This window comes from Anomaloglossus baeobatrachus, chromosome 3, assembly GCF_048569485.1.
Source record: "Anomaloglossus baeobatrachus isolate aAnoBae1 chromosome 3, aAnoBae1.hap1, whole genome shotgun sequence".
NCBI lineage: Eukaryota > Metazoa > Chordata > Amphibia > Anura > Aromobatidae > Anomaloglossus > Anomaloglossus baeobatrachus.
The window spans coordinates 24,696,423-24,984,780 of NC_134355.1; the positions used below are offsets into that span (position 1 = coordinate 24,696,423).

General features: G+C 51.7%; 2 protein-coding genes and 1 pseudogene across 3 annotated transcripts; 2 read left to right on the forward strand and 1 right to left on the reverse strand.

Annotated features, from left to right (window-relative positions):
- The first annotated feature begins 37,697 nt into the window (after positions 1-37,697).
- On the forward strand, positions 37,698-191,560 carry PARP1 (poly(ADP-ribose) polymerase 1). The gene is made up of 23 exons (XM_075339063.1): positions 37,698-37,970; positions 61,867-62,029; positions 62,697-62,812; positions 63,623-63,840; positions 84,612-84,708; positions 84,907-85,023; positions 85,270-85,446; positions 89,985-90,120; positions 90,226-90,366; positions 92,210-92,437; positions 92,619-92,687; positions 93,694-93,826; positions 93,949-94,144; positions 94,480-94,608; positions 97,114-97,197; positions 97,313-97,435; positions 97,514-97,642; positions 159,940-160,038; positions 166,934-167,086; positions 167,607-167,734; positions 168,618-168,679; positions 168,848-168,962; positions 190,903-191,560. The coding sequence occupies exons 1-23, from the start codon at positions 37,851-37,853 to the stop codon at positions 190,985-190,987; spliced, it is 3,018 nt and encodes a 1,005-aa protein (XP_075195178.1). The 5' UTR covers positions 37,698-37,850; the 3' UTR covers positions 190,988-191,560.
- LOC142295804 (adenosine receptor A1 pseudogene) lies at positions 74,178-75,206 on the reverse strand (annotated as a pseudogene).
- A 21,656-nt stretch (positions 191,561-213,216) lies between the features above and the next one.
- LIN9 (lin-9 DREAM MuvB core complex component) lies at positions 213,217-272,363 on the forward strand. 2 transcript variants are annotated; one of them, XM_075339065.1, is made up of 15 exons: positions 213,217-213,438; positions 245,017-245,049; positions 245,844-245,932; positions 246,556-246,657; positions 247,413-247,546; positions 247,711-247,836; positions 249,520-249,677; positions 249,810-249,943; positions 250,386-250,505; positions 251,864-251,965; positions 252,147-252,248; positions 253,239-253,364; positions 266,822-267,001; positions 267,096-267,193; positions 270,058-272,363. In XM_075339065.1, the coding sequence occupies exons 1-15, from the start codon at positions 213,345-213,347 to the stop codon at positions 270,161-270,163; spliced, it is 1,704 nt and encodes a 567-aa protein (XP_075195180.1). In that variant the 5' UTR covers positions 213,217-213,344; the 3' UTR covers positions 270,164-272,363. The 2 variants fall into 2 exon arrangements, with proteins under 2 accessions (XP_075195180.1, XP_075195181.1); XM_075339066.1 differs by having other exon boundaries at positions 252,147-252,227.
- Positions 272,364-288,358: the final 15,995 nt, after the last annotated feature.

The window sequence follows — 288,358 nt, forward strand, 5'->3', positions numbered from 1 at the left end:
GGATAGATAGATGGATAGAGGGATAGATAGAGGGATAGATAGAGGGATAGATAGAGGGATAGATAGAGGGATAGATAGATGGATAGATAGAGGGATAGAGGGATAGATAGATAGAGGGATAGATAGATGGATAGAGGGATAGATAGAGGGATAGATAGAGGGATAGATAGATAGAGGGATAGATAGAGGGATAGATAGAGGGATAGATAGAGGGATAGATAGAGGGATAGATAGAGGGATAGATAGAGGGATAGATGGATAGATAGAGGGATAGATAGATAGATAGAGGGATAGATAGATAGATGGATAGATAGAGGGATAGAGGGATAGATAGAGGGATAGATGGATAGATAGAGGGATAGATGGATAGATAGATAGATAGAGGGATAGATAGATAGATGGATAGATGGATAGATAGAGGGATAGATAGATAGATAGATAGATAGAGGGATAGATAGAGGGATAGATAGATAGATAGAGGGATAGATAGATAGATAGATAGATGTATAGATAGAGGGATAGAGGGATAGATAGATAGAGGGATAGATAGATGGATAGAGGGATAGATAGAGGGATAGATAGAGGGATAGATAGAGGGATAGATAGAGGGATAGATAGAGGGATAGATAGAGGGATAGATAGAGGGATAGATAGATAGATAGATAGATAGAGGGATAGATAGAGGGATAGATAGAGGGATAGATAGATAGATGGATAGATAGAGGGATAGATAGATAGATAGAGGGATAGATAGATAGATGGATAGATAGAGGGATAGAGGGATAGATAGAGGGATAGATGGATAGATAGAGGGATAGATAGATAGATAGATAGAGGGATAGATAGATAGATGGATAGATGGATAGATAGAGGGATAGATAGATAGATAGATAGATAGAGGGATAGATAGAGGGATAGATAGATAGATAGAGGGATAGATAGATAGATAGATAGATGTATAGATAGAGGGATAGAGGGATAGATAGATAGAGGGATAGATAGATGGATAGAGGGATAGATAGAGGGATAGATAGATAGATAGATAGAGGGATAGATAGAGGGATAGATAGATGGATAGATAGATAGATAGATAGAGGGATAGATAGAGGGATAGATAGATAGATACATAGACAGCTATGACAGTACAGTCAACAAAAGTGGCAAAAAGCTCCTGAACTTATGTAAAAGTTTAGGTCTTCATATTCTTAATGGACGTACAAAGGGAGACTCACTGGGAAGATACACACTAAACTCCCATGTAGGAAGGAGTGTAGTAGACTACGCCATTACAGATATGGACCCGGCAAATATTAGCGCCTTCATAGTCACCCCACAAACGCACCTGTCAGACCACAGCCAACTTCTCCTGTACATAAAATCTACAGAGAAACCATCCACACAAAAGCCACAGCAGAGCAGCCTCTACAAGCGACCTCCATCCTATAAATGGTCCAAGACGTCAGAAATAAAATATAAAGAGGCTCCCAACAGACCGGAATTACAGGAGATGCTCCACAACTTCTACAGCTACAAGTATAAGTCAAACCCAGAAGGAGTGAATCAAGCTGCAAAAGACCTCAACAAAATATTCCACACCATGGCCAAATTGTCCGACCTCAAACAAGTCAACTACAAGAGGCCAAAAGAAAAGCAGATCAATGGTTGGTTTGACAAAGAGTGTAAAGCCGTTCGAAAGACCCTGAGAACAGCCTCAAACAATAAACACAGAGACCCCAACAACCCAGACCTGAGGGAAGCCTATGACACCATACAAAAGCAGTACAAAACCATCCTCAGGAGGAAGAAGCAGAGCTACATCTCTACCAAACTTAGCCAACTCCAAGACGCCCTCCAAGACAACTCCTTCTGGGAAATATGGAACCACATGGACACAAAGAGCAAGAAAAAGAATGATACCCATATCCAAAATGGCAACATCTGGCTCCAGTACTTCAGAGACCTCTACAAAGACATCCCAAAAGAAGGACTAAGCCAAGAGCAGGAAAACATAACATCAAAACTAAAGGCAATGGAAGAGAAAATCAAAAACTTCCAAAACCCACTGGACACACCAATTACATTACAGGAAGTTGCAGAGAAAATCACTTCCATAAAGTGTAAAAAATCTAGTGGTCTGGATGGAATCCCCCCAGAGATGTTGAAGTACAGCCCACCAGAAATTCAAGCTGCAATGGTTAAACTGTTCAACATTGTGCTGAGTGCTGGTTACTTCCCTCGTACCTGGAACCAAGGACTCATTACACCGATCCACAAGAGTGGGGACAGGTATGACCCTGCCAACTACAGAGGCATATGTGTCAGCAGTAACTTGGGAAAACTGTTCAACAGCATCCTAAACAAAAGGATCATCAGTTTCCTAACCGAGCACAATGTCTTGAGCAAAAGCCAAGCAGGGTTCGTGCCAAACCACCGCACCACGGACCACATCTACACCCTGCACAGTCTCATTCAGAGCCACGTCCACAATACAAAGCATGGGAAGATATACGCCTGCTTTGTAGACTTTAAAAAGGCCTTTGACTCAGTGTGGCACCCGGGCTTGTTCTTAAAAATGCTGGAAAGCGGAATAGGAGGAAAGACCTATGATGTCATCAAAAGCTCCTACACCGAGAACCTCTGCAGCGTGAGTGTGAACGGTAGAAGAACGGCTTATTTCCAGCAGAGCCGAGGAGTCAGACAGGGCTGCAGCCTAAGTCCAACGCTCTTCAATATTTACATCAATGAGCTGGCTACTGCTCTAGAATCTTCACCTGCTCCAGGTCTCACACTCCATGATGCCCAGGTGAAATTCTTGCTCTATGCAGATGACCTACTGCTGGTGTCACCAACCGAGAAAGGTCTCCAAGACAACCTACAAATCTTGGAGAAATTCAGCTCCACATGGGCACTACCGATCAATCTAAAGAAAACCAACATCATGGTGTTCCAGAAGAGAAAAAGAAGATTTGACTAGCATCCTTCATTTGTCCTAAACGGCTACACTCTAACAGGAACAGACAAATACACCTACTTGGGCCTGGAAATTCACCAGTCAGGGAGCTTCAAACAAGCCATAGAGACCCTGAAAAACAAGGCCTGCAAAACCTTTTATGCCATCCGAAGGACATTGTATCATCTGAAGCCACCAGTGAGGGTCTGGCTAAAAATCTTCGATTCCATCATTGCCCCAATCCTCCTGTACGGCAGCGAAGTCTGGGGCCCTCACACTTACCCAGATTGGTCAAGGTGGGATTCCAGCCCAACAGAAATATTCCACCTGGAATTCTGTAAGCACCTTCTCCAGGTCCATCGAAGCACCTCCAACAGTGCCTGTCGAGCTGAGCTGGGCAGATTCCCTCTACACCTAGCAGCTCTGAAGAGGTCACTATCATTTCAGGCTCACCTACAGAGTAGCAATCCAAACTCCCATCACCACAAAGCTCTGATATATATACGTGGGCCAGATGAACCAGGACCCCGGGCACAGCCCTCCCAAACCCAACTGGACAAAATAACCAATCACAGCAGCCTGACAAGAACCAGAATCAGGAAGATGGTAGACGAGGGCCAGGAGAGGTATGTCAGTGACTGGAGGACCGACATCAACACCTCACAGAAACTGACCACGTACCAGAGACTACAGAGAGACTACAGACTGGCCCCGTATCTGGAGAAAATCCCGGACCCCAGAGACCGCAGGACCCTGAGCCGATATAGACTCAGTGCCCACAGTCTAGCCATCGAATCCGGACGTCACAAGCAGAGCTACAAGCCCAGGGAGGACAGACTGTGCCAAAACTGTGACCTGGAGGCCGTGGAGGATGAAACCCACTTCCTGCTACACTGCACCAAGTACTCAGCAGTGAGGGACACTCACTTCAGGAGACTCTCCCATCTCTTCCCGGATTTCAGCTCCATGAAGGAGGAAGAGAAAATATATATCCTGCTGGGGGAAGAAGAGAGCGCAGTGGAGATAGCAGCGCAGTATGTGAGCGAATGCCATAGACTTCGAGAAAGAGAACTATGATAAGTCATGGACTTCCATAGCCCCCCATCCCAGATGTGGCCCCCCCAATCCCCACCCTGGATATGTCCCATCCACCGTTACCACAGTCCCACCGTGGATATGCCCCATCATAAGCCATGGACTTCCATAGCCCCCATCCTAGAAGTGCCCCCACAGTCCCCACCCTGATGAGCCCCATCCATCCTTCCTACAGTCCCCACCCACCATCCCCACAGCCCCAGCCCCTAATGTACACTTGCTTTGGCAAAACTAATTTGTATTTGGTCCTGCCAATAAAGCTTATTTGATTTGATTTGATTTGATTTGACAGAGGGATAGATAGAGAGATAGATAGATAGAGGGATAGATAGATAGAGAGATAGATAGATAGATGGATAGATAGATAGATAGATAGATAGAGGGATAGATAGATAGAGAGATAGATAGATAGAGGGATAGATAGATAGATAGATAGATAGAGGGATAGATAGATAGATAGATAGATAGATAGATAGATAGAGGGATAGATAGAGAGATAGATAGATAGATAGATAGATAGATAGAGGGATAGATAGAGGGATAGATAGATAGATAGAGGGATAGATAGAGGGATAGATAGATAGATAGATAGAGGGATAGATAGAGAGATAGATAGATAGATAGAGGGATAGATAGAGGGATAGATAGATAGATAGATACATAGATAGATAGATAGAGGGATAGATAGATAGATAGATAGAGGGATAGATAGATAGATAGATAGATAGAGGGATAGATAGATAGATAGATAGATAGAGGGATAGATAGATAGATAGATAGATAGATAGATAGATAGATAGAGGGATAGATAGATAGATAGAGGGATAGATAGAGGGATAGATAGATAGATAGAGGGATAGATAGATAGATAGATAGATAGATAGAGGGATAGATAGATAGATAGATAGAGGGATAGATAGATAGATAGAGGGATAGATAGATAGATAGAGGGATAGAGGGATAGATAGATAGATAGAGGGATAGATAGATAGATAGATAGATAGAGGGATAGAGGGATAGATAGATAGATAGATAGCTTGTACAGCTATTTAGCAAAGTTAAATAATTTAAGGAAAAAAGAATTGGCGTTCACTCTACTACAATGCTGCTGTGACCCGCTGCTGTGATGTCATGGGGTGCTCAGTTCCCGCAGAGGTTCTCACACAGCAGTGTATGAGGCTGCAGTGACTGCCCTCCCTGCCAATTAGGAACGATGGGTTCTTCATTGGCTTGGACAGTGAGTCTTGGAACGTCATGCTACACCCTTTTGGATTACGTCGGACTGTGGATTAAGGTTTTTGCAGGATAATAAATCGGTGAATGAGGGTGCCTTTTATCTTTATTTCTTTAACCATTTTCTCTTTTTTAAGTCTTTCAGGTTCGCTTTTGCAGAAAGTCATGGGACATTGCTATGGATTACAGATGACTTTTTTTTTTTTTTTTTTTCCAAATAAATTGGTCCACAAAAGCTGTAGTCGGGGATGTTGGTTCAAACAGGGCCGGCTCCAGGTTTTTGTGGGCCCTGGGCGAAATTGTCTCAGTGGGCCCCATTCACACATAGACATGCACAGATACATACACATACAGGCACACGTACACATACTTATTTAAAGAGAAATTCACAAAAACACATAGACATAAATCTAGACACAGTCATATACACTGCCATACATAGATACATTTCATACATACATACACATCATACATACACACACATTATTTTTATATATTTATCCTGTATATATATTTCTAATATTGGGAAGCCGGCAACAGCCTCAGTCACCTCCCGGCTTGTCTAACAGACATGGCCGCACATAGGGCACACTAACACTGCTGTATATACATCACAAGAGAGGTCTGGGGTGGGGGGGGACATACAGCACCTGGGTGGAGGGGACATACAACTCTGGGGGTATAGTAGTATGCAGCCCCATATTGTGTTATGAAGCCCCCATTGTCCTCCATATAGTATTATGTAGCCCCCATATGCACTATGCAGCCCCCATATAGCACAATGCAGACCCAGATAGCATTAGGCACCTTCATGTAGTATACAGCACACATATAGCACAATGCAGACCCAGATAGCAATAGGCACCCTCATGTAGTACACAGCCCCTAAATACCACAGTGCAGAGCCAGATAGCATTAGGCACCCTCATGTAGTACACACCACCTACATAACACAGTGCAGAGCCAGATAGCATTAGGTATCCTCATGTAGTACACAGACCTGTATAGTACAGTGCAGACCCAGACAGCACAGTGGAGAGCCAGATAGCATTAGGCACCCTCATGTAGCATACAGCTTGTATATAGCATAGCCTGTATATAGCACAGTGCAGAGCCAGATAGCAGTAGGCACCCTCATGTAGAATACAGTGATTAATACTCAGTGGCGTAACTAGAGTTTGATGGGCCCTGGTGCAAAATTTGGATCGGGGCCCCCCCTCCACGTACACCGACACTTAGGGTGCGGGATAATGACACTGACACTCGGGGTACAGGATAATGATGCTGACACTTGGCTCTTACCCTCAGCACCCAGGTTTCCCATGATCTGAAATCCCTCTATCAGTACCCAGCTTTCCCATGTTCTGATATCCATCTTTCCCTCAGCACCCAGCTTTCCCATAACAGAGTAAAGCTGGGTGCTGAGAGATGTATAGCAGAGCATGGGAAAGCTGGGTGCTGAGGGAAAGAGCCTTTTTCCCTCAGCACAAAACATTCCCATCCCATACTTGTATCTTTGTCCTCCTTGTATATAGATCTCCAAATACTATAATGGCCCCCACATAGCCTTCCGTATAATATAAAGGGTCCCACATAACCCGTCATATATTATAATGCACCCCCATAGTTCTCCATGTATTATAATTCACCCCATAGTACTCCATATATTATACTGCACCACAGTCCTCCATGTTTTATAACGCACACCCATGTGTGACCATGTGTAAGGTAGCCTCCATATTCCTCCATTTATTATAATGTAGCCCCCATAGTGCTATATGTATTATAATGTAGCGCCATAAATCATCATTTTGTATTATGCAGCCCCATACTCCTCCATGTATAATGCAGCCCTAGTCCATGTATAAGGTGTCCTTCATGTTTATTATGCAGTCCCATAGACCTCCATGTATCATGGAGCCAGGCCCCTCCAGGCCTTCATGTGTCATGCAGCCAGCAAAATAAAAAACAAGTACCTCTCTTCTCCTTCCAACCCTGCGACTGCGGTAGTTACGCCCCTGCCCCCATATGTCACACACCCTACACCCCCATATCACACACACTACACCCCCATATCTCACACACCCTGCTTCCCATACAGCCTGCACCCCATATCACACACACTACACCCCCATATCACACACACTACACCCCCATATCTCACACCCTGCTCCCCATACAGCCTGCACCCCCCTTATCCCACACACACACACACTGCTCCCAATACAGCCTGCACCCCCCATATCCCACACACACTGCTTCCCATACAGCCTGCACCCCCCATATCCCACACACACACACACTGCTCCCCATACAGCCTGCACCCCCCATATCCCACACACACTGCTTCCCATACAGCCTGCACCCCCCATATCCCACACACACACTGCTCCCCATACAGCCTGCACCCCCCATATCCCACACACACACACACTGCTCCCCATACAGCCTGCACCCCCCATATCCCACACACACTGCTTCCCATACAGCCTGCACCCCCCATATCCCCCACACACACACACACTGCTCCCCATACAGCCTGCACCCCCCATATCCCACACACACTGCTTCCCATACAGCCTGCACCCCCCATATCCCACACACACACTGCTCCCCATACAGCCTGCACCCCCCATATCCCACACACACACACACTGCTCCCCATACAGCCTGCACCCCCCATATCCCACACACACTGCTTCCCATACAGCCTGCACCCCCCATATCCCCCACACACACACACACTGCTCCCCATACAGCCTGCACCCCCCAGATCTCACACACCCTGCTTCCCATACAGCCTGCACCCCCCCATATCACATACACACTACACCCCCATATCTCTCACACCCTGCTTCCCATACAGCCTGCACCCCCCAGATCTCACACACTACACCCCCATATGTCACATACCCTGCTCCCCATACAGCCTGCACCCCCCATATCACACACAATACACCCCCATATCTCACACACCCTGCCCACATATCTCACCCTGCCTGTACCCCAACTTACCCCTCTCAAACACTCTGCACCCCTTCACATCCTTCTGTCAGTCTGCAGCCCTCATATGCCACTCACCCTGCAACTCCATCTTCCCTCATATGCACTCACCCTGCAGCCCCCCTCCCCCTCATGTCCCCTCTTTTCTTATTACCAGTCATCATGTGTCCAAATCGCCTTCAGTATCTTGCTTTCTGCCCGGCCTCCTGTGTCTCCTCCCACACAGTCACATGGGCGTGACATCATCGCAGGTCCTGCAGGATGGCTTAATCCGTCTTCTGTGCAGGTCAGGACTAGCACTCCTGCAGCTCAGACACGGCTGTGGCCTCTCCAGGTCAGGGGCCCCTCTACTGACACTGGGCTCCGCTGACTCACAGGTCGGCCACTACACAGCGGCTCTACACATAGGACAGAGCGGCTGCCGGGCCCCTATGTGTACTAGTGCCGCTGTGTAGTGGCCGGCCTGTGAGTCAGGGGAGCCCAGTGTCAGTAGAGGGGCGGCTCACTTCTCCTCGTTCCCCCGCTGATCCGGTCTCCTCGGCGCGTCGTCCATTGCTGTCGCTCACTCTGACCTCTCAGCAGGCGCGCAGTGATGACGTCACCGCGCTCTGCTGCAGAGCTGTCAGAAGAACGCCGACAGTCACAGCGGGGAGCATGATAAGAGAGAGAGCGCGCCGCTCACTCTCTCATCATTGCTCTCAATTGTATCTGCACCTGCGATGCCGATGCAATTGAAAGCTCGATCCTCGGCGGGGGGCGGTGACAGCGCGGCCACCGGGCCCCCCTGAGTAGCGGTGCACTACTCCTCCCACCGCGAGTGGGCCCCCCCGGCAGCTCAGGGCCCCGGCATTTGACCGGGTTTGCCGGGTGCTGGCGCCGGCCCTGGGTTCAAATATAATACTTTTTCAATATTCTACTGGATTAGTAATGAAGGTGTCTGATAGACGCTCATCCATTACTAATACCAGGGCTTAAAACCAGCTGCCAATTCACAGCCGGCATCAACCCCATATATTACCCCGTTTGCCATCGCACCAGGGTAACAGGAAGAGCCAGTACAGCTCCAGATTTGGCGCGTCTAATACACCGTGTGCAGAATTATTAGGCAAGTTGTATTTTAGAGGATTTTTTTTATTATTGATCAACAACTATGTTCTCAATCAACCCAAAAGACTCATAAATATCAAAGCTTAATATTTTTGGCAGTTGGAGGGTTTTTTTTGATTTGGCTATCTTAGGAGGATTCTGTTTGTGCAGGTAACTATTACTGTGCAGAATTATTAGGCAACTTAATAAAAACCAAATATATTCCTATATCACTTGTTTATTTTCACCAGGTAAACAAATATAACTGCACAAAATTTAGAAATAAACATTTCTGACATGCAAAAACAAAACCCAAAAAATGAGTGAGCAATATAGCCCCCTTTCTTTCTGATGACACTCAGCAGCCGACCATCCATAGATTCTGTCATTGCTTGATCTGTGTACGATCCACTTTGCGTGCAGCAGCCACCACAGCCTCCAGACACTGCTCCCAGAGGTGCACTGTTTTCCCTCCCTGTAGAGCTCATATTTTATGAGAGACCAGGTTCTCTATGGGGTTCAGATCAGGTGAACAAGGGGGCCATGTCATTATTGTTTCATCTTTTAGACTTTACTGGCCAGCCACGCTGTGGAGTAGTTGGATGCATGTGATGGAGCATTGTCCTGCATGAAAATCATGTTTTTCTTGAACGATACCGACTTCTTCCTGTACCACTGCTTGAAGAAGATGTCTTCCAGAAACTGGCAGTAGGTCTGGGAGTTGAGCTTCACTCCATCCTCAACCCGAAAAGGTCCCACAAGTAGATCTTTGATGATCCCAGCCCATACCAGTGCCCACCTCCACCTTGCTGGCGTCTAAGTCGGAGTGGAGCTCTCTGCCCTTTACTGATCCAGCCTCTGGCCCATCCATCTGCCCATCAAGAGTCACTCTCATTTCATCAGTCCATAAAACCTTGGAAAAATCAGTCTTAAGATGTTTCTTGGCCCAGTCTTGACGTTTTATCTTCTGTTTCTTGGTCAGAGGTGGTGGTTTTCAGCCTTCCTTACCTTGGCCATGTCCCTGAGTATGGCACACCTTGTGCTTTTTGATACTCCAGTAACGTTGCAGCTCTGAAATATGGCCAAACTGGTGGCAAATGGCATCTTGGCAGCTTCACGCTTGATTTTCCTCAATTCATGGGCAGTTATTTTGCGCTTTTTTGCCCAGCGCGCTTCTTGCGACCCTGTTGGCTATTTGCCATGAAACGCTTGATTGTTCGGTGATCACGCTTCAAAAGTTTGGCAATTTCAAGACTGCTGCATCCCTCTGCAAGACATCGCACAATATGGACTTTTCAGAGCCCGTCAAATCTCTCTTCTGACCCATTTTGCCAAAGGAAGGAAGTTGCCTAATAATTAAGCCCCCCTTATATAGGGTGTTGATGTCATTACACCGCACCCCTCCTCATTACAGAGAGGCACATTACCTGATTTACTTCATTGGTAGTTGGCTCTCAGCCTATACAGCTTGAAGTAGGACGACATGTATAAAAAGTATCATGTGATCAAATACTCATCTGCCTAATAATTCTGCACACTGTGTAGATGTGCCACCGCTTGGGCGACTGTGGGCTACTATTTTTAGGCTGGGCAGGGCCAAAGAGCAATGGCCCATGCCACCCTAGAAATATTTACCCCCAGTTGTTTGCTGTCCCATGGCTGTTTTGAAAATGGGGGAGATTCCACATTGTTTTTTTAAATTATTTGTTCAAATAATTTAAAAAAATCAGGATGGGGTGGTCCCCTCTGTTTTGCAAAATCAGCCAAGGTACAGCAGACAACTGAGGGTTGCAGCCAGTAGCTGCTGCTGTTCCTGTGTGGGTATGAAAATTGGGGAAACCCCCATGTGAGGCAAATCCCGGGATATGAAGATGAATTATGACTCCAGTCATAGTCCCTCATCACTCCCTGGCAGTGCCCCCTCCCTTCTTGTTCTCAGTGTTCCACTTACACCTCCATGGCCATGTCCTGTGATATGGAGATGAGGTGGTGTGGGAACAATGGACACAGGATGACTCCCTGCCGTCACCCTGTAACAAGAGTTGTATCTCATTAGCAAGGCTATGGAACTAGCCAGACAGAACGACTCCAGTAAAAAATGGTTCATATCTCGCAAGCCATATTTCCGATAAATATGGCAACCATAAAAATGGTGTCTCCGCATGCGGACGATGCTGGCACACCCTTTTTATGGGAGCAGGACATTGGGAAATGCCCCAGGCGTGATATCAGCCAATGGGGAACTGGCAGACAGGTCATGAGTCCCCTCGTTCTGTGGCTAAATTCATAACTGTCACAATGAGAGCATTGGCGTCCGCCTACGACGCTCCCAGGCAAAGTTATGGCCCATATTCCATGTTGTGGATTGTCCATAACTCAAGCCAGGGGTGGAGCAGTGCTCCCTCTGAGGTCACTAAGGTAGGAGGGGACCTGGATTTGCCCAGGTTGATAACCCTACTTCGGCCATTTTCCAGTGTTCTTTTCGCTGGGGGCACGTGTAGGAAACATCTGTGGGAAGGATCCTAGAAACCTGGGTACAGCGCCCCCCTGTGGCCAGACGCAACAAGGTAACTGCTGGAACTGTGTATGCCTGTTTGTAACCCATGCTTTATCTGTAACTGTACTCTGACCTATGTATATTCTGTAGATTCCCTATTGTATATATTGTAGTTTCTAGTGTGCTTTAGGCTGATTAAATTATATAATTAATCTTGGGCTGTTCTGTTATCTCGATCTTGAATCCCACGTCTGTGTGTTCGGCTAATAGTTACCGTAAATCGGTTGGTGGCAGCGAATTGTGCCAAGGATTATTGTGGGGAGGCCAGTGAGATTCGGGGAGATTTTATATATTCCGCCCGCGGAGGTCGGGGGAATATATACCTTACTCTCACCGGGGACCCTTCAATAATCGGCATAAGTAGTATAGCGGCCTCCTTGCTTATTGTCGGGCAATTCCATAATTGGCCTGACTATAAGAGGGGCGCTAGAGAGCGCATCACGTGCTCTGTCTGTCGGTCGGGAGGTATAAAGGAGGGGTGACCCCCACTTGTTACCCCCCGATTGTGACGTACTGGTAGCCAGCGCGGGGGATTTCTGAGTGACCCCCCCGGTGGTTTGTGACATATTGGTGGCAAGCGGTGGGATCGAGATAATAGTGTGTGTGAGTGTGAGACCCATACTCCCAGACACTAAAGACTGCCTGCAGCAGCTGTGGCTGCTGGGGTCTTCAGACCAGCTCAACACTAGAGTGTCAGAGTGCAGATACTGTAAGGTGTGTGGAGGCATCAGGTGTCAGTTCTGTGTCAGTGACCAAAAGTCTGCAAGAATGGCTGATGGCACCAGGAGCAGAGCTATGCAATTGGCCAATGCTAAGGCAGGAGCCGAAGAGAGGGAGGACGGTGCTGTGGACAGCAATGAGGAGGTTGCCCACGAGTCCTCCAGGAGCTCGACGCCAGAAAACCGTTCTGCCGAGGACATTGCACAACCTGGCACTGCTGGACAAGATGAGGAGGAGCTCACCCAAGGTTCCTCAACGAGCCAGATGCCAGCCCTCCGCTCTGAAAGGGACAGTGAATCGCCTAGCTCTGCAGCGTGCCGCAGATCACCACGTGCCATTCCACCGAGCCTGGGAGGCTCGGATAGCCTTCTTCAAATGGCTATGGCCCTTCTCCAGGCTGGAGACCAGAAGGGCTACAAGGAACTCCTGGCAGAGCGCAGGGCAGAGCGGCAGGCAGCGCGTGACGCTGAGGCTGCGGAGCGGCACGCAGAGCGTGAGGCTGCGGAGCGAGAGCGGCAGGCAGCGCGTGAAGAGCGAGAGCGAGAGCGACAGGCAGACCGTGACTACCAGCTGCAGCTAGCTCAGCTCCGGCCCTCATCAGCCACACGTGACCTTCGAGACACCAAACTTCCAAAGGTCCGTGTTGAGGACTTCCCAGTGCTGGAGAAGGATGGAGACTTGGACTCTTTCTTGACTGCTTTTGAACGGACTTGCCTGCAGCACCATCTGGACAAGGACCAGTGGGCCAAATACCTGACCCCCCGTTTAAGGGGTAAGGCCCTGGATATCCTTGGGGACTTGCCTGCTGAGGCAGATCAGGGCTACGACACCATCAAGCGGGCCCTGATCCAACAGTACAACCTCACTCCAGAGTCCTACCGCAAGAAGTTCCGGAGCCTACAGAAGGGACCAAAGGACTCCTGGGCTGACCACCGGCGGGCACTTGCCCGAGCTGCCGACCACTGGACCCAAGGCCTGCAGCTTTCCACCGGACCGGAGATCCTGGACTTGTTCATCACGGAGCAACTCTTGTGGAACTGCCCTGAGGATCTCCGCCAGTTCATCCGAGACCAGAAGCCAAAGGGGTCCACGGCTACAGCTGCCCTTGCCGATGACTACACCAACAACCGGGCCCCTGAGGCCAGGAGAGCGGCCACCAGCAGCACCTGGAGAGGGGGTAAGATGAATTCTGCGACTGCCCCACCTGCCCCTAGACTGCAGGGGGTGTCCCCCTCAACTCCCCTCTCCAGGCCCGTGGCGGAACCAAGACGGTGCCACCAGTGCAACCTACCTGGACACTTCAAGGCCATGTGCCCTCAGCGTCCCAAGGCCCTGGCTCCGTCCCCGTCCCAAGGGCCGCCCAAGGTGTATTGTGTGGGTGGGGGTGGTGGTAGGTCCCTGGACAGCTTCCAACCTGTCACCGTCGGCCGGTCTGTGACCATAGGACTGCGAGACAGCGCCTCGGAGGTGACTCTGGTGCGGCCTGAGATGGTGTCCCCCCAAGACTTGATCCCTGGAAAAACCCTCGCTGTCTCCGGGATTGGAGGCACTGACCCGGCGCTGCCTGTTGCTGACATTTATGTGGACTGGGGCGCAGGGCGAGGGGTGAGGGAGGTGGGGGTAACTGATCGGATCCCCGCAAACGTGCTACTTGGGACAGATTTGGGGCAGATAACCTCCCAGTTTGGGCCCCCACCAGGGGCTGAACCTTCAGCCAGTACGGACATGACTCCTGACAATGTTAATGTGTTATCTATGAATGATGTGAGAGAGGGGGGAGTGAACTCTGATATTTCTGCTTGCATAGACACCATAGACACACACACAGCTGCAGCTGTGACAGGGGAGGGGGTCAGAGAAAGGTGTGACAATGCCTCTACAAGTAACCAGCCTGTGAGCTGGGATCTGTTGCCCTCTGCAGGGATAAGCAGAGAGCAGGGTGCTGCAGGGGGAGAACCAGTGTGTGGGGTGGGGGCTACCACAGCAAATGTGGGGTCCCCAGAGATTTCACAGCGGGGTTCTGTTGCTGCAGGAGGGGAACAGGCAGGTGAGATTGGGGCCGGTCCAGGAGCGGAAGTGCTCCCAGGTAAGATCTCGGTGCATGGTTCCCCCACAACCGGGGTGTCAGGAAGCCAGGTAGGCCTGCCTGAACCGGCGACTTGGTCAGGAACGGAGGAGGAGCAGGCACGACCCACGGTCGCAGCGGCTGTGGCCGCTGTCACCCGCAGTGGGAGTGCTGGAAGCCAAGGGGCCTCCCGGAGGTCCGATAGCTCTTCCCCTTCTGACCAAGTGGCAGCCGAGTCAGGTGGAGGCCAGGACACAGGTCCCGGGGTACTGACTGAAGATGTGACAGTCTCGTCGATTCTGGCCACATCTAGTCAGGGGTTTCAGGCAGCGTTAGAAGCTGACGACAGCCTGAAAGCTCTTAAGGAGCAGGCGGCACAGCCTCCCTCGGACTCGGACCCGGAGCGAGTGGTCTGGGACCAAGGACGGCTGTACCGGGCCACGGTCCAGCAGGGTTCACCGGAGGCGTGGCCCAGGGACCGACAGTTGGTGGTACCCTATCCGTTCCGGACGGAGTTGTTGCGGATCGCACATGAGATTCCGATGGCCGGACACCTAGGGATCGCTAAGACCAAGGCCAGGTTAAACCAGCATTTCTACTGGCCAAAAATGGGGGCCGATGTGGCTGCCTACTGCCGTTCGTGTGAAACCTGTCAGAGAGTGGGGAAGGCGGGGCCACACCCCAAAGCCCCACTAGTATCTCTGCCAATCATCGATGAGCCTTTCAGGAGGGTGGCTGTGGATCTGGTCGGCCCGCTGGCCATCCCCAGCAGCTCCGGGAAACGCTTCATACTGACGGTAGTGGACTATGCCACCCGGTACCCAGAAGCAGTGGCCTTGTCGTCCATTCGGGCTGACAAGGTGGCCACCGCATTGCTGGAGATTTTCTCCCGAGTGGGTTTTCCCCAGGAAATGCTCACTGACCGGGGGACCCAATTCATGTCCCAGCTGATGGAGGCCCTCTGTAAGCAAGTCCAGGTGCGACATCTGGTGGCCAGCCCGTACCATCCACAGACTAATGGCCTGTGCGAGCGGTTCAATGGCACCTTAAAGCAGATGCTTAAGATGTTGGTCGACTCCCATGGGCGTGACTGGGAGCGGTATCTCCCACACCTGTTATTTGCTTACCGGGAGGTTCCACAGGCCTCAACAGGATTCTCACCATTTGAGCTCCTGTACGGGCGACGTGTGCGGGGCCCCCTGGCTCTGGTGAAAGAGGCTTGGGAAGGGGATTTGGCCACCCCTGGAGTGTCGGTTATCGAGTATGTCATGCGCTTCCGGGACAAAATGCAGGCCTTGACGCAACTGGTACACGACAATATGGCTCAAGCCCAGGCCGATCAGAAGCGTTGGTACGACCAGAACGCTTGTGAGAGGACCTACCAAGTGGGTCAAGAGGTGTGGGTACTGGTCCCCGTACCACAGGACAAGCTTCAGGCAGCCTGGGAAGGCCCATACCTCGTGTACCAGCAGCTCAACCCTGTGACGTACCTGGTCACCCTGGACCCTGCCCGTGGAAGGCGGAAGCCCTTCCATGTGAACATGATGAAGGCACATCATGAGCGGGAGGCATGTGTGCTCCCCGTGTGCAACCTGCCCGAGGAGGGAGAAGCGGAAACCCTCTTGGATATGCTAGCCCAGGTTAGGGCAGGCGGATCCATTGAGGATGTGGAGGTTGGCCACCAGCTCTTGGAGGACCAACGGTCCCAGCTGTGGGCCACCCTACACCCCTTCCGGGGGTTGTTTACCAACCAGCCCGGAAGGACTGACTTGGCTGTCCATCACGTGGACACTGGGGATCATCCCCCGATCCGGCGTTCAGCATATCGGGTCTCCCTGGAGGTGCAGCAACACATGCGCCAGGAGATTGACGAGATGCTGAAGCTGGGGGTGATCCAGGCATCCAACAGCGCTTGGGCCTCGCCTGTAGTCCTCGTCCCTAAGAAGGACCGAACCACTCGGTTCTGCGTGGACTACAGGGGGCTCAATGCGGTCACGGTCGCCGATGCGTACCCAATGCCACGCATCGATGACCTGCTCGATCAGTTGGCCGGGGCTCAGTACCTGACCATCATGGATCTGAGCCGGGGATATTGGCAGATCCCCCTGACTCGCAAGGCCAGGGAACGCTCTGCCTTTATTACCCCATTTGGACTGTACGAGTCCACGGTGATGCCATTCGGGATGAGGAATGCCCCTGCCACTTTCCAGCGGATGGTCAACACCCTGCTCAAGGGACTTGAAGGGTACGCGGCCGCGTACCTGGATGACATTGCCGTCTTCAGTCCCACCTGGGAGGACCACCTAGAGCATCTAGCACAGGTGCTCAGGCGGATCCACCGGGCAGGTTTGACCATCAAGCCGGGAAAGTGTCAGCTGGCCATGAGCGAGGTCCAGTACCTCGGTCACCGGGTAGGCGGGAGAACACTGAAGCCCGAGCCTGAGAAAGTGGAGGCCATCGCATCCTGGCCCACCCCCAGGACCAAGAAGCAGGTGATGTCCTTCTTGGGGACCGCCGGGTACTATAGGAGGTTGGTTCCACGCTATAGTAGCCTGGCAAAGCCCTTGACGGACCTCACCAAGAAGAAGCTGCCCTCTGCAGTCGATTGGACAATGGACTGCGAGACAGCCTTCCAGGCCCTAAAGGACGCCCTGTCCAGCCCGCCCGTGCTACAGGCAGCCGACTTCACGCGGCCGTTTGTAGTACAGACCGACGCCAGTGACTTCGGCCTCGGTGCGGTGCTCAGCCAGGTGGACTCTGCGAGCCAAGAGCACCCAGTCTTGTACCTGAGCAGGAAGCTGTTACCAAGGGAAGTTGCCTATTCCACGATGGAGAAGGAGTGCCTGGCCATAGTGTGGGCCCTGCAGCGTCTGCAACCCTATCTATACGGGCGCCACTTCATCGTGGAGACGGACCACAATCCCCTCAGCTGGTTGCACACCGTCTCTGGGACGAATGGGCGATTGTTGCGATGGAGCCTTGCGCTCCAGCAATACAACTTCACCATTCGCCACAAAAGGGGCCGTGACCACGGTAACGCAGACGGGCTGTCCCGACAAGGAGAGGTCGCGGACGGGCGCACGGGGGAACACCGGAGTGTGCTGCCCCCTAGCGCCCTCAAAAGGGGGGAGGTGTGAGGCAAATCCCGGGATATGAAGATGAATTATGACTCCAGTCATAGTCCCTCATCACTCCCTGGCAGTGCCCCCTCCCTTCTTGTTCTCAGTGTTCCACTTACACCTCCATGGCCATGTCCTGTGATATGGAGATGAGGTGGTGTGGGAACAATGGACACAGGATGACTCCCTGCCGTCACCCTGTAACAAGAGTTGTATCGCATTAGCAAGGCTATGGAACTAGCCAGACAGAACGACTCCAGTAAAAAATGGTTCATATCTCGCAAGCCATATTTCCGATAAATATGGCAACCATAAAAATGGTGTCTCCGCATGCGGACGATGCTGGCACACCCTTTTTATGGGAGCAGGACATTGGGAAATGCCCCAGGCGTGATATCAGCCAATGGGGAACTGGCAGACAGGTCATGAGTCCCCTCGTTCTGTGGCTAAATTCATAACTGTCACAATGAGAGCATTGGCGTCCGCCTACGACGCTCCCAGGCAAAGTTATGGCCCATATTCCATGTTGTGGATTGTCCATAACTCAAGCCAGGGGTGGAGCAGTGCTCCCTCTGAGGTCACTAAGGTAGGAGGGGACCTGGATTTGCCCAGGTTGATAACCCTACTTCGGCCATTTTCCAGTGTTCTTTTCGCTGGGGGCACGTGTAGGAAACATCTGTGGGAAGGATCCTAGAAACCTGGGTACAGCGCCCCCCTGTGGCCAGACGCAACAAGGTAACTGCTGGAACTGTGTATGCCTGTTTGTAACCCATGCTTTATCTGTAACTGTACTCTGACCTATGTATATTCTGTAGATTCCCTATTGTATATATTGTAGTTTCTAGTGTGCTTTAGGCTGATTAAATTATATAATTAATCTTGGGCTGTTCTGTTATCTCGATCTTGAATCCCACGTCTGTGTGTTCGGCTAATAGTTACCGTAAATCGGTTGGTGGCAGCGAATTGTGCCAAGGATTATTGTGGGGAGGCCAGTGAGATTCGGGGAGATTTTATATATTCCGCCCGCGGAGGTCGGGGGAATATATACCTTACTCTCACCGGGGACCCTTCAATAATCGGCATAAGTAGTATAGCGGCCTCCTTGCTTATTGTCGGGCAATTCCATAATTGGCCTGACTATAAGAGGGGCGCTAGAGAGCGCATCACGTGCTCTGTCTGTCGGTCGGGAGGTATAAAGGAGGGGTGACCCCCACTTGTTACCCCCCGATTGTGACGTACTGGTAGCCAGCGCGGGGGATTTCTGAGTGACCCCCCCGGTGGTTTGTGACACCCCATGTCATTCTTTCTAAAATTAGTCATTAATCCTGCTAAATAGCTGTACAAGTGATCTATCTATCTAGCATTTATATTTCATTTTTATATATCCTGTCTCTGCCGTTGCTTCTAGGCCTGCTCATTATGCTCATGAATATTCACTGCACTCACCACAGACCCGGAAGTAGCAGCAGCGCCAGAGACAGGTAAGTATACCAGCTCATGCTGTCCGTGTGTTCTCCAGATGTCATACGAAGAGCACAGGTACAGTACATGCAAAACACACAGACACACGCACATACATACGCACCTTCACCAAGGACCGTGCAAAACATCCGTGTTTTGCATTGACGTATGAAGGAGGCCGTACTGAAACCTGTCACAAACACCGCAATAAAAATTAAAGTGGATATTTCCTTTTGTGACATTAATATCGTAAGTATATAGCATAAATGTCTGATAAGTGTGAATTCTCCTTCCAGGACTTTCTCCTCCACCAATCAGCATCCAAGCATTCATATACAGATTTAAAAAAAAAAAACTAAATAAAAATTGGCTCCAAAATCAATATAAAAAATGATTCAAATTCTCTGAAATAATCTACCAATTATTTAAATTTTTAATATTTACCAATAAAATCAATTCAAATTTAACAAAAAGGAAAAGTCAAAACATCTCCTAGTGCAAGAATCTTCGCACTTATCACCCAGTCCCATTAGAGAGATTGTTACGGCCATTTTAAAGTGTCCCAAGAGCAATTTGTGAACATGATGACATGAGGCTGCATGTCGCTTGCGCTTTTCACATGTAAAGCACCATGAAATAAATGGCACTATAATAATAAATGATAATAATACCACAGTATTATTATAATTTCTTATTATAGCGCCATTTATTCCAAGGTGGCCTAAAAGTGCTCCTGTGGCTGCAGTATCTCTGGACTTGTCTCCCATGGCCGCAGCATCTCCGGATTTGTCTCCCATGGCCGCAGCGTCTCCGGACTTGTCTCCACCGACCACAGCGTGTCCGGACTTGTTTCCCCTGGCCGCATCATCTCCGAACTTGTCTCCCATGGCCGCAGCGTCTACGGACTTGTCTCCCATGGCCGCAGCGTCTCCGGACTTGTCTCCCATGGCTGCAGCATCTCCGGATTTGTGTCACATGGCTGAAGTGTCTCCGGACTTGTCTCCCATGGCCGCAGTGTCTCCGGACTTGTCTCCCATGGCCGCAGTGTCTCCGGACTTGTCTCCCATGGCCGCAGTGTCTCCGAACTTGTTTCCCACGGCCGCAGTGTCTCCGGACTTGTGTCCCATGGCTGCAGCATCTCCGGACTTGTATCCCATGGCCGCAGCGTCTCCGGACTTGTGTCCCATGGCCGCAGTGTCTCCGGACTTGTATCCCATGGCCGCAGCGTCTCCGGACTTGTGTCCCATGGCCGCAGTGTCTCCGGACTTGTATCCCATGGCCGCAGCGTCTCCGGACTTGTCTCTCATGGATGCAGCGTCTCCGGACTTGTTTCTCAAGGATGCAGCGTCTCCGGACTTGTCTTCCCCGACCACAGCGTCTCTGGACTTGTGTCCCATGGCCACATCATTTCCGGACTTGTCTCCCATGGCCGCATCATCTCCGGACTTGACTCCCATGACCGCAGCGTCTCCAAACTTGTCTCCCATGGTCGCAGTGTCTCCGGACTTGTCTCCCATGGCTGCAGCATCTCCGTACTTGTGTCCCATGGCCGCAGCGTTCCTGGACTTGTATCCCATGGCTGCAGCGTCTCCGAACTTGTGTTCCATTGCTGCAGCGTCTCCAGACTTGTGTCCCATGGCCGCAGCATCTCCGGACTTGCTCCTGTTATAGTAGTTCTGTTCTTCGTTCTGGTCTATGTCAAATAGCTAAAAATTAAAAAATATATTTAATCGCCTTAAAGGTACACTAGGTAATTAGATAATACACTATATACAAGATGGGATTTACAGAATATATATGTCAGGAGCACAGTTTCAGATAAGACGTGACTACATACAGATATACAGATGAATCAGTTACCTTGTTCCTTATGAATATGACTGGTGCTGGCTTGCACAGGGGAGGCGCTGTAGAGCCACAAGTTTCCTGAGACTTCTCCCACGTGTATCACACAAAGCCACCAAGAGAAGAATGAGCCACAAGATGTCCGCTCTGGTTTTTAAGAACCTATGTTCCCCCCCATGTCCCATCCCCTTTGTGACCAACGGCTGGGTTGCTATGGTTATGTCTCCTCCCTTCCAGAGAAAATATGGATTTCAGTTTTCCCTCATAACTCTGCCCCTGAGCGTCCCACATGGAAGATATGAATATAATATTTCCCACCAGGATCTTATATATCCATAGATAGGAAATATGATATGTCTGTGGGCTACCTTTGGAGAGATATTAATTATTGATGGCTACGCACAATTTTACAATTTAGCGGAAATATGTGGGACGCACATCATGCTGTCAGGAATCTGAAAATCTGCCTATCTTATTTGTGGAATTGATACACTCCCCAATATTATAACTCACTGGCTCCAGTCAGACTGGCCTTATCTTTTGAGACTAGATCATAAATTTGCAGTTCTCCGCCTACCTCCTGAGTTGGACAATTCACTCTGCAGGGGGGCATGCTGGCTTTCTTGGACTTAATGATATTTTGACACCTTCACCATTTGCTGATTTCTGGCAGAGCTGCAGGGGGTTGGGTGTATGTACAGTGACAGCTAACTGACCATTGTCATATTCTCATTATATCTCTCAGAATTATCCTCACACACACATACGGTATAAACCTTCACACACATTTTCTACACCCATATTCACACACTCATATAAACACTCACAAATACATATACACACACACATGCACAAACCTACACACACATTCTCATACACCCACACATCACCTTTCTGGACTGTATTGCCCTGTCAGCAAGGAAAAGTATGCTCTTTATGTATAACGTATTGTAACCGATAAGGCTTTTATACCTATTCATACCATTCTATTATTTCAACACATGTATATGGATATATAACTTTGAATATTTGTTTGTGTGCACAATATATATACAGTACAGACCAAAAGTTTGGACACACCTTCTCATTCAAAGAGTTTTATTTATTTTCATGACTGAAAATTGTAGATTCTCATTGAAGGCATCAAAACTATGAATTAACACATGTGAAGTGAAATACTTAACAAAAAAGTGTGAAACAACTGAAAATATGTCTTATATTCTAGGTTCTTCAAAGTAGCCACCTTTTGCTTTGATTACTGCTTTGCACACTCTTGGCATTCTCTTGATGAGCTTCAAGAGGTAGTCACCAAATTGGGAAAACTTTGAAAGTGTCCCCAAGTGCAGTGGAAAAACCCATCAAACACTACAATGAAACTGGCTCACATGAGGACCGCCCCAGGAAAGGAAGACCAAGATTCACCTCTGCTGCGGAGGATAAGTTTATCCGAGTCACCAGCCTCAGAAATCGCAGGTTATCAGCAGCTCAGATTAGAGACCAGGTCAATGCCACACAGATTTCTAGCAGCAGACATCTCTAGAACAACTGTTAAGAGGAGACTTTGTGTAGCAGGCCTTCATGGTAAAATAGCTCTAGAAAACCACTGCTAAGGACAGGCAACAAGCAGAAAAGAATTTTTTTGGGCTAAAGAACACAAGGAATGGACATTAGACCAGTGGAAATCTGTGCTTTGGTCTGATGAGTCCAAATTTGAGATCTTTGGATCCAACTACCTTGTCTTTGTGCGACGCAGAAAAGGTGAACGGATGGACTCTACATGCCTGGTTCCCACCATGAAGCATGGAGGATGAGGTGTGATGGTGTGGGGGGCTTTGCTGGTGACACTGTTGGGGATTTATTCAAAATTGAAGGCATACTGAACCAGCATGGCTACCACAGCATCTTGCAGCGCCATGCTATTCCATCCGGTTTGTGTTTAGTTGGACCATCATTTATTTTTCAACAGGACAATGACCCCAAACATTCCTCCAGGCTGTGTAAGAGCTATTTGACTAAGAAGGAGAGTGATGAGATGCTACACCACATGACCTGGCCTCCACAGTCACCAGACCTGAACCCAATAGAGATGGTTTGGGGTGAGCTGGACCACAGAGTGAAGGCAAAAGGGCCAACAAGTGCGAAGCATCTCTGAGAACTCCTTCAAGACCGTTGGAAGACCATTTCTGGTGACTACCTCTTGAAGCTCATCAAGAGAATGCCAAGAGTGTGCAAAACAGTAATCAAAGCAAAAGGTGGTTGCTTTTAAGAACCTAGAATATCAGACATATTTTCAGTTGTTTCACACTTTTTTGTTAAGTATTTCATTCCACGTGTGTTAATTCATAGTTTTGATGCCTTTGAATGAGGTGTGTCAAAACTTTTGGTTAGTACTATATATATATATATATATATATATATATATATATATATATATATATATATATATATATATATTGTAAGGTAACGTGGTCGGCTGCGCGGCAGAAGACACGGGATCCAGGCGCCAATGGTCACAGCACACAGTTTATTGCACAAAACCAAATCCAAAACAGCACACAACACGTATTCTGGAATATCCTCCTCCAGAACCAACAAGCCAGATTCCAGAAATGGCTCACATGTGCTTCTTCGGCAGAAGCTTAGGGAGTTGTGTTCACTCCCTCACACTAGGGCCCAACACTCCGGTTCCTGTTTCCTTCTAACCCTTCTTTCAGCCTGCAGGGAAACCGCAATAAACCCTGGAGTGGAGTTGCTTTCTATACATGGAGGGAGCACAACCGGGGCGAGACGTACCGGCCGTCATAGACAACCCCGGTCACAGTCTCACATACCCTCCCCCTCAGTTCAAGCGTGCGGGGTTGAACTACCGCCATCAAACACGGGCCACGGGACAAGGCATCAGCGTTGCCCTGCAACCTTCCGGCCCGGTGTTCAACCGTAAACCAGAAGTTCTGTAGAGAAAGGAACCACCGGGTAACCCGGGCATTCAGTTCCTTGGCGGACCTCATCCAGACCAGCGGAGAGTGATCAGTCACCAAGCGAAACTGCCGTCCCAGCAGGTAATAGCGTAGGGACTCCAAGGCCCACTTGATCGCCAGGTACTCCTTCTCCACTACGCTATAATTCCGCTCGGGAGGGGTGAGCTTCCTACTTAAGAAGGTGAGGGGGTGTTCCTCCCCCTGAACCACCTGAGACAGCACTGCGCCCAGGCCGACCTCAGAGGCGTCAGTCTGTACTACGAACTCCTTCCGGAAATCAGGGTTGACAAGAACGGGCTGTCCGCACAGGACCCCCTTCAGGGCCCGGAAGGAGTCCTCGACCTGCGGAGTCCAGCGCACCATGACTGACTTCCTGCCTTTGAGAAGGTCCGTCAAGGGGGCTGATAGTCCCGCAAAATTTTTAACAAACCTCCTGTAGTACCCCACGATACCCAGGAAGGCCCTAACCTGCTTCGTGGTCAGGGGTCTAGGCCACTTCTGGATCGCCTCAACTTTATTAATTTGGGGCTTAGTCACTCCTTGGCCTATTACGTAGCCCAAGTAGCGGGCCTCCGTGAGCCCCAATGCACATTTCTTGGGATTGGCTGTCAATCCGGCTGTTCGGAGCGCGTTCACCACCGCTTGTACCTGTTCCAAGTGGGTCTGCCACTCGGAGCTGTAAATAATGATGTCGTCAAGGTACGCTGATGCATACGCCTGGTGGGGTTCCAGCACCAAGTCCATCAACCTCTGGAATGTGGCCGGAGCACCATGTAACCCAAAAGGCAAGACAACATAGTGGAAGAGACCCTCCGGCGTAACAAAAGCGGTTTTCTCCTTGGCAGACTCCGTCAGTGGCACCTGCCAGTACCCCTTGGTCAGGTTGAGCGTGGTGAAATATCGCGCCTGTCCCAGCCTATCAATCAGCTCATCAACCCGGGGCATGGGGTAGAGATCGAACTTGGATATTTCGTTCAATCTCCTAAAGTCATTGCAGAACCTTAAGGAGCCATCGGGTTTTGGTATTAGGACAATGGGACTAGCCCATTCACTTCGGGATTTTTCGATGACCCCCAGGCGTAGCATTGTCTTCACTTCCTCTGATATGGCTTGTCTTCGAGCCTTCGAGCCTCCGGCACCCGGTATGGCTTCAGGCGTACCTTCAGGTGAGGCTCGGTGACAATGTCATGTCGTATCAGACTGGTCCTACCAGGCAGTTCGGAGAAGACATCGGGGGTTCTGCTGAACCAGCCGTCTGGCCTCTCTCCTCTGTTGCTTGGTGAGGGCTTCTCCAATCCTTACTTCCGGTTCGTCCTCTCCGGAGGTCGCTGGAGCCGGATTTGAACGACCCGAAGAGGAGAGAGATGGGGGAAAATCAACCATCAGGCTTTCCCGTTCCTGCCAAGGTTTTAACAGGTTGACATGATATATTTGTTCAGGTTTCCGCCTACCGGGCTGCAATACCTTATAGTTGACCGCCCCGATTCTTTCCTTTATCTCGTAGGGGCCTCGCCACTGAGCCAGGAATTTACTCTCTGCCGTGGGGACCAACACCAACACCCGATCCCCGGGGTTAAAGGTCCGCACGGTGGCTTGTCTATTGTAGCGGCCGCTCTGCGCGGCCTGAGCCTCCTGTAAATGCTCCTTCACAATTGGCATGACCGCGCTTATGCGGTTCTGCATTCCTAAAATGTGTTCAATCACACTTTTATGGGGGGTGGACTCCTGCTCCCATGTTTCCTTTGCCAGGTCCAACAATCCCCGGGGATGTCGCCCGTATAACAACTCAAAAGGCGAAAACCCCGTGGATGCCTGTGGCACCTCTCGGATGGCAAACATCAAATAGGGAAGCATCATATCCCAGTCTTTCCCGTCTTTGGAAATCACCCTTTTTAGCATGGTTTTCAGGGTTTTATTGAATCGCTCCACTAAACCGTCCGTTTGAGGATGATACACAGATGTACGCAACTGCTTGATCTGGAGTAGCCGGCATAGCTCTTTGGTCACTTTAGACATGAATGGGGTCCCCTGATCCGTAAGGATCTCCTTGGGCAACCCCACCCGGCAGAACACAGCAAACAACTCTCGAGCTATAAGCTTCGCTGCAGTATGTCTGAGAGGTATCGCCTCTGGATACCGGGTGGCATAGTCGACGATCACTAGGATGTGTTGGTGCCCTCGAGCGGACTTTACGAGGGGCCCCACCAGATCCATCCCTATCCGTTCAAAAGGGACTTCTATAATGAGTAACGGTACCAACAGACTGCGAAAGTGGGCCAGGGGTGCGGTAAGCTGACACTCCGGGCAGGTTTCGCAGAACCGTTTTACCTCCCCAAAGACCCCGGGCCAATAGAACCTTTGCAATATTCGCTTCTGCGTTTTCTTGGCCCCTAGGTGGCCACTCATCAGGTGTTTATGAGCCAAGTCGAGGAGCCGCCGGCGATACAGCTGGGTCACCACCAACTGCTCTACCACCACGCCCCGTATTTCATCTACCTGGTAGAGCAAGTCCTGCTTAAGAGCGAAATGGGGGTACCTTACCTGGGCACCGGGCACCTGTGCCACCCCGTCAACCACTGTCACCCGTCCCCGGGCATGTATTAATGTAGGGTCCTGGAGTTGGGCTGTCCCAAACGTATCCGGGGACGCCTCCAAATCCGAGATGGGCTCGACCATCTCAGCCTCTCCTGCCAATACCTCTAGGGGTGACCTATCGGGTTCACATTCTGTCCCTATCACGGGGAGCACTACGGCAGGCGTCCCGGATTCGGGATTGTCGGGCTCAGGTCCCGGACTGCCCAATACCTGAGGGGACTTAGAAGGTCCCTTCCATAGAGTCCAAAAATACGGCAGATCCCTTCCTAGGATCATGTCGTAGGGAAGAGTGTTCATAAGTCCCACCTCATGTTGCACCTGACTGCAGGGTGCTGTGATGGTGACAACCCCCGTGGGATAGTCTCGGCGGTCCCCATGTATGCAAACCACCCCCACTGTACGTCCTGTGGCCTTTACTTCAGCCAAAGTGGGGCTCAGTCTCCGGGGAGACAAGGTCCGCGGTACACACCACCTGAGCATACATTGAACCCCGCCGGGTAACCCCACAATCCATGGGCTCCGTGGTGAGTGGACACTGGGCTTCCATATGTCCCACCCGCTGGCACCGCCAACATCTAATAGGGAAGGAAACCCCCTTGACGAGCTGTCGTTTAGGGTACATAGCCTTCCGGACCTCAGGGACGGCGGGTGTGGCCTCAGACGGGACGGTAGCGGACTCCCGCACCGGTGTCCGCGGTGGGTCCTTGGCCCGAAGCTTGGAGGGGCCGGACCCACGGGTGGCACGCAAAGTCTCAGTGTCCCGTATCAAGTCCTGCGTAGCCACATGCCACTCCACCAGGCACACTAATTGGTCCAGGGTACTTGGGTCGCCCCTGTCCTACCCACCGTTGAATGGTGACGGGTAAAGTGCGCACAAAGTGATCAACCACTACCCTCTCCACCATTTACGCAGGGCTCAGAGTGTCAGGCTGCAACCACTTCTTTACCAGATGCAACAAGTCATAGGCCTGGGAGCGTACGGGTTTGACTTCCTCATAGAACCACTGATTTACCCGCTGATCCCGTACATAAGTATTCACCCCCAACCGAGCAAGAATTTCGGCTTTCAGGGTCTCATATTCTATGGCGTCCTCGGTACACAGGTCCAGGTACGCTTTTTGGGGCTCCCCCGTCAGATAGGGCGACAATACCTCAGCCCACTGGGGGGTCGGCAGCTTCTCCCGCTCGGCCACAGCCAGGAACGCTTCCACATCATCCCCCGGTGTCATCTTTTGCAACGCTTGTCTCACCGCTTTCCGGACGCTGCCGTCGTCACCCGGTCCCGGGGTTGTTGCTGCCGGTCCGGCACGGATCGACTTGGTCAGGAGGACCATCTGTTATTGGTGCCTTTGTTCCTGCAATTGCAAGGAGTGCTGGTGCTGTTGCTGCTGACGATCCAACGACCGGAGCAGGTGTGCATTGGTCTGTTGTTGCTGTGCATTAGCCTGAGCCAGCTGCTTTAGTATGTCCTCCATGTCGCCGCCGGGTTTGGGCTGTAGTGTAGCAGCTCGAATCCAGGACATGCGCTACTGGGTCACCAGGGATGGATGCTACACCTCACCGGGCTGACATGCCCGCGTTCTCCACCATCTGTGAGGTAACGTGGTCGGCTGCGCGGCAGAAGACACGGGATCCAGGCGCCAATGGTCACAGCACACAGTTTATTGCACAAATCCAAAACAGCACACAACATGTATTCCGGAATATCCTCCTCCAGAACCAACAAGCCAGATTCCAGAAATGGCTCACATGTGCTTCTTCGGCAGAAGCTTAGGGAGTTGTGTTCACTCCCTCACACTAGGGGCCCACACCCCGGTTCCTGTTTCCTTTTAACCCACCTTTCAGCCTGCAGGGAAACAGCAATAAACCCTGGAGTGGAGTTGCTTTCTATACATGGAGGGAGCACAACCGGGGCAGGGGTGTTACATTCGGTGTTATCTCTCACACACTCTCTCATACTGGTCACTGGAAGCTCAACATAGCTCCTCATAGCAAAGAATTGTTTGAGGAGCTGAAAAAAAGAATTGTTACTCTACATAAAGATGGTCGAGGCTATAAGAAAATTGTCACCACCCTGACACTGAGCTGCAGCATGGTGGCCAAGACCATACAGCAGTATAACAAGACAGGATCCACTCAGGACAGGCCTCGCCATGACCTCACACAGAAGTTGAGTGCACGAACTCAACGTTATATCCAGAGGTCGTCTGTTCAGAATAGATGTATGAGTGCTGCCAGCATTGCTGAAGAGGTTACAGGGTTGGGGGTCCGGCTGTCAGTGCTCAGACCATACGCCACACACTGCAGGGGTTACAGGGGTGGGGGGTCCGCCTGTCAGTGCTCAGACCATACACCGTACACTGCAGAAATTACAGAGGTGGGGGGGTCCACCTGTCAATGCTCAGACCATACACCACACACTGCAGGGGTTACAGGGGTGGGGGTATGCCTGTCAGTGCTCAGACCATATACCGCACACTGCAGAGGGGTCCGCCTGTCAGTGCTCAGACCATGCACCACACACTGCAGGGGATACAGGGGTGGGGGTCCGCCTGTCAGTGCTCACACTATACGCCACACACTGCAGAGGTTGCAGGGGTGGGGGGTCCGCCTGTCAGTGCTCAGACCATACACCGCACACTGCAGAGGTTGCAGGGGTGGGGGTCCGCCTGTCAGTGCTCACACTATACGCCACACACTGCAGAGGTTGCAGGGGTGGGGGGTCCGCCTGTCAGTGCTCACACTATACGCCACACACTGCAGAGGTTGCAGGGGTGGGGGGTCCGCCTGTCAGTGCTCAGACCATACTTCAAAAACTGCATCAAACTGGTCTGCCTGGCAATTTTCCAAAAAGGAAGCCTCTTCTAAAGATGATGCACAAGAAAACCCGCTAAGGCTATGTGCACACGCTGCGTTTTTTTGACGCTGCGTTTTTGTGCGTTTTTGGCCGCGAAAAACGCACAAAAACGCACCTGCGTCGAAAAAACGCGGCAAAAAACGCACGCGTTTTGCCGCGATTTGGTGCGTTTTTTTGCTGCGTTTTGCTGCGTTTTTGCTCACTGCGTCTTTATGCGTTTTTTATCAGTGAACAAAAAAAAAAAAGGTCTGATGTCATTTCCTTCTTCAATGTGTTCTTCATTCTCCACTAGTGTATGCAGAAGAGCAGACAGCTGCAGAACTACAAGTCTCAGCATCCTCGATCCAATAGTGTATGCAGGAGAGCAGACAGCAGCTGTCGAACTACAAGGCTCAGCATATGCAGAAGAGCAGACAGCTGCAGAACTACAAGTCTCAGCATCCTCAATCCAATAGTGTATGCAGGAGAGCAGACAGCAGCTGTCGAACTACAAGGCTCAGCATCCTCCATCCAATAGTGTATGCAGGAGAGCAGACAGCAGCTGTCGAACTACAAGGCTCAGCATCCTCCTTCCAGGACTGTATGCAGGATTTCTTTGCCCCCCCCCAAAAAAAAATGACATGGGCTTCGCCATATTTTTGTATGCTAGCCGGGTACAGCAGGCAGGTACGGGCTGCCCCCAACCCCCAGCTGCCTATTTGTACCCAGCTGGGAACCAAAAATATAGGGAAGCCCTTTTTTTTTAAATTATTTCATGAATTTCATGAAATAATTTAAAAAAAAAATGACGTGGGCTTCGCCCAATTTTTGAGTCCAGCCGGGTACAACTAGGCAGCTGGGGATTGGAATCCACAGTGCAGGGTGCCCATGCTTTCTGGGCACCCCCGCTGTGAATTGCAGTCCCGCAGCCACCCCAGAAAATGGCGCTTTCATAGAAGCGCCATCTTCTGGTGCTGTATCCAACTCTTCCGGCTGCCCTGGTGACGGGTGGCTAGCCGGGTAATAATGGAGTTAGGGTTAGCTGTATATTATCAGCTAGCCCTAAGCCCGAAATTCATGGTGTCACGCCAATATTAGACATGGCCACCATGAATTTCTAGTAAAGATAAAAAAAAAAACACAACACACAGAAAAATATTTTTATTAGAAATAAAACACAACACAATTAGTGACTCCATCTTTATTGAAATAAAGAACCCCCCTCCGCAGTAATCCTGGGTCAGGGTCCCGCGCCGTCCAATCCGGATCCAATATCATCTGATCGGTTTGCTGGAAGGCAAAGCGATCAGATGATGTGTCAGGATCAAGTGCCTGAATCACATGACACAGCAGCTGATTGTATAAACGACTTTTATACAATCAGCTGATGCATCAGCGCAAAAAAAAAATAAAAAAATAATAATACTCACTTATGTGCTGAATACCGGCAGCTCCCGGAGCGATGGGGCGGGAGTCTGATCCTGTCCGATCGCTGCAGCAGCTGCCGGTTATCAGGGATGAAGTCTCCTGACGCATCCGCTGATACCGGCCGGGCGCCCGCGTCACCGCGATACTTACGATCACCTGATGCGTCAGGTGACTGCATCAGGTGATCCATCGCCAGGTCCTGCATCCATCGGAGGTTTCCCGGCCGTCTGCACACAGCCGGAGCGGGGGTGGCGATACCGTGAGAGGAGCTGGGAGCGGGCATGGCACCGGGAGTCTGCAGACAGGTGAGTATAACTTTTTTTTTTTTTTTCTACTGTTAACTTTTGTTTTCGCAACTGCTTCCATCTCCTGCCTGTACATGGCGCCGCACGGCAGCATACATGCACAGGACGGGAGATGGAAGCGGCGGTGACGGTACCGGGAGGATTCACGCTTCTGTATATACTGACAGAAGGAATCCTCTTCCTGTACACGTCACTTTACTACCCACCTCCTGCGTTTATAGCTGCGTTTTTGGTCTTAGAAACGCACCAAAACGCACCAAAACGCAGTTATTTGCGTTTCTCATTGCGTCTTTCAACATCCCATTGAACTCAATGGATGAAAAGCGCAGTGAAAAACGCGGGAATAATTGACATGCTGCGTTTTGTGGTCACCACAAAAACGCAGCTGAAAAAAAACGCTGTGTGGGGACAGCAAAAATGAAAACTCATAGACTTTGCTGGGGAAGCAAAGTCATGCAGTTTTGAGGCCAAAAACGCACCCGAAAAACGCGCAAAAACGCTGCGAAAAACGCACCGTGTGCACATAGCCTAACAGTTTGCTGAAGACAAGGAGATTAAGGACATGGATTACTGGAACAGTCCTTGGGTCTGATGAGACCAAGATAAACTTATTTGGATAAGATGGTGTCAAGCGTGTGTGGCGACAACCAGGTGAGGAGCACAAAGACAAGTTTGTCCTGCCTACAATCAGGCATGGTGGTGGAGCGTCATGGTTTGGGGCTGCATGAGTGCTGCCGGCTGTGGTGGACTACAGATCATTGAGGAACCATGAATGCCAACATGTCCTGTGACATACTGAAGCAGAGCTGAGCCTTGAGTGGTATATTTGCCGGTAAATTAGTTCTGTGGTAAGATGGCGTGTTCACACCAAATATTGTGCAATAATTCATCTAAAGATGGAGGCAACACAGGTGGAAAATACTGATCAGACGACCACTCACAACCTACCAATTCATGGAGGGGTGACTGCTCAGTATTAATATTGCGCACGGATAAGGCTTGTATAGGGCGCTGGTTACACACATGAAGTGCACAGTGTCTGTATACAAATAAATAGAACATGGAAAAAAAATATAATACATTTATGTGGCATTGGTTGAGATTTTGACCAAAATACACAAACTCGCAACCCATGTGAAGGGTCCTCATTATCTTGTGAGTCCCTACACTAACATTAAAAGCAAAGCCACGGAGAAAAAATTAAATTCCCCCAAATGTCCTATGTTTAATATAGAAGGGCAACAGTATTTATCTGCCCAGATCAAAGACACTAATGCACTAACATGTGACCGGACAGGTTAATACTTTTGCTCTATTTTATTTTATTACTAGCAGTAGTACCCAGGTGTTGCCCGGGATAGTAACTGTCTCTCTATCTGTCTGTGTCTGTCTCTGTCCGTTTGTCTGTGTCGGTCTGTCTCTTTCCCTGTCTGTCTTTTTCTGTCTGTCTCTTTCCCTGTCTATCTCTTTCCCTGTCTCTGTGTGTCTCTCTGTCCCTTTCGCTGTCTGTCTGTGTGTCTGTCTCTATCCATGTGAGTCTCCCTCTATCCATGTGTGTCTGTGTCTATTGCTCTGTCTCTGTATCAGTCTCTCTGTCTGTCTCTCTCTGTGTCTGTCTCTATGTGTGTGTGTCTGTCAGTCTCTTTCCCTGTCTGTCTCTTTCCCCGTCTGTCTCTGTAGATTTCCTTGTCTCTTTCCTTGTCTGTCTGTTTCCCTATCTTTTTCCTTGTCTTTGTCTCTTTCCCTGTCTCTTTCCCTGTCTGTCTCTTTCCCTGTCTTTTTCCTTGTCTGTCTCTTTCCCTGTTTTTGTCTCTTTCCTTGTCTCTGTCTCTTTCCCTTTCTATCTCTGTCTGTCTCTCTGTTTGTCTCTTTTCCTGTCTGCCTGTCTCTTTCCCTGTCTGTCTGTGTATGTCTACCTCTGTCTGTCTCTTTGACTGTCTGTCTCTTTCCCTGTCTCCCTCTCTCGGTCTCTGTCTGTCTGTTTCCATGTCTGTCTGTCTCTCTCTGTCTCTCTCTATCCGTCTCCCCACCGACATCATATTACCTCACACATAAGCTTCTTATACTAACAATTTATTTTGTTCTTATAGCAACAGTCACAGCTGATATTAATAGCTAGTAGCTCCTACCTCCATTCAGTTTAATGGAGGCAGGTTTTTTGGAGAGTAACTGTAAAGTGCGGCGTTAAATTTTCCGGTCAAAACATAGTCTATGACGTTCCCTGAGTCACATGGGGTGTCTGTGCAAAATTTCGTGATTGTAAATGCGACGGTGCAGACACCTTTAGTGGACACACATACATAGTCAGCTTTATATATTAGATTTTGCATTTATACATTTTTGGGAATTTTAATTTATGTTTCTGTAGCTTTACTTTTAATCCCACCCTTTCTAACTAAAGCCCAGAGTTGCATCTACAGAGTAGCTGCTGGCTGGAGGAGCGAGCTTGAAGCTATAATTGAATTAACCCTATGTAACTGAAGCCACCCCATTCTGCAGCTCCTTTAAGAAACCCTGGGCATCACTATTACACCCCTGTATAGGGATAAAGACTTACCACAAGCCCAGGGTTGCATCTACAGAGTAGCTGCTGGCCGGAGGAGCGAGTTTGAGGTTATAGCTGAATTAACCCTATGTAACTAAAGCTTTTTTTCCTAAATGTTGGGATCTGTCTAAGGCCATCAGCTCAAAATGGCTTCCTCAGACAGACTTGGCAGACGCCACTCCATTCTGCAGCTCCTTAAAGAAACCTGACCTTCACCATTACACCCCTGTCCAGAGATAGAGACTTACCACAGGCTCAGGGTTGCATTTACAGAGAAGCTGCTGGCCGGAGGAGCGAGCTTGAGGCTATAATTGAACTAACCCTATGTAACTAAAGCCACCCCATTCTGCAGGTCCTTTAAGGAACCTTGGCCGTCTCCATTACACACATGAATAGGGAAAAAGACTTACCACAGGCCCAGGATTGCATCTACAGAGTAGCTGCTGGCCGGTGGAGCGAGCTTGAGGGTAGAGTGGCTGACTCAACCCTATCTAAGACCTCTGTCACACGTTCGTGCCTCCGGTACGTGTATGGACAGTTTTCTCACGTACCGGATATACGGGCACACGTTGACATATGTTTTCCTATAGTCTCAGGCCTGTGTGCTCCATACGCCGACATGTCCGTTTTTCTCTGGCATCACGGGTGTCACACGGAACGCAAACGTGTCACACGTACCACACTGATGAGTTCCGTGTGTCACGCATTTGAGAAAAGACATGTTTCTATTTAAAAAAACAAACCTTTACTCACCGTCTCCAGCCCTGCCGTCTCTGCCGCTGCTGTCACTTGCTACCGACCGCCACTCATTATGCTCATTTAGTATTCACTTCACTGCGGCCGGAAGCAGCAGCAGCGGGGAGTCGGCAGCACCACGGACAGCGACGCCAGGGACAGGTGAGCAACAAGTTCCCGTTCTCTGTGTGTTATCATGGATAACACACGGAGAACACACGTGTGCCATACACACTGCACACCGAGGACAATCTGCATCTTTGACACGTCCGTGAAACATGTGCGTGATTTTCACGGGTGTGTGACAGAGGCCTAACTAAAGGTTTGTTTCCTAAATGTTGGGATCTGTCTAAGGCCATCAGCTAAAAAAGGCCTCCTTGGACAGACTTGGTAGAAGCCACTCCATTCTACAGGTCTCACAGAAACCCTGGCCTTCACCATTACACCCCTGTCCAGAGATAGAGACTTACCACAGGCCCAGGGCTGCATTTACAGAGAAGCTGCTGGCCGGAGGAGCGAGCTTGAGGCTAGAGTAGTTGAATCAACCCTATGTAACCCTAAAAAATTAAAATAAAAAAAGTGCAAATAGAATTTTTTTTTAACCATATTTAAAATTAACCCTTTGTCCAAATGAGAAAAAAATAAAATATATATATATATATATATATATATATATATATATATATCTATCTAATATATAAAGCTGAATGTGTGTGTGTGTGTGTGTGTGTGTGTGTGTGTGTGTGTGTGTGTGTGTGTGTGTGTGTGTGTGTGTGTGTGTGTGTGTGTGTGTGTGTGTCCAGGATTGGCATCTGCACCGTCACAGCTACAGCCACAAAATTTTGCACACTCACACTTCTGGACCCTGAGGGCGTCATAGGCTATGTTTTGAGGGAAAATTTTAACCCCGCGCTTTACAGTTATTCACCAAAAAACCTGCCTCCATTAAAGCGAATGGAGCTGGGAGCCACAGTGCAGCCAGAACTTCAGCAGAATGCGCAGCCACGCCCTTATATGGAATGTTGGCGTGTCACAATGCAGCCAGGGAAAGAGACAGACAGGGAAAGAGGCAGACACAGACAGGGTAAGAAACAGAGAGAGAGGGGAGCCAGCACGATCTGAAATTGGCATGCATCATATAAAAAGTGAAAATTCACAGATTTATTCCAACTGTACTACAATAAAAAAAAAAATGAGATTTTTAGCAAATAATTGATCAATTTTTTGAGCCACCCCTGCCAACGTCACGGCAAATCTCAATAGGGGGGTCCTACTCTACATTCTGTATTTCATGTGCCATGCGGCCTCCTAGATAAAGTTAAAAGCAGAACCATAATAGAGCACACATACCTGTAACCTGTATATAACCGCTTCTATGTTGCAAAAAGTAGTTATGCTACAAATCTGGTGTCTGACCAACACCATGCCATGCACGCCTGATTTTGGTTTGCAATATATTCCTCCTGTTGGTAGCTGTTCAGACTCAGTTACCTCACCCCTTTCCACAGGCAATGCTAATTAAGCACCATTCTTGGATCTGGTCCGCCTTTATCAATGGTTGCTGTTTGACACTGGGAGGATCAGTTCTGATATAGTCCTGGTATGTGTAGGGCTTGCTCCACATGCTGGGACCTGGGCTGGTCTCTATCCACAAGTGCCTTTTTGCAACATAGAAGCGGTTATATATACAGGTTGCAGGTATGTGTGCTCTATTATGGTTCTGCTTTTAACTTTATCTAGGAGGCTGCATGGCACATGAAATACAGAATGTAGAGTAGGACCCCCCTATTGAGATTTGCCGTGACGTTGGCAGGGGTGGCTCAAAAAATTGATCAATTATTTGCTAAAAATCTCATTTTTTTATCATAGTACAGTTGGAATAAATTTGTGAATTTTCACTTTTTATTTGATGCATGCCAATTTCAGATCGTGCTGGTTCCCTTTTTTTCAGGGTAAGAAACAGGCATAGACAGGGTAAGAGACAGACACAAAGAGACAGACACAGACAAAGACAGACTGACAGGGAAAGAGACAGACAGAGAAAGAGAGGGAAAGAGAGAGACAGGTTAAGAGACAGACACAGACAGAGACAGACACAGGGAAACAGACAGACAGGGTAAGAGACAGACAAAGACAGGTAAAGAGACAAAGAGACAGACACAGGGAAAGAGAGGGAAAGAGACAGACAGGGAAAGTGACAGAGATAGATAGACAGACAGGGAAAGAGATTGAGACAGACGGAGAAAGAGACAGTCAGAGACAGACAGACAGATAGACAAAGAGATAGAGAGATATATACAGAGGGGGAGACAGACATTATAATTACATTTCTATCTATTTGTTTTGTGGTTTTTGTGTGCAGAATACATTTTTGTTAATACATTCTATTTTGTTAACAGCAGTCATTAACCCTGGCGAAGCCGGGCAGTACAGCTAGTATATATTTAAAAAAAATAAATAAATAAATAAATTGTGCCCATAAAGGTCCGATGCATCAAAATATAAATTTAGTTCATCTATAAGTTACAACGCCCCCCCCAAAAAAAAAAAAATTAAAAAATAATCAAAAGCATTTTTAATTTTTTATTTTCTGGTTTTTTTTGTAGTTGCTAATAAATATATATACTGTTTGGTATCGCCGTAATCCTGCTGCAGCATCGCATCGTCAGGTCATTTTCACCGTACAATGAACGCAGTAAAAAGAATACCCCAAAGACAATGGCAGAATTATGTTTTTTTCAAAATTTTAGTTTTTTCCCTCCTTTTCAGTGCATTGTACAGTAAAGTCATTTAAAATCCTGCTAAAATTATAAATAAAATAAAAATATTGGTTTTGGAAGGAGGGGTTAAAAAAAAACAAAAAAAACAAACAAACGACAGCACAAAAATTAAAAATCCCCCAGTCATGGAGTGGTTAATAAATCTCCCAGCTGAGCAGTGCTGGATGCCCCACACTGGGGGGGACACTGGGGCTTCCTCCTCTGACTTTACGGGGGGGTTGAGGGGAAAGGCAAAGTCACGTGGTTTGAGGGGAAAAACACAAACAGCCCCAAGTATCCAGAGCACGTGACGTCCTGCCCCAGCCCCGTTATCTCCTCTCTGGTCTCTTCTGCTCAGCAGGGGGGAGTAGTCGCTGGCCGATCCGCAGCCTGCAGTGTGAGGTGCGGGGCGCGCTCGGTGCTCGGCTGCTGCTGCCTGCTCCGTTGTGTGGCGGGCTCCTGGCTGCACGCCGCTGGTCCTCCTGTGCTGGTGTCCGCGTCCTGCCGGCCGCTCTCATCCCTTCTTCCTGCAGACATGGCCGAGGCCTCCGAGAAGCTGTACCGAGCCGAGTACGCCAAGAGCGGCCGGGCTTCCTGCAAGAAATGCGGGGACAACATCGCCAAGGAGTCTCTGCGGCTCGCCATCATGGTGCAGGTAATGGTGCGGCGGCGGCGGCGGCACAGTGGCTGGGGGGCGGCGGCGGGATCCGTGCGGAGCGGAGTGCCCGGGCAGGGGGAGACACTTCCGGCATAAAGTGCGCTCCTGCGACTTTTACATAAACGGCGCGGCCATCTGTAATGTCGCAGCAGAAAGAGCCTCGTGCACTTAAAGGGGTGGTCCTGCTGTAATCTGCTCTTGTGCACTTAGTGATCCTGGTATAATAAACTTCCCGTGCACTTAAAGGGGTGGTCTGGGTGTAGTAGTCTGCATTCCTGTGCACTTAAAGGGGTGGTCCGGGAGTAGTAGTCTGCATTCTTGTGCACTTAAAGGGGGGGTCCGGGTGTAGTAGTCTGCATTCTTGTGCACTTAAAGGGGGGGTCCGGGTGTAGTAGTCTGCATTCTTTTTTACTTAAAGGGGTGGTCCGGGTGAAGTAGTTTGCATTCTTGTGCACTTAAAGGGGGGGTCTGGGCAGGGCCGGCTCCAGGTTTTTGTGGGCCCCGGGCGGAAGAGTCCCAGTGGGCCCCATCCACACGCAGACTCACACATACGTACACATACATATACATATTTAACAACAAACTCACAAAAATACATATAGAACTGACACATCTATACAGTCATATACACTGACATACATAGATACACATCATACATGCATACAGACACACACAACACAACTCTGCTGGATACATACATACAGACACAGCGCTGCTACATACATACACACCTAGCTCTGCTATATACATACACACATAGCACTGCTATATACATACACACCTAGCTCTGCTATATACATACACACCTAGCTCTGCTACATACATAGCTCTGCTACATACATAGCTCTGCTACATACATAGCTCTGCTACATACATACACACATAGCTCTGCTACATACACACATAGCTCTGCTACATACACACATAGCTCTGCCACATACACACATAGCTCTGCTACATACACACATAGCTCTGCCACATACACACACACATAGCTCTGCCACATACACACACACACATAGCTCTGCCACATACACACATAGCTCTGCTACATACACACATAGCTCTGCCACATACACACATAGCTCTGCCACATACACACATAGCTCTGCCACATACACACATAGCTCTGCCACATACACACATAGCTCTGCCACATACACACATAGCTCTGCCACATACACACATAGCTCTGCCACATACACACATAGCTCTGCCACATACATACACACATAGCTCTGCCACATACATACACACATAGCTCTGCCACATACATACACACATAGCTCTGCCACATACATACACACATAGCTCTGCTACATACATACACACATAGCTCTGCTACATACATACACACATAGCTCTGCTACATACATACACACATAGCTCTGCTACATACATACACAAATCGCTCTCTCACATACATACACACATAGCTCTGCTACATACATACACACATAGCTCTGCTACATACATACACACATAGCTCTGCTACATACATACACACATAGCTCTGCTATATACATACACACATAGCTCTGCCACATACATACACACATAGCTCTGCTATATACATACACACATAGCTCTGCCACATACACACATAGCTCTGCCACATACACACATAGCTCTGCCACATACACACATAGCTCTGCCACATACACACACACATAGCTCTGCCACATACATACACACATAGCTCTGCCACATACATACACACATAGCTCTGCCACATACATACACACATAGCTCTGCCACATACATACACACATAGCTCTGCCACATACATACACACATAGCTCTGCCATATACATACACACATAGCTCTGCTACATACACACATAGCTCTGCTACATACACACATAGCTCTGCCACATACACACATAGCTCTGCCACATACACACACACATAGCTCTGCCACATACACACACACATAGCTCTGCCACATACACACACACACATAGCTCTGCCACATACACACATAGCTCTGCTACATACACACATAGCTCTGCCACATACACACATAGCTCTGCCACATACACACATAGCTCTGCCACATACACACATAGCTCTGCCACATACACACATAGCTCTGCCACATACACACATAGCTCTGCCACATACACACATAGCTCTGCCACATACATACACACATAGCTCTGCCACATACATACACACATAGCTCTGCTATATACATACACACATAGCTCTGCTACATACATACACACATAGCTCTGCTACATACATACACACATAGCTCTGCTACATACATACACACATAGCTCTGCTACATACATACACACATAGCTCTGCTACATACATACACACATAGCTCTGCTACATACATACACAAATCGCTCTCTCACATACATACACACATAGCTCTGCTACATACATACACACATAGCTCTGCTACATACATACACACATAGCTCTGCTACATACATACACACATAGCTCTGCTATATACATACACACATAGCTCTGCCACATACATACACACATAGCTCTGCCATATACATACACACATAGCTCTGCCACATACACACATAGCTCTGCCACATACACACATAGCTCTGCCACATACACACATAGCTCTGCCACATACACACATAGCTCTGCCACATACACACATAGCTCTGCCACATACACACATAGCTCTGCCACATACACACATAGCTCTGCCACATACATACACACATAGCTCTGCCACATACATACACACATAGCTCTGCCACATACATACACACATAGCTCTGCCACATACATACACACATAGCTCTGCCACATACATACACACATAGCTCTGCCATATACATACACACATAGCTCTGCCATATACATACACACATAGCTCTGCTATATACATACACACATAGCTCTGCTATATACATACACACATAGCTCTGCTATATACATACACACATAGCTCTGCTATATACACACACACATAGCTCTGCTATATACATACATACACACATAGCTCTGCCACATACATACACACATAGCTCTGCCACATACATACACACATAGCTCTGCCATATACATACACACATAGCTCTGCCATATACATACACACATAGCTCTGCCATATACATACACACATAGCTCTGCTATATACATACACACATAGCTCTGCTATATACATACACACATAGCTCTGCTATATACATACACACATAGCTCTGCTATATACATACACACATAGCTCTGCTATATACATACACACATAGCTCTGCTATATACATACACACATAGCTCTGCTATATACATACACACATAGCTCTGCTATATACATACACACATAGCTCTGCTACATACACACATAGCTCTGCTATATACATACACACCTAGCTCTGCTATATACATACACACCTAGCTCTGCTATATACATACACACCTAGCTCTGCTATATACATACACACCTAGCTCTGCTATATACATACACACCTAGCTCTGCTATATACATACACACATAGCTCTGCTATATACATACACACATAGCTCTGCTATATACATACACACATAGCTCTGCTATATACATACACACATAGCTCTGCTATATACATACACACCTAGCTCTGCTATATACACACATAGCTCTGCTACATACACACCTAGCTCTGCTATATACATACACACATAGCTCTGCTACATACATACACACATAGCTCTGCTATATACATACACACATAGCTCTGGTATATACATACACACCTAGCTCTGCTATATACACACATAGCTCTGCTACATACACACCTAGCTCTGCTATATACATACACACCTAGCTCTGCTATATACATACACACATAGCTCTGCTATATACATACACACATAGCTCTGCTATATACATACACACATAGCTCTGCTATATACATACACACCTAGCTCTGCTACATACAGGCAGAGACAGACACGCGCGGCTCCGGGGGGGGGGGGCATAAATCGGGGGTTGGGGAGGGCACATACCGCTCAGGTCACGGTGGAGAGGGGGCCCACACAGCGCCGGAGGGACACGCTGTGCTGGGGGTCGCTGGCTGGCACTGCAACTCTCATCTGTGGGACTGAGCAGGATGCCGGTCTGTAGCTCCGCCCACAGATGAAGTTCAAACCAGGAAGTCTGCGCGCCTTAAAGAGACGGCGCCGCAGATTCCTGCCGAGGACTGCGGTCCCCGGAACTCGGCCCGGGGACCGCAGAACTAAGGAGAGTGGGCCCCGGCCAAGGGGCACCAGAACTGACGAGGCCGAGTGGGCCCCCCCGTCTCTCCAGGGCCCCGGCATTTGCCCGGGTATGCCGGGTGCTGACGCCGGCCCTGGGTCTGGGTGTAGTAGTCTGCATTCTTGTGTACTTAAAGGGGTGGTTCGGGAGTAGTAGTCTGCATTCTTTTTTTACTTAAAGGGGTGGTCCGGGTGAAGTCGTTTGCATTCCTATGCACTTAAAGGGGTGGTCCGGGAGTAGTAGTCTGCATTCTTGTGTACTTAAAGGGGTGGTCTGGGTGTAGTAGTCTGCATTCTTTTTTACTTAAAGGGGTGGTCCGGGTGAAGTAGTTTGCATTCTTGTGCACTTAAAGGGGTGGTCTGGGTGTAGTAGTCTGCATTCTTGTGCACTTAAAGGGGTGGTCTGGGTGTAGTAGTCTGCATTCTTTTTTACTTAAAGGGGTGGTCCGGGAGTAGTAGTCTGCATTCTTGTGCACTTAAAGGGGGGGGTCTGGGTGTAGTAGTCTGCATTCTTGTGCACTTAAAGGGGGGGTCCGGGTGTAGTAGTCTGCATTCTTGTGCACTTAAAGGGGGGGTCTGGGTGTAGTAGTCTGCATTCTTGTGCACTTAAAGGGGGGGTCCGGGTGTAGTAGTCTGCATTCTTGTGCACTTAAAGGGGGGGTCCGGGTGTAGTAGTCTGCATTCTTGTGCACTTAAAGGGGGGGTCCGGGTGTAGTAGTCTGCATTCTTTTTCACTTAAAGGGGGGGTCCGTGTGTACCGTTTTACTCTCCAGGGTGTGTACGCTAATGCCCCGTTGTCCTGTGATTTTTCTGCAGATTTCAGCCTCCTGGACCTCCTGCTCTATAGGTTTCTGTATTACAGGAACGGTTACATTCCTGCCTTCCTTTCACAGGGTGCACAGATTTTTGCAATGTCTCAGTTCGTGCATGCAGTCGGAAAGTTCTCTGGGGGCGTGTCTGAGCATGGACTTTCTGCCACGCCCCCAGCGCACTTCCTGCCTGATTTGCATATCATTTTTCGCCAGTGTTCTCACGGCTGATCCCGATAGAGGGGTGTCGGGAGTAACGGTGCGCACCTTATCTTAGGATCACAGCATAAGCATGATTGTGCAGGTTTACACGTCAGTGTCAGAAAATGCACGTGCTTAAAGGGATGGTCTACTACTGGGGACTATATTTTTGGAGGGACATCAAAATCATTATTTGCCATGAGGTTTCATTACAAATGAAGCACGTTTTTGTTTTCTGTAGCTTGTTCTAATGCTGGTCGCTCAAGGAGTTTTCGGAGAATCTGTCAGTGAGCTCATTATGACCAGAGAGTTTCCAGGTCCCCCTTACACATCGGCAGCTGTCGGCCAAATGGTCGTTTGTCCTTTAGCTTACCTGCCCCCACATACATAGAAATGCTCGTCTGACCTCCCGTTGTTCTCCACGAGACATCTTGTAATGGCGGCTCATCTCCCAGAGGACAAAATCATCGCCCAATGAAATTCAGCAAACACAAAGGGGCGAGTTGACAGGCCCCTATAGGGTGGGGTTTTATCTAATTGTCATGAGGGTCTTAAAGGGTTAGGGTATGTGCGCACGTTGCTTTTTACCTGCTTTTTTGCTGCTTTTTCTTCTGCGCTGTTTAATGCCAAAATGGATGTGTTCTTCTATTCAAGCAAAGTCTATGGGAATTTGGGTTTCTTGTTCACACTATGTTGTTCAAAATGCTGCCTTTTTGAGGCAGAACTTTGGTCAAAAACTCAGCTTTTCAAAGAAGCAACATGTCAATTGTTTTTGCCATTTGGGTTTTGCACTGCAAAGCTGAGTTTTTGACCAAAGTTCTGCCACAAAAAGGCAGCATTTTGAACAACATAGTGTGAACAAGAAACCCAAATTCCCATAGACTTTGCTTGAATAGAAGAACACATCCATTTTGGCATTAAACAGCGCAGAAGAAAAAGCAGCAAAAAAGCAGGTAAAAAGCAACGTGCGCACATACCCTTATTCCGAAAATCTTAAGGTGGTCTCAGTTTTTGTAGAATTAATCACATGTGCAAATACTTAATGATGCTCCCCTGTTGAGTATGTTCAGAGGACGGCGATGCACCTAATGACCCTGTGTAATAAAACATCTGACCACCGGCTTGTTGCACAGCCCAGCTACGCTATGCCGAAGATCTGTTTGATAACTGCATATGCCCCTAATGACCCTGCCCACTACGCGACCAAGGGGTGTCCCTAGTGACCCTGCTCACTACGCGACCAAGGGGTGTCCCTAGTGACCCTGCCCACTACGCGACCAAGGGGTGTCCCTAGTGACCCTGCCCACTACGCGACCAAGGGGTGACCCTGCCCACTACGCGACCAAGGGGTGTCCCTAGTGACCCTGCTCACTACGCGACCAAGGGGTGTCCCTAGTGACCCTGCCCACTACGCGACCAAGGGGTGACCCTGCCCACTACGCGACCAAGGGGTGTCCCTAGTGACCCTGCCCACTACGCGACCAAGGGGTGTCCCTAGTGACCCTGCCCACTATGCGACCAAGGGGTGTCCCTAATGACCCTGCTCACTACGCGACCAAGGGGTGTCCCTAGTGACCCTGCCCACTACGCGACCAAGGGGTGACCCTGCCCACTACGCGACCAAGGGGTGTCCCTAGTGACCCTGCCCACTACGCGACCAAGGGGTGTCCCTAGTGACCCTGCCCACTACGCGACCAAGGGGTGTCCCTAATGACCCTGCCCACTACGCGACCAAGGGGTGTCCCTAATGACCCTGCCCACTACGCGACCAAGGGGTGTCCCTAATGACCCTGCCCAATACGCAACCAAGGGGTGTCCCTAATGACCCTGCCCAATATGCGACCAACGGGTGCCCTTAATGACCCTGTTTAATTAAAGATCCCAAGGATCTTCTTGCCGCTTGCTTGCTGCAGCACAGCTCAGCTGTTCAATGCTCATCTCTGCATGCCAAAAAGAGCATCATCATGCTCTGAAGTTCCCCATGAAATGTGGACTTTGTAAATTGTAACAAGCAAAATCACTACATTCAAAATGATCAAATCATAGAAGTAGGAATTTCCCCTGCTGAGATCCATCACGAAGTGCAGAGTGAACGGCCTGCAGCACCGAGGAGGAGTCGGGCGCTGCTGGGAAATGTAGTTTTAGTAGATAAGAATAGGGCCATCCACTTGGCTCTTTGAAGCTGAATCTGTAGTTGAGCAGCAGTTGAAATAAACCATATTAATGGGGCTCCTGTGCTTTATATTAAAAAAAATAACAATACAAAAAAATGGTTGGAATATCCCTTTTGAGGCGATGTACACACGCTAAGTATTTGCAGAAATTTCTGCACCAAATCTGCTTCTGCTGGCAGCAAAAATCGTGCATTTTTGAGCCTTTTTCTATGCATTTAGCTGTGAAAAAAACGTTCAAACGTAGAAAGAATTGACATATGCAGATTTATTTCTGCACCAAATCTTCAGGACTCTCATGGACTTTGCTGGGACAAATCTGCGATGGAAGCAAAAAAGCAGGGTGTGAACACGACCTAATGGAGACTAAGTTCCAGGTGTAATGTGTGCAGCCTGTCCCCCTCTGATTACTCTAGGAATGTGTATTGGGGTCAGAAATTGCAATCTTGACCCCCAATACATTGTGTTCCTGACTAATGGGGGGTTCCATGGGAATGATTGGGGTGGGGGGGGCAGCTCCTCCCCATAGGATTTCTGTATGGTGTAAGGACAGGAGACCTGATGCATTTACATGACCTGTTGATAGTTGTGGTGATCATGGTGGGGGGCAGGGAAGTATTCACACTTCCTCTCATTTATCTAACTGATAACAGAGAACAATAGTCTGCATGTAGCTTTTAAAGTGCTGACCTATAGTGAGTAATTACATGTCCTTTGGTCATCCTTGGACTCCTTCATACAGAAGGGGGATGTGATTTGTCCCTGTGGGGGTCCGGGTCAGTCATCATTGATACTCTCGTAATTAGCAGACACCCCCCCCTCCATTATCTGCAGAACTACAGCTCTGTGAGATGCTGGGGCTGTAGATTTTCAGCACATGCATTGATAATTACTGTTGTTTTCTGGCTTTTTATTTGCTCTTTTACAGTGTTAGATATGCTAATTTTATGTAAATTTTGATTGGCATATTAGAAAATAATGCAACCAGTGGTAATTGATGCCTGACTATAGATGGATGTGGGTGAAATTACAGCTTTTATTTAAGAAAAAAAAAACTCGAAAAAATACTAAAAGTACCGTTTTGTGTATACAGCTCCTGAGCAGAACTGTGTCTCCATGGTTACGGACCATAATACGGGACTTCCGATCTTGCAGTCACGCCTTCCTCTTGATAATCTGCCTATAAGAATGGCAGGAAATAACAATGCAGAGCTTGTTTGTATTCTGTAACCACGGAGACACATTAGTGCGCATAAGAGCAAGGAATTTTCAAGACTCTGGGTCAGCGGGGGATTGATCCCTGGTATCTGGCCGGATGCCGGTCCCCGTATAATCTATGGGAACCAGAATTCGGCGCAGAGGGGTAAGAGCAAGCGCTTCATGATCACCGGAGCGGCTATATGTTCCCGTGGCCTCTTACTCTTCTTCCCGTTCCGATCATTAGGCTCCTTCATATGCACTGCTTCCCCAGCACATGGATGTCTGTGATTGGTTGCAGTCAGACACGCCCCCACGCTGACTGACAGCATGGCTGACGCTTCCAATCACAGACCAGGTCTATATTGTACAGTAAAATAAAAAAAATTGGTGCAGGGTCCCCCCATATTATAATACCCAGCACAGGTAAAGCCCACGGCTAGAGGCTGCAGCCCCCAGCCGTGCGCTTATCCGTATCAAAATAAGAGGAACTACATGCAGCTGTTTTAAATTTATTTAACTAACTAATTTTAAAAAAAATGGGGTGCTGCCACCCCCCCACCTCCTCAATTTTGATACCTAGCCGAGATTAATTCAGACAGCTGAGGCTAGTTTGGTCAGGCCAGGGAGAACTATACTAATTGGGGCCCCCCCAACCTAAACATTGCAGGCTGCAGCCACCCATGATTGTTGCATCCATTAGATGCGACCAGCCCGATGCTTTACCCTGCTCTTCCCAATTGCCCTGGTACGGTGGCAATTGGCGTAATAAGGGGTTAATGTCAGCTCACAGCTGCCACTAAGCCCTAGATTAGTAATGGGAGGTGTCTGAGACACCCCCCCCTTATCACTGATCTGTAAAGGTACCGTCAGACTAAGCGACGCTCCAGCGATCCCACCAGCAACCTGACCTGGCAGGGATCGCTGGAGTGTCGCTACACGGGTTGCTGGTGAGCTGTCACACAGGCAGATCTCACCAGTGACCAGCCAGCAGCGACGTGTGGAAGCGATGCTGCGCTTGGTAATGAAGGTAAATATCGGGTAACAAAGAAGCCCTTTCCTTGGTTACCCGATATTTACCTTCGTTACCAGCGTCCGCCGCTCTCACACTGCCAGTGCCGGCTCCCTGTTACCTGCACTCCTAGCCAGAGTACACATCGGGTTAATTACCCGATGTGTAGTCCGGCTACGTGTTCAGAGAGCAGGGAGCCGGCACTGACAGTGTGAGAGCGGCGGACGCTGGTAACGAAGGTAAATATCGGGTAACCAAGGAAAGGGCTTCTTTGTTACCCGATATTTACCTTGGTTACCAGCGTCCGCAGAAGCCGGCTCCTGCTGCCTGCACATTCAGTTGTTGCTGTCTCGCTGTCACACACAGCGATCTGCGCTTCACAGCGGGACAGCAACAACTAAAAAATGGCCCAGGACATTCAGCAACAACCAACGACCTCACAGCAGGGGCCAGGTTGTTGCTGGATGTCACACACAGCAACATCGCTAGCAACATCGCTGCTACGTCACAAAAGTTGTTTCTTAGCAGCGATGTTGCTAGCGATGTTGCTTAGTGTGACGTGGCCTTAAGTGAAAAAAAATAAGCACAAACGCCGCAAAAAATCCTTGATTTGAAATAAAATAAAAAAAACCTGCCCTCTTTCACCACTTTATTAACCCCCAAATCACCCCTGCAGGTCCGACTGACTTCACACAAGGTCCCAAAACGCTACCAGCTCTGCTACATCTGAATCACAGCAAACGATCATGGAACATGACCGCACGCTGTAAACTCAGACAGAGACTGAGCAGCGATGAGCGGTGACATCACTCAGGTTACCCGCAGTCATAGCTGGGAGTTCTCATGGTCCTCCACCTGTGACCGCAGGTAACCTGTCAGGGGACGCAGGTAATGACAGGGGACTTCAATGGACTCAGGTCCCCCCCCGGCCAACCTCACTTTGGAACTACAGCATAGGAGACCCCTCAAAACAAGGAGGGGCAGCACTTAAAGGAGTTGTCCGACATTAGCTTAACAAAAATGTTTGAGTTTATCTGTGCTGTATTGTCATATAAATCACACCTACATTGTTATTTTTTGTTTTCTAACTTTTGTTCCTCTTGAATTATCCCTTTATTCTCTGCAGCTTCTTGTTTACATTCAGATCCAGCAAACATGACCACTTCCTGTGCTGAACCTCAGTCAGAGCTTCACCGCCCACCCCAGTGTCCAGCCCCTCCCCAGTGTCCAGCCTCGCCCCCTGCCCGCCCCCTGCACACACAGTCCCTGTCAGTATTCTTCCCCAGCACCTGACCTGGTATTACTACAGCATTGCAAATAACAGCCCCACATCGGGCTCTGCACCGCACACGCACACATATGGCTCTGTACCGCACACACACACATATGGCTCTGTACCGCACACGCACACATATGGCTCTGTACCGCACACGCACACATATGGCTCTGTACCGCACACGCACACATATGGCTCTGTACCGCACACGCACACATATGGCTCTGTACCGCACACGCACACATATGGCTCTGTACCGCACACGCACACATATGGCTCTGTACCGCACACGCACACATATGGCTCTGTACCGCACACGCACACATATGGCTCTGTACCGCACACGCACACATATGGCTCTGTACCGCACACATATGGCTCTGTACCGCACACATATGGCTCTGTACCGCACACATATGGCTCTGTACCGCACACATATGGCTCTGTACCGCACACATATGGCTCTGTACCGCACACGCACACATATGGCTCTGCACCGCACACGCACACATATGGCTCTGCACCGCACACGCACACATATGGCTCTGCACCGCACACGCACACATATGGCTCTACACGCACACACATGGCTCTGCACCGCACACGCACACACATGGCTCTGCACCGCACACGCACACACATGGCTCTGCACCGCACACACATGGCTCTGCACCGCACACGCACACATATGACTCTGCACACGCACACATATGGCTCTGCAAGCCCCCCCATCCCCATCGGGAACACATGTGGAGTACATACTCACCTGTCCTCGGTCCCCGCCGCTCCTGCACGTTTGTGCGCTGTCTGTGCTCTCTTCAGCACAGTAGTGACGTCACCGCTGTGCTGAAGAGAGCACAGACAGCGGGAGGGACAGTGATGAGAAGCTGCGCTGCGCTGTTTCTCATCAGCACTTTCAAATGTACCGGCATCAGTGATCTGTGATGCCGATACATTTGAATGTGTGATCCTGAGCAGGGGCCCGATGCTGGAGCTGACACCACGGCAGCTGCCGCCAGGCCCCGCCCCCAGGTCACGGACCCCACAGCAGTGCAGGGGGAGGTTACTGGAAAGTAAAAGAGGTGCGGGGGAATGTGTGGGAGGGTGCAGGGAAGGGGGCGGGGCTCATCACACTGTACCCGCCCAGCAGGGAGGCGACAAGCTGTTCCACATTTGCATGTCAACATGGCCCTGCCCATGTAGACATGAAATGACCGGAAGCAGCAAAATCGCGGCAGGAGCGGTCACATGACCGCTCTGAGCCGGGGGAGAGGGGCTGACAGCAGGGCAGGTAAGTGCTCTCTATCTACTTACCTGCCCCAATGTAGCCCAATAGGGAAATAAAAAAAAAAAATGTCAAAGAAGCCGGATAACCCCTTTAAGCAGAGCAGAAAGTCACTAATGTGATTTTGTTTTTCTTCGGCGCTCCATTGGGAGACCCAGACGATTGGGTGTATAGCTACTGCCTCCGGAGGCCACACAAAGCATTACACTAAAAAGTGTAAGGCCCCTCCCCTTCTGCCTATACACCCCCCGTGGGATCACGGGCTGCTCAGTTTTCAAGCTTTGTGCGAAGGAGGTCAGACATCCACGCATAGCTCCACTGTTTAGTCAGCAGTAGCTGCTGACTATATCGGATGGAAGAAAAGAGGGCCCATACTAGGGCCCCCAGCATGCTCCCTTCTCACCCCACTCTTGTTGGCGGTGTTTAAGGTTGAGGTACCCATTGCGGGTACGGAGGCTGGAGCCCACATGCTGTTTTTCCTTCCCCATCCCCCTGAGGGCTCTGGTGAAGTGGGATCTTACCGGCCTCCAGACTCTGAGGCCGGGCTCCATCCACAGACCCGGAGATCCTGCTGGATACGGAGCTGGGTACCGTCAGGGACAAGGCCCTGCAACATTCAGGTACTCTGTGTCCCCGTACAGACAGGCACAGACACACTCCAGCGTTGCTGGGTGTTCTAGTGCGCCGGGGACAGTAGCGCTGCGCGCTTGGGTTATACTCACTGCAGCTTAGCTGAGTGAGTTTGTGTGGGGAACTACCGCGCCGGCCGCCACGGAGACTGCGGCGCGGCTGCGACTTGTGGTGCGCCGGGGACTTCGCGCCGACCGTGCTTTTACGACGGCAGCGCTTATAAATCTAGTCCCCGGCTTCTGCGGCCTTGTTACGTTTCGTTCCCGCCCCCAGCCCTGTCAGTCAGGGAAGGGGAGAGACGCTGTACAATAGTCAGCGCCGAGGGCTGGAGTCTTATTTACATACTCCAGCCCTCTCACTGGGCACAGTGGGACGCCAGTTTCCCGCTCTTTGTCTGCAGCACGCCCACGGCCCGCCCCTCTTCACAGGACGCCGGCAGCCATTCCTGCACGCAGTCTGAGCTGGAGAACGGACATAGCCCTGGGAGACCCAGACAGGGGATTCTGGCGACCACACACCCGCTGTTAAGCGGGCGGTAAGCAGCACCTAGGTGCTGACCCCACTAGTGCCACAGTGTTTGTTTTGTGTACTTTTGTCTGTACCTATATATTGCACTGTACGGTCGCTTCTTGGCTTATACCCCTATATTGCTCTGAGGAGACAACAGCATGTCATCCGCAAAAAGCAAGGGTGCCAAGGCAAGCGCAAAGGGTCGGGCTTTCTATGCTGCTTGTACCGCATGTGAGGCTACTCTACCGGCAGGTTCCACTGACCCCCATTGTGTGCAATGTTCGGTCCCTGTGCCACTTCGTCAGCCGGAGTCTATGCTAGTAGTGGCCCAGGCAGAGACGCCTGTGAACCCTGCCCCGGTGACGGGGACAGAGTTTGCAGTTTTTGCTGATAAGATGTCTGTGACCATGACAAAAATTCTAGAAACTTTGCAGTCCAGGCCGGTCACTCAGACCATGGGCACTGCTGATTCAATGTTCCCCGGTCCCCCTCAGTTGGAACTAATCCGTGCTCCAAGGGGGTTCCAGGCATCACAGGCTGAAGGCTCTGACTCGGACGACAGTCCCAGGCAGCCTAAGCGAGCTCGCTGGGAGAGACCCTCGGCGTCATCACGCTGGTCAGGGTCTCAGCGAGAGGATTCTCTGTATGATGAGACAGAACTAGGTGATCAGGAGTCTAATCCTGAGACTGCTCTCAACCTGGATACCCCTGATGGTGACGCCATGGTGAATGATCTTATAGCGGCCATCAATAGACTGCTGGATATTTCTCCTCCAGCGGAGGAGGCAGCAGCACAGCAGGAGAAATTCCATTTCAGGTATCCCAAACGTAAATTGAGCTCTTTTCTGGACCACGCTGACTTCAGAGAGGCAGTCCAGAAACACCATGCTTATCCAGATAAGCGTTTCTCCAAACGTCTTAAGGATACACGTTATCCCTTTCCCCCTGACGTGGTCAAACGCTGGACCCAGTGTCCAAAGGTGGACCCCCCAATCTCCAGGCTTGCGGCTAGATCCATAGTTGCAGTGGAAGATGGGGCTTCACTTAAAGATGCCAATGACAGACAGATGGACCTTTGGTTGAAATCTGTCTATGAAGCTATCGGCGCGTCGTTTGCTCCAGCATTCGCAGCCGTGTGGGCACTCCAAGCTATTTCAGCTGGTCTGGCGCAGGTGGACTCTATCATACATCCATCAGTGCCGCAAGTGGCGTCCTTGACCTCGCAAATGTCTGCGTTTGCGACTTACGCTATCAATGCGGTCTTGGACTCTACCAGCCGTACGTCAATGGCGTCCGCCAACTCGGTGGTTTTACGCAGAGCCTTATGGTTAAAGGAATGGAAAGCAGATTCTGCTTCCAAAAAATGCTTAACCAGTTTGCCATTATCTCAAGACAGACTGTTTGGTGAGCAATTGGCGGAAATCATTAAACAGTCCAAGGGTAAGGACTCTTCCTTACCCCAGCCCAGATCAAGCAAACCTCAACAGTGGAGGGGACAGTCGAGGTTTCGGTCCTTTCGAGGTTCGGGCAGGGCCCAATTCTCCTCGTCCAAAAGGACTCAGAAGGAGCAGAGGAGCTCAGATTCCTGGCGGACTCACTCACGCCCAAAGAAAGCAGCCGGAGGAACCGCTTCCAAGCCGGCTGCCTCATGACTTTCGGCCTCCTCTCTCCGCATCCTCGGTCGGTGGAAGGCTCTCCCGCTTTTGCGGCATTTGGCTGCCACAGGTCAAAGACCGGTGGGTAACAGACATTTTGTCTCACGGGTACCGGATAGAGTTCAGTTCTCGTCCTCCGCCTCGGTTCTTCAGAACTTCCCCACATCCCGACCGAGCCGATGCTCTTCTGCAGGCGGTGTGCTCTCTAAGGGCAGAGGGAGTGGTGATCCCTGTTCCTCTTCAGGAACGAGGTCAAGGTTTTTACTCCAATCTGTTTGTGGTGCCAAAAAAGGACGGCTCTTTCCGTCCTGTTCTGGACCTAAAACTGCTCAACAAGCACGTGAAAACCAGGCGGTTCCGGATGGAATCTCTCCGCTCCGTCATTGCCTCAATGTCTCAAGGAGATTTCCTAGCATCAATAGACATCAAGGATGCTTATCTCCACGTGCCGATTGCTCCAGAGCACCAGCGTTTTCTACGCTTCGTTATAGGAGACGAACACCTTCAGTTCGTAGCCCTGCCATTTGGTCTGGCGACAGCCCCACGGGTTTTCACCAAGGTCATGGCAGCAGTGGTAGCAGTCTTGCATTCTCAGGGACACTCGGTGATCCCTTATGTGAGGTAAATCCGGAGATATGACGATAAATCATGATATTCAAGTTATGTCAGGAAGCCCTCTCCTGGTGTCACCCCCCCTTTCCTTCACACAACTTGTTTAGCAACCCATCCCCTGGCCATCTCCTGTGATATGGAAATTAGGTGATGTGGGAACAAAGGACACAGGATGACTCCCTGCCGTCACCCTGTAACAAGAGTCGTATCTCATTATAAGGCTCTGGAACTAGCCAGACAGAACGACTCCAGTAAAAAATGGTTCATATCTCGCAAGCCATATTTCCGATAAATACGGCAACCATAAAAATGGTGTTTTCGCATGCGGACGATGCTGGCACACCTTTTTTATGGGAGCGGGAGCTTGGGAAATACCCCAGGCGTGATATCAGCCAATGTGGAACTAGTAGACGAGTCATGAAACCTCTCATTCTGTAGCTAAATTCATAACTGTCACAATGAGAGCATTGGCGTCCGCCTACGACGCTCCCAGGCCAAGTTATGGCCATATTCCATGTTGTGGATTTTGTCCATAACTCCAGCCAGGGGTGGAGCAGTGCTCCCTCTGAGGTCACGAAGGTAGGAGGGGACCTGGATTTGCCCAGGTTGATAACCCTACTTCGGCCATTTTCCAGTGTTCTTTCGCTGGGGGTCACGTGTAGGAAACATCTGTGGGAAGGATCCTAGAAACCTGGCCTACAGCGCCCCCCTGTGGCCAGACGCACAAGGTAACTGATTGAATTGCATACCTGTTTGTAAAACATGCTTTATCTGTAACTGTACTCTGACATATGTATATTCTGTAGATTCCCTATTGTATATATTGTAGTTTCTAGTGTGCTTTAGGCTGATTAAATTATATAATTAATCTTGGGCTGTTCTGTTATCTCGATCTTGAATCCCACGTCTGTGTGTTCGGCTAATAGTTACCGTGAAGCGGTTGGTGGCAGCGAGTTGTGCCAAGGATTATTGTGGGGAGGCCAGTGAGATTCAGGGAGGTTTTATATATTCCGCCCGCGGAGGTCGGGGGAATATATACCCTACTCTCACCGGGGACCCTTCAATAATCGGCATAAGTAGTATAGCGGCCTCCTTGCTTATTGTCGGGCAATTCCATAATTGGCCTGACTATAAGAGGGGCGCTAGAGAGCGCGTCACGTGCTCTGTCTGTCGGTCGGGAGGTATAAAGGAGGGGTGACCCCCACTTGTTACCCCCCGATTGTGACGTACTGGTAGCCAGCGCGGGGGATTTCTGAGTGACCCCCCCGGTGGTTTGTGACACCTTACTTGGACGATCTACTTGTCAAGGCACCCTCTCAAGGAGCATGCCAACACAGCCTGAACGTGGCGCTGGAGACTCTCCAGACCTTCGGGTGGATCATCAACTTTTCAAAGTCAAACCTGTCACCGACCCAATCACTAACATATCTTGGCATGGAGTTTCATACTCTCTCAGCGGTAGTGAAGCTTCCGCTGGACAAGCAGCGGTCACTACAGACAGGGGTGCAGTCTCTCCTTCAAGGCCAGTCGCACCCCTTAAGACGCCTCATGCACTTCCTAGGGAAGATGGTGGCAGCAATGGAGGCAGTTCCGTTTGCGCAGTTTCATCTGCGCCCACTTCAATGGGACATTCTCCGCCAATGGGACAGGAAGTCGACGTCCTTGGACAGGAAAGTCTCCCTTTCCCAGACGGCCAAGGACTCTCTTCAGTGGTGGCTTCTTCCCACCTCATTATCACAAGGAAGGTCCTTCCTACCCCCATCCTGGGCGGTGGTCACGACAGACGCGAGCCTGTCAGGGTGGGGAGCAGTTTTTCTCCACCACAGGGCTCAAGGTACGTGGACTCAGCAGGAGTCCACCCTTCAGATCAATGTTCTGGAAATCAGGGCAGTGTATCTTGCCCTACAAGCCTTCCAGCACTGGCTGGAAGGGAAGCAGATCCGAATTCAGTCGGACAACTCCACAGCGGTGGCATACATCAACCACCAAGGTGGGACACGCAGTCGGCAAGCCTTCCAGGAAGTCCGGCGGATTCTGATGTGGGTGGGAGCCACGGCCTCCACCATATCCGCAGTTCACATCCCCGGCGTAGAAAACTGGGAAGCAGACTTCCTCAGTCGCCAGGGCATGGACGCAGGGGAATGGTCCCTTCACCCGGACGTGTTTCAGGAAATCTGCCGCCGCTGGGGAGTGCCGGACGTCGACCTAATGGCGTCCCGGCACAACAACAAGGTCCCAACTTTCATGGCACGGTCTCGCGATCACAGAGCTCTGGCGGCAGACGCCTTAGTGCAAGATAGGGCAGTTGGAACTGCGACCAATGTGTTTCCCCCTCTGGCACTCTTGCCCAGAGTGCTACGCAAGATCAGGTCCGATTGCCGCCGCGTCTTACTCGTCGCCCCAGACTGGCCGAGGAGATCGTGGTACCCGGATCTGTGGCATCTCACGGTCGGCCAACCGTGGGCGCTACCAGACCGGCCAGACTTACTGTCCCAAGGGCCGTTTTTCCATCTGAATTCTGCGGCCCTGAACCTGACTGTGTGGCCATTGAGTCCTGGATCCTAGCGTCTTCAGGATTATCTCAAGGGGTCGTGGCCACCATGAGACAGGCTAGGAAGCCCACGTCTGCTAAGATCTATCACAGAACGTGGAAGATTTTCTTATCCTGGTGCTCTGCACAAGGAGTGTCCCCCTGGCCATTTGCATTGCCTACTTTTCTTTCCTTCCTGCAATCTGGTTTGGAAAAAGGCTTAGCGCTCGGCTCCCTTAAAGGACAAGTCGCAGCGCTATCAGTATTTTTTCAGAAGCGTCTAGCACGACTTCCTCAGGTACGCACGTTCCTGCAGGGGGTTTGTCACATCGTCCCTCCGTACAAACGGCCGTTAGATCCATGGGATCTGAACAGGGTACTGGTTGCTCTCCAGAAGCCGCCCTTCGAGCCTCTGAAGGAGGTGTCACTTTCTCGACTCTCACAGAAAGTGGCCTTTCTGGTAGCGGTCACGTCTCTTCGCAGAGTGTCTGAGCTAGCAGCGCTGTCATCCAAAGCTCCCTTCCTGGTGTTTCACCAGGACAAGGTAGTGCTGCGCCCGATTCAGGAATTTCTCCCTAAGGTGGTATCCTCTTTTCATCTCAATCAGGATATCTCCTTACCTTCCTTTTGTCCTCATCCAGTTCATCGGTATGAGAAGGATTTGCATTTGTTAGATCTGGTGAGAGCACTCAGAATCTACATCTCCCGCACGGCGCCCCTGCGCCGCTCGGATGCACACTCAAGTGAATTGTCTGTTCCCCACTGCATTGGCTGAATATGTGTTCTGGTATATAACTCTGCTTCCTGTGATGTATGCTCTGTCATTTTCATAATCTATGTAATACTCACTGATGTATGACTGTATATTCCTCTTTGTAAATGTTATCTGATGGTGGATGGTGCAAATCTGTGTAGACTGGAAGTCCGGGTGGGTGTCAAATGTCCTGTTCCCTTTGATTCCTTAATCATCCCCTGGTGTGATCAGCATTTGTTGATTTCCCTTAACAAGCTGAGCTCCCATAATCCCACTCACCTACCCCTCTAGTCAGCCCTATATATTTGTGTCTTTCTTAAGGGGTGCATGCATGCAGGGTGTTGCATGCATGCCATCTCTTGCTAAGTGCCATCATTGCGAAGTGCTGGGCAGTTACCTCAATGGCAGTTAGTCAGGGCAGGAGTCTGCAGGTAAATTACTCTTTGACGCCATCTGTGTTAACCTTAACTATTATTTCACTCTCTATCATCCTATGTGCTTTTTCTGTTCACTTTCACAGCCCTGTCCCCCCTCCATCACCACTCATCCACATCAGCCCCTCTCTCCTCCCCTCTCATATGTACAGCTCCCAGGCTCTTTTCACCTATCTTAATAATCTGACTCAATCAAGCTCCAGGGACTTCCAAAAAAAGCCATGCCACAAGTCCAAAAACCATCTGACCTTTCTCCTTCTACTCCTCCTTCTTTCAGGTGATATCTCTCCTAATCCCGGTCCACACCATGCTAACTTTACCCCCTCCCCCACCTCCCATAGAAACCCTGATAATATTATTAACATTCCCTGTACACCCTCGCTTCCCTCTTTTAATTGTGCTCTATGGAATCCACGGTCCGTATGTAACAAGCTTCCTTACATCCACAACCTCTTTCTCAATAACTCTCTTAACTTACTAGGCCTAACTGAAACCTGGATTCAGGATTCTGATACTACTTCCCCTGCTGCCATCTCTCATGGTGGTTTACACTTTTCCCATTCACCAAGACCTGGAAACAGACATGGTGGTGGAGTAGGCTTACTACTGTCCCCACAGTGCACTTTCCAGGTCATCCCCCCAGCTCCATCACTCTCATTCCCATCCTTTGAGGTCCACACCATCAGGCTCTTCCATCCCCTCTCCCTCAGAGTAGCTGTCATATACCGTCCACCAGGCTCACCCACCCAGTTCCTTGACCACTTTTCAGCCTGGCTGTCACACTTTATGTCCTCAGAGTTACCAACCCTGATCCTAGGAGACTTTAACATCCCCATGAACAGCCCCTCCTCCCCTTCTGCATCCCAGCTTCTATCTCTCACCACCTCCCTTGGCCTCTCACAGCTCTCATCCTCTGAGACACATGAAGATGGTAACACCCTTGACCTGGTCTTTATCCGCCTCTGCTCAATCTCTGACTTTGACAACTCACCTCTTCCCCTCTCTGACCACAACATCCTCTCCTTCAAGCTCACAAACCCTCGTCCGCCCCAGCACACTCCCACCAATCACACATTCAGAAACCTACAGGCCATCGATTCTCAGACACTTTCAGACTCTTTACACACATCACTGTCCCCTATATCCTCACTTTCCTGTCCTGATCTGGCTGTACAGCACTACAATGACACACTCAGGACTACGCTAGACCAAGTAGCGCCCCTCACCCTCAGAAAGACCAAACACAGAGTAAAACAGCCCTGGCTCACATCACAAACTCGATTTCTCCAGCGATGCTCCAGGAGCGCCGAACGCCTATGGAGGAAAACCCGCACACCAGAAAACTTCATCCACTACAAGTTCATGTTAAGGACCTATAACTATTCCCTTCACCTCGCCAAACAGACCTACTTCACCAACCTTGTTTCCTCACTTGCCAACAATCCAAAAAAACTCTTTGACACCTTTCACTCCCTCCTCAGTCCCAAAGTACAGACCCCTGTCACAGCCCTTCATGCTGATGACCTGGCCTCGTATTTCACAGAGAAAATTAAAAACATCCGCCAAGAGATCAGCTCCCAGCCACCAAGCCCTGTGAATCCCATCCCTCCCCATATTCCATCCAGCTCACTTTCCACATTTGACCCAGTCACAGAGGAGGAAGTCTCCAGGCTCCTATCCTCCTCTCGTCCTACAACTTGCCCTACTGATCCCTTCCCCACACCTCTACTCCAGTCCCTCTCTCCGGTTGTCGCCACTCACCTAACTAAAATCTTCAATCTCTCTCTCTCTTCGGGTATCTTCCCCTCCTCCCTCAAACACTCTATCATTACTCCATTATTAAAAAAACCTTCTCTCGATCCGTCCTGCACAAGCAACTACAGACCAGTCTCCAATCTCTCCTTCATCTCTAAACTCTTGGAGCGCCTGGTCTACTCTCGCCTCACCCGCTACCTCTCCTCTCACTCTCTTCTAGATCCTTTACAGTCTGGCTTCCGCCCTTTACACTCAACAGAAACTGCCCTTGTCAAAGTGACCAATGACCTATTGACAGCAAAACGTAACGGTGACCACTCTCTGCTTATTCTTCTTGACCTTTCTGCTGCCTTTGACACTGTTGACCACCATCTCCTTCTCTCTATGCTCCACTCTATCGGCCTAAAGGACACGGTTCTCTCCTGGTTCTCATCCTATCTTTCTGGCCGCTCATTCAGTGTATCATTTGCTGGCTCCACATCTTCTCCTCTTCCTCTCACTGTTGGGGTCCCTCAAGGTTCAGTCCTCGGCCCTCTTCTTTTCTCCCTCTACACTGCCCCAATTGGTCAGACCATCAGCAGATTTGGCTTTCAGTACCATCTTTATGCTGATGACACACAGCTATACACCTCCTCCCCTGAGCTCACCCCCGCTGTACTACAGAACACCAGTGACTGCCTGACTGCAGTTTGCAATGTCATGTCTGCTCTCTATCTGAAACTTAACCTTTCCAAAACTGAACTTCTTCTTTTCCCTCCATCTTCCAACTTTCCTCAACCTGACATCTCCCTCTCTGTGTGTGGCACAACGATAAGTCCTAGGCCGCAAGCCCGCTGCCTGGGGGTTATACTTGACACTGATCTCTCCTTCACCTCCCACATACAATCTCTTGCCCGCTCCTGCCGCTTGCACCTCAAGAACATCTCTAGAATCCGCCCCTTTCTCACAATGGAAACGACAAAAACCCTCACCGTGGCCCTGATCCACTCTCGCTTGGACTACTGTAACTCTCTATTAATTGGTCTCCCCCTAACTAGACTCTCTCCTCTACAGTCAATCCTTAATGCAGCAGCCAGGGTCACCTATCTGGCTAACCGCTACTCGGATGCCTCTGCTCTGTGCCAGTCATTGCACTGGCTGCCCATATATCATAGGATCCAATTCAAACTGCTTGTTCTCGCCCACAAAGCTCTCCACAGTGCAGCACCCCCCTACATCTCCACCCTCCTCTCTGTCTATCAGTCCACCCGTTCTCTACGCTCTGCAAGCGACTTTCGACTAACATCCACACTAATTCGAACCTCCCACTCCCGGATCCAAGACTTCTTCCGAGCTGCACCAACCCTCTGGAACGCTCTACCCCAAGACCAAGTTAGGACAAATCACAACTTACTCAGCTTCAGACGCACCCTAAAGACGCATCTTTTTAGGGCGGCCTATCACACTCCCTAATCAGATTCGATTCACATAGTCCCTCTACAACCTCTCACAACATAGCTCCACATCAAACTCCATGGCACCCAAAGGCATCTCAAGGCTCGGGCCCACTGGTCCAGGAAACCATTATCCAGCCCCATTTCCGTGAGATGGTTGGATTGTCATTGTAAATAAGCACTTGAACCTTGCCTCTCCCCCCATCTCATTGTAGATTGTAAGCTCTCACGAGCAGGGTTGTATTTTTTTCCCCTCTAAATATTGTATTTCTATAACTGTTACTTGTTTGTATATGATCCTCCTGAATTGTAAAGCGCTACGGAATATGTTGGCGCTATAGAAATAAAGATTATTATTATTATTATTATTATTGTCCTTGTCGCTGGTAAGCGCAAAGGGTCGCAAGCTTCCAAATCCACCCTGGCTCGATGGATCAAGGAACCAATTCTTGAAGCCTACCGTTCTGCTGGGCTTCCGGTTCCATCAGGGCTGAAGGCCCATTCTACCAGAGCCGTGGGTGCATCCTGGGCATTACGACACCAGGCTACGGCTCAACAGGTGTGCCAGGCGGCTACCTGGTCGAGCCTGCACACTTTCACCAAACATTATCAGGTGCATACCTATGCTTCGGCGGACGCCAGCCTAGGTAGAAGAGTCCTGCAGGCGGCAGTTGCCTCCTCGTAGGGGAGGGCTGTTTTGCAGCTCTAACTTGAGGTATTATTTTACCCACCCAGGGGCTGCTTTTGGACGTCCCAATCGTCTGGGTCTCCCAATGGAGCGCCGAAGAAGAAGGGAATTTTGTTACTTACCGTAAATTCCTTTTCTTCTAGCTCCAATTGGGAGACCCAGCACCCGCCCTGTTTCCTTCGGGATTTTTTGGTTTTTTCGGTACACATGTTGTTCATGTTGAACGGTTTCAGTTCTCCGATGTTCTTCGGATTGAATTTGTTTAAACCAGTTATTGGCTTTCCTCCTTCTTGCTTTAGCACTAAAACTGAGCAGCCCGTGATCCCACGGGGGGTGTATAGCCAGAAGGGGAGGGGCCTTACACTTTTTAGTGTAATGCTTTGTGTGGCCTCCGGAGGCAGTAGCTATACACCCAATCGTCTGGGTCTCCCAATAGGAGCTAGAAGAAAAGGAATTTACGGTAAGTAACAAAATTCCCTTCTTCTTCGGCGCTCCATTGGGAGACCCAGACGATTGGGACGTCCAAAAGCAGCCCCTGGGTGGGTAAAATAATACCTCAAGTTAGAGCTGCAAAACAGCCCTCCCCTACGAGGAGGCAACTGCCGCCTGCAGGACTCTTCTACCTAGGCTGGCGTCCGCCGAAGCATAGGTATGCACCTGATAATGTTTGGTAACAAGTAACAAAATTCCCTTCTTTTTTTTTTTTTCTATTTTCCCCTACAGTCCCCCATGTTTGATGGTAAGGTCCCCCACTGGCACCATTATTCCTGCTTCTGGAAACGGGCCCGAGTCCTGTCCAACGGGGAAATCGATGGCTTCACAGAACTGCGCTGGGAGGACCAGGAAAAGATCAAGAAGGCGATTGAGACCGGAGGAGTACCTGGCGGTATGTTGGAAGGGGGATCTGTGTAATAAAGCGGAAAGGTTCCACAGCTCTTGTTATGAGCTGAGCTTTTCGACTCTTTAAAGAGGACCTTTCAGCAAATTATTCATGTTAAACTACACACAAGAAGAAATAGTGGCTGTAGAGCAAAAAAAATATATATATATTATTATTATTAATATTTTATTTTTTTTTTCTTTCATTACATTTCACCATTAGCAATAAAAGTTAAAAAAAAAAATCCAAGTGGGCGTAACCAGAGAGCTTTTACTGGGGGAGTGTACTTCTTCTCCCTGTATGATGCTGGCCAATCATAAGCAGGCAGCAGTACACTAGAGAAAGAAGAGCACGCCCCCACAATAACTTAAAACAGGCTCATTGTGAGACGTGTATTGATAGTCTACTTTCCCTACTGTAGAGTGATGACAAGTGCTGGAGCAGAGCTGAGTTTAACTCACAGTTCTCATCCCCAGCAGTCAGTGTGGAGGGAGGGGCAGTGCTGCATAGTTGAGTTTCATTACAAACACTTCTGGTAGCTTTTATCTCATAGTGCTGCCAGCTATAAGGAGGTATCCACATACAAGGGGGATAAGAACATGTCCCTGCTATAGCTTAGAACAGGCTACTCCTGTGTGAGACATAATGACACTGTCCGCTCTCTTCTCTGCAGGACCCGGAGGTGAAGCGAAAGGTGGGAAAGGAAGTATGACGTTGAATGATTTTGCAGCTGAATATGCAAAATCCAACCGAAGCACCTGCAAAGGCTGCGAGGAAAAGATAGAGAAGGTAATGGGAATTAAAGTGGACTTCACAAAAAAAATAGGTCCTTTTCATTATATTTTTATGACTCTTAAGTCCATTTTCCTGATGTATGTCTCCAAATCCACTTTAGTGTTGAAAGAAGGTTCTTGATGCCACGACTAGGGAGAGCTCACTACATACAGATTTATACAGCCACCACTAGAGGGAACTCACTACATACAGATTTATACAGCCACCACTAGAGGGAGCTCACTACATACAGATTTATACAGCCACCACTAGAGGGAGCTCACTACATACAGATTTATACAGCCACCACTAGAGGGAGCTCACTACATACAGATTTATACAGCCACCACTAGGGGGAGCGCACTACATACAGATTTATACAGTCACCACTAGAGGGAGCGCACTACTTACAGATTTATACAGCCACCACTAGGGGGAGCTCACTACATACAGATTTATATAGCCACCACTAGGGGGAGCTCACTACATACAGATTTATACAGTCACCACTAGAGGCAGCTCACTACATAATATATACATCTATTAAGTCTGCATTCAGTGAGCTCTCCCTAGTGGTGATTGCAGGCACACAGAATTTTATTTGAAAATCCATTTTTTGAAAAATATCAAAGATGGCTCCAGTTTTGTTTTCCTAAGCTCCATCCTGTGTATTGCTGTGAGGCGGCTGGCTGCAGCAGAAGCCCTCCTCCTCCAATAGACCTGGGGTCCGGGACTGTATGAGGTTGTGTATGTGCTATAACTGGTCAGTGTCATATGGCGGTTCTATATGATTTGCTCGCTGACACGTGTAAGTTTCCTTTTCAGGGTCAGGTCAGATTGTCTAAAAAGAGTCTGGATGTGGAACGTCCTCAGCTGGGCATGATCGACCGCTGGTATCACCCGGATTGTTTTGTGAGCCGCAGGGAAGAACTTGGGTTCCTCGGCATATACAGCGCCAGCCAGATGAAAGGGTTCAGCATCCTGAATGCAGAAGACAAGGAGAGCCTGAAAGCCAAGCTCCCTGCAGTGAAGAGCGAGAGCGGGTATGTGCATGCCCTACCGGTAACACGGAGATCCGGTCTATGTAGTCCACAAACCGGTCAATTATATCATAAAGCTGTGCAGAGTTTAGTCACTAGGGATTCTCTGCTTCATCTCTGTGATCTTTTATGATTCACTGGCAGAATAGTGTGTGCAGCTCTGAGGTATAATACAGGATGTAACTCAGGATCAGTAATGTAATATCTGTACACAGTGACTGCACCAGCAGAATAGTGAGTGCAGCTCTGAGGTATAATACAGGATTTAACTCAGGATCAGTAATGTAATGTATGTACACAGTGACTGCACCAGCAGAATAGTGAGTGCAGCTCTGGAGTATAATACAGGATGTAACTCAGGATCAGTAATGTAATGTATGCACACAGTGACTGCACCAGCAGAATAGTGAGTGCAGCTCTGAGGTATAATACAGGATGTAACTCAGGATCAGTAATGTATGCACACAGTGACTGCACCAGCAGAATAGTGAGTGCAGCTCTGGAGGATAATACAGGAGGTAACTCAGGATCAGTACAGGATCAGTAATGTTTTACACTGCTCAAAAAAAAAAAAATAAGCTAACTCTTAAACTACACAATGTATCTCCAAGTCAATCCCACTTGTGTGAAATCGGCTTGTCCAGTTATGAAGCGACACTGATTGTGAATAAACTTCTCCTGCTGTTGTGCAAATGGAACAGAAAACAGGTAGAAATGATCGGCAATTAGTGAGACGCCTGTTATAAAAGAGCGGTTCTGCAGGTGGTGACCACAGACAATTTCTATGCGCTCATCCTTTTTGGCTGTTGTTTTGGTCACTTTTGCATGTTGTCTTTGCTCTCACCCCCTAGAGGTAACATGAGGTTATGTCTACAACACACAGACATTGCTCAGGTAGTGCAGCTCATCTAGGATGGCACATCAATGCGAATCGTGGCATGAAGGTTAGCTGTGTCTGTTAGCACAGTGTCCAGAGCGTATATCAGATACCAGGAGACAGGCCAGTACACCAGGAGATTGGGGGGAGGGGGGGGGGTGTAGGAGAACCACTGCCACCTCCTTTGTGCAAGGAGGAGCAGTCCTAGAGCCCTCTGCAAAATGATCTGCAGCTGACCACTAATATCCTTGTGTATGCGCAAACTATCAGAAACAGACTCCATGAGGTCCCTCGTCCAGAAGTGGGTGTTGTTCTTACAGCCCAACACTGTGCGGGGCGATTGGCATTTGCCAGAAAACAAATTGACAGATTCTCCATTGGTGCCCTGTGCTCTTAACGGTTGAGAGCAGGTTTACACTGAGCACATGTGACAGTCTGGAGACACCATGGAGAACGTTCTGCTGCCTGCAACAGCCTCCAGCATGACCGGTTTGGCAGTGGGACAGTAATGGTCTGGGGAGGCATGTCTTTGTAGGCTAATGAGCCCTCCATATGCTCGCCAGAGGTAGCTTGACTGCCATTAGATACCATAATGAGATCCTCAGACCCATTGTGAGGCCATATACAGGGGCAGTGGTTCTGGGTTCCTTCTGATGCATGACGATGCTAGGCCTCATGTGGCTCAGGTGTGTCAGCAGGTCCTGCATGATAAAGGTATTGATGCTATGGACTGGCCTGAGCATTCCCTGGACCTGAATCCAATCGAACACATCTGGAATATCATGTCTTATTCCATCCACCAATACCATGTTGCACCACAGATTGTCCAGGAGTTGACCGATGCTTTAATTCAGGTCTGGGAGGAGATTCTTGAGAATATCCGCCACCTCATCAGGAGCATGCCCAGGCATTGACGGGAGGTCATACAGTCACAAGGAGGCCACACACACTACTGAGCCTCATCAGGAGCATGCCCAGGCATTGACGGGAGGTCATACAGGCAAGTGGAGGCCACACACTACTGAGCCTCATCAGGAACATGCCCAGGCGTTGTAGGGAGGTCATACAGGCAAATGGAGGCCACACACACTACTGAGCCTCATCAGGAGCATGCCCAGGCATTGACGGGAGGTCATACAGGCATGTGGAGGCCACACACACTACTGAGCCTCATCCGGAGCATGCCCAGGCATTGACGGGAGGTCATACAGGCACGTGGAGGCCACACACACTACTGAGCCTCATCAGGAGCATGCCCAGGCATTGACGGGAGGTCATACAGGCACGTGGAGGCCACACACACTACTGAGCCTCATCCGGAGCATGCCCAGGCGTTGTAGGGAGGTCATACAGTCACATGGAGGCCACACACACTACTGAGCCTCATCAGGAGCATGCCCAGGTGTTGTAGGGAGGTCATACAGTCACATGGAGGCCATGCACACTTTAGGAGCCATCTTGGAGCCTTCTCATTTCCTTCTCTTGATGCATTTCCACTGTAGTTGGCTCTGCCTGTAATTTGATTTCCTGCTTTGATTTTGAGTGTCATTCCTCCTCCAGACCTCCATGGGGTATTTAATTTTTAGTTAAATTAATCATTTATTAATCATATCCCTGCGTTGCCTGGGATAGTAACTAAGTCTTGCCCTCGCCCCCTCTCTTCACCAATATCATATTACCTCACACATAGGCTTCTTACACGAAGAATGTCCTTCGTTGCCTATAGCAACCAATTGTAGCTCCTATTAATGACCTGTAGCAAAATAGAAGCAGAACTGTGATTTGGTTGCCATAGGCCACCTGATCAATATCCAGGGTAACTGTCAAAACAGCCAATTTCTTTGTCGCTCCATTGGGAGACCCAGACAATTGGGTGTATAGCTACTGCCTCCGGAGGACACACAAAGTATTACATTTAAAAGTGTAAAGCCCCTCCCCTCTGCTATACACCCCCCCGTGCATCACGGGCTCCTCAGTTTTTAAGCTTTGTGCGAAGGAGGCACACATGCAAGCATAGCTCCACAACTTAGTCAGCAGCAGCTGCTGACTATTTCGGATGGAAGAAAAGTGGGCCCATATAGGGCCCCCAGCATGCTCCCTTCTCACCCCACTCTGGTCGGGTGTTGTTAAGGTTGAGGTACCCATTGCGGGTACGGAGGCTGGAGCCCACATGCTGTTTTTTCCTTCCCCATCCCTGCAGGGCTCTGGGTGAAGTGGGATCCATAATCGGTCTCTAGACACTGGGACCGTGCTCCCTCCGCAGCCCCTGGGAATCTGCTGGACAGGAGCTGAGTATCGTCAGGGACATGGCCCTGCTACTGCGAGGTACTCTGTATCCCCTTGGGGACGGCGCATGGCGCTTGTGTCGTACACGCTGCAGCACTGCTGGGCGTGTTAGTGCGCCGGGACCGCGCTTGTGGCCGGCTGCGCTTACACTTTAGTCTCCGGCTTCTGCCTAGTAACGCATATTCCAGGTGCTCTGTGTCCCCGTTGGGACGGCGCATAAAGCACCTTGGGCACAGACGCTGCAGCGACTGCGGCGTGCGTGTGGGTCCGGGACTACCGCGCCGACCGTGCACTGCCGGTCGGCCGCGATTTCAACTTTAATCCCCGGCTTTTTGCGGCCTAGTATGGGATTCTCCCGCCCTCAGACCTGCCAGTCAGGAAAAAGGGCGGGACGGTCGGTGTGACGCCGACAGTGAGGGCTGTAGTACATAGAGCTGTCCTCCGCCCCCCTCACTACCCACGCTGAGGCACCAGATTCCCGCACTTTTGTGTGAACACGCCCAGGCCTCCCTCCTCCTCAGAGAACGCCGTCAGCCATGTTTTTTCAACACCTTCTGGCTGCAGCTGAGGGAGATCCGGGTCAGAGAATCTGAGGGCTACAAGCCACATCCGCAGCCCCTGCCGGAGACTGAGTATCGTCAGGGACACCCTGCAGCTACAGGTACTCTGTGTCCCCGTTGGCACGGTGCCTGAAGCACCTTGGCCTCAGACGCAGCTGCGATTGCGGTGGGCATTCTTTGTCCGGGACTACCGCGCCGACCATGCATGTTTGCCGGCCGCGGTTTTACTTGAATCCCCGGCTTTTGCGGCCTAGTGGGTTAACACTCCCGCCCCTGAGCCTCCCAGTCAGGGAGAGGGGCGGGAGGGTCGGTGGGTTGCCGACAGTGAGGGCTGGAGCACACCTCGCTGTCCTCCGCCCCCCCGCACTGATCCCTATAGACCACCGGATTCCTGCAGACACCTGCATCATAACGTAGGGAGGGCTGGAGCATACGTTGCTATCCTCCTTCCCCCTCACTGAGCACTGGGCAGTTTTTCAAGGGTGGTCTTCCTAGGGTGTTGTCACCCCCTGGGTGCCGCAGTGTGTGTGTATGTATATATATATATAGACACATATATATAATATATATATATATATGATTTCACTGTTCGGCAGCATTATTGTTTTTGGCTGTATACCCTCACTGATTACTCTGCGGACGACAGGCTGTTGTCTGCTCTTAAAGAGTAAGGGTGCCAAAACACTGGCTTATTTTAACCTCTTGTGCGCCTATATTACAGGCACTGCACAGATAACAGCTTCGCCGGCGTTCCCGGTCCAAGCGGCAGGGACAGAGTTACAGCTTGCTAAGAAACTCTCTGGGTCATTTTCCCTATCCATGTCTCAGGCTATGGACAAGTGGTCGGCTAAGAGACTAAGAGTTTGCAGTCCAGACCGGTCCCTTAAACAGGCCCCGGGCACTGCGAGATCGCCCCAGGCCTCTGTCGGTCTGCGACGAAGCGTGTTCCTGGGGTGGCCTCTAGTTATGACGTGGGGTACTCCGGCACGAACCGCAGTCCCAGTCCGGCTAAGCAGCCTTGCTTGGAATCTTCCCCGACTTCTTCAAGGGTTGAGGACCCTCTAGAGGATGGGGCGCAGGTTGCAACCCAGGACTCTGTCCGGACGTGGCTCTAAACGTCTTATAACAGTGGCTGACGGGTCCACGCTCAAAAATGCCACGGACAGACAGATAGAACTCCTAATGAGATCCATCTATGACGCTATCGGCGCGTCCTTTGCTCCGGCATTCGCAGCCGTATGGGCACTCCGAGCTATCTCAGCTGGTCAGGCGCAAATTGACGCACTTACACGTACGTCTGCGCCGCAGGTGGCGTCCATAACCTCTCAAACATCGGCATTTGCGTCCTACGCTATTAATGCTGTCCTGGACTCTGCGAGCCGTACGGCGGTTGCAGCCGACAATTCGGTGGCAATACGCAGGGCCTTGTGGCTACGGGAATGGATTCGGCTTCCAAAAAGTGCTTAACTGGTTTGCCATTTTCTGGCGACCGCTTGTTTGGTGAGAGATTGGATGAAATCATCAAACAATCCAAGGGAAAGGAAACATCCTTACCCCAGGCCAAACCAAAAACACCCCAACAGAGGAGGAGACAGTCGAGGTTTCGGTCCTTTCGGGGTACGGGCAGGTCCCAATTCTCCTCGTCCAAAAGGCCTCAGAAGGATCAGAGGAACTCCGACGCATGGCGGTCTAAATCACGCCCTAAAAAGACCGCCGGAGGTGCCGCTACTAAGGCGGCTTCCTCATGACTTACGGCCTCCTCACACCGCATCCTCGGTCGGTGGCAGGCTCTCCCGCTTTTGCGACACCTGGCTGCCACAAGTAAATGAGCGTTGGGTGAGAGACATTTTGTCTCACGGTTACAGGATAGAGTTCAGCTCTCGTCCTCCGACTCGATTCTTCAGAACATCTCCGCCTCCCGAGCGAGCCGAGGCTCTTCTGCAGGCGGTGGGCATTCTGAAAGCAGAAGGAGTGGTGGTCCCGGTTCCTCTTCAGCAACAGGGTCACGGTTTCTACTCCAACCTGTTTGTGGTTCCAAAGAAGGACGGGTCCTTCCGTCCTGTTTTGGACCTAAAACTGCTCAACAAACACGTAAGGACCAGGCGGTTCCGGATGGACTCCCTCCGCTCCGTCATCGCCTCAATGTTCCAAGGACATTTCCTAGCATCGATAGATATCAAGGATGCTTATCGCCACGTACCAATTGCTCCAGAGCATCAGCGCTTCTTGCGCTTCGCCATAAAAGACGAACACCTTCAGTTCGCGGCACTGCCGTTCGGCCTGGCGACAGCCCCAAGAGTTTTCACCAAGGTCATGGCTACAGTAGTTGCGGTCCTCCACTCTCAGGGTCACTCAGTGATACCTTACTTAGACGATCTGCTGGTCAAGGCACCCTCTCAAGAGGCATGCCAACACAGCCTCAACGTTACTCTGGAGATTCTCCAGAGTTTCGGGTGGATCATCAATTTTCCAAAGTCAAATCTGACACCGGTCCAATCGCTGACATATCTTGGCATGGAGTTTCATACTCTTCCAGCGATAGTGAAGCTTCCGCTGGACAAACAGCGTTCACTACTGACAGGGGTGCAATCTCTCCTTCAAGGTCGGTCGCACCCCTTGAGGCGCCTCATGCACTTCCTGGGGAAGATGGTGGCAGCAATGGAAGCAGTCCCTTTCGCGCAGTTTCACCTGCATCCACTTCAATGGGACATCCTACGCAAGTGGGACAGGATGCCGACGTCCCTAGACAGGGACGTCTCTCTCTCTCAGGCAACCAAAGCTTCCCTTCGGGGGTGGCTTCTTCCCACCTCATTATCGAAGGGAAAATCCTTCCTACCCCCATCCTGGGCGGTGGTCACGACGGACGCGAGTCTGTCAGGGTGGGGAGCAGTTTTTCTCCACCACAGGGCTCAGGGTACGTGGACTCAGCAACAGTCCTCACTTCAGATCAATGTTCTGGAGATCGGGGCAGTGTATCTTGCCCTAAAAGCGTTCCAGCAGTGGCTGGAAGGCAAGCAGATCCGACTTCAGTCGGACAACTCCACAGCGGTGGCTTACATTAACCACCAAGGTGGGACACGCAGTCGGCAAGCCTTCCAGGAAGTCCGGCGGATTCTGCTGTGGGTGGAAACCACAGCATCCACCATATCCGCAGTTCACATCCCGGGCGTAGAAAACTGGGAAGCAGACTTTCTCAGTCACCAGGGCATGGACGCAGGGGAATGGTCCCTTCACCCGGACGTGTTTCAGGAGATCTGTTGCTGCTGGGGGATGCCGGACGTCGACCTAATGGCGTCACGGCACAACAACAAGGTCCCAACATTCATGGCTCGATCTCAAGATCACAGGGCTCTGGCGGCAGACGCCTTAGTTCAGGATTGGTCGCAGTTTCGGCTTCCTTATGTGTTTCCTCCTCTGGCACTGTTGCCCAGAGTGTTACGCAAGATCAGGGCCGACTGCCGCCGCGCCTCCTCGTCGCTCCAGACTGGCCGTGGAGGTCGTGGTACCCGGACCTGTGGCATCTCACGGTCGGCCAACCGTGGGCACTGCCAGACCGACCAGATTTGCTGTCTCAAGGGCCGTTTTTCCATCTGAATTCTGCGGCCCTCAACCTGACTGTGTGGCCATTGAGTCCTGGATCCTAGCGTCTTCAGGATTATCTCAAGAGGTCATTGCCACTATGAGACAGGCTAGGAAAACAACGTCCGCCAAGATCAACCACAGGACGTGGAAAATATTCCTGTCGTGGTGCTCTGCTCAGGGGTTTTTCTCCCTGGCCATTTGCCTTGCCCACTTTTCTGTCCTTCTTCAATCCGGATTGGAAAAGGGTTTGTCGTGAGGGATATTTCGCTCACATGTCTTTCGCAGAAAGTGGTTTTTCTAGTAGCAGTCACCTCACTTCGGAGAGTGTCTGAGTTGGCAGCGTTATCATGCAAAGCTCCTTTCCTGCTGTTTCACCATGACAAGGTGGTTCCGCGTCCGGTTCCGGAATTCCTCCATAACGTGGTATTCCCTTTTCATCTCAATCAGGACATCTCCTTACCCTCGTGTCCTCATCCAGTTCACCGATGTGAAAAGGATTTGCTCTTGTTAGGTCTGGTGAGAGCACTCAGACTCTACATTTCTCGTACGGCGCCCCTGCGCCGCTCGGATGCGCTCTTTGTCCTTGTCGCTGGCCAGCGTAAAGGGTCGCAGGCTTTCAAGTCAACTTGGCTCAGTGGATCAAGGAACCAATTCTTGAAGCCTACCGTTCTGCTGGGCTTCCGGTCCCTTCAGGCTGGAGGCCCATTCCGCCAGAGCCATGGGTGCGTCCTGGGCATTGCTGCACCAGGCTACGGCTCGGCAGGTGTGTCAGGCGACTACCTGGTCGAGTCTGCACACTTTCACGAAGCACTATCTAGTGCATACCTACGCTTCGGCAGATGCCAGCTGAGGGAGCCGGGTCTTTCAGGCGGCGGTGGTCCACCTGTAGGAAGGAGCCGTTTTACGGCTCTTTTATCGAGGTATTCTTTTACCCACCCAGGGACTGCTTTTGGACGTCCCAATTGTCTGGGTCTCCCAATGGAGCGACAAAGAAGAAGGGAATTTTGTTTACTTACCGTAAATTCCTTTTCTTATAGCTCCAATTGGGAGACCCAGCACCCGCCCCTGTGCCCTTCGGGCTGTTGTTTTCTTTGTGTACACATGTTGTTCATATTGAATTGTTCTTGGTTATGGTTTCAGTTCTCCGAACATCCTTCGGATTGAATTTACCTTAGACCAATTTATAAGTTTCCTCCTTCCTGCTTTTGCACCAAAACTGAGGAGCCCGTGATGCACGGGAGGGTGTATAGCAGAGGGGAGGGGCTTTACACTTTTAAGTGTTAGGCTATGTTCACACTAGAAAAATGATTTTTCTTAAGAAATTTCTTAAGAGTGCACCTGTGTTAAAAAACGCACCAAAAACGCACCTGCGTTTTTGCCGCGTTTTCGGTGCGTTTTTGGTGCGTTTTAGGTCCGTTTTTGGTGCGTTTTTACCGCTGGTTGCTCCCTGCGTTATTGTGCCAATTATCTATGGCAAAAAACGCAGTTAGCTGCAGAAAAGAAGTGACATGCTCATTCTTAAGAAAATCTACTGAAAGAATTTTCTTAAGAAAAAAACGCAGTGTGTGCACAGCTAATTTTTTTTGCCATAGGTTTTGCTGGGGAATGTCTGCAGAAAGGTTACAAGAATTTCTCAAGAAATTTCTGCAGCAAAAACGGACCAAAAACGCAGGTAAAAAACGCAGTGTGTGAACACAGCCTAATACTTTGTGTGTCCTCCGGAGGCAGTAGCTATACACCCAATTGTCTGGGTCTCCCAATTGGAGCTAGAAGAAAAGGAATTTACGGTAAGTAAACAAAATTCCCTTCATATTGCCACAAACTGTGTGTGTGTGTGTGTGTGTGTGTGTGTGTGTGTGTGTGTGTGTGTCTCTGGCCATAATAGGAGTCTATAATAACAGACCTGTTCCCAGCTCCATTGATTTTAATCTAAGCATGTTTTTTGGCACACACACACAAATATTTCCTTTTGAGGTCTTGGATGGGGTATTTCAGTGTTCCCTTTATTTTTTGAGCAGTGTATGTTAAAGTGGATAAATTCAAAGTCTACGTTTTTTGTGGGTTACAGCATCATGGGCTCAGCAATGGCTGCAATTAGTTATTGTTAAACTAGTAACACAAATAATTTTTTATTTGTTATTTTCGAGACTTAATTGGACTTCATTAATACAATATGAATGCGGTCACAGAGATTCTCGCACCTGTTCACACTACTTGTATGGGACACGGACACAGTGATGGTCTAAGACCCACGCAGTCACATTGACGTACTGAGGTAGATGATATAAGAAGCCCTGAGTCTTAAAATAAAGTGATCCTCATAAGGTATCCCTATACTATATCCCAATAATTACCGTATTATTTGGATTATAAAACGCACTTTTCCTCCCACAAATTTGAGAGGAAAATGAGGGGTGCGTTTTATAATAGGAATGTAGCTTACTGGGAAGGGAAGAATGCACGCTCTGCTGGGGCTGCGGGCATTGTGCTGGCTGTGTGGAGCAGGGCGGTGCGGCGGGTGTCCTATATGCTCAGTTGGACGTCAAAGAAATGGCGCCCGGAGTCGGCATATGCACACATGGAGCTCTCAGTTCAAAATCTCATCTGCGCACGTGCTTCCTCTGGGCCATTGATCTCCCAGCAGTGGACTTAAGGTAAATGATGCCCGGATGTGGCGCGTACACAGATGAGATCTCGGCTTGTGATTGAGCCAAGAGCTCAATCTGCGCAGGCGCCGACTCTGAGCGCCATTACTTTGAAGCCAGCACTGCTGACAGAACATCTGGGACACCTGCCGCACCGTCCTGCTCCACACAGCCAGCACTCCACCCGCAGCTAGCAGCGCCAGCAGCATCGCCTTACTCCAGCACCGCCTCTGCCTCCTGTGGCCCCACTCCACCACCGCTGCCGCACCCCCTCCGGTAAGACACCGCCGAAGTATAAGATGGACTCCGTGTTTTGTTTTTTTTTTTCTCTAAAGTTGGGGTGCGTCTTATAATCAAGTGCGTCTTTATAAAATGAAAAATACAATGTCATCAGTGCAGATGAGCAATGGAGGCCTGATTCTGACGTTTGCTCGGGGTGACTGCCCCGTCCCTGCACAGGAAGACTTTCTTGAAGGTCTTCCGGAAGGATTTCAGCTTGTACACGTACATGATGGGGTTGAGGGCAGAGTTGGCATGGGTGAGGATGATCCCTATATCCAGGATGACCGGGGGGATGTAGCACTCCGGGCAGAGCAGGCTGATGCCGTTCATCACGTGCAGAGGAGCCCAGCATAACATGAAGAAGAAGATGATGGTGAAGAGCGAGGTGGCGGTCTTGAACTCCTTCATCCCTGCGCTTTGTTTGCCGGCGTTGCCCTGTTGCATTCCCGCCACTGTGCCGTGCAGCTGCTTCCTCACCGCAACATAAATCTGGGTATAGATGACGAGCATAATTATCACCGGCAAGTAGAAGAAAACCAAGGAAAATAAGTACACCAGATAGGTCATGTCAATGACGTGGACAAAGATGCAATATCCGTGCTTCGGCCGGGGCTTGTGCCAACCCATCAGGGGCATCAGGCCGCAAAGAAAAGCAACGATCCAGGCCGTGATGATGAGGATTAGCGTGTTACTAGGGGTCATTATACTCTTGTACCTCAGGGGGTTGAGGATGGCGATGTAGCGGTCCACGGAGATGGCGAGGAGGCTGAAGGTGGAGCTCATGGTCAGCATGATCAAGATGGACAGCATGAGCAGGCAAAGCTCCAGGTTGTATCGGGGGATGCCCATGAACGTCAGGATGGCACACGGGATGGCGAACGCTCCCACACACACATCCGCCACCGACAGGGACACCAGGAAGTAGTTGGTCACCGTCCACAGCCTCCGGTCTTGCATGACGGCGACGCAGACCAAGACGTTGCCTAATGCTGCGGTGACGGCGATCACGATCTCTGCGGTCGTGTAAGGGATGTTCAGCGTGAATATGAAGGTGATAATGGCGGTCTCACTGACGTTCATCATGCGGTTGTGCTGAGGATAGAAGGATGGCGTTAGATGATGACACTGTAACATCATGCCTTCTGACGATAATGATGATTTTATTTCTATAGCACCAACATATTAAAAACATGGGGGCTAGGTATTAGATTGTCCGTGGTATTGCATTCCAAAAAACTGGTGCAGCACAAGAGAAGTCTTGGAGACTGAAGTGGAAGATTAGAATTATGGATAGTCTTAGATCAGTTGCAGAATGGAAACGATGAGGAGGAGATGTAGGGCGGTGCCGAAGTTTGTAGAACTTTGTGGGTGAGAGTGATATGTTTGTATTGTATTCTGTAGCAGATGGGTAACCAGTGCAATGACGGGCACAGTGTGGAGGTGTCAGTGTAATGGCTGGTGAGGAATATGATCCTAGCTGCTGTATTCAGGTCTGATTGCAGTGGAGAAAGTTTGGTTAGAGGGAGGTCAATCTGTAAAGTTGTAGTAATAAAGACGAGAATGAGTAAGACATTTTCTAGTGTCAGAGGTGAGAAAAGGTCGGATTCTGGAGAGGTTTTTTAGATGCAGGTAACATGAGCAAATGATTGGATAAATGGAATAAAGGAAAGTTCTGTGTCAGATATGACCCCAACCCAGAGAGTGTGCTGCTTGGGCGTTATGGTTGAACCGCCCAAGGAAATTGCCATTTTTCGCGGCACGGTGGCTCAGTGGTTAGCACTGTAGTCTTGCAGTGCTGGGGTCCTGGGTTCAAATCCCACCAAGGACAACATCTGCAAGGAGTTTGTATGTTCTCCCCGTGTCTGCGTGGGTTTCCTCCGGGGTCTCCGGTTTCCTCCCACACTCCAAAAACATAGTGATAGGGAATTTAGATTGGCAACACTGTCCCCATCGGGACTCACAATGTATGTAAAGCGCTGTAGAATTAACAGCGCTATATAAACAAATCAATATTTTTTATTATTATTATTATTTTGGATATAGGAAGGTTAGTACAGAGGGAAACGAGAAGTTCTGTTTTGGAGAGATTTAGTTTCAGACAGAGAGAGGACATGATGTTAAAGACAGCGGACAGACAATCACTGGGATTATGGAGTAATGCAGCAGTGATGTCAGGAGATGAGGTGTATAATTGGGTGTCATCAGTATAGAGGTGCTGCTGAAAACCGAATCTACTGATGGTTTATCTAAAAGGGAGAAGATGAGGGAGCCTGAGGCTGAACCCCTGACAGTAAGAGGAGGAGGCCTAGGACTGAACCCCTGACAGTAAGAGGAGGGGAGCCTGGGACTGAACCCCTGACAGTAAGAGGAGGGGAGCCTAGGACTGAACCCCTCACAGTAAGAGGAGGGGAACCTAGGACTGAACCCTGACAGTAAAAGGAGGGAAGCCTGGGACTGAACCCTGACAGTAAGAGGAGGGGAGCCTGGGACTGAACCCTGACAGTAAGAGGAGGGGAGCCTGGGACTGAACCCCTGACAGTAAGAGGAGGGGAGCCTAGGACTGAACCCTGACAGTAAGAGGAGGGGAGCCTGGGACTGAACCCTGACAGTAAGAGGAGGGGAGCCTGGGACTGAACCCCTGACAGTAAGAGGAGGGGAGCCTAGGACTGAACCCCTGACAGTAAGAGGAGGGGAGCCTGGGACTGAACCCCTGACAGTAAGAGGAGGGGAGCCTGGGACTGAACCCCTGACAGTAAGAGGAGGGGAGCCTGGGACTGAACCCTGACAGTAAGAGGAGGGGAGCCTGGGACTGAACCCTGACAGTAAGAGGAGGGGAGCCTGGGACTGAACCCTGACAGTAAAAGGAGGGAAGCCTAGGACTGAACCTTGACAGTAAGAGGAGGGGAGCCTAGGACTGAACCTTGACAGTAAGAGGAGGGGAGCCTGGGACTGAACCCTGACAGTAAAAGGAGGGAAGCCTAGGACTGAACCTTGACAGTAAGAGGAGGGGAGCCTAGGACTGAACCTTGACAGTAAGAGGAGGGGAGCCTAGCACTTAACCCTGACAGTAAGAGGAGGGGAGCCTGGCACTGAACCCTGACAGTAAGAGGAGGGGAGCCTGGCACTGAACCCTGACAGTAAGAGGAGGGGAGCCTGGGACTGAACCCTGACAGTAAGAGGAGGGGAGCCTGGGACTGAACCCTGACAGTAAGAGGAGGGGAGCCTGGGACTGAACCCCTGACAGTAAGAGGAGGCGAGCCTAGCACTGAACCCTGACAGTAAGAGGAGGGGAGCCTGGGACTGAACCCCCGACAGTAAAAGGAGGGAAGCCTGGGACTGAACCCTGACAGTAAGAGGAGGGGAGCCTGGGACTGAACCCTGACAGTAAGAGGAGGGAAGCCTGGGACTGAACCCTGACAGTAAGAGGAGGGGAGCCTGGGACTGAACCCCCGACAGTAAAAGGAGGGAAGCCTGGGACTGAACCCTGACAGTAAGAGGAGGGGAGCCTGGGACTGAACCCTGACAGTAAGAGGAGGGGAGCCTGGGACTGAACCCCCGACAGTAAAAGGAGGGAAGCCTGGGACTGAACCCCTGACAGTAAGAGGAGGGGAGCCTAGGACTGAACCCTGACAGTAAGAGGAGGGGAGCCTGGGACTGAACCCTGACAGTAAAAGGAGGGAAGCCTGGGACTGAACCCTGACAGTAAGAGGAGGGGAGCCTGGGACTGAACCCCCGACAGTAAGAGGAGGGGAGCCTGGGACTGAACCCCCGACAGTAAGAGGAGGGGAGCCTGGGACTGAACCCCTGACAGTAAGAGGAGGGGAGCCTGGGACTGAACCCTGACAGTAAGAGGAGGGGAGCCTGGGACTGAACCCCTGACAGTAAGAGGGGAGCCTGGGACTGAACCCTGACAGTAAGAGGAGGGGAGCCTAGGACTGAACCCTGACAGTAAGAGGAGGGGAGCCTGGGACTGAACCCTGACAGTAAAAGGAGGGAAGCCTGGGACTGAACCCTGACAGTAAGAGGAGGGGAGCCTGGGACTGAACCCCCGACAGTAAAAGGAGGGAAGCCTGGGACTGAACCCTGACAGTAAGAGGAGGGGAGCCTGGGACTGAACCCTGACAGTAAAAGGAGGGAAGCCTGGGACTGAACCCCCGACAGTAAAAGGAGGGAAGCCTGGGACTGAACCCCCGACAGTAAAAGGAGGGAAGCCTAGGACTGAACCCTGACAGTAAGAGGAGGGAAGCCTGGGACTGAACCCCCGACAGTAAAAGGAGGGAAGCCTAGGACTGAACCCTGACAGTAAGAGGAGGGAAGCCTGGGACTGAACCCTGACAGTAAGAGGAGGGGAGCCTGGGACTGAACCCTGACAGTAAGAGGAGGGGAGCCTGGGACTGAACCCTGACAGTAAGAGGAGGGGAGCCTGGGACTGAACCCCTGACAGTAAGAGGAGGGGAGCCTGGGACTGAACCCCTGACAGTAAGAGGAGGGGAGCCTGGGACTGAACCCCTGACAGTAAGAGGAGGGGAGCCTGGGACTGAACCCCTGACAGTAAGAGGAGGGGAGCCTGGGACTGAACCCTGACAGTAAGAGGAGGGGAGCCTAGGACTGAACCCTGACAGTAAGAGGAGGGGAGCCTGGGACTGAACCCTGACAGTAAAAGGAGGGAAGCCTGGGACTGAACCCTGACAGTAAGAGGAGGGGAGCCTAGGACTGAACCCTGACAGTAAGAGGAGGGGAGCCTGGGACTGAACCCCCGACAGTAAAAGGAGGGAAGCCTGGGACTGAACCCTGACAGTAAGAGGAGGGAAGCCTGGGACTGAACCCCCGACAGTAAAAGGAGGGAAGCCTGGGACTGAACCCTGACAGTAAGAGGAGGGAAGCCTGGGACTGAACCCTGACAGTAAGAGGAGGGGAGCCTAGGACTGAACCCTGACAATAAGAGGAGGGAAACCTAGGACTGAACCCCTCACAGTAAGGCTATGTGCGCACGTTGCGTAAATACATGCAGTTACGCTGCGCTTTGTAGCGCAGCGTAACTGCATGCGTCCTGCGTCTCCTGCACAGTCTATGGAGATTGTGCAGGGGCCATGCGCATGTGGCGTTTTAGAGCGCAGCGCTTCGGCTACTGCCGAAGCGCTGCGTTCTAAGAAGTGACATGTCACTTCTTTCCTGCGCTTTGCCAGCTGCCCCTGCTCTGTCTATGGGAGGAGCTGCAGGCAGAACGCATGGAATCGGCTTTCACTACGGACATTTCTGCAGCGATTTAAAGCGCACATGTGCTCTTCAGATCGCTGCAGAAATTTCTGCAGTGACTGTACGCAACGTGCGCACATAGCCTTAGAGTAGGGGAACCTAGGACTGAACCCTGACAGTAAGAGGAGGGGAGCCTGGGACTGAACCCTGACAGTAAGAGGAGGGGAGCCTGGGACTGAACCCTGACAGTAAAAGGAGGGGAGCCTGGGACTGAACCCTGACAGTATGAGTTGACAAAAGATACAGAGGTAGGAGAACCAGGCGAGAGCAGAGTCCATGAGCCCGATAGAGCGGAGCATAGACAGGAGGAGCCGGTGAGCTAAAGTGTGAAATGTATCAGAGATCCAGGAGAATCTACAGGGACCAGTTTCACCAGTAGTGACCAGTGAGGGCAGTTTGACCAGTAGTGACCAGTGAGGGCAGTTTGACCAGTAGTGACCAGTGAGGGCAGTTTCACCAGTAGTGACCAGTGAGGGCAGTTTCACCAGTAGTGACCAGTGAGGGCAGTTTCACCAGTAGTGACCAGTGAGGGCAGTTTCACCAGTAGTGACCAGTGAGGGCAGTTTGACCAGTAGTGACCAGTGAGGGCAGTTTGACCAGTAGTGACCAGTGAGGGCAGTTTGACCAGTAGTGACCAGTGAGGGCAGTTTGACCAGTAGTGACCAGTGAGGGCAGTTTCACCAGTAGTGACCAGTGAGGGCAGTTTCACCAGTAGTGACCAGTGAGGGCAGTTTCACCAGTAGTGACCAGTGAGGGCAGTTTCACCAGTAGTGACCAGTGAGGGCAGTTTCACCAGTAGTGACCAGTGAGGGCAGTTTGACCAGTAGTGACCAGTGAGGGCAGTTTGACCAGTAGTGACCAGTGAGGGCAGTTTGACCAGTAGTGACCAGTGAGGGCAGTTTCGCCAGTAGTGACCAGTGAGGGCAGTTTCGCCAGTAGTGACCAGTGAGGGCAGTTTCGCCAGTAGTGACCAGTGAGGGCAGTTTCGCCAGTAGTGACCAGTGAGGGCAGTTTCGCCAGTAGTGACCAGTGAGGGCAGTTTCGCCAGTAGTGACCAGTGAGGGCAGTTTGACCAGTAGTGACCAGTGAGGGCAGTTTGACCAGTAGTGACCAGTGAGGGCAGTTTGACCAGTAGTGACCAGTGAGGGCAGTTTGACCAGTAGTGACCAGTGAGGGCAGTTTGACCAGTAGTGACCAGTGAGGGCAGTTTGACCAGTAGTGACCAGTGAGGGCAGTTTGACCAGTAGTGACCAGTGAGGGCAGTTTGACCAGTAGTGACCAGTGAGGGCAGTTTGACCAGTAGTGACCAGTGAGGGCAGTTTGACCAGTAGTGACCAGTGAGGGCAGTTTGACCAGTAGTGACCAGTGAGGGCAGTTTGACCAGTAGTGACCAGTGAGGGCAGTTTGACCAGTAGTGACCAGTGAGGGCAGTTTGACCAGTAGTGACCAGTGAGGGCAGTTTGACCAGTAGTGACCAGTGAGGGCAGTTTGACCAGTAGTGACCAGTGAGGGCAGTTTGACCAGTAGTGACCAGTGAGGGCAGTTTGACCAGTAGTGACCAGTGAGGGCAGTTTGACCAGTAGTGACCAGTGAGGGCAGTTTGACCAGTAGTGACCAGTGAGGGCAGTTTGACCAGTAGTGACCAGTGAGGGCAGTTTGACCAGTAGTGACCAGTGAGGGCAGTTTGACCAGTAGTGACCAGTGAGGGCAGTTTGACCAGTAGTGACCAGTGAGGGCAGTTTGACCAGTAGTGACCAGTGAGGGCAGTTTGACCAGTAGTGACCAGTGAGGGCAGTTTGACCAGTAGTGACCAGTGAGGGCAGTTTGACCAGTAGTGACCAGTGAGGGCAGTTTGACCAGTAGTGACCAGTGAGGGCAGTTTCACCAGTAGTGACCAGTGAGGGCAGTTTCAGTAGAGTCTAAGGCTATGTGCGCACGTGTGCGCTCTGCACTGCACCTAAAAGGTGCGGTTCAGAGCGCAGCTGAAAAGCTCCGTTCTGAAGCGCATGGTGCCGGCATAGAACGTGCGCTCTGCCTGAAGCTCCTGCCATAGACAGAGCAGGGGCAGCTGGCAAAGCGCACGGAAGAAGTGACATGTCACTTCTTAGAACGCGCGCTTCGGGCAGTAGCCGAAGCGCTGCGCTCTAAGACGCCACGTGCGCACGGCCCCTGCACAATCTCCATAGATTGTGCAGGGGACGCAGGACGCATGCAGTTACGCTGCCCTACAAAGCGCAGCGTAACTGCATGAATTACGCAACGTGCGCACATAGCCTAAAGAGTGGAAATCTGATTGTAGGGTCGAGAAGAGCGGGATCTGAGAGATGGCGGATAAGATGGGACTGGAACAGGCATTCAAGCAGTTTGGAATTAAAGGGAAGATTAGAGCCCGGTCTATAGTCGTCAGTGCAGTTCTGGTCTCGTAATGTTTTTTTTAGTAGAGGGGTTATGACGGCCTGAATGGTTATTGGTACACGCCGATGCCCCGTTTCCCATGTGTGTTTCGGACCTTGATTCATGGACCGGCTGTGGCTCTCCCGGTTTGAGCTCTGCACCCTCACAGGCTTAGATCAGCCAGATAAGTCCAGGTGCGGAGATCAGCGGCCGGTCCGTGCAGCACAGTCCATAATGAAACCATAAAACAAAAGGTGTGACGCCATCCTTATTACAGGATTCTGTTAGGGGCATGCTGGGAGTTCTAGTGCTGCAGATTGCTGACCTCCTGCTCTAGTGTTAGCAGAGCCCCACAATAGGGATTCATGCACACAACCATACTCCAATCCGAAACTTGGCCCTGCAATGTAGTATAGGTCCCAGTCACAGGGCTACGGACGCATACAGACCTGCCTTGTGGGTGCAGCGCACTTGCATGGGGACATGTTTTACCCTGAGGATAGTTGCTAAATTGGGGCATGAGATGCAGCCCCACGTTGCCCTCCATAGTGACTACTGTGCCATTGACGCCTGGGGCTACACTAGGTGACGTGGCCAGTACTGCCATACAGGAGCGACATACTGCAAGCCATTGGGTGCAGTCTAAAAAAATCTGCTATTTGATACACACAGCCTCAGCTCTGCTACATCATACACACAGGTGCACAGCTTTTTTGCATCAGGCGCACAGCTCTGCTATATGATACACGGAGACTCGCCTCTGCTACATGATGCACACAGGCGCACAGCTCTGCTACATGATGCACACAGGCACACAGCTCTGCTATATGATGCACACAGGCGCACAGCTCTGCTACATGATGCACACAGGCGCACAGCTCTGCTACATGATGCACACAGGCGCACAGCTCTGCTACATGATGCACACAGGCGCACAGCTCTGCTACATGATGCACACAGGCGCACAGCTCTGCTACATGATGCACACAGGCGCACAGCTCTGCTACATGATGCACACAGGCGCACAGCTCTGCTACATGATGCACACAGGCGCACAGCTCTGCTACATGATGCACACAGGCGCACAGCTCTGCTACATGATGCACACAGGCGCACAGCTCTGCTACATGATGCAAACAGGCGCACAGCTCTGCTATATGATGCACACAGGCGCACAGCTCTGCTATATGATGCACACAGGCGCACAGCTCTGCTATATGATGCACACAGGCGCACAGCTCTGCTACATGATGCACACAGGCGCACAGCTCTGCTACATGATGCACACAGGCGCACAGCTCTGCTACATGATGCACACAGGCGCACAGCTCTGCTACATGATGCAAACAGGCGCACAGCTCTGCTATATGATGCACACAGGCGCACAGCTCTGCTATATGATGCACACAGGCGCACAGCTCTGCTATATGATGCACACAGGCGCACAGCTCTGCTACATGATGCACACAGGCGCACAGCTCTGCTACATGATGCACACAGGCGCACAGCTCTGCTACATGATGCACACAGGCGCACAGCTCTGCTACATGATGCAAACAGGCGCACAGCTCTGCTATATGATGCACACAGGCGCACAGCTCTGCTATATGATGCACACAGGCGCACAGCTCTGCTATATGATGCACACAGGCGCACAGCTCTGCTATATGATGCACACAGGCGCACAGCTCTGCTATATGATGCACACAGGCGCACAGCTCTGCTATATGATGCACACAGGCGCACAGCTCTGCTATATGATGCACACAGGCGCACAGCTCTGCTATATGATGCACACAGGCGCACAGCTCTGCTATATGATGCACACAGGCGCACAGCTCTGCTATATGATGCACACAGGCGCACAGCTCTGCTATATGATGCACACAGGCGCACAGCTCTGCTATATGATGCACACAGGCGCACAGCTCTGCTACATGATGCACACAGGCGCGTACACACTAGGCTTGCGTACACACATTACCTCTGCTGTACACTGTAACCCTGTCCTCCAAAGCCCTGATTGTAGGATTCCTGGGGTCCCAGTGGTCAGACCCCTGTAATTAGCCCATTTTCCCCTATGATATGATTGGGAATAACTTGTGTTGTATTGGGGAAGAACCCTTTACAGTGTTGGCTTCCTCTACCCGAAATAATCTCTCACCTTCCTTCCTGAAACGCGTTCACCTCATATACGGGCTGCGCAGGACTTGAAGGGCTGCTCCATGTCCGACGACGTCCTGGCCTGAAGATCTGGTAGTTCTTGTGTCCGCGGGTCTCCAGTCCTCTTTTTATTAGTGCGTCCCCTCCTGGCAGCAGATGCCTTTCTTCATCATTAGTGAAGGTGTTGAGCGCTGATTTGATTAATTAGCTCAGTAATTAGACGCTGCGGCTCTAATGTCCCCTCGTGTGTCACTCCGGAGGATAGAGCTGGGGCGCTGTTGGGCACACAGCAGTCACACCTCGTCCGGAAAGTGTCCTAATTAGAGAGCGCAGTGTGACACGAAACAAACCCCACAGGGGGCGCTCTGCGCGCGGAGCCGCGGGTGTCATCATTCAGCATCGAATTAATTAATGAATGGATTGTAATATAATTAGGAATTAGAAAACTTATAATAACCCCTGTATCATCTGCAAACTATTGTCACATGCGCATTTCTTTAGCAGGCCGGTGTCTGTACACAGTGATTGCAGCAGCAGAATAGTGAGTGCAGCTCTGGAGGGTAATACAGGAGGTAACTCAGGATCAGTAATGTATATACACTGTGACTGCAGCAGAATAGTGAGTGCAGCTCTGGAGGATAATACAGAAGGAAACTCGGGATCTGTAATGTATCTAAACAGTGTGATAAGTGATTTACTGGCTCATTGACCTGACTGTTGATCTTTTAGGAAGAGGAAAGGAGATGAGATAGACGGATCTGCTGTTTCCAAAAAGAAATTAAAGAAGGAGAAGGAAAAGGAATCGAAGCTGGAGAAACTGCTGAAGGTGAGATAAAGGCAGATGTGAAATCTATGTCCCGGGGCTTTACCCTTCACTTGTCTCTGTGAGTGCAGGCGTACGTGCTCATACATTTCGTGTGTGTCTGTGTGTCTGTGTGTCTGTGTGTCTGTGTGTCTGTGTGTCTGTGTGTCTGTGTGTCTGTGTGTGTTCTTCCCTTGACTCGCCCCATTCCTCCCCGCACAGGAGCAGTCGGAGCTCATCTGGAATATAAAGGATGAGCTGAAGAAGGTCTGCAGCACCAACGACCTGAAGGAGCTGCTGATCGCTAACAAGCAGCAGGTGCCGTCCGGGGAGACCAATGTAAGTGCCCGTCACCGGGACGGGAGAGCTGAGGAATATCCTCTGGGTGTAATGGAGGCTCCTATTAAATGACAGCAAGCAGAGATCTTGAAAACTGTGTAGAATTGATAAAATATTTAAGAGATCAATAAATAATATTTATTAATGTATGACAGCCCGTCTATCCCTCCAGTACAAGTTTCCCAGAATATATTATATTGGTGAAATTAAAGCACCTAATGCGTTTTCTCCCCTATGATGCTATAGATCGTGGACCGGGTGGCAGATGGCATGGGGTTTGGTGCTTTGCTCCCTTGTGACGAATGTAAAGGACAGTTTGTGTTCAAGACCGATGCTTATTACTGCACCGGAGACATCAGCGCATGGACAAAATGTGTTGCCAAAACCCAGACCCCAAACAGAAAGGACTGGGTAATACCAAAGGTAAAGAACAGGAATATATCCTATAATACTGCCCCCTATATACAAGAATATAACTGCTATAATACTGCTCCTATGTACAGGAATATAACTACTATAATACTGCCCCTATGTACAGGAATATAACTACTATAATACTGCTCCTATATACAAGAATATAACTACTATAATACTGCTCCTATGTACAAGAATATAACTACTATAATACTGCCCCTATGTACAAGAATATAACTACTATAATACTGCCCCTATGTACAAGAATATAACTGCTATAATACTGCCCCTATATACAAGAATATAACTACTATAATACTGCTCCTATGTACAGGAATATAACTACTATAATACTGCCCCTATGTACAGGAATATAACTACTGTAATACTGCTCCTATATACAAGAATATAACTACTATAATACTGCTCCTATGTACAAGAATATAACTGCTAAAATACTGCCCCCTATGTACAAGAATATAACTACTATAATACTGCTCCTATGTACAGGAATATAACTACTATAATACTGCCCCTATGTACAGGAATATAACTACTGTAATACTGCTCCTATATACAAGAATATAACTACTATAATACTGCTCCTATGTACAAGAATATAACTACTATAATACTGCCCCTATGTACAAGAATATAACTACTATAATACTGCTCCTATGTACAAGAATATAACTGCTAAAATACTGCCCCCTATGTACAAGAATATAACTACTATAATACTGCTTCTATGTACAAGAATATAACTACTATAATACTGCCCCCAAGCTGTGAGGTTGTGTGTGAGCAGTTCTCCTGATGTCTGGAGCAAGCCCAGGGCCGGGCCCCCCTGGGCGGGGAAGCTCCCCAGGCAAGGCCCAGGCTTCCCGGCCTACACTGGGACACGGCTCCCAGGCCTCTTCCATTGGGAATACCACCCCCAGAGTCGCTGTGAGACCTGTGACTGTAGCACAAAGCTCCAGCAGGAAAGGAGAATCTAAGGAAACTGTGTGTAATGTTTTGGGAGGAAAACCAACTCCAAGTGCAGCAAAGAAGCCAGAAGTGAGTAGAGCCATACAGCAAAGTGTGCAGTGTTGTGATTCCTCCAGAGAACCCCCGGTCAGTGCACAGCTCCAGCCGCAGCTCAGCCTCCATCACCATCAGGTGTGCAGCTCAGCTCTCCAGCCGCAGCTCAGCCTCCATCACCATCAGGTGTGCAGCTCAGCTCTCCAGCCGCAGCTCAGCTTCCATCACCAGGTGTGCAGCTCAGCTCTCCAGCCGCAGCTCAGCCTCCATCATCATCATCAGGTGTGCAGCTCAGCTCTCCGGCCCGCAGACAGAGGACATCTTTGGAGAGACAGACCCTGCAAGAAAATCTCCGGCAGCAGCATGTGGTGTCCGGCATGGCGAGCTCAGGCCGCACCAGGTCGCAGTCCGGTGCCAGCGGTAAGCAAGTCCCAGTGCCTGGGTCCAGCAAGGCCACCATGCAGACAACTGTGGTGGAGGCCTCTGACAAGCCTGTATTCAAGGTCCCTGTACCTGTGGCCAAGCCTGAAGCTGTGGATACAGTGTATGTGCCCGAACCGCAGCTAGCGGATGAGATGCCTGGACTAGTCAGAAGACTGGGTGAGTTACAGTCGATGAAAGGCATGCTGCAGGCGGAGATAGACTGTCTCTATAATCTAAGGGCCACTTTAGATCCTGCCCTGACCTCTGTGTGTGACCAGAGACTGAACAAAAAGGGTTTGGAGCTGGCGAGTGTGGTGCAGGACATTGACACTGTGCTGGAGAGTATGGGGCCCCGGTGCAGGACATGGACTCTGTGCTTCAGAGTATGGGGCCCCTGGTGCAGGACATGGACTCTGTGCTGGCGAGTGTGGTGCAGGACATTGACTCTGTGCTGGAGAGTATGGGGCCCCTGAAGGAGTCCTATATGACCCAGGAATGTTTGGCTTCCCATACGCAGGACTGTACTGTGGAGACCAGGACCCCTGATGTGCAGTCAGAGGCCGCTCGGGACGAGACCCCCCCCAACAGCAGACGCGACCGGTGATACAGGCTGCCAGATTCTGCTTTCAGGATGGGACACAACTGCAGCTACAGGAGCTTACACCTCAGACAGTGGAGGCACTACAAGTCCCAGAGTGCCTCGCACAGGAGCAGGACCTTCCATGTGTGACTGTCTGTGCTGCTGAGGCCGGTGCACAGGCTGGGGATGGTGTTGTTGTGCCTGTGGGGTCGGGGGCTGGAGGGGATTCACAGTCTGTGATGGACATTGCACCATGTGATGAGGATGATGCTGCTCATGTTGATGTGCATGATATGTGATTTTTTCCCCCTTTGCTATCTAACCCGCAAGGTGTGCCAGCCCCCCCTGCTACAGACCCTCGTCCTGTCCGTCAGCCCAGGGTGTCCCGGCAGGTGCCCCCCAGGAATGCCTGGAGCCGCGGCGCCCCATCCTTCACCTCCGGCGCCCATTATACTGGCCAGACTTTCAAGCGTGTAAATGTAGTGCGTTTTAAGTACATAGGTCCCAAGGAGGTTCTGCCACAGCGCAGGTATGTGGTGAGGGAGCTGCTGTGCCGCCAGATGGGGTTTGTGCCGCGTGAGATCCTGGCGGTCTCTAATCTGCAGGACGGGCAGGGCTATGATGTCAGCTTTAAGCTCATGTCTGACCTGGACAGGTTCTGGGCCGATTACCCCAAGTTCAGGGACACTGAGGACTGGAATGAGTTTTTGTTGGTCCCTGTTTCCAGGCCAGATCCTGTCACTGTGAATGTCACCTTCTGGAATGAGGCCGTTCCCCCACAGGACATCGAGGTGTGGCTCCGGAGACATTGTGACCTCGTCTCTGGACTCTCCAAGGTCAGAGATGAGGACGGTATCTGGACTATGGGGTGGAAGGTCCTGGTGAAGCTGAGGCAATATAATAACATCACTGCCCACCTGCCCAACTCCTTCTTCATTGGGAGGGAGAAGGGGAGATGTTACTACCCCGGGCAGCCCCGAAAGTGTTTCAAATGTGGTAAAACTGGTCATCTGGCTAATGCCTGTACCGTGGTGAAGTGCAGCCTGTGTGGGGACATCGGTCATGTCGCTGCAGATTGCCGGGACGTCCGGTGCAACCTCTGTGGTAAGATGGCCACCCTCACAGGGACTGTCCAGACGCCTGGCACAACATCTGCAGAGTGTTCCCGGATGAGGATGTGATGGCAGCGGCAGAGGCTCAGGAGGTGGTGGCAGAGGCCCAGGAGGAGGTTTTACCATCAAGAGAGGTACTGCCCGACTCCGATATCCCCCGGGAGTCCACTCAGGTAATACCAGAGCAGGATGGTGCGGAGGGGAAAATGGAGGTCGTCCCTCAGGTCCAGCAGTCTCAAGTAGCCCCCCCTTCAGCATCTGTATCTGATGACTGGACCATTAGTCAGAATAAAAGGAAGAAGAATGACGCGTCCTCCCGTAGACCTGAGGCTGCATGTGACAGGGCTAGTAAGACGGTCCAGAGCTCTGAGGGTGTGATGGTCGTGTCCAACAAGTATGGGGCTTTGTCCCATGATGATGATTTTGAGAGGGAATTGGGGACACTTGAATGTGACAGGGACATAGGGGCTTCCGCTTTGGCGGGGATGTTCCTCTATCTGTAGACCCTCAGGTAGAGTCTGCCATGGACACCGGTGGTGGACAGAATGTCCCTGACTCGGGATGATGAGTATCACTCTGCTCCTTCTATATATTGTATGGTGATTGCTGAGTTTCATTGACGCTTCATTCCCCGCACAGGTGTGGACTCGTTAAATTATTTCTGTATTTGATCTGATTATTTAGTGCTGGTGTCTGTGTAACCTCAGTGATTTGTGACTTGTATTAATGGGAGTTCTTGTTCCTTATACATGTATTTATGTTTGTTTTTTCTAATAAAAATTGCCCCCTATGTACAAGAATATAACTACTATAATATTGCTCCTATGTACAAGAATATAACTACTATAATACTGCCCCCTATATACAAGAATATAACTACTATAATACTGCCCACTATGTACAAGAATATAATACTGCCCCTATGTACAAGAATATAACTACTATAATACTGCCCCCTATGTACAAGAATATACCTACTAGAATACTGCCCCTATGTACAAGAATATAACTACTATAATACTGCCCCCTATGTACAAGAATATAACTACTATAATACTGCTCCTATGTACAAGAATATAACTACTATAATACTGCCCCCTATGTACAAGAATATACCTACTAGAATACTGCCCCTATGTACAAGAATATAATACTGCCCCTATGTACAAGAATATACCTACTAGAATACTGCCCCTATGTACAAGAATATAATACTGCTCCCTATGTACAAGAATATAACTACTATAATATTGCTCCTATGTACAAGATTATAACTACTATAATACTGCCCCCTATGTACAACAATATAACTGCTATAATACTGCCCCCTATTGTCCAGTATGTGACCCGTATAACCCTCTTGCGGTCAGTGATGTCTTTTTCTCTCCTCTTGTGTTTTCTGTATACAGGAGTTTCATGAGGTTCCTTATCTGAAGAAATTCAAGTGTAAAAGGCAGGATCGTGCCTTCCCCCCGGCCGCCCCCGCACCCGTCTCTGCTCCTGTCACTACCGCTCCGGCTGTTAAAGAAGAGCCGTTACCTGAGGGTGAGTGGCCGCTTTCCTATAGATTCTAGTTTTGCATTTTTTTGTTCTGGTGAACGGATATTTTTCCGCTGACATCCAAAGGTAAATATTCATTTTCATTAATAGGCAAACCATTGACAAAAATGGTGGTTTTGGTTGTTGGTAAACTGTCCAAAAATAAAGAGGAAATAAAGGCTTTGATTGACGAGCTGGGTGGGAAGTCGACTGGATCAGTACACAAGGCCACAGTGTGCATAAGTTCCTCAAGTAAGTACTGAGTCGCAGAGTACCACGTCCACTGACGCAGGAGCGCAGGCGGAGACATAAGAATGTATAGCAATGTCTGCTATTCTCTCTGTCGCCTTTCTGCTCCTCCGCCGTCCTCCCTCTGTGCCGCCTTTCTGCACCTCCGTTCTCCCTCTGTGCCGCCTTTCTGCTCCTCCGTTCTCCCTCTGTGCCGCCTTTCTGCTCCTCCGTTCTCCCTCTGTGCCGCCTTTCTGCTCCTCCGTTCTCCCTCTGTGCCGCCTTTCTGCTCCTCCGGTCTCCCTCTGTGCCGCCTTTCTGCTCCTCCGGTCTCCCTCTGTGCCGCCTTTCTGCTCCTCCGGTCTCCCTCTGTGCCGCCTTTCTGCTCCTCCGGTCTCCCTCTGTGCCGCCTTTCTGCTCCTCCGGTCTCCCTCTGTGCCGCCTTTCTGCTCTCCGGTCTCCCTCTGTGCCGCCTTTCTGCTCCTCCGGTCTCCCTCTGTGCCGCCTTTCTGCTCCTCCGGTCTCCCTCTGTGCCGCCTTTCTGCTCCTCCGGTCTCCCTCTGTGCCGCCTTTCTGCTCCTCCGGTCTCCCTCTGTGCCGCCTTTCTGCTCCTCCGGTCTCCCTCTGTGCCGCCTTTCTGCTCCTCCGGTCTCCCTCTGTGCCGCCTTTCTGCTCCTCCGGTCTCCCTCTGTGCCGCCTTTCTGCTCCTCCGGTCTCCCTCTGTGCCGCCTTTCTGCTCCTCCGGTCTCCCTCTGTGCCGCCTTTCTGCTCCTCCGGTCTCCCTCTGTGCCGCCTTTCTGCTCCTCCGGTCTCCCTCTGTGCCGCCTTTCTGCTCCTCCGGTCTCCCTCTGTGCCGCCTTTCTGCTCCTCCGGTCTCCCTCTGTGCCGCCTTTCTGCTCCTCCGGTCTCCCTCTGTGCCGCCTTTCTGCTCCTCCGGTCTCCCTCTGTGCCGCCTTTCTGCTCCTCTGTCCTCCCTCTGTGCCGCCTTTCTGCTCCTCTGTCCTCCCTCTGTGCCGCCTTTCTGCTCCTCTGTCCTCCCTCTGTGCCGCCTTTCTGCTCCTCTGTCCTCCCTCTGTGCCGCCTTTCTGCTCCTCTGTCCTCCCTCTGTGCCGCCTTTCTGCTCCTCTGCCATCCTCCCTGTCGCCTTTCTGCTCCTCCGCCGTCCTCCCTGTCGCCTTTCTGCTCCTCCGCCGTCCTCCCTGTCGCCTTTCTGCTCCTCCGCCGTCCTCCCTCTGTCGCCTTTCTGCTCCTCCGCCGTCCTCCCTCTGTCGCTTTTCTGCTCCTCCGCCGTCCTCCCTCTGTCGCTTTTCTGCTCCTCCGTCCTCCCTCTGTCGCCTTTCTGCTCCTCCGCCGTCCTCCCTCTGTCGCCTTTCTGCTCCTCCGCCGTCCTCCCTCTGTCGCCTTTCTGCTCCTCCGCCGTCCTCCCTCTGTCGCCTTTCTGCTCCTCCGCCGTCCTCCCTCTGTCGCCTTTCTGCTCCTCCGCCGTCCTCCCTCTGTCGCCTTTCTGCTCCTCCGCCGTCCTCCCTCTGTCGCCTTTCTGCTCCTCCGCCGTCCTCCCTCTGTCGCCTTTCTGCTCCTCCGCCGTCCTCCCTCTGTCGCCTTTCTGCTCCTCCGCCGTCCTCCCTCTGTCGCCTTTCTGCTCCTCCGCCGTCCTCCCTCTGTCGCTTTTCTGCTCCTCCGTCCTCCCTCTGTCGCCTTTCTGCTCCTCCGCCGTCCTCCCTCTTTGCTGCCTTTCTTTTCCCTTTCTACAATCCTTCCATACACGCCATCTTTCATCTGCCCTAGTCCTTACACCCCTTTCTGCCCAGGACTATGACTGGGGAGAAGTATTTCTCCTCTTACCTGTTTTTGTGTTGACCGTCTGCAGAGGAGGTGGAGAAGATGAATAAGAAGATGGAAGATGTCAAAGCCGCCAACTTGCGAGTGGTGAGCGAAGATTTCCTCAAGGAGCTGCAGTCTGGGAAGAGCGTGCAGGAACTACTGACCCAGCACGGGATATCTCCCTGGGGGGCCGAGGTCAAGACAGAAGTGGACGCCAAGCCCAAACCCAAATCTAACACAGGGAAGAGCGGGGGGAAAGTGAAGGAGGAGCAGGGTGAGTTCATTAGTCCATGACTTGCCCACAAGTAGGACGGCCATAGTGGTGTCCAAAGCAGTTTCCACGCGAGACCCTCCATATCTCGGACCCTCAGAGGTTCAGCATATATACAATATACTTACTATTGTCATGATATAAGCTGTGATTTGGACATAACACCACTATTTCCTAATCTCAGGAGGAAGCAAATTGGAGAAGAAGATGAAGCTGACCGTGAAAGGAGGAGCAGCCGTAGACCCAGACTCCGGTAAGAGGCTGTACTTGACCTCGAGGAAAATATATCCTGGTGGCAATTTAAAGGGGTTGTCTATGTATATACTGTATTTTCCGGATTCCCGGCCAAAAAAAACCTGCAGGTAAAATGGGGGTGCGTCTTACAAAACGGATATGGTTTACTGGGGCGGCGGTGGTGGAGCGGGGGTCATAGGAGACAGGGTCACAGGACGCGCTCGGGAGTGTTACTGCAGGCGCCATTCATCTGTGGGCGGGAGGGCTGCGAGGGTGTCACAGAACGGGTTGTCTCGGCGGCCGGTGCATTGAGCTGGATGTCGGCCCCATTGAATCAACCGCAATTGACGCAATGAACTTCAAGAAAACGGCCGTGGAGTCTTATCCACACACGTCGCCTCTGCGGCCATTTTCTTGAAGTCCATCTCATCAACCGTGAACGATTCAATGAAGCCTGTAGTCAGCTCAATGCACCTGCTGCCGAGACACAGGACGGGGTGACACGAACGCCCGGCCGCAGATCAATGGCGACCGACACGACACCCCTGAGCACGTCCTGCGACCCTGTCTCCTATGACCCCACCGTACTGCTGCTGTCACGGTAAGACCTATCCGGGGGATTCTGTGGCGCCTGCCGCTACACCCCCAAGCCCACAGTATCTCCAACCCTCCTGAGCTACAACACCCCCTCCTCTGAACCCGCAGCATCGCCTTGACCTACCTGAGCCGCTCCACCACCGCCGCTCCCCCCCCTGGTGAGCATTAGGATTGAGACGCACTAGGATCATAAGACGGACCCTCATTTTAACATTAAAGATTATTTTTTCCTATTTTCCGCTTTTAAATTTGGGGTGCATCTTAAAAAAGTAAAAATACAGTAATACTGAGCTATCCTTGGGGACCAGTGGAGGTCCAGCACCCTCCACAATCAGTTATTTCATGCTCCAAAGGAGGCTGAATATCTACAGTGATCAGCACCGGAGTTGCACCGTTCCCTACATCGTTTTTTATATTTTCTATTTAAGGACTGGAAAACTCATGCCACGTGCTAGAAAAGAGTGGCAAGATCTTCAGTGCTACCCTGGGCCTGGTGGATATAACCCGAGGGACAAACTCCTACTACAAACTGCAGCTGATCGAGCACGACAGGGACTCCAGGTCTGTGGTGCACGGGCGGTGGCAGCTTCCTCCCGGCTCTTCCATTATCACTCTCGGAGAGTGGCATGGCCTGGTGTACCCTCACAGGCGGGTAACCAAATCTTTTCTGGTGTATTTTGCAGGTATTGGGTGTTTCGTTCTTGGGGTCGCGTGGGAACCGTTATTGGAAGTAATAAACTGGAGACCATGACCTCCAAAGAAGACGCCATAGATCATTTCCTCAACCTCTACCAAGAAAAGACGGGAAATGCCTGGCACTCCACAAACTTCACCAAATACCCCAACAGGTTCTACCCTCTGGAGATAGATTACGGGCAGGTATGTAACCGTGGAGGGTCCTGTTGTGTCTACCGGGACCCCCCGTGTGTGTCCATATACAGAATGTGAAGTATCCTCCTCCTATATTAGTGGCTATCCTGACATTTATCGTCTACCGGAGTGGATTGGTGGTCACACATGCGCTATACTGCTTCTTCCGTAGGAGACCCACATACTTGTGATCTGTGCACCATCATAGGGTCCCATGTGCTTGTTTGTCCAAGATTTCATGTGACCGGACCTGTGAGCCGCTGACCACACACTGAGGCTATAAGACGTCTGCAGTGATTAGTACATTGGTGCTTTATCCTGTACAACGTTCTTGGGTTTTGCAGGAGGAAGATGTGGTGAAGAAGCTCTCAGAAGGAGCCGGGGCAAAATCTAAACTTCCTAAGCCGGTGCAGGAGCTCATCAAGATGATATTTGATGTGGAGAGCATGAAGAAAGCCATGGTGGAGTTTGAGGTACGCTATATAACTGCCTGCACTTCTTTTTATATTTTGCACAAAGGTTCATTTTGTAAATTTTTCTGGCAGAAGCAATATGAAAGAAAAATATAAAAAATATATGGGGTCAGTCTTATAATCCAGTGGTGTCTTACTGGGGGGGGGGGGGGGCGGCAGCGGTGGTGGAGCGGGTCGGAGTAGGCAGGGGCAGTGGTGGAGTAGGGCGATGCTACCAGCGGTGCAGAGGGGGGCCCAGATGCTCGCTGGGGACAGCGACGATGAGAGGCTGTGCTGTGCTGCGCTGTGGGCTCTGCTGCGCTGCAGGCTATGAGGCGGGGGCCACCATCCTGAATATCGGCGGTGCTGGCTTCAAACAAATGGCTCCCGGAGTCGGCGCATGCGCAGATTGAGCTATCCGCTCGGTAACAAGCAGAGATCTCATCTGCTCACGCGTCCCCTTCGAATGCTATTATCCTGAAAGCGAGCCCGTCACCGGATGTTTATAATACTCATCTAACGGTCGGTGCGGAGCAGACTGGTCGGATGGGCGTCTCCGTTCTCCGGGTCCGCGCCTCCTCTTTCGGCCATCTTTGTCCTCCTTCTGAAGCTAATGTGGATGACGCGCTCTACGTCATCTACATTAGCCGGCATTGAGGTTTCGCGCAGGCGCACTACAATATTTTGATCTGCCCTACTCAAGGCAGATCAAAGTGCGCCTTTGCAGGACCTCAATGCCGGCTAATGTAGATGACGAAGAACACGTCATGCACCCAGACTTCAGAAGGAGGACAAAGATGGCCGAAACAGGAGGAGCGGACCCGAAGAACGGAGATGCCCATCCGACCAATGTGCTCTTGCCGACTGTTAGGTGAGTATTATAAACATCTGGTGACATGTTCCCTTTAACTCCGATGCTGGGAGACCAATGGACCAGAGGCGGCGCATGCGCAGATGAGATCTTGAGCTGAGAGCTCCATCTGCGCACACACTGACTCCGGGGGGGGGCCATTATTTGAAACCTGCACCGCCAACATTCAGGATGTCCCCTGCCTCACCACCCTCGGCTGAGCCTGCAGCGCACCGCCCGCAGTACAGCTTAGCACACAGCACAGCCCACAGCATCCGCCCCTGCCTCCTGTGACCCCTCTCCAGCTATATTCAGCTTCTATGATGCACCCCTCCTTTTCTTCCCAAACGTTTGGGAGGAAAAGTGTGTCTTATAATCCGAAAAGTACGGTATATATTTTTAAATAATACAAAAAAATAAAGTGAGCATATGGCGGCAAAGAATAGTAATGGTGCACTTCAGATCTCGCTTTTAACCAGACTCAACTGCAATGTCTGAATCCAGCCGGTACGTGAACGCCGTACCCAGATGGCCGCTCATTTTATTTGCTACTACGTAAGGGGAATGTTCACACTGGTCGGAGGCGCTAAGGATTTTACACATAGATGGAAAATAAGCTGTTCCTCACAGTCACAGTGAAGCAGATGTGGGTAGTGTTCTCTATCACAAGGGGTGATGCCTCCCCCATCTGGTCCTGCTATATGTTGTTGCTGGCATCGTAACGTTCACCATGAAGACCCCAGACCCTCACTTTTGTCACTTGTGCTCGGTGCGACCCTCCCCTCATCTGTGAAGAGATTGGGACTTCAGTGGTTGTGTTCGATCTGTGCAAGACGTCTGCCAATGTGCAGTGTTTGTGACGATTTGGTCACACTCCAGAAGCCGCTGGAGGCCATATTGTAGGGATATGGCGGTGCTCCACGCACCGAGGAGCAGAGACCGGCCCGGCTGCTGGGTTGGTGCCTTTTCATGCTCCTGTCCCACACTCCTGACATTATGCAATGAGAGATGTCAAACCTGATTGTGCCTGAATGGACTGGAGGCGCCATTAGGCTATGTGCCCACGGGACTCTGTAACCGCGGGTATATCCGCAGGTCCCCTGAATCCGCAGCTATCCATTGCTGCAGGATTCTAGCGAAATATCTGCGGTAAACCTGACATTCATGCGACTTACCTGCAGAAGTCCATCTCCATAGTGGACAGCCGGGATATCCGCAGGAATAATTGACATGCAGTTACGTGCGGCTGCGGGACACCAACAGCATATTCCGCAGCCGCACATACCGCAGCATGGACACCGCACTCCCCATGTCCCATAGGATAACATGGGGAGTGTCTGTACTTGCGAAAACCTGCGGAATTATCTTGAAAATCAAGATAAATTTGCAGGTTTTCCGCAGCAAAATCCGCTGGTACAGAGTCCCGTGGGCACATAGCCTTAATGTGACGGACACCAGGACCATGCAAAACTGGAGTAGAGATTGGGAAGGAGAGACGAAGGATTGTCCGAGGCCCTGGTCGGCTAAATTATTGCCGTTCCCTCCGATGCGTCTCCAAAACAGGCGACATCGATTCTCTGAGGTTTCACGGAGGTTCCCTGGGGTTATACGTATACATATGTCTGCCAAGCAGTTCATGTTTCTGGTTCAACTTTTTTGTCTTTCTTGTCTTAAAGATTGATCTCCAGAAGATGCCGTTGGGCAAACTGAGCAAGCGACAGATTCAGAGCGCCTACTCCATACTGAACGAGGTGCAGCAGGTGAGACCGAGGACTGGAATTATCTTTCTAGCCCTCTATCTGCAGTGGACGCGGTTACACACAGACTTCGGTCTTGCGATTTAACTCAAGCTTTTCCGCTTTTTTTTTTTTTCAGGCTGTATCTGACAGTGCCACGGAAGCTCGGTTACTGGATCTGTCCAATCGCTTTTACACGTTAATACCCCACGACTTTGGAATGAAAAAGCCGCCTCTTCTGAATAACGTGGACTACATCCAGGTCGGTGGGCGACGCTCTGGTCGTCGGATGTTAGCACGGCGTGAACATTTTGCACAATGATTCTCTCCTCCGTTCCAGGCTAAGGTGCAGATGCTGGACAATCTGCTGGACATCGAAGTGGCTTACAGCCTCCTGAGAGGCGGCACCGACGACTCCGAGAAAGATCCGATCGATATAAAATATGAAAAGATTAAGACTGACATTAAGGTAATAAAATCCTCCATAAATGGTGGTTTATAGAATTTAATTATTCTTTACATATGAATTTAGAGGATCATTTTATTGATCAGTAGTTCCGATTTCCGAGCACCCGAGCATGGTAGTGCCCGCTCATCACTAGTTACCAGTACTGAGCACCTGAGCATGGTAGTGCCCACTCATCGCTAGTTACCAGTACTGAGCACCCGAGCATGGTAGTGCCCGCTCATCACTAGTTACCAGTACTGAGCACCCGAGCATGGTAGTGTCCGCTCATCACTAGTTACCAGTACTGAGCACCCGAGCATGGTAGTGCCCGCTCATCACTAGTTACGAGTACTGAGCACCCGAGCATGGTAGTGCCCGCTCATCACTAGTTACCAGTACTGAGCACCTGAGCATGGTAGTGCCCGCTCATCACTAGTTACCAGTACTGAGCACCCGAGCATGGTAGTGCCCACTCATCACTAGTTACCAGTACTGAGCACCCGAGCATGGTAGTGCCCGCTCATCACTAGTTACCAGTACTGAGCACCTGAGCATGGTAGTGCCCGCTCATCACTAGTTACGAGTACTGAGCACCTGAGCATGGTAGTGCCCGCTCATCACTAGTTACCAGTACTGAGCACCTGAGCATGGTAGTGCCCGCTCATCACTAGTTACCAGTACTGAGCACCTGAGCATGGTAGTGCCCGCTCATCACTAGTTACCAGTACTGAGCACCCGAGCATGGTAGTGCCCACTCATCACTAGTTACCAGTACTGAGCACCCGAGCATGGTAGTGCCCGCTCATCACTAGTTATTAGTACTGAGCACCTGAGCATGGTAGTCCCGCTCATCACTAGTTACCAGTACTGAGCACCCGAGCATGGTAGTGCCCGCTCATCACTAGTTACCAGTACTGAGTACCTGAGCATGGTAATGCCCGCTCATCACTAGTTACCAGTACTGAGCACCAGAGCATGGTAATGCCCGCTCATCACTAGTTACCAGTACTGAGCACCCGAGCATGGTAGTGCCCGCTCATCACTAGTTACCAGTACTGAGCACCCGAGCATGGTAGTGCCCACTCATCACTAGTTACCAGTACTGAGCACCCGAGCATGGTAGTGTCCGCTCATCACTAGTTACCAGTACAGAGCACCCGAGCATGGTAGTGCTCACTCATCACTAGTTACCAGTACTGAGCACCCGAGCAGGGTAGTGCCCGCTCATCACTGGTTACGAATACTGAGCACCCGAGCATGGTAGTGCCCGCTCATCACTAATTTAAAGGCTTTTCTTCGGCGCTCCATTGGGAGACCCAGACGATTGGGTGTATAGCACTGCCTCCGGAGGCCACACAAAGCATTACACTAAAAAGTGTAAGGCCCCTCCCCTTCTGGCTATACACCCCCAGTGGGAACACTGGCTCACCAGTTTTCTGCTTTGTGCGAAGGAGGTCAGACATCCACGCATAGCTCCACTGTTTAGTCAGCAGCAGCTGCTGACTATGTCGGATGGAAGAAAAGAGGGCCCATACTAGGGCCCCCAGCATGCTCCCTTATCACCCCACTTTATGTCGGCGGTGTTTGTTAAGGTTGAGGTACCCATTGCGGGTACGGAGGCTGGAGCCCACATGCTGTTTTCCTTCCCCATCCCCCTGAGGGGCTCTGAGGAAGTGGGATCTTACAGGTCTCCAGGCACTGAGACCGGGCTCCATCCACAGACCCAGAGAACCTGCTGGATATGGAGCTGAGTATCGTCAGGGACAGGGCCCTGCTGCATTAAGGTACTCTGTGTCCCCGGACACATCGCCCACACACACACCAGCATTGCTGGGAGTGCTAGTGCGCCGGGGACAACAGCGCGGAGCGCTCGTGCTATTATTCACGGCAGCTTTGCTGTGTGAATTTATGTATTGGGAACTGCCGCGCCGGGCCGCTGCTGGGTGTTTTTACACTGTGGCGCGGCTGGGACTTGTGGTGCGCCGGGGACTCCGCGCTGGCCGTGCACATAGGACGGCCGCGCTTATTACTCGAGTCCCCGGCTTTGCGGCCTAGTTTCCGTTTCGTTCCCGCCCCCAGCCCTGCCAGTCAGGGGAGAGGCGGGACGCTGTACAGACAGTCAGCGCCGAGGGCTGGAGTCTGCTTTGCATTCTCCAGCCCCCTTCACTGGACACAGTGGGACGCCGGTTTCCCGCTCTTGCCTTGGGCACGCCCACGGCCCGCCCCTCGTCACACGAGCTGGAGAAGGACGCCGGCAGCCATTTCTGCAGTCCGAGCTGGTGAACGGAGACAAGCTCTGGGCAACCAGTCACAGGACTCTGGCGACCACACACCCGCCTATAGGCGGGCGGTAAGCAGCACCTGAAGTGCTGACCCCACTATATACCGTTGTGTCCATTTGTATTTTAGCTTACACTGCACTGTAGGTCGCTATTTTTGGCTATATGCCCTCTTAGATGGCGAGACAACAGCAGCAAAAAAGCAAGGGTGCTAAGGCACAGGCTTTCTATGCTGCTTGTATTGCATGTGCTGAAGTGTTCATTTGTACTTATGCTTGTATGCTATACATTGCACTGTACGGTCGCTATTCTTGGCTATATTCTCCTAGAATGGCTAGACTACAGCAGCAAAAAAGCAAAGGTGCTAAGGCACAGTTTTTCTAGGCTGCTTGTATTGCATGTGCTGAAGTGTTCATTTGTACTTATGCTTGTATGCTATACATTGCACTGTACGGTCGCTACTCTTGGAGATATTCTCCTGGATGGCTAGTCTACAGCAGCAAAAAAGCAAGGGTGCCAAGGCACAGGCTTTCTAAGCTGCTCATATTGCATGTGCTGAAGGGCTCATTTGTACTTTCTGCTTGTATGCTATACATTGCACTGTACGGTCGCTATTCTCGGCTATATGCTCCTAGATGGCTAGACTACAGCAGCAAAAAAGCAACAAGGCTTTCTATGCTGCTTTTACTGCATGTGATACTGTTCCACCGGCAAGTTCCACTGACCCCCGTTGTGTGCAATGCTCCTCTGTAGCACTTGGTCAGCCGGGGTCTCTACTAGAGGTGGCCAAAGGAACCACCTGTGAATCCTGTCCATGGACAGGGACGGTGTTGCAGTTTCGGCTGATAGATTGTCATGGGATAGTGACTTGCAGTCCAGACAGGCCATGGGCAATCTTGCCAGGGTGTAGGCTCTGACACGGACGACAGTTCCAGACAGCCTAAGCGAGCTCGCTGGGAGCGGCACTCGGCTTCATCACTAGTCAGGGTCACAGCAGAGGACTCTCTGTATGATGAGGCAGACGTAGCTGATCAGGACTTTGATCCTGACACCGCTCTCAATCCGGATACACCGGATGGTGACGCCATGGGGAATGATCTTATAGCGTCCAGCAATGGCATGTTGGATATCTCTCCCCCAGCTCCTTCAGTGGAGGAGTCAGTTTCCCAGCAGGAGAAATCCCATTTCAGTATCCCAGGCGTACATTGAGTACTTTTCTGGCCACGCTGACTTCAGAGAAGCAGTTCAGGATCACCACGCTTACCAGATAAGCGTTTCTCCAAATGTATTAAAGATACATGTTATCCCTTTCCCCCTGACGTGGTCAGGCGCTGGACCCAGGGTCCAAAGGTGGCTCCCCCAATCTCCAGGCTTGCGGCTAGATCCATAGTTGCAGTGGAGATGGGACTTCACTTAAAGATGCCATTGACAGACAGATGGACCTCTGGTTGAAATCTGTCTATGAAGCTATCGGCGTGTCGGTTGCTCCGGCATTCGCAGCCGTATGGGCACTCTAAGCTATGTCAGCTGGTCTTGCGCAGCTGGTCTTGAGCACAGGTACATCTGTGCCGCAGGTAGCGTCCTTATCCTCGCAATGTCTGCATTGCGACTTACCCTATTAATGCTGTCCGTGAGAGACAGTCGAGGTTTCGGTCCTTCCCAGGCTCGGGCAGGTCCAAATTGTCCTAGTCCAAAAGGGCTCAAAAGGCTCAGAGGGGCTCAGATTCCAGGCGGGCTCAATCACGCCCAAGGAAGGCAGCCAGAGGAACCGCTTCCAAGGCGGTCTCCTCATGACTTTAAGCTCTCTCTCTCCGCATCCGCGGTTGGTGGCAGACTCTCTCGCCTTGGCGACATTTAGCTGCCACAGGTCACAGACCGGTGGGTGAGAGACATTGTGTCTCACGTGTACAGGATAGAGTTCTGTTCTCGGCTTCCGGCTCGATTCTTCAGAACTTCCCCACCTACCCACCGAGCCGATGCTCTTCTGCAGGCAGAATGAGTGGTAATTCCTGTTCCTCTTCAGGAACAAGACACGGTTTTTCCTCCAATCTGATTGTGGGGGACCTAACCTAAAACTGCTCAACAAGCATGTGAAGGCCAGGCGGTTCCGGAGGGCATCCCTCCGCTCCGTCATTGCCTCAATGTCTCAAGGAGATTTCCTAGCATCAATACACATCAGGATGCTTATCTCCACGTGCCGATTGCTCCAGAGCACCAACGTTTGCTACGTTTCGTTATTGAAGACGAGCATCTTCAGTTCGTAACCCTGCCCTTCGGTCTGGCGACAGCCCTACGGAGTGTCACCAAGTTCAGGGCAGCAGTGGGAGCAGTCCTGCACTCTCAGGGTCACTCGGTGATCCTTCCTTGGACGGTCGACTTGTCAAGGCACCCTCTCAAGAGGCATGCCAACACAGCCTGAGCGTAGCGCTGGAGACTCTCCAGAGTTTCGGGTGGATCATCAACTTCTCAAGGTTAAATCTGACACCGACCCAATCGCTGACATATCTGGGCATGGAGTGTCACGCTCCCTCAGCGATAGTGAAGCTTCCGCTGGACAAACAGCGTTCACTACAGACGGGGGTGCAGTCTCTCCTTCACGGCCAGTCACACTCCTTAACACGCCTCATGCAGAGGCAGTCACTTTCGCGCAGTTTCATCTGCGTCCACTCCAATGTGGCATTCTTTGCCAATGGGATGGGAAGTCGGCGTCCCTAGAAGGAACGTCCCCCTTCTCAGACGGTCAAGGACTCTCTTCAGAGGAGTCCATCCTTCAAATCAATGTGCTGGAAATCTGGGCAGTGTATCTTGCCCTGCAAGCCTTCCAGCCGTGGCTGGAAAGCACACACATCCGAAGTTAGTCGGACAACTCCACAGCGGTGGCATACATCTTCCACCAAGGCGGAACACGCAGTCGGCAAGCCTCCCAGGAAGTCCGGCGGAGTCTGATGGGGGTGGAAGACAGAGCATCCACCATATCCGCAGTTCACATCCCGGGCGCAGAAAACTGGGAAGCAGACTTCCTCAGTTGCCAGGGTATGGACGCAGGGGAACGGTATCTTCACCCGGACGGTTTTCAGGAAATCTGTCAACGCTGGGGGATGCTGAGCGTCGACCTAATAGCGTCTCGGCACAACAACAAGGTTCCGATTTTCATGGCGCGGTATCAAGATCAAAGAGCTCTGGCGGCAGACGCCTTAGTTCAGGTTTGGTCGCAGTTCCAGCTACCTATGTGTTTCCCCCTCTGACACTGTTGCCCAGAGGGCTACGCAACATCAGGTCCGTTTGCCGCCGCGCCATCCTCATCGCCACAGACTGGCCGAGGAGGTCGTAGTCCCCGGGTCTATGACATCTCACGGTCTACCAACCGTGGGCACTACCAGCCCGGCCGGACTTACTGTCCCAAGGGCCGTTTTTTCCATCTGAATTCTACGGCCCTGAACCTGACGGTATGGCCTTTGAGTCCTGAATCCTAGCGTCTTCAGGATTATCTCAGGACGTCATTGCCACCATGAGACAGACTAGAAAGCCGACGTCTGCCAAGATCTACCACAGGATGTGGAGGATATTCTTCTTTTAGTGCTCTGCTCAGGGAGTGTCTCCCTGCCCATTTGCATTCCCTACTTTTCCTTCCTTCCTGCAATCTGGTTTGGAAAAAGGTTGTCACTCGGCTCCCTTAAAGGACAAGTCTCAGCGCTATCTGTATGCTTCAGAAGCGCCTAGCACCACTTCCTCAGGTACACACGTTCCTGCAGGAGGTTTGTCACATTGTCCCTCTGTACAAACGGCCGTTGGACCCATGGGATCTGAACAGGGTACTAATTGCTCTCCAGAAGCCGCCCTTCGAGCCTCTGAGAGATGTTTCACTCTCGACTTTCCCAGAAAGAGGCCTTTCTGGTAGCGGTCACGTCTCTTAGGAGAGTGTCCGAGCTAGCAGCGCTGTCATCCAAAAGCTTCCTTCCTGGTGTTTCACCAAGGCAAGGCAGTGCTGCGCCCGATTCCGGAGTTCTCCCTACGGTGGTATCCCCCTTTTCATCTCAATCAGGATATCTCCTTACCTTCCTTTTGCCTCATCCATTTCATCGATATGAAATGGATTTGCATTTGTTGGATCTGGTGGGAGCACTCAGAATCTACATTTCCCGCACGGCGCCCCTGCGCCGCTCGGATGCACTCTCTGTGCTTGTCGCTAATCAGCGTAAAGAGTCGCAGGCTTCCAAATCCACCCTGGCTCGATGGATCAAGGAACCAATTCTTGAAGCCTACTGTTCTGCTGGGCTTCCGGTTCCATCAGGGCTGTAAGCCCATTCTAACAGAGCCGTGGGTGCGCCCTAGGCATTACGGCACCAGGCTACGGCTCAGCAGGTGTGCCAGGAAGCTGCCTGGTCGAGTCTGCACACTTTCACCAAACATTATCAGGTGCATACCTATGCTTCGGCGGACGCCAGCCTAGGTAGAAGGGTCCTGCAGGCGGCAGTTGCCTCCCCGTAGGGGAGGGCTGTCTTTGCAGCTCTAACATGAGGTATTTCTTTACCCACCCAGGGACAGCTTTTGGACGTCCCAATCGTCTGGGTCTCCCAATGGAGCGCCGAAGAAGAAGGGAATTTTGTTACTTACCGTAAATTCCTTTTCTTCTAGCTCCTATTGGGAGACCCAGCACCCGCCCTGTTGTCCTTCGGGATTTTTGGTTGTTTTTCGGGTACACATGTTGTTCATGTTGAACGGTTTTCAGTTCTCCGACGTTACTTCGGAGTGAATTTGTTTAAACCGGTTATTGGCTTTCCTCCTTCTTGCTTTTGCACTAAAACTGGTGAGCCAGTGATCCCACTGGGGGTGTATAGCCAGAAGGGGAGGGGCCTTACACTTTTTAGTGTAATGCTTTGTGTGGCCTCCGGAGGCAGTGCTATACACCCAATCGTCTGGGTCTCCCAATAGGAGCTAGAAGAAAAGGAATTTACGGTAAGTAACAAAATTCCCTTCTTCTCTTTCGCTTCATTGGACAACATAGGAGACCATGGGTGTATGCTGCTGCCAATAGTAGGCCGGCTTTTCCCCAGACTTGGCTGCGTCACACTCCCAATCGGCCCCCGACCTAACCAAGGTTTCCCAGGCCTTAATTTCAGTCATGGAACGGCTACCTATTCTTCCTATTCTCTGCCATAAATAACAGTCCCTGGGAGAAGTCTCCGATCCATCTAGGGTAAAAAAGAAGACCCTCCTTCAAGCTTGCTCACTCCTAGCATTCTCGTGGACACCAGATTATTATTATTATTATTATTATTATTATTATTTATTTTCTTCATCGTTCCTTATGGGAGACCCAGACCATGGGTGTTTAGCTTCTGCCTCCGGAGGACACACAAAGTACTACACTCAAACGTGTAGCTCCTCCCTCCTAGCATATACACCCCCTGGTAGCCAGTCCTAGCCAGTTTCAATGCTTTGTGTTCAGGAGGTCACACACACATGCATTCTCTGATTTTTGATTTTTTGGATTTCAAAGATTTGGAAGAAAAGCGGGTCCAGTCTGGACTCCCGGCATGTCCCTTCTCACCCCACTGTGTCGGCGGTGCTGTTAAGGTTGATTTTATAAGGCTGGAGCCTTCACATGCCGCGCTCCTTCACCATCCCCTGGGGCTCTGGCTTGAAGTGGGAGCCATCACGGTTCTCACTGCTTTGCAGGAGACCGGTCTCCATCCGCAGCCCTTTCAGGATTCTGCCGGACGGAGCGCTCACCTCCCAGGGACCTGGCACCTGCGTCTCACAAGCTAAGTACTGAGACGTTTTTACCACAGAAAGTGGTCTTTCCAGGGGTCCCTTGTACTTATTTATTGGGGAGAGTGTGTTATTTGACTGTGTTAACATTTCCGGACGGTTCTCCAGTTTTCACTGGAGAACCGCGCCGATGGTGCCTGCACGCTGGCCGCATGTTTAAATCTAGGCCCCGGCTTCGCCTGAGGCCTAGTTTCGGTTTCACTGCCCCTGCATGTTAGTCATGCAGTGGGACAGTGCGGCTCCGCCCAGCGGCTGTTCAGCACAGGGAACGGACACTCCTCTCTGAGGAAGGATTCCCTCCCCTGTATACTTCATTTGCCCGCTCTCAGAGTAGGCCCTGCCCCCTCTCCTCGCTCCGGTCGCCATTTTCTCAGCGTTCTCAATGTCTGCATAGGCACAGAGATACCACATTGTGACAAATGGGGGCCTGGGCTGGGGGACTGGAGGGCACAGAAATGTATGTTAAACGGTCTGGCAAGCCACAACCTCCGGTTGTGCAGCTGCTTATATTCTCTGTTTATATACTCTGCTGGGGGTCATTCTGGAGATGCATTCCCTCACAGAGCCCCCACTTCTGCAGCATGTCTCACATCAGAGCAAGGCTGCAAGGCTGTTCTTAATACGCACTGCATGTAGACTCGTACTGCCTGTACTGAGCACATGAACACAGTGGTCCCTCAGCCTGGAGGCTCATCAGTGGTCCCTCCAGCTGCTCCGGTGGTGCTGAGCATGCATTAGCCCCCTTCTCAGGGCGCTTCGGCTGCTACGGCTCGCTCAGCAAAGCTCTCAGAGGACTCTTCATCTGGTCTCAGACCCCGTCCTCCTAAAATGGAGACGCAGGGTCCCCTGTCCTTCCCCGTCCCGCAGCTCTGATTCACGAGCTGACTCACTGGACGAGGAGGATGTCTTTACTGGGGGCTCGGACGCTACTTCATGTACCATTGATCTGTCCGAAGGTGATGCAGATGCTAATGATTTGATTGCGTCCATTATATTTGTACTGGACCTCAATCCGCCTGTATCAGGGGAGTATCCCCCTCTGGCAGAAAGGCATCAGTATACTTTAAAGAGAACAAAGAGTGTGTTCCTTAATCACTCCAGTTTTCAGCCCACTGTGACCAAGCCCAGAGCCTGTCCTGACAGACGCTCCCAAAGCGTGGTTCTGATGACTGTTTCCCCCTTCCACCAGAGGTGGTCAAGGAGTGGGCTCATTCACCAAGGGTGGTCCCTCCGGTGTCTAGTATTTCAGCCCGGATAGTTGTATCAGTGGCTGACGGCACCTCTCTAAGGATCCCACTGTACATTAATTCTGTACTGGACCTCAATCTGCCAGTATCAGAGGAGCAACCCTCTCTGGCAAAAAGGCACCAGTTTACCTTGCCTAAGAGAACAAGGAGTGTGTTCCTTAACCACTCCAGTTTTCAGGCCACTGTGACCAAGCCCAGGGTCTGCTCTGGCAAACGCTTCCCAAAGCGTGGTTCTGATGACAGTTTTCCCCTTCCACCAGAGGTGGTCAAGGAGTGGGCTCATTCACCAAAGGTGGTCCCTCCGGTGTTTAGACTCTCAGCCCGGACCGTTGTATCAGTGGCTGATGGCTCCTCACTTACGGTTTTGCTGTCCGCCAGGTTGTCCTTCTGGCCAAATCTGTATGGAGGCGGCAGGGGCCTCGTTCTCTCCCCAGCTTTTGCAGCAGTGCGGGCTTTCATAGCCATCTCTGCTTCTCTAGAGGAGATGCATTCCCTCACAGGGACTCTATGCCCGAAATGGTTGCCTTAACTTCCAGACTTCAGTCTTTTCATCCTATGCCATGTCTGCCATGCTGGAGACTCTCACCACACTGCGGTGGCCTCGGCTAATTTCCTCGCTATCCGCAGGCTCCTGTGGCTTCGGAAGTGGAAGGCGGATGCTTCTAAAGAAGTTCCTTGCTGGGACCAGACTATTCGGGAACAACTGGATGAAATTATTAAGGAAGCTCTTGGCGGGAAGAGTCCTTCCATGCCACAAACCTAAACCAGGAAACCTGTCCAGGGCAGGAATCAGTCGAGGTTTCGTTCTTTTCGTTCCTCCATCTGATCGTTCTCTAAGCCCTCGGCCTCGTCCACTAGCTCAGCCAAGGATCGTAAACCCAAATGGCGCACGAAGCCGCGTCCTCAGAGGACCGCAGGAGATGCTGCCACTAAGTCAGCCTCCTCCTGGCTGTCTGGCCACGCCAGCAACGTCCTTGGTCGGTGGCAGGCTCTCCCACTTTGGCGACGTATGGTTTTAACACGTCTCCGATCAGTGGGTGCGAGATACCATCTCCCACGGCTACAGGATAGAATTCTATCCAGCCCGCCAAACAGATTTTCTTCGGCGCTCCATTGGGAGACCCAGACGATTGGGTGTATAGCACTGCCTCCGGAGGCCACACAAAGCATTACACTAAAAAGTGTAAGGCCCCTCCCCTTCTGGCTATACACCCCCCGTGGGATCACGGGCTGATCAGTTTTCAAGCTTTGTGCGAAGGAGGTCAGACATCCACGCATAGCTCCACTGTTTAGTCAGCAGTAGCTGCTGACTATATCGGATGGAAGAAAAGAGGGCCCATACTAGGGCCCCCAGCATGCTCCCTTCTCACCCCATTCCTATTGGCGGTGTTTGTTAAGGTTGAGGTACCCATTGTGGGTACGGAGGCTGGAGCCCACATGCTGCTTTCCTTCCCCATCCCCCTGAGGGGCTCTGAGGAAGTGGGATCTTACCGGCCCCCAAGCCCTGAGGCTGGGCTCCATCCACAGACCCGTAGAACCTGCTGGATACGGAGCTGGGTACCGTTCAGGGACAAGGCCCTGCACCATTCAGGTACTCTGTGTCCCCGTATGGACAGGCCGCGCACACTCCAGACTTGCTGGGTGTGCTAGTGCGCCGGGGACAGTAGCGCTGCGCGCTGGGGTTACAGTCACTGCAGTTTCTCTGAGGGACTTTATGTGTTGGGGACTGCCGCGCCGGCCGCCCCTGGAGCGGCGGCGCGGCTGAGACTTGTGGTGCGCCGGGGACTTAGCGCCGACCGTGCTTTTACGACGGCGGCGCTTATAAATCTAGTCCCCGGCTTTTGCGGCCTAGCTCCGCTTCGTTCCCGCCCCCACCCTGTCAATCAGGGCAAGGGAGAGACGCTGTACGATAGTCAGCGCCGAGGGCTGGAGTCTTATTTACATACTCCAGCCCTCTCACTGAGCACAGTGGGGCGCAGGTTTCCCGCACTTTGTCTGCACACGCCCAGGGTCCGCCCCTCTCCACAGGACGCCGGCAGCCATTCCTACATGCAGTCTGGCTGGAGAACGGACACAGGCTCTGGGAGACCCAGACAAGGGATTTCTGGCGACCACACACCCGCGTTAAGCGGGCGGTAAGCAGCACATTAGTGCTGGCCCCACTAGTGCCACAGTGTTATATTTGTGTATTTTTTTCTCTATACCATATATATATATATATTGCACTGTAAGGTCGCTTCTTGGCTGTATACCCTATATTGCTCTGAGGAGACGACAACATGTCATCCGCAAAACGCAAGGGTGCCAAGACAAAGGCTGTATACGCTGCTTGTGCCGCTTGTGGGGCTGATCTACCGGCAGGTTCCAATGACCCCCATTGTGTGCAATGTTCGGTCCCTGTGCCACTTCGTCAGCCGGAGTCTATGGTGGTAGTGGCCCAGGCAGAGTCACCGGTGAACCCTGTCCCGGTGACGGGGACAGAGTTTGCAGTTTTTGCTGACAAGATGTCTGTCACTATGACAAAAATCCTAGAGACCTTGCAGACCAGGCCAGTTACTCAGTCCATGGACACTGCTGCGTCAATGTTCCCCGGTCCCCCTCAGTTGGAGTTAATCCGTGCTTCAAGGGGGTCCCAGGCATCTCAGGCTGAAGGCTCTGACTCAGATGACAGTCCCAGGCAGCCTAAGCGAGCTCGCTGGGAGAGACCCTCCACGTCATCACGCGGATCAGGGTCTCAGCGAGAAGAGTCTCTGCATGATGAGACAGAGGAGGGTGATCAGGAGTCTAATCCTGAGACCGCTCTCAATCTGGATACTCCTGATGGTGACGCCATGGTAAATGACCTTATAGCGGCCATCAATAGACTGTTGGATATTTCTCCCCCAGCCCCTTCAGCAGAAGAGGCAGCTGCACAGCAGGAGAAGTTCCATTTCAGGTATCCCAAGCGTATACTGAGTACTTTTCTGGACCACGCTGACTTCAGAGAATCAGTCCAGAAACATCATGCTTATCCAGACAAGCGTTTCTCCAAACGTCTTAAGGATACACGTTATCCCTTTCCCCCTGACGTGGTCAAACGCTGGACCCAGTGTCCAAAGGTGGATCCCCCAATCTCCAGGCTGGCGGCTAGATCCATAGTTGCAGTGGAGGATGGGGCTTCACTTAAAGATGCCAATGACAGACAGATGGACCTTTGGTTGAAATCTGTCTATGAAGCTATCGGCGCGTCGTTTGCTCCAGCATTCGCGGCCGTGTGGGCACTCCAAGCTATTTCAGCTGGTCTGGCACAGGTGGACTCTATCATACGTCCAGCAGTGCCGCAAGTGGAGTCCTTAACTTCGCAAATGTCTGCGTTTGCGACCTATGCTATCAACGCTATCCTGGACTCTACGAGCCGTACCTCAATGGCGTCTGCCAACTCGGTGGTTTTGCGCAGAGCCTTGTGGTTAAAAGAATGGAAAGCGGATTCTGCTTCCAAAAAATGTTTAACCAGCTTGCCACTATCTGTAGACAGACTGTTTGGTGAGCAATTGGCTGAAATCATTAAACAGTCCAAGGGTAAAGACTCCTCCTTACCCCAGCCCAGATCAAGCAAACCTCAACAAAGGAGGTGGCAGTCGAGGTTTCGGTCCTGTCGAGGCTCCGGCAAGGCCCAATTCTCCTCGTCCAAAGGGACTCAGAAGGAGCAAAGGGGCTCAGATTCCTGGCGGGCGCACTCACGCCCCAAGAAAGCAACCGGAGGAACCGCTTCCAAGGCGGCTGCCTCATGACTTTCGGCCTCCTCCCTCCGCATCCTCGGTCGGTGGCAGGCTCTCCCGCTTTTGCGACATTTGGCTGCCACAGGTCAAGGACCGGTGGGTAACAGACATTTTGTCTCACGGGTACAGGATAGAATTCAGTTCTCGTCCTCCGCCTCGGTTCTTCAGAACTTCCCCACATCCCGACCGAGCCGATGCTCTTCTGCAGGCGGTGGGCTCACTAAGAGCAGAAGGAGTGGTGATCCCTGTTCCTCTTCAGGAACAAGGGCAAGGTTTTTACTCCAATCTCTTCGTGGTTCCAAAAAAGGACGGCTCGTTCCGTCCTGTTCTGGACCTAAAGCTGCTCAACAAGCATGTGAACGCCAGGCGATTCTGGATGGAATCCCTCCGCTCCGTCATTGCCTCAATGTCTCAAGGAGATTTCCTTGCATCAATAGACATCAAAGATGCTTATCTCCACGTGCCGATTGCTACAGAGCACCAACGTTTTCTACGTTTTGTGATAGGAGACGAACATCTCCAGTTCGTAGCTCTGCCATTTGGTCTGGCGACAGCCCCACGGGTTTTCACCAAGGTCATGGCGGCAGTGGTAGCAGTCTTGCACTCCCAGGGACACTCGGTGATCCCTTACTTGGACGATCTACTTGTCAAAGCACCCTCTCAAGAGGCATGCCAACACAGCCTGAATGTTGCGCTGGAGACTCTCCAGACTTTCGGGTGGATCATCAACTTTTCACAGTCAAATCTGTCACCGACCCAATCACTAACGTATCTTGGCATGGAGTTTCATACTCTCTCAGCGATAGTGAAGCTTCCGCTGGACAAGCAGCGGTCACTACAGACAGGGGTACAGTCTCTCCTTCAGGGTCAGTCGCACTCCTTAAGGCGCCTCATGCACTTCCTAGGGAAGATGGTGGCAGCAATGGAGGCAGTCCCGTTTGCACAGTTTCATATGCGCCCACTTCAATGGGACATTCTCCGCCAATGGGACGGGAAGTCAACTTCCCTGGACAGGAAAGTCTCCCTTTCCCAGACGGCCAAGGACTCTCTGCAATGGTGGCTTCTTCCCACCTCATTATCACAGGGAAGATCATTCCTACCCCCATCCTGGGCAGTGGTCACGACAGACGCGAGTCTGTCAGGGTGGGGAGCAGTTTTTCTCCACCACAGGGCTCAAGGGACGTGGACTCAGCAGGAGTCCACCCTTCAGATCAATGTTCTGGAAATCAGGGCAGTGTACCTTGCCCTACTAGCCTTCCAGCAGTGGCTGGAAGGAAAGCAGATCCGAATTCAGTCGGACAACTCCACAGCGGTGGCATACATCAACCACCAAGGAGGGACACGCAGTCGGCAAGCCTTCCAGGAAGTCCGGCGGATTCTGTTGTGGGTGGAGGACAGAGCATCCACCATATCAGCGGTTCACATCCCGGGCGTAGAAAACTGGGAAGCAGACTTCCTCAGTCGCCAGGGTATGGACGCAGGGGAATGGTCCCTTCACCCGGACGTGTTTCAGGAAATCTGTCGCCGCTGGGGGGTGCCGGACGTCGACCTAATGGCGTCGCGGCACAACAACAAGGTCCCGACGTTCATGGCACGGTCTCGCGATCAAAGAGCTCTGGCGGCAGACGCCTTAGTGCAAGATTGGTCGCAGTTCCGGCTCCCTTATGTGTTCCCACCTCTGGCACTCTTGCCCAGAGTGCTACGCAAGATCAGATCCGATTGCAGCCGCGTCATACTCGTCGCCCCAGACTGGCCGAGGAGGTCGTGGTACCCGGATCTGTGGCATCTCACGGTCGGCCAACCGTGGACACTACCAGACCGACCAGACTTACTGTCCCAAGGGCCGTTTTTCCATCGGAATTCTGCGGCCCTGAACCTGACTGTGTGGCCATTGAGTCCTGGATCCTAGCGTCTTCAGGATTATCCCAAGGAGTCGTTGCCACCATGAGACAGGCTAGGAAGTCCACTTCTGCTAAGATCTACCACAGAACGTGGAGGATTTTCTTATCCTCGTGCTCTGCACAAGGAGTATCCCCCTGGCCATTCGCGTTACCTACTTTTCTTTCCTTCCTACAATCTGGGTTGGAAAAGGGCTTGTCGCTCGGCTCCCTTAAAGGGCAAGTCTCGGCACTATCCGTGTTTTTTCAGAAGCGTCTAGCACGACTTTCTCAGGTGCGCACGTTCCTGCAGGGGGTTTGTCATATCGTCCCCCCGTACAGGCGGCCGTTAGATCCATGGGATCTAAACAGGGTACTAGTTGCTCTCCAGAAGCCGCCCTTCGAGCCTCTGAGGGATGTTTCACTTTCTCGTCTCTCACAGAAAGTGGCCTTTCTGGTGGCGGTCACGTCTCTTCGGAGAGTGTCTGAGCTAGCAGCGCTGTCATCCAAGGCTCCCTTCCTAGTGTTCCACCAGGACAAGGTAGTGCTGCGCCCCATTCAGGAGTTTCTCCCTAAGGTGGTATCCTCTTTTCATCTTAATCAGGATATCTCCTTGCCTTCCTTTTGTCCTCATCCAGTTCTTTGGTATGAAAAGGATTTACATTTGTTAGATCTGGTGAGAGCACTCAGAATCTACATTTCCCGCACGGCGCCCCTGCGCCGCTCGGATGCACTCTTTGTCCTTGTCGCTGGTAAGCGCAAAGGATCGCAGGCTTCCAAAGCCACCCTGGCTCGATGGATCAAGGAACCAATTCTTGAAGCCTACCGTTCTGCGGGGCTTCCGGTTCCATCAGGGCTGAAGGCCCACTCTACCAGAGCCGTGGGTGCGTCCTGAGCATTACGACACCAGGCTACGGCTCAACAGGTGTGCCAGGCAGCTACCTGGTCGAGTCTGCACACTTTCACCAAACATTATCAGGTGCATACCTATGCTTCGGCGGACGCCAGCCTAGGTAGAAGAGTCCTGCAGGCGGCAGTTACCTCCCCGTAGGGGAAGGCTGTCTTTGCAGCTCTAACATGAGGTATTTCTTTACCCACCCAGGGACTGCTTTTGGACGTCCCAATCGTCTGGGTCTCCCAATGGAGCGCCGAAGAAGAAGGGAATTTTGTTACTTACCGTAAATTCCTTTTCTTCTAGCTCCTATTGGGAGACCCAGCACCCGCCCTGTTGTCCTTCGGGATTGTTGGTTTTTCGGGTACACATGTTGTTCATGTTGAACGGTTTTCAGTTCTCCGATGTTACTTCGGAGTGAATTTGTTTAAACCAGTTATTGGCTTTCCTCCTTCTTGCTTTAGCACTAAAACTGATCAGCCCGTGATCCCACGGGGGGTGTATAGCCAGAAGGGGAGGGGCCTTACACTTTTTAGTGTAATGCTTTGTGTGGCCTCCGGAGGCAGTGCTATACACCCAATCGTCTGGGTCTCCCAATAGGAGCTAGAAGAAAAGGAATTTACGGTAAGTAACAAAATTCCCTTCTTCTTTGTCGCTCCATTGGGAGACCCAGACAATTGGGTGTATAGCTACTGCCTCCGGAGGCCACACAAAGTATTACACTTTAAAAAGTGTAACCCCTCCCCTCTGCCTATACACCCCCCGTGCATCACGGGCTCCTCAGTTTTTATGCTTTGTGTTGAAGGAGGCACACATTCACTCATGCTCCCATTTTAGTCAGCAGCAGCTGCTGATTATATCGGATGGAAGAAAAGAGGGCCCATAACAGGGCCCCCGGCATGCTCCCTTCTCACCCCACTGAGTCGGCGGTGTTGTTAAGGTTGAGGTACCCATTGCGGGTACACAGGCTGGAGCCACATGCCGTTTTCCTTCCCCATCCCTTAGGGGCTCTGGGAGAAGTGGGATCCTATCCGGTCATCCAGGCACTGGGACCGGGCTCCCTCCGCAGCCCCTTTGGGATTCTGACGGACAGGAGACTGAGTATCATCAGGGCCCTGCATCTACAGGTACTCTGTGTCCCCTTGGGGACGGTGCATGGAGCACTTTGGCCTCAGACGCTGCAGCGACTGCGGTGTTGGTATGAGACCGGGACTACCGCGCCGACCGCGCCTGCTTGCCGGCCGCGGTTTTAACTTTAGTCCCCGGTTTTTGCGGCCTAGTGCCTTAAACTCCCGCCCCCGGGCCTGCCAGTCAGGGGTAAGGGCGGGACGGTCGGTCTGACGCCGACAGTAAGGGCTGGAGCACACTTAGTTGTCCTCCTCCCCCCTCACTAATCACTCTGGGGCACCAGATTCCCGCACTTTTGTAGTTACGCCCACGGCTCCCTCCTCCCCTGTGAACACCGACAGCCATGTTTTCTTTGTCGCTCCATTGGGAGACCCAGACAATTGGGTGTATAGCTTCTGCCTCCGGAGGCCACACAAAGTATTACACTTAAAAGTGTAAACCCCTCCCCTCTGCTATACACCCTCCCGTGCATCACGGGCTCCTCAGTTTTCATGCTTTGTGCGAAGGAGGCTGACATCCACGCATAGCTCCACATCTTAGTCAGCAGCAGCTGCTGACTAGGTCGGATGGAAGAAAAGAGGGCCCATATTGGGCCCCCAGCATGCTCCCTTCTCACCCCACTCTGGTCAGCGGTGTTGTTAAGGTTGAGGTACCCATTGCGGGTACATAGGCAGGAGCCACATGCTGTTTTCCTTCCCCATCCCTATAGGGCTCTGGGTGAAGTGGGATCCTAATCGGTCTCCAGGCACTGGGACCGTGCTCCCTCCGCAGCCCCTGGGGAATCTGCTGGATAGGAGCCGAGTATCATCAGGGACAGGGCCCTGCTACTGTGAGGTACTCTGTGTCCCCGTGGGGACCGCGCATGGAGCGCTTGTGCCATACACACTGCAGCACTGCTGGGTGTGTTAGTGCGCCGGGGACTACCGCGCCGGCCGCGCTTATAACTTTAGTCCCCGGCTTTTGCGGCCTTGTTTCGCTTATTCCCGCCCACAGGCCGGCCAGTCAGGGGAAGGCGGGACGCTGCACAAGACGTCAGTGCTGAGGGCTGGAGCATACTCTGTATCCTCCTCCCCCCTCACTCAGCACAGTGGGGCACTAGATCACAACCGCTTGTGCGGTCGGTAAGCAGCACCTGAGGTGCTGGCCCCACTGAGTGCCGAAGTGTAATATATATATATATATATATATATTATATATATATATATTATATATATATATATATATATAATATATATATATATATATGCTTGTATGCTTGATTTACACTGTATGGTCGCACTGTGCATTTTTGGCTACTACTGGAGAAGCCGTACAGTCCACGCTGGTGATTCAGCCCGGGCACTGTTCAATCATTAAACCGCCCCCGGACCTGCCAGTCAGGGGGAAGGGCGACACAGTCGGGCTGACGCCGACAGTGAGGGCCGGAGCACACTTCGCTGTCCTCCGCCCCCCTCACTAAGCACGCTGATCCCCGCAAGTTACTCAGTGTCCCCTTGGGGACGGTGCAGAGAGCACCTTGGCCTCAGACTTGGCGACCACCGCGCCGACCACGCCTGCTTGCCGGCCGCGGTCTGTAACTTTAGCTCCCGGCTTTTGCGGCCTAGCGCCTTAAACTCCCGTCCCTGGCCCTGCCAGTCAGGGGGAAGGGCGGGACGGTCAGTCGGAGGCTAGCAGTGAGGGCTGGAGCACACTTGGTGTCCTCCGCCCCCCTCACTTTTCACTCAGGGTACCAGATTCCCGCACTTTTGGGGTTATGCCCACGGCTCCCCCCTCCACTGTATACGCCGACAGCCATATTTTCAGCATACTGCTTCAGGGTCGGTACACCAGGGGGTTTCTTCTCGATGCTGGGCCCCCTAGAGTGATGAACTGTATATGTGATGAACGGTATATATGGATATATAATGTTTGTATGCAGTTTCACAGTTCGGCTGTACATATGTATCCTCAGTGGTCACTGTGAACATTGCTCGGGCCATGTGGCACTCGCTCAGCCGGAGACGGGGGCACTGGTTGAGCTCCGCCGGCGTTCCTTGTCCAGGCGGCAGGGACAGAGTTGCAGTTTTTGCTGAGAAACTCTCTGGGCCATTTTCACTATCCATGTCTCAGGCTATGGACAAATGGTCGGCTAAGAGACTAGGAGTTTGCAGTCCAGACCGGCCCCTTACACAGGCCCCGGGCACTGCGGGATCGCCCCAGGCCTCTATCGGTCTGCGACGAAGAGTGTTCCTGGGGTGGCCTCTAGTTATTACGTGGTGAACTCCAGCACGAACCGCAGTCCCAGTCCGGCTAAGCAGCCTTGCTTGGAATCTTCCCCGACTTCTCCAAGGGTCTCAGCTTGGGGACCCTCTAGAGGATGGGGCGGAGGTCGCAACCCAGGACTCTGTCCGGACGTGGCCTTAAGGCTTCACAGATACTGTCCAGAAGCACACCTTCCCGGACAAGCTTTTTACTGAACGCCTTATAACACACGTTGTCCCTTCCCCTCTGATGTTGTTAAGGCTTGGGCTCAGTGTCATAAGGTGCACTCCAGCCTCTTGACTGGCGGCTAGATCAGTAGTAGCAGTGGCTGGCGAGTCCACGCTCAAGAATGCCACGGACAGACAGATAGAACTCCTAATGAGATCCATCTATGAAGCCATAGGCGCGTCCGTTGCCCCAGCCTTTGCAGGGGTGGGCACTCCAGGCTATCTCAGCTGCTCTGTCTGAGATCAATGCGGTCTTCCGGTGCTCCGCAATTAGCGTCTTTGACGTTTCAAGCGGTGGTATTTTCATCCTCCGCCGTGCACAGAGAACCTTTTCTGCATCCAGGTCAGGGGAGTGGTCCCCACATGGCCAAGACCGATGTAGGAGGCATTCTGTCTTACGGTCACAGGATAGAGCTCAGTTCTCGTCCTCCGACTCATTGCTTCAGAGCATCTCCGTCCCCCGAGCGAGCCGAGGCACGTTTCCAGGCGGTGAACACTCCAAAAGCAGGAGGAGTTGCGATCCTCGTTCCCCTTCAAGAACGTAGTCGCGGCTTTTTACTCCAGCTTGTTCGTGGTACCAGATAGGACGGATCACTCCGGCCCGTTCTGGACTTCACACTGCTCAACGGACAGGGAACCTGACGGTTCCGGATGGAATTTCTCCGCTTGCCATCGCCCTTGATGGCCCAAGGAGGCTTCTTAGCGTCAATCGACATCAGGGATACTTATCTCCACGTGCCGATTGTACCAGAATATCAGCGCTTCCTGCGCTGCGCCTAGCGGTCCTACTATCTCAGGCAATGTACTGGTCAAGGCCCCCTCTCGGGTGGCATGGCATCACAGCCTGAACATTGTTCTAGAGACTCTCCAGAGATTTGGGTGGTTCATCAATTTTCCCAAAGTCAAAATTGACACCGGCACAATCACTGACATATCTCGGCATGGAGTTTCATACTCTCTCAGCGTTAGTGAAGCTTCCGCTGGACAAACAGCGTTCACTACAGACAGGGGTGCAATCGCTCCTTCGAGCCCAGTCACACCCTTTGAGGCGCCTCATGCATTTCCTAGAGAAGTTGGTGGCAGCAATGGAGGCAGCTCCGTTTGCGCAGATTCATCTGCGCCCACTTCCATGGGACTTTCTCCACAAATGGGACAGCGTCCCTCGACAGGAACGTTGCTCCTTCTCGGGCAGCCAAGGCCTCCCTTCAGTGGCGGCTTCTTCCCACTTCTTCTCGAAGGAAAAGTCCTTCCTGCCCACATCCTGGGCTGTGGTCACGGCGGACGCGAGTCTGTCAGGGGGTCTTCCTCCGCCACAGGGCTCAGGGTACATGTACTCAGCAGAGTCCTCCCTACAGATCAATGTTCTGGAGGGAAGGGCAGTGTCTAGCCCTAAAAGCGTTCCAGCCATGGCTGGAAGATAGGCAGATCCGAATTCAGTCGGACTACGCCACGGCGGTGGCATACATCAACCGCCAAGGCGGCACAAGCAGTTGGCAAGCCTTCCAGCAAGTCCGGCGGATTCTGCTGTGGGTGGAAGCCACAGCCTCCACCATCTCCGCAGCTCACATCCCAGGCGTAGAAAACTGGGGAGCAGACTTTCTCAGTCGCCAGGGCATGGACACAGGGAATGGTCTCTTCGACCGGACGTGTTTCAGAGATTTGTTGCCGCTGGGGAAGCTGGACGTCGACCTATTGACGTCCCGGCACAACAACAAGGTCCCGGCATTCATGGCACGTTCTCAAGATCACAGAGCTCTGGCGGCAGACGCATTAGTTCAGGATTGGTCGCAGTTTCCACTGCCTCACGTATTCCCCCTCTGGCGATGCTGCCCAGAGTGTTACGCAAGATCAGATCCGACTGCCGCCGCGCCATCCTCGCTGGCCGAGGAGGTCGTGGTACCCGGACCTGTGGCATCTCACGGTAGGCTAACCGTGGACACTACCAGACCGGCCAGACTTGCTGTCTCAAGGGCCGTTTTTTCCATCTGAATTCTGCGGCCCTCAACCTGACTGCGTAGCCATTGAATCCTGGATCCTAGCGTCTTCAGAGTTATCTCAAGAGGTCATTGCCACTATGAGACAGGCCAGGAAACCAACGTCCGCCAAGATCTACCACAGGACGTGGAAGATTTTCTTATCCTGGTGCTCTGATCAGAGTTTTACTCTCTGGCCATTCACCTTGCCCACTTTCTGTCCTTCCTTCAATTCGGAATGGAAAAGGGGTTGTCTCTCGGTTCCCTTAAGGGACAAGTTTCGGCGCTTTCTGTGTTTTTTTGTTCAGAAGCGTCTAGCCAGACTCCCTCAGGTACGCACGTTCCTGCAGGGGGTTTGCCACATAGTCCCTCCTTACAAGCGTCGGCTAGAACCCTGGGATCGGAACAGGGTGATACCGGCTCTTCGGAAACCACCCTTCGAGCCAATGAGGGATATTCTCTTTCACGCCTTTCGCAGAAGGTGGTCTTCCTAGTGGCAGTCACGTCACTCCGCAGAGTGTCTGACATAGCAGCGCTGTCATGCAAAGCCCCCCTTCCTGGTGTTTCACCAGGACAAGGTGGTTCTGCGTCCGGTTCCGGAATTTCCCCCGAAGGTGGTATCCTCTGTTCATCTCAATCAGGATATCTTCTTACCTTCTTTTTGTCCTCATCCGGTTCACCAACGTGAAAAGGATTGGCACTTGTTAGGTCTGGTGAGAGCACTCAGACTCTACATTTCCCGTACGGCGCCCCTGCGCCGCTCGGATGCACTCTTTTGTCCTTGTCGCTGGCCAGCGTAAAGGGTCACAAGCTCCCAAGTCAACTTGGCTCGGTGGATCAAGGAACCAATTCTTGAAGCCTACCGTTCTGCTGGGCTTCCGGTTCCTTCGGGGCTGAAGGCCCATTCTGCCAGAGCCGTGGGTGCGTCCTGGGCGTTGCTGCACCAGGCTACGGCTCAGCAGGTGTGTCAGACGACTACCTGGTTGAGTCTGCACGCTTTCACGAAGCACTATCTAGTGCATACCTACGCTCGGCAGATGCCAGCTTAGGTAGGCGAGTCCTTCAGGCGGCGGTTGCCCACCTATAGGAAGGAGCCGTTTTACGGCTCTTTTTACCGAGGTATTCTTTTACCCACCCAGGGACTGCTTTTGGACGTCCCAATTGTCTGGGTCTCCCAATGGAGCGACAAAGAAGAAGGGAATTTTGTTTACTTACCGTAAATTCCTTTTCTTCTAGCTCCAATTGGGAGACCCAGCACCCGCCCCTGTTCCCTTCGGGCTGTTAGTTCTTTGTGTACACATGTTGTTCAGATTGAATTGTTCTTGGTTATGGTTTCAGTTCTCCGAACATCCTTCGGATTGAATTTACCTTAGACCAATTTATAAGTTTCCTCCTTCCTGCTTTTGCACCAAAACTGAGGAGCCCGTGATGCACGGGAGGGTGTATAGCAGAGGGGAGGGGTTTACACTTTTAAGTGTAATACTTTGTGTGGCCTCCGGAGGCAGAAGCTATACACCCAATTGTCTGGGTCTCCCAATTGGAGCTAGAAGAAAAGGAATTTACGGTAAGTAAACAAAATTCCCTTCTTTAAGCACATTCTGCCGGTGGAGGACTTCTGGCTGCAGCCCTGGGACACCCGAGGCAGGGAATCTGATGACCACACACCGCTTGAGCGGTTGGGAAGCCACACCGGTCACCCGGTGCTGGTCCCCCTAGAGTGCCGAACTGTATATATATATATATATATATATATATATATATATATATATATATATATATATATATATATATATATATATATATATATATATATATATATATATATATATATATATAATTATATTTGTATACATTTTCTCGGTTCGGCTGTACTGTTAGCTTGTGGCTATATATCCCTCAGTGATCACTCTCCTGGGAGACAACAGCATGTCGTTCACAAGGAGCAAGGGTGCCAAGACACAGGGTTATTTTGCAACCTGTACCTCTTGTGCGGCTATGCTACCTGCAGGTTACACCTACCCTCACTGTGAGCAATGCTCGGGCCCGGTGGCACTCGTTCAGCCGGAGCCTGGGGCACTGGTGGGACCCTCGGCCCAGGTAGAATCGCCGGCTTCCCCTGTCCAGGTGGCAGGGACAGAGTTTGCAGTTTTTAGCTGAGAAACTCTCTCAGTCACTTTCACAATCCATGGCTCAGTCTATGGACAAATGGTCTGCTAAGATACTAGAAGCCTTGCAGTCCAGACCGGCCCTTACACAGGCCCCGGGCACTGCGGGATCGCCCCAGGCCCCTCTCGGTCTGCGACGAAGCGTGCTCCTGGGGTGGCCTCTAGTTATTATGTGGAGGACTCCGGCACGGACCGCAGTCCCAGACCGGCTAAGCGGGCTCGCTTAGAATCTTCCCCGACTTCATCACGCTGTTCGGGGTCTCAGCTTGAGGACTCTCTAGAGGATGAGGCGGAGGTCGCAGCCCAGGACTCTGACCCTGACGTTGCTCTCAATCTTGATACACCTGAAGGGGACGCCATAGTAATGACCTTATAGCGTCCATCAACCAGGTGCTAGATCTTTCTCCCCCAACTCCACCTATAGAGGAGTCGGCCTCACAGCAGGAGAAGCACCAGTTTAGGTTTCCCAAACGTACTCTGAGTGCTTTCTTTGATCACTCTAACTTCAGAGATGCTGTCCAGAAGCACAGGGCTTTTCCGGACAAGCGCTTTATTAAACGCCTTAATGACACACGTTACCCCTTCCCCTCTAACGTAGTTAAGGGTTGGGCTCAATGTCTCAAGGTGGATCCTCCAGTCTCTAGACTGGCGGCTAGATCCGTAGTAGCAGTGGCTGACGGTTCATCGCTCAAGGATGCCACGGACAGGCAGATAGAGCTCCTAATGAAATCCATCTATGAAGCCATAGGCGCGTCCTTTGCCCCAGCCTTTGCAGCAGTGTGGGCACTCCAGGCTATCTCAGCTTGTCTGTCTGAGATTAATGCGGTCACCCGTACCTCTGCTCCGCAAGTAGCGTCTTTGACTTCTCAGGCGTCGGTATTTTCATCCTACGCCATGAATGCTGTCCTGGACTCGGCTAGCCGTACAGCGGTAGCATCCGCCAATTCGGTGGCAGTCCGCAGGGCCAGGTGGCTACGCGAATGGAAGGCAGACTCTGCTTCCAAGAAGTTCTTGACCGGTTTGCCTTTTTCTGGCGACCGATTGTTTGGCGAGCAATTGGATGAAATTATTAAGCAATCCAAGGGAAAGGACTCGTCCTTACCCCAGCCCAAACCAAAGAGACCTCAGCAACGAAAAATTCTAGCGAGGTTCGGTCCTTCGGCCCTCAGCCAGATCCCAATCCTCCTCGTCCAACAGGCCACAGAAGAGCCAGAGAAACTCTTCTGCATGGCGGTCTAAGTCACGTCCAAAGACCGCCAGAGGCACCGTCTGCAAGGCGGCCTCCTCATGACTTTCGGCCTCCCCAAACCGCATCCTCGGTCGGTGGCAGGCTCTCCCGCTTTTGCGACGCCTGGTGGCCACATGTCCAAGACCGATGGGTGAGGGACATTCTGTCTCACGGTTACAGGATAGAGTTCAGCTCTCGTCCTCCGACTCGTTTTTTTCAGAACATCTCCGCCCCCCGAGCGAACCGTTGCACTTTTTCAGGCGGTGGACACTCTGAAGACAGAAGGAGTTGTGATCCCCGTTCCCCTTCAGGAACGTGGTCGCGATTTTTACTCCAACCTGTTCGTGGTGCCAAAAAAGGACGGTTCATTCCGTCCCGTTTTGGACCTCAATTTGCTCAACAGACATGTGAGAACCAGGCGGTTTCTCATGGAATCCCTCCGCTCTGTCATCGCTTCGATGTCTCAAGGAGACTTCCTAGCATCAATCGACATCAGGGATGCCTATCTCCATGGGCCGATCGCTCCAGAGCATCAACGCTTCCTGCGTTTCGCCATTGGACGAACACCTTCAGTTGTGGCACTGTCTTTCGGCCTGGCGACAGCCCCACGGGTCTTCACCAAGGTCATGGCATCCGTTGTGGCAGTCCTACACTCTCAGGGCCACTCGGTGATCCCGTACTTAGACGATCTCCTAGTCAAGGCACCCTCCCGGGTGGCATGTCAACACAGTCTGACCGTTGCTCTGGAGACTCTCCAGAGGTTCGGGTGGATCATCAATTTCCCAAAGTCAAAATTGACTCCGACCCAATCACTGACTTACCTCGGGATGGAGTTTCATACTCTCTCAGCGATAGCCAAGCTACCGCTGGACAAACAGCGTTCGCTGCAAACAGGGGTGCAATCTCTCCTTCGGGCCCAGTCACACCCCTTGAGGCGCCTCATGCACTTCCTGGGGAAGATGGTGGCAGCAATGGAGGCAGTTCCCTTTGCGCAGTTTCATCTGCGTCCACTCCAATGGGACATTCTCCGCAAATGGGACAAGAGGTCGACATCCTTAGACAGGAACGTCTCTCTTTCTCTGGCAGCCAAGACCTCTCTTCAGTGGTGGCTTCTTCCCACTTCTCTGTCGAAGGGAAAATCTTTCCTGCCCCCATCCTGGGCTGTGGTCACGACGGACGCGAGTCTGTCAGGGTGGGGAGCGGTTTTTCTCCACCACAAGGCTCAGGGAACCTGGACTCCGACAGAGTCCTCCCTTCAGATCAATGTTCTGGAGATAAGGGCAGTGTATCTAGCCCTAAAGGCGTTCCTCTGGCAATTCTGCCCAAAGTGTTGCGCAAGATCAGGTCCGGCTGCCGCCACGCCATCCTCGTCGCTCCAGACTGGCCGAGGAGGTCGTGGTACCCGGACCTGTGGCACCTCACGGTGGGTCAACCGTGGGCGCTCCCAGGCCGACCAGACTTGCTGTCTCAAGGGCCATTTTTTCCATCTGAATTCTGCGGCCCTCAACCTGACTGTGTGGCCATTGAGTCCTGGCTCCTAGCGTCCTCAGGGTTATCTCAAGAGGTCATTGCCACTATGAGACAGGCCAGGAAACCAAGGTCAGCCAAGATCTATCACAGGGCTTGGAGGATCTTCTTAGCCTGGTGCCCTGATAAGGGGTTTACCCCCTGGCCGTTTGCCTTACCCACGTTTCTTCCTTCCTGCAATCCGGAATGGACAAGGGTTTGTCTCTCGGCTCTCTCAAGGGACAAGTATAGGCGCTTTCCGTGTTTTTTCAAAAGCGTCTAGCCAGGCTTCCGCAGGTCCGCACGTTCCTGCAGGGAGTTTGCCACATAGTCCCACCTTACAAGCGGCCGCTGGAACCCTGGGATCTCAACAGGGTTCTACGGGCTCCTCAGAGACCACCTTTTGAGCCGCTGCGGGATGTCTCTCTATCACGTCTTTCGCAGAAGGTGGCATTTCTAGTGGCAGTTACATCACTCCGAAGAGTGTCAGAGCTTGCAGCGCTGTCATGCAAAGCCCCCTTCCTGGTATTTCACCAGGATAAGGTGGTTCTGCGTCCGGTCCCGGACTTTCTCCCTAAGGTAGTGTCCCCTTTTCATCTCAATCAGGAGATCTCCTTACCTTCATTTTGCCCTCATCCAATTCACCAATGTGAAAAGGATTTGCATTTGTTAGATCTAGTGAGAGCAATCCGGATCTACGTGTCTCGCACGGCGCCACTGCGCCGTTCTGATGCGCTCTTTGTTCTTGTCACTGGCCAGCGTAAGGGGTCGCAGGCTTCCAAGTCAACCTTGGCTCGGTGGATCAAGGAACCGATTGTTGAAGCCTACCGTTCTTCTGGGCTTCCGATTCCTTCAGGGCTGAAAGCCCATTCTACCAGAGCCGTAGGGGCGTCTTGGGCATTGAGACACCGGGCTACGGCTCAGCAGGCGTGTCAGGCGGCTACCTGGTCTAGTCTGCACACTTTCACGAAACACTATCAGGTGCATACCTATGCTTCGGCGGATGCCAGTCTAGGTAGGCGAGTCCTTCAGGCGGAGGTTGCCCACCTGTAAGAGGAGGGCCGTTGTCGGCTCTTTTTATCGGGGTATTCTTTTACCCACCCAGGGACTGCTTTTGGATGTCCCAATTGTCTGGGTCTCCCAATGGAGCGACAAAGAAGAAGGGAATTTTGTTTACTTACCGTAAATTCCTTTTCTTCTAGCTCCTATTGGGAGACCCAGCACCCGCCCCTGTTCCCTTCGGGCTGTTGTTCTTTTGTGTACACATGTTGTTCATTTTGAATTGTTCTTTTGGTTCATGGTTTTCAGTTCTCCGAACATCCTTCGGATTGAATTTACCTTAGACTAATTTATAAGTTTCCTCCTTCCTGCTTTTGCACCAAAACTGAGGAGCCCGTGATGCACGGGGGGGTGTATAGGCAGAGGGGAGGGGTTACACTTTTTAAAGTGTAATACTTTGTGTGGCCTCCGGAGGCAGTAGCTATACACCCAATTGTCTGGGTCTCCCAATAGGAGCTAGAAGAAAAGGAATTTACGGTAAGTAAACAAAATTCCCTTCTTTTCTGTCAACTCCCCCCTGCTCCAAGGCCGCCGCCTTCTCACAGGCTGTGGCATTCTTGCAGGCCACTGGAGTAATTGTACCGGTTCCCGACTGGGAACGGTTCTGAGATTTCTGCTTAAATCTATTCCTAGTACCCGAAGAGGGCGGTGCCTTCCGACCTGGATCTCAAGCTTCTCAAGCATGTTCAGGTGCGGCATTTTCGCATGGAGTCTCTGCGATCAATCAATGACCCAAGGAGATTCCCTAGCATCCATCGACATCAGAGATGCCTATCTGCATGTGCCAATCGCAGTTTCACACCAGCGTTGGCTACGTTTTGCAATCAGAGTGGTCCAATTCGTGGCTCTTCCCTTGGGGTTAGCCACGGCCCCTCGAGTATTCTCAAGGTCGGGGCAGCTGTGATTGCGGTCCTGCACCTCTAGGGGTTGGCAGTGATCCTTTTGTCCTGGACAGCCTTCTAGTCTGGGCTTCATCCAGTGCAGACTGTTAGCGGAGTGCCTCGCTCACTCTCGCCACTCTAACCAATTCGGGTGGTTTGTCATTCTGTCCAAGTCCACTCTGACTTCGACCCAGAAGTTCACATACCCAGGGACGCAATTCGAGACTCTGTCGGCACTTGTGAAGCTGCCCTTAGTCAAACAGCAGTCCCTCCGCTGGCGGTCGACGTCGTTCCATCAGGCACCTAATACAGGTGCTGGATCAGATGGTGGTGTCAATGGAAGCGATTCCCTTGCCCAGTTCCATCTGCGTCCTCTGCGGCTGGATATTTTCCGCTGTTGGAACAAGCGGACTTCCTCCTTCCACGGGGTGGTGGCTTCGCCACAGACCAGGGGCTCGTTTCAGTGGTGGCTTCGGCCCCTCTGTCTCAGGGACGCTCCTTCCTGGCCCCGTCCCGGGTGATCCTCACCAAGATGCTAGTCTATCCGGCTGGGGAGCAGTATATCTCCACCATGGAGCGCAGGGCACTTGGACTCTGTCCGAATCAGCCCTCTGGATCAATGTGCTGGAAATCAGAGCTGTGTTTCTAGCTCTCTAAGCCTTTCACCATCTGTTGGCGGCCAGGCACATTCGAGTCCAGTCAGACAATGCTACAGCGTTTGCCTACATCAACCTCCAGGGCGGGACACTCAGCCGCCTGGCAATGTTGGAGGTTCATCGCATTCTTCAGTGGACGGAGGACTCCTAGTCCACCATATCCGCAGCCCACATCCCAGACGTGGAAAACTGGGAGGCAGATTGTCTCAGCCGTCAAACCGTGGCTCCACGATCCTCAGGTTTTTGCGGCAGACGAACTGGTTCAAGTTTGGTCCCAGCTTCATCTGTCTTACGTGTTTCACCCTCTAGTTCTTGCCCAGAGTCCTGCGCAAGATCAGAAAGGAGGGCCGTCGGGTCATTCTCATTACTCCAGACTGACCCAGGCAAGCTTGGTACCCTGACCTGCTCCGTCTGTCCGTAGAGGTGCCATGGCATCTCCCGGACTGTCCAGACCTTCTCTCACGAGGTCCGTCTTTCCGCCAGAACCTGCGGCTCTCAGATTGACGGCGTGGCTTTTGAGTCCTGGATCTTGACGACTTCTGGTATCCCTCCTGAAGTCATCTCCACTATGACTCGAGCTCGGAAGTATCCTTTGGCCTTTTGGCCTTGCCGACCCTCCTGTCCCTTCTACAGTCCAGTCTGCAGCTAGGACTATCCCTCAATTCCCTTAAGGGACAGGTCTCGGCTCTGTCAGTGTTGTGCCAGCGGCGAATCGCCCGGCTGGCTCAGGTGCGCTTTTTCATGCAAGGCGCATCTCACATCATTCCGCCTTACCGGCGGCCTTTGGAGCCCTGGGACCTTAATCCGGTCCTCGCGGCTTCCAGAAACCCCCCGTGGAGCCTCTTAGGGAGGTTTCTTTGTTTCGTCTTTCACAGAAAGTGGTCTTTCTAGTGGCCATAACTTCCCTCAAGAGAGTCTCTGTTTTGGCTGCACTCTCTTCGGAGTCCCCCCTTTTTTGGTTTTTCATCAAGACAAGGTGGTTCTCCGTCCGACTCCGGACTTTCTCCCTAAGGTGGTTGCTGCTTCCACCTTAACCGGGGCATTTTCCCTGCCTTCCTTTTGTCCGGCTCCTGTTCATCGCTTTGAAAAGGCGTTGCATACTCTGGATCTGGTGCGGGCTCTCCGGATCTATGTGTCTCGCACCGCTGTTCTTAGGCGGTGCACCTCTCTTTTGTGCCGACCCTGGCTCGTTGGTTTAGGTCGGCCATTTCTTTTTCGCTCCTAATTGGGAGACCCAGACAATTGGGTGTATAGCTACTGCCTCCGGAGGCCGCACAAAGTACTACACTTAAAAGTGTAAGGCCCCTCCCCTTCTGGCTATACACCCCCCCCGTGGGAGCACGGGTCCCTCAGTTTTTTGCTTTGTGCGAAGGAGGTCAGACACGCACGCATAGCTCCACTGTTTAGTCAGCAGCAGCTGCTGACTATGTCGGATGGAAGAAAAGAGGACCCATACTAGGGTCCCCAGCATGCTCCCTTCTCACCCCACTTTCTGTCGGCGGTGTTTGTTAAGGTTGAGGTACCCATTGCGGGTACGGAGGCTGGAGCCCACATGCTGATTCCTTCCCCATCCCCATTAGGGCTCTGGGCGAAGTGGGATTTTACCGGTCTCCAGGCACTGAGACCGTGCTCCATCCGCAGCCCCTGGAGAAGCCGCTGGATATGGAGCTGAGTATCGTCAGGGACATGGCCCTGCTCCGTCAAGGTACTCTGTGTCCCCGTGTATACGCGCGCACACCGCAGCATTGCTGGGTGTGTTAGTGCGCCGGGGACAACAGAGCTGCTGCGCTTGTGCCATTTCCTCACTTCAGCTTAGCTGAGTGGGTAGACTCAGGGAGAACGGTCGCGCCGGCCGCTGGGACTGCGACGCGGCTGGGACTTGTGGTGCGCCGGGGACTTCCGCGCTGGCCGTGCATATATCACGGCCGCGCTTATTACTACAGTCCCCGGCTTTTTGCGGCCTAGTTCGTTCGTTCCCGTCTCCGCACCTGCCAGTCAGGAGGAGGGCGGGACGCTGTACAGAGCATCAGCGCTGAGGGCTGGAGTCGTTTTTACATACTCCAGCCCTCACACCAGGCACAGTAGGACGCAGTTTCCCGCTCTTTGTTTGTGGCACGCCCACGGTCCGCCCCTCTTCACAGAACGCCGGCAGCCATTCCTGCCTGCACGCTGAGCTGCAGAGGGGAGACGGGGAGACCCAGACACGGGATTCTACGGCCTCATACCCGCTGTTCAGCGGGCGGTAAGCAGCCTCAAGGGCTCACCCCCACTTGTGCCATTTGTATACTGAGTATTTTGTGTTTGCAAATACTTTGTACTGTACGGTCGCTGGTGATTCTCGGCTATACCCCCTCCTAGATTACAAGGAGGCAACAGCATGTCGTCCGCAAAACGCAAGGGTGCCAAGGCACAGACATTATATACTGCCTGTACCGCATGTGGGGCTGCTCTACCGGCAGGTTCCACTGACCCCCATTGTGTGCAGTGCTCGGCTCCTGTGCAACTTGCACAGCCGGGGCCTCTGCTGGACGTGACCCAGGGTGTACCACCTGGGAATGCTGTCCAGGTGACAGGAACGGAGTTTGCAGCTTTTGCTGACAGATTGTCTATGACCATGTCAAAGATTCTTGAAACACAGTCTAGACCAGTAACTCAGACCATGGACACTGTGGCATCATTGCTCCCTGGTCCCCCTCAGCTGGAACACTTCCAAGCTCCGGGGGTGTCACATGCACCCCAGGGTGACGATTCTGACTCGGACGACAGTCCCAGACAACCTAAGCGGGCTCGTTATGAGGGGCCCTCAACTTCGTCTCACTGGTCAGGATCCCAGCGGGACGAATCTATGGGTGATGAGGCGGATGTAACTGATCAAGATTCTGATCCTGGGTCCGCTCTCAATCTGGATACACCGGATGGTGACGCCATAGTGAATGATCTTATAGCGTCCATCAATAGAATGTTAGATATTTCTCCGCCAGCTCCTACTGAGGAGGAGGCAGCTTCACAGCAGGAGAAATTCCATTTCAGATATCCCAAGCGTAAATTAAGCACTTTTCTGGACCACTCTGACTTTAGAGATGCAATCCAGAAACACCACGCTTATCCTGAGAAGCGGTTTTCTAAACGGCTTAAAGATACACGCTATCCTTTTCCCCCTGACGTGGTCAAGGGTTGGACCCAGTGTCCCAAGGTGGACCCTCCAATCTCCAGGCTTGCAGCTAGATCCTTAGTTGCAGTAGAAGATGGAGCGGCACTTAAAGATGCCACTGACAGGCAGATGGAGCTCTGGCTGACATCCATCTATGAAGCTATTGGAGCGTCGTTGGCGCCAGCTTTTGCAGCCGTATGGGCACTCCAAGCTATTTCAGCTGGGCTTATACAAGTCGACTCGGTCACACGTACATCTGCCCCGCAGGTGGCACCATTGACCTCTCAAATGTCTGCATTCGCGTCTTACGCGATTAATGCTGTCCTGGACTCTACGAGCCGTACGGCGGTGGCGTCAGCCAACTCCGTGGTTTTGCGCAGAGCCCTGTGGTTGAGAGAATGGAATGCAGATTCCGCTTCCAAGAAGTGCTTAACCAGTTTGCCTTTTTCTCGTGACCGATTGTTTGGGGAGCGTTTGGATGAAATCATTAAACACTCCAAGGGTAAGGACTCATCCTTACCTCAACACAGACAAGACAAGCCCCAACAAAGGAGGGGTCAGTCTGGTTTTCGGTCCCTTCGAGGCTCAGGCAGGTCCCAATTCTCCTCGTCCAAAAGGACTCAAAAGGATCAGAGAGGCTCAGATTCTTGGCGGACTCAGTCACGCCCAAAAAAGACAGCAGGAAGAACCGTTACCAAGACGGCTTCCTCATGACTTTCAGCCTCCTCTCTCCGCATCCTCGGTCGGTGGCAGGCTCTCCCGCTTTGGCGGCATTTGGCTGTCACAGGTCAAAGACCGTTGGGTGACGGACATTCTGTCTCACGGGTACAGGAGAGAGTTCAGCTCTCGTCCTCCAACTCGTTTCTTCAGAACTTCCCCACCGCCCGACCGAGCCGATGTTCTGCTGCAGGCGGTGGCCGCTCTAAAGGCGGAAGGAGTGGTGACTTCCGTTCCTCTTCAGGAACAAGGTCACGGTTTTTACTCCAATCTGTTTGTGGTGCCAAAGAAGGACGGGTCCTTTCGGCCCGTCCTGGATCTAAAGTTGCTCAACAAACACGTAAAAACCAGGAGGTTCCGGATGGAATCTCTACGCTCCGTCATAGCCTCAATGTCTCAAGGAGATTTCTTAGCATCAATAGACCTCAAAGATGCTTATATTCATGTGCCGATTGCGCCAGAGCATCAGCGTTTTCTACGCTTCGTTATAGAAAGCGAACACCTGCAGTTCGTAGCGTTACCTTCGGGCTGGCAACAGCCCCTCGGGTCTTCACCAAGGTCATGGCAGCAGTAGTAGCTGTCCTGCACTCGCAGGGTCACTCCGTGATCCCGTATTTGGACGATTTACTTATAAAGGCACCCTCTCAAGAGGCATGCCAACACAGTCTGAACGTGCCACTGAAGACTCTCCAGAGTTTCGGGTGGATTATCAACTTTTCAAAGTCAAATCTAATCCCGACCCAATCACTAACATATCTTGGCATGGAGTTTCATACTCTCTCAGCGATAGTGAAGCTTCCACTGGGCAAGCAGTGCTCTCTGCAGACAGGGGTGCAATCTCTCCTGCAGAACCAGTCCCACTCCTTGAGGCGCCTCATGCCTAGGGAAGATGGTGGCAGCAATGGAAGCAGTCCCTTTCGCGCAGTTTCATCTACGCCCTCTACAATGGGACATTCTCCGCCAATGGGACGGGAAGTCGACGTCCCTCGACAGGGATGTCTCCCTCTCTCAGGCAACCAAGGACTCTCTCCGATGGTGGCTTCTTCCCACCTCATTGTCAAAAGGAAAGTCGTTCCTACCCCCATCCTGGGCGGTGGTCACGACAGATGCGAGCCTATCAGGGTGGGGAGCAGTGTTTCTTCACCACAGGGCTCAGGGTACGTGGACTCAGAGAGAGTCCACCCTTCAGATCAATGTTCTGGAAATCAGAGCAGTCGATCTTGCTCCGCGAGCCTTCCAACAGTGGCTCGACAAGCCTTTCAAGAAGTCCGGCGGATTCTGACGTGGGTGGAAAACACAGCATCCACCATATCCGCAGTTCACATCCCAGGCGTGGAAAACTGGGAAGCAGACTTTCTCAGTCGCCAGGGCATGGACGCAGGGGAATGGTCCCTTCACCCGGACGTGTTTCAGGAGATCTGTCGCCGCTGGGGGATGCCGGACGTCGTCCTGATGGCGTCACGGCACAACAACAAGGTCCCGGTTTTCATGGCACGGTCTCACGATCACCGAGCTCTGGCGGCAGACGCCTTAGTTCAGGATTGGTCGCAGTTCCGACTACCTTATGTGTTCCCATCTCTGGCATTGTTGCCCAGAGTGCTCCGCAAAATCAGGTCCGACTGCCGTTGCGCCATTCTCGTCGCTCCAGACTGGCCAAGGAGGTCGTGGTACCCGGATCTGTGGCATCTCACGGTAGGACAACCGTGGGCGCTACCAGGCCGTCCAGACTTGCTGTCTCAAGGGCCGTTTTTCCATCTGAATTCTGCGGCCCTGAACCTGACTGTGTGGCCATTGTGTCCTGGATCCTAGGGACCTCAGGTTTATCTCATGACGTTGTTGCCACCATGAGACAGGCTAGGAAACCATCCTCCGCCAAGATCTACCACAGAACGTGGAAGATATTCTTATCTTGGTGCTCTGCTCAGGGAGTTCTCCCTGGCCATTTGCATTGCCTATTTTTCTTTCCTTCCTGCAGTCTGGGTTGGAAAAAGGTTTGTCGCTTAGCTCCCTTAAAGGACAAGTCTCTGCGCTATCCGTATTCTTTCAGAAGCGCCGGGCGCGACTTCCTAAGGTACGCACGTTCCTGCAGGGGGTTTGTCATATCGTTCCCCCTTACAAGCGGCCATTGGAACCCTGGGATCTGAACAAGGTTCTAATTGCTCTCCAGAAGCCACCTTTCGAGCCTATGAAGGAGATTTCCTTTCTCGGCTTTCACAGAATGTGGCTTTTCTGGTGGCGGTCACGTCTCTTCGGAGAGTGTCAGAGCTGGCGGCGCTATCTTGCAAATCTCCCTTCCTGGTGTTTCACCAAGACAAGGTAGTACTGCGTCCAATTCCAGAGTTTCTTCCCAAGGTGGTATCTTCCTTTCATCTCAATCAGGATATCACTTTACCATCTTTGGGTCCTCATCCAGTTCATCAATGTGAAAAGGATTTGCATTTGTTGGATCTGGTGAGAGCACTCAGAATCTACTTTTCCCGCACGGCGCCCCTGCGCCGCTCGGATGCACTCTTTGTCCTTGTCACTGGTCAGCGTAAAGGGTCGCAAGCTTCCAAATCCACCCTGGCTCGGTGGATCAAGGAACCAATTCTTGAAGCCTACCGTTCTTCTGGGCTTCCGGTTCCTTCAGGGCTGAAGGCCCATTCTACCAGAGCCGTGGGTGCGTCCTGGGCATCACGGCACCAGGCTACGGCTCAGTAGGTGTGCCAGGCGGCTACCTGGTCGAGTCTGCACACCTGTACCAAACATTATCAGGTGCATACCTATGCTTCGGCGGACGCCAGCCTAGGTAGACAAGTCCTGCAGGCGGCGGTGGCCCACCTGTAAGAAAGGGCTGCCTGACAGCCCGATCGCGAGGTATTCTTTTACCCACCCAGGGACTGCTTTTGGACGTCCCAATTGTCTGGGTCTCCCAATTAGGAGCGAAAAAGAAGAAGGGAATTTTGTTTACTTACCGTAAATTCCTTTTCTTCTAGCTCCAATTGGGAGACCCAGCACCCGCCCTGTTTTTTCTGAGGGTATTTGTTTTTCGGGTGCACATGTTGTTCATGTTGATAAGTTACGTTCTCCGATATTGTTTATCGGATTGAATTTGTTTTTGAAACAGTTATTGGCTTTCCTCCTTCTTGCTTTTGCACTAAAACTGAGGGACCCGTGCTCCCACGGGGGGGTGTATAGCCAGAAGGGGAGGGGCCTTACACTTTTAAGTGTAGTACTTTGTGCGGCCTCCGGAGGCAGTAGCTATACACCCAATTGTCTGGGTCTCCCAATTGGAGCTAGAAGAAAAGGAATTTACGGTAAGTAAACAAAATTCCCTTCTTCCGATACCTACCAGTGTACTCAAGTGCCTCTCCCGCCGGGGATCAAGGCACACTTGACCAGAGCTGTCGGTGCCTCTTAGGCTTTCAGGCCCAGGCTACGGCTCAGCAGGTCTGTCAGACTGCCACTTGGACTAGTCTGCATACCTTTTCGAAGCACTACCAAGTGCATGCTCATGCTTCGGCAGATGCGAGCTTGGGCAGACGCATCCTTCAGGCGGCTGTCGCCCATTTGTGAAGTTAGGTTTCGCCTACTTCTCAGTTTTTCTGTTTATCCCACCCATGGACTGCTTTGGAACGTCCCATGGTCTGGGTCTCCCATAAGGAACGATGAAGAAAAAGAGAATTTCTTCAGCGCTCTATTGGGAGACCCAGACGATTGGGGTATAGCTACTGCCCTCTGGAGGCCACACAAAGCACTACACTAAAAGTGCAAGGCCCCTCCCTCTCTGGCTATACCCCCCCGTGGTATCACGGGTACTCCAGTTTTAGCTTTGTGTGCGAAGGAGGTCAGACATTCCATGCATAGCTCCACAGATTTTAGTCAGCAGTAGCTGCTGACTAGTTCGGATGGAAGAAAAGAGGACACATATAGTGTTCCCAGCATGCTCCCTTCTCACCCCTGGATGGTGTTGTAAGGTTGAGGTACCTATTGCTGGTACAGGGCTGGAGCCTGACATGCTGTTTTTCCTTCCACATCCCCTTGGGGGTTCTGTGGAAGTGGGATCCTGCCGGCCTCAAAGCTCTGTCGCCGGGCTCCATCCACAGACCCATCAGAACCTGATGGATACGGAGCAGGAGTACCATCAGGGACCGGGCCCTGCATCTTACAGGTACTCTGTGTCCCCGGCAGGCACAGACACACTCCGGGCTGGCTGGGTGTTGTAGTGCGCCGGGGACCGTACACTGAGCTGGTGTTCCTACAGTCATCTGGGGGACTTTGTGTTCTGGGAACGCAGCGCCGACCCTCACTGGACCGGGCGGCGCTGCTGTGACTTGTGGTGCGCCGGGGATACGCCGACCGCGCTTTTACGGCGGCGGCGTTTATAACTCTAGTCCCCGGCTTTTGGGCCTAGGACGCCGGCAGCTCCGATCGTTCCCGCCCCCACCCTGTCAATCAGGGTAGGGGAGAGACGCTGTTTCACGGCAGCGAGGAGGGCTGGAGCCTGATTTACATGCTCCAGCCCTCTCACTGGGCACAGAGGGAAGCAGGCTTCCCGCTCTTGGTCAGGAACGCCCAGGGCCCGCCCCCCTTCTTCCCTCAGGACGCCGGCAGCCATTACATGCATGGCTGGCTGGAAGAAGGACGCAAGGCTCTGGGAGACCTAGACTGAGGGGCTTTGGAAGACCACACACCCGCTCTTTAGCGGGCGGTAAGCGGCTTTTCAGCTGGCCCCTCTAGTGCCTCAGTGTTTGTTAGTGTATTGTGTCACTGGACATAGAGATTTATTGATTTCTTGCACTGTGAGGTCGCTTCCTGGCTGAATACCCCAGATCGCTCTGAGGAAGCAGCAGCATGTCATCCACAAGACGCAAAGCTGCCAAGGCTAGGGCTGTGTGCACTGTGTGTGCTGCTTGTGGGACTGCTCTACCAGCAGGTTCCAAAGACCCCCATTGTGTGCAATGCTCAGATCCGGTGCTGCTTCGCCAGCCGGAGTCAGGAGAGATAGTGACCCAGGCTGAGACGCCTGTAAGTCCTGCCCCGGTGTCAGGGACAGACTTTGCAGTTTTTGCGGTTAATATGTCGGTGACTATGGCAAAAATCCTGGAAACTTTGCAATCCATGCCTGGGGCTCAGTCTATGGACACGGCGAGGTCTATGTCCTCTAACCCTCCGCAGTTGGATTTAATCCAGACTGCAAGGGGGTCCCCGGCCTCTCAGGATGAGTATGATGACTCAGATGATTGCCCCAGCCACCCCAAGCGGGCTCGCTGGGAAAGACCCTCAACGTCATCACACTGCTCAGGGTCTCAGCGCAATCAGTCTCCCTGTGATGTGTCTGAAGAGAGTGATCAGGAGTCGAATCCTGGAACCCCTCTCAATCTGGATACCCCGGATGGGGACGCCATGGTAAACGATCTTATCTCAGCCATCAATAGGCTGTTAGATATTTCTCCCCCAACCCCTTCAGCAGAAGAGGCAGCGGCAGAGCAGGAGAAATTTCGTTTCCTCTATCCCAAGCGTAAATTAAGTGCTCTGTTGGATCACTCTGACTTCAGAGAATCAATCCAGAAACACGATGCTCATCCAGAAAAGCGTTTCTCTAAACGTTCTAAGGATACACGTTATCCTTTCCCCCCTGAGGTGGTCAAGCGCTGGACCCAGTGTCCAAAGGTGGATCCCCCGATTTCCAAACTTGCAGCTAGATCCATAGTTGCAGTGGAGGATGGCGCTTCACTTAAGGATGCCAATGACAGACAGATGGACCTTTGGTTAAAATCTGTCTATGAAGCTATCGGCGCGTCGTTTGCTCCAGCATTCGCAGCCGTATGGGCGCTACAAGCTATTTCAGCTGGTTTAGCGAAAGTGGATGCTATCTTACATCCAGCGGTGCCGCAAGTGGCGTCCCTTACCTCGCAGATGTCCGCGTTTGCGTCTTACGCTATCAATGCGGTCCTAGAATCTACCAGCCGCACCTCAATGGCGTCTGCCAATTCGGTAGTTTTGCGCAGGGCATTGTGGTTAAAGGACTGGAAAGCAGATGCTGGTTCCAAAAAATGTTTAACCAGCTTGCCTTTGTCTAGAGAAAGACTGTTTGGCGAGCCATTGGCTGACATCATTAAACAGTCCAAGGGTAAAGACTCCTCTTTACCCCAGCCCAGATCAAGCAAACCTCAGCAGAGAAAGTGGCAGCAGAAGTTTCAGTCCTTTCGAGGTTCGGGCAAAACACAATTCTCCTCGTCCAAAGGGACTCAGAGGACGCAAAGAAACTCAGATTCCTGGAGGGCTCATTCACGCCCCAAGAAAGCAAATGGAGGAACCGCTTCCAAAGCGGCTACCTCATGACTTCCAGTCCCCTCCCTCCGCATCTCCGGTCGGGGGCAGTCTCTCCCGCTTTTACGACACTTGGATGTCACAGGTCAAAGACCGGTGGGTGACGGACATTTTGTCGCGCGGGTACAGAATCGAGTTCAGTTCTCGTCCTCCAGCTCGGTTCTTCAGAACCTCCCCACACCCAGACCGTGTAGATGTCCTGCGGCAGGCGGTGGACTCCCTAAGAGCGGAGGGAGTAGTGGTTCCTGTACCGTTTCAGGAACAAGGGAGAGGGTTTTACTCCAATCTCTTTGTGGTGCCAAAAAAGGACGGCTCATTCCGTCCTGTTCTGGACCTAAAACTGCTCAACAAACATGTGCACGCCAGGAGGTTCCGGATGGAAACCCTCCGTTCTGTCATTGCCTCAATGTCTCAAGGAGACTTCCTTGCCTCAATAGACATCAAGGATGCTTATCTCCACGTGCCAATTGCTACAGAACATCAACGTTTTCTACGTTTTGTGATAGGAGACGACCATTTTCAGTTCGTAGCTCTGCCATTTGGTCTGGCGACAGCCCCACGGGTCTTCACCAAGGTCATGGCGGCGGTGGTAGCAGTCTTGCACTCTCAGGGACACTCGGTGATCCCTTACCTAGACGATCTACTTGTCAAGGCACCCTCTCAAGAGGCATGCCAACTCAGTCTACAGGCTACGCTGGAGACTCTCCAGACTTTTGGATGGATCATCAACTTTCCAAAGTCAAATCTGTCACCGACACAGTCACTAACGTATCTTGGCATGGAGTTTCATACTCGAGCAGCGAGAGTGAAGCTTCCGCTAAACAAGCAGCGGTCCCTACAGACAGGGGTGCAATCGCTCCTTCAGGGCCAGTCGCACCCCTTACGGCGCCTCATGCACTTCCTAGGGAAGATGGTGGCAGCCATGGAAGCAGTTCCCTTTGCGCAGTTTCATCTGCGTCCACTTCAATGGGACATTCTCCGCCAATGGGACGGGAAGACGACTTCCCTAGACAGGAAAGTCTCTCTTTCCCAGACGGCCAAGGACTCTCTGCAATGGTGGCTCCTTCCCACCTCATTGTCTCAGGGAAGATCCTTCCTGCCCCCATCCTGGGCAGTAGTCACGACAGATGCGAGTCTGTCGGGGTGGGGAGCAGTGTTTCTACACCACAGGGCTCAGGGGACGTGGACTCAGCAGGAGTCCACCCTTCAGATCAATGTTCTGGAAATCAGGGCAGTGTATCTTGCCCTACTGGCCTTCCAACAGTGGCTGGAAGGAAAGCAGATCCGAATCCAATCGGACAACTCCACAGCGGTGGCATACATCAACCACCAAGGAGGGACGCGCAGCCGGCAAGCCTTTCAGGAAGTCCGGCGCATTCTGAATTGGGTGGAGGACACAGCATCCACCATATCCGCGGTTCACATCCCGGGCGTAGAAAACTGGGAAGCAGACTTCCTCAGTCGCCAGGGCATGGACGCAGGGGAATGGTCCCTTCACCCGGACGTGTTTCAGGAAATCTGTCGCCGATGGGGAGTGCCGGAAGTCGACCTAATGGCGTCTCGGCACAACAACAAGGTCCCGGCATTCATGGCGCGGTCGCGAGATCAAAGAGCGCTGGCGGCAGACGCCTTGGTGCAAGATTGGTCGCACTTCCGCCTCCCATATGTATTCCCGCCTCTGGCACTCTTGCCCAGAGTACTACGCAAGATCAGATCCGATTGCAGCCGCATCATACTCGTCGCCCCAGACTGGCCGAGGAGATCGTGGTATCCGGATCTGTGGCATCTCACGGTCGGCCGACCGTGGTCGCTTCCAGACCGTCCAGACCTGCTGTCTCAAGGGCCGTTTTTCCATCAGAATTCTGCGGCCCTGAACCTGACTGTGTGGCCATTGAGTCCTGGATCCTATCGTCAACAGGATTATCCCAGGGAGTGGTAGCCACAATGAGACAAGCTAGGAAGTCAACTTCTGCTAAGATCTACCACAGAACGTGGAAGATTTTCTTAACCTGGTGCTCTGCTCAGGGAGTGTCTCCCTGGCCATTTGCATTGCCCACTTTTCTATCTTTCCTGCAATCAGGGTTGGAAAAGGGCTTGTCGCTCGGCTCCCTTAAAGGGCAAGTCTCGGCACTATCCGTGTTTTTTCAGAAGCGTCTAGCACGTCTTCCTAAGGTGCGCACGTTCCTGCAGGGGGTCTGTCATATTGTGCCCCCGTACAAGCGGCCGTTGGATCCATGGGATCTGAACAGGGTACTAGTGGCTCTCCAGAAGCCGCCCTTCGAGCCTCTCAAAGAAGTTTCTTTTTCTCGCCTGTCACAGAAAGTGGCGTTTCTTGTTGCGATCACATCGCTTCGGCGAGTGTCTGAGCTGGCTGCTCTGTCATCCAAGGCTCCCTTCTTGGTGTTCCACCAGGACAAGGTTGTGCTGCGCCCCATTCCGGAGTTTCTCCCTAAGGTCGTATCCTCGTTTCATCTTAATCAGGATATATCATTGCCTTCCTTTTATCCTCATCCGGTTCACCGGTATGAAAGGGACTTGCGTTTGCTAGATCTGGTGAGAGCACTCAGGATCTACATTTCCCGCACGGCGCCCATGCGCCGTTCCGATGCACTTTTTGTCCTTGTCGCCGGTCCGCGCAAGGGGTTGCAGGCTTCTAAAGCCACCTTGGCTCGATGGATCAAAGAACCAATTATAGAGGCCTACCGTTCTGCTGGGCTTCCGGTTCCTTCAGGGCTAAAAGCCCACTCAACCAGAGCCGTAGGTGCGTCCTGGGCATTACGGCACCAGGCTTCGGCTCAACAGGTGTGCCAGGCAGCTACCTGGTCGAGTCTGCACACGTTCACCAAGCATTATCAGGTGCATACCTATGCTTCGGCGGATGCCAGCTTAGGTAGAAGAGTCCTGCAGGCGGCAGTGACATCCCCGTAGGGGGGGGCTGTTTTGCAGCTCTAACATGAGGTATTTCTTTACCCACCCAGGGACAGCTTTTGGACGTCCCAATCGTCTGGGTCTCCCAATAGAGCGCTGAAGAAGAAGGGAATTTTGTTACTTACTGTAAATTCCTTTTCTTCTAGCTCTTATTGGGAGACCCAGCACCCGCCCTGTTGTCCTTCGGGATTGTTTTTTGCTGTTTGCGGGTACACATGTTGTTCATGTTGAACGGTTTTTCAGTTCTCCGATGTTACTCGGAGTTAATTTGTTTAAACCAGTTGTTGGCTTCCTCCTTCTTGCTTTGGCACTAAAACTGGAGTACCCGTGATACCACGGGGGGGTATAGCCAGAGAGGGAGGGGCCTTGCACTTTTAGTGTAGTGCTTTGTGTGGCCTCCAGAGGGCAGTAGCTATACCCCAATCGTCTGGGTCTCCCAATAAGAGCTAGAAGAAAAGGAATTTACGGTAAGTAACAAAATTCCCTTCTTTGTTACTTACCGTAAATTCTTTTTCTTATTGTTCCGACATGGGAGACCCAGCACCCTCCCTGTTGCCTGTTGGCAGGTTTCTTGTTCCGTGTGTTATCACCGGCTGTTGTTGTAGACAGAGGTTCCGGTTGTTCCGGGTTTTGCTCTGTCTCTACTTGTGTGTGGATGTCCTCCTTCAGCTTTTGCACTAAACTGGCTAGGACTGGCTACCAGGGGGTGTATATGCTAGGAGGGAGGAGCTACACGTTTGAGTGTAGTACTTTGTGTGTCCTCCGGAGGCAGAAGCTATACACCCATGGTCTGGGTCTCCCATGTCGGAACTATAAGAAAAAGAATTTACGGTAAGTAACAAAATTCTCTTTATTATAGCGCCATCAATTCCATGGCGCTTTACATGTGAAAAGGGTATACATAATAGTACAATAATCATAAACCATACAAGCAAGATCTCAACAGATTCTCTTCAGCATGACGGAGCGTCACCACCTAGGAACCCTCTTAGGGTGGGCGATTGTCTCCTCCGGTTTCGGGACAAGTGGCTTTCTGTAGTCAACGACACTTGGGTTCGGGATGTTTCTTATGGCTACTAAATAGTTTTCTGCCCTCCCCCACTTCTCGCTTCCTCCCCCCTTCTCCCAAAATATCCTTCTCTGTTCCCTGGTTTCTTCAGGTCCATCAATTCTCTCCTTGGGTCTGGTAGCAATATTCCCGTTCCCTCTCACGAGTGCTTCTCTGGTTTCTATTCAAACCTCTTTGTGGTCCCAAGGAAAGACTGATCCATTAGTCCCATCTTGAGCATCAAGTTATTGAATAAGTGCATCCGTCTCCGAAAACTTCAGGATAGAGCCTCTCCTTTCAGTGATGGCCTCCATGGAACCCTTGGAGTTTCTATGTTCACATTTCATCTTTCCATCCCATCAGAGATTCCCGAGTTTCGCAGTTCAGGATTCCCATTATCATTAGCTGCCGTTTGGCCTATCTACAGCACCCTGGGTCTTCACGACGGTGATGGTGACTGTCATGGCCATTCTTCGGACCAGAGGCATTCTCTCGTTATCCTTTACCTGGACGACATCCTGATTAAAGCTCCTTCTCCCTCAGCATGTCTGAGAGCTTGTAGATAACCCTGCACACGATTTCTTGTCTTGGCTGGATCATCAAAGAGAAGTTGTCTCTGATCCCGGCCCAATGCAGTATTTCTTCGGCGCTCCATTGGGAGACCCAGACGATTGGGTGTATAGCTACTGCCTTCGGAGGCCACACAAAGTATTACACTAAAAAGTGTAAGGCCCCTCCCCTTCTGCATATACACCCCTCGTGGATCACGGGCTGCTTCAGTTTTATGCTTTGTGCGAAGGAGGTCAGACATCCACGCATAGCTCCACTGTTTTAGTCAGCAGCAGCTGCTGACTATGTCGGATGGAAGAAAAGAGGGCCCATACTAGGGCCCCCAGCATGCTCCCTTCTCACCCCACTTTTGTCGGGTGTTTGTTAAGGTTGAGGTACCCATTGCGGGTACGGAGGCTGGAGCCCACATGCTGCTTTCCTTCCCCATCCCCCCTCGGGGCTCTGGGTGAAGTGGGATCTTACCGGTCTCCAGGCACTGAGACCGGGCTCCATCCACAGACCCGGAGATCCTGCTGGATATGGAGCTGGGTATCGTCAGGGACAGGCCCTGCTACATTAAGGTACTCTGTGTCCCCGTACACATCGCGCACACACACACCAGCATTGCTGGGAGTGCTAGTGCGCCGGGGACAACAGCGTCGAGCGCTTGTGCTATTATTCACTGCAGCTTAGCTGAGTGAATTTATGTGTTAGAAACTGCCGCGCCGGCCGCTGCGGGGTGTTTTACACTGTGGCGCGGCTGGGACTTGTGGTGCGCCGGGGACTTCCGCGCTGGCCGTGCACATAGGACGGCCGCGCTTTTTACTCGAGTCCCCGGCTTTGCGGCCTAGTTTTCGCTTCGTTCCCGCCCCCAGCCCTGCCAGTCAGGGGAGGGGCGGGACGCTGTACAGAAAGTCAGCGCCGAGAGCTGGAGTCTGCTTTGCATTCTCCAGCCCCCTTCACTGGACACAGTGGGACGCCAGTTTCCCGCTCTTGTCTGGGGCACGCCCACGGCCCGCCCCTCTTCACAAGACGCCGGCAGCCATTCCTGCACGCAGTCTGGGCTGGAGAAGGGAGACAAGCTCTGGGCAACCAGTTACAGGATCGGGCGACCACACACCCGCCTTTGGGCGGGCGGTAAGCAGCACCTGAAGTGCTGACCCCACTAATGCCATTTGTACTTTATGCCTAGATGGCTAGACTACAGCAGCAAAAAGCAAGGGTGCTAAGGCACAGGCTTTCTAGGCTGCTTGTATTGCATGTGCTGAAGTGTTCATTTGTACTTTATGCTGGTATGCTATACACTGCACTGTACGGTCGCTATTCTTGGCTATATACTCCTAGATGGCTGGACAACAGCAGCAAAAAAGCAAGGGTGCTAAGGCACAGGCTTTCTATGCTGCTTGTACTGCATGTGCTGAAGTGTTCATTTGTACTTTCTGCTTGTATGCTATACATTGCACTGTACGGTCGCTATTCTTGGCTATATGCTTCTAGATGGCTAGACAACAGCAGCAAAAAAGAAAGGGTGCCAAGGCACAGGCTTTCTATGCTGCTTGTACTGCACGTGATACTGTTCCACACGGCAGGCTCCACTGTCCCCATTGTGTGCAATGCTCCCCTGTAGCATTTGGTCAGCCGGGGTCTCTGCTAGAGGTGGCTAAAGGAACCACCTGTGAACCCTGTCCAGGGACAGGGACGGAGTTGCAGTTTCGGCTGATAGGTCTGTGACTGTGACTAGCATCTTAGAGACTTTGCAGTCCAGACGGACCATGGGCAATGTTGATACGCCCTCATTTGGAACAAATCAGTGCTCCGGGGGGGTCCCATGCATCCCAGGGCGCAGGCTCTGACACGGACGACAGTCCCAGACAGCCTAAGCGAGCTCGCTGGGAGCGGCACTCGGCTTCATCACTGGTTAGGGTCCCAGCGGGACTCTCTGTATGATGAGGCAGACGTAGCTGATCAGGACTCTGCTCCTGAGACCGCTCTCAATCCGGATACTCCGGATGGTGACGCCATAGTGAATGATCTTCTAGCGTCCATCAAGGGAATGTTGGATATTTCTCCCTCAGCTTCTCCGGTGGAGGACTCAGCCTCACAGCAGGAGAAATCCCTTTTCAGTATCTCAAACGTATATTGAGTACTTTTCTGGCCACTCTGACTTCAGAGAAGCAATCCGGAAACACCACACTTATCCAGATAAGCGTTCTCCAATCGTATTAAGGATACACGTTATCCTTTTTTCTCCCTGACGTGGTCAAGCGCTGGACCCAGTGTCCAAAGGTGGATTCCCCTATCTCCAGGCTTGCGGCTAGATCCATAGTTGCAGTGGAAGATGGGACTTCACTTAAAGATGCCATTGACAGACAGATGGTCCTCTGGTTGAATTCTGTCTATGAAGCTATCGGCGTGTCGGTTGCTCCGGCATTCGCAGCCGTATGGGCATTCCAAGCTTTTTCAGCTGGTCTTGCGCACGTGGACACTGTCACATGTACATCTGTGCCGCAGATGGCGTCCTTAACCTCGCAATGTCTGCATTGCGACTTACGCTATTAATGCTGTCCTGCACTCTACGAGCCGTACGTCAGTGGCGGCCGCCAACTCCGTGGTTTTACGCAGAGCCTTGTGGTTGAGGGAATGGAAAGCAGATTCTGCTTCCAAAAAAGTGCTTAACCAGTTTGCCGTTATCTGGTGACAGACTGTTTGGTGAGCGATTGGATGAAATCATTAAACAGTCCAAGGGTAAGGACTCTTCCTTACACCAGCCCAGATCAAACAACAAGAGGAAGGGACAGTCGAGGTTTCGGTCCTTCCCAGGCTCGGGCAGGTCCCAATTGTCCTCGTCCAAAAGGACTCAAAAGGCTCAGAGAGGCGCAGATTCCTGGCAGGCTCAATCACGCCCAAGGAAGGCAGCCGGAGGAACCGCTACCAAGGCGGTTTCCTCATGACGTTCAACTCTCTCTCTCCGCATCCGCGGTCGGTGGCAGACTCTCCCGCTTTGGCGACATTTCGCTGCCACAGGTCAAAGACCGGTGGGTGAGAGACATTTTGTCTCACGTGTACAGGATAGAGTTCTGTTCTCGTCCTCCGACTAGATTTTCAGAACTTCCTCATCTCCCGACCGAGCCGATGCTCTTCTGCAGGCAGAAGGAGTGGTAATCCCTGTTCCTCCTCAGGAACAAGATACGGTTTTTACTCCAATCTGGTTGTGGTACCAAAAAACGACGGCTCTTCCGTTCCGTTTTGGACCTAAACCTGCTCAACAAGCACGTGAAAACCAGGCGGTTCCGGATGGAATCCCTCCGCTCCGTCATTGCCTCCATATCTCAAGGAGATTTCCTAGCGTCAATAGACATCAGGATGCTTATCCCCACGTGCCGATTGCTCCAGAGCACCGGTGTTGGCTACGATTCGTTATTGAAGACGAGCATCTTCAGTTCGTAGCCCTGCCCTTCGGTCTGGCGACAGCCCCACGGCTTTTCACCAAGTTTATGGCAGCAGTGGGAGTAGTCCTGCACTCTCAGGGTCACTCTGTGATCCCTTACTTGGACGATCTACTTGTCAAGGCACCCTCTCAAGAGGCATGCCAACACAGCCTGAACGTGGCGCTGGAGACTCTCCAGAGTTTCGGGTGGATCAGAAACGTTTCAAAGTTAAATCTGACACCGACCCAATCGCTGACATATCTTGGCATGGAGCTTCACACTCTCTCAGCGATAGTGCAGCTCCCGCTGGACATACAGCGTTCACTACAGACGGGGGTGCAGTCTCTCCTTCAAGGCCAGTCACACCCCTTAAGACGCCTCATGCAGAGGCAGTCCTTTTCGCGCAGTTTCATCTGCGTCCACTTCTATAGGACATTCTTCGCCAATGGGATGGGAAGTCAACGTCCCTAGACAGGAACGTACCCCTTTCTCAGACGGGCAAGGACTTTCTTCAGAGGAGTCCACCCTTCAGATCAATGTTCTGGAAATCTGGGCAGGGTATCTTGCCCTGCAAGCCTTCCAGCAGAGGCTGGAAGGCAAACAGATCCGAATTCAGTCGGACGACTTCGCAGCGGTGGCATACATCAACCACCAAGGCGGAACACGCAGTCGGCAAGCCTCCCAGGAAGTCCGGCGGATTCTGATGTGGGTGGAAGACAGAGCATACACCATATCCGCAGTTCACATCCCGGGCGTAGAAAACTGGGAAGCAGACTTCCTCAGTCGCCAGGGCATGGACGCAGGGGAATGGTCTCTGCACCCGGACGGGTCTCAAGAAATCTGTAGCCGCTGGGGGAGGCCGGACGTCGCCCTAATGGCGTCTCGGCACAACAACAAGGGACCGATTTTCATGGCGCGGTCTCACGATCAAAGAGCTCTGGCGGCAGGCGCCTTAGTTCAGGATTGGTCGCAGTTCCAGCTACCCTATGTGTTTCCTCCTCTGACACTGTTGCCCAGAGGGCTACGCAAGATCAGCTCCGATTGCCGCCGCGCCATCCTCGTCGCCCCAGACTGGCCGAGGAGGTCGTGGTACCTGCATCTGTGGCATCTCACGGTCGGCCAACCGTGGGCACTACCAGACCGGCCAGACTTACTGTCCCAAGGGCCGTTTTTTCCATCTGAATTCTACAGCCCTGAACCTGACTGGTAGCCATTGAGTCCTGGATCCTAGCGTCTTCAGGATTGTCTCAAGACGTCATTGTCACCATGAGACGGGCTAGGAAGCCGACGTCTGCCGAGATCCACCACAAGACGTGGAAGATATTCTTATCTTAGTGCTCTGCTCAGGGAGTGTCTCCCTGGACATTTGTATTGCCTACTTTTCCTTCCTTCCTGCAATCTGGTTTGGAAAAAGGTTTGTCGCTCGGCTCCCTTAACGGACGAGTCCCAGCGCTGTCTGTATTCTTTCAGAAGCGCATAGGGCGACTTCCTCAGGTACGCACGTCCCTGCAGGGGGTTTGTCACATTGTCCCTCCGTACAAGAGGCCGTTAGACCCATGGGTTCTGCACAGGGTACTAATTGCTCTCCAGGAGCCGCCCTTTGAGCCTCTGAGGGATGTTTCACTTTCTCGACTTTCACAGAAAGTGGCCTTTTTGGTAGCGGTCACGTCTCTTCAGAGAGTGTCCGAGCTCGCAGCGCGGTCATCCAAAGCTCCCTTCTTGGTGTTTCACCAAGACAAGGTAGTGCTGCGCCTGATTCCGGGGTTTCTCCCTAAGGTGGTATCCCCCTTTTTCTTCGGCGCTCCATTGGGAGACCCAGACGATTGGGTGTATAGCACTGCCTCCGGAGGCCACACAAAGCATTACACTAAAAAGTGTAAGGCCCCTCCCCTTCTGGCTATACACCCCCAGTGGGATCACTGGCTCACCAGTTTTCTGCTTTGTGCGAAGGAGGTCAGACATCCACGCATAGCTCCACTGTTTAGTCAGCAGCAGCTGCTGACTATATCGGATGGAAGAAAAGAGGGCCCATACTAGGGCCCCCAGCATGCTCCCTTCTCACCCCACTTTATGTCGGCGGTGTTTGTTAAGGTTGAGGTACCCATTGCGGGTACGGAGGCTGGAGCCCACATGCTGTTTTCCTTCCCCATCCCCCTGAGGGGCTCTGAGGAAGTGGGATCTTACCGGCCCCCAAGCCCTGAGGCCGGGCTCCATCCACAGACCCATGGAACCTGCTGGATACGGAGCTGGGTACCGTTCAGGGACAAGGCCCTGCGACATTAAGGTACTCTGTGTCCCCGTATGTACAGGCCGCGCACACTCCAGACTTGCTGGGTGTGCTAGTGCGCCGGGGACAGTAGCGCTGCGCGCTGGGGTTATAGTCACTACAGTTTTTCTGAGTGACTTTATGTGTTGGGGACTGCTGCGCCGGCCGCCCCTAGAGCGGCGGCGCAGCTGCGACTTGTAGTGCGCCGGGGACTTAGCGACGCCGTGCTTTTACGACGGCGTCGCTTATAAATTTAGTCCCCGGCTTCTGCGGCCTAGCTCCGCTTCGTTCCCGCCCCCACCCTGTCAATCAGGGCAAGGGAGAGACGCTGTACGATTAAGCAGCGCAGAGGGCTGGAGCCTTATTTACATGCTCCAGCCCTCTCACTGAGCACAGTGGGACGCAGGTTTCCCGCTTTTTGTCTGCACACGCCCAGGGCCCGCCCCTCTCCACAGGACGCCGGCAGCCATTCCTCACATGCAGTCTGGCTGGAGAACGGACACAGGCTCTGGGAGACCCAGACAAGGGATTTCTGGCGACCACACACCCGCGTTAAGCGGGCGGTAAGCAGCACTTAAGTGCTGGCCCCACTTGTGCCACAGTGTTATATTTGTGTACTTTTTTCTCTGTACCATATATATATATATATATATATATATATATATATATATATATATATATATATATATATATATATATATATATATATATATATATATATATATATAGTTGCACTGTAAGGTCGCTTCTTGGCTGTATACCCCAATTGCTCTGAGGAGACGACAACATGTCATCTGTAAAACGCAAGGGTGCCAAGACACAGGCTGTGAGCGCTGCTTGTGCCGCTTGTGGGGCTGATCTACCGGCAGGTTACAATGACCCCCATTGTGTGCAATGTTCGGTCCCTGTGCCACTTCGTCAGCCGGAGTCTATGGTGGTAGTGGCCCAGGCAGAGTCGCCGGTGAACCCAGTCCCGGTGACGGGGACAGAGTTTGCAGTTTTTGCTGACAGGATGTCTGTCACTATGACAAAAATCCTAGAGACCTTGCAGGCCAGGCCAGTTACTCAGTCCATGGACACTGCTGCGGCAATGTTCCCCGGCCCCCCTCAGTTGGAGTTAATCCGTGTTTCGAGGGGGTCCCAGGCATCTCAGCCTGACGGCTCTGATTCAGATGACAGTCCCAGGCAGCCTAAGCGTGCTCGCTGGGAGAGACCCTCCACGTCATCACGTGGATCAGGGTCTCAGCGAGAAGAGTCTCTACATGATGAGACAGAGGAGGGGGATCAGGAGTCTAATCCTGAAACCGCTCTCAATCTGGATACCCCTGATGGTGACGCCATGGTAAATGACCTTATAGGGGCCATCAATAGTCTATTGGAAATTTCTCCCCCTGCCCCTTCTGCAGAGGAGGCAGCTGCATAGCAGGAGAAGTCCCATTTCAGGTATCCCAAGCCTAAACTGAGTACTTTTCTGGATCACGCTGACTTCAGAGAATCAGTCCAGAAACACCATGCTTACCCAGATAAGCGTTTCTCCAAACGTCTTAAGGATACACGTTATCCCTTTCCCCCTGACGTGGTCAAACGCTGGACCCAGTGTCCAAAGGTGGACCCCCCAATCTCCAGGCTTGCGGCTAGATCCATAGTTGCAGTGGAGGATGGGGCTTCACTTAAAGATGCCAATGACAGACAGATGGACCTTTGGTTAAAGTCTGTCTATGAAGCTATCGGCGCGTCGTTTGCTCCAGCATTCGCGGCCGTGTGGGCACTACAAGCTATTTCAGCTGGCCTGGCACAGGTGGACTCTATCATATGTCCAGCAGTGCCGCGAGTAGCGTCCCTAACCTCGCAAATGTCTGCGTTTGCGACTTACGCTATCAACGCTGTCCTGAACTCTACAAGCCGTACCTCAATTGCGTCTGCCAACTCTGTTGTCTTGCGCAGAGCCTTGTGGTTAAAGGAATGGAAAGCGGATTCTGCTTCCAAAAAATGTTTAACCAGCTTGCCACTATCTGTAGATAGACTGTTTGGTGAACAATTGGCTGAAATCATTAAGCAATCCAAGGGTAAGGACTCCTCCTTACCCCAGCCCAGATCAAGCAAACCTCAACAGAGGAAGTGGCAGTCGAGGTTTCGGTCCTTTCGAGGCTCCGGCAAGACCCAATTCTCCTCGTCCAAAGGGACTCAGAAGGAGCAAAGGAGCTCAGATTCCTGGCGGGCTCATTCACGCCCCAAGAAAGCAACCGGAGGAACCGCTTCCAAGGCGGCTGCCTCATGACTTTCGGCCTCATCCCTCCGCATCCTCGGTCGGTGGCAGGCTCTCCCGCTTTTGCGACATTTGGCTGCCACAGGTCAAAGACCGGTGGGTAACAGACATTTTGTCTCACGGGTACAGGATAGAATTCAGTTCTCGTCCTCCGCCTCGGTTCTTCAGAACCTCCCCACATCCCGACCGAGCAGATGCCCTTCTGCAGGCAGTGTGCTCACTAAAAGCAGAAGGAGTGGTGATCCCTGTTCCTCTGCAGGAACAAGGGCAAGGTTTTTACTCCAATCTCTTTGTGGTTCCAAAAAAGGACGGATCGTTTCGTCCTGTTCTGGACCTAAAGCTGCTCAACAAGCATGTGAACGCCAGGCGGTTCCGGATGGAATCCCTCCGCTCCGTCATTGCCTCAATGTCTCAAGGAGATTTCCTTGCATCAATAGACATCAAGGATGCTTATCTCCACGTGCCGATTGCTACAGAGCACCAACGTTTTCTACGTTTCGTGATAGGAGACGACCATCTCCAGTTCGTAGCTCTGCCATTTGGTCTGGCGACAGCCCCACGGGTTTTCACCAAGGTCATGGCGGCAGTGGTAGCAGTCTTGCATTCTCAGGGACATTCGGTGATCCCTTACTTAGACGATCTACTTGTCAAAGCACCCTCTCAAGAGGCATGCCAACACAGCCTGAATGTGGCGCTGGAGACTCTCCAGACTTTCGGGTGGATCATCAACTTTTCAAAGTCCAACCTGGCACCGACTCAATCACTAACGTATCTTGGCATGGAGTTTCATACTCTCTCAGCGATAGTGAAGCTTCCGCTGGACAAGCAGCGGTCACTACAGACAGGGGTGCAGTCTCTCCTTCAGGGTCAGTCGCACCCCTTAAGGCGCCTCATGCACTTCCTAGGGAAGATGGTGGCAGCAATGGAGGCAGTCCCGTTCGCGCAGTTTCATCTGCGCCCACTTCAATGGGACATTCTCCGCCAATGGGACGGGAAGACAACTTCCCTAGACAGGAAAGTCTCCCTTTCTCAGACGGCCAAGGACTCTCTGCAATGGTGGCTTCTTCCCACCTCATTATCACAGGGAAGATCATTCCTGCCCCCTTCCTGGGCAGTGGTCACGACAGACGCGAGTCTGTCAGGGTGGGGAGCAGTTTTTCTCCACCACAGGGCTCAAGGGACGTGGACTCAGCAGGAGTCCACGCTTCAGATCAATGTTCTGGAAATCAGGGCAGTGTATCTTGCCCTATTAGCCTTCCAGCAGTGGCTGGAAGGAAAGCAGATCCGAATTCAGTCGGACAACTCCACAGCGGTGGCATACATCAACCACCAAGGAGGGACACGCAGTCCGCAAGCCTTCCAGGAAGTCAGGAGGATTCTGATGTGGGTGGAGGAAAGAGCATCCACCATATCAGCAGTTCACATCCCGGGCGTAGAAAACTGGGAAGCAGACTTCCTCAGTCGCCAGGGCATGGACGCAGGGGAATGGTCCCTTCACCCAGACGTGTTTCAGGAAATCTGCCGCCGCTGGGGGGTGCCGGACGTCGACCTAATGGCGTCGCGGCACAACAACAAGGTCCCGACCTTCATAGCGCGGTCTCGCGATCAAAGAGCTCTGGCGGCAGACGCCTTAGTGCAAGATTGGTCGCAGTTCCGGCTCCCTTATGTGTTTCCACCTCTGGCACTCTTGCCCAGAGTGTTACGCAAGATCAGATCCGATTGCGGCCGCGTCATACTCGTCGCACCAGACTGGCCGAGGAGGTCGTGGTACCCGGATCTGTGGCATCTCACGGTCGGCCAACCGTGGGCACTACCAGACCGCCCAGACTTACTGTCCCAAGGGCCGTTTTTCCATCGGAATTCTGCGGCCCTGAACCTGACTGTGTGGCCATTGAGTCCTGGATCCTAGCGTCTTCAGGATTATCCCAAGGAGTCGTGGCCACCATGAGACAGGCTAGGAAGTCCACTTCTGCTAAGATCTACCACAGAACGTGGAAGATTTTCTTATCCTGGTGCTCTGCACAAGGAGTATCCCCCTGGCCATTCGTGTTACCTGTTTTCCTTTCCTTCCTGCAATCTGGGTTGGAAAAGGGCTTGTCGCTCGGCTCCCTTAAAGGGCAAGTCTCGGCACTATCCGTGTTTTTTCAGAAGCGTCTAGCACGACTTTCTCAGGTGCGCACGTTCCTGCACTGGGTATGTCATATCGTACCTCCGTACAGGCGGCCGTTAGATCCGTGGGATCTAAACAAGGTCCTTGTTGCTCTCCAGAAGCCGCCTTTCGAGCCTCTGAGGGATGTGTCACTTTCTCGACTCTCACAGAAAGTGGCCTTTCTGGTAGCGGTCACATCTCTTCGGAGAGTGTCTGAACTAGCAGCGCTGTCATGCAAAGCTCCTTTCCTGGTGTTCCACCAGGACAAGGTAGTGCTGCGCCCCATTCAGGAGTTTCTCCCTAAGGTGGTATCCTCTTTTCATCTTAATCAGGATATCTCCTTGCCTTCCTTTTATCCGCATGCAGTTCATCGGTATGAAAAGGATCTGCATTTGTTGGATCTGGTGAGAGCACTCAGAATCTACATTTCTCGCACGGCGCCCCTGCGCCGCTCGGATGCACTCTTTGTCCTTGTCGCTGGTAAGCGCAAAGGGTCGCAGGCTTCCAAGGCCACCCTGGCTCGATGGATCAAAGAACCAATTCTTGAAGCCTACCGTTCTGCTGGGCTTCCGGTTCCATCAGGGCTGAAGGCCCATTCTACCAGAGCCGTGGGTGCGTCCTGGGCATTACGACACCAGGCTACGGCTCAACAGGTGTGCCAGGTAGCTACCTGGTCGAGTCTGCACACTTTCACCAAACATTATCAGGTGCATACCTATGCTTCGGCGGATGCCAGCCTAGGTAGAAGGGTCCTGCAGGCGGCAGTTGCCTCCCCGTAGGGGAGGGCTGTCTTTGCAGCTCTAACATGAGGTATTTCTTTACCCACCCAGGGACAGCTTTTGGACGTCCCAATCGTCTGGGTCTCCCAATGGAGCGCCGAAGAAGAAGGGAATTTTGTTACCTACCGTAAATTCCTTTTCTTCTAGCTCCTATTGGGAGACCCAGCACCCGCCCTGTTGTCCTTCGGGATTTTTGGTTGTTTTTCGGGTACACATGTTGTTCATGTTGAACGGTTTTCAGTTCTCCGACGTTACTTCGGAGTGAATTTGTTTAAACCAGTTATTGGCTTTCCTCCTTCTTGCTTTTGCACTAAAACTGGTGAGCCAGTGATCCCACTGGGGGTGTATAGCCAGAAGGGGAGGGGCCTTACACTTTTTAGTGTAATGCTTTGTGTGGCCTCCGGAGGCAGTGCTATACACCCAATCGTCTGGGTCTCCCAATAGGAGCTAGAAGAAAAGGAATTTACGGTAAGTAACAAAATTCCCTTCTTCATCTCAGTCAGGATATCTCCTTACCTTCCTTTCTTCGTCGCTCCATTGGGAGACCCAGACGATTGGGTGTATAGCTACTGCCTCCGGAGGCCACACAAAGCATTACACTAAAAAGTGTAAGGCCCCTCCCCTTCTGGCTATACACCCCCAGTGGGATCACTGGCTCACCAGTTTTCGGCTTTGTGCGAAGGAGGTCAGACATCCACGCATAGCTCCACTGTTTAGTCAGCAGTAGCTGCTGACTATATCGGATGGAAGAAAAGAGGGCCCATATAGGGCCCCCAGCATGCTCCCTTCTCACCACACTTGCGGTTTGTAAGGTTGAGGTACCTATTGCTGGTACGGAGGCTGGAGCCCACATGCTGTTTTCCTTCCCCATCCCCCTGAGGGGCTCTGAGGAAGTGGGATCTTACCGGCCCCAAAGCCCTGAGGCCGGGCTCCATCCACAGACCCATTGAACCTGCTGGATGTGGAGCGGGAGTGCCGTTCAGGGACATGGCCCTGCACCATTCAGGTACTCTGTGTCCCCGTACACACAGGCACAGCACACTCCAGACTTGCTGGGTGTGCTAGTGCGCCGGGGACAGTAAAGGGTTACAGTCACTGCAGCCTAGCTGAGTGACTTTATTTATTGGGAACTACCGCGCCGGACGCTCCGGGAGCGGCGGCGCGGCTGGGACTTGTAGTGCGCCGGGGACTTAGCGCCGACCGCGCTTTTACGGCGGCGGCGCTTATAAATCCAGTCCCCGGCTTTTGCGGCCTAGCTCAGCTTCGTTCCCGCCCCCACCCTGTCAATCAGGGTAGGGGAGAGACGCTGTACAATCAGCAGCGCCGAGGGCTGGAGCCTTATTTACATGCTCCAGCCCTCTCACTAGACACTGTGGGACGCCGGTTTCCCGCTCTGACTTGGGGCACGCCCACGGCCCGCCCCTACTCACACGAGCTGGAGAAGGACGCCGGCAGCCATTCCTGCAGCCCGAGCTGAGAGAACGGACTCTGGGCAACCAACAGGACTAGGGCGACCACACACCCGCTTATAGGCGGGCGGTAAGCGGCACCTGGGGTGCTGACACTAAATACCGCAGTTTGTCTATTTGTATTTTAAGTACACTGCATAGGTCGCTATTTTGGGCTATATGCCCTCTTAGATGGCGACACATCAGCAGCAGGAAAGCATGGGTGCTAAGGCACAGGCTTTCTATGCTGCTTGTATTGCACGTACTGAAGTGTTCATGTGTATTTATGCTTGTATGCTATACACTGCACTGTACGGTCGCTAGTCTTGGCTATATTCGCCATAGAATGGCTAGACTACAGCAGCAGAAAAGCAAGGGTGCTGAGGCACAGGTTTTTTTCTATGCTGCTTGTATTGCAGGTGTTGCAGTGTTCATTTGTACTTATGCTTGTATGCTATACATTGCACTGTATGGTCGCTATTCTGGGCTATATTCCCCTAGATGGCTAGTCTACAGCAGCAGAAAAGCAGGCTTTCTATGCTGCTTGTATTGCATGTGCTGCAGTGTTCATTTGTACTTTATGCTTGTATGATATACATTGCACTGTACGGTCGCCATTCTTGGCTCTATAAGTCGGCAGCAGCATATAAGCAACACAGGCTTTCGATGCTGTTTTTGCTGCATGTGATACTGTTCCACGGCACTGCTCCCCATTGGGTGCAATGCTCCCCTGTAGCACTTGGTCAGCCGGGGTCTCTACTTGACGTGGCCAAAAGAACCACCTCTCAACCCTGTCCAAGGACAGGGACGGAGTTGCAATGGGATAGAGACTTGCAGTCCGGACAGGCCATGGGCAATCTGGATCATTGCTCCCTGGCCACCCTCACTTGGAATAAAATCGGTGCTCCGGGGGGGTCCCAGGAGGCTCTCTGTATGGTGAGGCAGACGTAGCTCATCAGGACTTTGATCCTGACACCGCTCTCACTCCGGATACACCGGATGGTGACGCCATAAGGAATGATCCTATAGCGTCCATCAATGGAATGTTGGATCTTTTCTCCCTCAGCTCCCCCAGCGGAGGAGTCAGCTTCACAGCAGGAGAAGTCCCATTTCAGTAGCTCAAACGTATATTGAGTATTGTTCTGGCCACGCTGACTTCAGAGAAGCAGTCCAGGAACACCACGCTTCCCAGATAAGCGTTTTCTCCAAACGTATTAAGGATACATGTTATCACTTTCCCCCTGACGTGGTCAGGCGTTGGACCCAGGGTCCAAAGGTGGATTCTCCAATCTCCAGGCTTGCGGCTAGAGCCATAGTTGCAGTGGAGATGGGACTTCACTTACAGATGCCATTGACAGACAGATGGACTCTGGTTGAAATCTGTCTATGAGGCTATCGGCGTGTCGGTTGCTCCGGCATTCACAGCCGTATGGGCACCCTAAGCTTTTCAGCTGTTCTTGCGCAGCTGGTCTTGAGCACAGGTACATCTGTGCCGCAGGGGCGTCCGTAACCTCGCAATGTCTGCATTGCGACTTACCCTATTAATGCTGTCCTGGAAGGACAGTCGAGGTTTCGGTCCTTCCCAGGCTCGGGCAGGTCCCAATTGTCCTCGTCCAAAAGGGCTGAAAAGCCTCAGAGGGGCTCAGCTGCCGGCCGGGCTCAATCACGCCCAAGGAAGGCAGCCGGAGGAACCGCTACCAAGGCGGTCTCCTCATGACTCTCAGCTCTCTCATCTTTCCGCATCCGCGGTTGATGGCAGACTCGCTCGCCTTTGGCGACATTTAGCTGCCACAGGTCACAGACCTGTGGGTGAGGGACAGTGTGCCCACGTGCACAGGACAGAGTTCTGTTCTCGTCCTCCGACTCGATTCTTCAGAACGTCCCCACCTCCCCACCGAGCAGATGCTCTTCTGCAGGCAGAAGGAGTGGTAATCCCGGTTCCTCTTCAGGAACAAGACACGGTTTTCCTCCAATCTGGTTGTGGTGCCAAACAAGGATGGCTCTTTCCGTTCCGTTCTGGACCTAAAACTGCTCAACAAGCACGTGGAGGCCAGGCGGTTCCGGATGATACCCTCCGCTCCGTCATTGCCTCAATGTCTCAAGGAAATTTCCTAGCATCAATAGACATCAAAGATGCTTATCTCCACGTGCCGATTGCTACAGAGCACCAATGTTTTTCTACATTTCGTGATAGGAAACGACCATCTTCAGTTCGTAGCTCTGCCATTCGGGCTGGCGACAGCCCCACGGGTGTTCGCCAAGGTCATGACGGCAGTGGTAGCAGTCTTGCACTCACAGGGACACTCTGTGATCCCTTACTTGGACGATCTACTTGTCAAGGCACCCTCTCAAGAGGCATGCCAACTCAGTCTGAATGTTGCGCTGGAGACTCTCCAGACGTCCGGGTGGATCATCAACTTCTCAAAGTCAAACCTGTCACGACCCAATCACTAACGTATCTTGGCATGGAGTTTCATACCCTCTCAGCGGTAGTGAAGCTTCCGCTGGACAAGCAGCGGTCACTACAGACTGGGGTGCAGACTCTCCTTCAAGGTCAGTCGCACTTCTTAAGACGCCTCATGCACTTCCTCGGGAAGATAGTGGCGGCAATGGAGGCGGTTCCGTTTGCGCAGTTTCATCTGCGTCCACTTCAATGGGACATTCTCCGCCAATGAGACGGGAAGTCAACATCCCTGTACAGGAAAGTATCCCTTTCACAGACGGCAAGGACTCTCTGCAATGGTGGCTTCTTCCCACCCCATTATCACAGGGAAGATCCTTCCTACCACCGTCTTGGGCGGTGGTCACGACAGACGCGAGTCTGTCAGGGTGGGGAGCGGTTTTTCTCCACCACAGGGCTCAGGGTCCGTGGACTCAGCAGGAGTCCACCCTTCAGATCAATGTTCTGGTAATCAGAGCAGTGTATCTTGCCCTACTAGCCTTCCAGCAGTGGCTGGAAAGAAAGCAGATCCGAATTCAATCGGACAACTCCACAGCGGTGGCATACATCAATCACCAAGGGGGGACACGCAGTCGGCAAGCCTTCCAGGAAGTCCGGCGGATTCTGATGTGGGTGGATGCCACGGCCTCCACCATATCCGCAGTTCACATCCCCGGCGTAGAAAACTGGGAGGCAGACTTCCTCAGTCGCCAGGGCATGGACGCAGGGGAATGTTCCCTTCACCCGGACGTGTTTCAGGAAATCTGTCGCCGCTGGGGAAGGCCGGACGTCGACCTAATGGCGTCCCGGCACAACAACAAGGTCCCAACCTTCATGGCACGGTCTCGCGATCAAAGAGCGCTGGCGGCAGACGCCCTAGTGCAAGATTGGTCGCAGTTCCGGCTCCCTTATGTGTTTCCACCTCTGGCACCCTTGCCCAGAGTGCTACGCAAGATCAGATCCGATTGCAGCCGCGTCATACTCGTCGCCCCAGACTGGCCGAGGAAGGCGTGGTATCCGGATCTGTGGCAGCTCACGGTCGGCCAACCGTGGGCACTACCAGACCGACCAGACTTACTGTCCCAAGGGCCGTTTTTCCATCGGAATTCTGCGGCCCTGAACCTGACTGTGTGGCCATTGAGTCCTGGATCCTAGCGTATTCAGGATTATTCCACGGGGTCGTTGCCACCATGAGACAGGCTAGGAAGCCCACGTCCGCTAAGAACCACAGAACGTGGAGGATATTCTTATCCTGGTGCTCTGCTCAGGGAGTGTCTCCCTGGCCATTTGCATTGCCTACGTTTCTTTCTTTCCTACTATCTGGGTTAGAAAAAGGTTTGGCGCTCGGCTCCCTTAAAGGTCAGGTATCGGCGCTATCCGTCTTTTTTCAGAGGCGTTTGGGCACGCCTTCCTTTGGTGCGCACGTTCCTACAGGGGGTTTGCCATATCGTTCCCCCGTGCAAGCGGCCGTTAGATCCATGGGATCTGAACAGGGTACTAGTTGCCCTCCAGAAGCCGCCCTTCGAGCCTCTGAGGGAGGTTTTCACTTTCTAGACTATCCCAGAACGTGGCTTTTCTGGTAGCGATCACATCTCTTCGGAGAGTGTCTGAGCTGGCACCGCTGTCATCCAAGACTCCCTTCCTGGTCTTCCACCAGGACAAGGTAGTGCTGCGCCCCATTCAGGAGTTTCTCCCGAAGGTGGTATCCTCTTTTCATCTTAATCAGGATATCTCCTTGCCTTCGTTTTGTCCTCATGCAGTTCATCGGTATGAGAAGGATTTACATTTGTTAGATCTGGTGAGAGCACTCAGAATCTACATTTCCCGCACGGCGCCCTTGCGCCGTTCGGATGCACTCTTTGTCCTTGTCGCTAGTCAGCGCAAAGGGTCGCAGGCTTCTAAGGCCGCCCTGGCTCGATGGATCAAGGAACCAATTTTTGAAGCCTACCGTTCTGCTGGGCTTCCGGTTCCATCAGGGCTGAAGGCCCATTCAACCAGAGCCGTGGGTGCTTCCTGGGCATTACGACACCAGGCTACGGCTCAACAGGTGTGCCAGGCAGCTACCTGGTCGAGTCTGCACACTTTCACCAAACATTATCAGGTGCATACCTATGCTTCGGCGGACGCCAGCCTAGGTAGAAGAGTCCTGCAGGCGGCAGTTGCCTCCCCGTAGGGGAGGGCTGTCTTCGCAGCTCTAACATGAGGTATTTCTTTACCCACCCAGGGACAGCTTTTGGACGTCCCAATCGTCTGGGTCTCCCAATGGAGCGACGAAGAAGAAGGGAATTTTGTTACTTACCGTAAATTCCTTTTCTTCTAGCTCCTATTGGGAGACCCAGCACCCGCCCTGTTGTCCTTCGGGATTTTTGGGTTGTTTCGGGTACACATGTTGTTCATGTTGAACGGTTTTTCAGTTCTCCGATATTACTCGGAGTGAATTTGTTTAAACCAGTTATTGGCTTTCCTCCTTCTTGCTTTTGCACTAAAACTGGTGAGCCAGTGATCCCACTGGGGGTGTATAGCCAGAAGGGGAGGGGCCTTACACTTTTTAGTGTAATGCTTTGTGTGGCCTCCGGAGGCAGTAGCTATACACCCAATCGTCTGGGTCTCCCAATAGGAGCTAGAAGAAAAGGAATTTACGGTAAGTAACAAAATTCCCTTCTTTGTCCTCATCCAGTTCATCGATATGAACTGGATTTGTATTTGTTGGATCTGATGAGAGCGCTCAGAATCTACATTTCCCGCACGACGCCCCTGCGTCGCTCGGATGCACCCTTGGTACTTGTCGCTGGTCAGCGCAAAGGGTCGCAGGCTTCCAAATCCACCCTGGCTCGATGTATCAAGGAACCAATTCTTGAAGCCTACCGTTCTGCTGGGCTTCCGGTTCCATCAGGGCTGAAGGCCCATTCTACCAGAGCCGTGGGTGCGTCCTGGACATTACGGCACCAGGCTACGGCTCAGCAGGTGTGCCAGACGGCTACCTGGGCGAGTCTGCACACCTTCACCAAGCGTTATCAGGTGCATGCCTACGCTTAGGCGGATGCCAGCCTAAGTAGAAGAGTCCTGCAGGCGGCGGTTGCCTCCATGTAGGGAAGGGCTGTTTTTACAGTCCAAACTTGAGGTATTAATTTACCCACCCAGGGACTGCTTTTGGACGTCCCAATCGTCTGGGTCTCCCAATGGAGCGCCGAAGAAGAAGGGAATTTTGTTACTTACCGTAAATTCCTTTTCTTCTAGCTCCTATTGGGAGACCCAGCACCCGCCCCTGTTCCTTCGGGATTTTTTGGTTGTTCGGGTACACATGTTGTTCATGTTGAATGGTTTCGGTTCTCCGATGTTCCTTCGGATTGAATTGTTTAACCAGTTATTGGCTTTCCTCCTTCTTGCTTTTGCACTAAAACTGAAGCAGCCCGTGATCCACGGGGGGTGTATATGCAGAAGGGGAGGGGCCTTACACTTTTTAGTGTAATACTTTGTGTGGCCTCCGGAGGCAGTAGCTATACACCCAATCGTCTGGGTCTCCCAATTGGAGCTAGAAGAAAAGGAATTTACGGTAAGTAACAAAATTCCCTTCTTTCCTGGGAATGTTGTTTGACATCTCACGCGCAAGGGTCTTCCTGCCTGAAGACAAATACATAGTGTTAGCATTGTATACCCATGGTTTTCTGTGTCTCCCAATGAAGTCTCCAAGAAAGATAGATATTTTACTAGGAGTAGCCAACATCTTCTTTTCTGGCACTGCTCAGCTCTGCATCGGGAGGTGACTACGTCTTGGGCCATCTCCACTTTTTTCTTTCAATCCTTGCCTTGTTTTCATGAAATCCCAAACCTGGGGAACTTCCTAGACCCCAGGTTGTCAGCAGACCTTAGGAGTCAACTATGAAGAAGGGTTTGCGGTGTACATTTTGCATGAAATGTGTAAATCTTTGCACTTTTCTCTCGTTACAGGTGGTTGACAAAGATTCTGAGGAAGCCAAGATAATCCATCAGTATGTCAAGAACACGCACGCCGAGACCCACAACGCGTACGACCTGGAGATCCTTGATGTGAGTGGTTTACTAACTTTTCTTCTTAAGGTCTCGCGACCGTGTCTTTTGAGCAGCTCCGTGCACTTGTTGGCATTACGGATGGTTTCAGGAAGTATGTGCCTTGCGTACACCTTGAACACTAGTGTTCGCTCATCTATGAGGAGCATTGCCCATGATGTGACTTAAGCCGGATTCACTATGGTGCATGGAGCACAATGCGGGGCTGCTGACCTGAACTCGTCAGCCTCATACAGTATATATCCAGGGACCCCTGCAAAACAGAGGTACTAGTGCATGCTGTGGCACTATACGCTCGCACCGCGCTGTTAAATCTTTTGTGATGTTCGCCTTTGCGTTGCATCCTCAATGGCTGCACCTTTTATTTTGCAACGCTTTTTGGCTAAACCTTCCTTCTTTCATTGTTGTATCAAGCACAGCGCTTCCTTGTGGTTGTTTCCGGTATTGCTGCTGCATTTCTGGAAGCCCTTGTGTGTGTGTGTGCGCAACATGATGAACCTGTTCTGCTCTGCAAGTTTATGGCAGAACCTATTATGTTTTAAAGCTGCTGTTTCTTCGGCGCTCTATTGGGAGACCCAGACGATTGGGTGTATAGCACTGCCTCCGGAGGCCACACAAAGCAATTACACTTAAAAGTGTAAGGCCCCTCCCCTTCTGGCTATACACCCCCAGTGGGATCACTGGCTCACCAGTTTTCTGCTTTGTGCGAAGGAGGTCAGACATCCACGCATAGCTCCACTGTTAGAGCCAGCAGCTACTGCTGACTACAATCGGATGGAAGAAAAGAGGGCCCATATAGGGCCCCCAGCATGCTCCCTTCTCACCCGCGGTTGGTGCTTGTAAGGTTGAGGTACCTATTGCTGGTACGGAGGCTGGAGCCCACATGCTGTTTTCCTTCCACATCCCCTGGAGGGCTCTGTGGAAGTGGGATCTTGCCGGCCCCCAAGCCCTGGGGCCGGGCTCCATCCACAGACCCATAGAACCTGCTGGATTGGGAGCGGGAGTGCCGTTCAGGGACAAGGCCCTGCAACTTTCAGGTACTCTGTGTCCCCGGCAGGCACGGACACTCTCAGGGCTTGCTGAGCGTTGTAGTGCGCCGGGGACAGTGGCGCTGTACGCTGGGGGTTAGGTCACTGCAGCTTTGCTGAGTGACGTTGTGTATTGGGAACTACTGCGCCGACCGCTCCTAGAGCGGCGGCGCAGCTGCGACTTGTGGTGCGCCGGGGGCTTTGCGCCGACCGCGCTTTTACGGCGGCGGCGCTTCTAACTTTAGCCCCCGGCTTCTGCGGCCTAGCGCCGCTTCGTTCCCGCCCCCACCCTGTCAATCAGGGTAGGGGAGAGACGCTGCTCAATTGGCAGCGCCGAGGGCTGGAGCTTTATTTACATGCTCCAGCCCTCTCACTAGGCACAAGGGGAAGCAGACTTCCCGCTCTTCGTCGGTGTACGCCCAGGGCCCGCCCCCCCTCTCCACAAGGACGCCGGCAGCCATTACACATGCGATCTGGCTGGGGAGAGGCAGCAGGCTCTGGGAGACCCAGACTAGAGGGATTTCTGGCGACCACACACCGCTCCTAAGCGGGCGGTAAGCTGCACAGTAGTGCTGGCCCCACTAGTGCCTCAGTGATATATAGTGTACTTTTGTCTTGGTACCATATATATATATATATATATAGTTGCACTGTAGGTCGCTTCTTGGCTGGACACCCTGTACTGCTCTGAGGAGGCAGCAACATGTCATCCGCAAAACGCAAGGCTGCCAAGGCACGGGCTGTGTGCACTGTTTGTACTGCATGTGGGGCTGATCTACCGGCAGGCTCCAATGATTCACATTGTGTGCAATGTTCAGTCCCAGTGGCACTTCGTCAGCCAGAGCCTATTGTGGTGGTAGCCCAGGCAGAGACGCCTGTGAACCCTGCCCCGGTGACGGGGACAGACTTTGCAGTGTTTGCTGATAAAATGTCTGAGGCTATGACAAAAATCCTGGAGACCTTGCAGGCCAGGCCAGTTCCTCAGACCATGGACACTGCTGTGGCTATGCTCTCTGGTCCCCCTCAGCTGGAACTAATCCGTACTTCAAGGGGGTCTCAAGCATCACAAGCTGAAATCTCTGACTCAGATGACAGTCCCAGGCAGCCTAAGCGAGCTCGCTGGGAAAGACCCTCCACGTCATCACACTGCTCAGGGTCTCAGCGAGAAGAATCTCTCTGTGATGAGACTGAGGACGGTGATCAGGATTCTAATCCTGAGGCCCCTCTCAATCTGGATGCCCCTGAGGGTGACGCCATGGTTAATGACCTTATATCGGCAATTAATAGACTGTTGGATATTTCTCCCCCAGCTCCTTCAGCAGAGGAGGCAGCTGCACAGCAGGAGAAGTTCCATTTCCTGTATCCCAAGCGTAAATTAAGTGCTTTTTTGGACCACTCTGACTTCAGAGAATCAATCCAGAAGCACGACGCTCATCCAGACAAGCGTTTCTCTAAACGTTCTAAGGATACCCGTTATCCTTTTCCCTCTGAAGTAGCCAAACGCTGGACCCAGTGCCCAAAGGTGGATCCCCCAATTTCCAAGCTTGCGGCTAGATCCATAGTCGCAGTAGAGGATGGCGCTTCACTTAAAGATGCCAACGACAGACAGATGGACCTTTGGTTGAAATCTGTCTATGAAGCTATCGGCGCGTCGTTTGCTCCAGCATTCGCGGCCGTGTGGGCACTCCAAGCTATTTCAGCTGGTTTAGCACAGGTGGATGCTATCATACATCCAGCAGTGCCACAGGTGGCGTCCCTAACTTCGCAAATGTCTGCGTTTGCGACCTATGCTATCAATGCTGTCCTAGAATCTACGAGCCGTACCTCTATGGCGGCCGCCAATTCTGTGGTTTTGCGCAGAGCCTTATGGTTAAAGGACTGGAAAGCAGATGCTGGTTCCAAAAAATGCTTAACCAGCTTGCCATTATCTAGAGACAGACTGTTTGGTGAGCCATTGGCTGAAATCATAAAACAGTCCAAGGGTAAGGACTCTTCCTTGCCACAGCCCAGAGCAAGTAAACCTCAACAGAAAAAGTGGCAGTCGAGGTTTCGGTCCTTTCGAGGCTCGGGCAAGCCCCAATTCTCCTCGTCCAAAGGGACTCAGAAAGGACAAGGGAGCTCAGATTCCTGGCGGGCTCACTCACGCCCCAGGAAAGCAAATGGAGGAACCGCTTCCAAGGCGGCTACCTCATGACTTTCGGCCTCCTCCCTCCGCATCCTCGGTCGGTGGCAGGCTCTCCCGCTTTTGCGACATTTGGCTGTCTCAGGTCAAAGACCGGTGGGTAACAGACATTTTGTCTCGCGGGTACAGAATCGAGTTCAGTTCTCGGCCTCCACTTCGGTTCTTCAGAACCTCCCCACACCCCAACCGAGCAGATGCCCTGCTGCAGGCGGTGGACTCTCTAAGAGCAGAAGGAGTCGTGATCCCTGTCCCCCCTCTAGAACGGGGGCGAGGATTTTACTCCAATCTCTTTGTGGTTCCAAAAAAGGACGGCTCCTTCCGTCCTGTTCTGGACCTAAAACTGCTCAACAAGCATGTGAACGCCAGGCGGTTCCGGATGGAATCCCTCCGCTCAGTCATTGCCTCAATGTCCCAAGGAGATTTCCTAGCATCAATAGACATCAAAGATGCTTATCTCCACGTGCCGATTGCTACGGAACACCAACGCTTTCTGCGCTTCGTGATAGGAGACGAACATCTTCAGTTCGTGGCTCTTCCATTTGGTCTGGCGACAGCCCCCCGGGTGTTCACCAAGATCATGGCAGCAGTGGTAGCAGTCTTGCACTCTCACGGACACTCTGTGATCCCTTACTTGGACGATCTACTGGTCAAGGCACCCTCTCAGGAGGCATGCCAACTCAGCCTGAATTTTGCACTGGAGACTCTCCAGGCGTTCGGGTGGATCATCAACTTCCCAAAGTCAAATCTGTCACCGACCCAATCACTAACGTATCTTGGCATGGAGTTTCATACTCTCTCAGCGATAGTGAAGCTTCCGCTGAGCAAGCAGCGGTCACTACAGACAGGGGTGCAGGCTCTCCTTCAAAGTCAGTCGCACTCCTTAAGACGCCTCATGCACTTCCTCGGGAAGATGGTGGCGGCAATAGAGGCGGTTCCGTTTGCGCAGTTTCATCTGCGTCCACTTCAATGGGACATTCTCCGCCAATGGGACGGGAAGTCGACATCCCTGGACAGGAAAGTCTCCCTTTCCCAGACGGCCAAGGACTCTCTGCAGTGGTGGCTCCTGTCCACCTCATTATCACAGGGAAGATCCTTCCTACCACCGTCCTGGGCGGTGGTCACGACAGACGCGAGTCTGTCAGGGTGGGGAGCAGTGTTTCTCCACCACAGGGCTCAGGGTACGTGGACTCAGCAGGAGTCCACCCTTCAGATCAATGTTCTGGAAATCAGAGCAGTGTTTCTTGCCCTACTAGCCTTCCAGCAGTGGCTGGAAGGGAAGCAGATCCGAATTCAATCGGACAACTCCACAGCGGTGGCATACATCAATCACCAAGGAGGGACTCGCAGTCGGCAAGCCTTCCAGGAAGTCCGGCGCATTATGATGTGGGTGGAAGCCACGGCCTCCACCATATCCGCAGTTCACATCCCCGGCGTAGAAAACTGGGAAGCAGACTTCCTCAGTCGCCAGGGCATGGACGCAGGGGAATGGACCCTTCACCCGGACGTGTTTCAGGAAATCTGTCGCCGATGGGGAAGGCCGGACGTCGACCTAATGGCGTCCCGGCACAACAACAAGGTCCCAACATTCATGGCACGGTCTCGCGATCAAAGAGCTCTAGCAGCAGACGCCCTAGTGCAAGATTGGTCGCAGTTCCGGCTCCCTTATGTGTTTCCACCTCTGGCACTCTTGCCCAGAGTGCTACGCAAGATCAGATCCGACTGCAGCCGCGTCATACTCGTCGCTCCAGACTGGCCGAGGAGGGCGTGGTATCCGGATCTGTGGCATCTCACGGTCGGCCAACCGTGGGCACTACCAGACCGACCAGACTTACTGTCCCAAGGGCCGTTTTTCCATCGGAATTCTGCGGCCCTCAACCTGACTGCGTGGCCATTGAGTCCTGGATCCTAGCGTCTTCAGGCTTATCCCAAGGGGTCGTTGCCACCATGAGACAGGCTAGGAAGCCCACGTCTGCTAAGATCTACCACAGAACGTGGAGGATATTCTTATCCTGGTGCTCTGCTCAGAGAGTGTCTCCCTGGCCATTTGCATTACCTACCCTTCTTTCTTTCCTCCAATCTGGGTTAGAAAAAGGTTTGTCGCTTGTCTCCCTTAAAGGGCAAGTCTCGGCGCTATCCGTCTTTTTTCAGAAGCGTCTAGCACGACTTTCTAAGGTGCGCACGTTCCTACAGGGGGTTTGCCATATAGTTCCCCCGTACAAGCGGCCGTTAGATCCATGGGATCTGAACAGGGTACTAGTTGCCCTCCAGAAGCCGCCCTTCGAGCCTCTGAAGGAGGTTTCACTTTCTAGACTTTCACAGAAAGTGGCTTTTCTGGTAGCGATCACATCTCTTCGGAGAGTGTCTGAGCTAGCAGCGTTGTCTTCCAAGGCTCCCTTCCTGGTCTTCCACCAGGACAAGGTAGTGCTGCGCCCCATTCAGGAGTTTCTCCCGAAGGTGGTATCCTCTTTTCATCTTAATCAGGATATCTTTTTGCCTTCGTTTTGTCCTCATGCAGTTCATCGGTATGAGAAGGATTTACATTTGTTAGATCTGGTGAGAGCACTCAGAATCTACATTTCCCGCACAGCGCCCCTGCGCCGTTCGGATGCACTCTTTGTCCTTGTCGCTGGTAAGCGCAAAGGGTCGCAGGCTTCTAAGGCCACCCTGGCTCGATGGATCAAAGAACCAATTCTTGAAGCCTACCGTTCTGCGGGGCTTCAGGTTCCATCAGGGCTGAAGGCCCATTCTACCAGAGCCGTGGGTGCGTCCTGGGCATTGCGACACCAGGCTACGGCTCAACAGGTGTGCCAGGCAGCTACCTGGTCGAGTCTGCACACTTTCACCAAACATTATCAGGTGCATACCTATGCTTCGGCGGACGCCAGCCTAGGTAGAAGAGTCCTGCAGGCGGCAGTTGCCTCCCCGTAGGGGAGGGCTGTCTTGCAGCTCTAACATGAGGTATTTCTTCACCCACCCAGGGACAGCTTTTGGACGTCCCAATCGTCTGGGTCTCCCAATAGAGCGCCGAAGAAGAAGGGAATTTTGTTACTTACCGTAAATTCCTTTTCTTCTAGCTCTTATTGGGAGACCCAGCACCCGCCCTGTTGTCCTTCGGGATTTTTGGTTTGTTTGCGGGTACACATGTTGTTCATGTTGAACGGTTTTCAGTTCTCCGATGTTACTCGGAGTGAATTTGTTTAAACCAGTTATTGGCTTTCCTCCTTCTTGCTTTTGCACTAAAACTGGTGAGCCAGTGATCCCACTGGGGGTGTATAGCCAGAAGGGGAGGGGCCTTACACTTTTTAGTGTAATTGCTTTGTGTGGCCTCCGGAGGCAGTGCTATACACCCAATCGTCTGGGTCTCCCAATAAGAGCTAGAAGAAAAGGAATTTACGGTAAGTAACAAAATTCCCTTCTTTCTGGATATCAGAGAATTGTCCTATACTTTAATCCCTCTGTATTATGTGAACAGAGTTTTAGAAAATTCACAAATTTCCTGCAAAACCTAAAAAAAAGAATAATTTGGCCACATTTTGGATGTGGTTTGCGGCCGCAGGTCACATAGAAATGGAGGCCCATATTCGGGGCATGTAGAGGGAGGTGCTGGTCCGCGCCATCAAGAAGGGAACTAATCAGTCTTGAGTTTTCTGATGTTTTTGTAATTTTTTTTTCCTGTAAAATACAGATTTTCAAGATTGCGAGAGAAGGAGAGGGTCAGCGGTACAAGCCGTTCCGACAGCTACACAACCGCCAGCTGCTCTGGCACGGCTCCCGCACCACCAACTTTGCGGGAATCTTATCCCAGGGTCTCAGGATCGCTCCGCCGGAAGCGCCTGTTGTGAGTACATGCGAGCGGAGGAAGAAATCGGACATATATATTCTACAATCCGGGGGTTACATGCAGTGCCATTGTGGGGCCCCCAACCTGCCGGGGACACAGATCCTTGTCTGCATACCCGCAGCTCGGTGCTGCCATCTCTGGGGTTACGGATGTGGCTGGAAATCGGATGATGTAGTGTGAGATGTGCACAATGGCTCATTTATGGGTCAGGTGGAGACCGCTTGGTGCATATGCATGTGTCTACTTTTGGGATACAATTCCCCTTTTCTCCACATTGCACTTTTCAAACATCTAGGACATTTCTTTGGCGCAGTGTGCCATAAGTGACCACTTTATTATTTCTTTTGGAAATGGTTTGATATCACACTGGTCCTCTTGCCCAGAAAATATGTGCACCCCCTGCTCTTTTCATAGAAAGGGGACATCTGTCGACGGCCTTTCTTATTGTTTTACATAGATAAATCTTCAGCCTTTCTTCGGAGGTAACATTCACTCTCGTCTTTGCTTTCTTTTACAGACCGGTTACATGTTCGGTAAGGGTATCTATTTTGCCGACATGGTATCTAAAAGTGCAAACTACTGTCACACAATGCCTAGTAATCCCATCGGCCTGATCCTGCTGGGAGAAGTCGCTCTCGGAAACATGTAAGGAAAATCTAATTTTATTTTTTTAATGAATCGATTGAATCCTTGGGGGGTGGGGGGAACCCTAATGCAGATTGTCTCATCGGTGCATGTACTAGTCATATGCTGTGAGGACATATGTAGATAATGGCTGTCTCGACTGATCCTGGTCTTGTTACCTAGTTGTCCATTCCTCTGCTGCAGAACATCACCTTTTTTCCCCAGTATTGCATCCATGTGTCATTGGGTATGTATAGACAGGACAGGGGCACCTAGGCTGGTCCTCAGTCCCTGCTCTGTCCCTTATCTCGGAGGTAGGCTTGATGGTAGCCAGGTCCGAGCCCCCAGTGTGACCCTAACTCCTGTCCAGGCCCTGATCTTACTCCCCCTCTCTCTCTCTCACACACACTATTGGGGCGGGCTGGAAAACACGACAAAACCCCACAAAATGACACGGACAAGGGAGAACGTAAACTCGTACACGCAGCACTCAAAACACAGGAGAGACAATGTGTACTTGGGGCATTGCAAAAGGGGATGAAGTAACACACAACAGGGGAACGTCCACACCATTCAAAAGTGCAACACAGATCACCATTAACAGGAAAATCACCAAGACCGGGATCGCTGAAGCTATATATAGGGAGGAGGCAGCTGCAACCTGAGCTCTTAGGTCCTGCTCAGCAGTCTGCAGGAATTAACCCCTGCAGAACTGAAGACCAGTGAACCTGAACCAGCCGACACCCGGCTCTGGCTGAACAATCCATAAGCCTCAGGTTGCTTGTCAGGCTTTGTGGTGTGAACAGAGTCTGACGACTCCATGCCAGCAGGTGTGTGCACAGCCGAACACCGCATGACACCATGTGTCTAAACCCTTTCTCTAACCTCTTTTCTTCATTTGCAGGCATGAATTAAAATCTGCTGCTCATATAACAAAACTACCTAAGGGCAAACACAGTGTAAAAGGTGAGTGCTCCTCCACACCCCCATATACAGGTATATAATGTCATGGCCGTATAGACCCAGAATGGCCACATCTGTCCGCACCGTCATTCCTGACCTACAGGTCCAGAAAACTACTTCTTTACCTTCTTATCATTGCGTTTTTTTATTTCTTTTTTTTTTTTTTTATAGGTTTGGGTCGGACGGCGCCGGATCCTGCTGCTACCGTACAACTGGACGGCGTGGACGTCCCTATGGGGAAGAGCTCGGCCTCCAGCATCAGCGACACCAGTCTGCTCTATAACGAGTATCCTTCTTCAGATTAAAGAACAGTTTTCACATCACTTTTTTTTAACCCCTTCATGTCCAAGATCCACTAGCACTTGTTAAAGGGTATTCCCATCTCCAAGATCCTATCCCCAATATGTAGTAGGTGGAATAATAATATTAGCAAATAACTCCAATTAGAAATGTAGTTTCGTTTTCCTTGATTCACTATGTCTCTTATCTCATGTTCAGAGTATTGGAGGACCTTAGGTATCCATAGTTACGACCACGCATATAGTGACAGTCAGTTGCTTGTGGTCGTAACCATGGATACCTAAGGTCCTGCACTGCTCTGAACATGAAGTAATGACATAGCTAATCAGAAGAACTATACTACATGTCTAATTGGAGATATTTGCTAATACTATTATTATTATACCTACTACATATTGGGACAGGATCTCTGAGATGGGAATACCCCTTTAACTCCTTAGATCGCGCTGTCAAACTTTGACCGCACAATCAGGTACACGCCAGCGGGGATCGCGTTGTTCCCTGCCGCAGTCGGTTGCCCCATGACATGAACACGGGGTGCCAATAGGTTGCCATGACAGCGCAGGATCAGATGATGACCCCTGTTGCTGGGATGACTCACTTCCTGTGTAGCCCAGCAGAGCGCAGCAGTCACAGGAGATCAGCATGTCTGCTGAAGCATCGCTCTATTCAGGAGAAGTGATCGGACAGTGCAGTGAAAGTCCCTAGTAACATCTGTAAATATCAATATATATATATATATATATATATATATATAATAATATATATATATATATATATATATATATATATATATATATATATAATATAATGACACACACACACACACACACACACACACACACACACACACACACACACACTTCGGCCCCCTTGAATTTTTCAAACTTTTCCCACATTTCAGGCTTCCAACAAAGATAAAAATGTTAATGTTCTGGTGAAGAATCAACAACAAGTGGACACAATTGTGAGGTTGAACGAAAATTATTGCTTAAAAAAAAAATATAAATAACTGGAAATTGGGGCGTGCAAAATTATTCATCCCCTTTACTTTCAGTGCAGAAAACTCACTCCAGAAGTTGATTGAGGATCTCTGAATGATCCAATGTTGTCCTAAATGACTGATGATGATAAAAATAAGACCCTGTATGTAATCAAGTCTCCGTATAAATGCCCCTGCTCTGTGATAGTCTCAGGGTTCTGTGTAAAGCGCAGAGAGCATCATGAAGACCAAGGAACACAACAGGCAGGTCCGTGATACTGTTGTGGAGAAGTTTAAAGCCGGATTTGGTTACAAAAAGATTTCCAAAACTTTAAACATCCCAAAAAGCACTGTGCAAGCGATCATATTGAAATGAAAGGAGAATCATACCACTGCAAATCTACCAAGACCCGGCCGTCCATCCAAACTGTCATCTCACACAAGAAGAAGACTGATCAGAGATGCAGCCAAGAGGCCCATGATCACTCTGGATGATCTGCAGAGATCTACAGCTGAGGTGGGAGAGTATGTCCATAGGACAACAATCAGTCATACACTGCACAAATCTGGCCTTAATGGAAGAATGGCAAGAAGAAAGCCATTTCTCAAAGATATCCATAAAAAGTGTTGTTTAAAGTTTGCCACAAGCCACCTGGGAGACCCCAAACGTGGAAGAAGGTGCTCTGGTCAGACAAAACCAAAATCCAACTTTCTTCGGCGCTCCATTGGGAGACCCAGACGATTGGGGTGTATAGCACTGCCTCCGGAGGCCACACAAAGCATTACACTAAAAAGTGTAAGGCCCCTCCCCTTCTGGCTATACACCCCCAGTGGGATCACTGGCTCACCAGTTTTCTGCTTTGTGCGAAGGAGGTCAGACATCCACGCATAGCTCCACTGTTTAGTCAGCAGCAGCTGCTGACTATGTCGGATGGAAGAAAAGAGGGCCCATACTAGGGCCCCCAGCATGCTCCCTTCTCACCCCACTTTATGTCGGCGGTGTTTGTTAAGGTTGAGGTACCCATTGCGGGTACGGAGGCTGGAGCCCACATGCTGTTTTCCTTCCCCATCCCCCTGAGGGGCTCTGAGGAAGTGGGATCTTACCGGCCCCCAAGCCCTGAGGCCGGGCTCCATCCACAGACCCATGGAACCTGCTGGATACGGAGCTGGGTACCGTTCAGGGACAAGGCCCTGCGACATTAAGGTACTCTGTGTCCCCGTATGTACAGGCCGCGCACACTCCAGACTTGCTGGGTGTGCTAGTGCGCCGGGGACAGTAGCGCTGCGCGCTGGGGTTACAGTCACTACAGTTTTTCTGAGTGACTTTATGTGTTGGGGACTGCCGCGCCGGCCGCCCCTAGAGCGGCGGCGCAGCTGCGACTTGTAGTGCGCCGGGGACTTAGCGACGACCGTGCTTTTACGACGGCGTCGCTTATAAATTTAGTCCCCGGCTTCTGCGGCCTAGCTCCGCTTCGTTTCCGCCCCCACCCTGTCAATCAGGGCAAGGGAGAGACGCTGTACACTTAATCAGCGCCGAGGGCTGGAGTCTTATTTACATGCTCCAGCCCTCTCACTGAGCACAGTGGGACGCAGGTTTCCCGCTCTTTGTCTGCACACGCCCAGGGCCCGCCCCTCTCCACAGGACGCCGGCAGCCATTCCTCACATGCAGTCTGGCTGGAGAACGGACACAGGCTCTGGGAGACCCAGACAAGGGATTTCTGGCGACCACACACCCGCGTTAAGCGGGCGGTAAGCAGCACTTAAGTGCTGGCCCCACTAGTGCCACAGTGTTATATTTGTGTACTTTTTTCTCTGTACCATATATATCTATATTTTGCACTGTAAGGTCGCTTCTTGGCTGTATACCCCAATTGCTCTGAGGAGACGACAACATGTCATCTGCAAAACGCAAGGGTGCCAAGACACAGGCTGTGAGCGCTGCTTGTGCCGCTTGTGGGGCTGATCTACCGGCAGGTTACAATGACCCCCATTGTGTGCAATGTTCGGTCCCTGTGCCACTTCGTCAGCCGGAGTCTATGGTGGTAGTGGCCCAGGCAGAGTCACCGGTGAACCCTGTCCCGGTGACGGGGACAGAGTTTGCAGTTTTTGCTGACAGGATGTCTGTCACTATGACAAAAATCCTAGAGACCTTGCAGGCCAGGCCAGTTACTCAGTCCATGGACACTGCTGCGGCAATGTTCCCCGGCCCCCCTCAGTTGGAGTTAATCCGTGCTTCGAGGGGGTCCCAGGCATCTCAGCCTGACGGCTCTGATTCAGATGACAGTCCCAGGCAGCCTAAGCGTGCTCGCTGGGAGAGACCCTCCACGTCATCACGCGGATCAGGGTCTCAGCGAGAAGAGTCTCTACATGATGAGACGGAGGAGGGGGATCAGGAGTCTAATCCTGAAACCGCTCTCAATCTGGATACTCCTGATGGTGACGCCATGGTAAATGACCTTATAGGGGCCATCAATAGTCTATTGGAAATTTCTTCAGCGCTCTATTGGGAGACCCAGACGATTGGGGTATAGCTACTGCCCTCTGGAGGCCACACAAAGCACTACATTAAAAGTGCAAGGCCCCTCCCCCTCTGGCTATACCCCCCCCGTGGTATCACGGGTTCTCCAGTTTTAGCTTTGTGTGCGAAGGAGGTCAGACATTCCATGCATAGCTCCACAGATTTTAGTCAGCAGTAGCTGCTGACTATTTCGGATGGAAGAAAAGAGGACACATATAGTGTCCCCAGCATGCTCCCTTCTCACCCCTGGATGGTGTTGTAAGGTTGAGGTACCTATTGCTGGTACAGGGCTGGAGCCTGACATGCTGTTTTCCTTCCACATCCCCTGGTAGGGCTCTGTGGAAGTGGGATCCTGCCGGCCTCTCAGCTCTGACGCCGGGCTCCATCCACAGACCCATTAGAACCTGATGGAGACGGAGCAGGAGTACGATCAGGGACAGGCCCTGCATCATACAGGTACTCTGTGTCCCCGGCAGGCACAGACACACTCCGGGCTGGCTGGGTGTTGTAGTGCGCCGGGGACCGCAACGTTGGAGTTAGTGTCCCTACAGATTACTGGGGGATTGTTTGTGTATGGGAACGCAGCGCCGACCCCCCTCTGGACCGGGCGGCGCTGCTGTGACTTGTGGTGCGCCGGGGATCCGCCGTCCGCGCTTTTACGGCGGCGGCGGTTATAAATTGAGTCCCCGGCTTTTTGGGCCTAGGACGCCGGCAGCTCCGATTCGTTCCCGCCCCCACCCTGTCATTCAGGGTAGGGGAGAGACGCTGTTCGCTAGCAGCGACGAGGGCTGGAGCCTGATTTACATGCTCCAGCCCTCACACTAGGCACAGAGGGAAGCAGGCTTCCCGCTCTTAGCCAGGAACGCCCAGGGCCCGCCCCCCTTCTCTCTCAGGACGCCGGCAGCCATTACATGCAGTCTGGCTGGAGGAAGGACGCAAGGCTCTGGGAGACCTGGACTAGGGGCTATCTGGCGACCACACACCCGCTTTTTAAGCGGGCGGTAAGCGATTTTTCTGTGCTGGTCCCTCTAGTGCCTCACGGTGTATCGGTGTACTGTGTAGGATATAGAGATATTGTATTTCTTGCACTGTGAGGTCGCTTCTGGCTGCATCTCCCAGATCACTCTGTGGAAGCAACAACATGCCATCCTCAAAACGCAAGGCTGCCAAGGCTAGGGCTGTGTATACTGCGGGTGCTGCATGTGGGGCTAATCTACCAGCAGGCTCCGATGACCCCCATTGTGTGCAATGCTCCGACCCGGTGCTGCTTCGCCAGCCGGAGTCAGGAGGGAGAGTGACCCAGGCTGAGACGCCTGTTAGTCCTGCCCCGGTGACAGGGACAGACTTTGCAGTTTTTGCTGATAATATGTCTGTCTCTATGGCAAAAATCCTTGAAACCTTGCAATCTATGCATGGGGCTCAGTCTTTGGGCACGGCGAGGCCTCTGTCCTCAGGTCCCCCTCACTTGGAATTAATCCAGCCCACAGGGGGGTCCCCGGCTTCACAGGCCGAGGATTATGACTCAGATGATAGCCCCAGCCACCCTAAGCGAGCTCGCTGGGAAAGACCCTCGACGTCATCACACTGCTCAGGGTCTCAGCGCAATCAGTCTCCCTGTGATGCGTCTGATGAGAGTGATCAGGAATCCATTCCTGGAACCCCTCTCAACCTGGATACCCCTGATGGGGATGCCATGGTAAACGACCTTATCTCAGCCATCAATAGGCTGTTGGATATTTCTCCCCCAGCCCCTTCAGCAGAAGAGGCGGCTGCGGAGCAGGAGAAGTTTCGTTTCCTTTATCCCAAGCGTAAATTGAGTGCTTTGTTGGATCACGCTGACTTCAGAGAATCAATCCAGAAGCACGACGCTCACCCAGAAAGGCGTTTCTCTAAACGATCTAAAGATACACGTTTCCCTTTCCCCCCTGAGGTGGTCAAGCGCTGGACACAGTGTCCAAAGGTAGACCCCCCGATTTCCAAACTCGCAGCTAGGTCCATAGTTGCAGTGGAGGATGGCGCTTCACTTAAAGATGCCAATGACAGACAGATGGACCTTTGGTTAAAATCTGTCTATGAAGCTATCGGCGCGTCGTTTGCTCCGGCATTCGCAGCCGTATGGGCACTCCAGGCTATTTCAGCTGGCTTAGCAAAAGTGGATGCTATCATACATCCAGCAGTGCCGCAAGTGGCGCACCTTACCACGCAGATGTCGGCGTTTGCGTCTTACGCTATCAATGCGGTCCTAGAATCTACCAGTCGCACCTCAATGGCGTCCGCCAATTCGGTAGTTTTGCGCAGAGCCTTGTGGTTAAAGGACTGGAAAGCAGATGCTGGTTCCAAAAAATGTTTAACCAGTTTGCCTTTATCTAGAGATAGACTGTTTGGCGAGCCATTGGCTGATATCATTAAGCAGTCTAAGGGTAAAGACTCCTCTTTACCACAACCCAGAACAACCAAACCTCAGCAGAAAAAGTGGCAGCAGAGGTTTCAGTCCTTTCGAGGTTCGGGCAAGACACCATTTACCTCGTCCAAAGGGACTCAGAGGACGCAAAGAAACTCAGATTCGTGGCGGGCTCACACGCGCCCCAAGAAAGCAAATGGAGGTACCGCTTCCAAAGCGGCTACCTCATGACTTCCAGCCCCCTCCCTCCGCATCGCCGGTCGGGGGCAGGCTCTCCCGCTTTTCCGGCATTTGGATGTCACAGGTCAAAGACCGGTGGGTGACGGACATTTTGTCTCGCGGGTACAGAATCGAGTTCAATTCTCGTCCTCCAGCTCGGTTCTTCAGAACCTCCCCACATCCAGACCGAGCAGATGCTCTGCTGCAGGCGGTGGGCTCCCTAAGAGCGGAAGGAGTGGTGATCCCAGTCCCTCCTCAGGAACAAGGGCAAGGGTTTTACTCCAATCTCTTTGTGGTTCCAAAAAAGGACGGCTCGTTCCGTCCTGTTCTGGACCTAAAACGGCTCAACAAACATGTGCACGCCAGGAAGTTCCGGATGGAAACCCTGCGTTCTGTCATTGCCTCAATGTCCAGAGGAGACTTCCTTGCCTCAATAGACATCAAAGATGCTTATCTCCACGTGCCAATTGCTACAGAACATCAACGTTTTCTACGTTTTGTGATAGGAGACGACCATTTTCAGTTCGTAGCTCTGCCATTTGGTCTGGCAACAGCCCCACGGGTCTTCACCAAGGTCATGGCGGCGGTGGTAGCAGTCTTGCACTCTCAGGGACACTCGGTGATCCCTTACCTAGACGATTTATTGGTCAAAGCTCCCTCTCAAGAGGCATGTCAGCACAGCCTGAATGCTACGCTGGAGACCCTACAGTCTTTCGGATGGATCATCAACTTTCCAAAGTCGATCCTATCACCGACTCAATCACTAACGTATCTTGGCATGGAGTTTCATACTCTAGCAGCGATAGTGAAGCTTCCGCTGAACAAGCAGCGGTCACTACAGACAGGGGTGCAATCTCTTCTGCAGGGCCAGTTGCATCCCTTGCGGCGCCTCATGCATTTCCTAGGGAAGATGGTGGCAGCCATGGAAGCAGTTCCCTTTGCGCAGTTTCATCTGCGCCCACTTCAATGGGACATTCTCCGCCAATGGGACGGGAAGTCAACGTCCCTGGACAGGAAAGTCTCGCTTTCCCAGACGGCCAAGGACTCCCTACAATGGTGGCTCCTTCCCACCTCATTGTCTCAGGGAAGATCCTTCCTGCCCCCATCCTGGGCAGTAGTCACGACAGATGCGAGTCTGTCAGGGTGGGGAGCAGTATTTCTCCACCACAGGGCTCAGGGGACGTGGACTCCGCAGGAGTCCACCCTTCAGATCAATGTTCTGGAGATCAGAGCAGTGTATCTTGCTCTACTGGCCTTCCAACAGTGGCTGGAAGGAAAGCAGATCCGAATCCAATCGGACAACTCCACAGCGGTGGCATACATCAACCACCAAGGAGGGACGCGCAGTCGGCAAGCCTTCCAAGAAGTCCGGCGCATTCTAATGTGGGTGGAGGACAGAGCATCCACCATATCCGCGGTTCACATCCCAGGCGTAGAAAACTGGGAAGCAGACTTCCTCAGTCGCCAGGGCATGGACGCAGGGGAATGGTCCCTTCACCCGGACGTGTTTCAGGAAATCTGTCGCCGCTGGGGAGTGCCGGACGTCGACCTAATGGCATCCCGGCACAACAACAAGGTCCCGGCATTCATGGCGAGGTCGCGCGATCAAAGAGCTCTGGCGGCAGACGCCTTGGTTCAAGATTGGTCGCAGTTTCAGCTCCCATACGTGTTTCCGCCTCTGGCGCTCTTGCCCAGAGTGCTACGCAAGATCAGATCCGAGTGCAGCCGCATCATACTCGTCGCTCCAGACTGGCCGAGGAGGTCGTGGTATCCGGATCTGTGGCATCTCACGATCGGTCGACCGTGGTCACTGCCAGACCGACCAGACTTACTGTCCCAAGGGCCGTTTTTCCATCAGAATTCTGCGGCCCTGAACCTGACTGTGTGGCCATTGAGTCCTGGATCCTAGCATCTGCAGGATTATCTCAAGGAGTCGTTGCCACAATGAGACAAGCTAGAAAGTCGAATTCGGCTAAGATCTACCACAGAACGTGGAAGATTTTCTTATCCTGGTGCTCTGCTCAGGGAGTGTCTCCCTGGCCATTTGCATTGCCCAAGTTTCTTTCCTTCCTGCAATCGGGGTTAGAAAAGGGCTTGTCGCTCAGCTCCCTTAAAGGGCAAGTTTCGGCACTATCCGTGTTTTTTCAGAAGCGTCTAGCACGTCTTTCTAAGGTGCGCACGTTCCTGCAGGGGGTCTGTCATATTGTGCCCCCGTACAAGCGGCCGTTAGATCCATGGGATCTGAACAGGGTACTAGTTGCTCTCCAGAAGCCGCCCTTCGAGCCTCTGAAGGAAGTTTCCTTTTCTCGGCTGTCACAGAAAGTGGCGTTTCTTGTTGCGATCACATCGCTTCGGCGAGTGTCTGAGCTGGCAGCTCTGTCATCCAAGGCTCCCTTCCTGGTGTTCCACCAGGACAAGGTAGTGCTGCGCCCTATTCCGGAGTTTCTCCCTAAGGTCGTATCCTCTTTTCATCTTAATCAGGATATATCCTTGCCTTCGTTTTGTCCTCATCCGGTTCACCGGTATGAAAAGGACTTACGTTTGCTAGATCTGGTGAGAGCACTCAGAATCTACATTTCCCGCACGGCGCCCATGCGCCGTGCCGATGCACTTTTCTTCAGCGCTCTATTGGGAGACCCAGACGATTGACGATTGGGGTATAGCTACTGCCCTCCGGAGGCCACACAAAGCACTACACTAAAAAGTGCAAGGCCCCTCCCCCTCTGGCTATACCCCCCCGTGGTATCACGGGTTCTCCAGTTTTTAGCTTTGTGTGCGAAGGAGGTCAGACATCCACGCATAGCTCCACAGATTTTAGTCAGCAGTAGCTGCTGACTATTTCGGATGGAAGAAAAGAGGACACATATAGTGTCCCCAGCATGCTCCCTTCTCACCCCTGGATGGTGTTGTAAGGTTGAGGTACCTATTGCTGGTACGGAGGCTGGAGCCCACATGCTGCTTTCCTTCCACATCCCCCTGAGGGGCTCTGAGGAAGTGGGATCCTGCCGGCCTCAAAGCTCTGACGCCGGGCTCCATCCACAGACCCATTTGAACCTGCTGGATGTGGAGCTGGAGTACCGTTCAGGGACATGGCCCTGCACCATTACAGGTACTCTGTGTCCCCGTACACACAGGCACAGCACACTCCAGACTTGCTGGGTGTGCTAGTGCGCCGGGGACAGTAAAGGGTTACAGTCACTGCAGCTTTGCTGAGTGACTTTGTGTTTTGGGAACTACCGCGCCGGACGCTCCGGGAGCGGCGGCGCGGCTGGGACTTGTAGTTCGCCGGGGACTGGGCGCCGACCGCGCTTTTACGGCGGCGGCGCTTATAACTCCAGTCCCCGGCTTCTGCGGCCTAGTGCCGCTTCGTTCCCGCCCCCTCCCTGTCACTCAGGGAAGGGGACAGGCGCTGAGCAATCAGCAGCGCCGAGGGCTGGAGCCTTTTTACATGCTCCAGCCCTCTCACTGCACTCTGTCGGACGCCGGATTCCCGCTCTGCCTTGGGGGCACGCCCACGGCCCGCCCCTACTCACACGAGCTGGGGAAGAAGCCGGCAGCCATTACTGCAGAGCTCGGGGCACCAAGGCAGGACAGTGGCGATCATACACCCGCTTATAGGCGGGCGGTAAGAGGCACACATAGTGCTGACCACGATATAACTGCAGTGTATACATGTGTTGTTTTTAACTACATAGGTCGCTATATGCCCGCTTGGGGAGCGACACATCAGCAGCAGGAAAGCAGGTGTGCTAAGGCACAGGCTTTCCAGGCTGCTTGTATTGCACGACTGAGGTGTTCATTTGTGTTTATGCTTATGTGCTATACATTGCACTGTACAGTCGCTAGTCTTAGCTATATTCTCCTGGAATGGCTAGACTACAGCAGCAGAAAACCAAGGGTGCTGGGGCACAGGTTTTTTTCTATGCTGCTTGTATTGCATGGGCTGCAGTGTGCATTTGTACTTGTGCTTGTATGCTATACATTGCACTGTATGGTCACTCTTCTGGGCTATATTCCCCTAGATGACCAGTCTACAGCAGCAGAAGAGCAGAGGTGCCAGGGCACAGGCTTCTATGCTGCTTGGATTGCATGTGCTGCAGTGTTCATTTGTACTTGTGCTTGTATGCTATACATTGCACTGTAGGGTCACTCTTCTGGGCTATATTCCCCTAGATGACTAGTATACAGCAGCAGAAGAGCAGGGGTGCCAGGGCACAGGCTTCTATGCTGCTTGTATTGCTTGTGCTGCAGTGGTCATTTGTACTTTATGCCTGTATGCTATACATTGCAATGTACGGTCACCAATCTTGGCTATATACTTCTAGATAGCTAGTCGGCAGCGGCAAAAAAAAAAAAAAAAAAAAAAAAAAAAAAAAGCAACACAGTTTTCAGTGCTGTTTTTACTACATGGGATGCTGTTCATGACACCGTCCCATTGTGTGCATGCTCCCCTGTAGCACGTCGTCTGCCGGGGTCTCTAGCACGTCGTCTGCCGGGGCTCTACTAGTTGTGGCCAAAGAAACCTCCTGTCAACCCTGTCCATGGACAGGGACGGAGTAGTCATAATATAGAGACTTGCACCCATGGGCAATCTACTTGAACAAAAGGCAGCTCTTCAGGGCTTTGATACTGACATCGCTCTCAATCCGGATACACCGGGTGGTAACGCCATACGGAATGATCCTATACCGTCCACCAATGGAAGGTTGGATCTTTCTCCCTCAGCTCCCCCAGTGGAGATAGGAGACGAACAGGAGAAGTTCCTTTTCAGTGTCTCACGCAGATATTGAGTATTTTTCTGGCCACGCTGACTTCAGAGAAGCAGTCCAGGAACACCACGCTTACCAGATAAGCGTCTTCTCCAAACGTTTTTAGGATACACGTTATCCCTTTTTTCCCCTGACGTGGTCAGCGCTGGACCCAGGGTCCAAAGGTGGATTCTCCAATCTCCAGGCTTGCATATAGAGCCATAGTTGCACTGGAGATGGGGCTTCACTTCAAGATGCCATTCACAGACAGATGGACTCTGGTTGAAATCTGTCTAGGAGGCTATCGGCGTGTCGGTTGCTCCGGCATCCACAGCCGTATTGGCAACCTAACCTTTTCTGCTGTTCTTGCGCAGCTGACCTTGAGCAGGGACATCTGTACCGCAGAGGCGTCCGTAACCCCGCAATGTCTGCACTGCGACTTACCCTGTTAATGCTGTCCTAAAAGTACAGTCGAGGTTTCGGTCCTTCCCAAGCTCCGGCAGGTCCCAATTGTCCTCGTGCAAAAGGGCTACAAAACCTCAGACGGCCTCAGATTCCGGCCGGGCTCAATCTCGCCCAAGGAAGGCGGTCGGAGGAACCGCTACCAAGGCGGTCTCCTCAGGACTCTCAGCTCTCTCTCTCTCTCTCCGCATCCGCGGCTGATGGCAGACTCCCCCGCCTTTGGCGACATTTAGCTGCCACAGGTCACAGACCGGTGGGTGACGGACATTGTGCTCACGTGCACAGGACAGTGTTCTGTTCTCGTCCTCCGACTCCATTCTTCAGAACGGCCCCACCTCTCCACCGAGCAGATGCCCTGCTGCAGGCGGTGGACGCTCTAAGAGCAGAAGGAGTGGTGATCCCTGTCCCCCCTCAGGAACGAGGGCGAGGGTTTGTACTCCAATCTCTTTGTGGCTCCAAAAATGGACGGTTCCTTCCGTCCTGTTCTGGTTCTGAAACTGCTCAACGAGCATGCGAACGCCAGGCGGTTCCGGATGGGATCCCTCCGATCCGTCATTGCCTCAATGTCTCGAGGAGACTTCCTTGCCTCAACAGACATCAAAGATGCCTATCTCCACGTGCCAATTGCTACGGAGCACCAACGTTTTCTACGTTTTGTGATAGGAGACGAACATCTTCTGTTCGTAGCTCTGCCATTCAGTCTGGCGACAGCCCCACGGGTGGGCACCAAGGTCATGGCAGCAGTGGTAGCAGTCTTGCACTCTCACGGACACCCGGTGATTCCGTACTTGGACGATCTACTCGTCAAAGCAACCTCCCTCGAGGCATGCCAACGTAGCCTGAAGGTTACGCTGGAGACTCTCCAGACTTTCGGGTGGATCATCAATTTGGCAAGGTCAAATCTGTCTCCGACTCAATCACTAACGTATCTCGGCATGGAGTTTCATACTCTATCAGCCATAGTGAAGCTTCCGCTGAACCAGCAGCGTTCACTGCGGACAGAGGTGCAGTCTCTCCTTCAAGGCCAGTCGCACCCCTTAAGGCGCCTCATGCACTTCCTAAGGAAGATGGTGGCAGCCATCGAGGCAGTTCTCTTTGCGCAGTTTCATCTGCGCCAACGGCAATGGGACATTCTCCGCCAATGGGATGGGCAGTCAACCTCCCTGGACGGGAAGTCTCCCTTTCCCTGACGGCCGAGGACTCTCTGCAATAGTGGCTTATTCCCACCTCATTGCCATAGCCCCCATCCTGGGCAGTGGTCACGACAGATACGAGTCTGTCAGGGTGGGGAGCAGTTTGTCTCCGCCACATGGCTCAGGGGACGTGGACTCAGCAGGAGTCCACCCTTCAGTTCGATGTGCTGGAAATCGAGGCAGGGTATCTTACCCTATTAGCTTTCCAAAAGTGGCTAGAAGGGAGCAGATCCGAATCCAGTCGGACATCTCCACAGCGGTGGCATACATCAACCACCAAGGAGGGACACGCAGTCAGCAGCCTTCCAGGAAGTCCGGCGAATCCTCATGTGGGTGGAGGACACAGCATCCACCATATCCGCAGTTCACATCCCGGGCGTAGAAAACTGGGAAGCAGGCTTCCTCAGTCGCCAGGGCATGGACGCGGGGGAATGGTCCCTTCACCAGGACGTGTTTCAGGAAATCTGTTGCCGCTGGGGGGGGGGCCGGACGTCGACCTAATGGCGTCTCGGCACACCAACAAGGTCCCGGCATTTAGGGCACGATCGCGCGATCACAGAGCTCTGGCGGCAGACGCCTTAGTGCAAGATTGGTCGCAGTTCCGGCTCACATATGTGTTTCCACCTCTGGCACTCTTGCCCAGAGTACTGCGCAAAAATCAGATCCGATTGCAGCCGCGTCATACTCGTCGCACCAGACTGGCCGAGGAGATCGTGGTACCCGGATCTGTGGCATCTCACGGTCGGCCGACCGGGGTCACTACCAGACCGACCAGACTTACTGTCTCAAGGGCCGTTTTCTCCATCGGAATTCTGCGGCCCTGAACCTGACTGTGTGGCTTGTGTGTCCTGGATACTAGCGTCTTCAGGATTATCCCAAGGGGTCGTTGCCACCATGAGACAGGCTAGGAAGCCCACGTCTGCTAAGATCTACCACAGAACGTGGAAGGTTTTCTTAATCTGGTGCTCTACTCAGGGAGTGTCTCCCTGGCCATTTGCATTGCCTATCTTTCTTTCCTTCCTACAATAGGAGTTAGAAAAGGGCTTGTCGCTAGACTCCCTCAAAGGGCAAGTCTCAGCACTATCCGTGTTTTTTCAGAAGCGTCTAGCACGTCTTTCTAAGGTGCGCACGTTCCCGCAGGGGGTTTGTCATATCGTACCCCCGTACAAGCGGCCGTTGGATCCATGGGATCTGAACAGGGTTCTAGTTGCTCTCCAGAAGCCGCCTTTCGAGCCTCTGAAGGAAGTTTCCTTTTCTCGCCTGTCACAGAAGGTGGCGTTTCTCGTTGCGATCACATCGCTTCGGCGAGTGTCTGAGCTGGCAGCTCTGTGATCCAAGGCTCCCTTCCTGGTGTTTCACCAGGACAAGGTAGTGCTGCGCATCATTCCGGAGTTTCTCCCTAAGGTAGTATCCTCGTTTCATCTTAATCAGGATATCTCCTTACCGTCCTTTTGCACTCATCCGGTTCACCGGTATGAGAATGATTTACGTTTGCTAGATCTGGTGAGAGCACTCAGAATCTACATTTCACGCACGGCGCCCGTACGCCGTTCCGATGCTCTTGTCGCTGGTACGCGCAAGAGGTTGCAGGCTTCTAAAGCCACCCTGGCTCGATGGATCAAAGAACCAATTCTGGAAGCCTACCGTTTTGCAGGGCTTCCGGTTCTTTCAGGGCTGAAAGCCCATTCAACCAGAGCCGTGAGTGCGTCCTGGGCGCTACGACACCAGGCTTCGGCTCAACAGGTGTGCCAGGCAGCTACCTGGTCGAGTCTGCACACTTTCACCAAACATTATCAGGTGCATACCTATGCTTCGGCGGATGCCAGCTTAGGTAGAAGAGTCCTGCAGGCGGCAGTGACATCCCCGTAGGGGAGGGCTGTTTTGCAGCTCTAACATGAGGTATCTCTTTACCCACCCAGGGACAGCTTTTGGACGTCCCAATCGTCTGGGTCTCCCAATAGAGCGCTGAAGAAGAAGGGAATTTTGTTACTTACCGTAAATTCCTTTTCTTCTAGCTCTTATTGGGAGACCCAGCACCCGCCCTGTTGTCCTTCGGGATTTCTTGGTTGTTTGCGGGTACACATGTTGTTCATGTTGAACGGTTTTTCAGTTCTCCGACGTTATTCGGAGTTAATTTGTTTAAACCAGTTATTGGCTTCCTCCTTCTTGCTTTGGCACTAAAACTGGAGAACCCGTGATACCACGGGGGGGTATAGCCAGAGGGGGAGGGGCCTTGCACTTTTTAGTGTAGTGCTTTGTGTGGCCTCCGGAGGGCAGTAGCTATACCCCAATCGTCAATCGTCTGGGTCTCCCAATAAGAGCTAGAAGAAAAGGAATTTACGGTAAGTAACAAAATTCCCTTCTTTTGTCCTTGTCGCTGGTCCGCGCAAGGGGTTGCAGGCTTCTAAAGCCACCCTGGCTCGATGGATCAAAGAACCAATTCTAGAGGCCTACCGTTCTGCGGGGCTTCCGGTTCCTTCAGGGCTAAAAGCCCACTCAACCAGAGCCGTGGGTGCGTCCTGGGCATTACGTCACCAGGCTTCGGCTCAACAGGTGTGCCAGGCAGCTACCTGGTCCAGTCTGCACACTTTCACCAAGCATTATCAGGTGCATACCTATGCTTCGGCGGATGCCAGCTTAGGTAGAAGAGTCCTGCAGGCGGCAGTGACACCCCCGTAGGGGAGGGCTGTTTTGCAGCTCTAACATGAGGTATTTCTTTACCCACCCAGGGACAGCTTTTGGACGTCCCAATCGTCTGGGTCTCCCAATAGAGCGCTGAAGAAGAAGGGAATTTTGTTACTTACCGTAAATTCCTTTTCTTCTAGCTCTTATTGGGAGACCCAGCACCCGCCCTGTTGTCCTTCGGGATGTTTTTTTGTTGTTTGCGGGTACACATGTTGTTCATGTTGAACGGTTTTTCAGTTCTCCGATGTTATTCGGAGTTAATTTGTTTAAACCAGTTATTGGCTTCCTCCTTCTTGCTTTGGCACTAAAACTGGAGAACCCGTGATACCACGGGGGGGGTATAGCCAGAGGGGGAGGGGCCTTGCACTTTTAATGTAGTGCTTTGTGTGGCCTCCAGAGGGCAGTAGCTATACCCCAATCGTCTGGGTCTCCCAATAAGAGCTAGAAGAAAAGGAATTTACGGTAAGTAACAAAATTCCCTTCTTCTCCCCCTGCCCCTTCTGCAGAAGAGGCAGCTGCACAGCAGGAGAAGTTCCATTTCAGGTATCCCAAGCGTAAACTGAGTACTTTTCTGGACCACGCTGACTTCAGAGAATCAGTCCAGAAACACCATGCTTACCCAGATAAGCGTTTCTCCAAACGTCTTAAGGATACACGTTATCCCTTTCCCCCTGACGTGGTCAAACGCTGGACCCAGTGTCCAAAGGTGGATCCCCCAATCTCCAGGCTTGCAGCTAGATCCATAGTTGCAGTGGAAGATGGGGCTTCACTTAAAGATGCCAATGACAGACAGATGGACCTTTGGTTAAAGTCTGTCTATGAAGCTATCGGCGCGTCGTTTGCTCCAGCATTCGCGGCCGTGTGGGCACTACAAGCTATTTCAGCTGGCCTGGCACAGGTGGACTCTATCATATGTCCAGCAGTGCCGCGAGTAGCGTCCCTAACCTCGCAAATGTCTGCGTTTGCGACTTACGCTATCAACGCTGTCCTGGACTCTACAAGCCGTACCTCAATTGCGTCTGCCAACTCTGTTGTCTTGCGCAGAGCCTTGTGGTTAAAGGAATGGAAAGCGGATTCTGCTTCCAAAAAATGTTTAACCAGCTTGCCACTATCTGTAGATAGACTGTTTGGTGAACAATTGGCTGAAATCATTAAGCAATCCAAGGGTAAGGACTCCTCCTTACCCCAGCCCAGATCAAGCAAACCTCAACAGAGGAAGTGGCAGTCGAGGTTTCGGTCCTTTCGAGGCTCCGGCAAGACCCAATTCTCCTCGTCCAAAGGGACTCAGAAGGAGCAAAGGAGCTCAGATTCCTGGCGGGCTCATTCACGCCCCAAGAAAGCAACCGGAGGAACCGCTTCCAAGGCGGCTGCCTCATGACTTTCGGCCTCATCCCTCCGCATCCTCGGTCGGTGGCAGGCTCTCCCGCTTTTGCGACATTTGGCTGCCACAGGTCAAAGACCGGTGGGTAACAGACATTTTGTCTCACGGGTACAGGATAGAATTCAGTTCTCGTCCTCCGCCTCGGTTCTTCAGAACCTCCCCATATCCCGACCGAGCAGATGCCCTTCTGCAGGCGGTGTGCTCACTAAAAGCAGAAGGAGTGGTGATCCCTGTTCCTCTGCAGGAACAAGGGCAAGGTTTTTACTCCAATCTCTTTGTGGTTCCAAAAAAGGACGGCTCGTTTCGTCCTGTTCTGGACCTAAAGCTGCTCAACAAGCATGTGAACGCCAGGCGGTTCCGGATGGAATCCCTCCGCTCCGTCATTGCCTCAATGTCTCAAGGAGATTTCCTTGCATCAATAGACATCAAGGATGCTTATCTCCACGTGCCGATTGCTACAGAGCACCAACGTTTTCTACGTTTCGTGATAGGAGACGACCATCTCCAGTTCGTAGCTCTGCCATTTGGTCTGGCGACAGCCCCACGGGTTTTCACCAAGGTCATGGCGGCAGTGGTAGCAGTCTTGCATTCTCAGGGACATTCGGTGATCCCTTACTTAGACGATCTACTTGTCAAAGCACCCTCTCAAGAGGCATGCCAACACAGCCTGAATGTTGCGCTGGAGACTCTCCAGACTTTCGGGTGGATCATCAACTTTTCAAAGTCCAACCTGGCACCGACTCAATCACTAACGTATCTTGGCATGGAGTTTCATACTCTCTCAGCGATAGTGAAGCTTCCGCTGGACAAGCAGCGGTCACTACAGACAGGGGTGCAGTCTCTCCTTCAGGGTCAGTCGCACCCCTTAAGGCGCCTCATGCACTTCCTAGGGAAGATGGTGGCAGCAATGGAGGCAGTCCCGTTCGCGCAGTTTCATCTGCGCCCACTTCAATGGGACATTCTCCGCCAATGGGACGGGAAGACAACTTCCCTAGACAGGAAAGTCTCCCTTTCTCAGACAGCCAAGGACTCTCTGCAATGGTGGCTTCTTCCCACCTCATTATCACAGGGAAGATCATTCCTGCCCCCATCCTGGGCAGTGGTCACGACAGACGCGAGTCTGTCAGGGTGGGGAGCAGTTTTTCTCCACCACAGGGCTCAAGGGACGTGGACTCAGCAGGAGTCCACGCTTCAGATCAATGTTCTGGAAATCAGGGCAGTGTATCTTGCCCTATTAGCCTTCCAGCAGTGGCTGGAAGGAAAGCAGATCCGAATTCAGTCGGACAACTCCACAGCGGTGGCATACATCAACCACCAGGGAGGGACACGCAGTCGGCAAGCCTTCCAGGAAGTCCGGCGGATTCTGTTGTGGGTGGAGGACAGAGCTTCCACCATATCAGCAGTTCACATCCCGGGCGTAGAAAACTGGGAAGCAGACTTCCTCAGTCGCCAGGGCATGGACGCAGGGGAATGGTCCCTTCACCCGGACGTGTTTCAGGAAATCTGCCGCCGCTGGGGGGTGCCGGACGTCGACCTAATGGCGTCTCGGCACAACAACAAGGTCCCGACCTTCATAGCGCGGTCTCGCGATCAAAAAGCTCTGGCGGCAGACGCCTTAGTGCAAGATTGGTCGCAGTTCCGGCTCCCTTATGTGTTTCCACCTCTGGCACTCTTGCCCAGAGTGTTACGCAAGATCAGATCCGATTGCGGCCGCGTCATACTCGTCGCCCCAGACTGGCCGAGGAGGTCGTGGTACCCGGATCTGTGGCATCTCACGGTCGGCCAACCGTGGGCACTACCAGACCGTCCAGACTTACTGTCCCAAGGGCCGTTTTTCCATCGGAATTCTGCGGCCCTGAACCTGACTGTGTGGCCATTGAGTCCTGGATCCTAGCGTCTTCAGGATTACCCCAAGGGGTCGTGGCCACCATGAGACAGGCTAGGAAGTCCACTTCTGCTAAGATCTACCACAGAACGTGGAAGATTTTCTTATCCTGGTGCTCTGCACAAGGAGTATCCCCCTGGCCATTCGCGTTACCTGTCTTTCTTTCCTTCCTGCAATCTGGGTTGGAAAAGGGCTTGTCGCTCGGCTCCCTTAAAGGGCAAGTCTCGGCACTATCCGTGTTTTTTCAGAAGCGTCTAGCACGACTTTCTCAGGTGCGCACGTTCCTGCAGGGGGTGTGTCATATCGTACCTCCGTACAGGCGGCCGTTAGATCCGTGGGATCTAAACAAGGTCCTTGTTGCTCTCCAGAAGCCGCCTTTCGAGCCTCTGAGGGATGTGTCACTTTCTCGACTCTCACAGAAAGTGGCCTTTCTGGTAGCGGTCACGTCTCTTCGGAGAGTGTCTGAACTAGCAGCGCTGTCATGCAAAGCTCCTTTCCTGGTGTTCCACCAGGACAAGGTAGTGCTGCGCCCCATTCAGGAGTTTCTCCCTAAGGTGGTATCCTCTTTTCATCTTAATCAGGATATCTCCTTGCCTTCCTTTTATCCGCATGCAGTTCATCGGTATGAAAAGGATCTGCATTTGTTGGATCTGGTGAGAGCACTCAGAATCTACATTTCCCGCACGGCGCCCCTGCGCCGCTCGGATGCACTCTTTGTCCTTGTCGCTGGTAAGCGCAAGGGGTCGCAGGCTTCCAAGGCCACCCTGGCTCGATGGATCAAAGAACCAATTCTTGAAGCCTACCGTTCTGCTGGGCTTCCGGTTCCATCAGGGCTGAAGGCCCATTCTACCAGAGCCGTGGGTGCGTCCTGGGCATTACGACACCAGGCTACGGCTCAACAGGTGTGCCAGGCAGCTACCTGGTCGAGTCTGCACACTTTCACCAAACATTATCAGGTGCATACCTATGCTTCGGCGGACGCCAGCCTAGGTAGAAGAGTCCTGCAGGCGGCAGTTGCCTCCCCGTAGGGGAGGGCTGTCTTTGCAGCTCTAACATGAGGTATTTCTTTACCCACCCAGGGACAGCTTTTGGACGTCCCAATCGTCTGGGTCTCCCAATGGAGCGCCGAAGAAGGGAATTTTGTTACTTACCGTAAATTCCTTTTCTTCTAGCTCCTATTGGGAGACCCAGCACCCGCCCTGTTGTCCTTCGGGATTTTTGGTTGTTTTTCGGGTACACATGTTGTTCATGTTGAACGGTTTTCAGTTCTCCGACGTTACTTCGGAGTGAATTTGTTTAAACCAGTTATTGGCTTTCCTCCTTCTTGCTTTTGCACTAAAACTGGTGAGCCAGTGATCCCACTGGGGGTGTATAGCCAGAAGGGGAGGGGCCTTACACTTTTTAGTGTAATGCTTTGTGTGGCCTCCGGAGGCAGTGCTATACACCCCAATCGTCTGGGTCTCCCAATAGGAGCTAGAAGAAAAGGAATTTACGGTAAGTAACAAAATTCCCTTCATTTGGGCACAATGCCAAATTATATGTTTGGCGTAAAAGCAACACAGCTCATCACCCTGAACACACCATCCCCACTGTCAAACATGGTGGTGGCAGCATCATGGTTTGGGCCTGATTTTCTTCTGCAGGGACAGGGAAGATGGGTAAAATTGATGGGAAGATGGATGGAGCCAAATACAGGACCATTCTTCAAGAAAACCTGTTGGAGTCTGCAAAAGACCTGAGACTGGGACGGAGATTTGTCTTCCAACAAGACAATGATCCCAAACATAAAGCAAAATGTACAATGGAATGGTTCACAAATAAACGTATCCAGGTGTTAGAATGACCAAGTCACAGTCCAGACCTGAACCCAATCGAGAATCTGTGGAAAGAGCTGAAAACTGCTGTTCACAAACGCCTCCATCCAACCTCACTCAGCTCCAGCTGTTTGCAAAGGAAGAATGGGCGAGAATTTCAGCCTCTCCATGTGCAAAACTGATAGGGACATACCCCAAGCGACTGCAGCTGTAATCACAGCAAAAGGGGGCGCTACAAAGTATTAACTTACAGGGGATGTATAATATTGCACGCCCCAATTTTCAGTTTATTTTTTCCAAAAGTTTAAAATAAGCAATAAATTTCGTTCAACTTCACAATTGTGTCACTTGTTGTTGATTCTTCACCAGAACATTAACATTTTATCTTTATGTTTGAAGCCTGAAATGTGGGAAAAGGTTGAAAAATTCAAAGGGGCTGAATACTTTCACAAGGCACTGTAGATATATATAAAATTTTTCATAAACCGCTCTGGCAAAAATTAAGAGACCACTGCAAAATTTTCAGTTTTTCTGATTTTTCTCTTTATATTTTTGAGTGACATGTACATTGTTCTTTTATTCTATAAACTACTGACGACGTCTCCGAATTTCCAAGCAATAAATTTTCTATTTATTTTCTGAAAATGGGAAATGGTGAAAATAACAGAACAATGCACAGAATGCACAGCGCTTTCACACCTCAAATAATGCAAAAAAACCAAGTTCATAATCACTTAGAAACAACAATACTAATAATGTTTTATCTCAGGAAGATTCAGAAATCAATATTTTGTGGAATAACCATGATTGTTAATCCCAGCTTTCATGCGTCTTGGCTGCTTTCCACCAGTCTGTCACACTGCTTTTTCGGTGATTTTATGCCACTCCTGGTGAAAAAATGTAAGCAGTTCTTCTTTGTTTGATGGCTTGTGACTATCCATCCTCCTCTTGATTACATTCCAGAGGTTTTCAATGGGGTTCAGGTCTGGAGATTGGGCTGGCCATGACATTGTTTTGATGTGGTGGTCCTTCATCCACACATTGATTGACCTAGCTGTGTGGCATGGCGCATTGTCCTGCTGTAAAACCAGTCCTCAGAGTTTGGGAACATTGCCTGAGCAGAAGGAAGCAGCTGTTTTTCCAGGATAACCTTGTATGCGGCTTGAGTCATACGTCCTTCGCAAAGTTTAATCTGCCCAATTGGACCAGAGAGGACTAGAGTAAGATAATTTTCAGCTTTACACAACGCCTGGTTGTCTGATGGTTAGACGGAGACCTGGAGAGGCGTACAAGACCTGGAGAGGCGTACAAGACCTGGGGAGGCGTACAAGACCTGGAGAGGCGTACAAGACCTGGAGAGGCGTACAAGCCAGTGTCTTGCGCCCACTGTGAAACCTGGTGGAGGATCGGTGATGATCTGGGGAGGCTTCAGCAAGGCTGGAATTGGGCAGATTAAACTTTGCAAAGGACGTATGAATCAAGCAAGCAGAGATCTTGAAAATAGTAAAACATTAAGTTTATTAAATCAATCCCAGCTTATTGCATAATTTTATTTTCTATCTCCTATTAGCGTCTTAAGCTCGTCGCTGCCGTCCAGATCTTGTTTTTTTTTTCTGCCTTAACTTTCCCCCTTTCAGATATATTGTTTATGACATCGCCCAAGTGAATCTGAAGTATCTGCTGAAGCTGAAGTTCAACTACAAAGGGGGGATGATGTGGTGATCCAGCGGCCCCTCTATAGATGACGCTTCACGGGACGTCCCCCGCAGATCTCACTCCCTTATTCCCACACTGGCCTGCAGGGGGCGATAGTAAACATGCACTGATAATCCCGCCTGCTTCCCAACTTTTAGGTCTTCTTATATTGAGACCCGTTAAATCACAAATTTTGGGTTCGGCCGTTCAAATGTAGCCTACGGTCGCAACCCACAGTTTTAATTTCCCATTCGTGTGACTTACAGGCCCGGTAAGTTCTGCTCCCCGCCCAGATGCTGGCCCCGTATAATACCGAGAGCGCGCCGATCTGGACAATTATAGATCTGTTCTTCTAATTTGATCTTCCAATTTTTTTTATTTTTTTTTTCCCCAAAATTTAATTTTTTTTTTTTCTCAAATGTTTTCAAACTTGGAAAAAAAAGTATTAAAAAATAAACGTTATTTTTTGTTTTGTAAGGACTGAGCTGTTTTTTTTTTCTAAATTGCTGATGTTTTAGTGACTTTGCCTAATGAAGCTGCGTCCACCTTGTATTTTCAGGATGATGGATGTAAAATAAAGCCGCTCTTTTCCTCCTTGAATCGCTTCTTTGCTGTTTTTTTTTTTTTGGGGTTTTTTTCTTTTTAATTTCTGATAATTCTTGGTGGTTTGTGATATTTGGGGTGCAACAAAGCCCAAAATTTACAGCATAAGATGTGTCCTAAAAAAAAAATCATTGGATTTTTCAGGGTTCCTCCGGAGTGCAACAGCCCCCTTGTCTTGCCGTCTGGTGCTCCTGCTGGTGATGTCTGTCGTGAACGGTCTGATACAAAGATCTGGCTGTCCGGATGTGACTTGTCAGGAGCCGAATCCCCAGTGAGGGCCACTAAATTCTCCCACCGGCTCTCACTGGGCGTAAAATGTTGGTGCTTGGTGGGCAAAACCCACCCCATTGCCCCATTGTCAGTGGGTGGGGTTTAGCCGCGGGTGGGTGGGGTTTCGGCGGCGTTAACACAAACATAAATATGTTCATATGTGGTGGACACCTATTTAATAGGGAGCCATGAGCGAAAAGACATGAAAAGCTGGCTCTTCTTGGTGAGCGGAGCTGTGGGAATCGGATCACCAAAAAGAGCCGGACTGCCCATCACTAGCTCCCTGACTTGTCACCGGGTGCGCAGCGGTTCCCTGTATTGTGTCGAACGGTGCTCCTGGTGTGTGGCGGCACCCTGCCTTGTCGCCTGCTTTTCCCGTTGTGCGGTGCTCCCAGTCTTGCCTCTGGGTGTTTCCGGTGTGAGGCAAGTTCCTGTGCTCCTCTTGTTCGGCGGCTTCCAGTCTTGTTGTCGGGTGCTCCTTGTGCGCGGTGGCTCCCTGTCTTAGCACCGGGTTATCCCTGCGCCGTGACTCCCTGTCTTGGCACTGGGTGCTCCTGGTGCAGCTCCCTGTCTTGGCGCCGGGTGCTCCCGGTGCAGCTCCCTGTCTTGGCGCCGGGTGCTCCCGCTGCGGCTCCTTCTCTTGGCGCCGGGTGCTCCCGCTGCGGCTCCCTCTCTTGGCGCCGGGTGCTCCCGCTGCGGCTCCCTCTCTTGGCGCCGGGTGCTCCCGATGCGGCTCCCTGTCTTGGCGCCGGGTGCTCCCGATGCGGCTCCCTGTCTTGGCGCCGGGTGCTCCCGATGCGGCTCCCTGTCTTGGCGCCGGGTGCTCCCGATGCGGCTCCCTGTCTTGGCGCCGGGTGCTCCCGATGCGGCTCCCTGTCTTGGCGCTGGGTGCGCCCAGTGCGAGGCGGCTTCCTGTCTTGGCGCTGGGTCTCTGTCTTGGTGCTGAGTGCTCCCGCTGTGGGGCGACTGCTTTGGCGCCGGGTGCTCCCAGTACAGGTTGGCTCCCTGTCATGGCGCCAGGTGCTCCCGGTGTGGGGTTGCTCCCTGTCTTGGAACCGGGTCCCTGTCTTTGCATCGGGTTCTCTCGCTGCAGGGCGGCTCTCTGTCTTGGTGGGCGCCAGGTTCTCTCGCTGCAGCGCGGCTGTCTTTGAGCCAGGTTCTCCCGGTATGGGGCGGCTCCCTATCTTGGGGCCAGGTGTCCAAAGAAGTAGGATAGGAGTAATCGACAATCAACAGGGTGATCGTGCCAAGGGCTGGTTGATGTGTTGGGGAGGGAGGGCCATGTCTGCTGCGCTCCCACAGAATGTCCCTACTTCTTGGTAAATGTCCTTCCGCTGGTGATGGGGTGGTCTTCGGAGCCACCTGTGTATGGGGCTGTGCAGTCACTGCGCTCTGCGGAGTCCGGGCTTCCAGGAGTCAGGTAGGTGGGGCCACATTCAATCAGCCGGCGGTGCAATGTGGCTGGTGGGGGTTATATGGTCATCAGGGGCGTAACTACCGCAGTCGCAGAGGTTGCGACCGGGCCCGGCAACTTAGGGGCCCGTGGCCGCCCGGCAGATCAGCAGCCAGCTCCTTTCTGTGAGAGGAGCTGCGCTGATCTGGCGCAGACGATGCGGCCGCTGTATGACCTGGTGCCGCCGCTGACACCGGGTCGACAGCTGTTCTCAGAGCGCAGGATGGGAGGACGCAGACGGCAGCAGCAGGGGAATATGGAGAGGTGAGGATGGAGCAGCGGGGAATCGAGAGCGGTAAGAACTTTTTCTTCGGCGCTCTATTGGGAGACCCAGACGATTGGGTGTATAGCACTGCCTCCGGAGGCCACACAAAGCAATTACACTAAAAAGTGTAAGGCCCCTCCCCTTCTGGCTATACACCCCCAGTGGGATCACTGGCTCACCAGTTTTCTGCTTTGTGCGAAGGAGGTCAGACATCCACGCATAGCTCCACTGTTTTGTAGTCAGCAGTAGCTGCTGGCTATATCGGATGGAAGAAAAGAGGGCCCATATGGGGCCCCCAGCATGCTCCCTTCTCACCCGCGGTGGTGCTTGTAAGGTTGAGGTACCTATTGCTGGTACAGAGGCTGGAGCCCACATGCTGTTTTCCTTCCACATCCCCTGGAGGGCTCTGTGGAAGTGGGATCTTGCCGGCCCCCAAGCCCTGGGGCCGGGCTCCATCCACAGACCCAGAGAACCTGCTGGATTTGGAGCGGGAGTGCCGTTCAGGGACAAGGCCCTGCAACTTTCAGGTACTCTGTGTCCCCGGCAGGCACGGACACTCTCAAGGCTTGCTGAGCGTTATAGTGCGCCGGGGACAGTAGCGCTGTGCGCTGGGGTTAGGTCACTGCAGCTTTGCTGAGTGACGTTACATGTTGGGAACTACTGCGCCGACCGCTCCTGGAGCGGCGGCGCAGCTGCGACTTGTGGTGCGCCGGGGACTTGCGCCGACCGCGCTTTTACGGCGGCGGCGCTTCTAACTTTAGCCCCCGGCTTCTGCGGCCTAGCGCCGCTTCGTTCCCGCCCCCACCCTGTCAATCAGGGTAGGGGAGAGACGCTGCTCAATTGGCAGCGCCGAGGGCTGGAGCTTTATTTACATGCTCCAGCCCTCTCACTAGGCACAGTGGGAAGCAGGCTTCCCGCTCTTCGTCTGTATACGCCCAGGGCCCGCCCCCCCTCTCCACAAGGACGCCGGCAGCCATTACACATGCGGTCTGGCTGGGGAAAGGCAGCAGGCTCTGGGAGACCCAGACTAAAGGGATTTCGGCGACCACACACCCGCTCCTAAGCGGGCGGTAAGCAGCACATTAGTGCTGGCCCCACTAGTGCCTCAGTGTTATATCAGTGTACTTTTTTCTTGGTACCATATATATATATATATAGTTGCACTGTAAGGTCGCTTCTTGGCTGGACACCCTGTACTGCTCTGAGGAGGCAGCAACATGTCATCCGCAAAACGCAAGGGTGCCAAGGCACGGGCTGTGTACACTGCTTGTACAGCATGTGGGGCTAATCTACCAGCAGGCTCCAACGACTCTCATTGTGTGCAATGTTCAGTCCCAGTGGCACTTCGTCAGCCAGAGCCTATGGTGGTAGTGGCCCAGGCAGAGACGCCTGTGAACCCTGCCCCGGTGACGGGGACAGACTTTGCAGTTTTTGCCGATAAAATGTCTGTGACTATGACAAAAATCCTGGAGACCTTGCAGTCCAGGCCAGTTACTCAGACCATGGACACTGCTGTGCCTATGTTCCCCGGTCCCCCTCAGTTGGAACTAATCCGTACTTCAAGGGGGTCTCAAGCATCACAGGCTGAAGTCTCTGACTCAGATGACAGTCCCAGGCAGCCTAAGCGAGCTCGCTGGGAAAGACCCTCGACGTCATCACACTGCTCAGGGTCTCAGCGAGCAGAGTCTCTCTGTGATGAGACTGAGGACGGTGATCAGGATTCTAATCCTGAGGCCCCTCTCAATCTGGATGCCCCTGATGGTGACGCCATGGTTAATGACCTTATATCGGCAATTAATAGGCTGTTGGATATTTCTCCCCCAGCTCCTTCAGCAGAGGAGGCAGCTGCACAGCAGGAGAAGTTCCATTTCCTGTATCCCAAGCGTAAATTAAGTGCTTTTTTGGACCACTCTGACTTCAGAGAATCAATCCAGAAACACGACGCTCACCCAGACAAGCGTTTCTCTAAACGTTCTAAGGATACCCGTTATCCTTTTCCCTCTGAGGTGGCCAAACGCTGGACCCAGTGTCCAAAGGTGGATCCCCCAATTTCCAAGCTTGCGGCTAGATCCATAGTCGCAGTAGAGGATGGCGCTTCACTTAAAGATGCCAACGACAGACAGATGGACCTTTGGTTGAAATCTGTCTATGAAGCTATCGGCGCGTCGTTTGCTCCAGCATTCGCGGCCGTGTGGGCACTCCAAGCTATTTCAGCTGGTTTAGCACAGGTGGATGCTATCATACATCCAGCAGTACCGCAGGTGGCGTCCCTAACTTCGCAAATGTCTGCGTTTGCGACCTATGCTATCAATGCTGTCCTAGAATCTACGAGCCGTACCGCTATGGCGTCCGCCAATTCTGTGGTTTTGCGCAGAGCCTTGTGGTTAAAGGACTGGAAAGCAGATGCTGGTTCCAAAAAATGCTTAACCAGCTTGCCATTATCTAGAGACAGACTGTTTGGTGAGCCATTGGCTGAAATCATAAAACAGTCCAAGGGTAAGGACTCTTCCTTACCACAGCCCAGAGCAAGTAAACCTCAACAGAAAAAGTGGCAGTCGAGGTTTCGCTCCTTTCGAGGCTCGGGCAAGGCCCAATTCTCCTAGTCCAAAAGGACTCAGAAAGAACAAGGGAGCTCAGATTCCTGGCGGGCTCACTCACGCCCCAGGAAAGCAAATGGAGGAACCGCTTCCAAAGCGGCTACCTCATGACTTTCGGCCTCCTCCCTCCGCATCCTCGGTCGGTGGCAGGCTCTCCCGCTTTTGCGACATTTGGCTGTCACAGGTCAAAGACCGGTGGGTAACAGACATTTTGTCTCGCGGGTACAGAATCGAGTTCAGTTCTCGGCCTCCACTTCGGTTCTTCAGAACCTCCCCACACCCCAACCGAGCAGATGCCCTGCTGCAGGCGGTGGACTCTCTAAGAGCAGAAGGAGTCGTGATCCCTGTCCCCCCTCAGGAACGGGGGCGAGGATTTTACTCCAATCTCTTTGTCGTTCCAAAAAAGGACGGCTCCTTCCGTCCTGTTCTGGACCTAAAACTGCTCAACAAGCATGTGAACGCCAGGCGGTTCCGGATGGAATCCCTCCGCTCAGTCATTGCCTCAATGTCTCAAGGAGATTTCCTAGCATCAATAGACATCAAAGATGCTTATCTCCACGTGCCGATTGCTACAGAGCACCAACGCTTTCTACGCTTCGTGATAGGAGACGACCTCTTCAGTTCGTAGCTCTGCCATTTGGTCTGGCGACAGCCCCTCGGGTGCTCACCAAGATCATGGCGGCAGTGGTAGCAGTCTTGCACTCTCACGGACACTCTGTGATCCCTTGGACGATCTACTGGTCAAGGCACCCTCTCAAGAGGCATGCCAACTCAGCCTGAGTGTTGCACTGGAGACTCTCCAGGCGTTCGGGTGGATCATCAACTTCCCAAAGTCAAATCTGTCACCGACCCAATCACTAACGTATCTTGGCATGGAGTTTCATACTCTCTCAGCGATAGTGAAGCTTCCGCTGGACAAGCAGCGGTCTCTACAGACTGGGGTGCAGGCTCTCCTTCAAAGTCAGTCGCACTCCTTAAGACGCCTCATGCACTTCCTCGGGAAGATGGTGGCGGCAATAGAGGCGGTTCCGTTTGCGCAGTTTCATCTGCGTCCACTTCAATGGGACATTCTCCGCCAATGGGACGGGAAGTCAACATCCCTGGACAGGAAAGTCTCCCTTTCCCAGACGGCCAAGGACTCTCTGCAGTGGTGGCTCCTTTCCACCTCATTATCACAGGGAAGATCCTTCCTACCACCGTCCTGGGCGGTGGTCACGACAGACGCGAGTCTGTCAGGGTGGGGAGCAGTGTTTCTCCACCACAGGGCTCAGGGTACGTGGACTCAGCAGGAGTCCACCCTTCAGATCAATGTTCTGGAAATCAGAGCAGTGTATCTTGCCCTACTAGCCTTCCAACAGTGGCTGGAAGGGAAGCAGATCCGAATTCAATCGGACAACTCCACAGCGGTGGCATACATCAATCACCAAGGGGGGACACGCAGTCGGCAAGCCTTCCAGGAAGTCCGGCGGATTATGATGTGGGTGGAAGCCACGGCCTCCACCATATCCGCGGTTCACATCCCCGGCGTAGAAAACTGGGAAGCAGACTTCCTCAGTCGCCAGGGCATGGACGCAGGGGAATGGTCCCTTCACCCGGACGTGTTTCAGGAAATCTGTCGCCGATGGGGAAGGCCGGACGTCGACCTAATGGCGTCCCGGCACAACAACAAGGTCCCAACCTTCATGGCACGGTCTCGCGATCAAAGAGCTCTAGCAGCAGACGCCCTAGTGCAAGATTGGTCGCAGTTCCGGCTCCCTTATGTGTTTCCACCTCTGGCACTCTTGCCCAGAGTGTTACGCAAGATCAGATCCGACTGCAGCCGCGTCATACTCATCGCTCCAGACTGGCCGAGGAGGGCGTGGTATCCGGATCTGTGGCATCTCACGGTCGGCCAACCGTGGGCACTACCAGACCGACCAGACTTACTGTCCCAAGGGCCTTTTTTCCATCGGAATTCTGCGGCCCTGAACCTGACTGTGTGGCCATTGAGTCCTGGATCCTAGCGTCTTCAGGCTTACCCCAAGGGGTCGTTGCCACCATGAGACAGGCTAGGAAACCCACGTCTGCTAAGATCTACCACAGAACGTGGAGGATATTCTTATCCTGGTGCTCTGCTCAGGGAGTGTCTCCCTGGCCATTTGCATTGCCTACCTTTCTTTCTTTCCTGCAATCTGGGTTAGAAAAAGGTTTGTCGCTCGGCTCCCTTAAAGGACAAGTCTCGGCGCTATCCGTCTTTTTTCAGAAGCGTCTAGCACGACTTTCTAAGGTGCGCACGTTCCTACAGGGGGTTTGCCATATCGTTCCCCCGTACAAGCGGCCGTTAGATCCATGGGATCTGAACAGGGTACTAGTTGCCCTCCAGAAGCCGCCCTTCGAGCCTCTGAGGGAGGTTTCACTTTCTAGACTATCACAGAAAGTGGCTTTTCTGGTAGCAATCACATCTCTTCGGAGAGTGTCTGAGCTAGCAGCGCTGTCTTCCAAGGCTCCCTTCCTGGTCTTCCACCAGGACAAGGTAGTGCTGCGCCCCATTCAGGAGTTTCTCCCGAAGGTGGTATCCTCTTTTCATCTTAATCAGGATATCTCTTTGCCTTCGTTTTGTCCTCATGCAGTTCATCGGTATGAGAAGGATTTACATTTGTTAGATCTGGTGAGAGCACTCAGAATCTACATTTCCCGCACGGCGCCCCTGCGCCGTTCGGATGCACTCTTTGTCCTTGTCGCTGGTAAGCGCAAAGGGTCGCAGGCTTCTAAGGCCACCCTGGCTCGATGGATCAAAGAACCAATTCTTGAAGCCTACCGTTCTGCTGGGCTTCCGGTTCCATCAGGGCTGAAGGCCCATTCTACCAGAGCCGTGGGTGCGTCCTGGGCATTGCGACACCAGGCTACGGCTCAACAGGTGTGCCAGGCAGCTACCTGGTCGAGTCTGCACACTTTCACCAAACATTATCAGGTGCATACCTATGCTTCGGCGGACGCCAGCCTAGGTAGAAGAGTCCTGCAGGCGGCAGTTGCCTCCCCGTAGGGGAGGGCTGTCTTGCAGCTCTAACATGAGGTATTTCTTTACCCACCCAGGGACAGCTTTTGGACGTCCCAATCGTCTGGGTCTCCCAATAGAGCGCCAAAGAAGAAGGGAATTTTGTTACTTACCGTAAATTCCTTTTCTTCTAGCTCTTATTGGGAGACCCAGCACCCGCCCTGTTGTCCTTCGGGATTTTTGGTTTGTTTGCGGGTACACATGTTGTTCATGTTGAACGGTTTTCAGTTCTCCGATGTTACTCGGAGTGAATTTGTTTAAACCAGTTATTGGCTTTCCTCCTTCTTGCTTTTGCACTAAAACTGGTGAGCCAGTGATCCCACTGGGGGTGTATAGCCAGAAGGGGAGGGGCCTTACACTTTTTAGTGTAATTGCTTTGTGTGGCCTCCGGAGGCAGTGCTATACACCCAATCGTCTGGGTCTCCCAATAAGAGCTAGAAGAAAAGGAATTTACGGTAAGTAACAAAATTCCCTTCTTTTTTGTTTTAAATGTGTGTATTCGGTGGCCAGAGGCCATGGGGTCTGCATTATACATGGAGCGTGGGGGGGGCTGGCTGCATTATACGTGGGGGGGGGGGGGCTAGCTGCATTATACATGGAGCGTGGGGGGGCTGGCTGCATTATACATGGAGCGTGGGGGGGGCTGGCTGCATTATACATGGTATACTATGGGGAAGGCTATGCGGGGGCCATTATAATATTTGGAGAACTATATACAAGGGGGACAAAGATTACAAGCATGGGATGGTTATGTTTTATGCTGAGGGAAAGAAGGGAATTTTGTTTACTTACCGTAAATTCCTTTTCTTCTAGCTCCAATTGGGAGACCCAGACAATTGGGTGTATAGCTTCTGCCTCCGGAGGCCACACAAAGTATTACACTTAAAAGTGTAAAGCCCCTCCCCTTCTGCCTATACACCCCCCGTGCATCACGGGCTCCTCAGTTTTGGTGCAAAAGCAAGAAGGAGGAAAAGTTATAAATTGGTTTAAAGTAAATTCAATCCGAAGGAATTTCGGAGAACTGAAACCATTCAACATGAACAACATGTGTACACAAAGAACAACAGCCCGAAGGGAACAGGGGCGGGTGCTGGGTCTCCCAATTGGAGCTAGAAGAAAAGGAATTTACGGTAAGTAAACAAAATTCTCTTCTTCTTTGTCGCTCCATTGGGAGACCCAGACAATTGGGACGTCCAAAAGCAGTCCCTGGGTGGGTAAAATAATACCTCGTAATAGAGCCGTAAAACGGCCCCTTCCTACAGGTGGGCAACCGCCGCCTGAAGGACTTGCCTACCTAGGCTGGCATCCGCCGAAGCATAGGTATGCACCTGATAGTGTTTCGTGAAAGTGTGCAGGCTCGACCAGGTAGCCGCCTGACACACCTGCTGAGCCGTAGCCTGGTGCCGCAAAGCCCAGGACGCACCCACGGCTCTGGTAGAATGGGCTTTCAGCCCTGAGGGAACCGGAAGCCCAGAAGATCGGTAAGCTTCGATAATTGGTTCCTTGATCCACCGAGCCAGGGTTGATTTGGAAGCCTGTGACCCTTTACGCTGGCCAGCGACAAGGACAAAGAGTGCATCCGAGCGGCGCAGGGGCGCCGTACGAGAAATGTAGAGTCTGAGTGCTCTCACCAGATCTAACAAGTGCAAGTCCTTTTCACACTGGTGAACTGGATGAGGACAAAAAGAGGGTAAGGAGATATCCTGATTGAGATGAAAGGGGGATACCACCTTAGGGAGAAATTCCGGAACCGGACGCAGAACCACCTTGTCCTGGTGAAACACCAGGAAAGGGGCTTTGCATGACAGCGCCGCTAGCTCAGACACTCTCCGAAGTGATGTGACTGCCACTAGGAAGGCCACCTTCTGCGAAAGGCGTGAGAGAGAAATATCCCTCATTGGCTCGAAAGGTGGTTTCTGAAGAGCCATCAGCACCCTGTTCAGATCCCAGGGTTCTAACGGCCGCTTGTAAGGAGAGACTATGTGACAAACCCCCTGCAGGAACGTGCGTACCTTTTGGAAGTCTGGCCAGGCGCTTCTGAAAAAACACAGAGAGCGCTGAGACTTGTCCCTTAAGAGAGCCGAGCGACAACCCTTTTTTCAATCCGGATTGAAGGAAGGAAAGAAAAGTGGGCAAGGCAAATGGCCAGGGAGAAAAACCCTGATCAGAGCACCAAGATAGGAATATCCTCCACGTCCTGTGGTAGATCTTGGCGCACGTTGGTTTCCTAGCCTGTCTCATAGTGGCAATGACCTCTTGAGATAACCCTGAAGACGCTAGGATCCAGGACTCAATGGCCACACAGTCAGGTTGAGGGCCGCAGAATTCAGATGGAAAAACGGCCCTTGAGACAGCAAGTCTGGTCGGTCTGGTAGTGCCCACGGTTGGCCCACCGTGAGATGCCACAGATCCGGGTACCACGACCTCCTCGGCCAGTCTGGAGCGACGAGTATGGCGCGGCGGCAGTCGGACCTGATCTTGCGTAACACTCTGGGCAACAGTGCCAGAGGAGGAAACACATAAGGGAGTTGAAACTGCGACCAATCCTGAACTAAGGCGTCTGCCGCCAGAGCTCTGTGATCTTGAGACCGTGCCATGAATGTTGGGACCTTGTTGTTGTGCCGGGACGCCATTAGGTCGACGTCCGGCATCCCCCAGCGGCAACAGATCTCCTGAAACACGTCCGGGTGAAGGGACCATTCCCCTGCGTCCATGCCCTGGCGACTGAGAAAGTCTGCTTCCCAGTTTTCTACGCCCGGGATGTGAACTGCGGATATGGTGGAGGCCGTGGCTTCCACCCACATCAGAATCCGCCGGACTTCCTGGAAGGCTTGCAGACTGCGTGTTCCCCCTTGGTGGTTGATGTATGCCACCGCTGTGGAGTTGTCCGACTGAATTCGGATCTGCTTGCCTTCCAGCCACGGCTGGAACGCCTTTAGGGCAAGATACACTGCCCTTATCTCCAGAACATTGATCTGAAGGGAGGACTCTGTCGGAGTCCAGGTTCCCTGAGCCCTGTGGTGGAGAAAGACCGCTCCCCACCCTGACAGGCTTGCGTCCGTCGTGACCACAGCCCATGATGGGGGAAGGAAGGATTTCCCCTTCGACAGAGAATTGGGGAGAAGCCACCACTGAAGGGAAGCCTTGGCTGCCCGTGAAAGGGAGACGTTCCTGTCGAGGGACGTCGACTTCCCGTCCCATTTGCGGAGAATGTCCCATTGAAGTGGACGCAGATGAAACTGCGCAAAAGGAACTGCCTCCATTGCTGCTACCATCTTCCCTAGGAAGTGCATGAGGCGCCTCAGGGGGTGTGACTGGCCTTGAAGGAGAGATTGCACCCCTGTTTGTAGTGAACGCTGTTTGTCCAGCGGAAGCTTCACTATCGCTGAGAGAGTATGAAACTCCATGCCAAGATATGTCAGTGATTGGGCCGGTGTCAGATTTGACTTTGGAAAATTGATGATCCACCCGAAACTCTGGAGAGTCTCCAGAGCAATGTTCAGGCTGTGTTGGCATGCCACTTGAGAGGGTGCCTTGACCAGCAGATCGTCTAAGTAAGGGATCACCGAGTGTCCCTGAAAGTGTAGGACTGCTACCACTGCTGCCATGACCTTGGTGAAGACCCGTGGGGCTGTTGCCAGGCCGAAAGGCAGTGCCACGAACTGAAGGTGTTCGTCTCCTATGGCGAAACGCAGGAATGCTCTGGTGCAATCGGTACGTGGAGATAAGCATCTTTGATGTCGATTGATGCCAGGAAGTCTCCTTGGGACATTGAGGCGATGACGGAGCGGAGCGATTCCATCCGGAACCGCCTGGTTTTTACGTGTTGGTTGAGCAGTTTTAGGTCCAGAACAGGACGGAAGGATCCGTCCTTTTTCGGTACCACAAACAAGTTGGAGTAAAAACCGTGACCCTGTTGCTGAAGAGGAACAGTGATCACCACTCCTTCCGCCTTCAGAGTGCACACTGCCTGAAGAAGAGCATCGGCTCTCTCGGGGGGCGGAGATGTTCTGAAAAATCGAGTCGGAGGACGAGAGCTGAACTCTATCCTGTAACCGTGGGATAGAATGTCTCTCACCCATCGGTCTTTTACCTGTGGCAGCCAGGCGTCGCAAAAGCGGGAAAGCCTGCCACCGACCGAGGATGCGGTGTGAGGAGGCCGAGAGTCATGAGGAGGCCGCCTTGGGAGCGGTTCCTCCGGCGGTCTTTTTAGGACGTGACTTAGGCGGGCTTTGCACTCTACGACATCGCAGGCCGATGCTGCGATGCCGAGTGCGATAGTGCCCGCCCCCGTCGCAGCAGCGATATGTGGTGATAGCTGGCGTAGCGAAAGTTATCGCTACGCCAGCTTCACACACACACTCACCTGCCGTGCGACGTCCCTGTGGCCGGCGACCCGCCTCCTTGTTAAGGGGGCGGGTCGTGCGGCGTCACACGGCAGGCGGCCAATCAGAGCGGAGGGGCGGAGATGAGCAGGATGTAAACATCCTGCCCACCTCCTTCCTTCCGCATATCCTACGGAAGCCGCAGTGAGGCCGGTAGGAGACGTTCCTCGCTCCTGCGACTTCACACACAGCGATGTGTGCTGCCGCAGGAGCGAGGAACAACATCGGACCATTGCGTCAGCGTATTTATGGATTACGCCGACGCTGTACCGATGATACGATTACGACGCTTTTGCGCTCGTTAATCGTATCATCCAGCCTTTACACACTGCGATGTCGCATGCGATGCCGGAAGTGCGTCATTTTCAATTTGACCCCACCGACATCGCACCTGCGATGTCGCAGTGTGCAAAGTGCCCCTTAGACCGCCATGAATCGGAATTCCTCTGATCCTTTTGAGGCCTTTTGGACGAGGAGAACTGAGACCTTCCCGCGGGCCGAAAGGACCGAAACCTCGATTGTACCTTCCGTGGTTGAGGTCTGTTTGGTTTGGACTGGGGTAAGGATGAGTCCTTTCCCTTGGATTGTTTAATAATTTCATCCAATCGCTCACCAAACAGGCGGTCGCCAGAAAATGGCAAACCGGTTAAGAACTTTTTGGAAGCGGAGTCTGCCTTCCATTCACGTAGCCACATGGCCCTGCGGACTGCCACCGAATTGGCGGATGCTACCGCCGTACGGGTCTTAGAGTCCAGGACAGCATTAATGGCGTAGGATGCAAACGCCGACGCCTGAGAGGTTAAGGACACCACTTGCGGAGCAGATGTACGTGTGACTGCATTAATCTGCGCATGACAAGCTGAGATAGTTTGGAGTGCCCAGACGGCTGCGAATGCTGGAGCAAAAGACGCGCCGATAGCTTCATAGATGGATTTCAACCAGAGCTCCATCTGTCTGTCAGTGGCATCCTTGAGTGAAGCCCCATCTTCAACAGCAACTATGGATCTAGCCGCCAGTCTGGAGACTGGAGGATCCACCTTGGGACACTCAGCCCAGCCCTTGACAACGTCAGGGGGGAAGGGATAACGTGTATCCTTAAGGCGCTTGGAAAAACGCTTATCTGGACAAGCTCGGTGTTTCTGGACTGCTTCTCTGAAGTCAGAGTGGTCCAGAAACATACTCCTTGTACGCTTGGGAAACCTGAAACGGAATTTCTCCTGCTGAGAAGCTGACTCCTCAATTGTAGGAGCTGGTGGAGAAATATCCAACACCTGATTGATGGTTGCTATAAGGTCATTCACTATGGCGTCACCATCAGGTGTATCCAGGTTAAGCGCGGTCTCAGGATCAGAATCCTGATCTGCTAACTCCGCTTCATCATCCAGAGAGTCCTCCTGCTGAGACCCTGAATAGTGTGATGAAGTCGAGTGAATTTCCCAGCGAGCCCGCTTAGGCGGCCTGGGACTGCGGTCCATGTCAGAGACCTCACCCTGGGATCCATGGGTCACCCCAGGAGCACTTTGCTGCTCCAATTGAGGGGGGCCTGAGGTCAATGATTGAACAGTGCCCGGGGCCTGAGTCACCGGTCTGGACTGTAAGGCTTCAAGTATCCTAGCAAACCATTTTTCTTCGGCGCTCCATTGGGAGACCCAGACGATTGGGTGTATAGTACTGCCTCCGGAGGCCACACAAAGCATTACACTAAAAAGTGTAAGGCCCCTCCCCTTCTGGCTATACACCCCCAGTGGGATCACTGGCTCACCAGTTTTCTGCTTTGTGCGAAGGAGGTCAGACATCCACGCATAGCTCCACTGTTTTTAGTCAGCAGCAGCTGCTGACTATGTCGGATGGAAGAAAAGTGGGCCCATACTAGGGCCCCCAGCATGCTCCCTTCTCACCCCACTTTTGTCGGGTGTTTGTTAAGGTTGAGGTACCCATTGCGGGTACGGAGGCTGGAGCCCACATGCTGTTTTCCTTCCCCATCCCCCCTCAGGGCTCTGGGTGAAGTGGGATCTTACAGGTCTCCAGGCACTGAGACCGGGCTCCATCCACAGACCCAGAGAACCTGCTGGATATGGAGCTGAGTATCGTCAGGGACAGGGCCCTGCTACATTAAGGTACTCTGTGTCCCCGTACACATTGCGCACACACACACCAGCATTGCTGGGAGTACTAGTGCGCCGGGGACAACAGCGCGGAGCGCTCGTGCTATTATTCACGGCAGCTTTGCTGTTTGAATTTATGTATTGGGAACTGCCGCGCCGGGCCGCTGCTGGGTGTTTTTACACTGTGGCGCGGCTGGGACTTGTGGTGCGCCGGGGACTCCGCGCTGGCCGTGCACATAGGACGGCCGCGCTTATTACTCGAGTCCCCGGCTTTGCGGCCTAGTTTTCGTTTCGTTCCCGCCCCCAGCCCTGCCAGTCAGGGGAGAGGCGGGACGCTGTACAGAAAGTCAGCGCCGAGGGCTGGAGTCTGCTTTGCATTCTCCAGCCCTCTTCACTGGACACAGTGGGACGCCGGTTTCCCGCTCTTGCCTGGGGCACGCCCACGGCCCGCCCCTCGTCACACGAGCTGGAGAAGGACGCCGGCAGCCATTCCTGCAGTCCGAGCTGGAGAACGGAGACAAGCTCTGGGCAACCAGTCACAGGACTCTGGCGACCACACACCCGCCTATAGGCGGGCGGTAAGCAGCACCTGAAGTGCTGACCCCACTAAATACCGTTGTGTCCATTTGTATTTTATGCTTACACTGCACTGTAGGTCGCTATTTTTGGCTATATGCTCTCTTAGATGGCGAGTCAACAGCAGCAAAAAAGCAAGGGTGCTAAGGCACAGGCTTTCTATGCTGCTTGTATTGCATGTGCTGAAGTGTTCATTTGTACTTTATGCTGGTATGCTATACATTGCACTGTACGGTCGCTATTCTTGGCTATATTCTCCTAGAATGGCTAGACTACAGCAGCAAAAAAGCAAAGGTGCTAAGGCACAGTTTTTCTAGGCTGCTTGTATTGCATGTGCTGAAGTGTTCATTTGTACTTATGCTTGTATGCTATACATTGCACTGTACGGTCGCTATTCTTGGCGATATTCTCCTAGATGGCTAGTCTACAGCAGCAAAAAAGCAAGGGTGCCAAGGCACAGGCTTTCTAAGCTGCTCATATTGCATGTGCTGAAGTGCTCATTTGTACTTTATGCTTGTATGCTATACATTGCACTGTACGGTCGCTATTCTCGGCTATATGCTCCTAGATGGCTAGACTACAGCAGCAAAAAAGCAACACAGGCTTTCTATGCTGCTTTTACTGCATGTGATACTGTTCCACCGGCAGGTTCCACTGACCCCCGTTGTGTGCAATGCTCCCCTGTAGCACTTGGTCAGCCGGGGTCTCTACTAGAGGTGGCCAAAGGAACCACCTGTGAACCCTGTCCATGGACAGGGACGGTGTTGCAGTTTCGGCTGATAGATTGTCATGGGATAGTGACTTGCAGTCCAGACAGGCCATGGGCAATCTTGATCATTGCTCCCTGGCCACCCTCATTTGGAACAAAATCAGTGCTCCGGGGGGGTCCCAGGCATTCCAGGGTGAAGGCGCTGACACGGACGACAGTCCCAGACAGCCTAAGCGAGCTCGCTGGGAGCGGCACTCGGCCTCATCACTAGTCAGGGTCACAGCAGAGGACTCTCTGTATGATGAGGCAGACGTAGCTGATCAGGACTTTGATCCTGACACCGCTCTCAATCGGGATACACCGGATGGTGACGCCATGGTGACTGATCTTATAGCGTCCAGCAATGGCATGTTGGATATCTCTCCCCCAGCTCCTTCAGTGGAGGAGTCAGCTTCCCAGCAGGAGAAATCCCATTTCAGTATCTCAAGCGTACATTGAGTACTTTTCTGGCCACGCTGACTTCAGAGAAGCAGTGCAGAATCACCACGCTTACCAGATAAGCGTTTCTCCAAATGTATTAAGGATACATGTTATCCCTTTCCCCCTGACGTGGTCAGGCGCTGGACCCAGGGTCCAAAGGTGGATCCCCCAATCTCCAGGCTTGCGGCTAGATCCATAGTTGCAGTGGAGATGGGACTTCACTTAAAGATGCCATTGACAGACAGATGGACCTCTGGTTGAAATCTGTCTATGAAGCTATCGGCGTGTCGGTTGCTCCGGCATTCGCAGCCGTATGGGCACTCTAAGCTATGTCAGCTGGTCTTGCGCAGCTGGTCTTGAGCACAGGTACATCTGTGCCGCAGGTGGCGTCCTTATCCTCCCAATGTCTGCATTGCGACTTACCCTATTAATGCTGTCCGAGAGAGACAGTCGAGGTTTCGGTCCTTCCCAGGCTCTGGCAGGTCCAAATTGTCCTAGTCCAAAAGGGCTCAAAAGGCTCAGAGGGGCTCAGATTCCAGGCGGGCCCAATCACGCCCAAGGAAGGCAGCCAGAGGAACCGCTTCCAAGGCGGTCTCCTCATGACTTTAAGCTCTCTCTCTCCGCATCCGCGGTTGGTGGCAGACTCTCTCGCCTTGGCGACATTTAGCTGCCACAGGTCACAGACCGGTGGGTGAGAGACATTGTGTCTCACGTGTACAGGATAGAGTTCTGTTCTCGGCCTCCGGCTCGATTCTTCAGAACTTCCCCACCTACCCACCGAGCCGATGCTCTTCTGCAGGCAGAAGGAGTGGTAATTCCTGTTCCTCTTCAGGAACAAGACACGGTTTTTCCTCCAATCTGATTGTGGGGGACCTAAAACTGCTCAACAAGCACGTGAAGGCCAGGCGGTTCCGGATGGCATCCCTCCGCTCCGTCATTGCCTCAATGTCTCAAGGAGATTTCCTAGCATCAATAGACACAGGATGCTTATCTCCACGTGCCGATTGCTCCAGAGCACCAACGTTTGCTACGTTTCGTTATTGAAGACGAGCATCTTCAGTTCGTAACCCTGCCCTTCGGTCTGGCGACAGCCCTACGGGTTTTCACCAAGTTCAGGGCAGCAGTGGGAGCAGTCCTGCACTCTCAGGGTCACTCGGTGATCCTTCCTTGGACGGTCGACTGGTCAAGGCACCCTCTCAAGAGGCATGCCAACACAGCCTGAGCGTAGCGCTGGAGACTCTCCAGAGTTTCGGGTGGATCATCAACTTCTCAAGGTTAAATCTGACACCGACCCAATCGCTGACATATCTGGGCATGGAGTGTCACGCTCCCTCAGCGATAGTGAAGCTTCCGCTGGACACGTTCACTACAGACGGGGGTGCAGTCTCTCCTTCACGGCCAGTCACACCCCTTAACACGACTCATGCAGAGGCAGTCACTTTCGCGCAGTTTCATCTGCGTCCACTCCAATGTGGCATTCTTTGCCAATGGGATGGGAAGTCGACGTCCCTAGAAGGAACGTCCCCCTTCTCAGACGGTCAAGGACTCTCTTCAGAGGAGTCCATCCTTCAAATCAATGTTCTGGAAATCTGGGCAGTGTATCTTGCCCTGCAAGCCTTCCAGCCGTGGCTGGAAAGCACACACATCCGAATTCAGTCGGACAAATCCACAGCGGTGGCATACATCTACCACCAAGGCGGAACACGCAGTCGGCAAGCCTCCCAGGAAGTCCGGCGGAGTCTGATGGGGGTGGAAGACAGAGCATCCACCATATCCGCAGTTCACATCCCGGGCGCAGAAAACTGGGAAGCAGACTTCCTCAGTTGCCAGGGTATGGACGCAGGGGAAGGGTATCTTCACCCGGACGGTTTTCAGGAAATCTGTCAACGCTGGGGGATGCTGAACGTCGACCTAATAGCGTCTCGGCACAACAACAAGGTTCCGATTTTCATGGCGCGGTATCAAGATCAAAGAGCTCTGGCGGCAGACGCCTTAGTTCAGGTTTGGTCGCAGTTCCAGCTACCTATGTGTTTCCCCCTCTGACACTGCTGCTCAGAGGGCTACGCAACATCAGGTCCGTTTGCCGCCGCGCCATCCTCATCGCCACAGACTGGCCGAGGAGGTCGTAGTCCCCGGATCTGTGGCATCTCACGGTCTGCCAACCGTGGGCACTACCAGCCCGGCCAGACTTACTGTCCCAAGGGCCGTTTTTTCCATCTGAATTCTACGGCCCTGAACCTGACGGTATGGCCTTTGAGTCCTGAATCCTAGCGTCTTCAGGATTATCTCAGGACGTCATTGCCACCATGAGACAGACTAGAAAACCGACGTCTGCCAAGATCTACCACAGGATGTGGAGGATATTCTTCTCTTAATGCTCTGCTCAGGGAGTGTCTCCCTGCCCATTTGCATTCCCTACTTTTCCTTCCTTCCTGCAATCTGGTTTGGAAAAAGGTTGTCACTCGGCTCCCTCAAAGGACAAGTCTCAGCGCTATCTGTATTCTTCAGAAGCGCCTAGCACCACTTCCTCAGGTACACACGTTCCTGCAGGAGGTTTGTCACATTGTCCCTCTGTACAAACGGCCGTTGGACACATGGGATCTGAACAGGGTACTAATTGCTCTCCAGAAGCCGCCCTTCGAGCCTCTGAGAGATGTTTCACTCTCTCGACTTTCCCAGAAAGAGGCCTTTCTGGTAGCGGTCACGTCTCTTAGGAGAGTGTCCGAGCTAGCAGCGCTGTCATCCAAAAGCTTCCTTCCTGGTGTTTCACCGAGGCAAGGCAGTGCTGCGCCCGATTCCGGAGTTCTCCCTAAGGTGGTATCCCCCTTTCATCTCAATCAGGATATCTCCTTACCTTCCTTTTGCCTCATCCATTTCATCGATATGAAATGGATTTGCATTTGTTGGATCTGGTGAGAGCACTCAGAATCTACATTTCCCGCACGGCGCCTCTGCGCCGCTCGGATGCACTCTCTGTGCTTGTCGCTAATCAGCGTAAAGAGTCGCAGGCTTCCACATCCACCCTGGCTCGATGGATCAAGGAACCAATTCTTGAAGCCTACTGTTCTGCTGGGCTTCCGGTTCCATCAGGGCTGAAAGCCCATTTTACCAGAGCCGTGGGTGCGCCCTAGGCATTACGGCACCAGGCTACGGCTCAGCAGGTGTGCCAGGCGGCTACCTGGTCGAGTCTGCACACTTTCACCAAGCATTGTCAGGTGCATACCTACGCTTAGGCGGATGCCAGCTTAGGTAGAAGAGTCCTGCAGGCGGCGGTTGCCTCCTTGTAGGGAAGGGCTGTTTTACAGCTCTAACATGAGGTATTTCTTTACCCACCCAGGGACAGCTTTTGGACGTCCCAATCGTCTGGGTCTCCCAATGGAGCGCCGAAGAAGAAGGGAATTTTGTTACTTACCGTAAATTCCTTTTCTTCTAGCTCCTATTGGGAGACCCAGCACCCGCCCTGTTGTCCTTCGGGATTTTTGGTTGTTTTTCGGGTACACATGTTGTTCATGTTGAATGGTTTTCAGTTCTCCGATGTTACTTCGGAGTGAATTTGTTTAAACCAGTTATTGGCTTTCCTCCTTCTTGCTTTTGCACTAAAACTGGTGAGCCAGTGATCCCACTGGGGGTGTATAGCCAGAAGGGGAGGGGCCTTACACTTTTTAGTGTAATGCTTTGTGTGGCCTCCGGAGGCAGTGCTATACACCCAATCGTCTGGGTCTCCCAATAGGAGCTAGAAGAAAAGGAATTTACGGTAAGTAACAAAATTCCCTTCATCCATACTCTCAGACAGTTTGTCAGCAAATACTGCAAACTCCGTCCCTGTCACCTGGACAGTGGTAGCAGGTGGTTCCACTTGGGCTACCAGTAGCAGAGGCTCTGGCTGAGTAAGTGCCACAGGGGCCGAGCATTGCACACAATGAGGGTCAGTGGAACCTGCCGGTAGTATAGCCGCACATGAGGTACAGGTTGCAAAGTAAGCCTGTGCTTTGGCACCCTTGCTATTTGCGGACGACATGCTGTTGTCTCCTCTGAGTACAATCCAGGAGGGTATATAGCCAAAAATCAACAGTGCGACCGTACAGTGTAAATGTATAGCATATAAGCATATATATATATGTACACTCCGGCACTCAGTGGGGCCAGCACCTCAGGTGCTGCTTACCGACCGCTAAAAAGCGGTTGTGTGATCACCAGATTCCCTGCCTGAGCCTCCCAGAGCCTGTTGTCTCTCCTCTCCAGCGTTAGAAGTGCTGACAGGAATGGCTGCCGGCGTTCTGTGGGGAGGAGGGGGCCGTGGGCGTGCTCTAGAAAGTGCGGGAATCTGGAGCCCCACTGTGCTGAATGAGGGGGGAGGAGGATACAGAGTATGCTCCAGCCCTCAGCGCTGACGTCCTGTACAGCGTCCCGCCCTTCCCCTGACTGACAGGCCTGGGGGCGGGAATATGCGATACTAGGCCGCAAAAGCCGGGGACTAAAGTTATAAGCGCGGCCGGCATATAAGCGCGGCCGGCGCGGTAGTCCCCGGCGCACTAACACACCCAGCAGTGCTGCAGTGTATATGGCACAAGCGCTCCATGCGCGGTCCCCACGGGGACACAGAGTACCTCACAGTAGCAGGGCCTTGTCCCTGACGATACCCGGCTCCTGTCCAGCAGATTCCCCAGGGGCTGCGGAGGGAGCACGGTCCCAGTGCCTGGAGACCGATTAGGATCCCACTTCACCCAGAGCCCATTAAGGGATGGGGAAGGAAAACAGCATGTGGCTCCTGCCTATGTACCCGCAATGGGTACCTCAACCTTAACAACACCGCCGACTAGAGTGGGGTGAGAAGGGAGCATGCTGGGGGCCCTGTTATGGGCCCTCTTTTCTTCCATCCGACATAGTCAGCAGCTGCTGCTGACTAAGATGTGGAGCTATGCGTGGATGTGTGCCTCCTTCGCACAAAGCATAAAAACTGAGGAGCCCGTGATGCACGGGGGGTGTATAGGCAGAAGGGGAGGGGCTTTACACTTTTAAGTGTAATACTTTGTGTGGCCTCCGGAGGCAGAAGCTATACACCCAATTGTCTGGGTCTCCCAATGGAGCGACAAAGAAAGAGCTCTTTCCCTCAGCACCCAGCTTTCCCATGCTCTGATATGGGAAAGCTGGGTGCTGAGGGGAAGCTGTATGACAGGGTATGGGGAAGCAGTGTTTCGAGGACAAGATGGATATCAGAACATGGGAAAGCTGGGTGCTGATAGAGGGATTTTAGATCATGGGACATCTGGGGACTGTGGGTAAGAGCCAAGTGTCAGTGTCCTTATCCCGTACCCTCAGTGTCAGTGTCCTTATCCCGTACCCTCAGTGTCAGTGTCCTTATCCCGTACCCTCAGTGTCAGTGTCCTTATCCCGTACCCTCAGTGTCAGTGTCCTTATCCCGTACCCTCAGTGTCAGTGTCCTGCACCCCAAGTGTCGGTGCACGTGGAGGGGAGGAAGGGGGGATGGGCCAGGTCCGAACTTTGCACCGGGGCCCATCCATCTCTAGTTACGCCACTGGTGGTCATTATATTGTTATACCCTCCGGTACACTGCCTCTCCTCGGGACAGTATCTCGTTTCTTCCGCCGCTCCCGCTTTGAGACGTGACTTGTATACAGCGCAGCCATTATCTGTGACCGCAGCTCCGTCACCACCGCGCGCCTCCCGGATTCATCCTGCCGACTCCGCCTACATCAGCCGCGCATGCGTGTCCCCTCCCCTGCAAGCGCGTCCCCGCGGTTGCACATGGACGCGCACGTCCGCCGCGTCGTGTGTTTAGTGGTGACGTCACGTTCTCGCCCAGCAACGCGAGCGGGATCGCGAATGGCGGCGCAGAGAGGGCAGTTCAAACCCAACGGAGGCTCGTCCTGCCCGTGACTCGGCAACATGAAGCGGATGAAGACCACCCGGGCCGCGGCGGCCACCGGAGCCGAGGGGGAGGACGACGACGGCGAAGCGCAGGGCCCGGACCTGGCGGAGGGTAAGAGTGACAGGCGGAGGGAGAAGCCGGAGCTGCCGCCGCCCGGGAGGGGATAGAGCCGGCTCCTGTCACTGAGGGCTCCGGCTCCTGTCACTGAGAGCCCCGGGCCCCTCTGTGAGGGCGACCCTGTCACCTGGAGGACTGCAACCCCGAGCAGCAGGGGGCGCTGCAGCCGGGAACAATAGGAGGAGGGGAGCAGCCTGGGGTCCTGGCCCCCAACCCCTGCCCAGAGCCTGTATGGTGTTGGCTCACTTCCTGGAGCTGGTGTGATGGTGGTCCTTGCCCAGAGCCGGTGTGATGGGGGCTCCCTTCCCGAAACCCGTGTGATGAGGGGGGCTCCCCCTGGCCGGAGCCCGTGTGATGAGGGGGGGCTCCCCCTGCCCGGAGCCCGTGTGATGAGGGGGGGCTCCCGGAGCCCGTGTGATGAGGGGGGGCTCCCCCTGGCCGGAGCCCGTGTGATGAGGGGGGGCTCCCCCCTGGCCGGAGCCCGTGTGATGAGGGGGGGGCTCCCCCTGCCCGGAGCCCGTGTGATGAGGGGGGGCTCCCCCTGCCCGGAGCACGTGTGATGAGGGGGGGCTCCCCCTGCCCGGAGCCCGTGTGATGAGGGGGGGCCCCCTTCTGCCCGGAGCCCGTGTGATGAGGGGGGGCCCCCTTCTGCCCGGAGCCCGTGTGATGAGGGGGTGCCCCCTTCTGCCCGGAGCCCGTGTGATGAGGGGGTGCCCCCTTCTGCCCGGAGCCCGTGTGATGAGGGGGTGCCCCCTTCTGCCCGGAGCCCGTGTGATGAGGGGGTGCCCCCTTCTGCCCGGAGCCCGTGTGATGAGGGGGTGCCCCCTTCTGCCCGGAGCCCGTGTGATTAGGGGGTGCCCCCTTCTGCCCGGAGCCCGTGTGATGAGGGGGGCTCCCCCTGCCCGCAGCCTGTGTGATGAGGGGGGCTCCCCCCTGCCCGGAGCCCCGCTCTGCTACATAGCAGCATCGGGACCCTCATGAGTTCGCGTTACGATCTGTTTTCATCACCACCACTTTGGGGTCCGGACGTCTGATTTCTGTTTAATTAATTTTTTTTGCAATTAAAGAGCCATAACTTTTTTTTTTTTAATTTATCCTTCCACATAGACACATGAGGGCTCGTTCTTTGCGGGATTCCTTCATTTTACCACATGGTGTGCCAGAAAGCGGAAAAACAAAATTCCAAGTGTGGTGAAATTGCAAAAAAAAAGTGCAATTCCACGTTTTTTTTTTTATGTATCGTATTCATTGTACAGTAAGGCTATGTGCCCACGGGACTCTGTAACCGCAGAATTTGCTGCGGAAAAACCTGCAGATTTATCTGGATTTTCTAGATAAATCAGCAGGTTTTAGCAAGTACAGACACTCCCCATGTTATCCTATGGGACATGGGGAGTGCTGTGTCCATGCTGCGGATACGTGCGGCTGCGGAATCTCCTGCGGATTTCCCGCAGCCGCACCTAACTGCATGTCAATTATTCCTGCGGAAATACCTGCGGATGTCCCGGCTGTCCACTATGGAGATGGAGGCCGGGACTTCGCAGGTAAGTCGCATGAATGTCCGCAGGTTTACTGCAGATATTTCACTGGAATCCCGCAGTTATGTATAGCTGCGGATTCCGGGGATCAGCTGCGGCCGTACCTGCGGATACATCCACGGGTACAGAGTCCCATGGGCACACAGCCTAAGACTGACCGGACAGTGAGTCTCCAGGTCAGTACCAGAACCTGCTGTGTCTTAGGGCTTAGTTTCAGGAGATGTCTTTATTTATTTCATTAACCGTAATCCACATTTATTCTTGGAAGAAAAAAAAAATCAACACATGTCCACTAGACATAAACAATATCATCTGGCTGGGAGCAGGTTGTCAAAATAACGGTCCCCCTTTTTATAAGTATGGAAAGGAATAGTCTGGGAATAAACTCCACCAATAAATAAACCTGCGTGTGACCACAAATTGAAGGGCTACATTCTTATTTTACAAATACAAAACCCTTTATTGGTACAATTACAAAGTGAAATCACAATATGTCATAAAATGCATTGAGAGGAGGTGTAACAAGGAAAAATCCAGAAAACACCCGAGGAAGTGGACGTGTACGTTCAATCAGTATGCAAAATAGATATGGACACATACACCGTGTCCAGAATTATTAGGCAAGTTGTATTTTAGAGGATTTTGTTTTTATTATTGATCAACAACTATGTTCTCAGTCAACCCAAAAGACTCATAAATATCAAAGCTTAATATTTTTGGCAGTTGGAGTGGTTTTTTAGATTTGGGTATCTTAGGAGGATCTGTTTGTGCACTTAACTATTACTGTGCAGAATTATTAGGCAACTTAATAAAAACAAATCTATTCCCATCTCACTTGTTTATTTTCACCAGGTAAACCAATATAACTGCACAAAATTTAGAAAAAAACATTTCTGACATGCAAAAACAAAACCCCAAAAAATGAATATAGTCCCCTTTCTTTCTGATGACACTCAGCAGCCGACCATCCATAGATTGTCATTGCTTGATCTGTTTATGATCCATATTGCATGCAGCAGCCACCACAGCCTCCAGACACTGCTCCCAGAGGTGACGGTTTTCCCTCCCTGTACATCTCACATTTTATGAGGGACCACAGGTTCTCTATGGGGTTCAGATCAGGGGAACAAGGGGGCCATGCCATTATTTTTTCATCTTTTATCCCTTTACTGGCCAGCCACGCTGTGGAGTAGTTGGATGCATGTGATGGAGCATTGTCCTGCATGAAAATCATGTTTTTCTTGAACGATACCGACTTCTTCCTGTACCACTGCTTGTAGAAGATGTCTTCCAGAAACTGGCAGTAGGTCTGGGAGTTGAGCTTCACTCCATCCTCAACCCGAAAAGGTCCCACAAGTTGATCTTTGATGATCCCAGCCCATACCAGTGCCCACCTCCACCTTGCTGGCGTCTGAGTCGGAGTGGAGCTCTCTGCCCTTTACTGATCCAGCCTCTGGCCCATCCATCTGCCCATCAAGAGTCACTCTCATTTCATCAGTCCATAAAACCTGTGAAAAATCAGTCTTAAGATATTTCTTGGCCCAGTCTTGAGGTTTTATCTGATGTTTCTTGGTCAGAGGTGGTGTTTTTCAGCCTTCCTTACCTTGGCCATGTCCCTGAGTATGGCACACCTTGTGCTTTTTGATACTCCAGTAACGTTGCAGCTCTGAAATGTGGCCAAACTGGTGGCAAATGGCATCTTGGCAGCTTCACGCTTGATTTTCCTCAATTCATGGGCAGTTATTTTCTGCCTTTTTTGCCCAGCACGCTTCTTGCGACCCTGTTGGCTATTTGCCATGAAACGCTTGATTGTTCGGTGATCACGCTTCAAACGTTTGGCAATTTCAAGACTGCTGCATCCCTCTGCAAGACATCGCACAATATGGACTTTTCAGAGCCCGTCACATCTCTCTTCTGACCCATTTTGCCAAAGGAAAGGAAGTTGCCTAATAATTAAGCCCTCCTTATATAGGGTGTTGATGTCATTACACCGCACCCCTCCTCATTACAGAGGGGCACATCACCGGATTTACTTCATTGGTAGTTGGCGCTCAGCCTATACAGCTTGGAGTAGGACGACATGTATAACAAGTATCATGGGATCAACATACTCATTTGCCTAATAATTCTGCACACAGTGTATATCACCAGTTTATGAGTCCGTATAGTACCGTGTCATATGTACCTTTAAATAGAATATAAAGCAGAAACTGTGAGGTCAATGACATTGCGTCTAATGAATCGCAGATAAAAACAGGTTTATATATTCAGACCATGTCCTCACACTATGCACATACGGTACATACCAAACTGCCTCCTCTTCAGGTCCTCTAGACTCCTGCAATTAAAGGACCTTTGGTGACATCGTGGTCGCATGACTTGATGTCACTAAGGCTATGTGCGCACTTACCGGATTTTGCCGCGGATTTTCCGCGGATTTGCTGCATGTTTCGCTGCAGAAAATGTTCATAACATCTCTGCAGTGAATCACCAGCAAATCCTATGGAGAAAAAAAATCCTGTGCGCACTAGGCGGAATTTGACAGCTGCATGTTTTGCTGCGGGAATCCCGCAGCAAAAACAAGTGCATGTCACTTCTTTTCCGCACATCGCTGCGGGATTTCACTCCATTGACTCAATGTTAATCATGAAATCCCGCAGGGAATAACGCAGGCAGCAAATTCTGTGCGGTTCACTGCGTTTTCCTGCGTTATTCCCTGCGGTATTTCGCGGTTTACCTCCGGTAATGTACATCACTTGCTTGCGGTTTTGCAGGGAAGTGATGTCATTACAGGAAGAGGAAGCAAAGCAGAGAGTAAACACAAACACATCACAGACACAGACACATCACAGACATAGATCACATAGACACAGACACATAGAACACACATAGAAAGAAAACAGAAATATAGAAAAAAAAGAACGTGGGCTCCGCTGTATATTCACCTTCCAGCCGAGGTAAGCACACAGCGGCGGCCCGGTATTCTCAGGCTGGGGAGGGAGAGGGGCAGGGGTAATGTCCCCCGCCTCACTCCCCCTCCGGCAGCCGAGAATATCAGCCGCAGCTGCCCCGGGACTGTCGCATGCATTATGCGGCACTGCCGGCGTGTCCTCGGCTCTTCTTGCCACCGTGTAGCAGTGGTGGCAAGGTAATACAAGGGGTTAATGATGGTGGGGGACCACCGCCATTAACCCCAGGCTTGATCATGGCAGCGTCTATGTGACAGCTGACATGATCAACCCGTAAGTAAAGTGAAAAAAACACACACCGAAAAATCCTTTATTTTAAATAAAACCAACAAGCCTCGTTAACCCTTTTATTAACCCCCCCAAACAAAGCTCCGACGTAATCCACAGGTCTGACGTCCTGCACTGCTTCCATCCAGCCGCGATGTGTCACAGACACAGGCTGAATGCAGCAGACAGCAGAGGTAATTACCGGTCATTTCCCACGGCCGGTAATGTGAACTCACTGCCGACCGTGGGAAATGCAGCGATCTGTCCTCTATCTATCTATCCCTCTATCTATCTGTCTGTCTATCTATCCCTCTATCTATTCTTCTGTCTATCTACTATCAGAATTAAATGTATTTTTTTTTTTTTCTTCAATGTGCTTTATTGCATTGAATGCAATAAAGCACATCCCAACCCGCACGCGGCAAAACCACGGCAATACCGCGAACAATACCGCGGTAAAGCCGCGGCAAACCGCATGCGGTTTTCGGGTGCGGTTTCCCGCGGTTTTTTACCGCGGGTGCGGTAATCTTTGAGGGCATGCGGAATTTTCTCAAGAAAATTCCATTTCCCAGTGCGCACAGAGCCTAAAGGTCCTTAAGCAGTCTTCATTTCAGAATAGAAATGCAGGGAACGCCTGAGAGTTGGGTCCCTGAAAAATGTGCTTAGTTTGCTCCACCCAACGCCTCCGGCTCTGCACACCAGCCTGACTCCTTTTCAGTTCCTATAGACTTTTGCAGTTAGAGGACCTTTGGTGACATCGTGATCACATGACCATGATGTCAACAAAGTTCCGTAACCAGTTTTCACCTCAGAATGGAAATGCTGGGGATCCCTAAATGAGTGGGGGCTCTAGGCAATTCATCAGTCCCACCCGCCCCCCCCAAAAGCTAGCTTACTTTTGGAGTAGTGCTTATATGTCAAGCATTCTCAAAAAATCCTGTAATATCATGCTAGGTCCCATTTTCAAAGAAACACAGTAGATGCCAAACGTATAATTCTTTTTTTTTTTTCTTTTTTTTTTTTGTGGTGGGAAAACAAAATTCAAAAATTTGTATAAAAAAAAATATAAAAAAATTCTAATTTTAATCGTCATTTTCTGAGGCCCGTAATGTTTTTTAATTTTGCCATATAGAGCTGTAAGAGCTTGTATTTTTTTTTTTTTATTTTTTTTGTGGTGGAAAAAAAATTCAAAAACTAAAAAAAATATATATAAATTATATTTTAATATTTTAATCTTCATTTTCTAAGGCCCGTAATGTTTTACTTTTGGCATATAGAGCTGTAAGAGCTTGTGGGTTTTTTCCTTGTTTTTTTTTTTTTTTTTATTTTGAGGTGAAAAAAAAATTCAAATTTGTATAAAAAAAAATAAAAATATAAAAAATTCTATTTTAATCGTCATTTTCTGAGGCCCGTAATATTTTTTAGTTTTGGCATATAGAGCTGTAAGAGCTTGTTGTGTTTTTTTGTTTGTTTTTTTGCGTCCACAGCAGACCTTTTTATTGATACCATTTTGGGGTAAATGCAATGTTTTGATCTCATTTTATTGCAATGTTATGGCTGCTAAAAAAACCCCCGTAATTCTAGCATTTTGATTTTTTTTTTTCTGCGTTGCGCTGTTTACTAATTCGATTAATTTATTTTGATAAAACACACTTTTATTTTTTTTATTGTTCTATTTTTAATGGGGCAAAAAGGGGGGAGGGGATTTGAACTTTTGTGAGGTCATCGTATTTTTTAAAACTTTTTTTTCTGCATTTACTAGTATTTTTAGGAGACTTGAAGCTTCTGATCACTTGGGCTGTACAGAGCGGAGCATCAGCACCATTATTTGTAGCAAAAATCACAATCCCCTATGAGCGCCGACTAACCAAGAGAATCGTAATAACGGACACACCATATAATGGGCGGCACGGTGGCTCAGTGGTTAGCACGGCAGTCTTGTGGTGGCTCAGTGGTTAGCACTGCAGTCTTGTGGTGGCTCAGTGGTTAGCACTTCAGTCTTGTGGTGGCTCAGTGGTTAGCACTGCAGTCTTGCAGCGCTGGGGTTCTGGGTTCGAATCCCACCAAGGACACCATCTGCAAGGAGTTTGTATGTTCTCCCCGTGTTTGCGTGGGTTTCCTCTGGGGTCTCCGGTTTCCTCCCACACTCCACAGACATACAGATTGGGACTCTAGATTGTGAGCCCCAATGGGGACAGTGTTGCCAATGTATGTAAAGCGCTGTGGAATTAATAGCGCTATATAAATTAATAAAATTATTATTATAATAATGACAACCCATCAGCGCCCCGCGATCATGTCACGGGGGCGCCAATGGGAACAAAGAATGACACGTTCCCTGCCTTAAGTGATGCTTTCATAGATTGACAGCGGGATTTAACAGGTTAACAGTCGCTAGCCGATCTCCGATCCACCCTCGCCTGTTAGCGGCTCAAGGTGGCTCATTGACCCTATTCTCGAGGGGCTGTGCTTGCTGATGACTGGCACCAAGGGTCATTTATCACCCCGGTTTAAGGTCCCCCAACTCGTTTTTACAGCCTCTTTGTTCTCACAGTTAGGCCCTGTGCCCACGCTGTGGATTTATTGTGGAATTTGCCACGTTTTTTTCACGGATTTTCCGCAGATTTCTCCAAAATCCGCAGTAAAGTGAGTCCCCAGCCATTTCTATGGGAATTTTGACGTCTTGTGCCCATGCTGCGTTTTTTGGGGGGTTTTTTCGCTGCAGAAATAGTGCGGATTTCCCTGCGGAAAAATCTGCAGCATGTCAATTATTCCTGCGGATTTACCTGCGGATGTTGTGAATGCAAGTGAATGTGGGGTCAAAAATCCGCAACAAATCCGCAGGTCTGTTCCCACAGGGTGGTTTTCCTGCGTTTTTGGTGCATTTTTCCCACCAAATCCAATGGTTAAAATCCGCACCAAAATCAGCATCAAAAACACACCAAAGTTTTGGTGCGAATTTTTATTTTTTTTTGGGAGATGCTGCAGAAAAATCCGCACGATCTCTTGTCCGTGGGCACAGGGCCTAAGCGGAGTCCCGGGTTCACAGATTAAATCCCACAAACCGGACCATTACCTACTACAGTGCGAGTCCACACCTCCCAAAGAGGTGCTGCAGTGTAAATCAGAGGGGTAGGTCCGGGTAACGGACCGTCCTAGGGGCCCACTGTATATTATAGACGTGTGGCTGCGTCATGCTTCATATTTGTGCCGCCGTCCTTTTATTATAGTCGAAAGGGCATTGGGCAAAAAGGCCCCTGTGGTAACTGCTGGCTCCGCACCCGACGCTGCTGCAAATGTGATGTCTCCCTATTGCTCATGATTTATGTATATCGCCTGCATATTCCACAGCGATGAGCTCAGAAGAGGGTGAAGGAATCATTGCATTGTAGACGGGCATCACACGTTTGGACGTTGTCATAGTGTGCGGCCACAGCCTTCGTAGCCGTCAGTGCTGGCACAGGGGGCTCAGCTGTGTATGTGGGGGGGCTACAAGTTGTCCTTTCCCCTACTACCAGCACCACCACCTCCTTCCTCAGCTGTTCCCCTCCCCCGGTATAAATAGACCTCCGCTTCCATCTGCTGAACTTAAAATATCCCTCCCCGGGGTCAGAGGGGCTGTTTTGTCCGTGCTTGTTGTTGCCTGAGCTGCCTTTGTTTGGGTGTGTAGAGGTGGCATCGAGCTGTGGGGTCGGCACATGGATATCGGAGTTCTGCGGATTTAGTCCGGTCTAGAGACATTGACTTTTACCTGCAGATTTGGCCTGGTCTGGAGACATATACTCTTTTAGGCGCAGATTTGGCCCGGTCTGGAGACATATACTCTTTTAGGCGCAGATTTGGCCCGGTCTGGAGACATATATTCTTTTAGGTGCAGATTTGGCCCGGTCTGGAGACATATATTCTTTTAGCTGCAGATTTGGCTCGGTCTGGAGACATATATTCTTTTAGCTGCAGATTTGGCTCGGTCTGGAGACATATATTCTTTTAGGTGCAGATTTGGCCCGGTCTGGAGACATATATTCTTTTAGCTGCAGATTTGGCTCGGTCTGGAGACATATATTCTTTTAGCTGCAGATTTGGCCCGGTCTGGAGACATATATTCTATTAGCTGCAGATTTGGCCCGGTCTGGAGACATATATGCTTTTTAGCTGCAGATTTGGCTCGGTCTGGAGACATATATTCTTTTCTTTGTCGCTCCTTATTGGGAGACCCAGACAATTGGGGTGTATAGCTATGCCTCCGGAGGCCACACAAAGTATTACACTAAAAGTGTAAAGCCCCTCCCCTTCAGCCTATACACCCCCCGTGCTGCCACGGGCTCATCAGTTTTTATGCTTTGTGCGAAGGAGGTCAGACATGCACGCATAGCTCCACAGCTTAGTCAGCAGCAGCTGCTGACTATGTCGGATGGAAGAAAAGAGGGCCCATAACAGGGCCCCCAGCATGCTCCCTTCTCACCCCACTCTTGTCGGCGGTGTTGTTAAGGTTGAGGTATCCATTGCGGGTACGCAGGCTGGAGCCCACATGCTGCTTTCCTTCCCCATCCCTCAATTAGGGCTCTGGGTGAAGTGGGATCCTTTCGGTCTCCAGGCACAGGAGACCGTGCTCCATCCACAGCTCCTGAGGACCATGCTGGATAGGAGCCGAGTATCGTTCAGGGACATGGCCCTGCTACTTTGAGGTACTCTGTGTCCCCGTGGGGACCGCGCACAGCAACACTCCAGCATTGCTGGGTGTGCTAGTGCACCGGGGACAGCAGCGCTGACTGCGTTTGTGCCATTACACACTTCAGCGTCGCTGAGTGTGTTCGTGTAGGGGGACTGCCGCGCTGACCGCCGCTGCCATGGTTATCACTGCGGCGCGGCTGGGACTGTTAGTGCGCCGGGGACTTCCGCGCCGACCGCGCTTATACGGCGGCCGCGCTTATAACTCGAGTCCCCGGCTTTTGCAGCCTAGTCTCGTGTTCTTCCCGCCCCCAGCCCTGCCAATCAGGGGAGGGGCGGGACGCTGTACAGGACGGCAGCACTGAGGGCTGGAGCATGCTTTGCATACTCCACCCCCCTCACTCTGCACAGTGGGGCACCAGTTCCCGCACTTTCTAGGGCACGCCCACGGCCCGCTCCTCTCCTCAGGACGCCGGCAGCCATTCCTGTCAGCTCTGCTAACGCTGGAGAGGAGAGACAAGCTCAGGGAGACCCAGGCAGGATTTCTGGTGCCCACACAACCGCTTTGCGAAGGCGGTAAGCAGCACCTGTGGTGCTGGCCCCACTAGTGCAGAAGTGTATTTATAGTTTATATGTTTATAGGCTATACTTTACACTGTATGGTGCACTGTTGATTTTTGTCTATATACCCTCCTGTATTGCTCAGAGGAGACAACAGCATGTCGTCCACAAATAGCAAGGGTGCCAAAGCACAGACTTACTATGCTGCCTGTGCAGCATGTACGGCTATACTGCCGGAAGGTTCCACTGACCCTCATTGTGTGCAATGCTCGGCCCCTGTGGCACTTGCTCAGCCGGAGCCTCTGCTAAGGGTGGCCCAGGGAGAACCACCTGTTAACACTGTCCAGGTGACAGGGACGGAGTTTGCAGTTTTTACTGAAAGACTTTCTGAGACTATGGCTAAGATATTACAAGCCTTGCAGTCCAGGCCGGCATCTCAAGCCAGGGGCACTGTGGAATCATTGCCCCCTGGTCCCCCTCAGTTGGAACAGCAATGTCCTCCCGGGGTGTCTCATGAATCCCAGGGTGAGGTCTCTGACACGGCCCGCAGTCCCAGACCGACTAAGCGAGCTCGCTATGATATCCCCTCGACCTCATCACATTGTTCAGGGTCTCAGCGAGAGGACTCTCTGTATGATGAAGCGGAGGTAGCTGATCAGGATTCTGATCCTGATGCCGCTCTCAACCTTGATACTCCTGATGGGGACGCCATAGTGAATGATCTTATTGCGTCCATCAATGAAATGTTGGATATTTCTCCCTCAGCTCCTCCAGTGGAGGAGTCAGCCTCTCAGCAGGAGAAATTCCGTTTCAGGTTTCCCAAGCGTACAAAGAGTATGTTTCTGGACCACTCTGACTTCAGAGAGGCAGTCCAGAAACACCGAGCTTGTCCAGATAAGCGTTTTTCCAAGCGCCTTAAGGATACACGTTATCCCTTTCCCCCCTGACGTGGTCAAGGGCTGGACTCAGTGTCCCAAGGTGGATCCTCCTGTCTCCAGACTGGCGGCTAGATCCATAGTTGCAGTGGAAGATGGAGCTTCACTCAAGGATGCCACTGACAGACAGATGGAGCTCTGGTTGAAATCCATCTATGAAGCTATCGGCGCGTCTTTTGCTCCAGCATTCGCAGCCGTATGGGCACTCCAAGCTATCTCAGCTGGTCAGGCGCAAATTGACGCACTCACACGTACGTCTGCGCCGCAGGTGGCGTCTATAACCTCTCAAACGTCGGCATTTGCGTCCTACGCTATTAATGCTGTCCTGGACTCTGCGAGCCGTACGGCGGTTGCAGCCGACAATTCGGTGGCAATACGCAGGGCCTTGTGGCTGCGGGAATGGAAGGCAGATTCGGCTTCCAAAAAGTGCTTAACTGGATTGCCATTTTCTGGCGACCGTTTGTTTGGTGAGAGATTGGATGAAATCATCAAACAATCCAAGGGAAAGGAAACATCCTTACCCCAGGCCAAACCAAAAACACCCCAACAGAGGAGGGGACAGTCGAGGTTTCAGTCCTTTTCGGAGTGCGGGCAGGTCCCAATTCTCCTCGTCCAAAAGGTCGCAGAAGGATCAGAGGAACTCCGACGCATGGCGGTCTAAATCACGCCCGTAAAAAGACCGCCGGAGGTGCCGATACCAAGGCGGCTTCCTCATGACTTACGGCCTCCTCACACCGCATCCTCGGTCGGTGGCAGGCTCTCCCGCTTTTGCGACACCTGGCTGCCACAAGTAAAAGACCGTTGGGTGAGAGACATTTTGTCTCACGGTTACAGGATAGAGTTCAGCTCTCGTCCTCCGACTCGATTCTTCAGAACATCTCCGCCTCCCGAGCGAGCCGAGGCTCTTCTGCAGGCGGTGGGCATTCTGAAGGCAGAAGGAGTGGTGGTCCCGGTTCCTCTTCAGCAACAGGGTCACGGTTTCTACTCCAACCTGTTTGTGGTTCCAAAGAAGGACGGGTCCTTCCGTCCTGTTTTGGACCTAAAACTGCTCAACAAACACGTAAGGACCAGGCGGTTCCGGATGGAATCCCTCCGCTCCGTCATCGCCTCAATGTCCCAAGGAGATTTCCTAGCATCGATAGATATCAAGGATGCTTATCTCCACGTACCAATTGCTCCAGAGCATCAGCGCTTCTTGCGCTTCGCCATAGGAGACGAACACCTTCAGTTCGCGGCACTGCCGTTCGGCCTGGCGACAGCCCCAAGGGTTTTCACCAAGGTCATGGCTACAGTAGTTGCGGTCCTCCACTCTCAGGGTCACTCAGTGATACCTTACTTAGACGATCTGCTGGTCAAGGCACCCTCTCAAGAGGCATGCCAACACAGCCTCGACGTTACTCTGGAGATTCTCCAGAGTTTCGGGTGGATCATCAATTTTCCAAAGTCAAATCTGACACCGGTCCAATCGCTGACATATCTTGGCATGGAGTTTCATACTCTTCCAGCGATAGTAAAGCTTCCGCTGGACAAACAGCGTTCACTACAGACAGGGGTGCAATCTCTCCTTCAAGGTCGGTCACACCCCTTGAGGCGCCTCATGCACTTCCTGGGGAAGATGGTGGCAGCAATGGAAGCAGTCCCTTTCGCGCAGTTTCACCTGCGTCCACTTCAATGGGACATCCTACGCAAGTGGGACAGGATGCCGACGTCCCTAGACAGGAACGTCTCCCTCTCTCAGGCAACCAAAGCTTCCCTTCGGTGGTGGCTTCTTCCCACCTCATTATCGAAGGGGAAATCCTTCCTACCCCCATCCTGGGCGGTGGTCACGACGGACGCGAGCCTGTCAGGGTGGGGAGCAGTTTTTCTCCACCACAGGGCTCAGGGTACGTGGACTCAGCAAGAGTCCTCACTTCAGATCAATGTTCTGGAGATCAGGGCAGTGTATCTTGCCCTAAAAGCATTCCAGCAGTGGCTGGAAGGCAAGCAGATCCGAATTCAGTCGGGCAACTCCACAGCGGTGGCTTACATCAACCACCAAGGTGGGACACGCAGTCGGCAAGCCTTCCAGGAAGTCCGGCGGATTCTGCTGTGGGTGGAAGCCACAGCATCCACCATATCCGCAGTTCACATCCCGGGCGTAGAAAACTGGGAAGCAGACTTTCTCAGTCGCCAGGGCATGGACGCAGGGGAATGGTCCCTTCACACGGACGTGTTTCAGGAGATCTGTTGCCGCTGGGGGATGCCGGACGTCGACCTAATGGCGTCACGGCACAACAACAAGGTCCCAACATTCATGGCTCGATCTCAAGATCACAGAGCTCTGGCGGCAGACGCCTTAGTTCAGGATTGGTCGCAGTTTCGGCTTCCTTATGTGTTTCCTCCTCTGGCACTGTTGCCCAGAGTGTTACGCAAGATCAGGGCCGACTGCCGCCGCGTCATCCTCGTCGCTCCAGACTGGCCGAGGAGGTCGTGGTACCCGGATCTGTGGCATCTCACGGTCGGCCAACCGTGGGCACTGCCAGACCGACCAGATTTGCTGTCTCAAGGGCCGTTTTTCCATCTGAATTCTGCGGCCCTCAACCTGACTGTGTGGCCATTGAGTCCTGGATCCTAGCGTCTTCAGGATTATCTCAAGAGGTCATTGCCACTATGAGACAGGCTAGGGACATCTCCTTACCCTCGTTTTGTCCTCATCCAGTTCACCAATGTGAAAAGGATTTGCACTTGTTAGATCTGGTGAGAGCACTCAGACTCTACATTTCTCGTACGGCGCCCCTGCGCCGCTCGGATGCACTCTTTGTCCTTGTCGCTGGCCAGCGTAAAGGGACACAAGCTTCCAAGTCAACCATGGCTCGGTGGATCAAGGAACCAATTCTCGAAGCTTACCGTTCCTCGGGGCTTCCGGTTCCCTCAGGACTGAAGGCCCATTCTACCAGGGCCGTGGGAGCGTCCTGGGCCTTGCGACACCAGGCTACGGCTCAGCAGGTGTGTCAGGCAGCTACCTGGTCGAGCCTGCACACTTTCACGAAACACTATCAGGTGCATACCTATGCTTCGGCAGATGCCAGCCTAGGTAGGCGAGTCCTTCAGGCGGCAGTTGCCCACCTGTAGGACGGAGCCGTTACGGCTCTATTATGAGGTATTATTTACCCACCCAGGGACTGCTTTTGGACGTCCCAATTGTCTGGGTCTCCCAATAAGGAGCGACAAAGAAGAAGGGAATTTTGTTTACTTACCGTAAATTCCTTTTCTTCTAGCTCCAATTGGGAGACCCAGCACCCGCCCTGTTTTTGTATACACATGTTGTTCATGTTAAATGGTTTCAGTTCTCCGATATTCCTTCGGATTGAATTTACTTTAAACCAGTTTATAATTTTTTCCTCCTTCGGGCTTTTGCACCAAAACTGATGAGCCTGTGGCAGCACGGGGGGTGTATAGGCTGAAGGGGAGGGGCTTTACACTTTTAGTGTAATACTTTGTGTGGCCTCCGGAGGCATAGCTATACACCCAATTGTCTGGGTCTCCCAATTGGAGCTAGAAGAAAAGGAATTTACGGTAAGTAAACAAAATTCCCTTCTTTAGCTGCAGACATATATTCTATTAGCTGCAGATTTGGCCCGGTCTGGAGACATATATTCTTTTAGCTGCAGATTTGGCTCGGTCTGGAGACATATATTCTATTAGCTGCAGATTTGGCCCGGTCTGGAGACATATATTCTCTTAGCTGCAGATTTGGCCTGGTCTGGAGACATATATTCTTTTTAGCTGCAGATTTGGCCCGGTCTGGAGACATATATTCTTTTAGCTGCAGATTTGGCTCGGTCTGGAGACATATATTCTATTAGCTGCAGATTTGGCCCGGTCTGGAGACATATATTCTATTAGCTGCAGATTTGGCCCGGTCTGGAGACATGTATTCTTTTAGCTGCAGATTTGGCCTGGTCTGGAGACATATATTCTTTTTAGCTGCGGATTTGGCCCGGTCTGGAGACATATATTCTTTTAGGCGCAGATTTGGCCCGGTCTGGAGACATATATTCTTTTAGCTGCAGATTTGGCCCGGTCTGGAGACATATATTCTTTTAGCTGCAGATTTGGCCCGGTCTGGAGACATATATTCTTTTAGCTGCAGATTTGGCCTGGTCTGGAGACATATATTCTTTTAGCTGCAGATTTGGCCCGGTCTGGAGACATATATTCTTTTAGCTGCAGATTTGGCTCGGTCTGGAGACATATATTCTATTAGCTGCAGATTTGGCCCGGTCTGGAGACATATATTCTATTAGCTGCAGATTTGGCCCGGTCTGGAGACATGTATTCTTTTAGCTGCAGATTTGGCCTGGTCTGGAGACATATATTCTTTTTAGCTGCGGATTTGGCCCGGTCTGGAGACATATATTCTTTTAGGCGCAGATTTGGCCCGGTCTGGAGACATATATTCTTTTAGCTGCAGATTTGGCCCGGTCTGGAGACATATATTCTTTTAGCTGCAGATTTGGCCCGGTCTGGAGACATATATTCTTTTACCTGCAGATTTGGCCCGGTCTGGAGACATATATTCTTTTAGCTGCAGATTTGGCCCGGTCTGGAGACATATATTCTTTTAGCTGCAGATTTGGCCCGGTCTGGAGACATATATTCTTTTAGCTGCAGATTTGGCCCGGTCTGGAGACATATATTCTTTTAGCTGCAGATTTGGCCCGGTCTGGAGACATATATTCTTTTAGCTGCAGATTTGGCCCGGTCTGGAGACATATATTCTTTTAGCTGCAGATTTGGCCCTGTCTGGAGACATATATTCTTTTAGCTGCAGATTTGGCCCGGTCTGGAGACATATATTCTTTTAGCTGCAGATTTGGCCCGGTCCGTACATTTTGTCTTTGGGTCGGTTCTAGTTTTATTCTGTCGCTTTCCTTTCAGCACCAGGAGGATGCTCTGGTCCGGACTGATTTGCCCCCTGCTGCTGTCACCCCCTGCCGTTATCCTTCACGTTGTCTCCTTCCTCGGCTCCATTCATTCCTTCATCCATATTCTTGTCTGACATCTATCCATGGGGGTATTTGATCTGAGGTGGAGTTGCTGCACCTAAATCAGCCATCCGAGAAGTCAGACCCAAATGCGAGTGATCATCGCTATCAAAGTCAACACTTATAAACCCACTTCCCTCACTGTTGCGTAAAACTGACGTGAATGGCGCTGATTACAAGATTTCTCCAGAGCAGGAAGTGTTGTCATGAGAGCAGAGGAGCCGTAGAATGGTTGAAGTGAAGTGGATATACTGTATATACATTGTTATGATGCAAATGTTTCAGGCAGGTGTGAAAAAAGTGCTGCAAAGTAAGAATTTATTCAGTAATTAAAATTACTAGTTTATTTTTATCAATGAACAAAATGTACAATGAAAGGGACAAAAGAGAAATGTAAACTCCATCAGTTTCCGGTGACCGCCCGTCTCCTCCATCCTCAGTTTCCGGTGACCGCCCGTCTCCTCCATCCTCAGTTTCCGGTGACCGCCCGTCTCCTCCATCCTCAGTTTCCGGTGACCGCCCGTCTCCTCCATCCTCAGTTTCCGGTGACCGCCCGTCTGTCTCCTCCATCCTCAGCTTCCGGTGACCGCCCGTCTCCTCCATCCTCAGCTTCCGGTGACCGCCCGTCTCCTCCATCCTCAGTTTCCGGTGACCGCCCGTCTCCTCCATCCTCAGTTTTCGGTGACCGCCCGTCTCCTCCATCCTCAGCTTCCGGTGACCGCCCGTCTGTCTCCTCCATCCTCAGCTTCCGGTGACCGCCCGTCTGTCTCCTCCATCCTCAGCTTCCGGTGACCGCCCGTCTCCTCCATCCTCAGCTTCCGGTGACCGCCCGTCTCCTCCATCCTCAGCTTCCGGGGACCGCCCGTCTCCTCCATCCTCAGCTTCCGGTGACCGCCCGTCTCCTCCATCCTCAGCTTCCGGGGACCGCCCGTCTCCTCCATCCTCAGTATTCGGGGACCGCCCGTCTCCTCCATCCTCAGTATTCGGGGACCGCCCGTCTCCTCCATCCTCAGTATTCGGGGACCGCCCGTCTCCTCCATCCTCAGTATTCGGGGACCGCCCGTCTCCTCCATCCTCAGTATTCGGGGACCGCCCGTCTCCTCCATCCTCAGTATTCGGGGACCGCCCGTCTCCTCCATCCTCAGTATTCGGGGACCGCCCGTCTCCTCCATCCTCAGTATTCGGGGACCGCCCGTCTCCTCCATCCTCAGTATTCGGGGACCGCCCGTCTCCTCCATCCTCAGTATTCGGGGACCGCCCGTCTCCTCCATCCTCAGTATTCGGGGACCGCCCGTCTCCTCCATCCTCAGTATTCGGGGACCGCCCGTCTCCTCCATCCTCAGTATTCGGGGACCGCCCGTCTCCTCCATCCTCAGTATTCGGGGACCGCCCGTCTCCTCCATCCTCAGTATTCGGGGACCGCCCGTCTCCTCCATCCTCAGTATTCGGGGACCGCCCGTCTCCTCCATCCTCAGTATTCGGGGACCGCCCGTCTCCTCCATCCTCAGTATTCGGGGACCGCCCGTCTCCTCCATCCTCAGTATTCGGGGACCGCCCGTCTCCTCCATCCTCAGTATTCGGGGACCGCCCGTCTCCTCCATCCTCAGTATTCGGGGACCGCCCGTCTCCTCCATCCTCAGTATTCGGGGACCGCCCGTCTCCTCCATCCTCAGTATTCGGGGACCGCCCGCCTCCTGCATCCTCAGTATTCGGCGACCGCCCGCCTCCTGCATCCTCAGTATTCGGCGACCGCCCGTCTCCTCCATCCTCAGTATTCGGCGACCGCCCGTCTCCTCCATCCTCAGTATTCGGCGACCGCCCGTCTCCTCCATCCTCAGTATTCGGGGACCCGCACGTCTCCTCCATCCTCAGTATTCGGGGACCACTCTCTTTCATCGCTTCTTCTCACCACTTGTACATGTTATGGAGGAGCTCAGCAGGAGGTTGTTCCATTCATCTTGGAGACCTGACCCCCGATCTTCTGTGTATGAGGCTTGTGCGGATCCTTCAGTCTCTTGATTTGAGACAGAAAGGATGATGTGAGATCAGGGCTCTGTGGGGGCTGGGTCGTCGCTTCAGGGCCCTGGAGGGGGCTGGGTTGTCGCCTTGGGGCCCTGTGGGGGGGGCCGGGTCGTCGCTTCAGGGCTTTGGAGGTGGCCGGGTTGTCGCTTCAGGGCCCTGGAGGGGGCCGGGTTGTCGCTTCAGGGCCCTGGAGGGGGCCGGGTTGTCGCTTCAGGGCCCTGGAGGGGGCCGGGTTGTCGCTTCAGGGCCCTGGAGGGGGCCGGGTTGTCGCTTCAGGGCCCTGGAGGGGGCCGGGTTGTCGCTTCAGGGCCCTGGAGGGGGCCGGGTTGTCGCTTCAGGGCCCTGGAGGGGGCCGGGTTGTCGCTTCAGGGCCCTGGAGGGGGCCGGGTTGTCGCTTCAGGGCCCTGGAGGGGGCCGGGTTGTCGCTTCAGGGCCCTGGAGGGGGCCGGGTTGTCGCTTCAGGGCCCTGGAGGGGGCCGGGTTGTCGCTTCAGGGCCCTGGAGGGGGCCGGGTTGTCGCTTCAGGGCCCTGGAGGGGGCCGGGTTGTCGCTTAAGGGCTCTGTGGGGGCCGGGTTGTCTCCTCCTGGACTCCTCCTTCTTAATGATATTAGCCAGATGTTTGGTCGTGGTCTTCATCTGCAGAATAAATTTGCAGCCGATAACACTCCCCCACCTGATGATATTACACGATGGGTAATTATCTGCCTGGATTTCTCAGCATTGAGGACACCATTAATCCTGACCAGTGATCGGCAAACCCGAAATGTAGAGCTCTGGGTCCGTACCAGATACCTAATGTCCGTGCACGGACCCCAAACACAGAGTACTCGGGGAAATCCGTGTAACTGTTTGGGTTCAGCAACCCGGATAATTAAAAGAAAATAAGGAATAAAGCAGGAGCATTCTACTTTACGAGTCTCCTGCGCTGATATACACTACTTCCGGGTCCGCTCATTGATCCTCATGCATAGTCACTGCAGCCCCCGCCCACCATCAGTCCCGGCGTCTGTGATTGGTTGCAGTAAGACCGCGACCCCAACCTCTGTGACAGCGTCTGTGATTGGTTGGAATCACACAAGTTCTTTGTGTCCCTATAGTGGTGTAAAAATAAATTGGCAGAGGGTCCCCTCATATTGTGATACTGAGCGTAGATAAAGCGTACGGCTACAGGAAGCAGCCCCAAGCTGTGCACTTATCTTGGCTGTGTATCAAAAGCAGAGGGACCCTGTGCACCTTTTTTTTTTTTTTTCTTTTCTTTACACAGCCAAGATAAATCTGACAGCTGGGGGCTGGTATTCTCAGGCTGGTGAGACTCTTGATTATTGGGCTGCCAAAACCTAAAAAAATAGCAGCCTGCACCAGCCCAGGATTGTCACGTCCTTTAGATGTCCATTCCGGCATTTTACCCGGCTCATTCCGATTGCCCCAGTGCGGTGGCAATCTCACACCTACCACTAAGCCCTAGATTAGTAATGGAAGCTGACTGAGTCCCCCCCCCCCCATTATTAATACTGAAAGTGAAAAGAAATTAACACAAACACAGAAAAAAATCCTTTATTTGAAATTAAATACAAAAAAGACACCCTGTTTCACCCCTTTATTAACCCCAAACACGCAGTTCCGACGTAATCCATACGAGGTCCCACGACGATCCAGTCTCTGCTATATACTGATGTCACATTTCACGGGCACAGAATATATCTGGATGCCGTGGCTTCAGGCAGACACTGACTGAGCCACAGCTTTTAGTGGTAACATTACTCACATTATTTGTGGTCACAGCTGGAGGTTCCCATGGTACCCCACCTATGACCACAGGCAAACGGATCTCAGGTGACATTGAACTCTGTGACCTCACCTCAGGTGAACTCATTCACTTCTACGAGACCTGCATCTCCTGGCAGAAAAACATGGTTGGTTGTTTGTTTGTTTTTTTGCAAAGAGGTGCAGATATGATGCTGAAATTTATACACGAAATTCCTGCACCAAATCTACATATTCTGGCAAAAAAACGCATGCGGTTTTGATGCGATATTGATGCAGGGCTTTTTGCCAGAACATGTAGATTTGGTGCAGGAATATGGTGTATAAATTAGAGCTCCAAATCTGCATCTCTTGGCAAAAAAAAAACGTTTTCTGCCAGGAGATGCAGGTCTTTGAGCTCAGTTCACCTGAAGTGAGTCACTGAATTCAATGAAGTCACCTGAGGTCAGGTTACCTGCGGTCACGGGTGAGGTACCGTGGGAGCCTCCAGCTGTGACCAAAGATAAACTCATTGATGTCACTGCTCACAGTCTCTGCCTGAAGCCCTAGCGGGTGGCCATGTTCTGTAATGTGCCCGCGCGTTGTGACTTCAGCATGTAGCAGAGCCGGGATCTGTGTGGATTGTTGGACCTGGGTGTTTGAGGGTATTAAATCGGATAAAGAGGGTGGGTTTTTTTTGTTTTGTTTTTGTTTTTTTCACTTACAGATTTATAATGGGGATAGATACAGTAGATCCCTCCCCATTACTAATCTAAGGCTTAGTGGCAGCTGTGAGCTGTCAGTAACCCTTTATATTACTCCAATTGCCACCCTACCAGAGCAATCATAATGAACCAGGTAAAGCGAATGAATACGACAATGCTGGGCAGCTGCATGCTGCTATTTTTAGGATGGGGAGGCAATAACTATGGGTCTCCCCAGCCTGAGAATACCTGCCCCCATCTGTCTGCTTTATCATATCTGGGTATCAAAATTGGGGGGGGGGCTGCATGCCGATTTTTAAAATTCTTCAAATGAAAAAAAAAATAAGCCTTATGTGGTCCCTCTTATTTTAATACAGGGCCAAGATAAGCGCACGGCTGGGGGCTGCCGCCTGTAGCCGTATGCTTTATCTGTGCAGGGTATCATAATACAGGGGAACCCTAGGCCAGTTTGTTTATTTTTACACCACTAAAGGGAGATAGACAGCGTGCGTGATTCAACCAATCACAGATGCTGTCACAGTGGGTGGAGGCGCAGTCTGACTGCAACAAATTACAGACGCCGGGAAAGGCGATGGGTGGGGGAAGCAATATTTATGTATGAGAGTTAATTAGCGGCCCCAGAAGTAGTATTAGGCTATATGCCCAAGCTGCAGTTTTAACTGCAACCAAAACTGCACCTTGTCACAGAGAGCCTGGAAATGTAAAAAAAAACACGTTTGTAACGACGGTCCGTTTTTGATCGTTTTTTGTTAATGCGTTTTTGAAATGGAGAAACAAAGTATGATACGATAATTGATAGAAAAAATAGGAAGAAGAGATAGAACATATAGAACAGATAAGAAGAAGGAACAGAATAGATCGAAAGAAATGAGAGAATAGCTCAATAGAGGAATAGTTAGCTTCGCCAGCGCCAGTGCCCCCAGTCACCCCCATTTTTCATATCCGGCACAAGAACAGCAGCAGGTGCAGGCTGAAACCCTCAGCTGTCTGCTGTACCTTGGCTGGTTATGAAAAATAGAGGGAATACCACTTTTTTTTTTAGTTTATTATTCGATTGATTGTTTAAAGGAAAAAAAAAATGACGTGGGTCCCCCCCCCCCACTACCCCCCTCCCCAGTTTTCTAAAACTAGCCAAGGTACAGCAGACAACTGGGTGCTGATATTATTAGGGTGGGAAGGGCCTTGGTTATTTGGCATTTTCCAGCTTAATTTTCCAGACTGTTATTTTTCATAAGAACGACCTCTCCTCGCTGCCTGTGCGCATGCCTGCCGCATGTGCGTGCCTGTGATGTTTGCATCGGCATCTGCATGGGGATGGGGGCGTGTGTATAGCGTCTATGGTTACCAGTGACGCAGTGCACACTCCCCTTTGTTTATCCTCATGATGACCGATGTGGGCGTTCCTGAGCGCGGGACACGCGGCGCGCATGTGCCGACGGCCAGCCGGGATTGGTTGTTGGGACTAGATAGGTCCTTTAATACACATCCAATCCGGTCACATGACCGGGGATTTAAGGTCCTGCAATTCGAATTTTAAATCATTTCTCCCGGAAGAAGCGGTCAACTAACATCGCGAAACACGCGTCGGAGGTTTCCTAGGAAGTCAGAGAAACACTGGTGGGGCTACTGTGTCCATGGGTGAGACTTTTGCTTGGAGGGCAACTAATGGGTTTACTGTGCCTAATTATGGCCGGGACAAAGAGCAATCTAACCGCTTAATAGGTGCAATAGCTTTCCCTATTATCATTGCCCTCTATTGAGTCGTTATATTTTGTACTCTCCCTGTGCCTCCCTGTATTTTGTACCTTTTGTGTCTGCCTTCTGTGGGATTAGACTGGGATTTTTTTCTTCCGCCCCCCCCCCCAAAAAAAAAAAATTCTTTGTGAACATCTAGTAGCACCTTGTTTCTTTTCTTTAATGACTATTTATGATATAACTACTGATTAACTAATTAAAAATATACTTTTATCTTTAGCCATTGAATATCCGTTGCTTTTCTTGTTGTTTCTAATAGCTGCCCCAGAAGTGGTGCATCCATAAGATGTGCCAATTCTGTCACTGTACCCGGCTCTTCCCGTTGCCCTGGTGCTGTGGCAATCTGGGCAATAAGGAGTTAATAACAGCCCACAGCTGCCACTAAGCCCTAGATTAGTGATAGCAGAAGTCTGAGACATCCCTATCAGTAATCTGTAAGTGAAAGTAAATAAACACAAACACCCCAAAAAATCCTTTCATTGACATAAGACAAAAAAGCACCCTCTTGGTCTGCGTAATCCACACGAGGTCCCATGACGCTTCCAGCACATCTGACTCTCACAGCGAGTGGCATGGAACATGACTGGCCACTGTGATCTCCACGCAGCAAGTGAAGTGAGCCGCGTGATAATCTGTGACGTGACCGCGCGGCTCACTTCAGTCTCTTTCTGAACCTGACAGCGGGCAATCTTGTTCTATGGCGCTCGCCGTGAGCGTCAGAGGTAGTAGTGCTGGAAGCGTTGTGGGTCCTCATGTGGATTACTTCGGACATGGAGGGGTGTATAGGGGAATTAATAAAGTGGTGAAAGAGGTGGCTGCTTTTGCCTTTTATTTCAAATAAAGGATTTTTTGCGTGTTTGTGTTTTATTACTTTCTCTTACAGTGATTAGGGGGTGTCTCATAGTCGCCTGGCATGACTAATATAGGACTTAGTGGCTGCTGTGGGCTTCTATTAACTCCTTATTACCTTGATTGCCACCGCACCAGGGCAATTGGCAAGAGCTAGGTAAAGTGCCGGGACTGTCGCATCTAATGTATGCAGCAATTCCGGGAGGCTGCAGGATGATATTTTTCGGCTGGGGAGAGCCTAATAACCTTAGACCTCCCCAGTCTGAGAATACCAGACCCCAGCTGTGAGGTAAATCCGGAGATATGACGATAAATCATGATATTCAAGTATGTCAGGAAGCCCTCTCCTGGTGTCACCCCCCCCTTTCCTTCACACAACTGGTTTAGCAACAAATCCCATGGCCATGTCCTGTGATATGGAAATGAGGTGGTGTGGGAACAATGGACACAGGATGACTCCCTGCCGTCACCCTGTAACAAGAGTTGTATCTCATTAGCAAGGCTATGGAAATAGCCAGACAGAACGACTCCAGTAAAAAATGGTTCATATCTCGCAAGCCATATTCCCGATAAATATGGCAACCATAAAAATGGTGTCTCCGCATGCGGGCGATGCCGGCACACCCTTTTTATGGGAGCAGGACATTGGGAAATGCCCCAGGCGTGATATCAGCCAATGGGGAACTGGCAGACAGGTCATGAGTCCCCTCGTTCTGTAGCTAAATTCATAACTGTCACAATGAGAGCATTGGCGTCCGCCTACGACGCTCCCAGGCAAAGTTATGGCCAATATCCCCTTTGCTGGATAATTCTGATCCATGCAGGGGGAGTGGCAGTGCTTCCCTGTGAGGTCACTAAGGTAGGAGGGGACCTGGATCTGCCCAGGTTGATAACCCTACTTCGGCCATTTTCCAGGGTTCTTCTGCTCGGGGGCCTGGTTGGGAAAGACCTGTGAGGGAGTTCCTGGAAACCTGGTCTACAGCGCCCCCCTGTGGCCAGACGCAACAAGGTAACTGCTGGAACTGTGTATGCCTGTTTGTAACCCATGCTTTGATTGTAACTGTACTCTGACATATGTATATTCTGTAGATTCCCTATTGTATATATTGTAGTTTCTAGTGTGCTTTAGGCTGATTAAATTATATAATTAATCTTGGGCTGTTCTGTTATCTCGATCTTGAATCCCACGTCTGTCTGTTCGGCTAATAGTTACCGTAAATCGGTTGGTGGCAGCGAATTGTGCCAAGGATTATTGTGGGGAGGCCAGTGAGATTCGGGGAGATTTTATATATTCCGCCCGCGGAGGTCGGGGGAATATATACCTTACTCTCACCGGGGACCCTTCAATAATCGGCATAAGTAGTATAGCGGCCTCCTTGCTTATTGTCGGGCAATTCCATAATTGGCCTGACTATAAGAGGGGCGCTAGAGAGCGCGTCACGTGCTCTGTCTGTCGGTCGGGAGGTATAAAGGAGGGGTGACCCCCACTTGTTACCCCCCGATTGTGACGTACTGGTAGCCAGCGCGGGGGATTTCTGAGTGACCCCCCCGGTGGTTTGTGACATATTGGTGGCATAGCGGTGGGATCGAGATAATAGTGTGTGTGAGTGTGAGACCCATACTCCCAGACACTAAAGACTGCCTGCAGCAGCTGTGGCTGCTGGGGTCTTCAGACTAGCTCAACACTAGAGTGTCAGAGTGCAGATACTGTAAGGTGTGTGGAGGCATCAGGTGTCAGTTCTGTGTCAGTGACCAAAAGTCTGCAAGAATGGCTGATGGCACCAGGAGCAGAGCTATGCAACTGGCCAATGCTAAGGCAGGAGCCGAAGAGAGGGAGGACGGTGCTGTGGACAGCAATGAGGAGGTTGCCCACGAGTCCTCCAGGAGCTCGACGCCAGAAAACCGTTCTGCCGAGGACATTGCGCAACCTGGCACTGCTGGACAAGATGAGGAGGAGCTCACCCAAGGTTCCTCAACGAGCCAGATGCCAGCCCTCCGCTCTGAAAGGGACAGTGAATCGCCTAGCTCTGCAGCGTGCCGCAGATCACCACGTGCCATTCCACCGAGCCTGGGAGGCTCGGATAGCCTTCTTCAAATGGCTATGGCCCTTCTCCAGGCTGGAGACCAGAAGGGCTACAAGGAACTCCTGGCAGAGCGCAGGGCAGAGCGGCACGCAGAGCGTGAGGCTGCGGAGCGAGAGCGGCAGGCAGCGCGTGAAGAGCGAGAGCGACAGGCAGACCGTGACTACCAGCTGCAGCTAGCTCAGCTCCGGCCCTCATCAGCCACATGTGACCTTCAAAACACCAAACTTCCAAAGGTCCGTGTTGAGGACTTCCCAGTGCTGGAGAAGGATGGAGACTTGGACTCTTTCCTGACTGCTTTTGAACGGACTTGCTTGCAGCACCATCTGAACAAGGACCAGTGGGCCAAATACCTGACCCCCCGTTTAAGGGGTAAGGCCCTGGATGTCCTTGGGGACTTGCCTGCTGAGGCAGATCAGGGCTACGACACCATCAAGCGGGCCCTGATCCAACAGTACAACCTCACCCCGGAGTCCTACCGCAAGAAGTTCCGGAGCCTACAGAAGGGACCAAAGGACTCCTGGGCTGACCACAGGCGGGCACTTGCCCGAGCTGCCGACCACTGGACCCAAGGCCTGCAGCTTTCCACCGGACCGGAGATCCTGGACTTGTTCATCACGGAGCAACTCTTGTGGAACTGCCCTGAGGATCTCCGCCAGTTCATCCGAGACCAGAAGCCAAAGGGGTCCACGGCTACAGCTGCCCTTGCCGATGACTACACCAACCACCGGGCCCCTGAGGCCAGGAGAGCGGCCACCAGCAGCACCTGGAGAGGGGGTAAGATGAATTCTGCGACTGCCCCACCTGCCCCTAGACTGCAGGGGGTGTCCCCCTCAACTCCCCTCTCCAGGCCCGTGGCGGAACCAAGACGGTGCCACCAGTGCAACCTACCTGGACACTTCAAGGCCATGTGCCCTCAGCGTCCCAAGGCCCCGGCTCCGTCCCCGTCCCAAGGGCCGCCCAAGGTGTATTGTGTGGGTGGGGGTGGTGGTAGGTCCCTAGACAGCTTCCAACCTGTCACCGTCGGCCGGTCTGTGACCATAGGACTGCGAGACAGCGCCTCGGAGGTGACTCTGGTGCGGCCTGAGATGGTGTCCCCCCAAGACTTGATCCCTGGAAAAACCCTCGCTGTCTCCGGGATTGGAGGCATTGACCCGGCGCTGCCTGTTGCTGACATTTATGTGGACTGGGGCGCAGGGCGAGGGGTGAGGGAGGTGGGGGTAACTGATCGGATCCCTGCAAACGTGCTACTTGGGACAGATTTGGGGCAGATAACCTCCCAGTTTGGGCCCCAACCAAGGGCTGAACCTTCAGCCCGTACTGACATGCCTCCGGACAATGTTAATGTGTTATCTATGAATGATGTAAGGGAGGAGGGAGTGAACTCTGATATTTCTGCTTGCATAGACACCATAGACACACACTCAGCTGCAGCTGTGACAGGGGAGGGGGTCAGAGAAAGGTGTGACAATGCCTCTACAAGTAACCAGCCTGTGAGCTGGGATCTGTTGCCCTCTGCAGGGATAAGCAGAGAGCAGGGTGCTGCAGGGGGAGGACCAGTGTGTGGGGTGGGGGCTACCACAGCAAATGTGGGGTCCCCAGAGATTTCACAGCGGGGTTCTGTTGCTGCAGGAGGGGAACAGGCAGGTGAGATTGGGGCCGGTCCAGGAGCGGAAGTGCTCCCAGGTAAGATCTCGGTGCATGGTTCCCCCACAACCGGGGTGTCAGGAAGCCAGGTAGGTCTGCCTGAACCGGCGACTTGGTCAGGAACGGAGGAGGAGCAGGCACGACCCACGGTCGCAGCGGCTGTGGCCGCTGTCACCCGCAGTGGGAGTGCTGGAAGCCAAGGGGCCTCCCGGAGGTCCGATAGCTCTTCCCCTTCTGACCAAGTGGCAGCCGAGTCAGGTGGAGGCCAGGACACAGGTCCCGGGGTACTGACTGAAGATGTGACAGTCTCGTCGATTCTGGCCACATCTAGTCAGGGGTTTCAGGCAGCGTTAGAAGCTGACGACAGCCTGAAAGCTCTTAAGGAGCAGGCGGCACAGCCTCCCTCGGACTCGGACCCGGAGCGAGTGGTCTGGGACCAAGGACGGCTGTACCGGGCCACGGTCCAGCAGGGTTCACCGGAGGCGTGGCCCAGGGACCGACAGTTGGTGGTACCCTATCCGTTCCGGACGGAGTTGTTGCGGATCGCACATGAGATTCCGATGGCCGGACACCTAGGGATCGCTAAGACCAAGGCCAGGTTAAACCAGCATTTCTACTGGCCAAAAATGGGGGCCGATGTGGCTGCCTACTGCCGTTCGTGTGAAACCTGTCAGAGAGTGGGGAAGGCGGGGCCACGCCCCAAAGCCCCACTAGTATCTCTGCCAATCATCGATGAGCCTTTCAGGAGGGTGGCTGTGGATCTGGTCGGCCCGCTGGCCATCCCCAGCAGCTCCGGGAAACGCTTCATACTGACGGTAGTGGACTATGCCACCCGGTACCCAGAAGCAGTGGCCTTGTCGTCCATTCGGGCTGACAAGGTGGCCACCGCATTGCTGGAGATTTTCTCCCGAGTGGGTTTTCCCCAGGAAATGCTCACTGACCGGGGGACCCAATTCATGTCCCAGCTGATGGAGGCCCTCGGTAAGCAAGTCCAGGTGCGACATCTGGTGGCCAGCCCGTACCATCCACAGACTAATGGCCTGTGCGAGCGGTTCAATGGCACCTTAAAGCAGATGCTTAAGATGTTGGTCGACTCCCACGGGCGTGACTGGGAGCGGTATCTCCCACACCTGTTATTTGCTTACCGGGAGGTTCCACAGGCCTCAACAGGATTCTCACCGTTTGAGCTCCTGTACGGGCGACGTGTGCGGGGCCCCCTGGCTCTGGTGAAAGAGGCTTGGGAAGGGGATTTGGCCACCCCTGGAGTGTCGGTTATCGAGTATGTCATGCGCTTCCGGGACAAAATGCAGGCCTTGACGCAACTGGTACACGACAATATGGCTCAAGCCCAGGCCGATCAGAAGCGTTGGTACGACCAGAACGCTTGTGAGAGGACCTACCAAGTGGGTCAAAAGGTGTGGGTACTGGTCCCCGTACCACAGGACAAGCTTCAGGCAGCCTGGGAAGGCCCATACCTCGTGTACCAGCAGCTCAACCCTGTAACGTACCTGGTCACCCTGGACCCTGCCCGTGGAAGGCGGAAGCCCTTCCATGTGAACATGATGAAGGCACATCATGAGCGGGAGGCATGTGCGCTCCCCGTGTGCAACCTGCCCGAGGAGGGAGAAGCGAAAACCCTCTTGGATATGCTAGCCCAGGTTAGGGCAGGCGGATCCATTGAGGATGTGGAGGTTGGCCACCAGCTCTTGGAGGACCAACGGTCCCAGCTGTGGGCCACCCTACACCCCTTCCGGGGGTTGTTTACCAACCAGCCCGGAAGGACTGACTTGGCTGTCCATCACGTGGACACTGGGGATCATCCCCCGATCCGGCGTTCAGCATATCGGGTCTCCCTGGAGGTGCAGCAACACATGCGCCAGGAGATTGACGAGATGCTGAAGCTGGGGGTGATCCAGGCATCCAACAGCGCTTGGGCCTCGCCTGTAGTCCTCGTCCCTAAGAAGGACCGAACCACTCGGTTCTGCGTGGACTACAGGGGGCTCAATGCGGTCACGGTCGCCGATGCGTACCCAATGCCACGCATCGATGACCTGCTCGATCAGTTGGCCGGGGCTCAGTACCTGACCATCATGGATCTGAGCCGGGGATATTGGCAGATCCCCCTGACTCGCAAGGCCAGGGAACGCTCTGCCTTTATTACCCCATTTGGACTGTACGAGTCCACGGTGATGCCATTCGGGATGAGGAATGCCCCTGCCACTTTCCAGCGGATGGTCAACACCCTGCTCAAGGGACTTGAAGGGTACGCGGCCGCGTACCTGGATGACATTGCCGTCTTCAGTCCCACCTGGGAGGACCACCTAGAGCATCTAGCACAGGTGCTCAGGCGGATCCACCGGGCAGGTTTGACCATCAAGCCGGGAAAGTGTCAGCTGGCCATGAGCGAGGTCCAGTACCTCGGTCACCGGGTAGGTGGGAGAACACTGAAGCCCGAGCCTGAGAAAGTGGAAGCCATCGCATCCTGGCCCACCCCCAGGACCAAGAAGCAGGTGATGTCCTTCTTGGGGACCGCTGGGTACTATAGGAGGTTTGTTCCATGCTATAGTAGCCTGGCAAAGCCCTTGACGGACCTCACCAAGAAGAAGCTGCCCTCTGCAGTCGATTGGACAATGGACTGCGAGACAGCCTTCCGGGCCCTAAAGGACGCCCTGTCCAGCCCGCCCGTGCTACAGGCAGCCGACTTCACGCGGCCGTTTGTAGTACAGACCGACGCCAGTGACTTCGGCCTCGGTGCGGTGCTCAGCCAGGTGGACTCTGCGAGCCAAGAGCACCCAGTCTTGTACCTGAGCAGGAAGCTGTTACCAAGGGAAGTTGCCTATTCCACGATGGAGAAGGAGTGCCTGGCCATAGTGTGGGCCCTGCAGCGTCTGCAACCCTATCTATACGGGCGCCACTTCATCGTGGAGACGGACCACAATCCCCTCAGCTGGTTGCACACCGTCTCTGGGACGAATGGGCGATTGTTGCGATGGAGCCTTGCGCTCCAGCAATACAACTTCACCATTCGCCACAAAAGGGGCCGTGACCACGGTAACGCAGACGGGCTGTCCCGACAAGGAGAGGTCGCGGACGGGCGCACGGGGGAACACCGGAGTGTGCTGCCCCCTAGCGCCCTCAAAAGGGGGGAGGTGTGAGGTAAATCCGGAGATATGACGATAAATCATGATATTCAAGTATGTCAGGAAGCCCTCTCCTGGTGTCACCCCCCCTTTCCTTCACACAACTGGTTTAGCAACAAATCCCATGGCCATGTCCTGTGATATGGAAATGAGGTGGTGTGGGAACAATGGACACAGGATGACTCCCTGCCGTCACCCAGTAACAAGAGTTGTATCTCATTAGCAAGGCTATGGAAATAGCCAGACAGAACGACTCCAGTAAAAAATGGTTCATATCTCGCAAGCCATATTCCCGATAAATATGGCAACCATAAAAATGGTGTCTCCGCATGCGGGCGATGCCGGCACACCCTTTTTATGGGAGCAGGACATTGGGAAATGCCCCAGGCGTGATATCAGCCAATGGGGAACTGGCAGACAGGTCATGAGTCCCCTCGTTCTGTAGCTAAATTCATAACTGTCACAATGAGAGCATTGGCGTCCGCCTACGACGCTCCCAGGCAAAGTTATGGCCAATATCCCCTTTGCTGGATAATTCTGATCCATGCAGGGGGAGTGGCAGTGCTTCCCTGTGAGGTCACTAAGGTAGGAGGGGACCTGGATCTGCCCAGGTTGATAACCCTACTTCGGCCATTTTCCAGGGTTCTTCTGCTCGGGGGCCTGGTTGGGAAAGACCTGTGAGGGAGTTCCTGGAAACCTGGTCTACAGCGCCCCCCTGTGGCCAGACGCAACAAGGTAACTGCTGGAACTGTGTATGCCTGTTTGTAACCCATGCTTTGATTGTAACTGTACTCTGACATATGTATATTCTGTAGATTCCCTATTGTATATATTGTAGTTTCTAGTGTGCTTTAGGCTGATTAAATTATATAATTAATCTTGGGCTGTTCTGTTATCTCGATCTTGAATCCCACGTCTGTGTGTTCGGCTAATAGTTACCGTAAATCGGTTGGTGGCAGCGAATTGTGCCAAGGATTATTGTGGGGAGGCCAGTGAGATTCGGGGAGATTTTATATATTCCGCCCGCGGAGGTCGGGGGAATATATACCTTACTCTCACCGGGGACCCTTCAATAATCGGCATAAGTAGTATAGCGGCCTCCTTGCTTATTGTCGGGCAATTCCATAATTGGCCTGACTATAAGAGGGGCGCTAGAGAGCGCGTCACGTGCTCTGTCTGTCGGTCGGGAGGTATAAAGGAGGGGTGACCCCCACTTGTTACCCCCCGATTGTGACGTACTGGTAGCCAGCGCGGGGGATTTCTGAGTGACCCCCCCGGTGGTTTGTGACACCAGCTATGGGGCTTTCTTGGCTGGGTATTAAAATTGGGGGAACCACACTCCGTATGATTATCATCCTCCTCCTCCCTCCTTCCTCCTTCCTCCTTTTTCCTTCCTCCTTTTCACCGGGAGATATGGCGCTCCCCGGGTGTCTTGGCGTCGCTTCTCTCATGTCTTATTATTCTTATTGGATTTTGTACATGTACCTGTTGGGTTTATTTGTGTCGGTGCCATTATTGTCTTCTCGCTGCTGCATGTGGTAGTGAATGTCGGAGGGGTTATACCCCGTGTATGAACCATACATACCATGCTCCCCGTCCTCTTTTTAGGGATCTGCTCATTGCTTTGTTGTTTTTGTCTCCATAGATTCTTCTGCGAAGGCGCTCGTCAGTCTAAAAGGTGAGAGGCTTCTGACCCCAATATGCTTTGCACTCAGGGATGGGTCATAGTCAAATACATGTTTCATGTGATGTTAAAGGGGTTGTGTCTAGTTCTCATTTTCAGAAGTCCACTGCCTCCCGGCTCCCTGCTTTGCACTCAGGGGTGGGTCATAGTCGTATACATGTTTCATGTGATGTTAAAGGGGTTGTCTCCAGTTGTCATTTTTAGAGGTCCACTGTTTCCCGGCTCCCTGCTTTGCCAGGGGCCGGGGCTTTTCTGAAGATTGACAGTTTGGGCCAGTGGCATGGCTGAGATAGTGGCCTGAACTGGGCGCCCTCTGAGGCTGCAAGCTAAGCCCTCTTTGCCTCTGCAACATCACAGGAGCACGGGGCAAGGACCCTGACTTCATAGCCAGGAAACCAGCCACCACTGATAGACGGCAGAGGTGGTCGGGAGCCTAGATATTGAGCTATACAGTATGGATTTACTATCCTATCAGTCCATGAGAACAGAGAGAATTCATAACAAGAGGAGAATTTCACAGTTGCCGTTTTTTGCATGCACCTTACAAGGTGGCTGAGCTGCCGATGTTGGTGTATGCCTCTGTAGATTTGGGACAATCTCACCCTCTTAGCTTCTCTTGTGAATGACTGCGGATTTTTCGGATGCAGATTCTATTATCCACCAAGTGTGAGCTTATTCTGAGAAGTAATAGTAAAAAGCAGTGCTTCACTATAAAGCATGGACAGCATTGCCAAGTGTTTGTATGTTGTAGAGAATGAATCCTCAGCTTTATTTATTTTTTTATACAGAAGGAAGTTTAACGAATACATGGAATGAAAAGTTCTCGCCTCAAAAAACCCTGAGTTGGAAAGGAGGGAACAGCCCGGTCACTGAGCTGGTGAGTAGTAGATTGCAGGACGTAATCTATAGAAAAGTCTTAAAGAGACTTTGTCACCTGGTTTTGCCCACCTAATCTGAGAGCAGCATAATGTAAAGGCAGAGATCCTGATTCCAGTGATGTGTCACTTACTGAGCTGCTTAGTGTAGCTTTGATAAAATCTCAGTTTAATCAGCAGTAGATTATCATTACAGGACTACTTGGCGTGCTGCAGGTAGTCCAGCATATTCCTGAAGCTCTGTATCTGTTAGATCTGCAGCAGATATAACATTGAGTTTATCAAAATGACATCAAACGGCTCAGTAAGTGACACATCGCTGGAATCAGGGTCTCTGTCTCTACGTTATGCTGCTCTCAGATGGGGGAGCAAAAACCTGGTGGTAGATTCCCTTTAACAAACGGGACTTGTGGTAACATCCAGACTATGGTTCCCATATGGTTTTAGCCCTTAAAAGTGGACAATTATAATTTGTAATGGTGAGATGCTAAGCTGAAGGGTGCGACTGCCTGGAGAAGCCCCTTCATCTGTATCTCAGCTCACAGTACTCCCCCCAGATCCGTACCCCCTTCCCCAAACATCTGCTTTCTTCTGCTGCCCATCTGACGTGATGTCCTCTCTGTAGACGCCCCGGAGCTCGAAAAGGAGCAGACTCGTAAGTGACGAAGATCGGCAGATAAACACCAGATCACCAAAAAGGAACCAGAAAACCACCCTGACGCCGCAGGTAACGCACATTACACCTGTGTATTCTGTGTCACCAAGGTCTGAAAGAGCGGTTCCTTAAAGGGGTTGTAATGGGAAGACGTCATATGCAATGAGGACTCCTCTTTTCGTCTACGAGACCGCGGCTCTGGTGTCGTTGGCTCTGGTGTCGTTGGCTCTGGTGTCGTTGGCTCTGGTGTCGTTGGCTCTGGTGTCGTGGGCTCTGGTGTCGTGGGCTCTGTGGTTAGCACTGCAGTCTTGCAGAGCTGGGGTCCTGTTTTCAAATCCCACCAAGGACACCATCTGCAAGGAGTTTGTATGTTCTCCCCGTGTCTGCGTGGGTTTCCTCCGGGGTCTCCGGTTTCCTTCCACACTCCAAAGACATTACTGATAGAGACTAGATTGTGAGCCCCAATGGGGACAGTGTTCCCAACGTATGTAACGTGCTGCAGAATTAATAGCGCTGTATGAGTGAATAAATATAATATTATTGCCTTTACATGGCCAGTCCGTTCCTTCATCACGGAGTCATCAATGATTGGATTAATATGAAAATGAGGCTAAAGTGCTATGGTAGATCTGAAGCCTCCGTCACTCCAGCTCTACTCCCCGCCCGCTGCCACCGCCTCCTGCGTGACTGATGTGTCTTGCCTGCATTCACACAGCAAGCAGGAGGACAGTCCCCATACAGATATTATCGCACCACCACATCTCCTCAGCGGGATTTTGTTTTGTTTTTATTCTATTAAATTTTTTTTCTTCTTTTTTTTGTTCCAGAAGTTTACAACCGTCACGGCTACACCGGTGAAGAAAGCGTCACAGAAAATAGGCTACAGGCTCCGCAATCTACTAAAGCTTCCCAAGGCGCATAAATGGTGTATATACGAGTGGTTTTATTCTAATATCGACAAGTGAGTACCTGCAAAAACTCGTCACTATTCAACGGGGACGTTTTATCTCCCGCAGCCTCTGTACTCCTCCCGCAGGAGCAGGGCGAGTCCATTACTCTGTGCAGAACGGCCATAGACAGATACACAAGCTGGTTTATTTTCTTCATCCTTCTTCTTCCTTTCAGGCCTCTTTTTGAAGGTGATAACGATTTCTGCGTTTGCCTAAAAGAATCTTTTCCAAATCTTAAGACAAGAAAATTAACCAGAGTGGAATGGGGGAAAATTCGGCGACTAATGGGGAAACCCCGAAGGTAATTCACTAATGTCTTCTCCACTGACTGCATCTGTCACGTGAGCAAAACTATGCTGAAAAATGTTGTAGATTAGAGTGTGTATATAAGTAGCCATAGGGACAGTATTATAGTAGATATATTCTTGTACATAGAGGGCAGTATTATAGTAGTTATATTCTTGTACATAGGGGCAGTATTATAGTAGTTATATTCTTGTACATAGGGAGCAGTATTCTAGTAGTTATATTCTTGTACATAGGAGCAGTATTATAGTAGTTATATTCTTGTACATAGGGGCAGTATTATAGTAGTTATATTCTTGTACATAGGGGCAGTATTATAGTAGTTATATTCTTGTACATAGAGGGCAGTATTATAGTAGTTATATTCTTGTACATAGGGGCAGTATTATAGTAGTTATATTCTTGTACATAGGGGCAGTATTATAGTAGTTATATTCTTGTACATAGGAGCAGTATTATAGTAGTTATATTCTTGTACATGGGGGCAGTATTATAGTAGTTACATTCCTGTACAAAGGAGCAGTATTATAGTAGTTACATTCCTGTACATAGGGGCAGTATTATAGTAGTTATATTCTTGTATATAGGGGGCAGTATTATAGTAGTTACATTCCTGTACATAGGGGCAGTATTATAGTAGTTATATTCTTGTACATAGGGGCAGTATTATAGTAGTTATATTCTTGTACATAGGGGGCAGTATTATAGTAGTTATATTCTTCTACATAGGGGCAGTATTATAGTAGTTACATTCCTGTACATAGGGGGCAGTATTATAGTAGTCACATTCCTGTACATAGGGGGCAGTATTATAGTAGTCACATTCCTGTACATAGGGGGCAGTATTATAGTAGTTATATTCTTGTACATAGGATCAGTATTATAGTAGTTATATTCTTGTACATAGGATCAGTATTATAGTAGTTATATTCTTGTACATAGGGGCAGTATTATAGTAGTTATATTCTTGTACATAGGGGCAGTATTATAGTAGTTATATTCTTGTACATAGGAGCAGTATTATAGTAGTTATATTCTTGTACATAGGAGCAGTATTATAGTAGTTATATTCTTGTACATAGGGGCAGTATTATAGTAGTTATATTCTTGTACATAGGGGCAGTATTATAGTAGTTATATTCTTGTACATAGGAGCAGTATTATAGTAGTTATATTCTTGTACATAGGGGCAGTATTATAGTAGTTATATTCTTGTACGTAGGGGCAGTATTATAGTAGTTATATTCTTGTACATAGGGGGCAGTATTATAGTAGTTATATTCTTGTACATAGGGGGCAGTATTATAGTAGTTATATTCTTGTACATAGGGGCAGTATTATAGTAGTTATATTCTTGTACATAGGGGCAGTATTATAGTAGTTACATTCCTGTACATAGGGGCAGTATTATAGTAGTTATATTCTTGTAAATAGGGGGCAGTATTATAGTAGTTATATTCTTGTACATAGGGGGCAGTATTATAGTACTTATATTCTTGTACATAGGGGGCAGAATTATAGTAGTTGTATTCTTGTACATAGGAGCAGTATTATAGTAGTATGTTATGACTGAATATTAGATTGGGGTTATTCCTGTGTGTAGGGGACACATTCTGGGCGTCTTATCGTTCTATGATGCGATGTGTTGCTGTTGGTGATAGTTTTCTCTATTCTGTAGATGTTCGGCTGCGTTCTTTGAGGAGGAGCGAGCGGCTCTGGAGCAGAAGCGACAGAAGATCCGCTTGTTGCAGCAGAGGAAGATTGCAGACGTTTCACAGTTCAAAGACCTCCCAGATGAAATCCCACTTTCCTTGGTTATAGGAACAAAAGTTACAGGTAGGGATGGTGATTAGGGGCCTCGCACTTTGGGCCTGCTCTGTATGGACACTAGGTACACGGACGCTCGTGCTATATGGCTTCCTTTGCTGTGGATACTATGTCATGGCAGCTTGTCTTGTTTCTCCACAGCCCGGTTGCGCGGCATGCATGACGGATTGTTCACCGGCCAGATAGATGCTGTAGATACCCAGAACTCTACCTACCGAGTAACGTTCGATAGAAATGGCCTCGGCACTCACACCATCCCAGATTATGAAGTCCTGGTAAGCGTAATAGCTCCATGTGATGTCAGATATTGTCACCGCTATCCACTGATCCTGTCCCATCTGATGGACTAGTAAGATTCTGGACAATCTGCTTCTAAAATATCAGATTTTTGCTTCAAGGGGTTTTCTATATCAGATTGTTGGAGTCTGATACCCCCCCACCGATCAGGTGCTACCAAGCTGGCAGCGGTCACAACACCACAGCGCCATATACTGTGTAGTGGACAACACCACAGCGCCATATACTGTGTAGTGGCCGCTCCTGGGTACTGCAGATCGGATTCTAGTCAGTGTGACGGAGCTGTGGGGTTCTGGCTCCATGCACTTACTGGAAATGATGAGATAAGACATCAATATTATTCAAGTGGACAACAACTTTCAGTTGAATGAGAAGGGAAACATTTTCACAGCTGATGGTGAATTTTGCTTTTTGTTACAGAGTAACGAGCCCCATGAGACTATGCCCATTGCTGCCTTTGGTCAAAAACAGCGGCCTTCCCGAATGTACATGACTCCTCCACGGTTACATCATCCGCCTCATGTGCAGTCACCCATCCTGGTGAGGACCATAACCTTCGAGATCTTAGGTTAATTTGCGCTGCCTCAGGGGTCTGCTCTGGTCGGGTCAGCGGGATACCTTGGGAAGCCGTTCGGGCTCCCAGGCGGACTGTCTTTGGGGGAGCAGCTTGGGGCAGCGGGCTGTCTTGGGGGGGAGCAGCTTGGGGCAGCGGGCTGTCTTGGGGGGGGAGTAGCTTGGGGCAGCGGGCTGTCTTGGGGGGAGCAGCTCGGGGCAGCGGGCTGTCTTGGGAGGAGCAGCTCGGGGCAGCGGGCTGTCTTGGGGGGAGCAGCTCGGGGCAGCGGGCTGTCTTGGGAGGAGCAGCTCAGGGCAGCGGGCTGTCTTGGGGGGAGCAGCTCGGCAGCGGGCTGTCTTGGGGGGAGCAGCTCGGCAGCGGGCTGTCTTGGGGGGAGCAGCTCGGCAGCGGGCTGTCTTGGGGGGAGCAGCTCGGCAGCGGGCTGTCTTGGGGGGAGCAGCTCGGCAGCGGGCTGTCTTGGGGGGAGCAGCTCGGCAGCGGGCTGTCTTGGGGGGAGCAGCTCGGCAGCGGGCTGTCTTGGGGGGAGCAGCTCGGCAGCGGGCTGTCTTGGGGGGAGCAGCTCGGCAGCGGGCTGTCTTGGGGGGAGCAGCTCGGCAGCGGGCTGTCTTGGGGGGAGCAGCTCGGCAGCGGGCTGTCTTGGGGGGAGCAGCGCGGCAGCGGGCTGTCTTGGGGGGAGCAGCTCGGCAGCGGGCTGTCTTGGGGGGAGCAGCTCGGCAGCGGGCTGTCTTGGGGGGAGCAGCTCGGCAGCGGGCTGTCTTGGGGGGAGCAGCTCGGCAGCGGGCTGTCTTGGGGGGAGCAGCTCGGCAGCGGGCTGTCTTGGGGGGAGCAGCTCGGCAGCGGGCTGTCTTGGGGGGAGCAGCTCGGCAGCGGGCTGTCTTGGGGGGAGCAGCTCGGGGCAGCGGGCTGTCTTGGGGGTGTTGTGGCTTGGGGTGACAGACTGCCTTGGGTGGCGGCGGCCAGGGTCTGGTACCCTCAGGACGAGTCAGCAGGCTGCTTCTGTTGGTGATGGGGTGTGGCTTGGGTGGCGACGGGCTGTCTTTGGGTGAGTGGCTTGGGTGGCGGCAGACTGGCTTAGGTGGTGGTTTGATGTGGCAGAATGCATAAGGTGGCGCCTATGGGCGGCGGCCAGCCTCTGGTTCCCTCAAGACTAGTTCGGCATGGTGCGGCTCGGGTGGCGACGGGCTGTCTTGGGGGGGTGGCAGACTGGCTCGGGTGGTGGCGGGCTGCCTCGGGATCCGCTGAGGCCGGTGGGTGGCGGCTCGGGCTATGAAAAAAAAAATATAAAAACTTTTTCACACTTTTGGTTTTTTTTTACCTGTTCTAGGACATGGATCCCTTGTTAGCACAATCATCTTGGAAAGCAAAATCTTCTGGTTCGGACAATGACACTATAGGCGGATTTCCTGTCGAGTTCCTTGTTCAAGTGGTAAGTGGACAAGTCTTGAGAAAATCGGTGGCATAAAATCCTGCAAAAAAGTAAAAAGCGGCGTTCCCGGTGCTGCAGCCATTTCCACACGGTAATGAGGGATACACCATTAACATTTTCCCTTTGAATATATTTGCTTTTTCTATTACAGAATTCCTGAAGTCATTTATTTTATTTTCAGACTCGATTATCGAAGATCCTGATGATCAAGAAAGAACAAATCAAAAAGCTCAAAGACATGAACACCGAAGCCGAAAAGCTGGTGAGACTCGGCCGGTTATTTGTAAGCATTTATATCCGGAGCTTCACACTTGGCTGTTAACCTGATAAATGTTGCTGTGAATTTATGCACCCATGACGCAGTCACAAGGCAGCGATGGGTTACCATGATGGCCGGGGGCCTTCTGAAGACCCCTGTTCCTGTCATGGCAGTACTCCTATCAAAGCCAGCCTGCAGCTGGCGTTCACAGGAGACCATGATTTGTGTGCTATACAGAGCAGTGCTGAGGCTGGTGCCCTGCTTTGTATAGTACAAGGTATCAGATGATCGCAGGGCCAAGTGTCCTCTACGGGGATTTAAAAATAATAAAAAGTGTGGGGGGGGGGAGTTTTGAAAAATACATTATAATTAACATATTATATATATATATATATATATATATATATATATATATATATATATATATATATATATATATATATATATATATATATATATAAAATATAATATATATATATATAAAATATAATATATATATATATAAAATATAATATAATATAAAGATTATAATATATTTTTTTTAATATATTTTCTTTAAAAAAATCCCCACTTTCTACTGTGTGTGTGTTTATATATATATATATATATATATATATATATATATATATATATATATATATATATATATATATATATATATAAATTTCTAATAATCCCCCCCCCCCTTTCCGCCCATTAACAATAAAGAAGTCCACACATCTGGAATTGCTTCTTTCGTAAAAGTGCAATCTATCAAAATCTAAAACGGCTTAATGAGGAGAAAGATCAAATCACTAGAATTACGTTTTTTTTTTGGGCCGTTGTAACAATACGAGGTGATGTAAACCTCATACCTACCCCAAAATAGTAATAAACGTCATCTCAGGGCGCACACATCACGTCCTCACATGGCTCCATCGACTTCTGTAACTTGTGCATATGAGTAGATTATTATTTTTATTTTTTTTTTCTCGTTCGCGCCTTCTCCTTTTTTATATAATATCTCTTTCATAGAAGTCCTACTCTGCACCGATCGGCATCGAGTTCCAGAGGCGATACGCCACCACTGTGCTGGAGCTGGAGCAGCTCAACAAGGATCTAAACAAAGTTCTCCATAAAGTCCAGCAGCATTGCTACGAGGTGACAAAACATTTGTCTTTGCTGGGGAATCGTTTCCATTTTGCAATTCATAAAACCTACAAAAATTGGTACATTGTACATTGTGGAAAAAAAAACCCTAAATTATCATTAATTGATGCATGGTTCAGGACAGGCTAGAGAAGTCAGTACATCACATAGGAGGAGATGAAAAGTGTGTGCGTGTATATAGTTCTATATTATATCATACAAACTTTATTAATGTCATATATATTTATATATAATATATGGTCTGAAGTAAATGATATTTCTTCAGCGCTCTATTGGGAGACCCAGACGATTGGGGTATAGCTACTGCCCTCCGGAGGCCACACAAAGCACTACACTAAAAAGTGCAAGGCCCCTCCCCTTCTGGCTATACCCCCCCGTGGTATCACGGGTTCTCCAGTTTTCAAGCTTTGTGCGAAGGAGGTCAGACATCCATGCATAGCTCCACAGATTTTAGTCAGCAGTAGCTGCTGACTATTTCGGATGGAAGAAAAGAGGGCCCATATAGGGCCCCCAGCATGCTCCCTTCTCACCCGTGGATGGTGTTGTAAGGTTGAGGTACCTATTGCTGGTACGGAGGCTGGAGCCCACATGCTGCTTTCCTTCCACATCCCCCTGGGGGGCTCTGAGGAAGTGGGATCCTGCCGGCCTCAAAGCTCTGACGCCGGGCTCCATCCACAGACCCATTTGAACCTGCTGGATACGGAGCTGGAGTACCGTTCAGGGACATGGCCCTGCACCATTACAGGTACTCTGTGTCCCCGTACACACAGGCACAGCACACTCCAGACTTGCTGGGTGTGCTAGTGCGCCGGGGACAGTAAAGGGTTACAGTCACTGCAGCTTTGCTGAGTGACTTTGTGTTTTGGGAACTACCGCGCCGGACGCTCCGGGAGCGGCGGCGCGGCTGGGACTTGTAGTTCGCCGGGGACTGGGCGCCGACCGCGCTTTTACGGCGGCGGCGCTTATAAATCCAGTCCCCGGCTTCTGCGGCCTAGTGCCGCTTCGTTCCCGCCCCCTCCCTGTCACTCAGGGAAGGGGACAGACGCTGAGCAATCAGCAGCGCCGAGGGCTGGAGCCTTTTTACATGCTCCAGCCCTCTCACTGCACACTGTCGGACGCCGGATTCCCGCTCTGCCTTGGGGCACGCCCACGGCCCGCCCCTCCTCACATGAGCTGGGGAAGAAGCCGGCAGCCATTACTGCAGTCCGAGCTCGGACTTTCGGCACCAAGGCAGGACGGTGGCGATCATACACCCACTTATAGGCGGGCGGTAAGAGGCACACATAGTGCTGACCACGATATAACTGCAGTGTGTACATGTGTTGTTTTTAACTGCATAGGTCGCTATATGCCCGCTTGGGGAGCGACACATCAGCAGCAGGAAAGCAGGTGTGCTAAGGCACAGGCTTTCTATGCTGCTTGTATTGCACGACTGAGGTGTTCATTTGTGTTTATGCTTGTATGCTATACATTGCACTGTACAGTCGCTAGTCTTAGCTATATTCTCCTGGAATGGCTAGACTACAGCAGCAGAAAACCAAGGGTGCTGGAGCACAGGTTTTTTTCTATGCTGCTTGTATTGCATGGGCTGCAGTGTGCATTTGTACTTGTGCTTGTATGCTATACATAGCACTGTATGGTCACTCTTCTGGGCCATATTCCCCGAGATGACTAGTCTACAGCAGCAGAAGAGCTGGGGTGCCAGGGCACAGGCTTCTATGCTGCTTGTATTGCATGTGCTGCAGTGTTCATTTGTACTTGTGCTTGTAGGCTATACATTGCACTGTAGGGTCACTCTTCTGGGCTATATTCCCCTAGATGACTAGTATACAGCAGCAGAAGAGCAGGGGTGCCAGGGCACAGGCTTCTATGCTGCTTGTATTGCTTGTGCTGCAGTGGTCTTTTGTACTTTATGCCTGTATGCTATACATTGCAATGTACGGTCACCAATCTTGGCTATATACTTCTAGATAGCTAGTCGGCAGCGGCAAAAAAGCAACACAGATTTCAGTGCTGTTTTTACTACATGGGATGCTGTTCATGACACCGTCCCATTGTGTGCATGCTCCCCTGTAGCACTTCGTCTGCCGGGGCTCTACTAGTTGAGGCCAAAGAAACCTCCTGTCAACCCTGTCCATGGACAGGGACGGAGTAGTCATAATATAGAGACTTGCACCCATGGGCAATCTACTTGACCAAAAGGCAGCTCTTCAGGGCTTTGATACTGACATCGCTCTCAATCCGGATACACCGGGTGGTAACGCCATACGGAATGATCCTATACCGTCCATCAATGGAAGGTTGGATCTTTCTCCCTCAGCTCCCCCAGTGGAGATAGGAGACGAACAGGAGAAGTTCCTTTTCAGTATCTCACGCAGATATTGAGTATTTTTCTGGCCACGCTGACTTCAGAGAAGCAGTCCAGGAACACCACGCTTACCAGATAAGCGTCTTCTCCAAACGTTTTTAGGATACACGTTATCCCTTTTCCCCTGACGTGGTCAGCGCTGGACCCAGGGTCCAAAGGTGGATTCTCCAATCTCCAGGCTTGCATATAGAGCCATAGTTGCACTGGAGATGGGGCTTCACTTAAAGATGTCATTCACAGACAGATGGACTCTGGTTGAAATCTGTCTAGGAGGCTATCGGCGTGTCGGTTGCTCCGGCATCCACAGCCGTATTGGCAACCTAACCTTTTCAGCTGTTCTTGCGCAGCTGACCTTGAGCAGGGACATCTGTACCGCAGAGGCGTCCGTAACCCCGCAATGTCTGCACTGCGACTTACCCTGTTAATACTGTCCTAAAAGTACAGTCGAGGTTTCGGTCCTTCCCAAGCTCCGGCAGGTCCCAATTGTCCTCGTGCAAAAGGGCTACAAAACCTCAGACGGGCTCAGATTCCGTCCGGGCTCAATCTCGCCCAAGGAAGGCAGTCGGAGGAACCGCTACCAAGGCGGTCTCCTCAGGACTCTCAGCTCTCTCTCTCTCTCTCCGCATCCGCGGTTGATAGCAGACTCCCCCGCCTTTGGCGACATTTAGCTGCCACAGGTCACAGACCGGTGGGTGACGGACATTGTGCTCACGTGCACAGGACAGTGTTCTGTTCTCGTCCTCCGACTCCATTCTTCAGAACGGCCCCACCTCTCCACCGAGCAGATGCCCTGCTGCAGGCGGTGGACGCTCTAAGAGCAGAAGGAGTGGTGATCCCTGTCCCCCCTCAGGAACGAGGGCGAGGGTTTGTACTCCAATCTCTTTGTGGCTCCAAAAATGGACGGTTCCTTCCGTCCTGTTCTGGTCCTGAAACTGCTCAACGAGCATGCGAACGCCAGGCGGTTCCGGATGGGATCCCTCCGATCCGTCATTGCCTCAATGTCTCGAGGAGACTTCCTTGCCTCAACAGACATCAAAGATGCCTATCTCCACGTGCCAATTGCTACGGAGCACCAACGTTTTCTACGTTTTGTGATAGGAGACGAACATCTTCAGTTCGTAGCTCTGCCATTCAGTCTGGCGACAGCCCCACGGGTGTTCACCAAGGTCATGGCAGCAGTGGTAGCAGTCTTGCACTCTCAGGGACACCCGGTGATCCCGTACTTGGACGATCTACTCGTCAAAGCACCCTCCCTCGAGGCATGCCAACGCAGCCTGAATGTTACGCTGGAGACTCTCCAGACTTTCGGGTGGATCATCAATTTGGCAAGGTCAAATCTGTCTCCGACTCAATCACTAACGTATCTCGGCATGGAGTTTCATACTCTATCAGCCATAGTGAAGCTTCCGCTGAACCAGCAGCGTTCACTGCAGACAGAGGTGCAGTCTCTCCTTCAAGGCCAGTCGCACCCCTTAAGGCGCCTCATGCACTTCCTAAGGAAGATGGTGGCAGCCATCGAGGCAGTTCTCTTTGCGCAGTTTCATCTGCGCCAACGGCAATGGGACATTCTCCGCCAATGGGATGGGCAGTCAACCTCCCTGGACGGGAAGTCTCCCTTTCCCTGACGGCCGAGGACTCTCTGCAATAGTGGCTTATTCCCACCTCATTGTCATAGCCCCCATCCTGGGCAGTGGTCACGACAGATACGAGTCTGTCAGGGTGGGGAGCAGTTTGTCTCCGCCACATGGCTCAGGGGACGTGGACTCAGCAGGAGTCCACCCTTCAGATCGATGTTCTGGAAATCGGGGCAGGGTATCTTACCCTATTAGCTTTCCAGAAGTGGCTAGAAAGAGAGCAGATCCGAATCCAGTCGGACATCTCCACAGCGGTGGCATACATCAACCACCAAGGAGGGACACGCAGTCAGCAGCCTTCCAGGAAGTCCGGCGAATCCTCATGTGGGTGGAGGACACAACATCCACCATATCCGCAGTTCACATCCCGGGCGTAGAAAACTGGGAAGCAGACTTCCTCAGTCGCCAGGGCATGGACGCGGGGGAATGGTCCCTTCACCCGGACGTGTTTCAGGAAATCTGTTGCCGCTGGGGGGTGCCGGACGTCGACCTAATGGCGTCTCGGCACACCAACAAGGTCCCGGCATTTATGGCACGATCGCGCGATCACAGAGCTCTGGCGGCAGACGCCTTAGTGCAAGATTGGTCGCAGTTCCGGCTCACATATGTGTTTCCACCTCTGGCACTCTTGCCCAGAGTACTGCGCAAAAATCAGATCCGATTGCAGCCGCGTCATACTCGTCGCACCAGACTGGCCGAGGAGATCGTGGTACCCGGATCTGTGGCATCTCACGGTCGGCCGACCGGGGTCACTACCAGACCGACCAGACTTACTGTCTCAAGGGCCGTTTTCTCCATCGGAATTCTGCGGCCCTGAACCTGACTGTGTGGCCTTTGTGTCCTGGATCCTAGCGTCTTCAGGATTATCCCAAGGGGTCGTTGCCACCATGAGACAGGCTAGGAAGCCCACGTCTGCTAAGATCTACCACAGAACGTGGAAGATTTTCTTAATCTGGTGCTCTACTCAGGGAGTGTCTCCCTGGCCATTTGCATTGCCTACTTTTCTTTCCTTCCTACAATAGGAGTTAGAAAAGGGCTTGTCGCTAGACTCCCTCAAAGGGCAAGTCTCAGCACTATCCGTGTTTTTTTCAGAAGCGTCTAGCACGTCTTTCTAAGGTGCGCACGTTCCCGCAGGGGGTTTGTCATATCGTACCCCCGTACAAGCGGCCGTTAGATCCACGGGATCTGAACAGGGTTCTAGTTGCTCTCCAGAAGCCGCCTTTCGAGCCTCTGAAGGAAGTTTCCTTTTCTCGCCTGTCACAGAAGGTGGCGTTTCTCGTTGCGATCACATCGCTTCGGCGAGTGTCTGAGCTGGCAGCTCTGTCATCCAAGGCTCCCTTCCTGGTGTTTCACCAGGACAAGGTAGTGCTGCGCATCATTCCGGAGTTTCTCCCTAAGGTCGTATCCTCGTTTCATCTTAATCAGGATATCTCCTTACCGTCCTTTTGCACTCATCCGGTTCACCGGTATGAGAATGATTTACGTTTGCTAGATCTGGTGAGAGCACTCAGAATCTACATTTCCCGCACGGCGCCCATACGCCGTTCCGATGCCCTTGTCGCTGGTACGCGCAAGAGGTTGCAGGCTTCTAAAGCGACCCTGGCTCGATGGATCAAAGAACCAATTCTGGAAGCCTACCGTTCTGCAGGGCTTCCGGTTCTTTCAGGGCTGAAAGCCCATTCAACCAGAGCCGTGGGTGCGTCCTGGGCGCTACGACACCAGGCTTCGGCTCAACAGGTGTGCCAGGCAGCTACCTGGTCGAGTCTGCACACTTTCACCAAACATTATCAGGTGCATACCTATGCTTCGGCGGATGCCAGCTTAGGTAGAAGAGTCCTGCAGGCGGCAGTGACATCCCCGTAGGGGAGGGCTGTTTTGCAGCTCTAACATGAGGTATCTCTTTACCCACCCAGGGACAGCTTTTGGACGTCCCAATCGTCTGGGTCTCCCAATAGAGCGCTGAAGAAGAAGGGAATTTTGTTACTTACCGTAAATTCCTTTTCTTCTAGCTCTTATTGGGAGACCCAGCACCCGCCCTGTTGTCCTTCGGGATTTCTTGGTTGTTTGCGGGTACACATGTTGTTCATGTTGAACGGTTTTTCAGTTCTCCGACGTTATTCGGAGTTAATTTGTTTAAACCAGTTATTGGCTTCCTCCTTCTTGCTTTGGCACTAAAACTGGAGAACCCGTGATACCACGGGGGGGTATAGCCAGAAGGGGAGGGGCCTTGCACTTTTTAGTGTAGTGCTTTGTGTGGCCTCCGGAGGGCAGTAGCTATACCCCAATCGTCTGGGTCTCCCAATAAGAGCTAGAAGAAAAGGAATTTACGGTAAGTAACAAAATTCCCTTCATTTATAGGGTGGTTCCAAATAAAATTATCTTGCACAGTGCAAAAATACAAAGACTGTATAAAGATACAGGAAAGTTGTCAGGTATCTTTTGACATAATCTTTGTATTTTTGCACCGTGCAGTATTATTTATTTCATTTGTAACCACCCTATAAATAGCGTATACCGTATTTTTCGGACTATAAGACGCACCCTGGTTTTAGAGGAGGAAAATACGAAAATAAAATTTTAACCAAAAAATGTGGTCATGACACACTGTTATGGGGCGAGGATCTGCTGATGACACTGTTATGGGAGTAATGTCCCCAAATTCTCTACTAAGGTACCTCATCCTGGTAATAACCCTCCTGCCTTGTATATGATCCTGCTCATATACCCCCCATCCATCCTGCTCATATACCCCCCATCCATCCTGCTCATATACCCCCCATCCATCCTGCTCATATACCCCCCATCCATCCTGCTCATATACCCCCCATCCATCCTGCTCATATACCCCCCATCCATCCTGCTCATATACCCCCCATCAATCCTGCTCATATACCCCCCATCCATCCTGCTCATATACCCCCCCATCCATGATGCTCATATACCCCCCCCATCCATCCTGCTCATAATATACCCCCATCCTGGTATATGGCCTGTATCCTATGGCACAGAAAAAAAATAAAATAAACATTTATACTCACCTTTCCTAACTCCCTGCAGCACCGATCATCTTCCTCTCTGTCTCAGCTGCAGCGCCGCTGTGTGGAGCAGTCACCGTGTGTGGAGCCGTCCTCCTGCAGCATCGCAATGTCTTCTGAAGTTCCTGTCTGTCCCGGTCAGCTGATCTGTGTGGACACTAGCGGCGCGCACAGCGACGATGTCATCGCTGTGCTCACCGCTTTCTACACAGATCAGCTGCCCGGGACAGACAGGAACTTCAGAAGACATCGCGATGCTGCAGGAGGACGGCTCCACACACGGTGACGGGTGAGTGTACTGATTCACTGCACCCCGCACTGATGATGGGGCGCGGGGGGCAGTGAATATAGCCGCACATGATCACTCCAGGCTGTAGTTGCCAGGGGTGATCATGTGGGCCGGCTGTTAATAATGCGAGCAGTGGGAAGAGGCGGCAGACATACGTGCGGCCTCAGGAGGACGAGCTGACGTTAGTCTCTCACAAGGCCGCCATTCTTTGTCATAAAATGGTTTTACTTTTGCTTCCTCCTGTCCTGCGTTACAGCAGAAACGTCAGGATGCTTCCCTTTTATTACTTCTTTCTTCATCGTTCCTTATGGGAGACCCAGACCATGGGTGTATAGCTTCTGCCTCCGGAGGACACACAAAGTACTACACTCAAACGTGTAGCTCCTCCCTCCTAGCATATACACCCCCTGGTAGCCAGTCCTAGCCAGTTTCAATGCTTTGTGTTCAGGAGGTCACACACACATGCATTCTCTGATTTTTGATTTTTGATTTTTTGGATTTCAAAGATTTGGAAGAAAAGCGGGTCCAATCTGGACTCCCGGCATGTCCCTTCTCACCCCACTGTGTCGGCGGTGCTGTTAAGGTTGACTTTACAAGGCTGGAGCCTTCACATGCCGCGCTCCTTCACCATCCCCTGGGGCTCTGGCTTGAAGTGGGAGCCATCACGGTTCTTTCTGCCTTGCAGGAGACCGGTCTCCATCCGCAGCCCTGTTCAGGATCCTGTCGGACGGAGCGTTTAACCACCCCCAGGGACATGGCACCTGCGTCTCAAAAGCTAAGTATTGAGACGTTTTTACCACAGAAAGTGGTCGTTCCAGGGGCCCCTTGTACTTTATTTATTGGGGGGAGAGTGTTATGTGACTGTGGTAACATTTCCGGCCGGTTCTCCAGTTTTCACTGGAGAACCGCGCCGATGGTGCCTGCACGCTGGCCGCATGTTTAAATCTAGGCCCCGGCTTCGCCTGAGGCCTAGTTTCGGTTTCACTCCCCCTGCATGTCAGCATGCAGAGGGACAGTGTGGCTCCGCCCAGCGGCTGTTCAGCACAGGGAACGGACACTCCTCACTGAGGAAAGATTCCCTCCCCTGTATACCTCATTTGCCCGCTCTCAGAGTAGGCCCCGCCCCCTCTCCTCGCTCCGGTCGCCATTTTCTCAGCGTTCTCAATGTCTGCATAGGCACAGAGATACCACATTGTGACAAATGGGGGGCCTGGGCTGGGGGACTGGAGGGCACAGAAATGTATGTTAAACGGTCTGGCAAGCCACAACCTCCAGTTGTGCAGCTGCTTATATTCTCTGTTTATATACTCTGCTGGGGGTCATTCTGGAGATACATTCCCTCACAGAGCCCCCACTTCTGCAGCATGTCTCACATCAGAGCAAGGCTGCAAGGCTGTTCTTAATACGCACTGCATGTAGACTCGTACTGCCTGTACTGAGCACATGAACACAGTGGTCCCTCAGCCTGGAGGCTCGTCAGTGGTCCCTCCAGCTGCTCCGGGGGTGCTGAGCATGCATTAGCCCCCTTCTCAGGGCGCTTCGGCTGCTACGGCTCGCTCAGCAAAGCTCTCAGAGGACTCTTCATCTCAGACCCCGTCCTCCTAAAATGGAGACGCAGGGTCCCCTGTCCTTCCCCGTCCCGCAGCTCTGATTCACGAGCTGACTCACTGGACGAGGAGGATGTCCTTACTGGGGGCTCAGACGCTACTTAATGTACCATTGATCGGTCCGAAGGGATGCAGATGCTAATGATTTGATTGCGTCCATTATATTTGTACTGGACCTCAATCCGCCTGTATCAGGGGAGTATCCCCCTCTGGCAGAAAGGCATCAGTATACCTTAAGAGAACAAGGAGTGTGTTCCTTAACCACTCCAGTTTTCAGCCCACTGTGACCAAGCCCAGAGCCTGTCCTGACAGACTCTTCCCAAAGCGTGGTTCTGATGACTGTTTCCCCCTTCCACCAGAGGTGGTCAAGGAGTGGGCTTATTCACCAAGGGTGGTCCCTCCGGTGTCTAGTATTTCAGCCCGGATAGTTGTATCAGTGGCTGACGGCACCTCTCTAAGGTTCCCACTGTACATTAATTCTGTACTGGACCTCAATCCGCCAGTATCAGAGGAGCAACCCTCTCTGGCAAAAAGGCACCAGTTTTCCTTGCCTAAGAGAACAAGGAGTGTGTTCCTTAACCGCTCCAGTTTTCAGGCCACTGTGACCAAGCCCAGGGTCTGCTCTGGCAAACGCTTCCCAAAGCGTGGTTCTGATGACAGTTTTCCCCTTCCACCAGAGGTGGTCAAGGAGTGGGCTCATTCACCAAAGGTGGTCCCTCCGGTGTTTAGACTCTCAGCCCGGACGTTGTATCAGTGGCTGATGGCTCCTCACTTACGGCTTTGCTGTCCGCCGGGTTGTCCTTCTGGCCAAATCTGTATGGAGGCGGCAGGGGCCTCGTTCTCCACAGCTTTTGCAGCAGTGCGGCTTTCAAAGTCATCTCTGCTTCTCTTGAGGAGATGCATTCCCTCACAGGGACTCTTTGCCCGAAATGGTTGCCTTAACTTCCAGACTTCAGTCTTTTCATCCTATACCATGTCTGCCATGCTGGAGACTCTCACCGCACTGCGGTGGCCTCGGCTAATTTTCTCGCTATCCGCAGGCTCCGGTGGCTTCGGAAGCGGAAGGCGGATGCTTCTAAAGAAGTTCCTTGCTGGGCTCCCTTGTGCTGGGACCAGACTATTCGGGAACAACTGGATGAAATTATTAAGGAAGCTCTTGGCGGGAAGAGTTTCTTCCATGCCACAAACCTAAACCAGGAAACCTGTCCAGGACAGGAATCAGTCGAGGTTTCGTTCTTTTTGTTCCTCCATCTGATCGTTCTCTAAGCCCTCGGCCTTGTCCACTGGCTCAGCCAAGGATCATAAACCCAAATGGCGCACGAGAAGACCGCAGGAGATGCTGCCACTAAGTCAGCCTCCTCCTGGCTTTCTAGCCACGCCAGCAACGTCCTTGGTCGGTGGCAGGCTCTCCCACTTTGGCGACGTATGGTTTTAACACGTCTCCGATCAGTGGGTGCGAGATACCATCTCCCACGGCTACAGGATAGAATTCTATCCAGCCGCCAAACAGATTTTTTCTGTCAACTCCCCCCTGCTCCAAGGCCGCCGCCTTCTCACAGGCTGTGGCATTCTTGCAGGCCACTGGAGTAATTGTACCGGTTCCCGACTGGGAACGGTTCTGAGATTTCTGCTTAAATCTATTCCTAGTACCCGAGGAGGGCGGTGCCTTCCGACCTGGATCTCAAGCTTCTCAAGCATGTTCAGGTGCGGCAGTTTCGCATAGAGTCTCTGCGATCAATCAATGACCCAAGGAGATTCCCTAGCATCCATCGACATCAGAGATGCCTATCTGCATGTGCCAATCGCAGTTTCACACCAGCGTTGGCTACGTTTTGCAATCAGAGTGGTCCAATTCGTGACTCTTCCCTTGGGGTTAGCCACGGCCCCTCGAGTATTCTCAAGGTCGGGGCAGCTGTGATTGCGGTCCTGCACCTCTAGGGGTTGGCAGTGATCCTTTTGTCCTGGACAGCCTTCTAGTCTGGGCTTCATCCAGTGCAGACTGTTAGCGGAGTGCCTCGCTCACTCTCGCCACTCTAACCAATTCGGGTGGTTTGTCATTCTGTCCAAGTCCACTCTGACTTCGACCCAGAAGTTCACATACTCAGGGACGCAATTCGAGACTCTGTCGGCACTTGTGAAGCTGCCCTTAGTCAAACAGCAGTCCCTCCGCTGGCGGTCGACGTCGTTCCATCAGGCACCTAATACAGGTGCTGGATCAGTTGGTGGTGTCAATGGAAGCGATTCCTTTGCCCAGTTCCATCTGCGTCCTCTGCGGCTGGATATTTTCCGCTGTTGGAACAAGCGGACTTCCTCCTTCCACGGGGCGGTGGCTTCGCCACAGACCAGGGGCTCGTTTCAGTGGTGGCTTCGTCCCCTCTGTCTCAGGGACGCTCCTTCCTGGCTCCGTCCCGGGGGATCCTCACCAAGATGCTAGTCTATCCGGCTGGGGAGCAGTATATCTCCACCATGGAGCGCAGGGCACTTGGACTCTGTCCGAATCAGCCCTCTGGATCAATGTGCTGGAAATCAGAGCTGTGTTTATAGCTCTCTAAGCCTTTCACCATCTGTTGGCGGCCAGGCACATTCAAGTCCAGTCAGACAACGCTACAGCGTTTGCCTACATCAACCTCCAGGGCGGGACACTCAGCCGCCTGGCAATGTTGGAGGTTCATCGCATTCTTCAGTGGATGGAGGACTCCTAGTCCACCATATCCACAGCCCACATCCCAGACGTGGAAAACTGGGAGGCTGATTGTCTCAGCCGTCAAACCGTGGATCCACGATCCTCAGGTTTTTGCGGCAGACGCACTGGGTCAAGTTTGGTCCCAGCTTTGTCTGTCTTACGTGTTTCACCCTCTAGTTCTTGCCCAGAGTCCTGCGCAAGATCAGAAAGGAGGGCCGTCGGGTCATTCTCATTACTCCAGACTGACCCAGGCAAGCTTGGTACCCTGACCTGCTCCGTCTGTCCGTAGAGGTGCCATAGCATCTCCCGGACTGTCCAGACCTTCTCTCACGAGGTCCGTCCTTCCGCCAGAACCTGCGGCTCTCAGATTGACGGCGTAGCGTTTGAGTCATGGATCTTGTCGACTTCTGGTATCCCTCCTGAAGTCATCTCCACTATGACTCGAGCTCGGAAGTATCCTTGGCCTTTTGGCCTTGCCGACCCTCCTGTCCCATCTACAGTCCGGTCTGCAGCTAGGACTATCCCTCAATTCCCTTAAGGGACAGGTCTCGGCTCTATCAGTATTGTGCCAGCGGCGTATCGCCCGGCTGGCCCAGGTGCGCTCCTTCATGCAGGGCGTATCTCACATCATTCCGCCTTACCGGCGGCCCTTGGAGCCCTGGGACCTTGATTCGGTCCTCACGGCTTCCGGAAACCCCCCTTTGAGCCTCTTAGGGAGGTTTTCTTAGTTTAGTCTTTCACAGAAAGTGGTCTTTCTAGTGGCCATAACTTCCCTCAAGAGAGTCTCTGTTTGGCTGCACTCTCTTCGGAGTCCTCCCTTCATCAAGACAAGGTGGTTCTCCGTCCGACTCCGGACTTTCTCCCTAAGGTGGTTGCTGTTCCACCTTAACCGGGGCATTTTCCCTGCCTTCCTTTTGTCCGGCTCCTGTTCATCGCTTTGAATGGGCGTTGCATACTCTGGATCTGGTGCGGGCGCTCCGGATCTATGTGTCTCGCACCGCTGTTCTTAGGCGGTGCACCTCTCTTTTGTGCTGACTGCTGGTCAGCGTAAGGGCCTTTCGGCTTTTAAGCCGACCCTGGCTCGTTGGTTTAGGTCGGCCATTTCCGATACCTACCAGTGTACTCAAGTGCCTCTCCCGCCGGGGATCAAGGCACACTTGACCAGAGCTGTCGGTGCCTCTTAGGCTTTCAGGCCCAGGCTACGGCTCAGCAGGTCTGTCAGACTGCCATTTGGACTAGTCTGCATACTTTTTCGAAGCACTACCAAGTGCATGCTCTTGCTTCGGCAGATGCGAGCTTGGGCAGACGCATCCTTCAGGCGGCTGTCGCCCATTTGTGAAGTTAGGTTTCGCCTACTTCTCAGTTTTTCTGTTTATTCCCACCCATGGACTGCTTTAGAACGTCCCATGGTCTGGGTCTCCCATAAGGAACGATGAAGAAAAAGAGAATTTTGTTACTTACCGTAAATTCTTTTTCTTATAGTTCCGACATGGGAGACCCAGCACCCTCCCGTTGCCTGTTGGCAGGTTTCTTGTTCCGTGTGTTATCACCGGCTGTTGTTGTAGACAGAGGTTCCGGTTGTTCCGGGTTTTGCTCTGTCTCTACTTGTGGGTGGATGTCCTCCTTCAGCTTTTGCACTAAACTGGCTAGGACTGGCTACCAGGGGGTGTATATGCTAGGAGGGAGGAGCTACACGTTTGAGTGTAGTACTTTGTGTGTCCTCCGGAGGCAGAAGCTATACACCCATGGTCTGGGTCTCCCATGTCGGAACTATAAGAAAAAGAATTTACGGTAAGTAACAAAATTCTCTTTTTTTATATTATTTTGCATAGGTTGCCCAAGATCAGGGACTCCAGCCAGCGAACCAGCCAACCGACATGAGACGGCGCTGCGAGGACGAGGCCCACGAGATGGTCCGTCAGGCCAACACGTCCAGCGGGCAGCCATGCGTGCAGAGCGAGAGCCTGACAGACCTGATATCCCGGCTCACGGCTATCCTCCTACAGATAAAAGTACGTCGCCCACACCGGAGCCTCCGATATGGACGGCTGCCCTGCGTCACCCCCCAGGACCCTGTAACCCGTGCGCCCTCTTTTTCTCTTGCAGTGCCTCGCAGAAGGAGGAGACCTCAACTCTTTTGAGTTTAAGTCTTTAACAGATTCTATTAATGACATAAAGAATTCAATAAACCCTTCTAATATCGGGTAAGTGCTGGAATAACTCCTGGAATAACTGGGAAATAACATTCCTTTTTTTTTTTTTTTTTTTTCTTTTTTTTGTTTGTTTTAGCCCTTCATATTTAATTTTTCTTAGCCTTTATTTTTGGCACAAAAAACCTTTTACTTCTTGATTTGGCGGGCGTCCGAACGGGGGGACTTTTTCTAACATAGTCAAAGTTGGACCATAACCAGCCTATCTCTCCAATTATCGGTCAGTGACTAATCACGGCTCGGGCTGACATCAGACGCCCATTTTCCCTTTCATCATCCCTTTTGGAGCTTACAGAGTGCAATGTTTGATATTTGTATATTTTTTGTGCCAAATTGTGCCTGTTCCCCTATTTAATACCTCTTGTTACCCCACCATCCATTCCTTTTGTTTCACTTGTGTTTTTGTGGGGTTTTTTTACCTACGATCATCCCTCATTTCCCGTTTTCCTTGCTTCTTTAGCCTTAGCACAACTCAATGTCTTGGGAACTTCTCTATTTTGTGTGTAACTAACTTTTTCCAATTTTCCGTACAACTTTTCCACCTGTTGAAGCAACAACATTCATGTAATGAAAATGTCCCGCAGGTCATTTTCTGCAGAAGAGGCCTATGCGTTTCTTGCCTCCGACACGGAGTCGGCGAGCGAGGATGACACCCCGGTCATCCTGTCATCCTCCTCCTCATCCGGCGAGGAGGAGCCGCCGGAACCCCCAAGAAGGCACCGCTACACAACCAGAAAGGCCGCCCCCGAAACTAGCGACCCCGCATGGACCTCCCCTCCTGACAGTTACCAGCCTGTGATCCCAGAGTTTACGGCCAGCTCGGGGATCATGTTTGGCGCGGCGCGGCTGAGAAAGATCGACTTTTTCAAGATCTATTTCACTGACGGTTTCGTTAAGTTAATGGTGACCCAGACAAACCTGTACGCCCAGCAGTTTTTGGCACGAAACCCCACATCCGTTTATGCCCAGCCCCACAGGTGGACCCCCGTAACCGTAGCGGAGATGATGAGATTCTGGGGTCTTTTATTGAAAATGGGGCTATGGAAGAAGCCGTCCATCAGGGACTATTGGAGCGCGGACTTCTTGTACCACACCTTCATATTCCACGCCGCCATGCCTAGGACGCGTTTTGAAGCCATACTCCGGTTCCTCCATTATAACGACAGCGCGCAGTCCAAACCTAGAGAAGACCCCGGCTTCGACTGCTTTTATAAAATTCGGCCTCTCATCCAGCATTTCAGTTTCAAGTTTGCCCAGGCGTACACCCCCGAGAGGCGCTTGTCCATCGGCGAGTCCCTGGTCCATTTTAAAAGGGGGCTTCACTTCTGCCAGTCTCTGCAGCGAAAGAGGGTGAGGTATGGCATCAAAATGCACAAGCTGTGCGAGAGTACGTCCGGGTACGTCTGCAACTTTAGGATTTACAGTGGGAAGGGCTGCAGGGTTGAAGCCCCTGGGTGCCCAAACTTTTTAGGTACTGGTGGTAAAATAGTGTGGGATTTGGTATACCCACTTTTGGACCGTGGCTACCACCTCTACCTGGATCATTTTTATACCAGTGTGCCTCTATTAAAGTGCTTGGCGTCCAAAGGTACCGCGGCGTGCGGCATTGTAAGGGTAAAGGAGAAAGGCCTCTCTGCCGGTCTACTAGGGCAGAGACTTGAAAAGGGCGAAAGCAGGGCACTGTGCAGCGGCAACGTACTGTGCGTCCGATATAAGGACAAGCGAGAGGTCCATGTGTTAAGCACACTACACGGGCTCAGCAGCACCCCCGACACAGTACACGGCACCGGTGCCAAGACCGGAGCACCAGCCTGTGCCCAGGAGTGTACTAAGTACATGAGAGGGGTCGATCTGTCCGATCAAATGCTGGAGCCGTACAGCGCCGCGCGGCAGATGAGGTTGTGGTACAAGAAGTTGGCGCTACACATAGTCCAGATGGCGCTATATAACGCCTACGTGCTGTCCCGCCGTGCCGGGCACCGGGGGACCTTCCCGGAATTTCAAGAGGCGGTGATCCGGCATCTGTTACTTGGAGTCCCCGAAGAGCAGGCACCAACCACCTCATCTTTTGCAATGGAGTCCACCCGTACCGTGCTAGGGCAACATTTCCCCGGTAAGGTTCCCCAAACCGGAAAGGTGGGAAGTAGCCAGAAAAGGTGCAGGGTCTGCTCCAAAAACGGGATAAGGAAGGACACCAGTTACCAGTGCGACAGCTGCCCCGTAAAACCCGGGCTGTGCATGAAGAACTGCTTCAGGATCTATCACACCTCCCCGATATTCGGGGACAAGAAAAAGCCGGGCACGTCTTCTGCGAGCGAGGATTCCCGCGTTGTGCCCGGGCAACATTTTCCCAGCGAAGTACCCAATACCGGGAAGAAGGGAAGGTCCCAAAAGAGGTGCCGGGTCTGCTTCAAGCGGGGGATAAGGAGGGAAACCATTTATCAGTGCGGCACCTGCCCCGTAAAGCCCGGACTGTGCATGAAGGACTGTTTTAGGATTTATCACACCTCCCTTTGATACTGATTTTATTAAAGTCTCCCCCTAGTCTTTTATGCCCTCAATAGAAACCGTAGGGACCCCCAAAACGATAGGATGGACAGTATTCATATCCTGCCACTTCCGAGCCTGCGGGTGTAGGTGCTACTGATATTGGGGTGGGGGTTAGGAAGCGACCGGATGTGCTGGGAAGGGAAGAACGCCGCAACGTCTGCTGGAGCCGCTTCCAACGGATGCGATTCGAAGAAGACAGGGTCGTGCGTCGCTCATGTCTGGCCCGCCCCTGTGTAAGATCCATGCTTGCTGTCAGTGAATGGAATCATTCCCGAGGCTTAAACCCCTGTGTTTGTCTCTCCCTGCAGCTGTTTTCAGAACAACGTCGAGATCCACGTGGCACACATTCAGAGCGGACTGAGTCAGATGGGAAACCTGCACGCCTTCTCCGCCAATAACACAAACAGGGACTGAGAATCCGCCCACGCTTTTTTTTTTTTTTTGGGGGGGGGGGGATTTTTTTTATCCACTCCCCCCTCTTTCAGCTGGACTTGTCTATAAATTGCAGATAAGACTCTTGTTTGTATTAAAAGTAAAACGAAAAAAAAAAAGTTAACCAGCATTACGGACCTCACCTATTTTAATGGCGCCATGGAGTCGCAGTAAAAAAAAAAAAATGCGCCAATTTGCGGATTGAAGAGGAAATTTTGATCTCCGAGCGACCCCTGCAGACGATCCTCCCTCCCGGTTTTCGCAGTCACACAATATCCGGCTTCAGTTTTTATTTTTTGAAGTCAGTGGCTTTGTAACCGCAGCTTTAAAGAGCGACTCCCAATGACCAGTCATTGAAGGACACCCGAAACGTCAAAGGACCTGCAAGAAGAATTTAAATTATTCCCCCCCCCTAAAAATGAATTTTGGGCCTCCTATATATGATGCACTTAAAGGGGACCTGTTCGCTCTCTTTTTTTGATTTGTCAGTCGTAATGCTTGTTGTCCCAATGAAATAGCCAGGTTTTTATAGAAATCTATATTGTACTGTACCTCTGTTGTTCCTCCGGGAAATTTAAGTGACAACTAGGCATTGCCATTTCCTGTTGTCGAAGTAGTGCGACTACACAATCTGACACTGGCAACTTTGTCAAGTTTTTTTAGGTCAGTCGTCAATGTATCCATACATTTCCAGGAGGAGTAACAGAGGGACATATATAGTTATAACAAAATATGCTCCAGATACATTTGATGGGCAGTACAAGTGCAAGAGCGTTGACAGATACTCTTTAACCATCATTCATTGAAGTTTCTACTACATATTTGTTTCAATTCCTTCGATTTTTCAAGATCTCTGCTTGCTGCTCTGGATGTTTCAATGCACAGACAAAAAAAATAAATCTGTACAGACCTGATACTGCTTACGGCTGACTACTGCAATGGTAGAATCGTAAAGGTGATCCTCTAGAAGCTCAATACAACTGCTGCACAAATGTTCCCATTCACTGACAGCAAGTAGGGATCTTGAAATGGCCGGAGATTAAAGCGCAAAATATCTAACATTTGCAAACGCTTATATTAAACTGCTCATGTCCAACCTGGAATCGGGGGTCAGAGCTCCACATCTGCTTCCCTTCACGCAGCCATAGCCTTAAAGAATGATGTTTTGGTGGCCACCACCAGGGGGAGCTCAAGTGCTTTACTGAAGACATGCAGTGAGCTCCCCCTGGTGGTGGTCAGAGACACAGCATTTTATCATATTTGGTATCTGAAGGAAAGGGGAGCAGAGAATTTGGAGCTCAGACTCCTAGACGCATCGGCACAGAAATGCTAATCAGAGTTGGGGCTCCACTTTAAGCTTTATTAATGGGAAACCAAAGTGTGGCTTCAATTCGGAGATGCATCGCTAGAGATATTTGGTCATTTCTTAAGCGTAAGTCCCTTTTTAATTGGACAGCCTTGTCCTAAACATTGACTAAGAGGGGATATAGCTATATATACACACACCCACACAATATTTTTCGGACTGTAAGATGCACTTTTCCTCCCAAAACTTTGGGAGAAAAGTGAGGGGTTTGTCTTAAAATCCAAATGTAGCTTACTGGGTGGTGGGGAGGGGGGTGGAGAGTGTACCGGGGCCTTCGGAGGCCGTGCAGAGGCTGCTGCTGCTGGGTCTGCAGGCGGTGAGTGCTTCAGATAATGGCGCCCAGAGCTGGCGCGTGCGAAGATTGAGCTCTCGGCTCAAGATCTCATCTGCGCATGTGCCGCCTCCGGGCCCATTGACCTCCCAGCAGTGGAGAGAGGTCAATGAACGTAATGACAAGCTGAGATCTCATCTGTGCACGCGCCACCTCCAGGTGCCATTATTGAAGACCTCACAACCCCAGCACACCTGCCACCGCCAACAGTTTCTGGGACAGCATCTGGGACACCCATCAGCTGGACCGCCCGCAGTATTGCCCTACTCCAGCACCGCCCCTGCCTCCTGTGACCCTGCCCCCCTCTGGTAAGACACCACCGGATTATAAGACTGAACCCATTTTTTTTCACCCTTTTGTTTTTTCTCTTAATTTGGGGTGCGTCTTATAATCCAGTCCCTATACATATATATTATATACAGGGTGGTCCAAAAGTAGGTGGACAGTGTGTGTAATAGGGTTATCAAACATGGTGTAAAGTGAAACTGGCTCAGTTGCCCTTAGCAACCAATCAGATTCCACTTTTCATTCTTCACAGACTCTTTGGAAAATGAAAGGTGGAATCTGATTGGTTGCCAAGGGCAACTGAGTCAATCAGATTCCACCTTTCATTTTCCAAAGAGTCTGTGAAGAATGATAAGGTGGAATCTGATTGGTTGCTAAGGGCAACTGAGTCAGGGTTATCAAATATGGTGTAAAGTGAAACTGACTCAGTTGCCCTTAGCAACCAATCAGATTCCACCTTTCATTCTTCACAGACTCTTTGGAAAATGAAAGGTGGAATCTGATTGGTTGCTAAGGGCAACTGAGTCAGTTTCACTTTACACCATACTTGATAACCCTATTACACATACTGTCCACCTACATTTGGACCACCCTGTATAATATATACACACACCCCTACAGTATAATATATATAATATTCCCAGGGTGATGACACAACCCCCTTTTTAAATTCGGCCTTTTCAGTCTCACTCGGCCTCCTTAAACATAACACAGAAATATAACTGGGACCCCCTCTAAGAAATCGCTGGATATGTAAAGTTCTTCTCATAGTTAGAGGTTCCATATTAATAACGCTAAACCCCAACCACGTGTCGGCAAACGTCGCCCACCTAGGTTTGGGTCTTTCGGAAGTCGCCCCACATTGCTAAGTGTACCCCCCCCCCATCCCAGTGGATGTGACTTATGAATTGTCATATAGCAGGTATCCAGAGCATTGCAGACTCCCCCTATCCCCCCCCCCCCATCTCCCCAGATGTTTATATTGTAGAGACTTGTGTATCGGGGGTGAACGATGAAATATTTCACATTTGTTTTAAGAGCTAGATGTAGGTAAAGTGTTCCCCAATATTTTAGAGCCCACAAATAATGAAGTATTTTATGGTATTGTACAGAGCAGAGATGCCGCGGGGTCCAGACCCTCAGGCGCTTGTATAGTTTAAAAAGAAAAAAAATATTCTAAGAGTTTTGGTGTACTGTGTATGCTTTATTTCCTGAGGATGGACATGTTATATGTATGTGTGGTCGTCTTATCAAAGGGTTTTTTTTGTAATAAAAATTAAAGCAGTGTATGGTTAGCGAGACCCAAGATAATAGGCGGTGCACACTGAATTCTACTCCAGAGCTGCACTCACTATTCTGCTGGTGCAGTCACTGTGTAAATACAGTACATTACTAGTCCTGGACTGAACCTGGGTTACATCCTGTATTATACCCCAGAGCTATACTCACTATTCTGCTAGTGCAGTCACTGTGTACATACATTACTTATCCCATAGTGATCCTGAGTTGTAACGGGCGGACCCGGACCATAAAAGTCCAGATCCCTGCGTGCTCAAAAGAACCCGTGCACCAGGTCCGGAGTTCTCCAGGTAACGATCCGAGTCCAGTCAGACAGGTAGTAACACAAAAAAAAAAAAAAGGAGCGAAAATAAGAATAATGCAAGGGCGCTATACTCACTGGTCTCTGTGCGGCTGTACACTGCTTCCAGGTCCGCTCATTAGTTTCATGTATATGCACTGCTTCCCCCACCCACTGGCAGTCCACGTGTCTGATTGGGGTAAACGCGCCCCCAGCCTGTGTGATGGGATATCTGACTGCAACCAATCACAGGCTCTGTCTGCGTCTAGATTGATGTAAAAATACATTTAAAAAATTGTCGTAGGGTCTCCCCATATTATGATACCCTGCACAGATAAAGCACACAGCTACAGGCTGCAGCCCCCAGCCGAGCTCTTATCTTGACTGTGTATCAAAATAAAAGGAACCACAATTTTTCTTTTTTTTTTTAAATGGTTTTTTTTTTTTGTTTTGTTTTTTTTAATGGTCTGGTCACCCCCCCCTTCCCATCTTGATTCCTAGCCATGATAAAGCAGACAGCTGGGGCTGGTATTCTCAGGCTTAGGGGGCCAAATAGTTATTAAAAATAGTCTGCAGCCGCCCAGGATTGTCACATTCATTACATGTGACAATCCCGGAACTTTACCCGGCTCATCCCGATTGCCCTGGTGCAGTGGCAAATCAGGGCAATAAGGGGTTAATACAACCTCACAGCTGCCACTAAGCACTAAATTAGTAATGGGAGGTGTTTGAGACCCCTATTGTTAATATTGTAAGTGAAAAGAAATAAACACAAACACCAAAAAAAATACTTTAAATTAAATACAAAAAAAAACACCCTCTTGCACCAATTTATTAACCCAAGAAACACTCAGGTTTGACGTAATCCACGCGAGGTCCCACGAGGATTCCAGCTCTGCTACATCTGAAGTGTCAGCACTCGGCCATAGAATATGACCGGCTGCTGTGTGCTTCAGGCAGAGACTGCAAAGAGCGTGGATGTTACTCAGGTTATTTGCGGTCACAGCTAGAGGTTCCCACAGTCCTCCAACTGTGATTGCAGGTAACCTGACCTGAGGTGACCTCATTGAACTGAGTGACCTCACTTCAGATGAGGTCACGGAGTTCATAGACCTGCATCTCCTGGCTGAAAACTGGTTTTCTTTATCGTGCCTATGGGAGACCCAGACATTGGGTGTATAGCTTCTGCCTCCGGAGGACACACAAAGTACTACACTAAAAAGTGTAGCTCCTCCCTCTGAGCTTATACACCCCCTGGAGAAACCAGATCTAGCCAGTTCATTGCTTTGTGTTCAGGAGGCATACATCCACACATGCATTCTCATCTGATTTTTCATTTTTTTGGAAAGAGTTTGAAGAAAAGCGGGTCCAAGTCTGGACCCCCGGCATGTCCCTTCTCACCCCACTGTGTCGGCGGTGTTGTTAAGGTTGATTCCAAGGCTGGAGCCTTACATGCCGCGCTCCTTCACCATCCCTCGGGCTCTGGCTTGAAGTGGGAGCCAGCACGGTTCTCCATGCTTTGCAGGAGACCGGTCTCCATCCGCAGCCCTTCAGGATCCTGCTGGACGGAGCACTCATCCCCAGGGACCTGGCCCTGCGTCTCAGCAAGCTAAGTACCTGAGACGTTTATATTCTGGGGGTCCCTGTACTTTATTATGGTGGGAGAGTGTGCTGAGTGAGTTTTCTGACATTTCCGGCCGGTTCTCTGGCTGTCGCCTGAGAACCGCGCTGATGGTGCCTGCACGCCGGCCGCACTGCTCAAATTTAGGCCCCGGCTTCGCCGGAGGCCTACTTTCGATTTCACTGCCCTCGCATGTCATTCATGCAGAGGGACAGTGCGGCTCCGCCCAGCGGCTGGTTTGCACAGGGGAGAGACACTCCTCTCTGAGTACATGTCTCCTCCCCTGTAAGTTTATTTGGCCCTCCAGTTCCCGATCTCAGAGTTGGTCCCGCCCCCTCTCCTCGCTCCGGCGCCATTTTATCAGCGTTTGCTCTGCGATCATCACTGGCTGCAGCATCCCTGCTGAGGTGCTTGGGGGTCCGGGCTTCGGGATCTGGAGGGCACACAACACCATTCCAGCGGTCTGGTAAGCCACAACCTCTGGTTGTGAGCCTCTGTATAGACTCTCTGGGGGTCACTCTAGCAGAGCCCCCACTCCAGCAGCATGTCACACACGAGGAGCAAGGCTCAAAAGCTGTTTTCAGTATGCACTGCATGTAAGCTCATACTGCCTGAACCGAGCACCTATCCACATTGTGATGCCTGCTCTAACCTGACATTGCCTCAGCCTGGAATCGTACCCCCAGTGGTCTCTCAGGCTGCTCCTGCTCCTGTGGCTGAACCCCCGGCTTGGGTAGAATCCTTATCTAGGTCTATCTCCCAGTCTTTTGCTGACTCCATGGGACTTCTGTCCCGGACTTTGCTGAACATGCATCAGCCCCCTTCACAGGGTGCCTCTGCTGCTAGGGGTATCTCAGGACCGGAGCTCACAGAGGATTCTTCATCTGGTCCCAGGCCCCGTCCTCTTAAGAGGAGACGTAGGGCTCCCTCTCCTTCCTCGTCCTGGGGCTCTGTTTCAGAGGCTGACTCGCAGGACGAGGAGGATGCCCTTACAGGGGGCTCGGATGCTACCTCCATGTGCCCCATTGCGCTGTCCGAAAGTGACTCAGATGTTAGTGACTTGATTGCGTCCATTAATTCTGTACTGGACCTCAATCCGCCAGTATCAGAGGAGCAACCCTCTCTGGCAGAAAAACACCAGTTTACCTTGCCTAAGAGGACAAAGAGTGTGTTCTTTAACCACTCCAGTTTTCAGGCCGCTGTGACCAAGCCTAGGGCCTGTCCTGACAAGCGCTTCCCAAAGCGTGGTTCTGATGACCGTTTTCCCTTTCCACTGGAGGTGGTCAAGGAGTGGGCTCATTCACCAAAGGTAGACCCCCCGGTGTCTAGAATCTCAGCCCGGACCGTGGTATCAGTGGCTGATGGCACCTCTCTTAAGGATTCCACTGACCGCCAGGTTGACCTTCTGGCCAAATCTGTATATGAGGCGGCAGGGGCCTCGTTCTCCCCATCTTTTGCAGCAGTGTGGGCTCTCAAAGCCATCTCTGCTTCATTGGAGGAGATGTATTCCCTCGCCAGGGAATCTATGCCCGAAATGGTTGCCTTAACTTTCCAAGCTTCCGCTTTTTCATCCTATGCCATGTCTGCCATGCTGGAGGCTTCTCACCGCACTGCGGTGGCTTCGGCTAATTCCCTCGCTATCCGCAGGATCTTGTGGCTTCGAGAGTGGAAGGCAGATGCTTCTTCCAAGAAGTACCTGGCTTGGCTCCCTTTTGCTGGGTCCAGGCTATTCGGTGAACAACTGGATGAAATTATTAAGGAAGCTATTGGCGGGAAGAGTACTTCCATGCCACAAACCAAAACCAGGAAACCTGTCCAGGGTAGGAACCAGTCGAGGTTTCGTTCCTTTCGTTCCTCCAACTGGTCGTCCTCTAAGCCCTCAGCCTCGTCCTCTAACTCAGCCAAGGACCAAAAATCCAACTGGCGCACAAAGGCGCGTCCACAAAAGACCGCAGGAGCTGCTGCCACCAAGGCAGCCTCCTCTTGACTATCTGTCCGCGCCAGCAACGTCCTTAGTCGGTGGCAGGCTCTCCCACTTTGGCGACGCGTGGTTTCAACACGTCTCCGATCAGTGGGTGCGGGATGTCATCTCCCACGGCTACAGGATAGAATTCTCTTCCAGCCCGCCAAAAACAGATTTTTTCTGTCAACTCCCCCCTGTTCCAAGGCCGCCGCCTTCTCTCAGGCCGTGGCATCCTTGCAGGCCAACGGAGTAATTGTTCCGGTTCCCGCCCGGGAACGGTTCAGAGGTTTCTACTCAAATCTCTTCCTAGTCCCCAAAAAGGACGGTTCCTTCCGGCCCATCCTGGATCTCAAGCTTCTCAACAAGCATGTTCAGGTGCGGCACTTTCACATGGAGTCCCTGCGATCAGTCATTGCCTCAATGACTCAAGGGGATTTCTTGGCATCCATCGACATCAGAGATGCCTATCTGCATGTGCCAATTGCAGTTTCTCACCAGCGTTGGCTACGTTTTGCAATCGGAGAGGAACATTTCCAATTCGTGGCTCTGCCCTTCGGGTTAGCCACGGCCCCTCGGGTATTCACCAAAGTCATGGCAGCAGTGATTGCGGTTCTGCACCTCCAGGGGTTGGCAGTGATCCCTTACCTGGACGACCTTCTAGTCAAGGCTTCATCCAGCGCAGACTGTCAGCGTAGTGTCTCGCTCACTCTCGCCACTCTAGCCCAATTCGGGTGGCTGGTCAATCTGCCCAAATCCACTCTGACTCCGACCCAGAGTCTCACGTACCTAGGGATGCAGTTCGACACTCTTCCGGCACTTGTGAAGTTGCCCTTGATCAAACAGCAATCCCTCCAACTGGCGGTGCGCTCTCTGCTGAGGCCCCACAGTCATTCCATCAGGCACCTGATACAGGTGCTGGGTCAGATGGTGGCGTCAATGGAGGCTGTTCCCTTTGCCCAGTTCCATCTGCGTCCTCTGCAGCTGGACATTCTCCGCTGTTGGGACAAGCGGCCTTCCTCCTTGCACAGGTTAGTGGCCCTGTCGCCACAGACCAGGAGCTCTCTTCAGTGGTGGCTTCGGCCCCTCTCTCTGTCTCAGGGACGCTCCTTCCTGGCTCCGTCCTGGGTGGTCCTCACCACGGATGCCAGTCTATCCGGCTCGGGAGCGGTATGTCTCCACCACCGAGCGCAGGGCACTTGGACTTCGTCCGAATCAGCCCTCTCAATCAATGTGCTGGAAACCAGAGCCGTGCTCCTGGCTCTCCAAGCTTTTCACCACCTATTGGCGGGCAAGCACATCCGAGTCCAGTCAGACAACGCGACAGCGGTTGCCTACATCAATCACCAAGGCGAGACACGCAGCCGCCTGACAATGTTGGAGGTACAACGTATCCTTCAATGGACGGAGGACTCCAAGTCCACCATATCCGCAGTCCACATCCCAGTCGTGGAAAACTGGGAGGCAGATTATCTCAGCCGTCAAAACGTGGACAGCGGCGAGTGGTCCCTGCATCCGGCAGTGTTTCAGTCAATCTGCCGCAAGTGGGGCACTCCGGACGTGGACCTAATGGCATCCCGTCACAACAACAAGGTTTCCGTTTACGTGGCTCGCTCCCACGATCCTCAGGCCTTCGCAGCGGACGCTCTGGTTCAAGACTGGTCCCAGTTTCGTCTGTCCTACGTGTTTCCCCCTCTAGCTCTCTTGCCCAGAGTCCTGCGCAAGATCAGAATGGAGGGCCGTCGAGTCATCCTCATTGCACCGGACTGGCCCAGGCGAGCTTGGTACCCAGACCTGCTCCATCTGTCCGTAGAGGTGCCGTGGCATCTCCCGGACCGTCCAGACCTTCTCACAAGGTCCGTTTTTCCGCCAGAATTCTGCGGCTCTCAGATTGACGGCGTGGCTCTTGAGTCCTGGATCTTGACGGCTTCTGGTATTCCTCCTGAAGTCATTTCCACTATGACTCGGGCTCGGAAGTCTTCCTCGGCCAAGATCTATCACAGTTCAATAAAAATAGCTCTGGCACACTAAAAATTGATAACACGGAAAAATTCTTCAAAGGTTGGATATTCTTTATTAGTGCGAAAGAACAAATGATAAACCATCCGACGTTTCGACCATTTAGGTCTTTGTCAAGGATAATGTTATCTATATGAGTATCAGGATAATGTGCTTTCAGTTGTACATGGTCATCACCAAAATGAATGAAGTTATGACAATGTAGTCCTTATGCACTTTGTCAGTAATAGTAAGAAGATGGCGGAGATCTACTCCAAAACTGGAGGCAGTAAATGGCTGATTCAAAATTAGTCAGAGAATGCTTTTTCAAAGTTTAAAAGGAAGTGATGCAATTCCCTTGCTGTGGGGTTCTGGATTACCTCAGGATCCCTCAAAACCTGAATTAAGTGAAGAAAATGTGATGTCCTCACTGAAGGGCTCTCAGTTGCCTCAAAATCAGGAAGGTACTGAGTTGTTATGCGGCAATCAAATGGAAGTTTAAATGAAGAGGGGTAATTCCTTCACTGGAGGGTCACAACACGTTATGAGATCATATGAATGTACTTCATAAAGTCTGAGAACATATCATATAGGCACTGATGCCATGAGCAGGGAAAGTGACTCGTCCCAATGGGGCTCTATATGGGACCCTGATATGTAGTAGTGATAATGTGGGGTCACATAATAGGAAAACACTGTGATGAAATAACGCTGCTGTAGTATGAACACAACCTAATATCTGTACCTTATGCACTTTGTCAGTAATAGTAAGAAGATGGCGGAGATCTACTCCAAAACTGGAGGCAGTAAATGGCTGATTCTAGATATAAAATTGATATAAGAACATGATATAAGAACATGTATCAACATCACATACGGATTATAGCGAGATGGACAATGAACAGGAATGAGATCCTCACCAAAATTAGTCAGAGAATGCTTTTTCAAAGTTTAAAAGGAAGTGATGCAATTCCCTTGCTGTGGGGTTCTGGATTACCTCAGGATCCCTCAAAACTATAGACAAATGACATAGGGGTAAAGGACGTGTACATAAACAGGGAGAGAAACTATAATGATATATATGATGTTGGATGTATCATATCAATATCAATATTACCCTGAATTAAGTGAAGAAAATGTGATGTCCTCACTGAAGGGCTCTCAGTTGCCTCAAAATCAGGAAGGTACTATAAACAAATGATACCAGGATCAGTGATACTTATGTTAGAAGAATATCAACCATACAGGGTACATTTGTTATAAGCAATGTAACATCAATGTTATACTGGGCTTTCAACCAGAAAAAAGGGGGCAAATACTACCTGAGTTGTTATGCGGCAATCAAATGGAAGTTTAAATGAAGAGGGGTAATTCCTTCACTGGAGGGTCACAACACGTTATGAGATCATATGAATGTACTATAGATAAATGATACCGGAATACAGAATAATCATACATAGGGGAATAACACCAGTATAAGGCACATCCAATATGTGACTTATCCCATCTGTATTACCTTCATAAAGTCTGAGAACATATCATATAGGCACTGATGCCATGAGCAGGGAAAGTGACTCGTCCCAATGGGGCTCTATATGGGACCCTGCAAAAAGCGAATAATCAGTCACCTTGTACCAAGTGCACAAATTGATTTAACCCACATGGGTAGACTGATATACCTGATATGTAGTAGTGATAATGTGGGGTCACATAATAGGAAAACACTGTGATGGGAATCTAGTGAAAAACATATAGGAGGATGATGAGTGGTGATCTGCTAAGAAATCGGCAGGGACCAAGTGAATACACGTACCTCTCAATGGTGATTCAGGGTAAGGGCCCCAGGGAGAAGTGCGTCCTGTTGATGCGGTGGTATTATTTATATCCCATACCGTTGGGCGTGCACCGTCTGCCTTCCTGGACGGTGGAACGCAGTGTGGGGCTGGTGGAGCGCACGCCACGCATGCGCAGTACCACTGCATGGACTGCGCAGGCGCGGGGAGCGCGACACCCGCACAATGACGCAAGATGCTGTGATTGGATGTCAGGGATCTGGGGGCGTGTGTGAACCCGATGAGTGAGACCATACTAACAACTGGGCTGTGAATTGCACTCATCGGGTTCACACACGCCCCCAGATCCCTGACATCCAATCACAGCATCTTGCGTCATTGTGCGGGTGTCGCGCTCCCCGCGCCTGCGCAGTCCATGCAGTGGTACTGCGCATGCGTGGCGTGCGCTCCACCAGCCCCACACTGCGTTCCACCGTCCAGGAAGGCAGACGGTGCACGCCCAACGGTATGGGATATAAATAATACCACCGCATCAACAGGACGCACTTCTCCCTGGGGCCCTTACCCTGAATCACCATTGAGAGGTACGTGTATTCACTTGGTCCCTGCCGATTTCTTAGCAGATCACCACTCATCATCCTCCTATATGTTTTTCACTAGATTCCCATCACAGTGTTTTCCTATTATGTGACCCCACATTATCACTACTACATATCAGGTATATCAGTCTACCCATGTGGGTTAAATCAATTTGTGCACTTGGTACAAGGTGACTGATTATTCGCTTTTTGCAGGGTCCCATATAGAGCCCCATTGGGACGAGTCACTTTCCCTGCTCATGGCATCAGTGCCTATATGATATGTTCTCAGACTTTATGAAGGTAATACAGATGGGATAAGTCACATATTGGATGTGCCTTATACTGGTGTTATTCCCCTATGTATGATTATTCTGTATTCCGGTATCATTTATCTATAGTACATTCATATGATCTCATAACGTGTTGTGACCCTCCAGTGAAGGAATTACCCCTCTTCATTTAAACTTCCATTTGATTGCCGCATAACAACTCAGGTAGTATTTGCCCCCTTTTTTCTGGTTGAAAGCCCAGTATAACATTGATGTTACATTGCTTATAACAAATGTACCCTGTATGGTTGATATTCTTCTAACATAAGTATCACTGATCCTGGTATCATTTGTTTATAGTACCTTCCTGATTTTGAGGCAACTGAGAGCCCTTCAGTGAGGACATCACATTTTCTTCACTTAATTCAGGTTTTGAGGGATCCTGAGGTAATCCAGAACCCCACAGCAAGGGAATTGCATCACTTCCTTTTAAACTTTGAAAAAGCATTCTCTGACTAATTTTGAATCAGCCATTTACTGCCTCCAGTTTTGGAGTAGATCTCCGCCATCTTCTTACTATTACTGACAAAGTGCATAAGGACTACATTGTCATAACTTCATTCATTTTGGTGATGACCATGTACAACTGAAAGCACATTATCCTGATACTCATATAGATAACATTATCCTTGACAAAGACCTAAATGGTCGAAACGTCGGATGGTTTATCATTTGTTCTTTCGCACTAATAAAGAATATCCAACCTTTGAAGAATTTTTCCGTGTTATCAATTTTTAGTGTGCCAGAGCTATTTTTATTGAATTGACTACCTTATTTTTCTGTGCACCTACCATATACACAGTGAGCCAGACATATTCATTTTCCAAGATCTATCACAGGACTTGGAAGATTTTCCTGTCCTGGTGTCGCTCTTCCGGCCATTCTCCTTGGCCTTTTTCCTTGCCGACCCTTCTGTCCTTTTTACAGTCCGGTCTGCAGCTAGGACTGTCCCTCAATTCTCTCAAGGGACAAGTCTCGGCTCTGCCAGTGCTGTTCCAGCGGCGTATCGCCCGGCTGGCTCAGGTCCGCACCTTCATGCAAGGTGCGTCTCACATCATTCCGCCTTACCGGCGCCCCTTGGATCCCTGGGACCCCAATTTGGTCCTCGCGGCCTTGCAGAAACCCCCCTTTGAGCCTCTTAGGGAGGTTCCTTTGTTTCGTCTTTCACAGAAAGTGGTCTTTCTAGTGGCCATAACTTCCCTCAGGAGAGTCTCTGATTTGGCTGCGCTCTCTTCGGAGTCACCTTTTTTGGTTTTCCATCAAGACAAGGTGGTTCTCCGTCCGACCCCGGACTTTCTCCCTAAGGTGGTTTCTCCTTTCCACCTTAACCAGGACATTACCCTGCCTTCCTTTTTCAGGCTCCTGTTCATCGCTTTGAAAAAGCGTTGCATACTCTGGATCTGGTGCTGGCGCTCCGGATCTATGTGTCTCGCACCGCTGCTCTTAGGCGGTGCACCTCTCTTTTTGTGCTAATCACAGGTCGGCGTAAGGGCCTCTCTGCTTCTAAGCCGACCTTAGCCCGTTGGATTAGTTCGTCCATTTCAGATGCCTACCAGTGTTCTCAGGTGCCTCCCCCGCCGGGGATCAAGGCACACTCGACCAGAGCTGTCGGTGCCTCTTGGGCTTTCAGGCACCAGGCTACGGCTCAGCAAGTCTGTCAGGCTGCCACTTGGACTAGCCTGCATACCTTTTCAGAGCACTACCAAATGCATGCTCATGCTTCGGCAAACGCGAGCTTGGGCAGACGCATCCTTCAGGCGGCTGTCGCCCATTTGTGAAGTAAGGCTCTGCCTACTTCTCAGTTTTTTCTGTTATTCCCACCCATGGACTGCTTTGAGACGTCCCAATGTCTGGGTCTCCCATAGGAACGATAAAGAAAAAGAGAATTTTGTTTACTTACCGTAAATTCTTTTTCTTTGTCGCTCTATTGGGAGACCCAGACAATTGGGTGTATAGCTACTGCCTCCGGAGGCCACACAAAGTATTACACTTAAAAGTGTAAGGCCCCTCCCCTACTGCCTATACACCCCCCGTGGGATCACGGGCTCCTCAGTTTTCATGCTTTGTGCGAAGGAGGCACACATGCACGCATAGCTCCACTGTTTAGTCAGCAGCAGCTGCTGACTTTGTCGGATGGAAGAAAAGAGGGCCCATACTAGGGCCCCCAGCATGCTCCCTTCTCACCCCACTTTTGTTGGCGGTGTTTGTTAAGGTTGAGATACCCATTGCGGGTACGGAGGCTGGAGCCGACATGCTGCTTTCCTTCCCCATCCCCTTAGGGCTCTGGGTGAAGTGGGATCCTATCGGTCTCCAAGCACAGGAGACCGTGCTCCGTCCACAGCCCCTGGGAATCTGCTGGACATGGAGCGGAGTATCGTCAGGGACAGGGCCCTGCTACATTCAGGTACTCTGGGTCCCCGTACAGATCGCGCACACACACCAGCATTGCTGGGTGTGTTAGTGCGCCGGGGACAGCAGCGCGGCGCGCTGGTGCTTTACTCACTGCAGCTTTGCTGAGTGAGTTTCTGTATTAGGAACGGCCGCGGCTGGCGGTTTTTTACACTGCGGCGCGGCTGGGACGTGTGGTGCGCCGGGGAACTTCCGCGCTGGCCGTGCTCGACGGCCGCGCTTATAAATCGAGTCCCCGGCTTTTGCGGCCTAGTTCCGTTTCGTTCCCGCCCCCAGGCCTGCCAGTCAGGGGAAGGGCGGGACGCTGGTCAGAACGTCAGCGCTGAGGGCTGGAGTCTGCTTAGCATACTCCAACCCCCCTCACTAGGCACAGTGGGACGCTAGTTTCCCGCACTTTGTCTGGGGCACGCCCACGGCCCGCCCCTCTTCACAGGACGCCGGCAGCCATTCCTGTTTGCAGTCTGAGTGGAGAAGGGACACGAGCTCTGGGAGACCCAGGCACGGGATTCTGGCGGTCACACACCCGCTTTTCAGCGGGCGGTAAGCAGCCCTCGAGGGCTCACCCCACTAGTGCCGCAGTGTTCATTTGTACTTTATGCTTGTATGCTATACATTGCATTGTACGGTCGCTATTCTTGGCTATATACCCTCCTAGATTGCTAGACAACAGCATGTCGTCCGCAAAAAGCAAAGGGGCCAAGACACAGGCTTTCTATGCTACTTGTACCGCATGTAAGGCTGTTCTACCGGCAGGTGCCACTGACCCCCATTGTGTGCAATGTTCGGCCCCTGTAGCACTTGCTCAGTCGGGGCCTCTGCTAGAGGTGGCCCAAGGAGAACCACCTGTGAACACTGTCCAGGTGACAGGGACGGAGTTTGCAGTTTTTGCTGATAAACTGTCGGTGACTATGTCTAAAATCCTTGAGACTTTGCAGTCCAGACCGGTAACTCAGACCATGGGCACTGTTGATTCAAGGCCCCCTGGTTCCCCTCTTTTGGAACACATCCGTGCTCCGGGGGGGTCCCATGCATCCCGGGGTGATGGCTCTGACACGGACGACAGTCCCAGACAGCCTAAGCGAGCTCGCTATGAGCGACCCTCGACTTCATCACACTGGTCAGGGTCCCAGCAGGAAGGCTCTCTGTTTGATGAGACAGAGGTTGCTGATCAGGATTCTGATCCTGAGACCGCTCTCAATCTGGATACACCTGATGGGGACGCAATGGTGAATGATCTCATAGCGTCCATCAATAAAATGTTGGATATTTCTCCCACAGCTCCTCCAGTGGAGGAGTCAGCTTCACAGCAGGAGAAATTCCATTTCAGGTATCCTAAGCGTAAATTGAGTACTTTTCTGGACCACTCTGACTTTAGAGAGTCAGTCCAGAAACACCACGCTTATCCAGATAAGCGTTTCTCCAAACGTCTTAAGGATACACGTTATCCCTTTCCCCCTGACGTGGTCAAAGGCTGGACCCAGTGTCCAAAGGTGGATCCCCCAATCTCCAGGCTTGCGGCTAGATCCATAGTTGCAGTGGAAGATGGGGCTTCACTTAAAGATGCCACTGACAGACAGATGGAGCTCTGGTTGAAATCCATCTATGAAGCTATCGGCGCGTCGTTTGCTCCAGCATTCGCAGCCGTATGGGCACTCCAAGCTATTTCAGCTGGTTTGGCGCAGATTGACACTGTCACACGTACATCTGTTCCGCAAGTAGCGTCCTTAACCTCTCAAATGTCTGCATTTGCGTCTTACGCGATTAATGCTGTTCTGGACTCTACGAGCCGTACGGCAGTGGCGTCCGCCAACTCCGTGGTTTTACGCAGAGCATTGTGGTTAAGGGAATGGAAGGCAGATTCTGCTTCCAAGAAGTGCTTAACCAGTTTGCCTTTTTCTGGTGACAGACTGTTTGGTGAGAGATTGGATGAAATCATTAAACAGTCCAAGGGTAAGGATTCATCCTTGCCTCAGCCCAGACCAAATAAACCCCAACAGAGGAAGGGACAGTCGAGGTTTCGGTCCTTTCGAGGCTCGGGCAGGTCCCAATTCTCCTCGTCCAAAAGGACTCAAAAGGATCAGAGGAGCTCAGATTCTTGGCGGGCCCAGTCACGCCCAAAGAAAGCAGCCGGAGGAACCGCTACCAAAGCGGCTTCCTCATGATTGTCGGCCTCCTCTCTCCGCATCCTCGGTCGGTGGCAGGCTCTCCCGCTTTGGCGACATTTGGCTGCCACATGTCAAAGACCGTTGGGTGAGAGACATTCTGTCTCACGGGTACAGGATAGAGTTCAGTTCTCGTCCTCCAACTCGATTCTTCAGAACTTCTCCGCCTCCCGGCCGAGCCAATGCTCTTCTGCAGGCGGTGTGCTCTTTAAAGGCAGAAGGAGTGGTGATCCCTGTTCCTCTTCAGGAGCAAGGTCACGGTTTTTACTCCAACTTGTTTGTGGTGCCAAAAAAGGACGGGTCTTTCCGTCCTGTTCTGGACCTAAAACTGCTCAACAAGCATGTGAAAACCAGGCGGTTCCGGATGGAATCCCTCCGCTCCGTCATCGCCTCAATGTCTCAAGGAGATTTCCTAGCATCAATAGACATCAAAGATGCTTATCTCCACGTGCCGATTGCTCCAGAACACCAGCGTTTTCTACGCTTCGTTATAGGAGACGAACACCTTCAGTTCGTAGCCCTGCCTTTCGGTCTGGCGACAGCCCCAAGGGTCTTCACCAAGGTCATGGCAGCAGTAGTAGCAGTCCTGCACTCTCAGGGTCACTCTGTGATCCCTTACTTGGACGATCTACTTGTCAAGGCACCCTCTCAAGAGGCATGCCAACACAGCCTGAACGTTGCGCTGGAGACTCTCCAGAGTTTCGGGTGGATCATCAACTTTTCAAAGTCAAATCTGACCCCAACCCAATCGATAACATACCTTGGCATGGAGTTTCATACTCTATCAGCGATAGTGATGCTTCCGCTGGACAAACAGCGTTCACTACAGACAGGGGTGCAATCTCTCCTTCAGGGCCAGTCGCATCCCTTGAGACGCCTCATGCACTTCCTGGGGAAGATGGTAGCAGCAATGGAGGCAGTCCCTTTCGCGCAGTTTCATCTGCGTCTATTACAATGGGACATTCTCCGCCAATGGGACGGGAAGTCGAAGTCCCTGGACAGGAACGTCTCCCTGTCTCAGGCGGCCAAGGATTCTCTTCAGTGGTGGCTTCTTCCCACCTCATTGTCAATAGGAAAGTCTTTGCTACCCCCATCCTGGGCGGTGGTCACAACAGACGCGAGTCTATCAGGGTGGGGAGCAGTTTTTCTCCACCACAGGGCTCAAGGTACGTGGACTCAACAAGAGTCCACTCTTCAGATCAATGTTCTGGAAATCAGAGCAGTGTATCTTGCCCTACAAGCCTTCCAGCAGTGGCTAGAAGGCAAGCAGATCCGAATTCAGTCGGACAACTCCACAGCGGTGGCATACATCAACCACCAAGGAGGGACACGCAGTCGGCAAGCCTTCCAGGAAGTCCGGCGGATTCTGACGTGGGTGGAAGACACGGCATCCACCATATCCGCAGTCCACATCCCGGGCGTAGAAAACTGGGAAGCGGACTTCCTCAGTCGCCAGGGTATGGACGCAGGGGAATGGTCTCTTCACCCGGACGTGTTTCAGGAAATTTGTCGCCGCTGGGGGAGGCCGGACGTCGACCTAATGGCGTCCCGGCACAACAACAAGGTCCCGGCCTTCATGGCACGGTCTCACGATCTCAGAGCTCTGGCGGCGGACGCCTTAGTTCAAGATTGGTCGCAGTTCCGACTGCCTTATGTGTTCCCACCTCTGGCGCTGTTGCCCAGAGTGCTACGCAAGATCAGGTCCGACTGCCGCCGCGCCATCCTCGTCGCTCCAGACTGGCCAAGGAGGTCGTGGTACCCTG

Coding starts and splice junctions, on each gene's coding strand:
- PARP1 (XM_075339063.1), top strand. CDS start 37,851: ATGGCCGAGGCCTCCGAGAAGCTGTACCGAGCCGAGTACGCCAAGAGC. Junction 63,841..84,611: donor GCAGTGAAGAGCGAGAGCGG/GTATGTGCATGC, acceptor TTGATCTTTTAG/GAAGAGGAAAGGAGATGAGA. Junction 92,688..93,693: donor AGCCGTAGACCCAGACTCCG/GTAAGAGGCTGT, acceptor TTTCTATTTAAG/GACTGGAAAACTCATGCCAC.
- LIN9 (XM_075339065.1), top strand. CDS start 213,345: ATGAAGCGGATGAAGACCACCCGGGCCGCGGCGGCCACCGGAGCCGAG. Junction 249,944..250,385: donor TCCCAGATTATGAAGTCCTG/GTAAGCGTAATA, acceptor TTTTTGTTACAG/AGTAACGAGCCCCATGAGAC. Junction 267,194..270,057: donor ATAAACCCTTCTAATATCGG/GTAAGTGCTGGA, acceptor CTCTCCCTGCAG/CTGTTTTCAGAACAACGTCG.